A 214,377-nucleotide genomic window follows, 5' to 3' on the forward strand; every position below is an offset into this window, starting at 1 on the left:
AGCTCGACGTCGCCTCCACGACCTCCAAACCCAAGAGTAAGCTGTTGGAGCCGTTGTATTCGGGCTCTCCTGCCTCGGTGGCGTTTCCTCCTGTCGAGGATCTCGTCGACAATGCCCTGGCACTCTGGCAGACCCCTGCTTCTGTACCGCCTACGGCCAAGAAGGTTGAGAAATATTATCGCCTCAAACAGGAAGATTGCCCTTACCTCTTTGCCCATCCGAAGCCCTCTTCCATCGTGGCCGAGGAGGGTCAGGCTCGGTTCCGACGGGGCTCCTCTTCGGCTCCATCGGATCGGGAGGGGAGAAAGCTGGATGGAATTGGTCGGAAGGTGTATTCTTCGGCTTCCCTGGGGTTCCGGATCGCCCATTTCCAAGTAATAATGGGCTCTTACAATCTTTTCTTGTGGAAACGTCTGTCGTCCTACCTCTCTGACCTCCCCGACGATCGCCGTCACTTGGTCAAGGCTCTCCAGGCTGAGGCTTTCCGTTTGTCGAAGCAACAGATGACGGCTGGCAAGGACGCTGCCGACTCCACGGCGCGTGCGATGGCATCCTCAGTGCTCCTGCGTCGGCACGCCTGGCTTCGATCTACTGCCCTGCCCCCCGAGAAGAAGGCCAAGGTCGAGGATTTTCCGTTTGAGGGTCCTCAGCTCTTCTCAGAGAAAACGGATGAGTCCCTTTCTCTTATGAAGAAGAACCAGCAGACGGCCAAGTCGCTCGGGGTTGCGCCTTCGGTTCCGCAGACGGGTCCGAGATATCGGTACGGCAGGTTCCGGTCCTATCAGTCCCCCTACCAGCAGTTCCACCAGCGCCAAGGACGGTTCCCCTCCGGTCAATCCTATGGCCACCGTTCCTACTCTGGCCAGCAGCGCCACTCTTCGAGACGCTCCGGCCGGTCCAAGGGACGACAGCAGCCTCCTTCGCCCAAGCCCTCGACTTCAGCGCAGAAGCCCACGGTCTTCTGACTAGACCAGGACGCTTCCCAGTTGGTCTCCAAGGACGCTGTTAATGTCCTGTTCTTGGACAGGCTACGGCCTTTCTTGCCCCGTTGGCGACTCATTACTACGGATACCTGGGTCCTCTCTGTTGTGGCCCGTGGTTATAAGTTGTCGTTTACCACTGCACCCCCTCTTTCGCACCCACCCCGTTGTGCTTCTTGTTGTAATGTTGTGTTACAAAATAATGTTTTGGAGTTGGTTGCCAAAGGTGCTGTCCGGGTGGTCAATGTCTCTACTTCCCCTTGGGGGTTTTACTCAAGATACTTTCTTGTGGATAAGAAAGATGGGGGGTCTCGTCCCATTTTGGACCTTCGGGCCCTTAATACCTACTTGAAGGTGGAGAAGTTTAGGATGCTTACCCTGTCCCGGGTGTTGGAACTCTTAGAGTCAGGCGTCTGGATGGCCATTTTGGATCTCAAAGACGCCTACTTCCACATTTCCATCTTTGAGGGCCACAGGAAATATCTCCGTTTTACCTGTGGAGGCGCTGTCTATGAGTACACGGCCTTGCCCTTTGGCCTGGCCTCGGCGCCCAGGGTGTTCACTAAATGTATGGCCACCGTGGTGGCACATCTACGGTCTAGTGGCTGTTTTGTTTATCCCTATTTGGATGATTGGCTCCTGGTGGGTCCCTCCTCTGACTCCCTCCAGGCCTCTATCGCCCTCACCTTGTCCGTCCTAGACGGTCTGGGGCTGGTGGTCAATTTAGGGAAGTCGGTCCTGTCCCCTGGTACGAGCATTAGATTCATTGGGGTCCACTTTGACTCTCTGATGGGCCGGGCTTATCTACCCCCGGACCGCTTGAGCAGGCTGTCCTCCCTAGCCCGCCACTTCGTGCATAACCGGTTCCAAACTGCCCTCCTGATTCAAACGTTGTTAGGCCTTATGGCCTCCTCCACAGGGGTGGTGTGTTTTGCACGCCTGCGCATGAGGCCTCTACAAAATTGGTTTGTTCGGGTTTTCAACCCCCTCACTATGAGTCAACACCGTGGGTTTTCCGTCCCGAGGGTGATACAGCGGACATTGGTGTGGTGGACTGACCCTGAGAATTTGTCCAAGGGTTGTCCTTTTGGTCCCTTCCTGCCGGAGGTCACCGTCTTCACGGACGCTTCCAATCTAGGCTGGGGAGGGCGTTGTGGACACCTGTCTGCTCAAGGTGTTTGGTCCTCCCTTGAAATGGGCATGCACATTAACCTGTTAGAGCTTAGAGCGATCCGTTACTCCCTTGCTTCTTTTGCAGATGTCCTTCGGAACAGGAGGGTTCAGGTCCTGTCGGACAATACCACGGCCTGTTACTATCTCAACAAGCAGGGAGGAACGGTCTCGCTCAAGCTCTGCAAGGAGGCGACTACACTCTGGACTTGGGCCATTGCCAACAACGTCCTGCCCAGGGCCATTCATATTGCGGGGGAGAACAACACGGCAGCAGACACGCTGAGCAGGGTGTTTTTGCCCCAGCACGAGTGGTCCCTCAACACGGTTTATCTCCACAAGGTTTTCCGCACATGGGGCACGCCGTTGGTCGACCTCTTTGCCACAGCCCACAACAGACAAGCCCCGCTGTTTTGCTCCCGGGCCGGGATTGGCCATCGTTCACTGGGGGATGCCTTCCAGATACCCTGGTCCCCAGGGCTCTTTTACGCCTTCCCGCCCTTCCCGCTCCTTCACAAGGTCCTCTCCAGGGTCAGGGCCTTCCGAACCCATTGTATCCTGATTGCCCCTCGGTGGCCTCGCCAGGATTGGTTCCCCCTTTTACTTTCCCTGTCACAGGGGCGGTATCTCCCGCTGCCACACGCCCCGGACCTGCTACTCAGGGACGGAGTGTGGCATCACGATGTGGCAGTGCTAAATCTGACTGCCTGGCTCCTCTGCGCCCCAGACTAGGCCTCTCTACTAGGGTGCTTAATGTGATTCTGAATGCCCGAAAACCGTCTACCAGGTTGTCCTACCAGAGGAAGTGGTCACGTTTCTCTAGGTGGTTAGCCCCCAAAGGGGTTTCCCCTTTCACTTGTCCGCTGCCTGTCATTCTGGAGTACCTCCTGGACCTGTGCTCCCAGGGCCTGGCGTTCTCCAGTGTTAAGGTGCACATGGCTGCTATCTCTGCCTTCCATGAGCAGATTGATGGGAGGACTGTGTTTGCACATTGGCTGTCCAAACAGTTCCTGAAGGGCCTACTAAAGTCCTTTCCTCCTAGGGCCCATCCTATTCCTCAGTGGAGCCTGACCCTGGTGCTCTCCCGTCTGATGCTCTCCCCTTTTGAGCCCCTGTCTACCTGTCCCTTGCCTCTGCTCACACAGAAGGTGGCCTTTTTGGTTGCAGTCACTTCCTCCAGGCGGGTTGGGGAGTTGTCTGCTCTGAGGTGTGACCCCCCCTTCCTGCAATTTTTCCCCGGTACGGTCATGCTCCACACTAGTATGCAGTTCCTGCCCAAGGTGGTTTCAAAATTTCACCTGCGTCAAAAGGTGGTCCTTCCTTCCTTTTTTCCTACACCCTCTTCCCCAGAGGAACGTACTCTACACACATTGGATGTGAAACGTGCTTTATTGTTTTATTTACATCGCACCAAGTGTTTCAGGAAGTCTCCTGCCTTGTTTTTATGTTACTCTGGCCCTCGCAAGGGCTCGCCAGCTTCTGCCCAGTCCATTTCTCGCTGGATTGTGTCTGCAATTAAACTTTGTTATCAGCAAGCTGGAGTTCGGTGCCCGTTGTCGATTACTGCTCATTCTACTCGAGCACAAGCTGCTTCTGCTGCCTTCCTGCGAGGAGTGCCACTCCAAGACGTCTGCCAAGCTGCAACGTGGTCTACCGCTGACACTTTCATTAAACATTATTCCATAGACGTGAATGCACGCCGTGAATCCGCTGTTGGCACGGCTGTTCTGCACTCTCTGTTCACATAGTCACTCACGCCCGCCCCCATTGGTGAGATGCTAGCTATTCTCCCAATGTGGGGCTGCACAGAAGGACGACGACGATAAACAGGGTTTCTCACCTGTAACTGTTGATCGTCGAGTCTCTTCTGTGCAGACACACATTCCCTCCCACCTGCCCCGCTGTGAGTGCTTGGTTTCTCCATTGTTTCTCAGGCGGCTCAGGTGAACTGAGGGAATGCCGGGGACGTTCGGGTACTTGTACTTCAAAATTGGCGGGAACACCGGCGCGCATGCGCGGTGGGCCCGAACGTCCCCGTCACATTTCTAGAAGCTAAAAGAATCTTCTCCGCGGCTGGCCTGCGCCTGCGCAGTCCCAATGTGTGTCTGCACAGAAGAGACTCGACGATCAACAGTTACAGGTGAGAAACCCTGTTTTTCTCCGGCCATGAAAGCCTTCGACAATACATTGTATTGGTATAGTTATTTATTCTTCACTGGAAGAGCCAAAGAACAAATAATTCATCACACCAGTCTTGAAGTTTGTTTCATTTCCTCTAGATAAAATGGAATTTTCTGTGTATTTTTGAGTCTCTGGAAAGCAAGGGAGGCAGAGAGGATTTATCACTTGTATTTTAGATTCTGTGCCTCAACTATTACCTGTTTTGGAGAAACGGGAAGAATGTTGGTGTCATGTATAAAAATATAACGATGGAGCTATTCATTCCCATGCTTACAAAAATATTTTAAAAAATAAAAACAAGCAACAATGAAGAGCAAAGTCATTGCTAAGTAATTTTGATGTTTTCTCTACTTCTAAAATTCAAATTGAATTTTAAAATTGCAAAACATTATCCTGAAGGCTGCCAAGATAGAGGTATTTGTGCAGTAGACCTGACGGGATGCCCGTCCCTTCCTTGCCAAGGTGCTGACTGGCTGCAAAAGTGCTGCCCACACACAGCCATCCCTGCTCCAAGCCACACACCTCCTTCCCCTGAAGAAGTAAGAATAGAAAGACAAGAAAAGATGGGGTGCTGGGGAGCCAGCCAGTTTGCCTACTAGGTGGGACTTGTCCGGCCATGGCAGGAACCATATTAGCTGCTCAGCCAGGGACCTAGGGTTAACCACTTCCTAGTGAGGCCTAGAATTACTACTAGGGTTGCCAGCACAAAGTTGGCAACTGGCAGGAGACTCACCGAAGTAGTTGTGCCATTGCTGGTAATGTACTGATGTTGATGGTGTAGGGTTGCCAGTCCTCTGCTGGAGGCGGGAGGGATCCCTTGCTCCCACCCTTCACCCTCATCCCTACTTACCTGGCTGGCAGGGGGAAAGGTAGGGGAACAAGCTGCCGGGGGTGCACTCTCAGGTGACGCGGTACACACCTGCACTCTGCAGTGGGCTGATTTTGGCCCCAAATGGGCCAAATCAGGCCTGTTTGGGGCCTAAATTGGCCCAGTATGAAGCACAGGAGCTCTTCTGGCACTGCTCCTGCACTCCACAGTGGGCCGAATTGGGCCCATTTGGGACCAAAATTGGCCTGCTGTGAAGCACAGGAGCACTCCAGGGCCCTTTGCATCAACTTGGCATCACTCCCGTGCTCCACAGAAGTGCAAGAGTGCTGCTGGGAGGGCCCTGGAGAGCTCCCGTGCTTTACAGTGGGCCAATTTAGGCCCCAAATGGGCCCAATTCAGCTCTAAATGGGTCGAAGTCGGGCTGCTGTGGAGTACAGGAATGCTCTCAGGGGTAGTAGGAGTCCTGCGCAATGATGTCACTTCCCAGATCTAAAAAGGTGAGTGCCAGGCCTCCTGCCCGGCAGGTGAGGGTACCTGGCAAGTCTATGTTGGTGACATGCTGACATCACTTCCCATGCGACTGGAAGAGAAGTCATCATGTCACCGGGAACGCTTTAGCATCCAAACAAAACCTCTTTTCACCCAAATGCTAGTGTCCCCTGAAACATGATGGAAAGTGGTACCACTGTATCAGGATGAGGGCCCTCATCACCAATCTTCTTTATTTTTCTCCCACCATCCAACTGAGCAGCTCTTAGAGGGCCCTGAAGGAATTGGCTGCTTCTAAGGGTTGACTGTATGGCATCACATCCCTACTGAGCTCTTTCCCAGACTTCTTCCAATCCAGGGTCTACTCTCAAATCTCCTAGAATTTCTCAAACTGGAGTTGGCAACATTAAGAAGGCCAGTAGCACAGCAACTGCCTGGCAGAGTGGCAGGGATCAGGAGGCCAATAATGGGGTTGAAATGGGAAGGGAAGGGGTTAGAATAAGGAAATATGAGACTAGTTTTATCAACGAGTTAGTTCTCATCTCCAGCTTTTGGGAGAAGGCCCACCCTCCTAGTTAGGGTTGCCAGGTCCAGGTTGGGGAATTCCTAGAGATTTGGGGGGTGGATCCTGGAAAGACTGGAGTTTGGGGAAGGGAGGGGCCTCAATGTGGTATAATGCCATAGAGTCTACCCTCCAAAGCAGCCATTTTCTCCAGGTGAACTGATCTCTGTGGCCTGGAGATCAGTTGTAATTCCAGATCTCCAGCCACCATCTGGAGGATGGCAACCCTACTCCCAGTAGAACCAGGAAGCTGTAGATGGGTGGACCTGACCCTCATTTGGCTGGCCTTTAAAAGTTAGAGGCCAATGGACACACCAGTTTTAGCTGTATGCATCAGAAATGCCAGCTGTGGGAAATGAAGGGTTGCCAACTCCAGGCTGGTACATCCCTGGAGATTTGGAGTAAAGTTTGGGAAGGACAGTGTTTGGGGAGGGATCTCAACAGGATAAAATGCAATAGGACCCACCAAAACAGCCATTTTTCTCTAGGAGAATGGATCTCTGTAGTCTGGAAATCAGTTGTAATTTTGGGAGATCTCCAGACCCCACTTGGAGGTTAGCAACCCTGGGGTAATCTTGAACTCCCTCCCCATTTCAGAGCTGAGGCCTCAAGAAGGAGAGGGTAAGTGGCCTGTAGGCCTCTCACAGAGGTTAAAACCATGAACCATGACAGCCCCTGAGGTGTCTGGGCCCTCAGACCGCCCCCGCCGCCCCCACCAGGGGCTGTCAGGGAATTTGTGGCCAGCTATGGCTACTGGACCAGAAACCTAGGAGGTTCAGAAGCAGGAGCCACCACTAGAACCTGAGATTGCTGAAGAGCTCTTACTGTTGTGGGGTCAGCAGCTCAGACAGTGTTTGCTTTCAGTTGGTGTCACTTGGTCTTCCTCTCTTAGCTTAGGGAATAAGTCCACAAAAGGCAGTAGTCCTCAAAAAATGTTAACTAGCCAAAGCAACATGCGTATATCACTTCAATCACCTAAGTAGGGTCTGCCCCGTCCTACTTATTCTGTTATATGTTCTTATGTACCACACAGAAACCAAAACAAAGTTGTCTTCCTCTCATTTCCTAAAGAAATGTTATTTGCTAATTCATGCACAATTCAGGAACATGAGCATATTTCTTTGTTCATAATGTTGGGTGTTCTAAGTACTAATGCAGCCCAAACTGCTGCTGTCCTTTGGCAAAAGAATCTTTTTAAAATCTGGGCATCTTTGGAAACAGACACTAAAATATCTTAAGATGCAAATAAAGAGGTATTTTAAAGACTGATTCTCATAACTGCTCATGTACATGTATTCAAATATGATCAAGGGGCAACCAGCCTTAAGAATTACATTGACAAGATAACAAGTATGGATAATAAGGAGATTCAGTTATGATTCATGTAACAAGAGTTTATGTTCTAATGATATTCTAACAGTGCAATCCTAAGAACGCTTCAGTTGGAGTAAGACCAGTGTTCCCGCTAATGTGAGCACGTGAGCAATCGCTCACAGATTCTGACTCCTCTGCTCACAGCTTTTCAGCTGTAGCTCATAGATACTAACCCTCAGGTGGCCCCGCCCTCCCAGTCAGCCAGCATCTGCAGGTGGGCTCTATAGGGATGGAGCCTCATCCCACTTCTCCCTTCCTGGCTTTGGCTGGTTTGGCCCCCAGGGTGGTGCCAGAGAGCGCCTCCAGCCACTGCTGGCTCTCTAGCTGGGGAACAGAGCAGAGCTGAGTGATCGGGTCTGGCCTGACCCATGCAGCCTGAAATCGCTAGGATCCCCTCAGCCCCAGAGAGCTGAGGAGTGGAGGTAGCGCCTCAGCCGCCACCATGGTGAAGGCGTCATTTAACTTGGCCTTGGTGCAGAAGGAGGCTGATGAAGTAAGCATTGACTCACAAAAGCTCATCTTGACATAAATGTGCTAGTCTTTAAGGTGCCATTGTGTGTCTGCTTTATTTTGTAGCAACAGACTAATACAACTACCCCTTTGTAATCAGCATGACATATCCATTTTTATATAGAAGTATACTCTGATTTTTGTGGCCCTTTCACCTAATGGCTTTTATTGTTAAATTGTTTTGATTGTAATCAAAACAATTTGATTGTAATTTTTTTTAAAAAAGGAGGTGCACTCAAAACTAATGAAAGTTGTTGTTTCGGCTCACAAAGTAGATTTTTAGCTCACAACACTGCAAAGCTTAGAGGGAACATTGATTAAGACCCATTGAAGGGACTTCCAAGTAGGATTCCGAGCAGACCTTTGTAGGAAGGCTCTCTAAGTATTCTGAGGTTCTATTCAGAACTTACAGTCACATGAACCTCCTGTTCTTGTCTATGGGACAAGAAGTATTCCATGCTTATGAAAACTTTTTCCATTTGGTACAGGTGGAATATCGGACTCAGAAAAGAAGAACCCCTTAAAACATGAAGCTCCAGGTATGCAAGTGGACTGTCTGGATTAATGCTTTAATGTAAGAGTAGACTGGCGTAGAAGAATGTCTATTCCAAAAAGAAAACAAAACCCAATATTCAACCACAACCCAGAAGCTGAAACAGTTAATAAAGGAAGCCACAAGCCACACAATAGATCATTCATATACAATAGCTGCCTACATTTCTTTTAAAAGAGGAAATATAGCTCATTCATATAAAAAAGCTTTCCCTAGACTGACATTACAATGCTATGAAAACATTCCACTAGCACTGTAGACAAATTAAAAATGGAAGCCACAGGCCACTTTCTCATTAGATTTCCAGAAAGAAACAGAACTATGTAAGAACTGTATTTCAGATTAATCTTCCAGGCCACATTCTTTATAAGAATCTTTGTTGTAGTTGGGGAAATTAGCCTCTAACATGGATGTTGCTGATTTGCTTTCTCTTACAAACCTTAGTGGAATATACTAGAAAAATATTTGCAACTTGAGCATAAATTTAAAACAAAAAACTTTGGTGGAGCTGAAGATGTATTTAAAAATATTTTCTAATTAACACCAAGCAAATATGTTATTTAATATAGTAACACAGAGCTTCCTCCTCATTAACATAGATTCTAATTCACGGAAAACAACGTGTAATAGCAAGTCTGTGTATTCAGTCACTTAAGACCTCAAGCGGTCTGCCACCACCCTAACTTATTTTGTCAGATGTTCTTGTATAGCATGTAGGAAGCAAAACAGAATTATATTCCATTCACTTCATAAAGATATCAACAGAGAATTGCAACATTTTCCTTATTTGTATTGGAGCGCTGATTTTGTTGTCCAGCCTACAATAGTTGTGTTATTAATGTGTTTCATTTGTGAGGCACTTATTGTTTTATGAGCTACACCTCATGCCTGATGTGTACATCATGAATCCTCACAGGTATTCAGTCTGAAGGTTAGGGCAGGCCATCAATGCCATCACCAGTTTTGAAAATGTCTATATAACTAGTTTTACTAGGTTCTTACAGGCCTGCTGCAGATACTATTCCCTTCTTCCAGCAATCCAACCTTCCTGCATCAGGAAGTTCAGTTAATTTAGAAGCTCAAATCTGTATCCAAACAATAAGATAAATTCAGGATAACACATTGCATTTTTCCATATGAAATGCTTAATATCATTTACTACTGTAGAGTTAGATCCCATGCCCCATGGGATTGAACTGTCCTGCCTCCCTCTCTAACTATAGTCCCCCATGTCCCTTGAAATGCTGCCTCCCTGGGGTTAGGAGGCTCTGTAAAAACATCATAGGCTGCGATTTGGGGGGGGGGGTTGTAGTGTGTTGGAAGAATCAGTGAAATCTGCCCTCTCACACTAGTGGAGGTACCTTTTGCTCCAGCAAGAGCTGAGTGCAGAATCCAACCCACACTGGTTTATTTTATATGGAATAAAGAATCAAGGGTATATAAATTATCAGTTTATATATTCCATATTCTTCATTGCTCAGCAATCTGATTCTTTATTTTCATAGCATCATCAGTGATACTGCTGAGTTTCAGTTAGAAAAAGCAATGTAATGTTGACCTATAAAATCCACACAAAGTGTTTTTCCTGTATGCAGACACTCAAATATGCATCAGTTGTAGCCTGCTTAAATTTTTTACCCAAAACCTATCCATCACACCTTGATTAACTGATATAGTTAAATGTAACATTTTGCTGTATCATAGTAAGATTCGAGTTCAATAGCACTTTAAAGACCAACAAGATTTCCAAGGTATAATCTTTTGAGAATCAAAGCTCCTTTCAGCAGATTGAAAACTTACACTCTGGAAATCTTGATGGTTTTTCAAGTGTTACTGAACTGAAATCTTGCTCTTCTGTGGCAGACCAACACTGCTACTCACCTGAAACTATTAGCTACATCGGTTGGTCAGTTTCATAAGTTGATATTTTGCTCCTTTCATTTCCAAGCAAACACATCTGCTTTCCAGACTGTTGAAGAATTTATACCTTCAAAAGACTCAGCTGTATCTTAAGTCTAACATAACTTTACTATAAACTTTCTAATTGCAGTTCAAAAGGTCTATAAATATATTTATCTGTACTTTTAACTAGGTATAGGTGTCTTATCATGCACCATGCACATATAATTCACATTGCATTCCTCAAGATATCCACAATTCTTCTTACATTTATATTGTAATCCTTTTTATATTTTTGTAGTTCATGATCTCAGTGCATGATTTCAAGCACTTCATGTAATTAGTTGCTTGAGGTATCATGTCTATGGCCAAAATTTCCATTGCAGAAGAACTTGAATGTAAACATTTCTTAAATGTAGACTTACTAATGGAAGGCTATAATTTATTCATGATGTAGTACATCTTATATGTGAGATTTGCATAGTGATGTACCAATTTCATGGTGTCCTTGTTGGATGATACATGGGAACTGAGGGTGTAGCCTACTCTAGTATAACAGCAGAATTACATATTAGATTTTAATATGCCATGACACATATTCAAAGCAAATAGCTCTTTGCATATTGTTCTACTTCTGCATTTTATACACAAAATAATTCTTTTTCTGGATGCTCTTAGGTTTAGTTAAAAAAAATCCTCTCTCTTAAAATCTTGTTTGACTCATTGTTCTACCAAACCTTTTCCTCTAGAGGTGTGTCAGAGTTTTTACATTCTTTTTCATATGAGGCAGAATATAAACAATATGTCAGTTATTATAAATTCCTGTTTGGTAACATACTGCAGCTTGACTGTAGTTCGTACTTTATATTGATTTGTCATCAAAAGCATCTTATTGTTTGCTTAAAACATTCATGAAAGGAATGTAGCCTGGATGCACTCAAAGACTTTTGTTATGTTTTATTGTAACCTTTCTTACAGTGCAATCCTATGCAGAGTTACTTCGGTTTAAACCCAATGAAATCACATTGCATATGATTGCACTGTCAATTGAATACTTTCTGCAGTTAATTAGAACAGTAAATTTCAAAGCTTCTTGGGGGACAATCACTATTATGACTCAGGTTCCGACCCACTTGCCTTGCCTTTACTACTGTGATTTAAGATCAAATATAAAATATGCCGACTGAGGACCCTTCCCTCTTTTCAGTTTTTCCTTATCCACAGATAATTATTCAGCTTAATGATGCCATAGCCCTATAGTGTTTTTCCCCAACACCAGCCATTCTGGTTTAAATTAACAGAGCATATATTCATAAAAACACAAATATCTTCAAGGATCACCTTTGCCAGCATGCAAGGGCCTGTGAGATTCTATCTTCCAGAGCTTTATCTTCCATCACCAATCACTTCTGCACACAGAGTTTGTGTGGGGTGCAGTTATATTTAAGAAGTTGCATTATGTTATGAAAAATAATTCTTCATACAAGATACTGATCCCTTCATATTCTGGTTTGGATCTTGGTCCCTCCCCAGAATCCCATAATTCCCATCAAGTTACTGTCATCTTCTAAGAGACACTTAACTATTTAATGGGGAAATTTGCTTATCATCCTTCCACCCCCCCACAAAATGTATTAAGGCACCTTCATAGCATGGATTCTCTCTCAGTTCCAGCCCTCACTCCAGTTTGTATTTGTTTGTTTGTCTCTTTACTTCATTTATACCCCACCTGAGGACCTAAAGCAGCTTAGATCTTTCTATTCTTATCTATATTATCCTCACAACAATCTTGTGAAGTAAGTGAGGCTAAGAGTATGTGACTGGTCCAAGAGTATGTGACTGGTCCAAGGTCACCCAGTAAGCTTTCATGGCAGAGTAGGGATTCAAACTTGGATCTCTAAGATCCTAATCCAACACTTACTACACCGTTACACTCTTCTAAGTTCATTAAAGTGTAAGTCTGCTTGGGATGGCACTGCTGGAATGTGATAAGGTCAGACCAATTGCACTTGATGGAACTTTCCAACCAAATGAAGTTTTGCTATCCTCTTGTACCAAGGACATTCCTTTGGCTCTTTCAGTCTGTTTTAACTCCAAAACTGATAATCCTAACTTTTCACTTGGTTCAATGCTAGGTTCAACCAGCTCTCCACTTCTTTAAAAAATCTTCAATCCACAATCTTTCAGACTTTGCTTCATATTCAACATAAAAAAGCGAGAGAATAAAGTGCTCAATTCAAAATAGGGAGCTATTGTTTAATCAACAATCTTCCAGTGCTGATATGATCCCATCTACCTCCATCACCACCTTTCTTCCTCTGTGCTGAACAATGGCAACATAACAGCAGGTTCCCATGAGCTCCACTTTTCAGACTCTCAAAAAAGTGTCATGGAGCAAGCCCTATGAATGTATTGGTACTAATAATATCATGAAATACAGAAGAGAGGACCCAGAGGCTAAACATAAGATTCAGATTTAAGATTTTCAGAAATGTTTTCTAATGCATAGGATTAGCTAGACATGCTGATAGAATCTTTGTGAGAAGCTGGTGTTGACAGAATGGATTTGGATTTGTTAAGTAATAAGAAATGTTTTGTGGAACAAAAAATTGACTCTATAGCAGGCATTTAAACAGGTTGTTCAGAGGTTTTGAAACTAACAGCTGGAGAAAGGCTAAGTACTGAGTTCAGATTGAAATGACTCATCCATCTGGAATGGGGATAAACACATGGCATGCTCTAAAATGATTGGATAGAAACTAATGTTGTACATATAAAATCCAATTGGAAGCAGCCAAATCAAATCAAGTGTTGGATTTTTTTTTAAAAGACACAAGATAGATTACAAAATATATAGATGTTTCTATGCAAATGCTAGGAACTAAGAGTGAAGATGGGTGAAATAGAATGTCAAACATTTTAAAAGTTTACAAGCATACTAGGCAGATAAATCCAATGAAAGTAAATGGAACCCAAACGCTATAGGAATTTAGGCTAGAATTTCAATTATTTTATGTATATTATCATTGAGACTCAAGACAGATTACAGCAGGGTGTTGGACTAGGATCTAGGAGAATCAGTTTCAAATCCCCACTTTGCCATAGAAGCTCACTGGGTGACCTTGAGCAAGTCATACAATCTCAGCCTAACCTATCTCACAGGGTTGTAGTGAGGATAAAATGGAAGAAAGAATGATGTAAGCCACTTGGGGACCCTATTGGGGAGAAAGGTGATGTATATATAAACAAACAAACAAATAAACAAATGTAGAGAACAATACAAATGTTGTGTAACCCCATGCATAGATACTCCAGTCTAAGTGCATTTATTTTTATGGGTTTTATACTGGAGAAACTCTGCAGAGGATTGTACTATAAATTGTGGTGGAAAGTATTGTGTTAAATGTAAAAAACATGTTGAAATGTTGATTAAAATGAGCCTCAGTCACTGTGCTCTTATAGTCTATGTTATCTAAGATAGCGTTGATAGCTTTCATATGCTAGTGCCTCTCTACTGGCTGAGTAGGTTCTGTTGGGCCGTTGCTACCAGAAGCTGAGGCCTAGATTAGTTAAACACATGGAAGGGAGAACTAAAATGGAGCTGTCCCTTATCTCTGTGTGTGTTTGACCATGGGGGAAGTGCAAAGGACAGCATCCTGTTTATGTGGACATCTATTTGAATCTCCCAGAGGGGAAGGGAGATCAGATGCTCAAGATTTGTAAGTTACAAGCAGGTGAGCAATCTTTGTTTCATTTATTTTCTTAGCCTGTACCCTAGTCCTGTAATCTGTATTTACTCTCGAGTTTTGTCAGTAGAATAAAGCTGTATTAGATAAGAGAAAGTGATTGCCCTGATTCCTATCTCTACACCTTGTTGCTGCTCATGTTACAAAAGCAGTTCCTTCCTGGTTGGATGCTCCTTCTGGCTCTGAACTAGGGAGGGAGGTGTGCATCAGGAGGTGGTGGATGTCTACTGGAGGGAAAGTCTCAGGACACACACCCGCACACTTAAAAGGGGTTTGGATTCAGAATAACTTACTCCCTAGCTTCTGAGTTGGGCTGGGCTTCACTTGCTTGCTCAGGGGCTGTTTGCCTGAGCAGGGAGTGAGGGTGGCCTGTTGGGCACTGGGCAGAAGCATTACAGGAATGGTTAGCAGTCAGACCCCCTCCTCATGCTATGAGGACAGTTTATGGATGGAATATCATTAATACCCCTTTCTCATATATCTTAAGACCAAGGCACTGCCTGGTCCACAGCAGATGCCAGCCAGGTGGGAGCATGGAAAATTAACAGAGTGTGAGTCAGAGTGGCTGACTGATAGGCGCCCCTCCACACCCTGGGGAGAGATGTGTAATTTAGGACAATAAAGTCTCCCGAGAATCTCCTGACTTATCAATGTCCAATGTCACCTTCCCCTGCACCCACTTACTGTAATCAAAGTATTCTGCAAACCTGGTAGATTTTCCCATCCAGTACTTACAGGGTCATCAAGCACCTTTTCACCTATAGTCCACCCAGATAGGACCCATCAAACCTCTTCCAACTTATTGTCCAACCTCCAGACAACCCATCAAGTTATTGGTTTGGAGTGAAGATGATAGTTTGCCCCAGGGAAAATTTCATCCTATATCTGGGCTTCCAAGCCACTAGTGTGTATGTGTTCTGGATCCATCCATACGCTCCCAAATCCATTTGGGCTTCTTCTCTTCTCCATGAAATGCTGGTCATTTTGCTGCCCTCACAGACCCCTATCTTCGAGACTGGTAAAATATCGCCCTCCCAAAACTGCTTTCTCACCCTTTCCTCCCTGATTTTCTTACTCAGCCTTGTATGTGTGCTGTGTGTGGTTTTCTGTATATTTGCACTTTTATTTCTCTTTGATAAAAAAACATTTTCAGTTGAACATCTGCCTGTCTTATTTGAGAGTTCTCTAAGAGAATCCCCATAAACATAGGTGGAGAATCCCAGTTACCCCCTCTCATTTGTCTCCTCTAAGCTAATTCCCCCAACTATTTTATTTATTTCAAATTTCTATTCCGCCCTCCCTGCGAGTGGGCTCAGGGTGGATAACAACATATTAAAATACAATAAAAATTCATCTACATTAAAACATCATTAAAACAGCAGTGTATTTCTATTAATATACATTTAAAACAAAATGGTGGACAGCCTTCACAGGGAGGGTTAAGATTTTATACACTCCTTTTTTCAGGCTGGCAGAGGTCCAGCCTCAGCCATATGCCTGGCAGAACAACTCTATCTTGCAGGCCTGGTGGAAGGATAATAGGTCCTGCCAGGTCCTGATCTCAGCAGACAGAGCATTCCACCAGGTGGGAGCCAGGACTGAAAAGGCTCTGGCTCTAGTCGAGGCTAGGTGGGCCTCCTTGGGGCCAGGAACCACCAACAGTTGCTTGTCCCCTGATCGAAGTGTCCTCCAGAGAATATGTGGGGAGAGACAGTCCCGTAGATACGCTGGTCCTAGTCCACACAGGGCCTTATAGGTCAATACCAGAACCTTGAATCTAATCCGGTATTCCACTGGCAACCAATGCAGCTCGCCTTATTTGGCACTCTCATAATAACACGCCCCGCTGTATTTTGAACCAGCTGCAATCTCCGGGTCAGGCTCAAGGGCAGCCCTGCGTAGAGCAAGTTACAGTAATCTAGCCTAGAGATGACTGTTGCTTGGATCACTGTAGTTAAGTAATGGGTTGACAGGTAAGGGACAAGTTGCCTGGTCTGCTGCAGATAGAAAAAAGAGGACCTGACAACTACTGTGACCTGTGCCTCCATTTTCAGGGAGGCATCCAAGATCACCCCAGGCTCTTAACCCTTGGAACTGGCACTAACGGTGCCCCATCGAGGGCTGGGAGCCAGAGTCCTAAACCTAATCCCCCGTGGCTCAGGTACAGGACCTCCGTCGTTGTTGGGTTCAGTTTCAGCCGACTCTGCCTCAACCAACCAGTCATGGCTACAAAAGCATGTTCTAGGACATCTGGGGTTGAGTCGAGCCGTCTGTCCATCATCAAATACAACTGCGTGTCATTTGCATATTGATGACACCCAAGTCCGAAACTTCACACCAACTGGGCAAGGGGGTGCATATAGATGTTAAACAGTAATGGGGAGAGTATTGCTCCCTGTGGGACCCTGCACCCCAAAGGGTGGTGGGATGACACTTTCTCCCCAAGCGCCACTCTCTGTCCCTGACCATGGAGAAAAGAGACAAGCCACTGCAAGGCAGTCCCTCGTATCCCCACATCGGTGAGGCAGTGAGTCAAAAGATCATAATCGACTGTATCAAATGCTGCTGACAGAGCCAATAATATCAGCAGCGCCGAGCCACCTCGATCCAGATGTTTACGAAGATCATCTGTGAGGGTGATCAGCAATGTCTCCGTCCCATGTCCTGGACGGAAACCGGACTGGAAGGGGTCTAGGGCTGAGACATCCTTCAGGAAGCCCTAAAGCTGTTCCACTACTGCCTGCTCAATCACCTTTCCCAGAAATGGGAGGTTCGAAACCAGATGGTAACTGACCAGGTCAGTGGGGTCCAATGATGGTTTCTTTAAAAAAGGCCTCACCACAGCTTCCTTTAGTGGCCCAGAAAAACCCCTGGAGCCTAAGGATAGGTTAACAATGGCCTCCAGCGAGGACTGCAGTCCCTTGGCACTGGCCTTTACCAGCCACGATGGGTATGGGTCCAAGGGACATGTGGTGGGCCTAACTGATCGCAGGGTCCTGTCAATCTCCTCACAAAAGAGTGGGCTGAAATGATCAAATATTGGCCCCGAAGACAGCCAAGAGGTCTCTAGCTCATTCACTGAATCAACTGTAGCTGGCAAGTCGTGGTGGAGAGAGAAGATTTTATCAGCAAAAAAACTCCCAAAAGGCTCACAGCTAATATCCGAATTCAAAATTTGACGGTCTCCCTCTGGCAAGGAGACCGCTGACCGAACCACATTAAACAATTTTGCTGGACGTGAGCTAGCTGACACGATGGAGGCTGCGTAAAACTCTTCACAGCCTTCACCGCCACCTCATAGGCTTTCATGAACATCCTATAAGATGATCTTGCCTCTTCATCCTGAGATCGTCGCCACACTCGCTCAAGCTGTCTTAGCTCCCGCTATTATTAGGAGACTACCTATTCTGGTAACAGTATCACCTGCTTTGACTGCCACCAAATCACTATACCCATATTTAAATTTTGAAAGGCAAAACTATTTTTAAAAGAGGATTAGTTAGAAGGAAACTCCTATATTGTTAGGAAGGTCAAAACTCTTCAAGCAGCATAAATAAAATGCATAAATCGAATAGTAGACACTGTCACTTTGAAAAAGCCAAAAATGGAACCAATATTTTGCCAGCATAGTTAAGTAGAAGAATCAGTGAGAACATGAAAGTTACTACAATATTTTTATTCTTTTAATACCAATTTGCAATTAAAAATAACTCACGAAGAGGTACACAGATAAAGCAGACCTCAAAATTATCAAAACTCCAACTAAACTCAGCTATCTCAAAGCCAATTCTCTAACACACTATAAACATTATAAAACTCAAAACTGGTATCTAGTTGAATATATACATTCAGCAGCAGCAATAGTAGTATAAACTGATACTGTTAAAAAAGATCTAATATCAAAAGCTCAATGGAATAAGAAAGTCTTCCAAAGGAGAAAAGTGACCAAGAAAGATGTTCCTCCAGAGGATACCTCATTGTCAGATCTAAAAGAACAGAAGGGTTCACATGGGAGTAGGAGCTCCTGCAGATTCTCAAGTCAGTAAAACAAAAATGGATCAATAGCAATTTTTACAAGGAGACCTTGTCAATTTTAAGGCTCTTTAATTTTTCTGAGCGCAGTAACCTAGGTAAATATAAGATACAATCCTCCCTTTGAGAAAAATTGGACTCCTGTAGGATTAGAAGGAGTAGATGTATGGTGGGTGGAGAACATGATTAAGAATTGACAAGAGGATTATGAGCAAATGATCTTGTGCTGGACAAGCCATGGGCATTGTTTATCTCTACCACACCTGCATACTCTGAAGTTTTAGCCATTTCTATTTGGTTATGGATTGTAGGCCTGCATTCTTCTAGATAACTGCCTTCCCATGCGCAAGTATCAAGAAGCGAGAAACCAGAAAAAGGGGGAAGGTAAGGCTAAGAAACACACAATGTCATAGATCCAGAGGAGTTAGCCGTGTTAGTCTGTAGTAGCAAAATCAAAAAGAGTCCAGTAGCACCTTTAAGACTAACCAATTTTATTTTATTGTAGCATAAGCTTTTGAGAATCAAGTTCTCTTCATCAGATGCCTGATCCGAACTGGTCAAATACAGAAGAGGAGGGGAGGGGAAAGAAGGGGACATATATCACAAGAGGACAGGATGCAATTAGTGTGAAGGCAATCAAAACATTCCTTTGCTTGTAAATGTAAACATCTCCTTTTGGTGTGGAGTCAGTTTGCCGTGTTAGTTTGCCGCAGTGAAGGTATCCAATTCCTATGTAGTATAAGCCCTCGATAACCACAGCTCTCCCTACCAGCTGCATCTGACAAAGAGAACTGTGGTCCCCGAAAGCCCACACGTACTCAGGCTGAGATAATTGACAAACAAAGCCCACACCAGGCGTCTCTGGGCTCCCCCAGACCACGCCTCTGTAAAGGAAATCTGTTACCTGTGATAATGTGATAACCATTCATAGTCTCTATTCAGTCCCAGCTTGACAGAGTCAAATTTGCATATGAATTCCAATTCAGCAGCCTCCTGTTGGATTTTGTTTTTGAAGGGTTTCTGTTGAACCACAGCGACTTTTAAGTCTTTGGTGGAATGTCCTGGTAGATTGAAGTGTTCTCCCACTGGTTTTTGGACGTTTCCATTTCTAATGTCAGATTTGTGTCCATTTATTCTTTTGCGTAGAGGTTGGCTGGTTTGTCCAATGTACAGAGCAGAAGGACATTGTTGGCACATGAGGGCATATATCAGATTGGAGGATGAGCAGCTGTAAGAGCCAGAGACAGTGTAGTTGATGCCATTGGGTCCTGTAATTGTATTCCCTGGGTAGATATAGGGGCAGAGCTGGCATCTGGGTCTGTTGCAGGGCCTGGTTACCTGTGCTGGTGACTCTGCTGGCCGATTCATGATTGTAAGTGAGAAGTCGTTTAAGATTGGGGGGCTGTCTGTAGGCAAGGAAAGGTCTTCCACCCAGGACTTCTGAGAGAGAGGTATCATTTTCCAGGATGGGTTGTAGCTCCCTGATGATACGTTGGATGGGTTTGAGCTGGGAGCTATAGGTGACAACCAGTGGTGTTCTGTTGTTAGTTCCTTTAGGTATGTCCTGGAGCAGACTGTTTCTGGGTACTAGTCTGGCCCTGTTGATTTGTTTCTTCACTTCATTTGGTGGGTACTGTAGTCTCAAAAATGCTTGTTGTAAATCTCTTAAGTGTGAGTCTCGGTCGAGAGCATCGGAGCAGATACGGTTGTAACGTAAGGCTTGGCTGTAGACAATAGACCGAGTGGTATGTTTAGGGTGGAAGCTGGAGGCATGTAGATATGAGTATCGGTCTGTTGGTTTCCGGTATAAGGTGGTATTTATTCGTCCATTATGTAGTTGTACAGTGGTGTCCAGGAAGTGTACCTGTTGTGTAGAGTGGTCCAGGCTTAGGTTGATAGTAGGGTGAAAGTTATTGAAGTCCTGATGAAATCTCTCAAGGGCTTCCTTCCCATGGGTCCAAATGATGAAGATGTCATCCAGGAATCTTAAGTATAGTAGTGGTTCCAGTGGATGGGAGCTGAGGAAGCGTTGCTCCAAGTCCGCCATGAATATGTTAGCATATTGTGGTGCCATGCGTGTGCCCATGGCTGTGCCATTAACCTGTAGATATAAGTTGTCACCAAATTCGAAGTAATTGTGAGTGAGTACGAAGTGACAAAGTTCAGTGGCGAGGTGTGCTGTGGTTTTGTCCGTGATAATATTCCGTATGGCTTGCAGTCCATCTGCATGTGGGATATTGGTGTACAGGGCCTCCACATCCATGGTTGCTAGGATGGTGTCATCTGGTAGGTTGTCAATGGACTGTATTTTCCTGAGGAAGTCAGTGGTGTCCCGTAAGTAGCTGCGTGTGCTGGTGGCATAGGGCCTGAGGATAGAGTCCATGTATCCCGAGACTCCTACTGTGATGGTGCATTTTCCTGAAACAATTGGGCGTCCTGGGTTACCTGGTTTGTGGATTTTGGGTAGTAGGTAGAATCTTCCTGGTCGTGGTTCCTGGGGTGTGTCCATATGGATGCATTCTTGTATGTCCATGGGGAGTGTTTTTAATATTTTATTGAGTTCCCTTTTGTATTGCTCCGTGGGGTCAGAAGGTAGTATTTTATAGAATGTTGTGTTGGAGAGTTGTCTTTCTGCTTCTTGTATATAATTTTGTTTGTCCATGATGACAACTGCTCCGCCTTTGTCAGCTTCCTTGATTACGATGCCAGAATTATTTTGGAGGCTGTTTATGGCCTCTCTTTCTCCACGGCTGAGATTCTGCTTTAGGTGTTGTTGTTTGTCAATTATCTCAGCCTGAGCACGTCTACGGAAGCATTCAATGTAAAAGTCCAATGAGGAGTTACGGCCCTCAGGGGGTGTCCATGTGGAATTCTTTTTCCTGGAGTTTTGTAACGATGGTTGCGTATTGCTGGGTTGGGGGGGTGGGGGCTGCTGAGGCTGCTGTGATGGTGTCTGTTCAGTGCTTTGTTCATCGTTTTGTTCAGCAGAGTAGTTGAAGAATTCTTTCAGTCTTAGGCGTCTAAAATAGGCCTTCAGGTCTCCACAATGTCATATGACAGTTTGTTGCTTTTTACACAGTTGCGGTACAGCTGTTTCTCTGAGCCATGAGTACTGATCCTACTAGTCTATTTGGACTAGCAGCAACCAGCAGAGGACTTGCAAGGTTGCAGTGTGTCAGGTGCATTGAGTTATCCTGAAGTTCCTTCACCTGGAGCCACCTGTAGTGTTACCATTTCCAGCCTCATTTTTAGGAAGGGAAGAGTGAAGACAAGTCCCGCAGCACTCTGAATGACTATGATTTCCCATTGCATTGATACCAGAGCAGAACTAGTAATGAAGGTGGAGATTACATTAGCATACAATTTCTTCTGTTAGCACACAGTACTTGGGTCTTCTTTATAGTGTCTAAAGAAATGTATCATTCATTATACAGAATGAGAGCTTGTTTTATGTAAGAACTGTATGCAGTTCTCTTGTAAACAAACCTTGCTTCAAGAACTGTTTGGCTCTCCTGTGCGACAGCACAAAGGCCCTTTGTTATGTTTTCAGCTAAGGTTGCCAATTCCTTTTTTAATTAGGAACATTCTGAAGTTGCAGACTGGTACATATATCTCATTAAATTTGATGGAGTTGCGCTACAGTAATAAAGAACAGACCCACACATTTAAAATAGTGTAAATTTACTTTAATTTAATGACTGATGGACAACTTTGCTGTCTGTTGAACTAAGTATTTGGTACAAGTGATTTGTTCAAGAATGCTTCCTTCTAACATTTAATTCCCATACACTTTACCTACTAGAGGCATTTATTAACACAGAACAAATGAAAACCCAAAGATTTCTTTGGATCCAAAATTGGATTTAAATTTTTGTCTGGATAATGGTCAGATGCATGGTTTTGATTCAGTCTAAAAGGCAAGTGCAAAAAAACTCCAATGCATAACTCCTGTCAACTATAATTACCTTCAGCAGAGATGAACATGAAGCTCTATTAAACAGAGAAAACAGGTCAGCCAATGAAGAAGGCTTTGCTGAACAATGGAAGGGAAAAAAGATCCTACCAGGAGATGCCACCTTTCATGTCATAGGTAGAAAACCACCTGCTTCAATCTCTAATGATCTTTTATGCAATGTGGTTTAATATTCAGTATAAACCTCACACTACCATAAGATATAACCAGTATCCACTATACTTCAAAAAGGTTCCTGTTGCCAGTTAAGTATCTGGAAGTTATTTGTATCCTGAATTTTGCTCTACAAAAGCCTAGTAACATAGACCTCTTTATGTGTACCTTGCTGTTTTTTTATATGTAACATCGTACATAACCATGAATAGTGCTGACCCTGATTCAAGGCTCCTCAGCCTTGTTGAGCTGGTGGGATCTTTTGAAATCTGGAGAACACTGACTGAGTGTCACCACAAAAATAGTTGCCTTTGGGTTTTCACCATACTGAGACATGCCAAGCCATACATCCTCTTCTAACAGTGACAGGTGTTTCCAAACAGGTGCTCCCTGTAGACAAAAAGGTGATGCCTCCTGGGCTGCTTTTCTGTAGCACCTCCTGCTACAATGTGGAGGAAAGCCAGGATTACAGGAGAAGCAAGTAGGTACCAAGAAACACATTGGTGGGTGCCTATGATACCCTTTTGGTGATCGCTAGTCTAGCCTATCTCATGGGATGCCTTCTCTCATATGATCTTCTCCACACACTGCTATCTTTGTTTTTCCATGCTGTTTTGGTAAGGGTGTGCTGGTTTTTGGTAGCAAAAGCAGTTTAGAAATATTTTTTAAAAACAACTTTAAGATATTTAATACATTATTCCTACATTTTCAGCTATTTTCATTCACAGTTGAAGTATTTAGAAGTGTCCCTGCCACTGATGGAATACTGTGATGGATAACAAAACCTATTCCTGAAAGAGAGTACCATTTATTTGTTTGGGAACATAAATCTCTCCATAGATCTTTGTATGTCCTCTGTTTGGTGGGACAGGATAGCTTGGCTTCTAAAGCTCTTCTTGACTAATGCTTACTTTTGGCATAGTTCTGCCACCTGTGATCCCAGGTGTGGTATGTAAGAACATAAGAGGGGCCCAGCTGGACCAGACCAGTGGTCTATCTAGTCCAGCATTCTTCTCACACTGGAGTGCCAACAACAGGGAATAGAAGGTGATGTTTCCTCCTGGTACTGTGTATTGTTTCTGAATGTAGAGGTTGCCTTTAACCATCATGGCTAGTAGCCACTAATAGATGTATCCTCCAAGAATCTGTCTAAACCCTCTTTAAAGCTGTCTGTGTCTGTGGCCATCACTCTCTCTTCTGGTAGTGAATTCCACATTTTAATCAATTGTTGAGTGAAGAAGTATTTCCTTTTGTCTGTCCTGAATCTACTGAATCATCAGCTTCACTGGATGTTCTAGTATTTTGGAAGATGGAGAAGAAGTTCTCTCTATTCACACTCTATGCCCCATGCATAGGATTGCCATCCCCTCTTACTTTAAGAAGAAGAGACAGAGGGTTGCTAGACATGGTGACCCCAATCCAGCTTCCTCGTGAACACACAGAGCACATGTATGTGCTCCAGAACCCTTGATAATGTCACTTCCTGTTGAAAACGAAACTACAGGGTATCAGTGGGGCCAAAATTGTAGATGCTTAGATTCAATCTAGGTAAAGTAGAAATGTCATATATTCTCATTTATTCATAATAGCTTTGTGTATCTTTTATATTTTATATTGTATTACACTATTTTTAAACAAAGTTTTTAACTAAAACACTGAGTGATTATTGGCTGGGAAAGTAAGATTTTCACATTGAACTTGGAATGAATAAATAAACTTCTGATTTTTCCTTAGTCAAAAGCATGGGGCCTGAAAGTGGTGGATGCCAGAGGGAGCATCTACTTACCAGTCAGTACCATGACTTACAGTGCAATCCTGAGCAGAGTTACTCTAGTCTACTCCCATTGAAGTCAATGGGCTTAGACTGGAGTAACTTTGCTTGGGATTGCATTGTTAGCATTAGTGTCTTGCTAAAATTCAACCAAAGAGAGGTCTTAAATTTCCACGTAGGGTTTTTTTTGGGGGGGGGGGGTACTTCCTCATCACAGTGGGTCTCTGACTAGCACATCCTGAAACTTGCTCATATTTGGCATGGGTAGCTTGGTTGCTGCCAGTCCAGTTAGATATGCTAGAGTGGAGAAACAGAATCTAGGGTTATTCTTTTTATTAACATTAGTACTCCTTGTGACCAATTGCCCCCATTTTTTTTAAATAGCTGAAAGATTAGTTTAGACTTGATTGTTATTCAGGTTTCTCCTAGAATGATCCCCTTTGATCCAATGAAAGGTGATAATCTGCTGTGCGTGATGCAATGAGTATTATATTATCCTTTTTATGTCCTTTCTTACATAATATACATAAACATATCTTGACTGAACTAAGAATGAAATTGGTTTACCTTGTCTTGAGCATTTCTCAAAAGTGAATTCACCAAGAAAAATATCAAAATTCCTTACACATCAGCAATTTAAGATACACAAAGCTAATCATAAGACTTTTTGAAAATCAAATCAAGAATTTGTCTTAATTTCCCCTAATGTACATTCTGAACACATGAAGCTGCCTTAATCTGAGGCAAGGTCAAGATTGTCTGCTCTGACTGGCGTCACATGACTGGCATCAGCCGCTTCCAAAGTAGATGCCCTACCAGTGAGCCATGGCCTTCCACTGAATTCTCTTCAATTTATTTGAAACAACAGGTAATCTCTTAAAGTCGTAGGTGGTCTCTCAATTCAGTAAAATTCAGCAAGAGATAATTGCACATAGCAATGGTGGATTTTCCCAGGGCAAACACAATTTATAACCCAACCAGCTTGGTGGTTTTCTGTGCTTATGAATGGCACCAGGTTGTAATAAGTGTCTGCCCTAGAAGATTGGCTTGCACATTTTTTAACCAAATCCAAATCCAATTTATTACAGCAAAAGCCAGCAATATAAAACAATATGATTACAAGCAATAAATCAATATTATCAATACAGGAAAACCACAGGCATAAAGGGATAAGAGTGAAAATGGAATAACAATAATGAAAATAGAAAAAAAAATTTATAATGTTTTTTCCACTAAGAGAAGTTTACGTTTTCTGATAACTAAAGAGCAGAATTTGGCCACAGCATAGGTTACTGAGCTCTGAGAATCTTCTAAAAGAAATTTGCGCAGAACTTCTGGTCTAAATTCCAAATAGGATTGCAAAGGGATGAATTTAGACAAAAGAGGTAGTATGAGGCGAGACCGTTCTTCACAATAAAATTCACAGAATAAAAGTATGTGAGTAACCGATTCCACCATATTGTCCATGCATGGACATAAGCGCTCATGCATTGGTATCTGCCAGAATTTGCCGTACAATACAGCTGAAGGCAATGCCTCAAACCGGGCTCTAGAAAATGCCCATCTGTAGGACTCATGGGTAATACTGGATAAATATGGGGCAGCTGAAAAATTAGGCCAAGATTTTAAGCACCTGAAGTTCTTGGGAAGTAAAGCTTCTTCATTTTGAAGTTCAATATCAAGAAGCCTCTGAGTAATAGCTGTTTTTGCCATATTCAGGGTTCCATTAAAAAGATCTTCAGGATTTAGGCCAATTTGCTTGATCTTGTTAAAGATTTGTGTGAACCAAGGTGGATAAGGGTTCGCAGCTAGGAGATGAGTTATCATTCCCTTTGGATTATAATGAATTTTCAGCCAGAGGAATATTGCCTGTTCCCATACTTTTAATTCAACTCTGGGTAATCCTGCCTCTTGTCTAAGTATTACATTAGATGTACTCTTGGGAGCACCAAATAGAGATCTAAGAAATTTTGATTGGACTGTTTCAAGAATCTTAAGATTGGCAGAGAGTCCAATTTGTGAGCCATACAAAAGTTGGGCCAAAGATTTTGCCTGGTAAGTTTTTAAGGCTATAGGGAGAAAGCCAGCGCCTTTCCTTCTAAACAATTTAAGGATGGCATTTGCACTTCTCTCTGCTGAAGTGGCTGATGAGGTCAGATGTGCTGAGAATTTGGCATTATAGGAAAAAGTTATGCCTAAATACTGAAAGTTCTTAATTTGATCTATGACATTTCCTTTCATATTCCAGATATATTTCCTAAATGAGCTGCCAAAACGAACAATTTTGGTTTTAGAGAAATTGATTGTTAACAATTCAATGTTACATTGATCATTAAATTTTTCTAAAGCTCGCTTCAAGCCAACTTTGGTCTGAGATAAAAGAACAGCATCATCAGCATACATTAAAATTGGAACTTTTCTGCCACTAGAGAACACAGGGGCATGAGTGTCCGTTGTATGAAAGCATGTGATTAGAGAATTGACATAGATGTTAAATAGGAACGGGGCCAGGACACATTTTTTAACTAAAATTATTCACTACGACCTCACAGCTGACTGATCATTATTTTACCTTACAGGGCTGTGCTGTAGTTTCTTTTATGACTCTGAAGGGCAAAACGGATTTTGCATAGTTGATTTGCATTTTTCAAAAGTTTTCAAAAGAAAACATCTGGTTACAACTCAGAGATTTTACAGGGTTCCCCCTCCTCCCCTCATATATTCTGGATACACATCATTGTTTGATCTTTCCAGCTACACAATAACTGACAGTGGTGAAAGCAAGGATGAATCCACATTTTTATTCAAAGAAGGCAAATTATGTGTTATATATCAGAACACTGAAGGACGTTGCAAACTCCGTGCCAAAATACCTGGATACGATGTACGCAAATTGAAGGGGATGTGGCTCAGTAATAAATCACATGTTCTGCATGGAGACAATACCAACTTAAATCCTTGGTATCTCTAGTCAACAGATCTCCAGTTGCAGGTGTCAAAGTTTTTCTTTGCTGAAATCCCAGAGGGCCACTGCTGGTCAAGGTGCAAATAAATTATTAGGGTTTATTAAGTGTATTAGGTTTTATTAGATGGGGAAATTTGAGGTTCTGTTGTTTTAATTATGTATTTTAAACCACCTTGAGCCATGGGGAAAGGTGAGATAAAAATGTTTAAAGAAACAAATACTCATATGTCTTTAATTTTGCTTAAAAGCAGCTGTGGGAGGAAGGACAAATTAGACTGGGGCTGTGACTGTGAGGAGGCACATGGATGTGGTTTGACTCTCCCATGTACAGTGTTTCCCAGATAGAAATCCTCTGAGTTATTCCTAGCCCTGGTAGGAGAAAGTTATTAGATTGACCTGTTGGCTTACTATAAGGCAAATTAATATGTTCAGTTCCTAGAGCCATATCAATGTAACCTGGAGAATATTTTTAATGGTACATGTGCATATAAATATATTTAATTCTCTATGTGGCCCCTACAACAGATACTTAAATCCAGAGTCTGGAGCCATAGACTGGAGACAGATCTTTCTACAAACCTGAGAAAAGCCTCAGGTTTGCAGAAAAATCTATTTTTTTAAAAAGGGAGGGGTTTAAAAATGATAGAAGCAGCACCTATAGCTTTAAGAAATGAATGCTACCAGTGGCCATTGCTAGGCAACCACAACTGCATTGCCAGAGTTCAAGCCTTGGTTTCTGTCAATATAAGGCAAGAGAAAGGGACAGGGCCCTTTCTAGGGCTGTTTTGGTCTCACTGGGGGAAAGCTCTGTACCAACCACCAGTTGACTTGCTACCACCTGACTTTCATGACTCAAGTTGCTTGCTATTGTTCAACAGCAACCACCCCAAGATAGCCAGTGTAGTGGTTAGCATTTCATGTTATGAACTGGGATACCCATGTTTGAATCCCATTCCCTACTCTGCTGTGGAAACTCACTGGATGACTTTGGGCCAGCCACACTCTCTGAGCCTAACCTATTTCACAGAACTGCTGTGAGGATAAAATGGAGGCGAGGTAGAAAGGTAAAAGGTAGATTGGTTGGTGGGTGGAAAGAAGAGAAGGAAGCAAGGAAAGTTGAGGATATGGGGGCTGCTAGGAATAAAGAAAGAGGAAATAGTGTTGGGATGGAAAACACGGGACAATGAGGTGCCCCACGCAAGTCCTTGCAGGTTCCCCACTATGTAACTGGGCCCAGTCTAGCTGGCATCACACAACTGGTCCACCTCAAGCAGCATCATGCAACTGGTCCTGAGACCAGCTGCTTACATCATGCAATTCAGCCAGAATTTCTCCAGGGAGAAGCTACCAAGGGGAGGGAATAAGGGAAGGCTGAAGGTGGGCAGATAAAGGTAAGTTGACTGGTGAGTGGGAAGGAGAGAAGGAAGCAGGAAAAGAGGAGAGGCTATGGGTACTTTCAGCAAAGGGAAACAGGAAATAGTGGAAAGGTGGAAATGAAATTTTCTTCCAAGTCCCTGCAGCTTCCCTGCTTAAATGAATATATTTGTAGTTGACATTGTATGTTAAGTAACATATACTTTATTCGGAGATATAACAGGTCATAAATAAGTTCAAAAAAGTTTTGATGTACTATGTTACAAACAACTTTTTTAAACTCTACAAATAGTTAAAATAATAACTTATTAGCCTGGCATACTAATTAAACAAGAGATAGATACCCATAACTAATCTAATCACTGTGAATAAGGTATGTCTCTGTTTCTGAGAGAAGTGGAAACTATTAGAAGCGCTTAACTGTAAAAAGCAACTGATTCTTTCTATTCATGTTTCTAAAGTGTTTGTTCATTTCCTGACAGTATGCCATTCTCTATGCTTGTTACCTGATGCAATTCTCTGTAGGAATTCAAGTACACCTATGCATGAAAAAGATCATTTTTATGTAGATAGCATTTGTTCCTCCTCTTATACATCTCATACAAAATCAAGGGAATAGGAAATAAATACTGGTTCCCATAAAGCAATTTTCCTTCCCAGATATCCCTAGTAAATGGAACAATCTCTTGTGCGTCACTCTATGTGGTTAAGAGTCCAAAGCAGAGTTCCATCTCTCTAAACCCATTGATTTCCATAGAAGTGTGACACTGTGCCTAGGATTGTGAATGTAACAGGTACACACACCATGAGTTCATATTGTTAATTAGTCTTATGATTATTTTATGCATATTGTGGTGCAAATATGGTTTTCCCTAAGGCCAGCAGCTGCACCACTCCTCCCAGAGCATTGATTCACCTCACCTAAGGAAAAAAATCACTTCTACATTTGAGTCATTTTCATTTTCTAGTTAAGAAAAGCAGCTGGCTCTCCCTCCCTTCCCTGAGGGGTAGTGCTCTAAGTTCCACTTTGCTCTGTCCACCCAATATTTCCTTATGCTTAAAGGCAGGTACGATGCAATGGTAAGAGTGTCAAATTAGAATGGGGGGAGGAATTGATGGCCATATCAGCCTCATAACAAAATCTGAAACCCAAATCCATGTAATACTTTTCAGAGTGTACCAAAATAACACAGCACATTGTGCAAGACTGAAATCTGGAGGACGTGGGTTCAAATGCACACATTACCATGAAGCTTGCTGGGTGACCTTCAACCTGTCATTCTCTCTGACGTTTCGCCAGCTGCTGGCGAAACGTCAGGAACTACAATGCTAAGACCACGGCAATACAGCCCGGAAAACCCACAACAGCCATCATTCTCTCTTATCGTTGTTGTTTTTAATTACGTACTTCCCATACAGTGGAGCAATTTGGTGGCCTTTATTTTTATTTTCAAACATGCATTTCTCCATCATTTGGTAAATGTGTTTACTTTTCAGATTTCATTCTTCCACTCCAGCACAGGTCTAGAGCAACTAGCGGTCCATCTAGTTACAACATGGATTGGTATAGGATAATTTGCACGTCAGATTCAACACACTGAAATCTACTGAAAGTATCAGCTTCTCAAGGCTTGGGTGAATCAGCAAACAAAAGTACTGTTTATGTATTTATTGAAGTTATTTCTATGCTATTCCTTCATAATCATAAAACCTAAAATCAACAATATTAACCACCATTAACAACAGTTAATAGAACTCAGAAGCACAGATTGTAATCCTAAGAACATTTTCCTGGAAGTGAGCCCCATTGACTAAATAGGATTTACTTCCATGTAGATAGACCCTCTTAGAATTGCTCCCATAAAAATTTTCCTGATATCTTTCAGAGAAAGGTAAATGCTAAACCAGAACAGAACAACAGAGAGCATGGTTAGATCACTTACGACACTTGTGCTTTCTTTTTTAAAAAATCCCACAGTACTTTTTTGTTATTCTTTCTTTCTTTAGTTAAACAACTGGTATTTAAAGTCTAGGCATAGAAAGAGCTCTTTAAATTCTTCTTCCAGTTTGTAACTATAAAAATTGCCACAGGGAGGCAATGTCATCAAACATATTTTGAAGCTGTTCTAAGAGATAAGGCAATGGTCTCTGGGAGAAAGCAAGTTGGTTTAGGGAAACTTTATATTTGTCAAGATTATTGCTGATGTTTCAAATAAAGGATGAACAATTCTGCTGCACTGGCACACCCTTAGGATGCCCATGCAAAATTCTGTTTAACTGTTGCTGTACAATAACCCTCACCACACAGCCAGACAAACTTTCAAAGATGTTATGAGCATTAGGCAATATCACATGCAAAGCTGCCTGATAGCACCCCAAGAAAAATATACCAAATGTTCCTTATGCAGATTTAGCTTAAACATCTTTGATATATTGTCGAAGGCTTTCACGGCTGGAGAACGATGGTTGTTGTGGATTTTCCGGGCTGTATAACCATGGTCTTGGCATTGTAGTTCCTGACATTTCGCTGGCAGCTGTGACTGGCATCTTCAGAGGTGTAGCACCAAAAGACAGAGATCTCTGACACTGAGAGATCTGTTTTTCGGTGCCACACCTCTGAAGATGCCAGTCACAGCTGCCGGCGAAACGTCAGGAACTACAATGCCAAGACCACGGTTATACAGCCCGGAAAATCCACAACAACCATCTTTGATATACTCACCTGGTAGGAATGCCTCTAGGAGTTTGGCTTAGTTTCCTCTCATTAGATCACATTCTTCTGTTTTGAGGAGGGCAAGAGCCAAATTCACAGAAACTATTTTGCTGATTATATATATACTCTCTCATACAGACTCATCATCAAATCATAGGAATTGGATTTTCCTGTTGAATAACTAGAATTTCTTCTTGCTCTTTGCCTTATTTCTAATAGTCAGATAAGCGACAAAAATGCCATACTGAATTTCCCCTCTCTTTTAGAATGGAGCAGTATACATATCCAGGACTCCCAACGGTGTTCTGGTGATGTGATAAGAATGACTTGCCTTGTTACTGCAAATTGTGAATATAGTTTTTTCCCCCAAATTATGTGATGTTTTAAAAACATTGTGACCATGGGCTGGTTATAGGGAAGCCTTTTCTGGGAAGGGAGAATCCTTAGAGAGGCTAGAACATGTGGCTTGGCTTACGGTGGCTGACCTGGGTGTTATTGAGGAGCAGTGGAAAGTGAGGACAGTCCCAGAATCTCCCATAAGACAGGTGTTTCCCTGGACTCCAATCTCATGATGAGCCTGGCTAGTGGTTGCAGGTGCTGCCCATACTGTACAATTGGAAAGAGGCCCTAGAGACCAGGGGAGGAGCCTACGGCTGGAGTGGGCTTTAAAGGCCATCTGGGAGCTCAGCTGGATAGGGCTGGGTCAGAGATGGAGGAGTAAGCCACCAGGCACGGCAATGAAGGGAACTCACCCTTCCTCTGTATTCAATAAACATGATTGTAGGCCGCTGTGCCACTCACCTCCTTGCCCACGAGGCATCCATTTCTGCTGTACTTGACACCACTCAGCTGGTGCCTGCAGGGGCCGCAGGGGCTTGCCAGCTGGTAAGTGCTGTTGGCAGATGGGGGAGTATGCTGCTGCTGCCTGTCCAGGGAGTGGCGAGTCAGGCTGTCCCTGGACACACATACACCTTTGGTGAAGAGTCGTGGTTGGAGTCCTCGATGAGTATCCTTGACATAAAGTCAGCGTTGACATTCTGGCGCCCAGATCGGTGGTGTGTCAAGAAACTGAAAGGTAAAAAAGAAAGATGCCATCTTAGGGCCCGGGTGTTGTGATCTTTTAAATGTGACATCCACTGCAGGGGTGCATGGTCAGTTGCTAGTGTGAAGTGATTGTTGGTAAGGTAATACTGCAATGCGCCTACAGCCTACATCACTGCCAAGCCCTCTTTTCCAATGGTGGTATACTTTTGCTCTGTGGGCTGTAACTTGCAACTTATGAACTGTATGGGGTGTTCCTGTCAGTCAAAAACCTGTGATAGCACGGCCCCTATGCCAATCTCCAAGGTGTCTGTTTGCACTACGAAAGGCCTGGAAAAGTCCGGGTTGTGAAGGACCAGAGCCCTACTAACATAGTGAGCGATGAACTTGCTATAGTACCCTGCAAGGCCCAGAAAGTGCCATAACTGTTTCTTGGTGGAAGGTCGAGGGCAGTTCTTGAGAGTGGTCACTTTGTCCAGCAGTGGGCAGAGCTGTCCCTTCCCCACCAAGAACCCCAGGTTCCTGGAACCCTAAGTGACTCTTTTTGGGGTTGGCCTTGAGACTGGCATCACGAAGAGCGTGGAGGACCTTCCAAAGATGTTGTAGGTGGGTGGGTAAGTTGAGGCTGTAGAGCAGGGGTGGGGAACCTTTTTCTCAGTGAGGGCCAACTTTATGTTGTCCCGTGCAGGGAGGGCCATTTCTCCTGCGTGCGTGCACAGAATGTTACTCCCAGAAATGACATCAACACACACCATGCGTGATGAAGTCACTTCTGGGAGCAATGTCACGAACGGGAGAAAGGGCACTTGTGTCCCCTTTCTCCCTGCTGCCACTGCTGCAGCCTGGTTGTGGCAGCAGCAGCAGCTCTGGCGCTAGCACCCCCCGCTATCACCACCACTGCTCACTCTCGCCACAGTGGCACAGGTCGCTCTCGGCGGCGGCAGTGAGCAGCACCGGCAATAGCAGGCAGCAGCAGCAAGAACAATCTGCTTTCGCTGCTGCCTGCTCTTGTGGTGCAGGAGCATGCGTCCTGGGGAAGGGACACCCCAGGGAGCACACCCCCTGCTAAGTGGGTAAGTGGGAGCAGGGGAAAGAGTGGGAGCAGGGGGTTCGCCCTCTGCGGGCCAGTCCAAATGGCTTCACGGGCTGTATATGGTCTGCAGGCCAGAGGTTTCCCACCCCTGCTGTAGATGATTATGTCGTCTATGTATGCAGTGGCACTGAGCTGTGGCATTGAGCCAGGGCTCGATGTACTAGTCTCTGGAAAGTGGCAGCCGCCCCATGTTGACTGAAGGGCATGGCCCGGAACTGGAATAGTTCCTGTGGTGTGGCAAAGGCTGTTTTTTCTTAGTCCCTCTCGGCCACAGACACCGGCCAATACCCGTTTGTTAGATCAAGGGCCGACAGGAACCAGGCCATGCCTAGCTGGTCAATAAGGACTTCTGCCCAAGCCATGGGTTAGGCATCAAACTTAGCAATTTTGTTGGCCTCTCTGTAATCCACACAGAACCTCATGGAGCTATCAGGGTTAGGCACCAAGACCACTGGACTGCCTTATGCACTGTGGGAGGGTTCTATCACACCCAGGGTATTTTTTGAGCCAGAAGACTCCAGAAAGGCATTCCGGCACCTCTTTAAAATACCAATGTTACTGGTGCCATGTGGATATTTTAAAGATGGCCTGTTTGGGGCCATTTTGGGCCAAAAGAACCGGGATTGGGGTCAAAATAGCCGGAATCGGGCCAGGGCCGGGCAGGTCCCTAAGCAACTCTGAGAGTGGGTCCCTAAATGACCCAGTGCCAGGTCCCCCGCCTGGCACCAGCATGATCCTGGCCATTTTGGCCATTTCAGGTCCCTTTTGGCCATTTTGGGCCCATTTACGGCCTGAAACAGCTAGGATCGGAGCCGAAAAAACCAGGATCCGAAAAAACCAGGATCAGTCCAGTGCCTGGCACAGGAGGGTTCCCCCACCCGGCACCAGCCCGATCTTCGCCGTTTCGGCCCCAATCTGGGCCGTTTGGGGGGCATTTGGGCCTATTTCAGGCCCCAAACTGCCAGGATTGGGCCTCTGATGGGCAGAGGAACACTCCTCCACTTGGCAGCAGCCTGATTCTGGCCATTTTGGGCCCAATTTGGGCTCAAAATGGCCAGAATCAGGCCCAAATTGGCCAGGATCGGACACAAAATGGCCAGGGTTGGGTCTCTGCCGGGTGGGGGTACACTCCCCTGCCCGACAGTGGCCCAATCCTGGCCATTTGGGGCCCCTTTCAGCCATTTTGGTCCCAATCTGAGCCCGAAATGGCCAGGATCGGGCCCAAGATGGCCAGGATTGGGCCGCTGCCTGGTAGGGGATTGCAGCAGCAGCCTGTTCCAGGCTGATCCAGGCCATTTTGGGCCTGAAATGACCTGGTTCTGGCCACTGCCAGGTGGGGGAGTGCTGCCCCACGGCAGAGTGGCCCATTCTGGGCCAATTCAGGCCTGATCCAGGCCAAATTTAGCCTTATCCAGGCTGATTCGGAACCCCCCATGGAGCACAGGAGCACTCCCGGGCCTGCCATGGCCTGCATGATATTGTCACTTCCCAGAAGTGCATTTGTACACCATCTAGAAGGGAAGGTGCACGTTTTTAAAAGATTCTACCCAGACCGGCACCATTTTCCTTCTGTCCGCCTTCTGTGTCCATTATTTGCTCTGCTGCACCTCTGGAGGGCTTTTTAGAAATATGAACAATTGCTATTTTACTATTGTGCCTGGACATTATGTGAGGAGGCATTGAGCCGGAGGTCCCCTCTGGTGCTGGAGTACTCTCCAGTGTTTCTCCTTAGGACAGGCAGCCCTGTCCCAAGCATGCTTGAGGGATGAGTCAGTCACTCCCATTTACCCTTTTTTTTTTAAGCTTTCCTTGTGGCTGGCATCTCTTAGCTGTCAGATTATCCAGCCACATACCTCTTCCTTTGCTGTTTGATCTCCCTCTTAAGAATTCCACCCTGTCATAGCATAGGCCCACAGTTGGCTCCCAACTCATTGCAGCAAGTGCCATCACCTGGAATACTCACGGGAACAAAGAGCCTTGCTGTTGCAAATGGAAAAATCCCCACACCCTCTTTCAGAGCAATGAGACTCAGTTGGCCTCATCAGAGGTGATGTCTCCCTTTTTCCTCCACCTCTTGGGGACAAAGGCGGATCCAAGAGTCTCTGCCAACTGCATGCTTGTCCCACAAGTCCACACTCCCTTAATTAGACCCAATGGATCCTCATCACCCTGCTGCATGGGGTGAGGTATACCTCAACTGTTCTTGGGTAAGTCTGAGAGAGCAGAGGCAGACTCTGGCCACATAACAATCTATTGCACCAATCTACTAATCCTTCTGAATCTCAATTTGTCATGAAACCAAAAATAAGACTCTAGGCCTTTTTGTAGCAGAGATATATGAAGAAAGGTGTTGGCAGTTTGGGTCCAGATTGCCTTGAAAGGAAGAGGAAGCTCCAAGACAGCTGTAACTGGGTGGGAATTCACAGATCAGTCAATCATCTGGGTGCTCTTTTGCATTTGTAGTGGTAATGAAAGCAACACAGAGAATCATCACTGAGAGTGGAAACACACAAGACAAATTTCACATGAAGAACACTTGATTGGTCCCACAAGCTTTGCTGGGAATGGTAGTCTTACCCCCACTCCACTCCAAGCAACTGGAGGAAAACCAAGTAAAGTGGATTTTCTCTGCTCAACTGGAAAGATTCTCTTTCAAAGAGATTCTCTCAAAGAGTAACTGGAGAGACTGATTCTCTTTCAAAAATCCAATCGGCTGGTTTTCCTTCAGGAGCTCAGAGATGGGGCGGGAGGGGGGATGTAACAGGACCCTTCTGGGAGAAGAATGGGAGGGACTGGATTTCTCTCTCACTTGCAAAACACCTCAGCTTTTTTATTGCCTCATGTTACGTAGTTCCCTACCCCCCCAACCCCCATCCCAAGCTCTCAGAGAATTTTTGAGAGAGTGTGCGTATGTGAAAATCTCTCCAGTTGCGATTCTCCCCAGCTGAGAATCACATTGAGTAGCTGTTTTTTTTTTTTTAACAATTCCCAGGATTCCTTGCAGGATCCGACACTCACCCATGCGTTTCGTGTGTTTTGATCCTGAGTGGATGCTGCCTCTGAGGCTTCACAGGACTGCTGTGGTCATAAAATGTAATGTGTAACAAAACTACAAATTTCTTTTCTCAAAAAACATTAAAATTTAGTGGCCAATTTTCAATCTTACATACAAAACTGACCCCATTGCTTTTAAAAACCTTCCATAGAATTTCGTTTCTAATGTCTTACAACAAAAAGTGTTCCAGTTTTTCATATTAAAAGAATTTGTAAATCTTTATTGGTATTAATGCAAGCCATTTTTCTTACACATGAATATTGCTGAAGTCCTGAGCCTCTGTCCAGTATTTACCAGATCAATGATGCATTTAGTCACATGCAAGAGCATTTTAACATGTTAATGTTTCAGTGTTTGCTTGGTTTCATGGAACCATAGGGAATTCATTTTCAAAAGTGGAATTTCCGCTTTATTTTCCCCTTGAATATGTGTTTAGAAATAGCGGCAGTATCTCAAGTTCAAAACAAGTGATAAACAGAGATGTTTGAATAATCATTTGTATCTTATCTGATCTTGTTTCAATGAATTTTAAAATGATATAGATGTCATAACATTTGTTATTTTAAAGTTCTTATTCTGCGAAAAGAGCCTTTTCTAAAGCAGTATTGATACTTTATCCTTCCATAAACAGTGCTCTGTTTATAAAAAAACAAACTAACAATACAATCCTAAACTGAGTTACTTCCTTCTAAATCCACTGAAGTCAATTGGCTTAGAAATATTTAACATCATTTTTGATTGCACTGCTAATCTCAAACTAAGAGAATGGGCGCAATCCAGAGAAAATTAAGCTGTCCCTAACTTTTTCTGAAACAAATGAAACTTGGTTTCAACACTAAGCACATGATACGACATACTTTGAAGTAGATGGGCCGAAACTCAGGCTGAGCATGTAATATACTGATTTCATTTGGACTGGAACATAACAAACTTTCTCTGAATTATGCATATTGGCTGTGATCCAATAGTCTTCTTGTGGGACCAGAAGGCACATGTGAAATTGCTAAACATTTAACATGCACTGCTGGATTTGAATGTCTGTTTCTTGAAGAGCTCTTTTAATTGATCATCACTTGTAGCTTCTTTCTGCTGCATCAGCTCAACATCTCCTTTGGTCACTCCCCAGCCATCTGGTTTTGAAAGGGAGGGGCAGTAGGGTCGGCCTGAAGCAGGTAGCAGATTTTCCCAGTATTCTTTCCTAGCCCTAAGTTAAACAAAAAAGAAAAAAAATTGTGTTGTGTATGTGTAAACATTTTATTTATTTCCCACCTTTCTCACTTAGATCCAAGGTGGATTACATAGTGCAAGTGAATATATATATATATATATTCTTAATAAAAAAGACTTTATATAGGATATATTTAAAAAACAAGGATGTGAGTTTTGATATTTCCAATTTTGAAATATACTCGAAAAATATCTTCTCAGTGTTTTTCAGGGGTATTCAGGAGTCTATGTCAATATTCAAGATGCTCAGATATACAGGTTTTCTGATCGCAATTATTCCTGGAAATACTGGGAATAACTGAAGCCGGCAGATTTCCCAGCAAAAAAAAGGGAGGGAGTAGGAAGGTGACTGACAGGCAAATGGCATTGCACATTAGGTGGAGCTCAACTGTCTGTCCAATCATGACAATTCTTTCACAGCCCACAAAAAAGTTGGCCTCCTAGCTGCAGCTTCAGGGTGATATTTTTTGGAATGTGTGTTTTTGGCTGTCATGATCTATCTGTGCTTTACCTCTGCTATTAGGTTAGTTCTGCTAGGATTCTCTGGTTTGGGCTTTATTAGTTCTTTTTGGATTAGCAGACTTTTGGTCTTCTGTGCTTGGCTAATGCTTCTTTGCCCTGGAGAAAACATAGGATTTCTCCTCACCCTCATGAAACAATGGAGAGTGGCTTGGGGCTACATCTTACTTCAGGGCCCATGGAATTGCACCCCTTGACTCAATCTTCTTGAAACTTGGGGAATTGTTAGTAGATAGGCAACAGCCACTCTGCTGCAATTTTGGTGTAATTTGCATGAAAAACAGTCACTCTACCCCACCCCACCCCTGAACGTTTTCTCTGTCAGGACTAACAGACCCAGTTAATTTTGGAATCCTGAAAAAAGCCCAGCTCCAAATACCAAATCAATATGGGAGGACCCAAATATAAGGAATATCAATATTTCCCAAATATAAGGACCCAAATATAAGGAATATCAATATCAACACTCACAGAGTGTTTGGTGTGGGGATAATAATGACATACTTTGTAAACCGCTCTGAGTGGGCATTAAGTTGTCCTGAAGGGCGGTATATAAATCGAATGTTGTTGTTATTATTATTGTTATTATTATTTATGGTTTTCCTGATACCTGAATCTGAAAAAATACATCTTTATAGTGCATATCCCTATTTCAAAATATGTCCTTAGTTATAAGAAGATCCAGCTTCTGATCAACACTAATTAATTATTATTACATTAAATCACCATAAAGGACGATTCTGGATAGGGTTGCCAGCATAGGTAAATCCATAGTTTCCAACAGTTCCTGGATTAGACTTCTGGCTTTAACCAGGAAGTAACGTTATACTGTCAGTCGATAGTGCCTCCCCATATCCCCGTTCCTGACTCCCACAGGTTGCCAACCAATAGCTGGCAACCCTAGTTTTGCTCAAGGTCCTCTGTATACAGCCCAGCATGTTTTAAACACATGTGTTTTTCCTTAGGAAAAACTTTCCTTAGGAAAAACTACCCAATGCACAAATTAAGAAGCCATCATTCTTACTGAATCCAATCTATTCAGTTTTATCAATCATGGCAGAGCTGCCAGCCAGAAGTGGGATAAGCAGCTTTCTGTAGTCACTAAATCTAAAGGGAACTTTAAACGGCACTGCTGTTGAATAAATCTGTTTACTTTGCAGGAAACTGTAAGAGATTTAATTCAACCAGAATACTGACCTTAATTTATGTGCTGAGGAATGCCTCGCACCCATTGATTTTGTCCTGTTATTTAGGCCTATAAATCTTTCCTTTCAAGATGGTGCTTGTGCACATAGCTCTGTCTGAAAACACTAAATCTACAACTTCTCAGCAATCTGCTATCCTGCAATTCCTAAAACATTTGCTATCTGAGTCAACAAATTTCTAGAACAAAAGCTATTTGCTGGACTATTTTAGTATCAGAGATAAAATATACCGACCTTGCTCTGACCCAGGGTTTGGTGTGCATGCTCAAACCATTCCCCCAGCTACCATGTTTTTCTGAAGCTTGTGGTAAAAACCCTCTTTCTGGAGCCAGCTCCTCAGCAATCGCTCTTATGTGATATGGTTCAAATCCACAGCAGCCGCCAATGTAACGGATTCCTAAATTATAGGCTTCTCTTGCGTATTTGTGTATATCCCATCTGGTGACAATTCTTGGCTCCAAAGCTGTAATGATAAAGCAATTGCTTTAGCTTCACTGTTGTCTGCGTATTACTTGTATTGTGCACAGAATTTGTAGAACTATTATATTAATATCCCCCAGTTCTGCAGACTGTAATCATTCTATTTGGAACCCATTCATTAGATTAGACAAATATGCATTTATTTGCTCCTTTTTAGTTTTTAAACAGTTTCTAGGTAGCAGCAATAAATCAGTTGATCTCTAGGAACACTCTCTCTTCTAAGGTACCAGAAGGCAGAGCCAATTTGAAGAACCATGCTGGCAGAAGTGGTTCCTAATTTACATACAAACTCTGATAATAGAGTAGGAGTCCCCATTTCACAAAGGGACCCAACTTCTCTCTCTTTCTGTCTCGCACACTGTTATTTTTTGCAGTCCCCAGATTTGCAGAAATTTAGTCAGGAGAGGGGTACAGTGGAGTAGGAACACAGTGATAGAACAAAGCAGTTTTAACTCCTTCCTGCTCTGCGAAGAGTTCAAATGCTGCAGTAACTCACATGCTGCAACAACCAATAGGAGCCATTAGGTGAATCCCTATTGCGGAACTCCATTTCCAATTTCTACATCCAGTGTACTTCACTGAGAGCCAGAGGGTCAAACTGCACATGAGTCTCAGCCATGCATAGTTTATACTACTTCCCCCCCCCCTTTATACAATACAGCCACAAAGGCTACAATCTAATGTCACAGTCCCCTCTGGCAATTTTTCTATTAAAAACAACAACAATAAAAAGATACAACCACATCGTTTCCTTCACTATGGGGAAAGTAGCTGGGAACTGATGCACAATTATTAGTAGAGGGGAAAAGATTAAGAAGTCTCTCCATCACCACAATTTTTCAGTTTTAGATTACAGCCTGTAAGATTGCTGTAAGAAAAAAAGTCAGGGACAAAAAATAGATGTGTCTGGGGTCTGAGGCTCAGCCCCCGGACTTGCTGGGGAAGAGGGGATGGGAGACAGGTTCCCAGCCACCCCAACAGACACCCAGGGCCAGAGCCCACCGGCACCAGAGAGAGGGAAAGAAGCACCCAAGCCTCAGATGGTTAGAGGGGGCAGGTGGAAGTTGGCTAGCCCTATCCTCCAGTGGGACGATAAGAGCCCAGGCAAGGAGAGTGGGGGCAGCCAGGAGGGGATCAGATCAGAGGGAGAAAGCGCAGGTAGCAGGGACAGTGAGCTAGCAGCAAGACAGCCAGCAACCTTACCTCCAGTAGAGGAAGGGCAGCACAGGGCCACACCCCAGCCTGCAGGCAGGCTAGAAGAAATCAGCCAGAACCAGGTGGGGCTGAAAGCAAAACAGCCACAGGTGGGGCTGCCTGAGGCCCTTAGCAGAGAAAGCCAAGGCAGCCAGCAAAGCAACCACAGGTGTGGCTGCCTAGGACAGCCAAGAATGTGGTTAGGGTGCTGGGGGCGTGGCTGGCAAGTGGAGCCAGGAATGGGTGAAGGGATATAAGGGAAGTTCTCTCACAAGGTGAGGTGGTGAGCTAGGAGCAGGAAGGAGGATTGTGTGGGAGCATGGTGGAGCTTGGTAGAGTGAGAGAGGAGCTGGAAGGAGGAAGAGTGTGGAAGATGGAGGAGAGGAGGAAGACCAAGCCTGGAGAAGGCAAGGAGGCTGAAGTCTGGAAGGGGAGAAGGGGAGGCAGCTGGGACTCTGTCAGGTTGAGCAGGCCTGTGAGTGAACTGAGAGGGAGCAAGGGTGATGTATACCCCCCTCCTTTCACAGAGTGAGAACCTGCACTGTCCTTGATGACCTCCCAGAGTCAGGATCAGGCGTGCCGGCGCCTAGCCTAGCGGCACCCAGTGCAACACCTGACAAAATGACTGAGTGTTAAGTGCTGTCTGTTTGCAGTGCCTGTGTTCTAGACTTTTTTTCTTATTCAATAGTGTAGTTACAGAGGAAGAGAAGACAGGACCTATATTATACAGGCATATACTGAAGCATTTGAAGAAGAACTTAACCACGCATTATTTTTTTCAAATTCTACTTAACACACATTTCATTATGTTGTGGGTGTGTGGGGGTCTCACTTTTGTTTGACTTGCCTTTACCTGAAATTAAATATTTTACCATCAATTCCAGAGTCAAACAATCCGGGTACATGTGCATAGTAAGACTGCAGAGGTACAAGTGATCAGTGTAGCACATAAACTCTTACCAAAAGGAAATTCTGGTAGATCAATGAAACCTTGCTTCCCGCAATCAGGAGTATGAAATGCAAGTGGCTGTGACATCAGATGTGCTTTTAGCTTAGCAGCTTGCAAGCCCTCCTTCATGAGTTTCACCGTTTTGAGGCAAGTGTCTGGATCAAAGTGGCAGTTCACACCAACAATAGAAGCACCTAAAGGACAAAGAGGAAAGTTTTCCATAATTTCTTTCATTATCTACTTAAGTTATAACTCAAATAGAGAATGCTTTTAGCCTGTGTGCTCTTTGCATACAGTGCCTTTTTTGATGTTAAGTGTTCCTAACTGTATTATTTATTTACTTATTTAGAGAATGTATATGCAACCTCTTCCTAGGCCTGCTTAAAACAACTATATCTTGATCATGTAAGTCTGGAAGCAGCCAGGAAATAACAAGAGACCTAGATCTTTATATTACTAGGAAGGTCAGGTGCTAGTATGAGACCCACACTTTGTAAGATGGAGTTCATGTGTCCTGTATTCTGAACTGACATTTCTAGCATTATAAGACATGCACTATAATTTTTTGGTATGAATATATTCCTTCTGCTCCAATTGACTTCTGACAAGAAAGGAGGTAGTCAGAAAGTTTATAGTAAATTTTGTGCAAGAAAAATATTTATGAATATGTATTAAAAATAGATGTTCAGCTTGTCCCAAAGAAAAACAATGTTGCTTTCTCACCAAAGCACAACAGCTCTTTTGCAACATAAACATTTTTTAAAATCTGACAAACTCAAAGATTGAGTTTTGAAAAGGGGGTGGTATTTTATTCTATTATAGTTTATGTTCCAAAATGCACATTACTTATTCTTTTCTAGTGTGTATTTGTACACATATATGGTATATGTAATAATAATTCAAAAAAACTTGAATAATAATAATAATTAGAGAAAAGCTCTGGTGTGTGTGTACACACACACACACACACACACACACACACAGATATTTTCTCAAAATCTGGGAAGCAATTCAGCATAAAAGGATTTAATAATAGTAATTATTATTACATACTTCAAGTCACAACTGTCTTATGGATACCCCTCATGGGGTTTTCAAGGTGGGAGATGAACAGAGGTGGATTGCCATTGCCTTTCCCTGCATAGCAAGCATGGCCTTCCTTGGAGGTCTCCCATCCAAATACTAACCACAGATGAATCTGTTCAGCTTCCAAGCTCTGAGAAGGTCAGGCTAATCTGGGCCATGCAAGCTGCTAAGAGAATTGACAGAGCTGCTTCCTTACATGTTTTTAAACGAGGTAAGGAGGAAATTATTAGACACAATTATAAGAGGATTTTATAATCACTTCTAATATTTTTTTCTCCTTTCCCAGTTGCCATAGTGGCCAGGTTTGGGGACTATCATGATCAGTGGTAGTTCATGGGGCTTGTTTCCAGGAATATTCCAGCAGCATCCACCACTGAGCCCTGCTGAAAGGTGAGTGCTTGCTGTAATCTAATTTCCCTTTATAATAGGGCTGCTGTTTCTCCCTCTTTGAAACCCAGCAGATGAGATCTTTTTACTTGTGGTAAGTTACACGTGGCAATAGTGCAAGACCAAAAGATGCAATACACAGGTTCTTATACACAACACTCCTTACGAAAAAGTGTTACCTAGTCCTTTCCCAAAACTTTCAAATTAGCATTATTGTGATTAAACTTACCAGATCTTTAGTTTTTGTTAATCAAACTCATTGTTCAGCTGGATAGAAGTTTACTACTCTAAATCTGACAGAACTTTGTTCTGGGTCCCATAATCTCCACCCAAACTCATAGCTTTTCTATGTATTCTCTTTTGGATCCCTAAAATCGTATTATCTCTGATAAGACACTTGCAATTGGTCCATTGTTGATATATAACAATATCAAGACAACATAATAAAGAAAATGATCAAACTTAGCTATGGTTGAAAACTACAAACGCCTTAGGAGAATAAGCTCGAATTATTTATTACATTAGACCACTACTACACAGCAAGAAGGACTCCAACTAAATCACTGGCTGATGGGACTCTTCAGAAAAAGATCCTGCAGTATTTTACTGGCCAGGAAGAAAGCCATATGGACATTTTCAGAAATCATGGATTGGATCCTGTGGAACATCTCTCCATGTTTAACAGTGCCTGAATGAGCATAAACCCTAAAATATGTACTGTCTGCTTCCTCATATAAAAGACATTGTATCTCCATTATCTGTTTGTCTGGTTTTTTTGGTGCACAAGACTGAGTACAAGGTCTTCTTCTGATTAGATTTCAAAATAAAATAAAATGAACTCATGTGCACTATTTGCTGTACATTCCATTACTCTATATTCTGTACATTGTTATTTTATTAAATACTAGCCTCGCCTTGCAAAATATTAGCCCTGCTAGTTCTATTGCACCCCTTGAAGAATTTGTGTGCTTTGTAACAAAGGAACACTGCACAGTCCCTTACTTCCAATTTATAGCTATGAGATGAAAATGGCTAAATACGGTTAATGTATTCCCACAATGAATGGCTATGGGAAGTGTAGAGCCTTACCAGCTTTTACAAGTCGAACAGCACATTCTCCAGGAAGAACACCATGCATGTCTCCTTCTGGACCAATGCACATAGTAGCTGCAACTGGCTTCCCAGATTCCTTTAAGGTTTCAACTGCCCATGCAGCTTCTTCAACATGTTCAAAATACTACAATATGAGGGGACAGAGTAAAAGGAGTCAGGGGTGCTGTGTTGACAACATGTGAAAATAAAATTTAATATCCAAATCAAAACCCAAATGTAGTTTGCTTTTAATATTAAGCCCTGAAATATTCAAAAAGTTTCCACATAAAGAGCTGTCATTTGGCTTTGGGGTGATGGTCAAATAGCAGACTACTTCGCACAGCAGGACAAGTCAGGATACAGATTTAAATGGAGAACAGTTAAAATAATTTATAACAAATGAGAATGGAAGATATTGAATACCTTGGGAATTAATTACAAATTAACATAGCAAATACAACGCAGTTCTACTATTCTTTGACAGCGAGTCAGAAGGGATATAGTTACAAAAGCATCTGCTGAACAAGATTGTGGAATGTGGAGCAATGAACATGTAACCTACTTACATCTTTAACATTAGTTCCAGAACTTAACTTAATTCATATACTAAAGAGAACACTGACATACTGTAGAAAACACTGTAGATTTTGCAACAAGTATTTTGAGTGGCTTTTTAATCTATCATGAAGCACTCTTTCCTTGTTGGAAGCACTTAATGGTCTCATTTACCTCTGCAATTAAGAAGTCCACATTCTTTTTCTTAAAAACATCCAGCTGCTTTCGAAAGATTGTTTTAACTTCAGCTTCACTCTTACGACTTAAGTATGAAGGTGTCTGACTAACACCACCAGCCACCAGAGCATCGCCTTCTTCAGCCACTTCTTTTGCAATGTCACAAGCAGCTTCATTCACCTTCTGGCCCTAATGGTACAAAAACCTATTTAGTGACTACACTCTGATACTGTAGAAAACATCAAACACATAGACAAATGGCTTAAAAAGCAGTTGCGATTTTCAGCAGTGGGTTTAAAGGGCTTCACTGACAGCACTCCTGCTGTTATCGAGAGCAACATCCAAATCTGCTCTGGCAGGCTAAAGCTGTAGACAGGCTGTTCGGAAAAGCCTGGTCCACCACTTGGATACCCCTGGCCCAGCAAGGACGGAGAAAAAGCGAGAACGGATAGTTATATTAAGTGGTTTTAAATCTAATTCACTTTAAATGGCAAGTTCACCACAAGTAAGATACTTGATATTAAATTAATAGACAAAGCAGATACAAAATTAGAAAAAAAAACTATAGGAGATAATTTGGAAGATGTCATGACTTTGGATACAGAGAGAAGTTAACTGAAGTTCTTAAAACTGAAACAGAATCATGTCCAACCTGTAAGAGTCAAGCAAGGATGAGGCAAGAAATATTTTATATAAATTTGCCTCAATGTCTGGGGAATATTTTTCACTCCGTTTGGGGGAATAAAGTAGGTCTTTCCAGGGGTCCCTAAATACTCACCTTTTACCACTTTGTCTGCTGCCATTGCTCCCTAATTACATTGGTATCATTTCCCCCTCTTTTTAAAGGTTTCTTCAGTGATCCCAAACAGTCAGGAATCATGCAGCAAACGTGATGATGTCATAAAAAGGTGAATGATGTAAGCTGCTTTGAGCCCCATTGAGGAGAAAGGTGGGGTATAAATGAATGAAAAATAAATCAATAATTTGATGCACCCAGTCAAACCAAAGAAATATAAACTGAAGGCAATATTCCCTATGCTGGACTCAAAGCAGGCGAGGAACATGACAGCAAACGAAAGCTCTTTCCACATGGAAGTTCTGCACCAATTTGGCATCCACAGTGGCATGGTTTTTTTCTGGAGCATCCTAATCATCCGCTTTATGTGTTTTCCCCTATTTTGCTGCAATCTTTCCCAGACTGGTTTAGTGTGATAATTTGGGAAAGACAGTAGTCAACATTTTTATTCCTCAGTCTCCCTGTAGCCACCTGCTCCCCAACAAATGTTATTTTTTTAAAATCAGCAAATGACAGATTGTTATAGCGTTATAATACCCTATTGTACTAGGTCATCTGAATCCCCATCTTTCATTTAAAAGTAGTTTCTGACTCTTTTTGTTGAGAAAATACACCTTTCTTCTATCTCTGCAATAAAAGGGAACAGGTACTTTGAAAAAAAATGAAGCTGGGATTTCAGAGGACCAAGCAGATAGGTTGTCATAATGTTATAACTCTATAGCAATATGTCAATTGCTAATTTTAAAAAATTCCAAACAAGAGAGGCTGCAGGGGTTTGAGGCAAAGAAAGTACAGAGCAAACGGTGTGGATTCTTGGATGCCACTACAAATGCTTCTGCAAAGCTACACAGAGGATCAGTGCTTTGCTGAAACAGCCAAAGACTTTTTGAGACAATGTTTCCTGAATAATTGCACATTTTCTCAGAGATTCCTTTTAAAAAATCATCAAAAAGGGAGAATCTTTTAAGGCTAACAGAAACACTGCAAATCCATTCCTTCCCCCTGCCCCCAGGCCTGACAAGAAATTACTGACATCATATAAGGGATTAAAAATACAGGAGGAAGACATTTAATATAGTTTTACCCTGAAAACTAAGATTATGATTTATAACAGGATCTTCCTACCAACCATGATGCTACTACCACAATCTCCGAATACAGTTTCAGATGGATAGCCGTGTTAGTCCATAGTAGTACAACAAAATTTGAATCCATTAGTACTTTGATGACCTACAAAATTTTACAGGGTATAAGCTTTTATAAGCCAAAGCTCATCTTGTCAGCATTGGACAAAGTGAGCTTTGAGTCACAAAAGCTTATATACATGGAAAATTGTACTGGTCTTTAAAGTACTACAGGACTCAAATTTCTCAGAATGACAATCAAAGGACCAGTCTTCCACTTTTATTCTCCAAATCAAGCATTGTTTTCTAGTTAACTGACAAACAAGATACCCTTGCAATAATGCTTCTTTGCTATATGTATAATATTATTTCACAAAATAATTCCATGCATCTGCCCATATTGTCTAATCATGCCTCGTGAGACACTAGAGTTGCCAGGTCCCCTTACCCTCCTGGTGGAGGGTGGTGACCTAGTGCGCGGAAGGCACTTCTGGGAAGTGATGTCATTGTGCAAGGCTGAGGAGTGTGTGTTTGTTTCGCAGTGGGCCGATTCTACCCGTTTGGGGCCCAAATTGGCCACTATGAAGTACGGGAGCACTCTTGGGGTGGCGCGATGACATCAGTGATGTCATTGCGCCAGCCCCAGGAGCACGCCTGGGAGGCTCGTTCCCCACCTTTCCCCCCACCAACCAGATAAGCAGTGTGGAAGCGGGGGATCCTCTGCCCTCACCAGGGGAATGGGTTCCCTAGGAGACGCATGGAACCAGCTGAAAGACAAATGGCTCTCCTCACACAGTCCGTCACTGCTAATAAAGTACACAGGGTAGAAAGGAAGGAATGAAGATGCTCTCCTCCTGCCTTTGTATCCACATGGGAGCCAGTTTGTGTCGTCCCACCCACCCCCCCTCACTATTTAAAGGAAAGCTCTAGGTCACACACTAAACACAGGTTGAGTGCGGTTTCCCATAATCAAACACACATTTAGCACACTTGTAAAGAGTCCCTAAGATGTTCTGATCTGTGCGTTGAAACAACATATTTTGGCAAGTAAACAAAATTATTAGTAAAAATAGATGAAACTACTCACAGAAATTTTAGCAGCTACATAGTTGCCTCTGTTCTCTAACTTGTCATCACTTGCATAAAAAGTGAAGGTCTGTAAAACATTTGATCCAGCCCTGAGAAATTCTCGATGCAGTTGGCGAACTGAAAAATGTAAAATAAAACAAAAAAAACCCAAATTAGTATTAGTTTTATGGCATAATTACTTTTATATCAGATTGTGGACCATAGTAACCTTCATAAAACTCACTGTTTTTCTAGAAAAAAGCCAATTTATACTGTGTTCTGCTTTCTCTAGGTAAAACTAGCTACTTTTCCGGGAAGGATTTCTTTTTCAGGTAGGATTTCTGCTGGAAATTAAACAAGAAAATTTGATGATGTCTAAACTGGAGAAAAGTCTTCTCAGAATGCTAAATGAATGTTATGTTCACAGTATCTGTCACCTTTTAATACTGTCCTTCCTCCAAGAAGCTCATGATGAGAACTGCTGTAGCACAGCGGTTAAGTGGTTTGGCTTTAAATCAGCACTCCACTGGTTCGAATTCCACTACTGCCATGATCTCAGTAGGTGGCCTTGGGTAAGCCACCCCTCTCAGCCCCAGCTCCCCAGCTGTACTGTGGGGATAATAATAACACTAACTTGTTCACCACTCTGGGTAAGGCACTAATCTGTCTAGAAGAGCAGTATATAAGTTCAGTTGTTGTATGCATTTCCCCCCTCCTCTGTTTTATCCTCACATCAATCCTGTCAGATTAGGCTGACAGAAAATCACTGGCCCAAGGACATTCATGGCTGAATGGAGATCTTTATCCAGTTTTTCCAAATCTTAGCCGATACTGACCACTACACCACAGTAGCTCTTATAGAGGAAGGAACCAGAAGTTTCTAATAACCGCAAGTACTGATATCCCCTGGAATATTCCAGCAGGTAAAATGAAGAGAGCTGGATAAGATAAAACAGGGGAGGATCCCATTTGTAAGGAGGAGATGGGGGGGAAAACTGGGAAGGAAGAGAAGGAACTTGATTAGAGCCAAGTCAGAAGTCTGGGACTATAAGGAGGAGGAAGAATTTTTTTCCACCTAACAGATATACATTGAAAGGACAGAATCCATAACTCAATATTTTCAGTTTACTGCTGATCTTTCAAACTTTAGAGATCAGTTTCTGTTTTTAAGGATTATAAGGAATGTATTTATTTCATACTTGTATTACTTAATCAGTATTTTTTCTTTTATAATCAGTAACTTCTTTGAATTAATCAAACACTAAATTATTTTTATCCAACCTGCAAATTTGTGGTCTGTCTAAAACCCAATAATTTGCCTTACTTGGTCCATATTTATAAGGGAATTAAAGGGAGGGAAAGAAGAACCCCTTCTTGGGTACAAGCTTGACTCAGGAATTTTCCAGATTCTCAGAGTAAACTAGTAAGGAGGAAGGGGAAAGCCTATGGTGCCATACTAAACAACATTTTTTTTAAAGTGCCTTAGAGTGGAAGGGCATGAAGCTACTTACAACTGAACTGTTGTTTACAAGGACTAAAATTACAGGTCTTCTTCCCAGTGATGGCCGCATGGCAAAAAAACTGTTGGATAGAACTTTTTCTGCTTTGTTGAGTGGAAAAAAGGGCAGGAGTAATCTCACTGAGATCTGGTAACTTGGAACCTTGACTAGTTTGAAAATTTCCTCACTGTCACTTTTTTTCTTTCTCTCAGCTTGCTAGTAGTATATCTTATATACTAATAGCGAAGTAGCCCATCTGAGGATACTTAAATCTGGAGACTGGAGTCATGAACCGAAAAGCCTTACATGCCTGAAAAATGATCCAGGTTTGCAGAGAAATCTGAAATCTTAAAAAAAAAAAACATTGTTTTTTTAAAAAAAGAACCTCAAAATTATTAAAGGAGCTCCTATAGCTTTAACCAGATGCCTTGAGTGGCTGTTGCCAGGCAACCAAGTAACAGGTCAGTATTCCAGGCTTGGTTTCTGTCAGGACAAAGAAGGGGGAGGGGCCTTTCCAAGTCAGGCCTTTGAGGGAGGACTCATGGGGGCCAGGTCCTCCAGCAACCACTAGGTGGCTTCATAGCACATAACATGCATGACTCACCCAGGCCTGGCTGGACATAGGGAAAGGTGAGCATATGGGGTTGCCAGGAGGAGGGAAAGATGAAATAATGTGAGGAAGGTGATACAGGGAAAATGAAGTACCCCACACAAGTCCTTATAGGTTCCCCATCATGCAACTGGGCCTGGCTCAGCTGACACCATACAATTGGGCCATTGGCTGCCTGGGCTGGAAGGAGGAATGATGAAAACAGGAGGACAGGCAACGGTGGGCAGGAAAGAGAAAAGGAAGCAGGAAAATAGGAGAGGATATGTGGGCAGGGAAGGGAAAGATGACATGGTAGGGGAGAGGAAAATGAGATGCCCCCCACAAGTCCTTGTGGGTCCCACACTTGTCCTATATACTAATAGCCAAACGGCCATTATCTGTGGATGCTTAAATCTGGAGCAATGAATGGAAAAGACAGATTTTCCTACCCCCCAAAATGATAAAAGGAGCTCCTGCAGCTTTAAGAATCAGATGCCCTCAGTGGCTGTTGCAAGGCAACCATGACAATATTTCAGGCTTGGTTTCTGTTAGTAAAAGGCAGGGGGAAGGGGTAGGGTCCTTTTCAGGGCTGCTTGGGCCTTCAAGGGAGGACATTGGGGCCAAGCCCAGAAGCAGCCATGAGATGACTTGATATGACATGATTTGCATGACTCATCCAGGCCTGGCTACTATTCAACAGCATCCCTCCCCCTCCCCAAACCAGTGTAGTATAATGATTAGAGTTTCAAAGCAGGATCTGGAAGACCCAGGTTCAAATCCCCACTCTGCTGTGGAAGCTCATTGAGTGACTTTGATCCAGTCACACACAGTCAGCCTAACCTACCTATCAGGGTTGTTGTGAAGATAAAATGGAGGCAAGGAGAATGATGTAAGCTGCTCTGGTTCCCCATTGTAGAGGAAAACAGTATATAAATGACGTAAATCAAGAAATATAGGTCAAGATGGAGGGCAGATAAAAGGTAAGCTATTTAGTAGGTATGAAGGAGAAAAGGTCATAGGGAAGGGTGGGCATATGGAGGCTCCCAGAAGGGAAGGAGGAAATAGTGTGGGGAAGGGGATACAGGGAAAAGTGAAGTACCACCTGCAAGTCCTTGAAGGTTCCCATCATGTAACTGGACCCAGTTCAGTCAGCACCACAAATTTGGGCCAGAGGGAAGAGGCTGCTCAGAGGGGAGGGGGAAAGGGGAAGATATGGTGGGTGGGAAGGAGAGAGGGAAGCAGGAAAAGGGGGAGTAGCTATGAGGTGCAGGGAAGGGGAAAGAGGACATGGTGCGGGAGAGGAAAATGAGTCCTGTAAGTCCTCGTGGATCCCCCACTTATGATAAGCTATTTCATTCTTGGGTGCAACAGACAGAATTTGATTTTTAACCAAGGAGACATTGGTTTAAGTCTCACATCTGCAAGGCCTGATAGGAAACTCACCATCAGTTTACTTTCTGTAAAATAAGAAGAGTGGTAACTTATTTCACCATGTTGTGGACAATCTATAAATTAACACTGTTAAATAACAATATATTGGATTCATATCATTCTAGATGAAGCTGCAGGACAGACAATCATTTATATACTTAAATTTCTAACCACATCTCTCTCTCTCTCTCTCTCTCTCTCTCTCACTCACTCTCACACACACACTCTTATACTGCAGAGGACACTATGATATGCACAGATGGACTGCTAACCATGTCTGACTAAAGGACTGTATTTCCTAGTAGATTTGTTTAAATTTTTGTGGCAGAACAACTTCTTGAATTCCACAGTATGGTGTTCTTCTCTTATGATGCTGCTTATACCAGCTATTTCCCAATAACCACGCCTATATTTCTCAGTAGGACTTATGAATTTCCTGGCATAGCGCATTAAGAGCACTATCCAGTTTCAAGGACACTTTGACATTATTTTTGACAGACCCAGGATTGTAAGATCAAAGTCCTGACCCATGCAAATGCCACTATAGAACGATTTATAGTTGCATCTGTTTCATGCTTATGATCCATGTTTGCCTGGGTGATGTACAGTCTTTCCTCAATACATTTCATTAATGAAATATTTTTATTATTACATCTTTATCTTTCCCATCTTCCAAAAAAAGCATGGGCAAATTGACACAGCGGGCATCAGTAATGAAACTAGGTTTCTTTGACCTATTCCCACTATGGCAATAGCACCTTTGCTCATGGAAGGCTACAGATGAGAGCCGATCTATATGTTGTATGGGTGGCTACTGAAATACAGCACAGCACCTAGCAGCTGGTAGCATCAAAACCGAGACAGGTACCCGAAAGACTACTAGACTAATCTTGTATAGGTTATCATAGTCTTTCGTTCTTTTCTGTGTAGATCCAGAGTTGCATTTTCCTCAAATGCTCCGGCAGGCCTGGTGATAAACTATGTATTTAAACATCTTTATTTAAAGTATTTCTGTAACTTGAGGATTATACATTTGCATTATAAAGCAACAGTTCTGCATAAAACAGTTCATAGTGACATAAAGTTCCTGATAAAAACATTGTTCCTGTTTTCCCCCTTACAGAAAGTATTTATCTGGATTGCCTTTTTAAATATTATCACTGTGCAAACGTGAATTAGGGAGCTTTGAATGTCATTTGATTTTCTTATCTTAGTTTTCTGTTTGCATTGTTGCCTAATATCTGTAATCGTGCTTCTGTTGCATTGGTCCTGGATGGGTTGTGCTTTCTGACTGAACTGTTTTCTGTATTTTGAAATCTGCCCTGATCTAATCGAGAAAGGTGGGCTACAAATGAAATAAAACACAAAATAAAAGAAGATGACAAATGCAATCCTAAACAGCTATTCTCTTCTCATTCAATTGAAGTTACTGGGCTTAGAACTCGGACACAGCTGGAAGTGCACTTTGATCCCATTAAAATCTCTTAGCTAATATGTATTTAACTGTTTTCAGTGGTTCTAATGCACATTGTATCCAATAATTGCAACAAAGTTAGATGTCAGTCATCATGACTAACTTGTTCCATTTGTTTCACAGTGATCTAGCCAAGACTAATTTACAATGATTCGGGCCAATGTGTTTATTTTACACAATGTATGCACAAGCCAGTATAGTACAGTGATAGATTTAATCCCCACTTTGTCATGAAAGCTTGCTAGAGGCCTTGGGCCAGTCACTCTCTTTCAGCCTAACCAACTTCACAGGGTTGTTGTGAGAAGAAAATAGAGGTGTGTGTGTGTTGTAAGCTGTTTTGGATCTCCACAGGAGACAAAAAATAAAGTATGAAGAAATAAAATTACAAATTAGACTAACCTGCTTCTGGGTGTTCTACGGCAGCTTCTGGAGTCCAAGGACCAGCTTTCACAAAACCCCTCTTTTCAAGGGCAAAGACAAACCCTCCATCTCCGATTACAATTTCCCCAGCATCTAGACGTTCTAGGATACCCTAAAATGATAATATTTAGCCTATGTATAGTGATTCCAAATGAACAACGCGCTTAATAGAGTATACCTTGCAATTACTACAATGCCATGATAGGACTTTATACCCTATAACTCTCATATTGCAGATGGGGGAGCTGAGGTAGACAGGGGGAGACTTGCATATCTACCTCAGGTTATGGATTCATGAGTGCAGTGAAATTTGAACCAAAGTAAGACCGATACTCAGAAATGTTATGGAGACCATACACTGTGTTGGTGGAGAGAGGGTTATCATACATTAACTTCAAACAGTAAAAATTCAAAGTTACCCAATTTAGAGAGTAACTCCCATTAAACTCAGTAGGATTTACTTCTGTGTATATATTTCTAAAACTGCATTGTTATTAAACTGAAATTTGGTTTTAAGATTCAGACAACCAATTATCTAGGCCCTAATCTAGAGTGAGCACATTCAAGACAGATTAGATAAGAGTGCCATTGGCAGATGATGTGGGAAGAATCAGTCAGAGCACAACAGAGTCCATTTGCAGGCCTATGAAGTGACAGTGATGGTGGCAAAGAAGGGTTTTTTCTCTGCCACCATTCCATCAGCTGAGCTTTTAAAGTGGTGACTTGATAAAAGCTAAGACCAACCTCGTCACTCATACTAAATTGGTTCCCGAGCTGTGATATTTTTGTGAGATTCCTTGCTGATAAAATCTCTGTCATCCATTCCTACTTGGAGACCAAATTGAAAGTAGATCAGGTACCCGAGAAGTTGGATGAACCCATTTTTCTTTTGTTATTGATAAATACAGAGTGATATTGTCAATGGATGCTGACAGGATCCTCGGGAGCATGAGAGCCATTACTTGTGCTCTTGACCCATGCCCATCCTCACTTTTAAAAGCATATAGGAAAAAAATATTGAAGGCATTGGTTAAAATTGTTAATGCTTTGCTGACTGAGGAGGCTCTCCCTTGACCCTTGAAATTAAGCAGTTATTAGACCTCTGCTCAAAAAAACCTTCATTGATTAAGGATGAAGTGGCCAGTTCCTCCAATTTACCTTTTCTGGAGAAGGTGGTAAAGCATGTACTGATGAAGCAGCACCAGGAATTCTTGGAGACGCATCTCTCCTTGACCCATTTCAATCTGGCTTCAGGTCTGGGTTCAGAATCAAGATTACTTTAGCTGCACAATCTTCATTTAAAGCTGTTCAGTGGACAGTCATCTCTCTTGATACTGTTAAATCTTTCCACAGCCTTTGATATACTTCACCACTCCATTCTTATTCAACAGTTGGAAGATGGAGTTGGTGCTGCAGAGAAACTCTTCGGCAGTTTTGGTCATTCTCTCTGATTGGACATGAAGGGTTTCTACTGCAGGAGTGGCATCAACAGGATGGGATTTGTTCTGTATATTGCCACAGGGTTCTATTCTCTCACCTATGTTCTTCAACATATATATGAGGCTGCAGAATGAGATTATCCAGAGCTTCAGGTGGGTGTGTAATCAGTATGCAGATGACACTCAGCTCTGTATTTCATTATCCAAGCCTACAGATGTGTTTGTCCCAGTTCTGAACTGTGGGCAGAACAAAGCGAATCTAGACAACCTGTGGGCAGTCGGTAAAATGAGTACCCAATTTCCTGGGGGTAAAGTGTAGATGACTGGGGAAGGCAATGGCAAACCACCCTGTAAAAAGTCTGCCAAGAAAACGTCGTGATGTGACGTCCCCCCATGGGTCAGTAATGACTTGGTGCTTGCACAGGGAGCTACCTTTACCTTTTACTGGTAGTGAAGGCTGATATTTTATAGGAATTGGATCCACTAGCACTGGATAGATTAGAGCTGGCTTTTGCCCAGTGGGTTAAGAGCTTGGGGGTACTCATGGACTCACTCTTGATGTTTTTAAAGCAGGTTGATGTAGTGGCCAAAAGTGCCTTCTATCATCTGCAGCTGACTTAGCAACTTTGTTTGGATTTTGCACCTTCAAGGACACTTTCCCAGGGATCTTTAGAGCATTTCTTATCTCCCTTGGGCTGTCTCACTTCCCCCTGGCAGTAGTGCCGAGAGCCCACAGCTGGAGAGTCAGGCGGCACTGCCGAATAAACCAGGGTGATGCTGACTGGTTTTTAACTGAAGAACAGAAGTTTTCACTTTGAGCCCAAGCTGGCAATTTGAGGCTTCCTTCTGTCTCTTTGCATTTGGAGCTAGTGGGAGTTGTGCTTTCCAACAATGAGAGCATCTAAAAGAGGCCCTGACGTAGACGATTTAGCTTCCTCTCCGGCATGTAAACAGACTGAGCAACTTTAACCCTTCTTAGACTCAGCCATACTAATCCATGTTTTTGTAATCTCATAGTTGGACTACTGTAATCCATTTTATGTTGGGTTGCCCTTGAAGCAACCTGGAAGCTTCAGCTTGCTCAGAATGTGGCAGCCTGTGTATTGTCAGGAGTCTGTTCTAAATATGCATATCACGCCTATCAAAAAAACAGTTGCATTTGACCACCAGTTTGTTTGTGAGTCCAGTTCAATGTCCTTTAAAGCCTTTCAAGGCCTAGGGCCTACATACCTAGCAACAGTCTCCTCCAGTATACCCCTGCAAGCCAACTGCAGTCCACAGGCTCCCCCCTACTGGCGGTTCTCCTACTTAAGGTAGCCCTCCTGTATTAATATATTGTGCCTTCTCCATTTCATTCTCACTTTGTGGAAGGTGAGGGGGCGTACTGTCTTGAGAAAATTTTAGGAGGTGCTGCAAGGCCAGTATGTTTGCCAAGGCTGTTGACAGGATATAAACTGCAGGTAACTCTTGAGGGCAGGATATTATTTTTGTGTTTTATTTTGTTCTTTTTATATTGTAATGTTTTAAATGATGGTTTATAAATTGCCATAAGGAAAGGCAGGAAGAGGTGCCTTCTGGAGGACTTCCTCCCCTCTTGAGCATTTTGTGCCAGATCTTTTCTTAAAGGTTTGTTGAAAACTGTCTGAGGCACTCTCTGAAGGATTTATTCCTTTTTATGTGATCTCTCCCAGAGAGTCTGCTGTGGAAGCAACAGTAACAGCTGTTCTAGGTTTCTTTTCATACCAGCAATAACAGGTGCTCTTGAACTGTTGACTCTCGCATAAAACTTTTTCTGATCATCTGTGAGTTCCAAGGTTGTTGTTGGGTTTTTTTGCTGCCTAGTAGCAGCCAACTTACGGTAACCCCATTGGGTTTTCAAGGCGGTAAATGAATAGAGGTGCATTACCATGGTCTGCCTCTGCACAGCAACCCTTGACTTCTTCAGTGACTTCTTCATCCAAGCACTAACCACAGATGACCCTGATTCATTTCTGAAATCTGACAAGATTGGGCTATTCTGAGTTGTCTCGGTCAGAGTCAAGTATTATCCAAGTAAGCATTAGAAGGAATTACCTGATGGCTAGAGTGGTTCCTCAGTGGAGCAGGCTTCCTTGGGAGGCCATGCGCTCACCTTCTTTGGAGGTTTTTAAGCAAACTCTAGATACCCATCTGTCAGCAATATGACTCAATATGAACTTAGGCAGATCATGAGAGGGAGGGCAGGAAGGGTGTTTGGCTCTCATTGCCTTTTCTTATGTTCCCAGGATAATGCCAATTGCCACTTGGGGGTCAGGAAGGAATTTTCTTCCAAGCCAGATTGGACAGGGATCCTGCAGATCTTTTGCCTCCCTTTGGGCATTTTATTATTATGTTTATTTATATCCACCTTTCTTGCTGATACTCAAAGCTATTCATTTTTAAAGCTTCACAGAATAGTGATATGGACTCAAACACATGTTATGCTTGAAAATTCGCATGGTACAGGAAGTGGCCATATTATTAATTATCCAAACTATCAAAGGTTGGTTAGCATTAGAGTAAGTCAGAAATGTAGGAGAATCTAAACCAATTTAATGATCCAGAGACAGCAAACTCTGTGGAAGACTATTTTGGCACCAATGTTTAAAAGAAACATAGACAAGATTAATCTGAAACACTGAGCTTTGCAAATGTATTATCAAAATGCTCCTTTTTCCCCGCTGGAAAGGCGACTGCCCATTGCCCATCACAAAAGAGCACGTCCAGAGGGCTTCCGTGTACAACGAAGCCAAGCAAAGAGAAGCCACCACTGCCGGCCCGGCTTACCTTCTTGGTAATCGGAGACCCTGCGCCCGGAGACATGATCTACTCGGATGATCGCCCAGGAAGCACGACCCCGATTCTCCCCTGAGTTCGAAGAGAGACGCCCGTACGCCAAGCCGCCTTTTATATCCCTGGCAGGGTGGGCGGGACCTGAGCGCACAAAGCAGCTTGGACACCCATTGGGAGAACAGACAAAATCACCGTCTCTTTATAGAGCCGCTTCTGCCACCCCGCTTCGTGTGCAGTCCTCTGTTTGGCCTTCTGGCTGGGCGTGTAGAAGGGCGAGTGTGAGAAAACAAACTGTGCCCGCCGTGGCAAAACTAACAGCCTGCTCAGTCTTCCCTGGAAGTACTTTCAGATATTCTCGGTTTCAAAAGTACATTGCGTTCCCACCGTGCTGTATGCTGGGGCAATTACTGAGCTGCAGATTAAGCGAGTAACGTGCTACGAATGAAAGTGTTGTAGCGTTGACGTATCGTCGGTGTCTTCTGGGCTAACTTTTCCAGATCATGTCATTTTAATTTAACGAGCAGAATTAAACCCAGATTTAAAAGCCATTGGGGAGTTAGTTTTGTATTCACTCCATAAGATTGCTCTGTATGTGCGTTCCGCAAAACCGGCACCCAAATACTGTTTTCAGAATTCCAGAACTGGATCCGTAAGTAGCGTCGCTCCTATCTACAGTTATTGCTACTGTTGCTATGTCCGAAGATCCTGCACCAAAAGGAAGCTGATTTTTATATTCGCTATTCCCTCTAATACCCGAGAAGGTCCGAACTGCCCCCTCCTATCTACTCTCGCAGAAAGAAATGCAAAAGGCCGTCAGTGCAATCCTATGCAGAATTATTCCAGTCTAAGCCCATTGATTTCGATGGACTTAAACGAGAGTTACTCTGCCCTGCTAGTCCCTCCTTAGAGGGGCGGGTCCAGTTCCCTCCGCGGTGAGACTGAGCTGATCGCCAAGATCAACATTGCAAGCGGGGAGAAAGCGCAGCTGCTTTTTGTGCTCCTGGGACTGGAAGACATCTTCTCCGCGGGATTTGCGAGGGAGAAACCATGCTCCGGGAGGTCTTGAAACTGCTCCCGCCGAAGCTTCGCGGAGAGCCCGCCCTGTCGTTTCCCCCAGCGCTGGCCGCGCGGCTCTTTGCCTCCGGCTCTAGCCCGGACAGGTGGTGAGTCCAGCAGCCTCTCTGCCCGTTATTTTAAACGAAGCAGGGATCGAGAGAGTGGGCACTGGGCGGGTCCTGCTTTTGAACTTGCACAATTCATAAACACAAGGCAATCATGGGCATATGGCATATTCAACTCCGAGCAAATTTAATATTGGTTCTGCTGGAATGGGCTGTCCAATGAACATAGCACATTACGTTTAGGATCCTTAAAGACCCTATAATAGAGGATCTCCTCAAAGGGTTGTTGCCAACTTCCAGGTGGAACCTGGAGTTCTGGAATTGTTCTCCAGACTACAGAGCTCAGCTCTCCTGAAGAAAATGCCTGCTTTGGAGGACAAACTGTATGGCTTTAAACTCCACTGAGGCCCCTCTCAACTCCAGCCCTGTCCAGGCTCTCTACTCTTAAATCACCGGGAGTTTCCCAGTCTGGAGTTGGCAGCCATGCCTCCTAATCTGGTTGATGCTTCCACACAAGATTCAGGCTGACTCAGTAGGTCAGAGGTGAACCAAGGGACAACTGGAATATAAACAGGAGTATATATTCCTCTAAAAAGATAGTATATAGTCCTGTTGTATAGTTCAGATTACCTTTATCCTGTTTGTGAATGCATGCTCTTATGTCTTTTGCCTGCTTTTGCACTAACAGCCTCTGTCTATGGAGTTTTTTTAAGAAGAGCATCCCTCAGACACATTTTTATGTGTCCTGTTGTAGACTTTCTCTGAAGCACTTTATTATTGTTGTTGTTTATTTATAGTCCACTTGTCTCACTGAGATCCAAGGCAGATTACATTCTGCAAATTAATACAATATAATCAATAGCTTGGACATTCACAGAGCAAAAATATGATATGATCAACAGTTAGGACATACAATGAAAACAGATACAATAGGATATGGTAGCTGCAAATTTGAAAATTAACATAAAGTCGAACAGAGAGATGAAATCTTTCTGAATTAAAGTGCAAGTAATTAACATGACATCTTTAGCAATGTTAAATTAGTGGCAGGAGCATATCTGCATCAGCAGACAGTACTCAATAGCCTAGTCTATCGTCCCTGTCCCTTACCAAGGTATCTCTCTTTAAGCTATTTCTTATGGCACAGCCTGTAATCTGGGTAGAAAGCCCTCCTGAATAATTCAGTCTTGCATAGTTTGCAGAAAGTCAGGAGAGTGGGAGCTTTTCTGGCCTCCTCAGGCAGGCCATTCCACAAGGTGGGGGCTAGCACAGAGAAAGCATGTGTGCGGCCAGCTGTTGATTTAGCCCTACCGTCCCATGGCTTCTGCAAAAGGCCCTGTCCAGATGAGTGATGGTGATAGGAAAAGGCTCCACCCCAGCCCTTATTCATCCAAATACCATCCTAATGGCAAAAATAGCTATCAATCAATCAACCAATCAATCCTTTAAATAATATACATATATGTGAACTAACAAATAGATCAGAATGTTTGAGGATGGAATTCTGTATTTTCATGTAGAAGAAGAGGCATCAGTCCATTATTGAACAATCCATCCAATTTGTTTTTGAAGACAGGAAATCACATTACAGTTTCTTATCTCCACCTCTGGGATGCATAGCTGTCTGCTGATCTCAGGGTCAACATACCCAGGACTCTAGTTTACACTGCTGTATAAGAAAAAGCACAAAGCAGGAAAATGCAGGTTTTATAAAGGTAGAATATCTCTTAGTAGACTTTTGGATATGATTGACAGTTGACCACTGAAAGAATCAACCAAGTTGCCCTTGAAGAATGGAGAGGGCAAGAATGACCATACCTTCAAGTAGATGAAGTCTTTTTGGTAAGTCCAATATTCTGTTGTCACTTGAAGGAGAAGGAGGCATCACTGACAGACTGGATATTTAAAAATCTGTGACACCACCCTGTACAGGGAGCGATTGACTGTCTTTTAACGAAAATTACAGGACTTGTCAAAGGACTGTATCCAGACACCACTTTTGCCAAGACAACAGTGCATTAGCCAAGAGGACAGCGTCTCTACTAGAGGCTGAGGCTGTCTTCCATTTACATCTTGGTATTGACGTCTGCTGTTGTAGCTGGCCCTCTGTAATTTGAGCTCTGGGGTTCCATTGAAATTCTGACTGTTTTATTAAGAATCCTCAAGTCAATAAAAATAGCTAGCTGTTCTGAACCATTTGTTTCAGAATCTATCAGTGAAAACTGATTCAGATAATCAGAAAACAATATGTACAGCAGAGTGATAATTTTTAGCATAGTTTATTTTCCTCCTAGAATCAAATCATGGCAGAGAAGTAGTAGCGACGGTACTTTGCCACACTGTTAATGAAAAATACTAATTTGGTGGCTAGTTCACCTGTCTGTCATTGCTTACATCATATGGAGAACCATTGCATATGCTGGCTATACTTACATTCATAATGCATTTATTTTCGTGTCAGTAGCAGAACTTTTTAGAACCACTGCAATTGTGGAAATCATTGAGGGGTACAGAGTGAATTCAAATATCATTTTTGTGCAGTATAGTTCTCCATATGATCTTGTACGTGGATAATGTAGAAAGAACAAGTTGCTTTTTGCTGTTTTGCTGATCCCATATGTCTGCTAATTGTAGAGCATGTACATATTAAACAATTAACCCTTTTTTCATTGTCATTGCATTTGATTCTGTTAGGATATATGTAAGTTCTACTAGGTTTTGGAACATACAAGTTTTTCTTATGAATTACTGTATCGACTATTTCGCTGTACTATAAATGTTGAATCTTCCAGAAGTCCAAATTTTGCAATGTTAAAATAATTAGTATCTGTGTCTTATAGCTAGACAAATACCAAAGAGAAATAAAATGAAATTGGTTTCTAGGGTGAGAGTCTACATAAAGTAGAATTGGAAATTAATGTCAAATTCTAAAAACACAGACATTAATTGAAAATCATGTTTAAGCCACCTGGTAAATCTCCCTTCCAACTTGCCACTTTTTGTCTATTTTTAATGTAATTTTCCCCCTCTTTTTTCCGTTTTTGTCTGTGGCTGCATATGTTGAAGCCAACTTTCTGCCTAAATGCAAGAAAGAATTGTATGTGATTTTATTAGATGATAATTCTTTCTTAATTATGTTGGCACCATTCGAACTGTAACCATGCTGTTCTTGCAGGATTATAATTATATAATTATAATTGACATAAGTGGAAGTGGGCTATGAGTTAGGTCTTCCATGTGTGTGTATATATATAAAACTAAATAAATAACAAAAACAGCAAAAACAGGCCATCCTTGGACAAGAGAAAGGTTTCTACACACTCGGGGAATTCTCCAGATGTGTAGGAAAAAATGTAATTTCAAAGATTAACTAAAAGCAAAATAAACTTTAAAATGGCTTGACAAGGACCGTGCGTGCCCCAGTAGACATGGAATGTGGACAGCAATTAAGAATCAGCTGACTGGAAAAGGAAAAGTGAGCTTCTTGAAGTCCCTGAGATCTTATGAGATGCCAGAGGAAGAGGTTTGGGTGTGTGTGTAGAAACTCCCAGATCCATCATCTCTAACTCCAATTCCTTGAGGCTCCCAGCTGGTTCCTTCTAATAGTCAAAACAGTGATTAGGTGCCTATCATAGAGAAGTGAAACAGGTGACCCATGGATAAGATGGGAGTTTTGCAAATGGGGGGATCTATGTAGATATGCAGAAAATACTACTTTTTAATTAAATAACAAGAAGATCCCTCTCTCAGCAGCCATGTTGAAGACCAAGCACACTCATTGCTCATATTGAGAGCAGTTGTGCCTTAGTTGAAGGAGAAAATATAGAGCAAGATGAAGAAATTCACCTGCTTAAACCTATATGATTTTATAATCTCCTGGAGAGGAGAGGTGGCTTGTGCTGGTGACAATTTCTCAGTCATTTATTCCGCTCACTCCCATAGTTCCTCCTGAACCTTTAATACTGAATAGTGTCTATCAGAGGGGAGGCAGAGCAGGGCTACCTGCAGGCATGCTAGGAGATTTTCAGTGAAATCCTAAGCAGAGGTACACCAGTCTAAGCCCATTTATTTCAGTGCTGCCTCTCCAAAAGTCTCAGAGGGACACTCCAGGAATGCAGAAAAATAGTACTTTTTAAATTAATTCCCGCCCCTGGGCAGCCTGCCAAGGACTGCACATGCTCATTGCTTCTAGGAAACACAGAATGCTAATCTGTTAAGCTTCATTAAAAAAAAGATGGCAAAAATGGTCAAGCCTCTAAAATGTTACAGCACCCAGGAAGACGTGGAGTGTGCATGCCTTTCCCCCAACTCTTCTGTATACCATAAGGAAGAGGAAGTAAAAATAACCTTCTCCTGTACTTGACCAATCAAGTTTGAGGCTAGATGAACTGAGCTAGAGGGCAACTGCATTATAGTGCTTGGCCATTAAGGTTTCAGGGCGAGTCGGCTGGAAGCTATTTATCTATAACTGGAGCTCAGTGGTCTTCTTCTATTCGGACGAGGATACCCGCTTCTTAGATAAAATGTTAATGTCAACTAGGCTAGCTGCCTGAAGAGGTCCATTATTGTGCCTCTGTTCTTTTCCATGAGTATTTCCGAAATGAACACATAAGGAATAGTCCTTTGAAATGCAAGCAGATGGCACACCTAGCCAACAGTTTATATTTATGAAAATACATGTAACCTATGTTTTTAATTAAATTTAATAAGAAGGCAACAAAAATCAAATGTTCTATTTTCTATATTCTTCCTAGGAAAGAAAAACCGACTTCTTTAGAAGCAAGATGGAAAGATGCAGCAGAAACAGTCATTATTGGAGGTGGTTGTGTTGGTGTGAGTCTCGCCTACCATCTAGCCAAGGCCGGCATGAAAGATGTGGTTCTCTTGGAAAAATCTGAACTTACTGCTGGGTCTACTTGGCATGCAGTAAGCAAGTGTCTCTAACATATTAAACTAAATCTCGTTTTGTAAGATTTTCACGGGTCAGTCCTATGCAGAGTTACTCCAGTAACACATATTTCAGTACACTTAGAATGGAGTAACTCTGTATAGAATTGCACTGTTAGCAAATTTGTAAGTATTTCTTCCAATATTTTGTTGCCATGGTTGCCCTGATCCCACCCACACACCCCTCCCCCACTTCCAGGCTCTGAGTGCCTGGGGTGTTACTATGTGTGGGGGAGGGGTTGAACCCGCTTGTAGGGAATCCTAGCTCTCCTTCTTGTTGTTCACATAGCCTTCCACTGGCCAAACTTCTTGTGCCCCAAATCTCCTCCCAGCAGTCCAGCTCATGGAGAGTGGGGTGTTGCGTGTGTGTGTGTGTGTGTGCACATACAGTGAATGCTATTCCCCTGCCCCCTTGCCTGCTATTCCTCTAACTTGGTTGGGTTTTGTTCTTAGCCTGGGTGTCTGAGATCTTTAAAAGGAAAAAAAAAAGATCCAGAAAGCACTCCTATTAACTCAGAGTCTTGAGAATACATATCCAAACAATGCTATAAGCAGTTATGGAAACTAGGAAGTAAACGGGCCAAAAAAGCAAAGTACAGAGTTACTAGATATGGATTTACCTTGGCATTTCTTCCAGAGAAACGGGCATAAGACAGCAGGAAGTTCTGAAACAGAGGAGGGCTGGTACAGGCTTCAACACAGTTTCTTGCTCCCCATTTGTGCAACTTACACTAAGGGAGTTGAACATTTCAACTCTTTTCTTATCAACCGGGAGGGGTTCAGTTTGACCTGTCCTGTAATGGGAGCTGAGTCCCACTAGTTCCCACCAAGCCTGCATCTAACGAATGATCTCATGTTGTGCTTTTCCTGCTTTTTAGGGCTTCAGGTCAGGATATTAAAAGTAATCCATTGCCTTTTCCTGACAGTGTGGCAAATGGTCTTCTCCTCATCAATCATAATCAATGGGGGGATTTTCCTTCCCACATGTAACAAAAGGGTTTTATTGTCTGGTTCCCATATGAATGCATGTTTGATTTGATTTGTAATACAGGTTTGAGTGTATTCAAGGTATCCCCTATTCTCCCGTCACAACAATGGTTATTATAGAAGCAGAGATTAAACATTTCAGTTTAAAAAGCAATGGGAAGTGCCATGTAGCTGAACCTGATTAATATGGATGTTTGGCAGAAGTACCCAGCCATTGGATATCCAACCAAAAAATTGCATGTTGGACAACCCAAGTAATTGACCATCAAAAATGTTGCCATTGCAATACAGAATTCAGGCAAGCCAGTACTGTTTTTAGTGCATCCACTATAGTGTCAGGCCAGATTTAGGGGCAAAGTTGTAAGGCACTTTAAAAATAAGGAATGTGTGAAAGTGACATGATGTGAAATATGATATGACAAGTTCCCATTGTTGCAAGTTTCCATTGTTGCCTCTGAAGAGGTGGCATATAAATGTTATAAATATATTTAAATTATGATGTTGTCTTAATTGGACCTCTGTCTTTTTGAGACTGTCAGGTTTTGTAATCAGATGATACTCTCATACATAGGAAGCCATCTTCCATATACTGACCATGGCACTTACAGGAAAACAACCTATTTATATTCCAACAAGACATTCTGCTCTGGAATATCATGAGGGGATTAGGGGCCAGTAAGTGGATCCATATTACGCAAACTATAGCTCGTTACCAAGAAGAAGTTGTCAGCAGCCGTTACAGAGTAACACAAGATATCAGATCATGTGTCAGTCCGTGGTGTTTGCTATAGTAAAGATGAACTAGACACAACTATTATGTACCATGTATGTTCAGGTGGTATGCATTTAGAGTCGTTATATATATTTACATAGTACTGTAAACGTTCCTAACACCACAGAAAAAGCTTCATAAATGTAGCAAACATCTCTGATAATTTAATAACAGTAAACTGCACACAGTGTGTGAACTCAGGTTTAGACTCCAGGGTTGTTTTTACTACCTAGGCTTTTGATGTTTAACTTACAGTGAAATCCTAAGCAGAGTTGTTCCAGTGTAAGCCCATTGAAATCAATGCCTTTTATCTTTTAATTGATTAACATTGCTCTCCTATGCAAAGTTACTCTAGAGCAATCTTATCCTCAGGTTAAACTTGGGTGGGAATAGAATTTATGGTGGGTAACTTTCCTCTCAACTTTCTTCATAATCAAGAGTTTTTTCTCCTGGCTTTGTTGACAAACTCTCAGAGAAAGCTTGGGAATACTTTAAGCCTGGGAGTGGTCCCTACTACTGTGACAGATTTCCTCTCCTCTTCGCCAAACTTACCTTGTAGTGGGAGAGAGGAAACAAGTGAGGAGGGTTGGTAATGGCAAGGGCCTCATCCTTAGGCCCAGACCTGAGGAATTCATTGCCACTGAGCATGTATTGCCCCAGGAACTATATAGTTTTCAATTTCTGTAACATAAGGCTTGAACCACAAGGATACTGAAAACTGTATTTCCTCAGGCCCTTTTTGCATGGGTTATCTGCCCTGGGTTCAGTGTTGTTGAGAAGCGGGGTTATTTTGTTGCTTCTCCACTACATGACAGTGCATTCATACAGTTGCTGGTGTTTCCCCCACTTTTCTCCAGTCTTTCTCAAACTTGCTTTGCTGCTAAGTTTTGGGGAAAATTGCACTAAAGCCTGAATAGCTACTAGGTTGGTGAGGAAGTTTGGATTTTCCTGCCCACATGGCAGCCATTTTAGCTGAGACTATCTCTGCAGTGGTCATTTCATCCCCCTGCTACCAGAGATTTAATTTTTTTTAAAGCAGCAACTAAATATTATTATATCAGTATTATTACAATACATGTAACAGGTTCTCTGAATTCTCGGCTTTCATTTTTTTTAAAGTAAGTCTCTAGCCTCTTCCGTTACAGAGATAAGGGGAAAGGCATATCTCTACAATGGAAGGAGCTAGAGTCTTATTTAAAAAAAACAATGAAAGCTGAGAATTCAGAGAAACCATGACACATATTATGTTGATACAAGAATACTTAAGAACTCAGTGGCCTGGGGGAGCGGTAGTGGTTGCTGCTGGGGGACTGAGTGAGGAAATTGCAGAGAGTCTTGCCATGTGGAAGCCCCATTGCTGCTGTGCTCTGTCAGCAGCCATACCAGTAATGCGGTAACCACACAGGTTTTATGGTGCAATTAAGGGCCAACTTGAGTTCCCTATAGCCACACAGCAGCTTTGGGGAATGGCTGTTAAAAAATAAAGGAAAGCCCAGATGTAGGAAATTCAGCTCTTGAAAAACCCAGCATGTCTAAGACTTATGCGTCTGCTAGGAAGAATCCTTTGCTGTCAAGAATCTAATAATTTTCAGTTCCTCTTGCCACAGAGATAAGAGGATTGATTGCCTGTTTGCCCAATGGAGACCACAAGCATAGTAAACTGCGTCGCTAAGATGTATCTGTGACTGGTTGGGACCCAGCTGTTCTTCTGAGGCTGCCATTTTACTGTTCTTGCAGGAATCCAGAGCCTCTGAAGAGTATGGTGCAACAGATACAGCAGTCCCCAGCATAAAGGTGTAGTGATGGGGAAAGCTACACCTGTCCTCCCTCTGTCTGTCATGTACCTTTCAAGATCCATAGTTGTGTAGTGGTTAGATTGTCAGGCAAGGCCCAGGGATATCCAGGTTCAGATTCTCATTCATTATGGTCTTGGACCAGTCATTCTCTCTCAGGCTAATCTAACTCACAAGGTTGTTGTAAACATAAAATGGAGGAGAAATGAGCCATGGATATTGTCCATGATACTGTCTTGGAGGAAGGGCAGCATAAAAATTGAATGAATTAATGAGTGAGTAAAGATGTCTTGCAAGTTGCAATTACATCCCTTTGTAATGCTGTCAGAACACATGCCACACCTGAAGCTGTTCAATAAAATCTGTGACTGAGCTGCATATTATAATGGTGACATTTGCTAATTACAGGTACTTGTTACTCCTCTCAGGACCAAATTACATGTGATGTTTATCATGTAATCCCCCTGGGGACTTACAGCAGGATGCCGGCTGCACTTCCTCATGGGAACTCTGTAAACTGTCACACAGACCCAATTTTTATTGCCCCTTGATTTGGGAATGAGGGGTTCCACCCCCCACCCCCCCGTTATCCTGACCGTAAATGGTCCCAGGAGCATTGTTTGCCTGGGTGGGCTGCACATGCACTGAAGGGGCCTCAGCTGTCTGTTGCCCATCAGCCTGTAGAGGGCTGACAGAGGAAAAACATTTTAAAAGTAGCGGTGTGCCAACAGCATGATATCACTTCTGGCCAGGGCTTTTTTTCTGGGGAAAAAGGTGGTAGATCTCTCTATTATCACATGTGCATGCGCAAAGTGTGTGTGTGCGTGCGCGCGCTGCTAGAAACACATGATGATGTCACTTCCGGGAAATGACCTCGCTTCCCAGAAGTGACCTCACTTCCCAGAAGTGACCTTGCTTCCTGGAAGCGAGGTCATCGTGCAGGGTGCAGCCACCGCCCAGAGTACTCCCTTGATTTGAGCCTGCTCACCTCCCCGCCCCTTACCTGGCAATGTTCCCTCTAAGCAGTGCAGTATTGAGAGCCAGAAATCTACTTTGTGAGCAGCAAATTCCAAGTTAGGTCACGCCTTTTTCAAAACCAGAATGCATTTGATTAAAAGACTTTTGAATTAGATTGTCTGAGGCAGTGGTATTGGGTGCCATCAATATTTTGATGACACCCATTTATGCATGTGGTTTTCAAAAGCTTATGCATCAATACATTTGGTTAGTCTTAAAGGTGCTACTGGACTCTACTATTTAGAACTACAGATTAACATGGGAAAGAAAGAAGGAAGCAAGGAAAGAGGGGGGAGGGAGGGAGGGAATGACTGGGGAAGAGGCTGGGGAAGCAGGCAGCCCGGGAGAACCTCTACCCAGAGAGACGACCCATGGGTCTTTGGGTGCTGGGGGCGGGGCCACCAGTCACATGATCTTTTTTCAGAGGTGCTGGATCTCAGATTCTGGGAAGTCCCGCTGGAAAAAAGCCCTGCTTCTGACAAATGTTCAGAAGTGATGTCACATTTCCAGCATGATGCCAATGCAGTGCTCTAGGATTTGCACAAAACTCTGTGGTTTTTACCATATTGTCCAAACTGGTGTCACTGAGCCCTTTCGCACTCAAGTTTAAAAGCGATGGGTCTGAGCAGCCAGCCCTATAGCCTTCGCACTGGCTTGGAACTGCCCCTTTTTACACTCTGCTCCTGATTCGGTCTCACGTTCTCTGCTGCATTTTATATTCACTTGTTCTACTGCAAGCTTTGTGGGCTACTGAGTAGACGTCACTTTTTTTTTAGTTTGAGCATGCGTGGTAAGACTCCGTTCTCTCTGTGCTGCCATTTCGAACCCTAACTGTTGAAAGTTTGAGTCTTTTTACTTAGAAGACAGCACAAGAGCAGCTGCACTGAGATTAACACCAGTCCTTTCACTCCCCACTGCCTACTATTCACGGAATGATCTTCCTCCCCCCACCCCCCCGCTGCCTTTTTTTACTGTTCTCTGCAACCAGAGAAGAGCAATAAAAGAAAGCTGGTTCTACGCAGGGAAGGCTGCAGGACGGAAACGTGTGTATGTCAGAGGGGGAACCACTCCATTTAGCCAGGTCCCAACTGAATGCTTTAAAGAAAATAATCTTCTTAGGTTTGTGTTGGGGAAAGATTCCATCTCCACGACTGTTAAATGCCCACAATTCTGTTTTAAAGTGCTTAACGCCACAACGATATTATCCTTCAGAAGCAGTAAAAAAAATCAGATGGGGAGATGAGAAGGGAAGGGGCAGAGCCAGCACCACCTCTGCTCATCTGAGAAGGAAGCAGTGGAAGCGAGCAATGGGCACAGCTGAGCTGCTACTTGGTGCAGTGGTTACTGCCCAATGGTGAAAGAAGCACTAGGGGAGCTGACAAGGGTGGGTGTGGTTAAATCTGCTCTGGCCAATCAACTTGCAATAGGAAAAGAAAGGGGGAGGAGAGAGGCAAACATTTTACACTTACTTTCACTGACTCAAGTGCAAGTCAGCATCTGAGGCAAAAAAAATGTCGCAGTATGTCCATAGATACCCTGGGGAAAAGCTAACATAGCCTGGAGCAGCGTCACATGACTAGCTGACAAGTGTAAAAGGCAGAAAAAACATGGGATGCGAAACGGTATTGAACGCGCTGTAAAAACCAAGTGCGAAAGACTTCACTGTTACACCAGTGACATGATGTCACTTCCAGCTATTTACTCGAAGTCACGTGCTGTTGGTCAACATCATTATCTTCACCTCTCTCCCTCTCTGTGGTTGCCAACCAATGCTGGCAGCTCTAGCCTCATCTGACTTCTTAAAAGGTCAGAAAATGGCAGATGCACTGCCTGGATGCTTCACAAGAGGCCTTGACAAATCAGGAAGGTCCTGGAAGCCTGGGAAAGTGTAGGCTGAGATTTGCCCAGAGAGTGGGCAAACAGGAACAATAAAGGACCTCTAAGCGTGTAGAGGAATTGTCTAAAACACCTTTCTCAGTGTGGAAGGATGCAAATGTTTTGAATTGCTCAACACATTTCTGCAGTAACTGGAGTTTGCTATTACTGAGGCTGTCCAGGATAGAAGTACAGTTAGAGGGAGATAAAATGAGGCTTTTTGATAGATAATGAACTGCAGGCAAAGCTACAAGTCGCCTTGTAAGATCCCTGATTTTCCTGGTTTCTTGTCAGAGGTAATTGCAGCCCAGTTAGGGCAGCTTTTGATCAGGAAATACAAAAATGGGAAAATCTCCTTGATCACTGCTGTGGCCTGATTTGAATGTCTCTTCTGTCCTGCTGCCAGTTTTTCAAGGGTCACTAGCAGATCTGGCCATGGATCTTCAATTTAGCCCTGACCTCACTCTGTTGTGTGCATTTCACATAGTATCTTATCAGTGTAGGAATTACTTCATCTATTTGTGAAACATGTCGGTTGTTAATCCCCGCTCTACACAGTAGAGTAGATTAGAATTGAAATATTACATGAGGTAGAGAGAGTATTGTGTTTGTAACAGAAATTGTTTAAAATATTTAAGTAATTATACTATGCTGTTTTATTGTGATTGTATTGAATATATGTTTGTTTGTATTGGTTTTAACTGAGGTAATTGTTGTGGACTGCTTCGAGCTCTTGAGAAGCGGTATGTAAATCAAATAAATAATTAAAAATAAAGTGAATGCACTAATACCCTAATATAACTTTCACTCAGTTTGTGGACTGTGCAATCCTCTGGTCCTGCATATACCAGTGGCTGCTTAAGTTTAGTAAAGTTGGTATTCTATAGTTCTTCACTTTGGGGAAGAGATGCTTTGAGAAAGAAACAAGCAGGCATCAGGAAACGTGTTAGCGGATACGATGGTGCTCATGGGTACCATGATGGGCTCACTAGCCTAAGAAAAAGAACAAAAAGATAACACTTAAATATGCTTATTATATCTGTTTGGTGGTTCCTTTCACAAGGCAGGTTTGACAACATATTTTCATCCTGGAATAAATCTGAAGAAAATTCATCACTACAGCATCAAGCTTTATGAAAAATTAGAAGAGGAGACTGGACAGGTGAATACCTTCAGATATATTGAGATTGGTTTTGTGAACAGTGCTACACAACATCTTTCTAAATGAGCCAGCTTATGTAGTGTTGTGAGATCCATCTTAGTGTAGTGCAAGGGCATCAAAGGTTTTTCTTTGCTGGGTCATATGATCAGAAATCCTTATGTGTGCTGGCCACATGAGTTTTTTAAGGATCTGTCAATCAGTTCCTCTTGGAACTTAGCTACACTGGTAGGGCAGGTGCTTGCCAATTATTCTTCATAATGCTGCAGTTCATGCTGTAATTGGATCTAAACTTGAATAGTTCAACCATTTTTTGCTAAAATTCTCAAGCAGGCCACTCCTCAGGGACAGGCATTTGGCCCATGGGCCACAAGTTAGACACCCTTGGAGTAGTGGTTAGAGTGTTGGTCTAATATCTGGGAGACCCAGGTTTGAATCTCCACTCTGCCATAGAAGGTTGCTGGATGACCTTGGGCCTGTCACACACTCTCAGCCTAATCTACCTCACTGGGTTGTTGTTAGGGTAAATGAAGGAGGGTGTCCAAATTTACAAGGCTTTGAGTGCCTTGGAGGAAGAATGGTCTAAAATGTAGTAAACCAAACAATCAAGCTGTCCTTTTCTATCCAACACATGCTCCTTGAAAGACAGAAAACAAACTCTTACAGAAGTTTTTCGGCACACAAATTTTGAGCCTATACAACTATCTCACATATTGTTTAACAGTTAATTCCAAAATTGTTAATTAGTAGCATATATAAGGTTGTAAAAATCCCTGATGGAGAACAAAGGAAAAAATGGAACTAAAAAGCTCAGTGGCAAAGTTCATTGCCACATTACAATTTGTGAAATGTAATGAAGGATCAGATGAGTTTTGGCATCAGCTGAGAAACTTGGTGAAAGTCAGTGGGTGGGTGCCAAGTCATTGTTCCCTTCCTTTTGTAGAGCAAAAAGGAGCAGCAGAAATGGAAACCACTGTTACATTAATCAGCTCACAGTATTAAATTGTGCAGACTCAGCAGTTTCCTATCAAGACAGATCACATTGCCATTATGTTTTGATGGACAAAGCCTTTCTTTAATCAATATCTATTTTAATTTTAAAAATTCTTTGATAATCAAACCAGAAGGACTAGTTGTCCCTACTTGGCTTATTCAGGTGTCTTTTAAAGTGCCAGTGCAAAGACCTTTGAACTGTTTTGTCTAATCAAATGAAAAATGTATTTCAGGCGTGATCAAATATGATGAATGTATTGCTCAAAATGAAAGTGTAAAATATGCAAAGATAGCTGTGAGACTTATTGCTGTCCTGTCATAAAATTCTATAGCCTGTACCGAAGGTAGAGGTTTTCATAATAGTGCTAAATAATACCACTCAGAGGTGTCCTGTATTTGTAACCTGATAGTGTTTTTTTCATTCTTTTTAGGCTGTGGGGTTTCATCAGCCAGGAAGTATAAGAATTGCTTCAACTCCGACAAGAGTAGATGAATTTAAATACCAAATGTCTCGTGCTGGTTGGCACCCAACAGAACAATATCTTATTGGGCCAGAGAGAGTACAAGAACTGTTGCCTTTATTAAACATGGAAAAGGTAAACATATACAATTGTTTTATTGAAAACATATAAAATGTACATGTAAAGGAAGATGACTTTAGGATTAACTATTCTTTTCAGATCTGCAAACAGTTGTATGATTTATCTTAGCAGACCTCTCATGGAGAGCTTTGCGTACAGCTAGAAGAAAGAGTCATGAAGGCGAAGGGTCGGCTGCTTTACATGAAATGATTTAAAGTAGTTGTTACGGACAGCAGGTTTTAGTGATGGTGCCATTTTTCTATATCCAATATCCAGTTGTACATGTAAATAAAATTCAAAGTTCAGTTCAGGTGATGGGGGTGGGAAGAGGTGGAACAGGACTTTGACTTCAAGCTACAATTGCGAAAATGTCTAAGTCCAGCATTCTGTAGGAGATACTGGGTGCAAACTCAGGACTCAAATAACTTTATTACAGAGAGATCATTAGAGGTCATTGTTTTAATGGCCTATGCTTGTTTGAGGCCCAAAACAGTGTCTGTCACTGTTCTGGTGGATGGATTGCATCAGGAGATGGACAGAGGGAGTGTGACCCTGTTGATTCTCTTTGACATCTCAATGGCTGTCAGTACCATTTATCATGGTATCCTTCTGGACTACCTTTTGAGATTGGAACTGGAGGATGATGTGTTGTGGTTGTTTTGATCAGGAAAGTTGGTTTTAGAAAGTAGAGCTGGAGGACTTCTGCTCAGCCCCTTGGCCTCTGGCATATGAGGGCCCCGCAAAGTCCCATCTTGTCACTAATGAAACTATTGGGTGAAGCCATCCAGAGATTTGGGCTGGGTTGTTACCAATATGCAGATGATACCCAGCTCTATATACTGCTTCTAGCAGACCCAGGGAGGCTGTGGAAACCTTGAACTGGTGCCTGGAGGCAGTTTTGCAATGAATAGGTCTAATAAACTGAAGCTTAATCTTGACAATGGAAAGGTGCTACTGATGAATGAAAGGACTGATCTGGGTATTGAGGTGTCTCCTGTTCTGGATGGATTGTACTCCCCCAGTGGAGAAGATTCACAGCTTGGGGGTGCTGCTGGGTCTCCTATTGGATAAGCAAGTGGCAGCGATGGCCAGGAGCACTTTTCACCAGTTTAGGCTGGTGGTGAGTCAACTTTTGCCTTTCCTGTGGAAAAAGAACTCTTGCCAGTGTGGTGCATGCCATGGTAATGTCTAGATTAGACTACTGCGATGTGCTGTATATTGTATGCCTGGAACCTACAATTGGTACCAAATGCTGTGGCAAGAATGTTGACTGGAGCAGGTTGTAGGGACCATATGACTCCATTCTTGTTTTGTCTATACTGAGTTCCATTTTGCTTCTAGACCCAATCCAAGCTTCAGGCATTGACCTGTAAATCTCTGTACAGCTTGGAACCAACATACCTTAAGGACTGCTTACTTCATATGAACCTAACTGACAATTATAGTCATCTTCAGGAGACTTGTTTCAGCTGTCCCCATCAAGGCAACCCAAGTAAGGGCCTTCTTGGTTGTGACACCAAAACAGCGGAATTCCATCCCAAGGGAGATTCTTCTGTCCCTGACTATCATTAGCAGGTGAAGACCTCCCCCCCCCCATTTGACATCCCCTTATTGACCCTTCTTCCTCTTTTATGTTTTTACTTGGTTTTAATGGATTTTTTTATTACTCACCATCTTGAGGGTAGAAAGTTAGGAGAAATATTTTAAATAAAATAAAAATACTAAATGAGGAATATGGTAAAATAAAATGGGTCAGGGCAAGTATTCTTAATTGATACACATTTTATTTATTATTTCTTCCATATTTTCTTCTGTTTTTAGAAATGTTAGGGAATTCATAAGATTTTGGTTAGAAATAATACACAGTTATTCAAATGGGGAAATAAGAAACTCTGCAAGGAGCTATATTGATGATGTTGTATTATAGTGGCATTTAAGATGCTTCTGGTTTATTCTTCCCTAGCTGCACAGAAGAATGATATGGTTCTATTCGGTCTGTTGGCTTCTTAAAAGGGTATAGCTGGCTGCTGATGGAAATAAGGTGCTGGATTTGACAGGGACATTGCCTTATCCAAAAGGGCTTTCTTCTTCTCCTGTCCAAATTACATATTTAAAGCTACCTTGCTGTTTGGATTTTCTAATGGCTTTTCATATGCACAGCAATCTTATATCATTTCAAAGTAGAAATTTATTTGGCATATCTGTTCAATCCAGCATAAATTTTTAAAAGCTTTTTTGCAATTGATGAGGCATATCTATGTTTACTTCCTCCAGCTCACAGAAAGAAAAGGGCAGCATAAATACATTAAATATATTTGAGTTCAGTCCTTCTTCTATTGCACTGAGTTACCAATGAAAGCACACATCAATTTTAATTATGCCCAATTGCAGCCCTTGATTTACATTGAAGAATGCTATATTTACATAATTATACCTGGGATATCAATTTGGATTTATTTTTGAGATCTTTTACATTTGTTTTTATGGTGGATTCTGACTGTTTCTTTCTTACTGTTTATCCACAGCTTCTCATTCCCCTACTCAGTGAAATGCTAATATTCTGATCTCCCTTATTTTTGTCGAACTGTAGATGAGAAACGAACAGAATATAACTGATTTCATTTTATTGTGTTTAACCCACTTAGGTTTTAGCTGGCTTGTACAATCCTGGCGATGGTCATATTGATCCTTATTTGCTCACTATGGCTTTGGCCGCAGGAGCCAGGAAATATGGTGCTCAGTTAAACTATCCAGTTGAAGTAACTAATCTGAAATGTAGATCAGATGGGACCTGGGAAGTTGAAACTCCACATGGAACCATTCAAGCAAACAGGGTTGTGAATACAGCTGGTAAGCAAGAAAAGATATTTTGATGCCTTTGGAAGTAGAACTACAACAGCAAAGATCTTTGCAGGACTGCATATTCTTGCTGCAGTCAATATCATGCAGAAAGCAACATCAACTATCAAATGCCCTCAAGAATGCACAGTGAATATTTTTCATGTTTTAATAGTTTTTCATCTATATGGGGAATTTTATGTTAATAATATTCTTATTACATAGGACTATGGATCAAATTTCCAGGTAAATAATTTAGGGCTTGTGGAATGAGGCATGTTCTAGAGTAGACAATACCTCATGGGAATCATTTGCCCAGTTAGTTTAAAAGTCCAGTAAAGGAAACTGATTTTGGTGTTATACAATTCGGTGTTATACAATTGTATAACGATTCCTATGAGGTATTGTCTACTCTAGAACATGCCTCATATTTTCAATTTATTTTTTATCCAGTTAAGTTACAATCAGTTTCTGGATTTTATGCAATAATTACTATGTATAAAAACAGCCAGCCCGTCTTGCCTTCTCCATCTATGAATCAGGGCTTTGGCACGTGCACAGAAGCTATTGGGATTGATGAAGCCACTCAGTCTTGCTCCTTACTCCAGACCCTGTCTTGAGTGGCTTTTGAACATGCAAGTCCCATGATCCTGAGCATCGCCTTCATGGATGGTCAAAGTGGATCCTTCCTCCTCTGTTCCCCTGATAAGATCCAGTCCATTGCTTTGGTGCTGTTGTCTCACTGTTCTCACTCTTTTATGTAACACTTTGTTACCAGCTTTCCAATGAACAGCATTTGAATCTTTGGTCAAGAAGCTGTGACATCACTTCAGGCCCCTTCATCTGTTTTGATAACTTATTAAACCAAAGACGTACTTGTCCAGTTCTAATGTTCAACCAAAGGGAACATTTAGAGCTGGCAGTGATTAATGACCTGGGTCAGGCTGAGTAAACACAGCTGTGATGAGAGCATTTTCCTAATACTCTCAACAGCCAATCTTTTTTCTTCCTTTCAGACCCTCCTTTCCAAATAATCTACTCCTAGTTTTCTTGGCAGTCCTGTATCTAGGTTAATATTCTTGCTAGCTTTAGGGGTGATTCTAAAGATGCTCTTCCACCAACAAAACAGGACCAGTGGAACAATGAAAGGGAACTTTTGCTGATTTGACATTCCCTCTGCAAAGTACCCTCCAGGCTGTTCCTGGACCCCCCCCCTCCCAACAGAATCCTGGGAGTCTTAGTGGGCTGCAGTGGGAGGTGAGAAAGTCCCATCCTGCAACCCTTCCTCTGTTGTCAGAATTTTGGATCCAGCCCTAAAATTAACAGGGAATTTATCCTGACAGCTATTCATCCAAGATGCAGCATAGTGTTTAAGTGTTTGGTCTGCAAATCAGCACTTTTCTGGTTTAAATCACGCTGCTTCCACAAGCTCAGTAGGTGACCTTGGGTAAGCCACTCTGCTCCACCCCAGATCCCCAGCTATATTGTGGGAATAATAACAACACTGACTTTGTTCATTGCCCTGAGTGGGGTGCTAATCCCACTAGAAGAGAGGTATATAAGCACTGTTGTTGTAGTAGTAGTTAACAACAATAAGGATACTAAACAGTTATTTCCATTCAAGGTGCATACAAGGGTTATGTAAACCAATTTGTATTCACCCAAGCTTTGCTAGATAATATAAAATTCTACTCCCAAGGCAGGTTAAATAAATGTTTGGGAGAGATTGCTCTCTTGGCACTGCATGGTGTCTGCATTAGATTAGATATTTTGATCTAAGTAATGAAAAAATACATTCAGATGGATGAGCCTGCTCCCCATCTGTATTGGTGTCACGTTTGGTTCACACTTCACTTTCACCCATTCCATTAGAGTCATTCACAGAGGATCTAGTTACAGCAATGCCAAGGGGAAGGAGAAGTAAGATGACTGTCTTTAACATACGGTGACACTGTGCTGCACTTCCTTGAACAGTTTTTAAAAATCTAGCAGTTTTTAAAAAACCCCTTTGGAGTCCAGTAGGATAATTTCCACAGGGAAGAAGTTTATGTCTGAGCACTCCTTCCAGCACTGGCCTTGAAGGAAGAAGAGAACCATTACAAAGGAGTGGCCCCACACTCCCTACCTATGCAAGTGGTCCAGAAGGATATTACTGTTGATAATATCAAACACTGCCAAGAGATTTGGGAGAATCAACAGTGTCGCCCCACCCCTTCCCTTGTCTCTCTCTCTAAGTGCAGGCAGTTTACAATGGTGACTGAAGAAGATTCTGTTCCGAATCTCAGCCAGAATCCAGACTGTTTCATCAAAAAACATCAGGAATTATTGCTCTGCTGCCTGATTGGCCTTCTAGACTAGGAATTATATATTGGACACAGGCTTGTAGTTCATCAATACTGTGATACTGAATGAATATAGGGGTCTTACAATAGTTTCTGTAATGTCTGACAGCATTTATTCTTCATGCAAAGATGCATTCACAATCACCAAGGTAGAGTATAATATACTTTCTCAACTGATGAAGAGTCCAGTAGGAATGTGGTGGGCTGAACAACACCAAGCACTTTGTCAGTGTAGTGGTAGTGGGTAGAGAATAGACTAGGATCTGGGTGACTCAGGTTTGATTCCTTGCTTTGCTATGAAATCTTGCTGGGTGACCTTGGACCAGTCACACAGAAAAGAGCTTATTTAAATTTATTTATTTAATACATTTGTTAGCTAGCTTTCTACCTTAAAGCATTCAAGGCAGTTTCCAGCAGACATAAAAATACATTAAAACCTCAGTTTATAATTACTATATACCAAAATAGTAAAATTAATTGAATGAAGCTTAGCAATTTTATCTGCAAAATACTCCACAAAACTGTCAGCAGATTCCAAGAAAACAGGAGTAAATTTAGGCTATTTTCTTATTAAAATTAATCCTGTACTCTGCCTCATAGCAGTTCACAATATCACAAAAACAATGACAACTATTTATTTATTTATTTATTTATTTATTTATTTATTTATTTATAAACTTGCCTTTACCTCTGGCATCAAAGGACCCAAAATGGCTAACTACAATTTTAAAAAATGGTAAAACAAACAATAAAGCAACAGATATAACAATGAAATAATGATGAAATTAAAAGCACTTTATGATCCCACTGGCAGATATTTCCTCTTTACTCAAACTCTCTGGAATAACTGTCTTACAACCTTGCTAGAAAGCTGACTTCTTCTGGGAGGCTGTTCCTCACATGTGGGGCAGTCGCTGAGAGAGGACAGTGGCTGACCACGCTTTAGACAATGGGGTACTGATAACAGACTTTTCTGGGGAAAATGAAACTGCTTCATGGGAACAGGAACAGAAGTGATCCTTCAAATATGTGGGCCACAGGTCATGAAGGACTTTCAAGACAACACCTTGAATTGGATCCAGAAACTGATTGGCCAATGTACATACCTTAGAAGAGGAGCGATGCTTTTCAGCACAGTTTTTTGTCAGTTCACAGCTGATTCTCTTAGCTAATAACTATGAAACTTACTCTGCTGCTTACCCAAATATTGTGCTTTTTGTATTCAATCATGCTAGTCTAATATTTCTATTTTTTCCCTCATGTTTCCAAGGATTCTGGGCTCGTGAAATAGGCAAAATGATTGGACTGCAACATCCACTCATACCAGTTCACCATCAGTATGTCATAACTGCAACTGTCCCTGAAGTGAAAGCCCTGAAAAGGGAAATGCCTGTGCTTCGTGATTTAGAAGGTTCCTATTATCTAAGACAAGAGAGGGATGGGCTTTTATTTGGCCCATATGAAAACCAAGAAAAAATGAAACTTCAGGAATCCTGGGTGGAACATGGAGTCCCACCAGGTAATGTTTCTTGATGAAAATATCTTTGGCTTTGATCCTGTATTTTGTTACATGAGCAGAATATGCCTAGATCTAGAGGAACACAACTCAGAGTTTATTTGTGTCCATTACAACCAATCCTGTTAATTGGTGATCATAAAGCTCTCTTTTACATGAGCATAGTTTATGTCATTATGGGTGAAGTAGCATCCAGACACAGACCAGCTACTAGCAATGGCATCATTTTGTACCAGAGCTGTGAAGAACTCTTGGGTGACACAGAAACTTTTGTTGGATTGTTTCATGTGAAGGGAGAAGGGAGAAATGGCTGCATTTGTAGTTGCAGTTAAGTTGTTAAGTATCTTCTTTGGCAGTAAAATAAATTGCCTGACCTTCATTAACGTACCTTAGTTTGGCAGAATTCTTTAGTTACTGGAATCTGTGAGTGCACAGGTACCATGAAGAGGCAGAGCATTTTGACATTATCATCATCTTTCTTCACAGATTTCTTGAATAATTCAATTTCTTTCCATTTGCAGTCTTCCAGAGCAAGGGCCTACGAACTTTTATAATTAAAGAGCCAAACATCAAAATTCAGAGCAAGAGATCAATAAAGAGATAGTATAAGAAAACCTATTTCTATAACTGAAAACATACAGTTTAATGTTATTGATAATTGATGTGTTGATTAATAATCCATAAAGTTTCTGCATCCCCAACACTGATAGTTGTGGGTCTTTTATTAGGACACACACACACACAAAGAGTGAAATCCCAAGCAGACTTACTCCAGTATAAGCCCATTGATTTCAGTGGGCTTAGAGTGGAGTAACTCTGCTTAGGATTTCACTGAAAGTCGTACAATATACACAGGAGCTCCCTGTGTGATTGTTTCAGTGCATTGCCATAAATCTGTAAATGATTTACTCTTGGATTACTGGTATCATTTTCCTTTCTGTAAAGCATCTCTAAGAAGCCCTTTAGTCTCTTCCTTGCTTATCATCTCTTTCACTTAATGGTTATTCTAGAATCACACCTCTCTCTCTGATATATCTTGAATATTTCATTTTCTTTTATGAAGAATATTTGGTTCTGTACTGAGTCACATTTGATTCTACAGCTAACTCCAGTTCCAGAGAGCAAAAGTACTTTCTGTGTGCACAATTCCTATCTGGTAACATTTGGGTGTCATTGAGAAGCAGATTGCATTGTTAGGTTTCAGAGCTAACAAATGCATAATAACGTGAACTATTTTTCAGGTTTTGGAAAAGAGCTTTTCGAGTCTGATTTGGACCGAATAATGGATCATATTGAGGCTGCCATGGAAATGGTCCCAGTCCTGAAAAAAGCAGACATTATTAATGTGGTTGCGGGCCCCATAACATATTCTCCAGACATTTTGCCTATGGTGGGACCACATCAGAGTGTTCGAAATTACTGGGTAGCAATTGGTTTTGGGTGAGTAAATTGGTCTCTTCATTAAGACATTGGCTGATTCCGCACACGTTGGATAATGCACTTTCAATGCACTTTATCAATCGTTTGAGGTGGATTATTTGTTCTGCACACAACAAAATCCATTCCAAATGATCTATAAAGAGGATTGGAAGTGCATTATCCAACATGTGTGGAATCACTCTTTAACAAGAAAACTTGTTAAAATTAGATAGGCAGTGCAATCCTGAGCCCTGCTGTGCCTCTGGCATGCCCCCATATCTGCAGCATTGCTCATCCGCTCTCTGAGGACTTTTGCGGGAGAGCTACGCTGGCAGTTGAGCCTGGCAAGGCACAGCAAGGCCGCTGCCAAGAATGCACACCCTGCTGTCCCCTGACAATCCTGCCAGCCTCCCTCAATGGCTACACCACAGATGTTTGAATGACAAGCGAAAGCACAGCCAGTGTGCAGACCGTGATCCCTGCTGCCCATTGACACCTCCATTCTGCCCCCTCCCCCGCCAGAGAGCAGGCAGTTGGGGACCACATGCACCTGCAGTCACAGTACCTGCATCAGGGTACCTGGCCAGGGAGGAAGCCATCCAGGGATGGCCTTCATCACTGATCAGGCAGGTCATAGGCCTACAGTCCCCCCAGCTCTGACAGGGGTGCCTAGCTGCCCCATGTGGCCTGGGTAGCTGGACACTCACCGCAGGGGAGGGGGTATGCCACTGCCACAGCACCTGCAGCCTTGAGACACCCTCCTATGCCAGCATTTTGCGACCTGATGGCCAAGGCTGGTCTCCCTCACCTGGCCACGCTCACATGGGTGCAAGGGGGGGGTCCGCTCCCTGGCCCCGACCCCTGGCTGTTGTAAAGGATCTCCGTATGCAGATGAGGGGAGCCAACTAACTTGTGCCCCACCCCCAGCCTGCACCCTGGGCCCCAGCACAGGGTCTTACACCATGGTTATACCTGCCCTCAGCCGCTGTGACCAGGCTCTGGTGGAAGACCCAGGCAGAGTAGCAGCAAGCCACTGTGCTGTTGTGGGGAGATTGCACTGGCGTAAGTCCAGAATACACCTGCGTAACTCCTAGTTGGCTTCTAGGGTGCTTTTGCTCCCCCTTCAGGATTGCACTGACAGTAATGATAATAATCATCTTTCTGGAAATGCCAGGGTCTTCTTCCTTTTTGTCCAAACGTGTTTTGCATGTTTCCTTGTTGATGGCTGTTTCCCCCCTCCCCCTAAGTCAAACCCACTTTCTCTGCTTTTTCTTTTGTTATGGGTCCTTGAATTTTTAAAGTCAGTGTCGTGTTAGTCTATTATGTAGATTAGAGGTGTGCAGAAACAAACAAGCTGGAAATATACCTGGAAACCACTGTTTCATTTTGTTAAAGGAGCTTCCAGAATGGTAAACCAAACCCAGGAAACCACATTATGACAGTGTACTCCCAGCAAAAAGTTTGTATGTTTCATTTCAGTTCTTGCAGCAGCAGGCAGGCACTGGGGTCACACGACAGCATCTTGTTTTCCTTAACAGCATTCACCAATCGAATCCCAAGGGGAGAGCCCTTACATTATTCATTAACTCTGTTGGCAGGAAGGGGAAATGTATGCAATGCGGAAATGTATGCAATGCACATGAGTGCATCACCCAGGCAATGGTATTGTCTCCCTGCCAATGAGATCCTCACAAGGGGAAATCCCCTTCTTGCCTGTTGGCTTTGGAGATATTTGAATGGAGGAATGTACAGACTTCAGTTATAGCTGCAATACTAAAGATACTTCCCTGAGAGTAAGCACTATCGAATAACATAGGACTTACATCTGAGTCTTGTTTAGGGGGATGCATCTTGGTTTATTTTGCGGCACTACCCAGGCTCTGGTCTGCCTCCCCCATATAGGCCGCATTTCTAAAGACACTTCCCTAGAAGTAAGCACAAGAAAACATGGCACCAACAGGATGCAAAGGTAGCAATTTATTGGTACTATACAAAAAGAGAAAAAGTAAACATAAAGCAGTATTGTTTTTAATACTGCCACCACCCTACTACCCCTTTGCCAGACATTTTCTTGTCATAGTGTGCACTTGCCAACATTCACCTTCTTCAGGGTTTGTAGTTGTGTGTGTAGTATAATTGAGGATAAACTTGGTAGATCAGTGATTTAGAGGGAGGTGTTCTGTGTGATTTTGATGTTAATTGCAAAAACAGCTGCCCCAAAGAGCCTGGAAGCACTTATTGCAAAGAATGGAGCCAAAACTCATGATAATGAAAGAAACCAAAGAGATTGGATCTGAGCTGGCAACAACCCAGCCAGAAAAAAACAGTAACAGTACATAGTTGGTTTGGAACCCCCAGATTCAAAACTAAAATGGAAAACCTTTTCAGTGTACTCCCTTAATGTAGACTAACTTCATGTTAATATACAACATCTAGTAACTTATAAGCAACATAAATAAGCTACTTATAAATCCAGAGGAGTTAGCTGTGGCCAGAGATATATAGGTGGTGAGGGGAGGGGGGAGCAGATGCAAATCAGTTGCAAAAGTCATGAAAGGGGTGTGACCCCTCCCCTCCATTGCTGAATGCGAATGGAATACCTGAAAGGCAGTTTACTTCTGATAATGAGATAACCATCCAGAGTCTCCATTCAATCCAAGTCTGATTGAGTCAAATTTACATATGAATTCCAATTCAGCAGCTTCTAGTTGGATTCTGCTTTTGAAATGTTTCTGTTGAAGATGGTGATTTTAAGTCCTTGATGGAGTGTCCTGGTAGATTGAAGTGTTTTCATACTGGTTTCTGGATATTGCCATTTTTGATGTCAGATGTGTCTATTTATTCTTTTGCACAGAGGTTGGCTGTTTTGTCCTCTGTACAGAGAAAAGGGGCATTGTTGGCACATAAGGGCATATATCACATTGGGAGATGAGCAGCTGTAAGAGCCAGAGATTGTATAGCTGACACCGTTGGGTGCTGTAATTGTATTTTCTGGATAGATATGTGGGTAGAGTTGGCATCTGGCTCTGTTTCAGGGTCTGGTCCCTGTGCTGGTGACTCTGTTAGCCAGTTCATGGTTGTTAGTGAGAAGTCATTTGAGGTTGGGGGGCTGCCTGTAGGCAAGGAGAGGTCTTCCACCCGGGGCTTGTCAGAGAGAAGCATCATTTTCCAGGATGGGCAGTAGATTGCTGATGATATGTTCATAGAATCATAGAATCATAGAGTTGGAAGGGGCCATACAGACCATCTAGTCCAACCCCCTGCCCAGTGCAGGATCAGCCTAAAGCATCTCTGACAAGTATTCATCCAGCCTCTTCTTGAAAACTGCCAGTGAGGGGGAGCTCACCACCTCCCTAGGCAGCTGATTCCACTTTTGAACTACTCTGACCGTGAAAAAGTTTTTCCTAATATTCAGTCGGTACCTTTGTGCATGTAGTTTTAGCCCATTGCTTCGCGTCCTACCCTCTGCTGCCAACTGGAACAGCTCCCTGCCCTCCTCCAAATGACAGCCTTTCAAATATTTAAAGAGAGCAATCATGTCCCCCCTCAACCTTCTCTTCTCCAAACTAAACATTCCCAAGGCCCTCAGCCTTTCCTCGTAGGGCTCAGTCTCCAGACCCCTGATCATCTTCGTCGGTCTCCTCTGCACCCTCTCGATTTTGTCCACATCCTTTTTGAAGTGAGGCCTCCAGAACTGCACACAATACTCCAGGTGTGGCCTGACCAAGGCAGTATAGAGAGGGGCTATGACCTCCTGCGATTTCGATGCTATGGCCCCTTTGATACAACCCAGGATTGAATTAGCCTTTTTTGCCACCGCATCACACTGACTGCTCATATTCAGTTTACAGTCCACTCTTACCCCAAGATCCCTTTTACATATACTACTGCCCAGAAGTGTATCCCCCATCCAGTATTTGTGCTTCTCATTTTTGTGGCCCAGATGTAATACTGTGCACTTGTCTTTGTTGAATTGCATCCTATTCACAGCTGCCCACTTCTCCAGAGTATTCAGGTCTTGTTGAATTTTAATTCTATCTTCTTGGGTGTTTGCTACCCCTCCCAATTTGGTATCATCAGCAAATTTAATGAGCAGCCCTTCCACTCCTTCATCCAGATCATTGATAAAAATATTGAAACGTACCGGGCCCAAAACCGAGCCCTGCGGCACCCCACTGGACACCTCCCTCCAGTCTGATGAAACGCCGTTGACCACCACTCTTTGAGTGCGGTCCTCCAACCAGTTCCCTATCCACTGAACTGTCCTATAGTCTACTTCACAGTCTTCCAGTTTGCCCATCAGAATGGGGGACCTGGTCATGGGGGACCTTATCAAAAGCTTTACTGAAATCCAGATAAATCACGTCAACAGAGTTCCCCCGATCCAGTAAGCTGGTCACTCGATCAAAGAAGGAAACCAGGTTGGTCTGGCAGGATCGGTTAGGAACAAAACCATGCTGACTTCCCCGGATCACTGAGCGGTCCTTCAGATGCTTACAGATTGATCCCTGGGTTTGAGCTGGGGACTGTAGGTGACAACCAGTGGTGTTCTGTTGTTGGTACTTTTTGGTTTGTCCTGGAGCAGGATGTTTCTGGGTACTAGTCTGGCCCTGTTGATTTGTTTCCTCACCTCATTTGGTGGGCACTGTAGCCCCAAAAATGCTTGTTGTAAATCTCTTAAGTTAAAGTCCAGTTCAAGAGCATTGGAGCAGATACGATTGTAACGTAAGGCTTGGCTATAGACAGTTGACCGAGTGGTATGTTTTGGGTGGTAGCTGGAGGCATGTAGATATGAGTATTGGTCAGTGGGTTTCCGGTATAAGGTGGTCTTTATCTGTCCATTATGTAGTTGTACAGTGGTATCCAGGAAGTGTACCTGTTGTGTAGAGTGGTCCAGGCTCAGGTTGATGATGAGGTGAAAGTTGTTGAAGTCCTGGTGAAATCTCTCAAGGGCTTCCTTCCCATGGGTCCAAATAATGACGATGTCATCCAAGAACCTTAAGTACAGGAATGGTTTTAGTGGATGGGAGCTAAGGAAGCGTTGCCCCACGTCTGCCATGACTATGTTAGCATACTGTGGTGCCATGCATGTGCCCATGACTGTACCGTTGACCTGTAGGTATAGGTTGTCACCAAATCTGAAGTAATTGTGAATAAGCACGAAGTGGCAAAGTTCAGTGGCAAGGTTTGATGTGGTTTTGTCCGAGATAATATTCCTGATGGGTTGCAGTCCATCCACATGTGGGATGTTGGTGTACAGAGCCTCAACATCCATAGTTGCTAGGATGGTGTTGTCTGGTAGATTGTTAATGGACTGTATTTTCCTGATAAAGTCAGTAGTGTCTCATAAATAGATGGGTGTGCTGGTGGTATAGGGCCTGAGGATAGAGTCCATATATCCTGAGACTCCTATTGTGATTGTGCCAATTCCTGAAACAATGGGGCATCTTGGGTTACCTGGTTTGTGGATTTTGGGCAGTACGTAAAATGTTCCTGGCCGTGGTTACTGGGGTGTGTCCGCATGGATATGTTCTTGTATGTCTATGGAGAGTGACTTTAATATTTTATTGAGTTCTCTTTTGTATTCCTTGGTAGAGTCAGAAGGTAGTGTTTTATAGAATGTTGTGTTGGAGAGTTGTCCCCCTGCTTCCTGTAACTACATGTCAGAAGTAACTGCCTTTCAGGCATTCCATTCACATTCAGCTATGGAGGGGAGGGGTCACACCCAGCCTGTATTGTGCACTCGACCTCTTTCATGACTTTTGCAACTGATTTGCATCTACTTCCCCCTCCCCTCACCACCTATATATCTCTGGCCAGTTTCTTTATACCCTCCAAGCATCTGATGAAGAGAACTGTGGTTCTTGAAAGCTTATGCTACAAAAAAGTTGGTTAATCTTCCAGGCTTCCATGGGTTCCAGGCTGTGAATATCATTTAAATTTAGTTCAGTTCATAACAACAACATCAACATTCAATTTATATACTGCCCTTCAGGACAACTTAATGCCCACTCAGAGCAGTTTACCAAGTGTGTTATTATCCCCACAACAATCACCCTGTGAGGCAGGTGGGGCTGAAAGAGCTCTGATGAGCTATGACTGACCTAAGTCACCCAGCTGGCTTCAAGTGGAGGAGTGGGGAATCAAACCCAATTCTCCAGATTAGAGTTCTGCTGCTCCTAACCCTACATCAAACTGGCTGTCAGTTTTTGTTACTTTTTAAAATGAAGTTTTATTTCAACCTAATGGAATTGGAACTATTATTATATGTTACAAGCAGGGGCTCTGTGAAGACTCATGGGAGTGGGATGTGGGGGAATCTCATTCTCTTCTGCTGGTCCCCCTCCCCATGCTAACTCTGCTTTCCCTCTCAATCCTCCTTCCTAGTGCCTCACAGCCCCCATGGCCTATTCCCATTTCCCTGCTTCCTTCCCTCTGTCCCACTGACCTTTTTCAGCCTCTCCCAGCTGCCATTCCCCCCATATGCTCGTTCTCGTTCTGTCTTGTTTCAATGTATAACCTACCACAACTGTAAGATACAGGGTGGCACTCAACTTTGGTAAACTGATTCCTCTTCACAACAAAAATCTAAAGTTGATATTTTCCCCACTGTACAGCTGAGTAACTAAAGCAGAGAGAAGGTGACTCATTAAACCCCGTGAAAGAAGTACAGCCTACTCTGTATATTTCCTGTTCAGAAGACATTTCTGTGTAGGAAATCACATGAACACTGGGTTGGATGATCCAACTAACTTTTCCACTGATGAAAAAGGGATAAAAAGGGCTAGATCCAGACTAAATTTTCTACTCACACAAGGCACTTTTGCCAGTGGAACTGGACATTTCTGCCTCCTTACTCCTGCTGCAGCACAACAATCTCCACAGAATACTTCTTCTGGGGGACAGTGGGCCCCCAGGAGGAAATTAAAGGACTGAAGCAGGAATTGGTGGAATTACCCCTCCCATTAGCGAAAAATTTACTCTGGATCTAACTCAGGTCCCCTTAGACCATCCAGAAAGCTGTGTGGAGATCACGGGAGCTGTATGGTCAAAAGCAATCTGAGACAGGAGCTGTAATGCAGGGAATTAGTTGAGACTAACTGAAAAAGCTGGGTGGATCCAACCAACTGTATATATCATGTGTGTTCCTAATTGCCATGTGTAAAGGCTGGTGCCACCAACTTCCTACAACGTGCAAACATGGTGACACACTGCCTTTCTCATTTTTGTCCTCTCTTCCTCCACATGAAACACAGAACACATTGGAGTTACCCAGTTCATGGGAATATGATTTTTGAACAGGAGATTTCATCCTGTGTGAAATGACCTCAAATCAGTACCTAATTTTCTGTCCAGGTTATCCAGATGTGATTGTAATGCTGTATGCTTATATCTGGTTCTAGGAGGCTAGCATGAACCCCAAATCAATGTTTTACTAGTTCTGGTTCTAGGAGGCTAGTAAGAACCCCAGATCAATGTTTTACTAGTCAAACTTGCTGATCATGGGAGTTTATAATCTTCAAACCCTATGCTGAAATGTTATCTGAAGTAAGTTAGGATAAGAATAAGTAAGGATAGAATGTATATATATATATATCTTTTTTTCCAGATATGGCATAATCCATGCTGGTGGCATAGGAAAGTATCTCAGTGACTGGATACTCAATGGGGAGCCTTCTTTCGATCTCATAGAATTAGATCCAAATAGATATGGAAAATGGACAACCACTCAGTTCACAGCAGCAAAAGCAAGAGAGTCTTATGGATTTAACAATATTGGTAAGATGATCATGTATAGATTTTTCCATCTTAAAAAAATATTATTGGTACTTGAGTAAAAGATAGCTGCCCTGATTTTTTTTGTCCCATACTTTCTGGATCAGCAGAGAGCAGGGTCTGATTCTGCATTGCCATGTAGTTTGCTGAGTCAATTTACACTGTATATAAAGTGCTGTGTTTCTTATTTTATGCCTTCTATTGTGGCATTTTACAACCTACAAAGAAGTAATGTATGCAAACATAACAGGTAGGTATGTGTGCAAAAAGTTGTTTCATTTCACATGTTTTATGCTTATGTAACTAGTGTAACTTTTTTTCTTTACCTTTGTAGTTGGGTATCCTAAAGAAGAAAGGTTTGCCGGGAGACCTACGGAAAGAGTCAGTGGGATTTATGAAAACCTTAAGTCTAAATGTTCCATGGGTTTCCATGCAGGATGGGAGCAACCTCATTGGTTCTACAAACCTGGAGATGATATCGGATACAAGTAATTGAAATATAGACATTTTTATTTCCATATTGTGCTGAATCAGTAGAAATTGGTAGAAATACGTGTGGTCTTCTATTTCAGTTATGCAGCTTTCCTTTCTTAAATTTGAGGCAGTTTGGAAAGCCATATATTTTACTGAATCATTTCACTTTTAAAAAAAAATCAAGCTATCTTTCATCCCAGTACACATTCAGGGTTGCTCACAATAACAAGAAAAAATACAGTCAACAGCAACATTCCCTAATGGCAGCAGCAACATTAAAAGCATCATTTCAAGCTGCAGTGAAATCTACTAAAAATTAGAAAACAAAAGAACTAGGTACTGAAATAGAGGAGTCATCATGAAAGGCTCAGGTATTGTTGATTTGGCCTGGTGTCTAAACTGTGACAAGGATGGTGCTAGATGACCATCCCTTAACATGGAATTCCATAACCAATGTAACCACAAAAGTCCTTCTCTTCATTAGATATCTGCTTATCTTTTAAAATAATGATAATAATAACATTTGATTTATATACCAACCTTCAGGACAATGCCCATTCAGAACAGTTTACAAAGTGTGCTATTATTATCCTTATAACAATCACCCTGTGAGGTGGATGGGGGCTGAGAGAGCTCCAAAGAGCTGTGACTGACCCAAGGTCACGCAGCTGGCTTCAAGCAGAGGAGTGGGGAATCAAACCTGGTTCTCCAGATTAGAGTCCTGCCACTCTTAACCGCTACACCAAAAGCATAGACATCTGGAGAAGGGTCTTTGATCATGTTTGCAACTGAAAGGTTCATATGGGAGAAGGCACTGTTTCAGATACACTGTTTTCACACCACATACAACCTTAAAAATCAGCACCCCTATAATCAAGGAACGTGTGGGTAGCACTGCCACCATTAGTTCAAGCACCTTGTTAAAACAAGATAAGAGCAATGGGCCAGTATGTAGAAATATTATTAATGTCCAGTTAGGATTCCTACTTGGCCATTGGCATAACCATTCCTTTTAACAAATATACATTAGACAGCCCAATCCTGAGAACTGCTGTGCCAGTGGTAGCTAATCGTCAGCGTAAAAACAGCAGTGCTGGTTCAGTTCCTATGGGCATTATGTAGGGGAACAAACAACATAACCCCTCTACAAGGCACAGACTGCATAGCGAGCATGCCAGAGTTAATAGCAACACCTACCAATCAAGAAGCAACACCCAATGACATCCCTCCAAGATATGCACACAAGTGCAGCCAACCACTTCCTCCCAATGTAGTCATTGCCCCTGAATGCCACTCCCCCACAAGGGCACTAATGGACAGGGAAGGAAGACCCAGTGACAGCACAGCTCCAACAGAGGCAGGTGGTCTTAGTGTCTCTTCCACAGACAAGATACTCACCCATTCCCCTGGCAAGGGTCTGGATGGCAGTACAAGTGCTGCTCACATGCAGCTATCCTTGCTCCCAGCCACACACACCCTTGCCCTGAAAAAGAAAAAAAAGACAGAGGCCAGGCTGGAAACCACAGCTCCCACATCCAAGCCCAGCATCCTAACTAGTGGGTCAAGAAAGCAGGTGCAAAGGAAGTATGCCATCAGACATTAGGCACTGCACTGCAGCTCTGATGCCACTACAAGCCATACTGGGCCAGGCACAGAAAATTGCAGAGAGAGATATGGCTTAGTGGAAAGACTCTGGGATAGCGTGCCCAAGGGCCCTGGTTTGATTTCCACATGGGGAAAGGCCACAGGCAAGGGAAAATGTTGGAGCTGACACTTTGCCCTCACCAACCACAAAAGGGGAAACTGGATAGCACAGCTGATGGGTAGTCCAGACAGCCATAATTTTGGCTGAAGTATGCTTTCACAATTCCTCCATGCTGCACCTCTGTGCCCCACCCACCCTGATCCCCTGCACTTGCACTGCCAACCTGTACAGCTTATCAGATGCCAAGAGTGCTGTGGAAGAGAAGACCAGATACCTGCTAGAGCAGACACATATCCCCTTGGACCACCCACCAGCCCACCCCTGTGCAAGCTGTTTATAGAAGCCAACGGATTGTGTGAGTGAGAAGCAGTGAGGGTTGCAGAGGGGTGGATAAGGCAGTCTGTTGCAGTTATCTGAAGAGGTGAACAGCTATGCCTGAAAGTGCATAGAATGAATGATAGTATTTCTTCCATATAGCCAAAGTCCATTGCCTATATAGCCAAACTCACAAAGAACATAAAATGCAAATCACAAGTAACATCACTAAAATAACCAGATCTAAAAGTTCATAGTGAACTCCATGTCGTCATTCTTGAAGATGCCCCTGGACTTGTGTCATATTTCACAGCTAAACAAAACAGAGGTCCAGTGGTACTGTGAGAATGTGAAGTTCTGCCAATTAACTCTCAAAGACTTCACTGCATGAGTCCAGGAACTGCACGAGTTAAAGCATTTTATTTGATAAGCTACTAGTTCATTCCCTATTACACTCCTTGCCAGGAATGGTGATTCTCTACAAGCACATAATGTATATAGGAGTCTAAGGGCCAAGCTACAAGTGACGAATGACACTTGAACGGCAAGTGAACAGACTCACGTGTATTCCTCCACTTGCCCTCCACTTGCCCTCCACTCGATCACATAGGGCAAGTGGAGGGCAAGTGAACAGGAGTACATGCGAGTCTGTTCACTTGCCGTTCAAGTGTCATTTGTCACTTGTAGCTTGGCCCTAAGCCCAGCCTCAGAGTTCCCACCCTCTTTTAGTAAGCAGTTAACTAAGTTTAATAAATGAACAGCAGGACATAGCAGAAATGATGTGTGAGAAACTCCAAGGCCATGAGGCCTTCTCAGGCGAAAGAGAAACCACAGGTTGAGCAAGAGATAAGCAGGCTTTCTCATCCCAGACAGAACAGCTTCTAACATCAGAGTCACGCAGAGTCAAACAGGCCTTGCAGAGTATGACAAGAGACATCCTGACAGAGGACCGACACCATCAACCTCAGCGTGAGCCTGCATTAGAGCCCACCCCCTTGGTTGTACGAAGAGGGGATCGTTCTGGGAAGCTTACAGGTTGAAGGGGGAAGGCAGGAATGCTGATCCATAGACATAATTCTGCTGATGGGTTACAGGATCCAACCCTAAGAAATTTGCTTTCAGTATAAAATAAATTTCTTTGATTGATTGACTGGGATCTATAATAGAACTATTAATAAACGTATTGTTCTTTTTTATTGAATTTTTAAAAAAAAATTAATAAAAAGAAAACAAGAAAAGAAACAAATAGCTAGCTACCAGAAAGAAAAAGCAAATTAGGAATAAGTACCAATTTTCTCTGTGAAAAGATGTATATTACATAGTATACCCTAACTCCAAGTTTGCCCTAACAATCAATACTATTTCTTAACTCCTAATTTAACCTATATGACTACTACTCCTTTCCCCCTAAACATTTTTTTCACCTCTTAATCTTCAAAAGCACAAACCATCAATTCATTTTTCTCTCTTTTTCACAAAAAGTTTGTAAGGGGTTTCTAGGTAACAAGATACTTATCTAATGACTTTTCCCTAATCAAAGACATTAGTTTGGCCTTCTTATCATATTCCATCATCTTCTCAAGCCATTCTTCTGATGTGGGTAATATTGTAGCTTTCCATTTTTGAGCATATAACATTCTCACTGCTGTTATCATGCACAAAAAAAGTGTACGAGTAGCTTCTAACTGTTTGTTAATTAATCCCAACAGAAATGCCTCTGGTTTCATTTGTATATTAGTCTTTAAAATCTTCTGGATAATGGACCGTCTGTTTACGAATGTGATTCCAAAGGCATATCATGCCTCAGACAGGTTGCCTTGTTTTCCAGTTTTGTAATCCTATCCGAGAGCCAGTTTGGTGTAGTGGTTAAGAGCATGGGACTCTAATCTGGAGAGCTGGGTTTGATTCCCCATTCCTCCACTTGAAGCCAGCTGGGTGACCTTGGGCTAGTCACAGTTCTCTGGAGCTCTCTCAGCCCCACCCACCTCACAGGGTGTTTTGTTGTGGGGATAATAATAACATATGGTTGTTGTGGGTTTTCTGGGTTACTTTGGTAAACCACTCTGAGTGGGCATTCAGTTGTCCTGAAGGGCGGTATATAAATCGATTGTTGTTGTTGTTGTTTTTCTAGACCTAGCTTTCGACGGACAAACTGGTTTGAACCTGTAGGTCGAGAATATAGTCAAGTGATGGAAAAAGTGGGTGTGATTGACCTTACTCCGTTTGGCAAATTTAGCATCAAAGGCAGCGATTCTGTTAGACTTCTGGACCGTCTATTTGCAAATGTCATTCCAAAGGTAAATGGAAACATAATAATTATATTAATCTAGGATCAGAGCTCAAAGAAGATGAAAAAGTTTCAAGAGTATAGTTTTATTCACATGAACTACAAAGTGTACAAAATCTCAACACAGTGAAGAAGAGAATTCATGTTCATGTAACCATCTGCCCTGGTGCACCTGCCCCATCCCAGCATCCCAGGACACTCCTCATGCCCATATTTGGGCATATGGTTGGAAAAGGGTCTACATCTATCATGTTTCTTCAATCTGTGAATTCTGTAACCCATATCTGAGTGTGGGTTGGTTTTCTATTGGTTCTTATTGTTGTTCTGTGTTCTGGGGGGAGTTGACTGTTTAATTGTTGTAACTGTTTTAAGATCCATGCTGGAGGTGGTGTTGGAGACCACTTGGAAACCTTTTATTAAAGTTAGTTCCTTAAATTAGTGTGTTACAGATCCTTATCTCAGTATCAGTGGTAGTGGTAGGGAATAAAGCTTTTAAGGATTCAACTCTACTTTAAGATGCTCAATGTTATATGTTGGTTTTATGCTCTGGTTGGGTTTTTAATGCTATTTTTTTTAAAAAAAATGGTTAACTTCTTCTATGTTTTGTTTCTGTAAGCCCATGGAGAGGAGGCATAGAAACTTTCTAAACAAATATATAAAATATACACATTTAAACATTATCTGCAATACATGGATGTGAAGCAGGTCCAAAGCTAGAAGTAGAATGCCAGGTGGCAGTGTAGGCTTATGTCATTCCCCCACAGCATATAGACAGTATTCATTTGGTTTTATAGAATAAGGAAACATAGTGTTTTGGTATTTCTTTCCTCAGAAGAAAAGCATAAAAATAAATCACTAATGTTAAAAAAGAGTTTCAAAGATATGCCTGGAGAAGATAGTGACACATTTATAGTGCAATCCTGTGCAGAGTTTTTCTAGTCAGTTGCTTGGATCCTCCTTCAATTCCTGTGGACAACGAGCTGATTTCTCTCTTCTGAAGCAGCCCAAAGCCCCCCACCCACACACACACACAATGCTGCCCTTGGGGCACACCCTAGGAATAGTTTGGGCAGGAATCAAAGGTCTCCCATTGGGGGGGGAGGTTAGTGAAAATTGCTCCCCTTCTTGCTGCATGGACATCTATGTAGTATCCAAGCCTATGTCCATTGCTTTCAGTGAGCATAGATGGGAATATATTTGCATAGGATTACACTGTAGAAAAACAACAACATTGGCAGGCCCCTTGAAATAAGCAGAGCTTAAGCATGCCTAACTCTGTGCTGTCTTGTAGAAGGAATATGTATTAAAGATTTGCAAACTGTGTCTACTGTACAATGTTTTAATTTTTGTTGTTTTTTTAAACTTAATACAGGTGGGTTTCACAAATATAAGTCACATGTTGACTCCAAGGGGTAGAGTTTATGCTGAACTTACAGTCTCTCATCTGAAACAAGGGGAGTTTTTGTTAGTTACTGGTTCTGGATCAGAGCTTCATGATTTGAGGTAAGTATAAAATCGCCCACTCATGTTTTAAAGGTCTTTTGTGTATTCGGGGTAGGGAAGAGGCCATTCAGGAAAGTCATAATAAAGCTCTCCTCTGCATAAGCATATCGAGGCTTTCTCAGTCAAAACAGAGATTATGTACATACAAGGTTATATACAATCAAAAATACTGAGAGTGCCTGTTTTCTTTCTAGAAGGATTCATTTGTTTACTTAATTTATAATCCACCTTTAGAGATTCAAGGCGAGTTACATAATTAAAGCAATGCAATCAGTATAATACAGTGCCCAAAGGTAGCCTTGTCCTAGTATGTCTTGTTCACTGGTCAAAACACCTCTGTTTTCATTTGGTCTAATTAAACTCCTTTCCCCATACAGATGGATTGAAGAGGAGGCTGCGAGAGGACAATACAAGACTGAGATAACAAATGTAACAGAAGAACTTGGAGTCCTTGGTGTAACGGGTCCATATGCACGGAAAGTCCTCCAGAAATTAACAACAGAAGACCTCAGTGATGCTGCATTTAGTTTTCTGCAGTCTAGGGACTTAAAGATTTCTGATATTCCTGTAACTGCCGTTAGAATATCTTACACAGGTAAGTGGTGGGGACAAAAGTGACCATTAGTTTCATAAGCAGAATAACTGGTCTAAATAAAAAAATAAAAAAATACAGTAATGCTCTCAGGTAAATTAAGCTACGAAAGAAAAAAACTTTTTTCAATTAATGTTTATTTTCCAATTAAACTTGTAAATTATGATAGCCACAATTTAACTGTAGACTTACTTCAAAATGTTAATCTTCAATTTATAATAGGTGAACTGGGCTGGGAGTTGTACCACAGACAAAAAGATTCTGCTCCTTTATATTCTACCATCATGGAAGCAGGCCAGGAAGAAGGAATTGACAACTTTGGGACATATGCACTGAATGCGCTGAGGCTAGAGAAGGCTTTTCGTGCCTGGGGAGCAGAGGTTTGAAAATAGCAATGTTATTTATGTAACTGTGTTATTTATGTAACTGTTTCTCGGGTAACTGTTTTTCATTATTTTGCTAGGTTTGTAAAATTTGATGAAAAAATAAGAAAAGATCTACGAATATGATTAACCTGTTTATTTTATGGAGAGAGAGAAGTGCTTTCTGTTACATTTGTGGAACAGAAGCCTCCTCTTTGATTTGCTGAAGTTTCTCTCCTGTATATTACAGACTGAAGAGTGTTTGGTTCCAGGGTGAGGAAGTCTCAAACTAGTCATGACTTCAGGAGATTGTGAATGGAGCTCGTATGGTTTCTAGAGTAAGCAGCAATTCAGAGATCTCTCAGCATCATGTCTAGTTTGGTTTTAAATCACTGTGATAAGTTTGGTTGGAGTTCTTAACTTGGAATAGCTTCTGAGCTCTGTGCCATTTCAGCATAAACATTTTTGGCTCTTAAGATAACTGGAAACTCCGTTCAAATCCTTACAACTATCTTAACAAACAACGAAGAAAACAGGGCTATCCTCGTAGAAAGCAACTTGCAAAGTCAAAATCAATGAGCGTTAAACATGGAGAACTCTGCACAGGATTTCAGCCTTTGTTTCTGAAATGTCCCTAATTCATTTCTATTAGAGAGTCAAAAACTGGAACTGATGTGTGAGACATTATAAGTATCTTTTCATTTGTCCCCAGGCCATTTTATTCCAAAAAGTGAAATAAAATAGTTGAAAAAGTGCCCTGAATGCATTTTAGCCTTTGTGTAATATTGTCCTATATGTCAACATTTACCCCATATCCCATCCCAACAGAATAAACAGCTTCCCTGTTGTCTGTATCCCAAAACCTCATAGCTGCCAAAATAAGGCTCAAGTTTTCATAACTTCACAAAAAAGGACATTGCTGCAGGATGAGAGAAACCAGACAGGTTTTTTAAAAGAAGTACCCCAAGCAGCATTTCCAGTGGATATGTATAGCAAAGAAGAGCATTCCAGAGAAATATTAAAAGGGTAAAACACAAATGGTATGAAAAAAATCACAGACTTCACTGATAATATGAAGACTTTGTGTAACGGCACATTTGTTCCATGATAAGTTGATCACACTTAGAGGAAGTTATTTATTCTTCTTTGCATTTCCTTTCTGTGTCAGTCCTCATTTATTTGGTTGTAGACGTCAACTGAACAAAAGTTCACATAATCAGAAAAAAAACTTGTAGTGTATTATTCTAATATTTCTTGCAAAAATATCTTATTATAGCAGCTGCTACTTTTGAAATTTGTTTCAAATTTATGCAATCCTAATTCTGTTACATTGTTTATTGGATGTCTCATCCTGTTGGTTGTATTAATATACACTATATAATACACCTTGAGTCTCAGTGAGAATGGTGCACTATAAATAACATGAATAAAAATAAGTACAATTAAATAAGTACAGAAAATAGTAATCTGTTCATGGTAATAGATTTAACACATGGATCATTCTTTTCATATGAGTAAGGTTTCTGCAGACACAAACACCACAGCCTCCTGAAGCTATGAGTAAGGCTTCCCCATCTAGTGACAGTGCTCCACAATTCCACTCATTGGCTTGATTAAAACCTAACATAAAACCATCGTTGTTTTAACTATGGTTAGTATATGAAATCAGGCTTCAGCTCACAAACAATCACTCAAACCCTGGTTTGTTTAACAAATACTGGTTTCATTTCCTGCTGTTTGTAGCCAGGAGGGTATCACGAGAGAACAAGTCAGGATTAAACTAGACATCACAAAAGCACATTGGTAAGATTAACTGTCTTTAATAAACCAACATCAGATCCTGGTTTGCCTATCCTAGCTAACCATTGTTAGTGGAATGCCCTGAGTTCAGACAATCACACTAACCATTCTTAGTTTAAGGGAACCACAGTTTTGTACAATGTCTGAATGGAGCTATTCAGGGAAGGGTAATTAAAGTATACATACAAACAAGAATCTATTACTGGATTTGGTGGAAAATTCTTGTGTCATGAATATCACTCTTACATGCCTAAATAGACTTGTTTATGTTTTGCAAGCTTTTATTTTTTAATATTGAATATAAACCTGCATTGTGAATTAGGAGCATTGTTATACAAATGTCACTGATTAGAATTCTTTTAGCCAAACAGGTTTTACTTACTGGACTTTAAAAAAAAAATATTGGAAAATACCATGAAAATGAAAAAGTGATTAAAATATGCCACCTACTGGTTATCCTAGAATAACTCTCTCTTGTATTGTACCTTTCTTAAACAGATGAATTGTGACACCAATCCTTTGGAAGCTGGGCTGAATTATTTCATAAAGTTGAATAAGGTAGGCCTACAATAGTTTCAGAGCTATATAATTTTTATGAAAACCCATAAGTGTTGTAAATAAGCGTTGTACGCATGTTGACCATGTATTCTTTATTTTTAATAAACTGTTCCATTTTTAGTATTTATAAAATGTATTAATTAAAAGAAGAGATGCCGCACAACTTCAAAAAGGATAGTACATTCTAATAAAATATTGTTACTGTTCTGACACATAATACATCATTTTCTGTTCATCTCCAGTGAGTTCCTTATGTTGGGACATGTCAGATGGTAACCCTAAGGGTATATCTTCTGTATAAACAAGTCCAGATATCCATGAATTTCCGCGGCCCTGTTTCTTGATGTACGCTGCAGAAATTCTTTCAAATATGTAGCAGTGTCTATGGGCTGCTTGGTCCTCAAAATGCTTGATTGATTCCTCTCATCTTTGGAAACTGCATCTTTCTTTACTCTAAAATTATTATTTATATATCCACTTATGCAACTGTAAATATAGTGAGTAATGCTGCATATATGAGCTTTTAATAGTTGGTGAGCACATTAATGAAATGTATATGACTTCAAATATATGATCACGCAAATCATAAATACATTGCTTGAAGTGAACATAATTATATCATTAAATCAAAGTCCAGTCCAGCATTTTATTTATTTATTTTTTAGAAACATTGCAAACATTAAACAGCATTTTAAATACATATTATTTACAACAAATAAAACAATATAAACACAAAAATAAAAAAACATAAAAACATGCAAACAGGAAGAGTAATAAGAGTTAGTGAGGAAATGTTGAACAAAACAAAAGTCTTCACCGTCTAGCAGAAGACAATGGTGAAGGGAGACAGAAATTCTCTCTGGGGAGAAAGTTCCAACATTTTGGTGCCATAACTGAGAAGGCCCTTCTTGTGTTGCCATCCATGTTGCATCAGATAGTTGGGGATACCTGAAAGAGGGCCTCTGAAGTTAGCAGAAGTGGTTGGGTAGGTTCCTATGTGAGTAATCAGTCTTTCAGGTGAGCCAGCAGGGGTCACCTAGATGCCCCTGGGTGGTCTTGGTTGTGGGATATGGAGGTGGTAACCATCCCTTATTATTTGTCCCCATCATCTGTTTCTCAAAGTTATGCAGCCCCTAGCTGATCCTTTGTTATTTTGCGTACCTGCAATGCCACTCTCCCACAAACGTCCGCTCCCTTAAGATCCTCCAGCATCACTGCCAAGGGTGCCAAGCCACCTATTGGGACCCTGATTGATGGCCCCCCTTGCACAACTGGGGACCATGTCCCTGGCCACATCGCTAGATGGGGCTGGCCTCCCCCACATGGCCACATCCACATGGGTGTGAGGTGGTGGCCTGCACTCAACCCCTGCCCCCTGCCCCTGCCAAACATTTCCATATACAGATAAGGGGGCTGTCCTGGTGAGAACTGTTCTCAGTTGAGCCCTACTAGGGAGGTGCTCGTAGGAGCCTTGCTCTGACAGCTGCCACAGGCTCCCTGCAGCTGCTGGCTGGCTTCCCTGCACCAGGGTGGATGGGCTGCTCTGGGCTGCTCACCCCAACCCTAAGGCCCCCTGGAGATGATGTGCTGGGAGGTCACCAGTGGGTGGCTCATCCAGCTCAAGTGGCCTTTGGACCACCAAGGCAAGTTCAGTTGGGACTGTTCGCCCTGGAAGTACTACTAGGGAGCCGGTGCATGCCTGTTGCACCTCCCCAGACAGGTATTCCATGTGGAAGCACTGATCCGGGGGGGGGGGCACAGGCCTCCCACCATGTTTTTCTTTTCTTCGGTATGGTGTTAACGGTCCCAGTCAGAATGGGGGAATGATGGACAAGTAGCTGTCTAGGTCCCTAGATATGGGTGCCTCCCTCCTGAGGCACAGGTGGGGGGGGGCGGAGGTTATCACTAGTGTGTGTGTGTGATTGTGGCATGGGGACTGGCCACCCCCCTGGACCACCCCTGCCTGTCAGACATGACAGCTATTCTGGAAGCAGCTGGGAAAGATGCTAGCTTCCAGATAGCTCTAACGCGCTGCCTTTCTCAACCCAGATCGTAAAAGGGATCCTTACTCACAGTTTTAGAGTACCAATTGTTAAAGGGACAGTACATAGTTCTGACTACACAGATACTGAGGCTTTCTAAGCTGTGGTTACAGTACAACAGCCATCTGCCTGGCTTCTCAGGATCCAGCGATGCAGAGAGGGATTGACAGCCCTCTTCCTGCACATGGATGAGACTTCACATCCCACTCAATTCACCATGCTGTGTGAGGGAGGGGCAGGGCAGAAGTGGCATGTGGCAGTGGCCCCCACAGCGGCCCCCACAGACACTACTCTGTTTGGCGGTCAAGCCACCCTATGGAGCAGAGGCGCCTGGTGGATCCTTGGGGCTGTTGCTTTCCTGGCGATCCAGGGCTGGGGAGCATTCTCAGGGATGTGCTGATGGGCTGCCCCAAGAGGGAATGGGCGAGCTACTGTCAGCCATGAATGAACAAACAGGTGGGAAAGAAGTAGTTGTTTGACATAGACTTTATTGAACTGCCAGGAGTAGCCGCATTTTGCCAACTCTCCTTGGCCTTGGTGGGGAGCTGCGTCTGTTTGCGCTGTGTTTGGAGCCATGAGAGCCATTCCTCATGCTGCCTTCTCAAGAGCGGGTCTCAGGCTGCCTAGGGAACAGCTCTGTAGGCTGGGCTCATATGGCATTTGGAAAGGATCACCAAGGAACAGCCGTGCTCCTTGGCCTTCCTGACGGGTTGCAACCTTCCTGAAAGGGAAACGACTCATCTATCAAAGTCATAATAAATAAATGTATCATAGTTACTACCTGTGGACAAAGGTTCCAGTTTCATTATAATCCTTCCAAGCTTTGTTACATTTAAAATTTAAAATTTCTTGCAGTCTGTCAGAAGCAGGACCTTAAAAGTCAACACTTGTATTCCCATACCGATAGATTTAATAGGACTGGTGTAAAAAATTCTCATTTAGAGATGGAAACTCTTCAAGAAAAAAAAGTTTTGAAGAAAAAAAAAGTCTGTAGGAGGAGAATGAGTTAAACTAATCTAAGTTGGTTGACATCACTGAGCTTAGAAGAGTATAATTATTAGAATGGCACTGTTTGTTTTTTGTGAACCATAAACCTATTTCACTATCAGTATAAAATGCATCAATTTTATGGCCTTAAGCCACAATCCTAAACACTTTCCTGGGAGTAAGACTCACTGAATGAAATGGGACTTACTTCTGAATAGACCTGCTTAGGATAGCTTCCTAAGTTTTCTTCTATGGTTTTGTGTCCACAGTAGGGCAATGTTATCACTTAACAGCTCAGACATTTCTGTTTCATAAAATTTATTATTATTGTCATAACATACAACAGTGCCACCTTGTGGACACAGGTTATTGTAATAAAATGCTTCCGTTTGGGAGGTTAAATAAATAAACATGTTTTAAAAATCCTACATGGAAGTGTCTTTTGTATAGGAATTAACATGAAATTGCTGCAAGGATCATAGTATGTGGCATCTCAGTGTGTGTACATGGGAGCAAAAAACTTGCATGTGTAATGGTTATCTTACCGCTTTCATATGGCATTCATCTTAATTCTTATGCCGAAATGCCTTCCATGTGAGAATTTTGTAGTATGAGAAACAGCCTTTAGTTTTGGGTTTCTAGACAAAGTAATAGAAGAAAGACTCCTGAGTGCTGATTCTGGCAGTTGTATTTTCAATTTCCCCAACAATACAATCTGCAATTTGGGATTCCAGTTCATAGCAGCAGACACTATGCCTCTAAAATGCAGGTGTGCTGGAAAGAAAGAGGTTCACACATGCAAAGGAATGAAATTCCAGTGGAATGTTAAAATGGACTGTACCGCTTGAGACCACAGGTGAGCAGAGCTTTTTTTCTGCGGGAACACGGTGGAATGGAGTTCCGGCAGCTCTTAAAAATGGTCACATGGCTGGTGGCCCTGTCCCCTGATCTCCAGACAGAGGGGAGTTTAGATTGCCCTCCGTGCCACCAAGCGGCACAGAGGGCAATCTAAACTCCCCCCTGTCTGGAGATCAGGGGGCGGGGCCACCGGCCATGTGACCATTTTCACTGAGGGCAATTTAAACTTTAAAAAACTCCCCCCTTTTTCCAACTGACCCAAAGTGACGTCATTGTGCGGTCTTGAGTTCCACCACTGAGTTCCACCACCTCTTTTCCCAGAAAAAAGCCCTGCAGGTGAGGGATTCCAGTTCAGAATGTTCCTTCACATAAAACACTTCTTGCAGATACACTAGCGCCATTCTAATCCCCCTCTGCACTGTTGAGGAGTAGTTCTATTTGCAGAGAAATTTTTATAGACAGGAAGAAGGTCTCCAAAAGGTGATCCTTTATGATTTTCTGCTTGCAGTCTGAGTGGCATTCTGCCACCTCAGGGCTTTTCCACCCATTTTTTTTAATATTAATGAAGTAGGATTATCCGTGAACTTTAATGCAAGAAAGGAATTCACAAGTAAAACAAGTCTTTCTGTATTTCTCATTTCTCCTTTAAAAAATAATTTATTGGTATGACTGTTCAGAATAGGAAGTCTGCCAAATAGTTGTCGAGGGGTAAGTGCCTTTTCTATGTTCACCTGTCAAGGGGATATAATTTGGAAAGATGTCCTGAAATTATTCAAGAATGGCCAATGAAGAATAATTAATTTCAAAATATTGCACAGGCTTGGCCTCCTGTGTGTTGTAAGGTGACAGTTAAAGCAGATTGCAACAGATGTTGGTGCTCTTTTACTCAGTTGAGTAACTTTGTGTATATAATTTGGATCCATTCCAGTGTCATAAGAGATTTACCAATTAAACTGCGCTATTAAAAGATGTATGCATATCTTTTTGACAGTTTTTTGCACATTGAATTATAATATTTTGGTTTCCAGGGACTCAAGCCTCATTGTCCTTAATTACCTCATTTTATTTTTTCTGACCACAAAAGAAAACAAACTCATAATTTGGGAGTTTCTGCCCATACTGTGGATACACTCTGCACATTTCAAATTAAAAATTATTAGGAGCTGCTACTGAAAGTGGTCTGGTTCAGAAATTAAGAAGCAAAGTAAATAACACTATCTCTGCAAACAAAATATACCTCGTGGAAGAATATATTTGAGATAAACAAAGGGAGGTGTGTTGTTGATGCATGTTTGACCCATAAATGTTCAAATTAATTCCCTGAAGAAATGATCTAGAATTAATATATTGTAGTTTCCTTGGGTTGGGGGAGCATAATTTCCCAGGTAATCATAAGCGTTTTTTTTAACAACTTGGAAATGGATACGATAGTATCTTGTAAGCAGTTTACAGATTAACTGATTTATCATATTGTTGTAATCCGCTCTCTGAATGAATTTTTTTTTATCGTACTTGTAGTTCTCCTTTTTTTTTAAATAAAATTTTATTAGTGAGTGGAAAAACAAAAGAAAATTCTCCAAATTTGACACATATAATCCCATTTTTTCCCCTTACTCTGTCCCCCACCCTTTTCCTCCCCCCTCCCTATTGACTTCCAACAACTTTCCAACCCTTAACCCTTCTTATTACTTAAATCTATTTCATTTATGTTTTCCTACCAACTTTGAATCATAATATCTCTTATTCTAAGCACATTCTTATTTTTTACATAACCTCTATCAAACCAACTATCAATATAGTATATCTCATATCAATATAGCATACCAATATAATATGATATATAGCACATTCTTATTCTTTTACATAGCCTCTATCAAACCTACTATCAATATAGTTCCAGAGGAGTTAGCCGTGTTAGTCTGTAGTAGCAAAATCAAAAAGAGTCCAGTAGCACCTTTAAGACTAACCAATTTTATTTTATTGTAGCATAAGCTTTCGAGAATCAAGTTCTCTTCATCAGATGTCTGATCCGAACTGGTCAAATACAGAAGAGGAGGGGAGGGGAGAGAACAGGACATATATCACAAGAAGACAGAATGCAATTAGTGTGAAGGCAATCAAAACATTCCTTTGCTTGTAAATGTAAACATCTCCTTTTGGTGTGGAGTCAGTTTGCCGCAGTGAAGGTATACAATTCCTATGTAGTATAAGCCCTCGATAACCACAGCTCTCCCTGCCAGCTGCATCTGACAAAGAGAACTGTGGTCCCCGAAAGCCCACAGGCACTCAGGCTGAGATAATTGACAAACAAAGCCCACACCAGGCGTCTCTGGGCTCCCCCAGACCACGCCTCTGTAAAGGAAATCTGTTACCTGTGATAATGTGATAACCATTCATAGTCTCTATTCAGTCCCAGCTTGACAGAGTCAAATTTGCATATGAATTCCAATTCAGCAGCCTCCCGTTGGATTTTGTTTTTGAAGGGTTTCTGTTGAACCACAGCGACTTTTAAGTCTTTGGTGGAATGTCCTGGTAGATTGAAGTGTTCTCCCACTGGTTTTTGGACGTTTCCATTTCTAATGTCAGATTTGTGTCTGGCTCTTACAGCTGCTCATCCTCCAATCTGATATATGCCCTCATGTGCCAACAATGTCCTTCTGCTCTGTACATTGGACAAACCAGCCAACCTCTACGCAAAAGAATAAATGGACACAAATCTGACATTAGAAATGGAAACGTCCAAAAACCAGTGGGAGAACACTTCAATCTACCAGGACATTCCACCAAAGACTTAAAAGTCGCTGTGGTTCAACAGAAACCCTTCAAAAACAAAATCCAACGGGAGGCTGCTGAATTGGAATTCATATGCAAATTTGACTCTGTCAAGCTGGGACTGAATAGAGACTATGAATGGTTATCACATTATCACAGGTAACAGATTTCCTTTACAGAGGCGTGGTCTGGGGGAGCCCAGAGACGCCTGGTGTGGGCTTTGTTTGTCAATTATCTCAGCCTGAGTGCCTGTGGGCTTTCGGGGACCACAGTTCTCTTTGTCAGATGCAGCTGGCAGGGAGAGCTGTGGTTATCGAGGGCTTATACTACATAGGAATTGTATACCTTCACTGCGGCAAACTGACTCCACACCAAAAGGAGGTTTACATTTACAAGCAAAGGAATGTTTTAATTGCCTTCACACTAATTGCATTCTGTCTTCTTGTGATATATGTCCTGTTCTCTCCCCTCCCCTCCTCTTCTGTATTTGACCAGTTCGGATCAGACATCTGATGAAGAGAACTTGATTCTCGAAAGCTTATGCTACAATAAAATAAAATTGGTTAGTCTTAAAGGTGCTACTGGACTCTTTTTGATTTTATCAATATAGTATATCTCATATCAATATAACATACCAATATAATATAATATATAGCAGGGATCGCCCTATCTCTTACTTTAAACTTATTCTATTTCTTTTCTTCAAATACACTATCAATATAGTATATATCACAATAATATATTATATATATGTTGTATGCTATGCCACCAATGTAGCACAGCACACAACACCACATAGCACAACCACATATTATGTTATAATATAGAATCTGATCCACTAACCCGTTATTTTATGTTATATATCATATATAGTGTACCTCATTGAGATATCTGTTTACCCCTTCTCGTTATGCCATATACTCAATGTAAAATCCCCTTAAATATTATATTAGCTTAGATTATAATTACATTCCCCTTAAATGGTAAGATCCCTTCTCTCTTCTCATTGCAACATTGTTCTTTAAAAATTTTCAAACTGCCACAGTTCTCCTTTTACATCCCACTTTTTTTCCAAAAATTGTTTCAGTTTCCCCCAATCAACCATATATTGTCCTAGGTCAAGATCTTTGAGTTTCCTTGTCATTTTGTCCATTTCTGCCATGCACAGCAATTTGTAAATCCAGTCTTCTACAGTTGGTATTTCTTGTGTCTTCCATTTCTGCGCATATAAAAGTCTTGCCGCTGCTGTCATATAAAATAACAATGTTTTGTGCTGCATTGGAACTGTCTCCATTCCCAAGTTCAGTAGCAACAATTCTGGGTTCTTATTTATTTGTATTTGTAAAATCTCATTTATTGCTTCAGTTATTTCTCCCCAATACTGTTTAGCTACTTCACATGTCCACCACATATGATATAATGATCCTTCATGCTTTTTACATTTCCAGCACTTGTCTGACATGTTAGTATTTCCTAGCGCAATTTTCTTTGGTGTTAAATACCATCTGTAAATCATTTTGTACACATTCTCTTTAATGTTCGTACAAGTTGAAATCCTCACTGTATTTTTCCATAGGTACTCCCATGCTTCCATTGTTATTTCTTTATGAAAATTTATTGCCCACTTCACCATCTGGACTTTTACTGTTTCGTCCACCGTAAACCGTACTTGTAGTTCTCCTTGAGTCCCAGTGAGAAAATGGACTATGGAGGAGGAGGAGGAGGATGATATCGCTCAGTATTATGCCTCCCAAGACACTGTCTTGATTAGCCTGCTTTATACAAAGCACATTTTTTTTGTTTTGTGAATAATCTTTATATATTGATTTAGGCTTGCCATTTGCCTGCTGACAGTGAGCAATCCTCTGCCCTCAATCCCCCACCCTTAATAAATTGAAGAAGGAGAGAAAAGGGGGAGTGGCATTGACAGTGACATTCTAGGAATTTCCCCAAGTATCTATAATGTAGAGATCAGGGAGAATTCCTAGAGTTTCACCCAGAAATGATACCACTTCCTCCTGAACCTCCACCCTCCCCAGGCACTGCCAAGCATTTTGGGTCTGTGAAGAACATATGCTAATACCAGATGTCATTTCCCTTCAGATCAGGGTTTTTTGATGTTGTTATGCCTAGCTGAGGTTTTCACCTGAAAAGCAAAAACTACACATTATTTTTGTAAAATTATTGAGGTTCTTTTCAGTATTTGTTTGTTTGAGTGGTGTTACATTTTTTCCTCACATTTTTACTGCAGTTGTTTTATCTAGGTTGTGCTGGAAAATTAAATTCACCATGCATAGAATGAAAACAGATATAGGGAAAATCAGGTTAAAGAATTCGCCTTGTACAAACCTTACGGAAGTAAGTGGGAGTTGTGCATGCACTGTTCTCCTTCCATTCATTTCGGTGACCTTTGTGCAAAAGAAGCTTTTCTTTAGGAGCAAACCTACATGAGTCTACTCAGAAGTAAGCCCAATTCTGTTTCATGAGGTTTACACCCAGGAAGATGTCCCTATCTGTCACCGTTCTGCTGAATTCAGTTTTTTAAATATACTCACTGGAATGCGTATCTATGTGGAACAAATGTAGTACACTAAACACATTTTCCTTCTAGAAAGTCAGTATTACTCTGAATACCCAGACATGGTTCATATGAATCACTTCCTCGTATTATGATGTTGGTTCTGCATTCAGAAATTAGAAGTATATTGAGTAATTTATATAAAAAAAACATTGAAGGTTTGTCCAAATAAGAATTTTTTATATGCCAGTTTTTTTAAAGTTTATTTTATTTATTCGAAAGCAAGACATAAAATATGACAAAAAGGTGAACTTGGGGTATTTAATTATTTTTCCTTTCCAGTATAAATTTTGTATATTTATATGCACCCAGCTAGTTATCAGAATCACATACATAATACACATATTACATTTACTACTGCTCTGTCAAGAAAAAAGTCCACTTATTTTTCATGTCGATTCACATCTGTGCAATCTTGCCTATAAGTAACAACCACTTATTACAACTAATCAAGAATGTGAATTGATAATGACAGTCTCTAGTGTGAGATGAGGAAAAATAGTAACTAGTAGGATAAAATACCCATAACCCTCACAATAAACAAGCATTTTGTATTTAAGTATTTTTAGTTAGAAGCACTCCACATACATTATCTTTTGGTAATGTTTATCTTAACTTAAAACAATTCAGTGTTATTGCCGATAGAGTGGGGATGGGTGGAAGATAGGAAATCTAAGACTGTTCACTCAAATATGCACACAAACACATTTACTTTCCTCATATTCTTAACAGGAAAAGGAAATTATTCAGACAAGGCCCAGGTTTACCTTTCTCTCATATTTTAATCATAGTCTGGTTCTAATTTACTGTCTTCATACCTCCACTAAATAACTATTCCAAGGAAAAAATGTGTAGTGAATAAGTGCTGATTTTCCTGTTCTTTAGATCAACTGTTTTATATTTTATGATCCTTGTTTAAATTGTCATCCCTCATCCATTTCAGGGCTAAAATATCATTTATATGTGAAACTTTCTTGCCACAAATTAATTTGTGACACGTTAAAGAAGGCTAAGGCAAGTTAGAATTACTTTAGCTGTCACCCTGTTTATATATTCACTGCAGTTAATGGCCTTCTACACAATTAATCTAGAAATGACCCATTAAAACTATTCACATCTGTTGCCAGGTCACACTCAAGGCTCCAATTATGACTGCTGCATTAACCTTCATGCAAACTGTGTTTTCCATTTGTAAATGAGGGATTTATGGGAGTCAAATGAATAATGTTGAAGAGTAAGCACTCAGGGAACTTAAAAGTGTTTCAGTGCATGTGTTCCTTTCAAAGGCATAGTTTCACTAGACTAGAGCTAGTGTAGAGGCCAGCAGAGCTGCTACGGGAACTACTGATTACAGATGCAGGTTGCTGTCCATGCCACATTTATATTCTGTGAAAGTGCGTAATTTCTCTACTTTCCCTCTTAGCTGGAAATCAACCAAACAGCAGTGCAAGGTGTGTCATTTGGCTTATTGTGGATAGCTGATTTTAATGGGAACAGGTGGATTGCCAGTCTTCCTAAGGGTATATCTAGTATCTACCACCATGGCCTGGCTCGTGTTTTGATTTGCCCTTCATTTCTCTCATCAGCTGTGTGTTTCTCTTGGTGCTGTGCAAAGAGGAAAGCAGCACATGAGAAGGAGAGACAAAGGACTTGCCTGCTCGTGGGTCCATTCATTTGTGATACCTGCAATACACAGGTTTCATTGCAACAAATCTGCCTGTTCACAAAAAATATGTGGGTTTGGAGGAGTGCGGGTGTAGTAGAGAGGCAAGAGAGGGACTAGGATTTGAGCAACCCAGGTTTAATTCCCTACGCTGCCATGGAAGCTAGTTGGGTGACCTTGGGCTAGTCATATAGGCCTACCTTACCTCACAAGGTTGTTGAGAGGACAAAATGGAAGAGAGGAGAATGATGTAAGCAATTTTGGGTCCTCACTGGGGAGAAAGGCAGGGCATAAATGAAGTAAAATAAATAAATAGGGAAACCATCTAGGATCAGATACAAATTGCACCCTATTTGATACATCACACTCACCCATCTTTTAATGATAAACCCTCTGTAACAGGCTAGCAGTAGTGTTTGTACAGTACTTTAAATGTTCAAAGTGCTTCACACATATTATCACAGTAATCTATGCAACAGCCTTTTAAAGTATGCCATATTACAGGTGAAGAACAAAGGCAGAGAGAGTGTGTCTGACCTAAACTGTCCTAGTGAGTTTGTGGCTGAGGTAAGATTAGAATTGTCAGACTCCAGGGCCACAACTCACTCTCTAAGCCAGGTAGCTTGTGAACTACCAGCTCACTGGCTGCTGCAAGAATGTTCCCTAGAAGACCCAGGAAGAAATCACAGAAAGATTTCTTGTTTTTTTAAAAAAGCTTTTATTTCATAGGATTTTCCTCTGTGCTGTTTTGCTGAACTCATTGATAATGCTTTCCTGAGTCCATAATTTGGTGCTAGGCCTGAACAAAACATGCTGGGGTTTGAGGAATAGCCTAGAATATTTTCCATTGCTCAGGAGGACGTTTAATTAAAGAAAATGTTGGCAATCTTTGCTCTAAGCCATTGTTCTATACTAGGGATCCCCGACCTTTCTGAGCCTGTGGGCAACTTTGGAATTTTGACTCAGGGTGGTAGGCGCAACTACAAAATGGCTGCCACAACATGCAGTGCCAACCACAAAATGTCAGAAAATGAGGTAATGTAACTCCTCAACATTTCAGGCAGAAGCATTGTTTAACAGGATGCCTTTTAAAATAAACATATTGTTTAAAAATATTTTCTTGCATACACAGCTTACTTTCAAGGAAGATGCTTATGCTGGCGTGACAACTGCTGCAGCTGCAACTTTTTAAAAAATCCACACAGCCAGTCAGATACTGTATGGCCAATCAGAAGCTTCACTTGGCCCTGTCCAGTTTCTAAAAACACTTGGCAGGTTCCAGGAAAGGTGTCAGCAGGCATCATGGCACCCATGAGTGCCATGTTGGTGACCCCTGTTCTATGCCAACTATGGTCATTGATTATACTGTTTGCATTTTGTATCAGACGAAATTAATTAACAACGTGTCCAATATAAAAGATGTGCTTTTATGAGAGCTGTAGAACAAGTCATTGTGGAAAACCCTACTGAGACATTTAGCAGAAAATAAGATGTTGGTTGATTTGATACACGTGAAGCACTGTGCTAACATTCTTATTGCCCAGCCCTTCAGTTAGCAAAGGTAAAAGGGAATAAGGCTATATTCAGACATCAGAATGGTTTGTTAAATCATGACTTGTATAATAAACGTTTACTGATCTAGTAGACAGAAAGGGAAGATCCAAGATTTTCAGTGCAATTCTATGAAGAGTTACTCCAGTCTGAGCCCATTGGTTCCATAGGATTGCACTGTTAGTATAAACCTTGGTTAGTCTATTTTTGTCTCCTCTCTTCATCAGAGACTTCTGGCACACGGAGACAATTTTTTAAATAGCTTTTATAGCCAATGTGAATGCAGAGGCAAGGGAGAATTCACTCTAGTTTTCTGCACTCTTTTCTTGTGATAGCTTCTTGCAGCTGCAAGGAGAAAAGGCGTATCACAGTGTAATGGTCTAGAGAGTTACTTACAGAGATATGTCAGTTGCTGATTTTTTTTTAAAAACCCGTTAGACGTGGGGAAAATTGGCGGCAGCAGGGCGGGCAGAGGAAGCAAAGTGATGCTGATGTGCGTGGTGCCTGCAAAAATGAACACTTCATGAACACAGGGCATACAAACATGGTTTGATTAGGATCTTTCCAAAAAGATCCTACCAAATCAGTTTTGGGAAATATCACAATAAGGCAGCAGAAAACATATAAGGTAGATGGTTGGGAGATGACGTGTGGATACTACAAAAAAACCTGCTCCAATTTTGATATCCAGCTGGAGCAAAGTTTCAGTGAGGAAGCAATCGGGGAGTACATCCTCCCTATACTTTGTGGTATTCAACAAACTCTGGTTATGGAATTGAAACATCCTAAGAAGCCACCATTTGTATAAACTGGTTAACAAAAAACCTACAAACTAATTTCATATCCTGGTTTGTTGCCAAACAACAAACCCCAGTTTTGTTGGACTTTCTGCATTCTGAGATGCCACAACTAGCCAGAGTTGAATCAAACTAGGAACTATAAAACATGGGTTATCATGATGTCTGAATGGACCCTATTTTAATTTATTTATTAGACAAAATTAAAGCAAAGTAATAGTTTATTGCTTAAGTTAATGTATAGAATAATTTGCGAAAGTTTCATTCTTCAACAAGCTCAGCTGCAGTAAGTTTCTAAACTGACTTCATGGGACTTTGTGTGTGTGTATTATTTATGATGTATAGGGATCTAGTCAAGTTGTAATGCTAAACAAACAAGACAGGAGATATTAGTTTTCAGATGACTACAAAATCCTGCGGAATGGCTTTTATTCCAGAGAGTATGGACATTTGGGACTTGGGGCTGAGAGGGGAGAACATCAGTACCAGCACTGCTGTGGAAGAAAATAAAGGTGGTTGGAAGTTCCTCATGTTTTGGTTCCACCTTCTACAAAGAAAGGCTTTTAGTTGCAGTTAAAATTACCATCAGGACTGTATTGTGCAGATGTAACTAGCCTCAGATTTTGAGGGCCTCGATATCGTTTTCATTGTGGGTTTATGAGTAGCAGCAGTTTTCATACCTCAACCTCTGGGACTGAGCAGAGCACTTTGGGGGATCGGTTGTATGGATAGGACAGGAAGTCTTGACTCTTGACACAGAGTAAGCAGGAATCCTCAACAGATACTTTTGGTGAATGTAATTATCTATAAAATGTACTGCAGAATAATGTTTTTCATATGTTTGGAAGAAGGAAGGAGTATTTATTTATTTGTTTTATAATTTGTCTTTCTCAGAGAGAATCAAGGCAGATTACATAATTAAAACAATATAATAAGAACAGTATAATACAATTAAAAAATAGTGCAAATAAGGACACTATAGTACATATAACAAATAATGCAATGAAACCAGATTGTAAAATTAAGAACAATGCTCAACATAAAGTATAGAATAAAGAATGAACACTAAAATAACTACCTAAATTTTTACAGAATGTTACTACAGCCTTAATCCCTATTTTAGAAAATAACAATTCTATTGTATACATTCTATGGAATTATAAAAGTTAGTATCATAGATAGAAAAAGGCTGAGAAATCTTGACCTAATTTATAAACCAGGGTGCTCTAGGATCATGGGAGTGTTGAATGATTTCTTCATTCCACTTGATGCTATGAGTTCATTAACACTGGAAATTGGGGAGAAGCCACTTTTTTAAAAATGAAAATAAAAAATCTAAATTGCAGTTCAGAGAGCAGAACTGGACAATGTTACCTTCTATCCTTAGATAACATGGAAGAGCTATGGCATTCCTTGTTATAGTCGGTCGCAAGTAATAATGGTTCACAAGACCCCTACTACATCAGGCCAAGGTCCAAGTACTCTAGCATCCTGTTTCCAGACCTGTCTAGGCTAATGCTTCTGGCTAGCACATTTGTGGGGCCTTCCCCTTTTGTCTGTCTTCCAGCAGGTGCCTCTGAAAATTTAACTATTATCGTTAGAAGCTGTTAATAGACCTATCCACCACAAATGTCTCTAATACCTATTTTAAAGCATCTAAGCCAATGGCCATCAACTTATCTTGAGACCATAAGGGGTTGTCTTATACTGAATCAGGTCCATCGAGTTTAGTGAGTAACTCCTGACAGCAGAGAGCCACTGAGGCAGAAATGTCATTGTTTTCCACAGCTATTATCTGAGATTCTTTTAAGTGAAAATGCCACTCTTTGAACCTGAAACTTTCTTTCCCCAGTACTTGCCATTTATTTCAGTGGCTGTGAACAGCACACCAACATGCACACCATAGCTAATTATGAAATATATACTATGTTCTTGGAATCACAGCATTTTAAAGAGAAGTGGTTACTCTCTTGCAATAATTTTATTTCAGTGCCCTGATACTACTTCCCCACTTAAAAAGCCAGGAGGAAGTCACAGAGATAATTTCATTATGATTTTTTTTGTATAATGGAAAGATGTGGATCTTAAAGGTAAAGTATCTGAACCATTCTATAGATCAGATGTAAATCACATTCATGAAGGCCAAAGGTTTGATTTAATTTGTACTTTTATCTGTACCTTAATTGATGAAAAAACAAGTAAAGGCAAATTTAAATGCTTGCATCTATAACCTTGTCACAGTGTCTGACTAATCATTTATCATCATTATCTTTTTTTTCTCAGCCAGCAGACTTCATAGGAAAGCAGGCACTGAAGCAGATTAAAGAAGAGGAGCTCCAGCGGCAGCTTGTGTATCTCACCTTGGAAACAGATAATGTCGATCCAGAAGGAAATGAAAGTGTCTGGTATAATAACAAGGCAAGTACTGTAGATTGTATTTAAACTGAACATGAAGCAGACACCGACTTCACATACATATGTACATATCTACCTACGTGTGTGTGTCTGTGTGTGTGTGTGCATGCATGCGCGTTCATGCATCTGCATGCATACATATACATATACCAGCAAGGAGAGTTTGAACAAATACAGTTTTTAAAAAAGGAAGTATTTTAAATGTCAAGGGTGTGTTTGTATGAGCATTACTTCTCCCAGTCTGCTGCTAGTTTATTTCCCAAGGACCAGGCACTGTTCACACACACTTCCTGGTTTCTTCATGCAAGTGGTATAGACACAGTTTCTGTCATGCTAGTACCCTGGTTTGTGTCCTGATCTTCCACAAGTAGATCATCTTAGTTGTTGGATACATGGGTGCAATTGTAGAAGCAGTTATTTCAGTGCAAATATCTGAACAAAGAAATGAGAAGAGTTCTGGTGCAATTATTACCTGAAATGTTACTCATACAGGATGAAGGCATGCTGTATATTTCAGTTGGTCTCATAGGAAGTAATATGTAGAGGTAGGATCATGTGCTTAGCCCCACTAAAATGGAGCTAGCCATGGGAAAGAATGCTTATGAAGGTTTTGGTATATGCACAGATGGTTAAAGATATAGAGAATTAACGCTTTGAAACACCCGGCAGCCAGTGTCCTCTTTACTACTGTACACAGTGGTGTAACAGATGGCAACCAACCTGTCTTACAACACCCATTACTACTTAATTTAAATGAAGGAAATTATAAGTGGGGGGAAGAGAGGGCAATAAAGGATGCTGAACTCTTCTGACAACTGCCAATTTTGCTTACACCTGCCTTTTGTCAAGGGCTAGAAGGCAGCAGTTTGGTAGATCTTTCAGGCACAGGTCTGACTGACGATCTAGGTCAGAATCAGCAACAAATTACTATATAGGACCAGACAGGGAACTTATGGGATCATCAAGCCATCTAGCTTGGCTGAGCTGAAAAGTACACTATACTTTCTGTATATCAGAAGGGAATACCCTGCAGATGGGTAGAGGTTGTGCAGGCATTTTCCTCTGCCCATATGCTGCCCCAATAGTGACAGTGGAAAAGACACAGACGTCTCACCCATTACCTTCTGCCTTTTGAGACTGTAGATGCCTCTTATCTCTGCCAACTGCCCTTCTTCTTCCTTCTTCTTCTCCTGGGAGAAAATGGCTGGAGGAAACAGGCTGTGAGCAAAAAAAAACCCCAATAAGTGAGGAATAGTTTCAAGACACTTACACAGACCCTCCTGCTCACCACTTTTCTGCTTTCAGTTGCAACCACCCTATTTATATAAGTGTATTATATATTGACATGTATTGTAAAACACAACTTTGCCTCCATCAAAATAGTTAGTCCCTGAACATACACAAGATTTCCAAATCTTGGAGAAAGATAAAAATTAGAAACGGAAAATTTCTTTCACTACTGAGACCCTTTTTACAATTATCGGCATATGCCTACCCTTTCTGTATAACTGAAAACTATTTATTCAGTATCAAAAGGCATGGTAAGTTCTTGAGGGATGTAATATCTATTTTTTTAATGATGGAGAAGCTTAGCGTAAAACCATGATGCTGCATAGTCCAAAGAATAGGCAACATGGCTGATACTACTTTCATTGAACCCAAATTAGTCCAATAAAAATAGATACTCTACAGTAGGTATTGAAGTTGCTGTTCTGTGCCGCCTAGAAAAAAGGGTCTTTCCAGCTTTTTCTGGTTGGTTAAATGATCCAGTATAAGATCAACTGTGTTACATGCAACCACATGTTCGACATTATAATGTATATTTAATAACCCAAGCTGCATCAGTTATAGCGGGCTTTCATGCACTGGTAAGATTTGTTATTTGGGTAATTTTTCAGGTTATTGGCAATACCACATCTGGAAGTTACAGCTACAGTACTCAGCAGAGTCTGGCTTTTGCATATGTCCCTGTGGAACTGAGCAGAGTTGGACAGAAATTAGAAGTTGAACTACTAGGAAAAAATTACCCTGCAACTGTTCTCCAAGAACCACTGGTGATGACGGAACCAACAAGAACTCGACTTCAGAAGAAGGGTGGGAGTGCAAAAGGATAAACAGGGCAGACATTTCATTCTTTAGGAGAGTAGACCTGATTTACTTATAAAATATCAAATCATTCACAGGTGCTTTTGTACAAAGGTACGTTTGCCACTTTTTGTCCACAAAACGGATCTACTTTTAACAAGTTTCTCACAAGGAAAGTTTTCAGATTGAGAATATTTACTCCTAATCATTTTACCATAATTGTTCTCAGTGAACAGGAGTGACAAAGGGAGCTCTGACTCTTGAAGCTCATACCCTGGAGATCTAGTTGGTCTTTAAGGTGCCACTGGACCCGAATCTCGCTCTTCTACTACAGACCAACAGGATTTCCCATCTGAAACTATCTGGATAAAATGAAGTATCTGTTAATATGAACATAGCCCAGGAACAGGGGAGAAATATTTTGAGGCTTGCCCTACAGTCCCTGGTGGCCTCTCCACCAAAACTGGACAACAGAATAAACTAACAGACAGCTTTATCTCCCTTTGGTGCTTTATGAATAAAAAAGCTTGGCAGTGTGAAAAACACTTCATTTGTAATAAAGAGGAACAACTGTTTGCACCAAACAAAAGTCACAGCTGCTGTATCTGATGGTAGTTTAGACTACCGCTTGTGTTGTGTACCCTTCACTGAACAAAATTAATTAATACTAATATATCTGATGGTAAATAATGTGCACCATATCATCTTCCCCAGCAGAACCTTGTTCCGAAGGTTGCAACAAATAATGAAAATTCACCCATTACTCAGCTGTTGATCTGACACCAGCTGTTAAATGATTCCAGGGCACTCAGAGCCCTTTACAATTAAGCAACCATTACACATAGTTTTGTGAACAAATCTAGAATATCATTTTTCTACTTAGACTTAAAAGTACTACCTTATTTTCTTAAAAAGAGATGCGGATCTGAATACTTTTTCCCCAGCTGAGTTACTCCAACAAAGGTTTGGAAGGAAAAAATAATCCAATTCAAATGAAAAAATCAAGAAATAATTCTCTCTTGTGTTTGTATTTTTAACAGTTAACAGATAAGATGAAACTGTGGATTAGCACTGGAAGAGACTCCTCAAGGTAGAGTGCTCCCTCTTCCCATCACAGGCCAAAAGTGAATTGGCAAATTGGTTCCAAACTGGCAAACTATGGCTAGTCATTGCCTTGCAAACCAGGATTGCAACTCAGGTTCAAAACTAGGTTTGCATCAGGTTTTTCAAGATAAGCACAACCCAGTTTGCTAAACCGTAGCTAATTAGCATGCAGTGTATAAAGGGAGGAGGGAAAAGTCAAGCTAACAATTCCTTCCTGGCTAATTCACCTGGTGCAAAATTATGGTGTACTATTATGTCAGTATTGTGCTCTGGCATTTAATAGTCACTGCAGGATATTTCTAAAAATTTTGATTGATTTTATCTATATATAGATAAAGACAAGTGTCCTGACTGACTCATCAGCAAACACCCAGCCAAAACCCCTGGACCTAGAAACCTGAAATTTGGGGAGAATGTTCCTTTTGAGATGTAGAGGCTCACTAAGAAGGGATTTTAAGAAATTTCCCCCCTAAGGGGGTAAAATGTGTTTTCCCATAGGGATACAGCTTCCCTGTGTGGTTGGCAGGTTTCTCCTCCCCTGCCAACTCAGCCACTCTTCCCTGATTGGGCTAGCTTTCAGGGTCATTTGCATATGGGGCCAACATTCTGAACAGTTACAAAGGGAGTCATTGAATGTGTCCTGAGGTAAAAAGCACCTCACAGTCTTCCCCTAAAAGTTCACTAGGGTTGCCAGTCTCCCTGTGGTAGAGTTGCCAACCGATCTCCCAGAATTACAACTGATCTCCAGGTGACAGAGATCAGTTTCCCTGGAGGAAATGGCTGCTTTGGAGAGTGGGCTGTATGGTATTATACCATTCTGAGGCCCCTCTCCCCAAACCTCACTCTATCCAGGCTCCACTCCCAAAATCTCTAGAAATTTCCCAACTTGGACTTGGCAACCCTACTGTGATGCCTGCCTGTTTGCACCCCGCCCCGCTCTCTGATGGTTCAGTTGTGGAACTCTGTGTTCTGAGGTAAAAATTGGGTCAAGAAACTGCAGTTGAAGAAAGAATGTATAAGACTCCTGAACAGGGATTTTATATACAAGTCAGTATGGCAACTGAGTTTTTAAATGTTCATGGGGAGATGGTGCGTGACCTTTCTGGGGGCCATTTCAATGTGAACGTCTCACATGAACTTGTCTAAGTGCTCACTACACCACCCCTCCCTCAGTCCAACTCCACCTCAGACCTCTTGCAGCCATCACCTTTTACTGCCCCCAAGAAGCCTCCTGGCAGACATCGTGCAGGATTAGGGTTGCCAGCCTCCAGGTAGTGGCTGGAGATCTCCTGGAATTACAACTGGTCTCCAGGCCACAGAGATCAGTTCACATGGAGAAAATGGCTACTTTTGGGGGTGAACTCTATGGAATTATGCCATACCAAGGTCCGTTCCCTCCCCAAACCCCACTTTCTCCAGGTTTCTCCAGGTTTCACCTCCCAGATCTCCAGGAATTTCCCAACTTGGAGCTGGCAACCCTATGCAGGATACACCATACTAAAAGGAGGAAGGGGTGTTTTGAGGCACTTAGCATAACCATCAAAGATGTCAGGGGCTACAAGAGAGTGATGGGGGGAGTCACCGGGCTGCTGGCTGGAGACGTCTGGCAGACTCTGCCAGTAGTCCCAAGGGGAACTTGAGCTGACGAGGTTATTGTGTGTGTCAAGGCATTGTATCTGTGGCTCCTCATCAGGAAACTCTCACTAAGAAAGAACATGAGGATCCACTTGAGAGACGAGGTGTCTGCTAGGGAATTCTCTGAACTGCTACTAAAAATAGGGAACAAAGAATATCCTGAGTTCAAGGGAAAGGTGACCATACCTGCAGATCTGGGCACAGTAGTGACGACCCTAGCAGACCTAATAGCCACAATATACCCTGATATCATCACTATAACGGAGAAGTCCATGGACTGACTCTGCAAGCATGCCATTCTGACCTCCAGGAATGACAAGGCTGCCATCATTAATGAAATACAACTCCCTCAAAGGGGCAGAAATGGAGTACAGATCTGAGGACTCAGTGGGGCAGACGGATGATGTGGTCCACTACCCCGTGGAGTTCCTCAACACACTCAACACTCCTGGCTTCCCAGACCACAAGCTTCTCAAAGTGGGGGCTCCAGTGATGCTGCTCTGGAACCTCAATCAATCCAAACTCTGCAATGGCACCAGACTGTGAGTGAAAGCAGGAACGTCATCGAGGCTACGTTGTTCACCAGCAGTGCTCGGGGAGGGGGTGGGGTTCATACCACGCATACCACTCATACTATCAGAGAACCCCTTCGAATTTAAGAGACTGCAGTTCCCCCTCAAGGCCTGCTTTGCTATGACAATCAACAAGTCCCAGGGGCAGACACTGAAGGTGGCAGGAATTGACTTGAGGGAGGATTGCTTCTCACATGGGCAGTTCTACGTGGCCTGCTCCAGAATAAGCTCACCCAGCAACCTGGTGATCCTAGCATCTGAGGGGAAAACCACCAATGTGGTCCTTCTGTAGAAAAAAACAGGTTCTCTGCTGCACTATAGCCTGGCTCCGTTGCCAGGGGAATAGATTGCTGGTGCCTGAGTGTCTGGCTGCCCAAACCACGCCCGAACGCAACGAACCAGGCCTCTCCCGACCGCTGGTTCATTGGCCATGGCCGATCACGATCCGCCAGGTCACGATCACGCGATCGCCATTTTTGTGAGTTTTTGAGGTTTGTATCGTAATGCGGTTCGTGCCCATCTCTAGTTCCCAATAACATCTCAGAGCTTTTTTAAAAAACTTGAATGAATGAATGATTTCAAGTCTCGGGCTTGTAGTACAATCCTAAGAAGAGTTACTCCAGTGTACGTCCACTGAAATCTATGGGTTTAGACTGGAGTAACACTTTTTAGGATTACACTGTAAATAACTAGTTTATGACTAGTCCCCTTCTATTGTTGTTGTATGCCAGCTGGTGAAGATTTTGCATTCCCTCAATAATCCCTCATTCCTGCCCTACATTTTGTCACTATGTCTTATACGTGTATTTTACTTTTGGTTTTGAATTCAATTTATGATGTATTTTTATAATACTTTGTTTTAATTGTTAACTGCCTCAGTAGTCCTGATTTTGCAGAAGTACAGGATATAATTTTTGTTAATAAATACTTAGTTTGGATAGGATCATGAACAATTCTTCCTTATCCATTTCTTATCATCCACATAATGGGTGAGCTCTCTTTCCACTAATATTATTCCTTCTAACAATTTTAGCTGAGTTGTCAACTGGTGGAGAGGCCATCAAATTCATAAAACATTGATCAATGTCCTAAGCCATAATGTTTCCAGGAGCCCTATGAATCTTAAAAATAACTTTGGAAACGATGCAGTGCTTGTGCTCATTCAATTCAATACTCTGTGTTTGTTGTCCTTTACAAAGGTCATTTAACCAAAAATTGCTCAGAAGTACAAACTCCTGCAAGGGAATCAATACATCTAGACCTTCAGTAAAGAAGCAGAAGCATAAATAAGACATGCCAGTAGAAACACAGTTTGAATAATGAGCACCTATCATTGCCAGGGATTTAATGCAAGTTGACATTACATTGTACAGATCTGAATATCCATTTACAAAGCAGGTCACAGTAAAATATAGAAGCTGACATCATTGCTCAGGGTGCTAGCTGGAGTGGAAAAAAATCCATTTGGAAATTATTCTCTTACACTTTAAGTGATTTGGGCCTATTTTGTTCAAACACAAAGGGATTTTATTTTTCTTAAAGGTGACATTGGGTTAGATCCAGATTATATTGGCAATTTCCACCTTTCCTGCTATAGACCTCCCATATTATTTCTCAGGGCACCCTAATCCTGCAGGAAAAGCATTCTGTGGAGATCAGTGGGCTGCAGTGGGAAAAGGCAGGCAGAAAAGTTCTGTTCTGCTGATGGAAAATTTAGTTGGATCCAATCCATTGAATGCTTTGTGTGTATTATTATTATTGTTTCCGTCTAGCTCTGACTTTCGATACATCTCCACCCTTTTTTCCCTCTGCCACCTCCTCGTCCCATCTTTTCCTTTCCACACCCTACTTTTTCTCCCTCCTTACCCCAACATTGGTCCACATCTCCCCTTTGCCCTCCTACTGCCCGTTTCTTCTGACCTCCCTGCCACCCGCCCCCTGCTTCACTGCTCTTACCTGCCTGCCTCCCTCACTATTCTGCCCAACCACCCCCTTCCTTGTTGCTCTGCCTGTCCACCACTCAACTCTGGCCATGCTGCCATCACACACCCCTCCTCACCGCTCTACCTGTTCACCCTGTATTCTGCCCACCCACCCCTCTCCTCACCATTCTGCCCCACCATTAACCCCCCCTTCATTGCTCTTCCTTCCCTTCCATTCCTTTTTTTGCTTGGTGCATTATGTGCACACATGCAAATACTTCTCTATTTGGGGTGACTTCACTACCACCACTCTATTTTCCCCCAGGTTTCTGATTTTTCTGGGGGATCCCCCAAGTTTGCAGGAAAATGTCCTTAGTCTGTTAATGGCCCCAATCCATGGATTAAGGTATTGACAGATGAGGCCATGTTGACTATTAGATATATTGATGGGAGAGATTTCAGTAGCACTTAACGGAGCCTTTAATCCCACTCCTCAGTAGGCAGATGCATGCTGCAGCGTACCAACCACGATGTCAAAAGGAATGCTATGGTGAAATGCCTTACACCCCAGTCTTGGAGTGGTGGAGAGTGCTGTGAAGTCATAACTGACTTATGGCTACCACTGGTGGGGTTTTCATGGCAAGAGACTAACTGAGGTGCTTTACCATTGCCTGCCTCTTCAACCCTGGTCTTTGTTGGAGGTCTCCTATCCAATTACTCATCAAGGTCAACCCTGCTTAACTTCTGAGATCTGACAAGATCAGGCTCACCTGGGTTATCCAGCTGCTCATTCAGGGCACATCCCAGTCTTAGAGAAATGTAAATGGCCCTAGCCAGGAGGAAAATAGCCCTGGTCATACTATAGCTATAGAGCTTCAAGGGGCAAAGGGAAAGAACAGATCTTCCTTTTGGAACAAGAAGAGAAAGAAGGTCTGTGAGGGGAGGGCAGAGGGGGAGATGATAAAACCCCTGAGCACGAGGAAGATCTCTTAAACCTTCATTTTACTGCAAATCATTCTAAGCGGTCTGCATGTTACTTCAGATTCTATCTTGAGCACATGTTGCTAAAACCACTTAGGGAGAACCCCAACCCCCTGAAACAAGGTAATGGATCTAGATCCAGAGGAGTTAGCCATGTTAGTCTGTAGCGGCAAAATCAAAAAGAGTCCAGTAGCACCTTTAAGACTAACCAATTTTATTGTAGCATAAGCTTTTGAGAATCATAGTTCTCTTCGTCAGATGCATGGATGATTTCTAAATGCTTGTAACTCCAAGAATTAAGTGCCTCCCTCTAAATTTCCATCTGTAGGGATATGTATATTATTAGGATTTAGAGGACTGAATTTGAAGCCAGCTGGGTGACCTTGGGTAAGTTCACAGCTTCTAGCTCCCTCAGCCCCACCCACCTCACAGGGTGTCTTGTTGTGGGGATAATGATGACATACTTTGTAAAACGCTCTGAGTGGTTGTTAAGTCATCCTGAAGGGCGGTATATAAATCAAATGTTGTTGTTGTTATCATATTTTCTTTGATCCTCGCTCAGTCTGTTATGTTTACAACTTTACATATATGCGGTAGGCTAGGCTGAGCTCATATGACTGGCTTAAGATCACCTAGTGAGTTCCCATAGCAAAGTGTGGATTTGAACCTGGGTCTCTCAGATCTTAGTCCAACACTCTGGCTATATAAACAGCCTGCATCCAGAGCAGGTAGCTAGACGCTAATATGGCAAATATGAATAGTTTTCTCATTCTAGGTTATGGTCAATCTTTCATGCACATAATTCCTTCTACATAACACACACAAGATTGATTATGTGCTCCTTACATGAAGATATGAATTCATAAACTTTCTGGTAAATTAAATGCTAACAATTTTGTAAAAAGCTGCGTTTTTAAAATCTTAAACACATTTTAAATACAGGAACTGTACCTGAGTTGCATCTTTAAAATATAGCAATAGTATTCAGGTTATGTTGGAAGAAGTTATCCTGAAGAAATAGTGTTGGTAACCCAGGTGTGTCAACACTATTTCTGCAAGAGAACCTCTTCCTAACTTCACTTCCTACAAGCTAACAGACACAAGTTTCAGCAAGGAAAAGAGTAAGATCTCTTAGCAACCTCTCCCACAGGTTACATCAGAGATCTCAACACAATGGTTCTTTGAATTTCACCTTTGCAAATGTTTCAGTTAGGAATGCTACTCTGAATAGCAGCTGATTTCCAAAAATAGTATTTACAACTCAAGTAAGGGTTAAGTGAAACGTTGTGGAAGTGTATGGGGAAGCTAAACAACTAGATTTCCCTTTAATGCAAAATAGCAAGACAACTGGTCTCTGAGGCTAGAGAAATAGCTCCCTGTTGATCAGCCCTCAATACCAGCAGTCTAATGTTGTTGCGCAATGGCCCTTCAGTGCTATTCATGCCATTTCATGGGCAGATGTGCTCCTGCTCTTCCAGTTGACTGACACATGACCAATGCACTGCAGAGAAGGCCATTTTTATCCCCCCCTTCTCCCATGCCATATGTGAGGGTGTGAAAACTGGGTCAGGACTGGAGAAATGACCATATACTCTCTGGAATACTATAAAGCTGCTAGGGGCTTGAGCACATATCCCTCTTTATTATTTAGTTTTCCTCTTCCTTCAACAATTCATTTCTCCTGGTCAGCAATGAGCATCCTCAGTCCCCACTGGGCTATCTGTGGGAGCCTGTACTTTGTGGATCATTCTGGAAAGAAATGACAGAGAATGACTATTGAAATCCATGGGCTCTTTCCAAATGACTACAGGAATTCAATGAGTTTCTTAATGGCAATTGGAAAGCATTACAGAAAGGGTTGCTCATAAGGTGATATTTACAGCCTGTTTCCTGTTAGAGCGAGTGTAAAATAACGCTGCGGAATAAACGCTGAGCTGATTAGAGGCAAAAGCTTTATTTGAGGAAGTTACATACTTGAGGGAAAGAGGGAGAGAGAGAGAGACCCTAGCTATCTGACTACATCTTGCAGAGAAAGAGAAGAAGTGTGGCAGGAGAGAGAAGAAGCAGGATATTGCCCTGTTTAGCCCAATAGGAGACAAGACAAGGAAATGACCCCCAGGAAACGAGAGAGGTGCTACTCTCACTGTCCTAAGTGATCCTTGCTGCCCCCTGCATGGTAGGCTCTTCTTCCTTCTTGCTGCTGCAGTACACCAGACATTGCTATTTCTAACATTTCCAAAGGGCAGATTATAATGCTTTTACTACTGACATTAATGAAAATATTACAGGAATTACACACATGTAATCACAACTACATAATCATAACAGAACTCAACTATGACAAAAATGTTTCATCCGCTTCTTGTTGAATTATGGGTCTTTGAAGCAAGGTTCATATTCACTTAAGACTGTACCCTAACTGGCTCCTTTTTATGGCAAGGAATGTTGGACGTTTGTGAAGGAAAAGGCTTGTGAGCAACCAGACAGGCACAATCAGAAGTAAGTCCCAGATTATCCAACAGGGCTTACTCCCAGGAAAGTGTTCTCAGAATAGCAGCCTTGGTCTACCACACTAGCACCTTCCTTTCCTTGATTGATGTGCTGCTGTACCAATAAACCCAGGTTTCTTCCCTGACTGGTCCCCTGCTTTTGAGGGCTCATTTATCAAACCTGGGAAGGATGTACAGTTTGAGTGGGAAATGGTTTGGAAAATAAAACCTGAACCTTCTTGCCATATGACACTAATTTCTTTCCAGCTGGATGCATCACAAATTCAGGTTGCCATACTTGCCATTTCTTGATTATCCTGCAAAAGAGTTAGTGTTAGGATGTGTTGGCAATCAAAATTGGAGATAGGGGAGAGAAGGCTTGTACCACCAAGCCCCAGTTGCGCTGCCAGCAACTCAAAGGTTCACCTTGGACTGAGCTGCAGGTCTGGGGGATGGTGATGCCTGCTGCTTTTTTTCTGCACCACATGCGCAGCAGTGCTGACAGTGCCTCAATTGCTTGGGATCTGGCCCTGGGTGCCAAGGAAAATGATATATGTGGCAGGGTTTGCTTACCCATCCCAAGACAGTGAAGTTTCTTAATGGCAATTGGAAAGCATTACAGGAAGGGTAATTATTCTTCTCCCAGATATTAATATGGGAGAAGAGGTTAAATGCCCCACATCTCTGATACTTCCTTCTAATATCCTTGGATTTCTCAAGAGACCACCTCAAACACATGTCAGTCCTGGGTATTGCCCAGTACTAACATGTATCTGACCTGTAACATACCAGGTATTTTTAAAAATCTTCATAATAATTTCCCCATAAAATAGTTGAATTGGTATAGTTTGTTTGATCTAAACAAATGGGCTCCCATTTCTGATCTTTCAGATGTAAATGGAAGCCCTTACTCTTGATCTCCCCCTGGAGCAATAGTGGTCGTACTTACAACAACAACAACATTCGATTTATATACCGCCCTTCAGGCCAACTTAATGCCCACTCAGAGTGGTTTACAAAGTATGTCATTATTATCCCCACAACAAAACACCCTGTAAGGTGGGTGGGGCTGAGAGAGCTCCAGAGAACTGTGACTGGCCCAAGGTCACCCAGCAGGCTTCAAGTGGAGGAGTGGGGAATCAAACCCGGTTCTCCAGATTAGCAACAGCAACTTTTGCAAATCATTTCTCCAGTCACAAGCCTGCTCTCAATGATCTTTGGGGCAGGCAGCTGCAACTTTCTCAGCTTTCTCCAGAGCATTCCCCCACCTCCACCCCAGCAAGACGATTTGCAAAAGCTGATGTTGCCGTAGGCTCTCTCTGTCTCTTCATGGTCATAGATGCAGAGAAGTTAGCCATGTTAGTCTGTGGTAGCAAAATCAAAAAGAGTCCAGTAGCACCTTTAAGACTAACCAATTTTATTTTAGCATAAGCTTTCGAGAATCAAGTTCTCTTCTTCAGATGCCTGATACAGAGACTGTATCAGGCAGTCTCTGTATCACCAGTCTCTGTATCAGGCATCTGAAGAAGAGAACTTGATTCTCGAAAGCTTATGCTAAAATAAAATTGGTTAGTCTTAAAGGTGCTACTGGACTCTTTTTGATTCTGTCTCTTCAGGCAGCGAGGGGAAGGAACAGAAGGAAAAGGGGTGGGGGAGAGGAACTTCAGTTCCCAGAAAGACTTGCGAAAATGATCCTTTATTCTTCACTTGTAAAATGTCACTTATAGCAAGGCTCTGGCACTCTTAATCACTACACCAAGCTGGGTCGCCACCACTTGAACAATGCATGTCTAGAACCAGGAGGAAGCAACTACAAAAACATACACTATATGGTCGAAATTTTACTTCTGCCACAAATTTACAATCTGACAGGCCACAAACTCTCATACTCCACACTGACAATATAGGGATGTTGATACTGTCCTACCTTAAAGGTAAAAGCACCGAGTCGTTACTGAACCATGGGATAACTAAAAAAAAAGATAGTTGTATATGACAACTCCAAATGAAAATGCTGTAAAATGCTAAATATTACTAGACTGGCATCAGAGCATCTGACACATCATCACTCAAAATAGTTTAATCTGAATTAGGTCTCTAATTAGCTATCTCTTAATTAGATAACCCTTAACCTTTTGATAAACTCAAGAAGAGGTTTGTTTTTTATTTATAGTCCACCTTTCTCATTGAGATTCAAGGTGGATTACAGAGTGTGAGATTAGTACAGTCTATATCAAGGACATTTCAATAGACAATGCAATAGTGTATATAAATAGGGTATATAAATGCAAATTTGTCTGCAAAAACCCAATACAAAGTAGAAGAATGCTGAAACTGAGCATGAGCAATTCTGACACACTGAACAACATAGAACTACTTAATACGATCATACTTAAAGCAACAGAGAATACATTGTTGCACAGACTTAACAGAGAGTACATAGTAGTGAAGTCTATGGTCCCCTCCCATCCAATCAAGCTGCATTGTACCTTTACAGCCTGATGCCTTCCCTTGTAACACCCCACCCACCTTTGGCTGGGATATAAAGGCTCAGAGCTCTCCATTCCTACTCCTGTCTGAAGAAAGGAGCTCTGACTCTCGAAAACTTACACTCTGATATTTTATTGGTCTCTAAGGTACTCCTGGGCTCAAATCCTGCTGCGGTAATGGTAGTTATCCAAGATTCTTTGACTTGAAGTGCAAAGGTGTGACATTTATTTGTAGTGTGATATTTCTTGGATCTCAGTGAAAAATAACATCAACAATAATAAAGAAAAAACCGCCACTGTATGGAGAAAAGAGTTGTATATTTTCTCTCTAGAAAGCAGCAGAAAAGAGCAAGAGTTCCGTAGCACCTAACAAAATCTGTGGTAGGGTATGAGCTTTCGTGAGTCACTGCTCACTTCTTCAGGTTAGTCTTTTAGGCGCAACTCTGCTACGGGGCTCTTGCTTTTTTCTACTGCCCCAAACAGGCGAAAACAGCTACCCATCTCGATCTACCTCTACCTTAACGACCAAGTGCTAGAAACGCGCTTTAACCAAGTAATCGAGGCGCGCCCATTCCCAGGCCCTCGACCTTCGCCTTTCCTTTTAGTGCCTTTTAGAGCGCAGCTGGCGAGCTCCGAGTTCCGCCTTCCTTTTCTCCCCGAGGGGCGGAGCTGGAGGCGAGGCTTTCCGCGGCATGAGGCGGCCCGGCTGGTGCTTTCCGAGGCTGGCTTGCGGGCCGCGCCGTGGGGCGGTCTCCGGCGTAGCCCTCTGCCCTCCTCGCCGGGATCTCAGTTCCTGCTTGGGCCGGTGCTCTGGTGGGCAGCGATGCTGAAGCGCCCGGGGGCCGGGCCGTTGGCTGTGCTGTGGGGGCTGCTGTGGCTGCGCTTGGGCGTGAGCGAGCCGCCCCCGCGGCCGCCGCACTTGGTGCTGGTGCTGGCCGATGACCTGGGCTGGAACGACGTGGGCTGGCACCGCTCGCAGATCCGCACTCCCACCCTGGATGCGCTGGGGGGCGGCGGGGTGCGCCTGGAGCGCTACTACACGCAGCCCCTCTGCACCCCGTCCCGCAGCCAGCTGCTCACCGGCAGGTACCAGGTAGGCGGAGGAAGGGGAGAATTTGGCGGGACGAAGAGCCTCGGGTAGACGGTCGATTCCTGCCACTGCGCGTGCGCAGAAACTTCCTCCTCAGACTCTTGGTCATTAGTTCAACGTAAACTTTCTGTACCTAACGCTAGCAGATTGAATATGAGGTGACTTTTGACGTCGTGTAGCCCCTTTTAGGGCTCTGGCTGTAGATGTAGGCTTTGCTATGCCTTGCGCTATCTTTTCTTTTGCTGGCTGACCTTGGGCCAGTCAGGCACTCAGCCTAACCCCCAGGACAGAGGTGTTGTGAGGATAAAACGGAGAGAGAAAATAACCATATAAGCTACCTTCGGTCCCTGTTGGAGATAAAGGCTGGGTATAAATGAAGTTTTAAAAAATGAAGTTTTGGGAGACTTTAAAGTTTGCTTACTTCTGTTTGTCATGGTTTGTTTTGTTGTACTGTTAGGATACCAGTATGGGATCAGTGTAGTTACCTACCATCTTTGTGAATGTAGGGAGGAAAGGATCATTTGAGGGAGTCGTTGACTTGAGTGTGAGAGATCTGTGTTCAAGTCCTGTCCACTTATGATCCATCCTAATCCTCAGGGCTGCAGCATGCAGGGTGATTTTTCCCAGCATCAGAGTGACTGAAATTGTGCAAGTTGATGTAAATTGTGCAGAAATATATTTAAAATATGCCTCTCCTTGGACTCAAGGGAGCATTGCATTGAGCACACAGGCCAAAATATGTGCAAAATTCAGATAATTGCCTGCAAGAAGTGTCCGCACTATTTTCCTTTAAAGAATGTTTGAAGTTCGGGACAAAATATTTTCTAGGTGTAGGGTTGTTCTGTCTCCTGTTTATATGACAGTTTTTAATTCTTGGGACTTGGAGGAAGTATATTTGCTTTTTTCATATGCCTTGTAAACATTGGTCAAGTGAAAATGAAATCTCACAAACCACGTTGTAAAAATAATTCATAGACAATGCAGAGAGGAGGGGTAGGCAGTGCTTTGGTATGCATGCTGAGCAGTGGTGTGCCAGACCATTTGGCCAGTTCCCTGAACTGAAATGAATTTCTGAGGGTTAATGTGATGATGGACTCAGTCCTAGTCTCCCAGACCTGCACAGCCATGAGCCGGATACAAAGGGAACTGCTGTGCTGAAGTGCCCGTAGTGCTGCCAGACCCAGTGCATTGGGTGATGGGTCACCTACAGCTCTCATCTCTCTCCTGTCCTTTTATTTTCCGACACACCAACGTTGTCACAGGACGTTGTGGGTAATTATTTGGTTTGGAGAGACCTCTAGTGGCTTCTTTCAATGTGTTTCATTGCAATGGTAATACTGTTTCCTAAACCTCTCTAATCTGTTAGGGAAGGTAACCCAAAATGCCAAATATGGCTTCTTTGGGCATTTTCACAAGACTTTTAGTAACAATTTCTGGTTAAAAATGTAGGCTTAAGAAAAGAGAAAAAAGACTACAAAATCATTTGCAACTTGAATTATCATCTTTGTGAAAACTGTTTAGACTAGAGCAGAGAAAAGGAGCAGTTTATTAAAAGCTGCTTATTAAAACTAACAAGTGCCTCCAATCCTTGCCTCTGGTCTAACTAGCTTTCTCTGTGTGTGCTGCTTTGTATGATTGGAAGATAATTTTGTAAAGCAAAGCTAGGAACCTCAGGGGAGCAGAGGGGGAAGCAGAAATAATTCTGCTCTGAGTTCTGGTTCTTACAAACGCCCGTATCGCTATTAGACGTTTCAAAGCAGTTGGTCTTCTGGATGCCAGAACACACCTACTGCTTTTTCCAGTCAAGGTGACACGTCCCCTGTTAGATCAAAAAACACAACATCCTCTGCTAGATTAATACCTGAGCGGCTTTCCATTTCCAGGACAGCACTCAAAGTTACCATCAGTGCATTGTGAACTGTGACCCCCAGTCCAGCCCTCTTTCCCCTCCAAATAGGTGATCCTGACAGTATTGACTGGCAGGTATGCACAGGTAAGATGCATACCAAGTTCACCTGGAGCCCTTTAACTTCTAGTGGGATTTGAATTCTACCATCTGACTGAATGGTTGATATTGGTATATTTCAAAGTGACCATCAGAAATTGAGAAAGCGTGGTGAGGGAACACAAATAAATGCATAAAGAGCAGAAGGAATGAAATGAAAAATGGTAATTTTCATAGTAGTATGCAAATAACTAAAAGATACTTGTGCTAAAAACAACTAATGATCTCTGCAAAAGGTCTGGAGAAGAAGGAAGTGGCCTTGTGGTTTAGTTTAGAGATGAGAGAACATTGTTGTGTGGAGGGGTTGCAACAAGTTTACAAAACCATTAGGAAAGACAGTTCCACACTGCATTATTGACCAATGCCCAAGTTGCAGTATTAACAAACAAGGAAAAATGATTTTCGAAATAACTCAATTAAGCCCAGGAGTGGGCAGTTTGCTCTGTACTCATCATGACAGTATCAAAATATATCATGCTCTGGAGGACCACGTTCCACATATTTCACGTTATTTAATGCTATCTATGTCATATTTTTGTGATCAGTTGATGCCGAAGTACAGTCAGTGGGCATGTTGAATATCCTCCTTTTGTAATCATCACCTGGTACTGTATGTTTTGCAGAAGCACAAGTTCAAGAATGAATGAATGAACAGAAAAAGTACATGGCTCCTGTCTAACGATGGGCAAGCATTAGTAGTTCTGCATATGGCTATTTCCCAATCTGATATCAGCTTGGGCAGTACTGAGCATCTAGTGTGTATTCTGGGAGAGAAAAATAGAGCCTGGTTTATATTCTGTTGACAAAAGTTTTTTTATATCTTGGGTATGGCATTTCTCCAGCATGGTTTCTCTTTGCGAAAGGTCATAGCCATAGGCATAATGAGATTAAAATATTTTACCGGGATATATTCTCCTTTCCAACTACTGCACTGTCATTCATAGAGGTTGTTTTTTTAAAAAAAAACAGGCATTCCAAATAAGACCTGTCTTACCTGTTATCTGCTTTTTATTATGTAACTAGCATGGCTTTTAGGATTTTTTTTTCATGGTGCTTCTTCACACATGCTTTCAAGTAAATGTTTATTCCACCCTACTAGCATTTTACTGGTCTTACTAACTGTTTCTGCTGTTTATTTTTTAATGCTGTGTTCTTGTGTTGTGATAGTTTTTAACTATTGCCTTCATTGACTGCATTTTCTGTGCACATTTTACACTTTGTGGGATTTTTGTAAATGAGAATTGGGCCATCTAGTTTCAGTGATGGAGTGCAAATTTTGCCCTTGCTGCAATAATATCCCCTAATCTGGTATTTTTCTGCATAGGACTGAATGGCAACCATTCACTTACAGGAGAAAGTAAAATTGTGCACTTGGTCACTTTTAGGGTGAAGGCGCAGAGCCGTCAGCTTGTTTCTTGTCACTAGAATCAGTTTGGTGTAATGATTAAGAGTGGCAGGACTCTAATCTGGAGAACTGAGTTTGCTTCCCCACTCCTCTGCTTGAAGCCAGCTGGTAGACCTAGGGTCAGTCACAGCTTCTCGAAGCTCTCTCAGCCCTACCCACCTCACAGGGAGATTGTCATGAGGATAATAATAATATACTTTGTAAACTGCTCTGAATGTGACATTAAGTTGTCCTGAAGGGCGGTATATAAATCAAATGTTATCATGTTATTAGATAGTGATGATGAAGCTTGCTTTTATCTGTGTAGTCCATTCTGGATTTTTTTCTTTATTATGCTTGTGTATTAAATATTGATTCCTTTTCACCAATGATTTATTTGCCTTAGATGTTCTTATATTGCATGTGTTCTTATATTTCCATGTATTGGAACAAGGGCACTATTTATTTCTCCCCTTATTCCAGATACAGAAAAATACTTCTGCTGTAAGGATCCAGATAACTACCTTGAGCTGTTGTAATTTAAAATATAAGACGGGGTGTTAATGTACTGTGACAGATAGGCCTCCACCAAAATTGTCCAATGTTAGCTTTGACAGAGTTTTTTTGGCTTTCTGACCATTTAAAGAATAATATATAAGACCTGTCTGTATGAGGACCTAGGGATACGTATCAAATTAATTTGTTTTACATTCTTTCCTGAGATGGTGTTGAGTCAAGATTCTAAACTATAGTGTTTTGGGAATTACCCTAGAGCATATGATTCAAGGCTGTGCTACTTTCCCCCTTCTTCAAATAGGGGGGAAAATGGATTGTGGGAACAGTGGGGTCTTATGCTTTTTAACCATGTTTGATCATGCTTGTTTTATCATGCATTTTTGCCTCTCCTAGTCTTAATAATGCTTAGAAAAAACATGTTTGCCTAAGGACCCAATTTCTTTTCTGTTGGAACAAATATTGTAGATGAGTCTTATCCCTTTTGTAATAGATTAAAGACCAACAGTATGCTTAGATAACTGGGCCTTCAGCTAACTACGGGATCCTATAAAGACCAAACTAGATAAAACAAATGCTCCTGAGTTTGCTCCAGGAATGCATCACCTGTTTAGAGAGCGAGTTCCCGCCTGGGAATGCCTTTAAACTGCATTGTGAAGGCCCAATTTTGGACAGGACCACCAGAGCATAGAGGGAAGAAGAGATCCTGCTTCTCCCACCCCCTTTCTCCAACTGAAATGTCATTGGGGGGGGGGATGCAGTTGAAAGTTGATTCCAGGAGGGATCTTGTGCTCTAAAATAGCGCATCCCCAGGCTGAACTCCAGGATGGCCGTCTCATCGAGACTGGCCCTTAATCCTGACTACTGTGCCTTCACTAAAGGGCAAGTCTGTGACAGCACCGTCTTCTTAAAATTCTTCCCCCCCCCACCTCGGCTCTCCAAATACCACACATCAGAGCCTGCCATGTTAATTCAGCCCAGCCATCTGCTTTCCGATCAAAAATGAAAATTGATATTTTATTGCATTGGCTTGCGATATTGACTGCCCGCATGGATTGTTCAGAAAAACCTCATGCCAGATGCTTTCACCCTCCCTAGCAAATGATGCTCTGTCTCTGTTGCTAGAACTGGGCGGGCTAGAAAATCTGAGGCAAGCAGCTGATGGCTTTGCAACATTTTTATTTATTTGACATAAAAATAGCCCAATGAGAAATCACACATGCTTCTCCCCGCCCCATATTTATTGTTTTTTAAACAATATACTAAAAATGGTTTTCAGTAATCCTTTTTTATAATGGCCAGGTATTTCCTGACGCATTAGGGGCCTTATACACAGAATTGCCTAGGGAGCAATCCTAAGCAAGTCTTATCAGAAGTAAGCAGCATTTCAGTGGGGCTGACCCCAGGAAAGTGTTCTTAGGATTGCTGCTTCAACCTACTAACACTTTTACCTGTGCAGGTGTGGGGGGACTAAAAGAAAGAGGCTCCTCCATATTGCCATCTGTAAAAAGCCATTATGTCCTGGTCATATTTGACAGTAATTTTTGTATGACTGGGGCACATGAAACAAAATTGGATCTTCTGCTTTCTTTAGAAATTATGGCAAATTTGGCTTCATCAAACACATCTTGGCTATTGCGAAACTGCCGTTGGGCTATTTATAAATCAAGGCAAATAATGTGCTCTGGCTGACTGGCATCAGGAGTGAATTTTCTTTTCACTGTGTTTTTCTATTTTATATTTATATTCATTTTCAGTAGCTTCCTTTTTTCTCTGCTTCCTAAAGCCAACTAGGATTCACCATTTGGGTAATCTTCAAGCTTCCTGGCTCTTCCAATTATTATGTTTGGCTGGCAAAAATGTCTATATTTTGCTAAATGATATAACTTTGGCTAATTATGATACATGTGATATTTGTTTTTTAAAAACTGCATTCCAAAATAGGCTAGTGGAGCCATGACTGGAAAAATTAGATACAAGTTATATATCACTTCTGTGGTTTGTTTTCCTGAAGTGGGAGACTAATTTGCATTTAATTAAAGCTTGCTAATCTGGAAAGAACTTGGAGAAAAACCTTACAAATTTATATTTAGGGACGGGGAAGTTAAGAGTAAAATATAGATATGGCCAAGGCTGTGGTTGATACAATGATTTTGCTGAAGTCTGTGTATGGCCCTTGGGTGGCCAGCTTTCGGTAAATCATGTATGATCAGCCCCAAGTTCCATGATGGAAGAAAGGTAGGATATAATTAATGAATGGAATAACTAATGAACACATAAAGTTGCATTATACTGTCTGACCACTAGCCTATTGATGTTGTCTACTTCATGAGTTCTCAGCCTTTCTGAGTCTGCTGGTACTTTCTGAAGTTCTGACACATGATGGTGGGCACAATAGGATTGGCAGGCTACCTTGGCAATGAGCAAGATGGTTGGAGGGGGAGCGTGGAGATGGAGTTGGAGTATGTGACTCCTGCAGTGGCACCAATACCACTACATTGGTTCTGGGTACAACCTGTAAGTGACAAGGAGACAATGGGAAGCTCTAGGAATTGCCATAAACTCTATGGTTTTACCATAGAGTTTACCATATGGTTTTATTATAGATTTTCCAATGATTTCTAGAGATACCTATTGTCACTTCCAGGTTGTATTTGGAAGTGTATTGATGCAAATAAATAAACAAACAAACAAACAAATAAATAAAGAGGCCTATGGGTTTTTAAATTTTTTTTATCCCGCTGCCACTTTGAGTGGTGGTGGGCAGCAGAAACAATTGCTGGGAGGTAGCCTGCCATAAGCAGGCACATGGTATGCTCTAGGACATAACGATAGAATGGCTGCCAAAGGAGGCGGGGCCAACTACAAAATGTCAGGGATTGAGGTTATGCCTAACTCTAATAATAACTCTTCAACGTTTTGTGCAGAAGGTCTGCTTAAAATGGATGCCTTTTAAAAGTAGCATGTTGTTTAAAGGTATTTTGTTGCTTAAACTGAGCTTACCTTCAGCCTTGCAGTGAAGATCCTTGTGCAGTGATGGCAGCTGCTGCCCAAGCAATTTTTTTTGTATTTGCACAGTCAATCAGATCTTCAGTGGCCCCTGGTCTACTTTGACTGGTAGGGGTTCTTCAGAGTATCGAGTAGAGGTCTTTCATATCACCTGGTACCTAATCCTTTTTAATTGGAGATGCAAGGAACTGAATCTGGAACTATATGCAAAGCAGTTTCTCTACCATTGAGCTATGGTCCCTTCCTAATAATAAAATAGGTAAATACAGTGCTGTTTTTGTGAATAGGTATTCTTCCTCCATCTATCCCCCGGCCTCCAAATGGAAAATTTATGCTTATTTATTTAGAAAATGTATATACCAGGGAGTTGCTTGAAATGGCTCGCAAAGTAAAATAATACCAAAAAGATCATAAAAATAGCAGTCATATTACCCAACCACAGCATAATGAAATTTCTTCTTGGGGTTCTCACCAGAAGCCTCTTTTTGCCTCAGATGCCTACAAATGATGACCCACAAGAGCAAACTAAACTAGAGTCGCCATTCCCCCCCTGGGGGTGGGGGATCCCCCGCTCCTACCCTTCACCCCCTGCCCCTGTTTACCTGGCCAGTCTGGGAGGAACGGGCCTCCTGGGGCATGCTCCGTAGGGGTGCTCCTGCAGGCCTGATTCAGCCCAATTTGGGTCCAATTCGGGCTGCTGCAGAGCATGGGAACACTCCCATGCTCCCCAGCAGCCTGTTCCAGGATGATTTGGGCCCAATTCCCCCCCCCCCTGGTGGAACGTGGGAGCACTTCTAGGGCGGCCATGGCCTGCGTGATGATGTCAATTCCTGGAAGTGACATCATCATGCGAGCCCAGGATCTCATGCTTTGCATGTGCGCAACGGGCACCAAAACAGGTAGGTGCCAGGGCCCCACCTCCCACTGGGAGAACAGGGGGACCTGGCAACCCAAAACCCCAAGCAAACATCCCTATAGCTTTTCTGACTCAAAGGGTATTTTTCTTCTAAGCCAGGCCTAGGCTTAGTTTGTACTTGTAGATCTCCAGGATATTAGCCTTCTGTGGGTCATGTCAAAATAACTGCATGGCCTCCTGAGTAAGTAAATAAAGCAATAGCTTTACTATCAAAGCTGAACTAGGGTAAAAATACTTTGCTAGTGGTGCATATTGAAGCATTGTGGAGTACATTTATTTATACATTACATACTCTCCCACTTTCCACATTGTATGTAAAAAAGCAGACATGAATAAATACATGTGTATACACCAGTTGGCTCAGACTAGTTTGGTCCTAAGATAAATTCTTACCTGTTCAAGAGGTCTGGAGGACAGAGAATGTTATCTTAGTATAAGGACTGGGTTCCCTGCAATTCCCCCCTCTCCTAGTAATTCCTATGTTATATGATTATTAATTATAGCCTGCCTTTCTCACTGAGACTCAAAGGAGATTACAAAATATGAAAAGCAATTCATATCAGACACAAACACATCCAATAAACAATGAGGTAGGACTAGGATTATAGAACTGGAAAACAGTATGACGATTCTGTGATTTTATTTCCTCTTGTTTTGATTTATAGCACACAAATCCTACAAATGCTCACTAATTACGCAGCTGTAAGGTGTGTTAAATAATCTTTCTTGCCAGCGCACATATCTTCCTAAGATGTGATATGTTTAAAATTGCATGGATATTGATTTCATGTTTAGATTTTGTTTTCTCTAAAGATTGATATGCTACCATGGAACATGCTGTTTAAACATTGTGATGTTGTGTTGCGACTGGTATATGAGATACACTTATTTTTATTAGATCCATACAGGTTTACAGCATCAAATAATTTGGCCATGTCAGCCCAGCTGTGTCCCACTGGATGAAAAACTCCTGCCTGAGCTACTGAAGGAAGCAGGATATGTTACCCACATGGTTGGCAAGTGGCATCTGGGAATGTACAGAAAAGAATGCCTTCCTACCCGTAGAGGATTTGATACTTATTTTGGTAAGCAAAACTTACTTCATCCCTCCTTCCCTTCATTTCAGAATTCCATAACCTTCTGGAAGTTTTTGTGGCCTAATAGTTCACTTCAAAATCTTGGAACTGTGGGAACATTGTGGGCAGGACAAACCTTATTTGTATTGTATGTAACCACATCAGGGACCCTAAACTGGGTAGGAAGGCAGCATACAAAAGTTTTAAATAAATAAAAATAAAACAGCTTGGTATGCCAGGCTTGGATTTAATCGTGCCCTGTCCCAAGGACCGAATTTCTTAAATGCTGCCTGTGTGACAATGGGGTATTTGATGTTGCTATCCAGACAATGTTTTGCTTGATTGATTTCAGTAAATATGTTTTACTGAATGTTACTTATCATAAGTAAACCCATTTAAATCACAGCCATAGCCAAATGTGAAGCTCTGGTATTGTAGTGAATTTGTCGACCAGGGATTAATGTTGTACTCTTGAAAGCCCCCCCCCCCCCCGCCCAGTACGTAGTCTGCTTTGACTTGGCTCTCTTGCTCTAAGGAAACCAACACTAAAGTGCCTATTATGTATAAACTATTACTCTAGTGTTACGAAATTGTTGCCAGTCCTCCTTGCATTGATGAAACTCCATTAATACATAGTAAACTAATAGGGAAAGATTCCCCAGCCTCCCCTTGTACTGCTTTGTTTGGAAACAGTGATCCTTTATACGGAAGTCTCACTCACCAGTGGGTGTCAGCAACAGATCAGAAATTTCCATAGTTTGCATGAAAAATAATCCTGTCAATGGGATGATATCCTTTTGGCTATAAATAGCACAACAATTTAACTTCAGCTGTTGTTGCAAGAATTATTAAGTTGCCAAACAATAGGAATATACAATTGGAAACTTAGTACTTAAGATCCAACTGGAACAATGCCAATGGGTAAATGTCATGAATATTGTAAACTGGAACAAAATTCTGACCTGGTCTCGAACCTTGCGAGCAAGGTGGATGCCTGGGGGATCTTCGTGTGTGGCAAGGGAACACCCCAGACCTGAACCGTGTTGGCCCTTCTTTGTACGGCCCAGGCTAGTAGGTAGGAACGTGGGCTACGTCTCCTCCAGTAGTCCTCAGCCAGATCCCCGTCCTCCCGTTCCTTATGATCTTCATTGTCTGACTCCCACTCCCAGTGCAAGGAATGGCTCTGTTGACACATTTTCCTGCTGGTCACTTTCTCCTTTCAGGGGTCCTGGAGTTGCTCCTGGAAGACCAGGCTTGCCTGCAGCCCTCAGAACTCCTCATCCCCCCAGCAGCCATGCCAAGTGCCCAGAGGGGGGCCTTAAGAGGCTCTGGGGCCATAGCCTCAGCTATTGCTCCAGACCTGGAGGCTCCCAGCTGTTCAAGAAGCTTGATGGCCCTAGACAACTCCTGTAATGTGGAGCTGCCTCTTGCCCCGAAGAACACTCCTGAGGGGTTTTGGCAAGCTGCATGTTCCTCCCCTGCTTGCCCTGGGCCAGAGCCCCCTAGAAAGATTTAGCATGTGCCCTTTCCCCCTTGGGGGAGAGCTGCTTCCTTTTGAGCTCCTGTGGGCTGCCTCTTGGCTCAGGCCCCTTGGCAGAAGTTGGCCCCAGCTGCCCTCATTTCTCCTTGTGCCCTCAGTTTGTTTAGGCTTCCCGGTAAGGAAGGAAGCAGCTACCTCCAAAAGGCTTGAGGGCTTCTATTACTCCTTTCTCTTTTTAAAAAAATTATATCTTATTGCCCTGCAAGGGTAGGGTTATTGCTGTGATGGCCGTCTGCCCACCGAGGAGCTGCTGCTGAGATTGCTGTTTGATGAAGCCTGAGCTGTCAGAGTCACCAAACATCACTTTGCAGGAGTCCCCCTACTGTCCCACTTCTGAACAGCACCACTCTTGCAGGAGCCGTGATCACTTTGAGAGCAGCCCATGAAGAGGATACCTCAAGAGCTGCTGTTCATAAAGTACCTCCTCGTCACTGCAGGAGAACTGCTGCTACAGGAGCCTTCTCCAACTAGCACCACCACCAAATTGTCTCAATAAGCCGCTGCCCGAATGCTGTTGGAGCCACTGATCTCTGCTGGAATTGCACCAGTCAGAGGCAGACTGAGCGCGAGGCCCAGGCAGTTCTGGAATTTAAGCCCTTCCAAGAGACAAGAATGGAGACTGTCTGCTTTGGGACAGCTGTGGCAGGGCACACCTCCAAGAGACCTACCAGCCTCACTGATTGGCTGGCTTGGTGATTTGGATCTATTGCCTCCTGCGCAGGCGGAAACATGATGGCCACCCTGCTCTGCGCCCAGTACCCCATGAGCCCACAAACAAGCCCCAGGTAAGTCTGGGGCCAGGATTTGTTTCAGGAGCAGCTGGAAATCATCTAATCTGACCATTCTTCTGGAGCCTTGCTGTCTGCCTTCAAGTTTTTCAGGCAGGAGGAGGGCAGCAAGAGGAGAAAATGTCTCGTCAGACATGTTTCTGAAATAAGCCTTACTCAACAATTCTACTTTCTGCCAATTATTGTAACATCTCACTACCTCTGTGAGGTTTCATTTGCTGAACTATATTGTTCTCTGATGCTCACATGCAATGTGAGCACAAAGACTTTGCTTATACCAATGTTCTATATACAGTGGCTACCAGTTTGCTTTCAGGACCAATTCAAAGTGCTGGTGTTGACCTTTAAAGCTCTGTACCTCAAGGGACCACTTACTTCCATATGAATCTACCCAAGCACTGCGGTCATTTGCAGCACCCTGCTTCAGGTGGTGGACACTGTGAGGTCCTGCATGCAACAATACAGATTTTAGCTCCCCTTGTGTGTGAGCTCCATTTTTGTACAACAACAACAACAATAATACCAATTCCAGAGGAAGATGGCAATTGTGGCATCAAGAAGCAGAAAATGGTGCCAGTGTGCAGTGAGATCTTCAAAAATGTGCGTCTTCCTGACCAAATGACTGCCATGTTTTCAAAAAGGTTGTATGAAAGCAGGTCTAGGAAAGACTGCATCAAAACATAGGGAAACCCAGAAAGTGGACAGCATTATGTGAATGCTCCAAAAAACAGCTTCACACCCATCCATACTAAGCTAGTAGCTTAGTAGACATATGTCTACTTTGTCTGCTTTTGTTCTTCTCTTTGAGCTGATAACATAATTTCAGTTTCAGTACTTTTGATACCTTTGCCAATTTAAAAAACATTTACTTGGATATAGAAGTGAGATATTTTGCCAAATTATTTGTTTTGTGGTTTTATTAAAACAATTTTTAACTTCATTTTTACTCTGCCTGTCTCTCCAATAGGGATCCAGAGTGGCTTACATAATTCTCCATTTTATCCTCACAGCAACCCTGTGAGGTAAGTTAGGCTTAAGAAGTATGTGACTGGCCCAGAGTGAGCTTCCCTGGCAGAGTGGGGAATTGAACCTGGGTCTCTCAGATCCTGGTCCAGTGCTCTAGCCACTCCACCTCACTTGCTCTCACTGCCTGTTAGGCAGATTTTTCAAGGGACACAGAAAAAATACATTCCCACCTCTCATGAACTTAAAAAGGGAAATGTAAATCTAGTATCTTTTTGATGATATAGTATGATTGATAACTTTTTCTTCTTGTTGTAGGTTACCTTCTTGGAAGTGAAAACTACTATTCTCATGAGCGTTGTGTGCCCATCGTGTCAAAAAATGTAACACGATGTGCCCTTGATTTTCGAGATGGAGAAGAAGTTGCAACTGGATTTGGAAACATGTACTCAGTTAATGTATTTACTGAAAGAGCTGTAGATCTTATAGCCAATCATCAAACTGAGAAGGTATAATAATCTTTTTAAAAACAAGTAAGAATTTGTACATTTTATGCATTTCTGATCAAATGCAGCCATTTGTCCAGTTACGTTTAATTGTAGCTGTAATTAAGGCTACTGAAATGGCCATAATCATGTCATTAAGTGCCACAGTGAAGTCTTTGGTTCTCCAGTTCCTGATACTACTCTGTACAAAAGTGCAGCAAATAAAATCGGCTACAAATTACAAATGCAGGTAAAAAACCCCACATTCATCACTAAAACAATGTAAGAAAAGATGATCCACAAGGCATTTAATAAGAAGCCCAAGCATGTAAAAATAGTTTGATATGGCAATTAAAAGTGAAAATATTAGGCAAATATCCATGGGGAAGACATTCCAAAGCCAAAGGTGCCAGCAGTAGAAAACCCTCATCTCTGGTTGCCCTCCACCTCACCTTCACATCAAGGACAGATAATTTCCCACTGCAAATCTTCACAAATATTACAAATACAGTTCAAAAGATGGGGGCACAGAGAGCAGGGCTTGGGATGCCACTATGGGCATCTTGCTTTGTGTGCCTCCACCTTTTGAAGTGTATTTGTAAAGATGACAGGACATTGCTTGTTCTTGCACTAGAAAAACAGAAACTGAAGCATTGTGTGTCATCCTGTCCCTGTTTCCACAGTTTGGTGAAGACTGTGTGGTTCAGGCACCTGATAGACTGGATATATGAAACTGAATCAGTTCACAGATTATATGCAGTGTCTTCATTAGCAATAGCAGAGCATCAGTGTTCATGAACTGGTTGATCACTGATCATGTATGTATTTATTATAGTGTTAATATACTAATCTTATTACCTCTGGTTTTGGAGTATTTTCCTATTAGTAAAACCTTGCTTTGCTTTAAAACATAGTCATAAGGAGACAGGAAGTTGTTCATCTATATTTAACCTTGTATAGCTTAAAATACAAAATATAGCATAGTTGGTTTGTCTGTCAGGGCTATCACATACAGAATTTTAGATCCATAACAAGGAACTGTGTTCAGCTTCACAGAATCCTAAATTTTCTCTTGCTGCTCTGAGCAATGTATAAAAACACCTTGGAAATACTGTAAATGAACACTTTCATGTCATTTGCAATTAGAAGTCGGCACAATCTTAACTCCTATAATTTATAATATCTTCCAATCTTGACAGTGAACATTTTTCCTTAAATATCAGTACTAGTGATATTTTGGTGTGGTGAATAGAATACTGAATATGACTCTGGAATAGGGGTGTGCATCCTGAAATTCCTGAGCTGAAAATATACACAAAAATTGCCATTTAAGGTCATATGGTTTCCGGAACAGTGAATATAAATCTAGGGTTTGGGGCATTAAATCCACACCCCTGAACATTTCGTGTTGATTTTCGTGTACGGATGCTGAGCAGCAGCTGTAGTATACATCTTTGATTCTCCTGCTTTCCCGGGCAATGGCATTTCTCTCTTCCAATTGGATTCTTGCAAGGAATCAGAGACATTTCCATTCAGTCACCATTGGGGAAGGAATTTTTAAGGCCTGTAGCTCCTGCTCTAAAATGGACGACGTTTTCAGAGGAATGAGAGATCCCAGGACCCAACAGGAACTCCTTAAAACCGTAGTGGTAATTAAGAGGATGCTGAGCATGGAGATGTGTCTCGGAGCAATTGGATGATTCATTCATCATGTGCAATCACACACAAGCACCCTGTAAATTTTAAAATTGGAGCTATTTTCAAAGATTGCAGTGACAGAGAGGGGCAGTTTTCTGCAGAGGAAGCCTTCTTTACTTTGTGAAAGGAGACAACGGACCACAACAAGGAAGGGTGGCAGCAGAAAGGTAAAAAAAAAAAGGAGAAAGGTGAAAACAGAATATTGTCTGAAAGTCACTGTGAGAGTACATAAAGAAACTGGATGCAGCTAGGATTGTTTTTAAAACAGCAGTGGGTAGTGCTCTTCGGCTGGCCCACTGGCATTGCCATTTTTCTCATACAGGAAACAGTGAAGTGCACCAGGTGGCACTACTTCAGGGGTCTGTAGAATCGAACCCCTCTGTTCATTCTGCTTGAAATTTAAGGAGTCTTTTGGTTAGAGCAAATTCCAGTTCCCCAAAACAAAAACGTATTTGAATTCCAAACCAGTACTATCTTACCTGAAAAGTAAAAGTGTTGTTGTTGATCCCCACCACGAATCTGGGATCCAAAATTACAATGATTTTTTTTTCAGTGCACGCCGCTGTTCTAGATATATACGCCTAGTTTAGCCATGAAACTCACTAGGTAACTCTGCAACAATTGCAGTCTCATAGCCTATGGTGCTGTCAGCTCTTAGAGAAACTATTATAACTATCTGCCACCCCCGTATAATGTGTTTTATATTCTGTACCTCACTTTGCAATATGTCCATGGGCCTATTCCAGTTCGGTCATCATCTGTACTGTTCCCAGACTTTTCTAATTGGAAAAAAAATTCAAAGTGTCTAATTTTAACTAAATTGTGCCTCCTGTGAAATGCAAATAGGAAGACTGTCAGGTTGCACATGGCAGAACTATGAGGGCACTTTTATTCTTTTAATTATTTCATTTAATGATATGATTATCATTTTCAGTCATTTATAATTTCTTTTTGTAGCCTCTCTTTCTCTACCTTGCTTTGCAATCTGTCCACGATCCTCTTCAAGTCCCTGAGAAATACATAGAACCATACTCCTTCATCCACAATGAAAATAGACGCAAATATGCTGGAATGGTATCTATTATGGATGAAGCTGTAGGAAATGTCACTACAGCCCTGAAGAGGCATGGACTTTGGGACAACACTGTTTTCATCTTCTCTACAGGTAAGGCTGAATAAATAGGTACAGGTACACACCATCAATTTTCTCTAATACATTAAGCTAAGCATACAATATACTAAAGCAGTCAACAAGCTATCCTATATAAATGCAAAAGAGTGAGAGAATTTTCTTGACTCAACTATATAACACTCAATATACTTTTATCCTTCATTTCTAAATTAATTTTGTATTGAAAAATCATAAAAATGAGGGATGAACAGTTTCTCCCTCTCTTGTTACCCTACTCTGCTCCACATTCTTCTTTGACTGCCTTCTGATTTAAGATGAAGAATGTATAACATTGATTGTGAAATTTGGTTTTTACATCGCTTCCCCACCCCAGCACTCTATGGATGCGCACATTCATTGATTCAGTCAGTGAGATCACATTAAGATATTTTTTGCAAAGTGATTGAATCAATGGACATATGTGCTGGTGTGCATCAGTAGCCTACATAGAAAATGAAGGCATAACTGAAAACTGTTAAATTGCTAGTGCAATCAAAATCAGAAAAATGATGGATTACTAATACATCGTTGTCATTTCAGGAATAAGATCCAAATATTTTGAGCTGCAAACTCCAGGGAAAATTTGGCAAGCATAGTATATTTTATGGGATTTTTGCAGTACCTTGCACACTTGCAAGTGTTCAATGGAGCATTCTAGAATTATGACTGTATCAATGAGACCATAAAACTAAGTGTGTAACTTTCCCCAATATGACGTTTGGAGATACCCAATTTGTTTTGCTTTGTTGCATCTCTGATGTGATAGGACAATTTGCAGCATTTTGAAGCACTTACACTGATGAATACTACAATAATTAATCCTACTTGTAGCTGAAATTGCCGTTCAGACTGGCAGTTTCTGATGGCTGCTTCACAAATGACATTCTCCTTACGCGGGTTTAGGGGAAAATGCACACTTCCATGTATAATGGCACACAGATCGCAAAAGACATTTCTATTTTATTGTATGTATATGGACTGATAACTTGATGTCAAGCTTGCAGCTGCTTTATACTGAGTCAGACCTTTCGTCTGTTAAGTTCATCATTTCCTGCCGTGACTGGCAGTGTCTCTCCAGCATCTCAGGGACTTCCACATCACCTGCTATCTGTTTTTTGTTAACTGGAGATGATGGGCGTTGAACTCTGGAGCTTCTGAATGCAAAGCAGATACTCTGCCCTAGTATAACATGCCAAAAAAAAACCCATCCTCTCTGTTCACGTAATATGGTCTGGCCTAAATGTATTCTGAAACTATGCTAGTTGGAAAGCAAACTTACAATTCAGTTTAAAAGGCTCTTGTTAAATAGGCAACAATACTCCAGGTACTCTTTAGGATAGCTAACAGCAACTCCAAACAAAGTATGGCTGTTGATTATGATTATTAATGTACTACATCAGAAGATTATACAATTCAATACTACTACTACTACTACTACTACTACTACTTCATTTCTTTTGTCTAATCGGGGAATTTTTTTTCAAACCATCATGCAGTGGTATTTCTTTCCATTCTGGTGTTTTCCTGTCATACTTCTGGTTTAAAATCTTAACTGGAAACAGTAATAGCGTTTGATACCTGATGATGGTGATGTTCCATTACCATCTGCATAAGGTAGAAATTCAACAAATTCAGCTGTTCAAGGTGCAAAAATACTGTGGCATAAACTGTGCCTGTTGTGTCTGTTAAGTACCACAAGAGGGTACTGCAACATATGAAGTGGAATTTCTGTGTTGTGAAATGTGTGTATCTTTCTAGAATTACATTTGCCCCAAGGAATCATTTATTTCTCTTAGTGTTAAGGTGTAGCATTCTTTTCACTTTCCTTCTCAAACTCAGTTACAATTATCCTTTAAAGTTCAACAAAACAAAACTTCTCTCCTATTGGCATTTGGTTCCAGTTGATTGTGTTCCTATTTGCTATTCTAGGCACTTTTGGGGATGTACTTGGTACTGCTGATATGTATAGGATTGTACTTAGTTATCTTCTGCCCGCACCAGATCTAATACTTCCCACACCCATGATACGTACATTATCTCAAGTCATTCTTATTACCTATGTCAAAGTTAGCCAATATCATTATCCCCGTATTGCAGAAGATTAGGGAGAATAATGTGGTGAATAGTGGCTGGCCCTAAAGGCTGAGGTGAGATATAAAACCACCTCTGCTGGATCCTTAAACCACTAAAATGGTATCCAAAGATTCACTGAGAGCACTTCATAATTCATGATACCATCTGTACACCGGTTTCATGGACAGTAAGACAGCAGGATGCAAAGAATGGCTCCAGTTAGGGACTATTACAGACATCCCAAAGTTCACACCTGAGGAACTTTTGAAAACATCAGAAGATATAACAACCACAACAACAATGCCCTTCAGGACAACTTAATGCCCATTCAAAGCACTTTACAAAGTATGTTATTATTCTACTCACGACAATCACCCTGTGAGGTGTGTGGGGCTGAGAGAGCTCCGAGAAGCTGTGACTTACCCAGGGTCACCCAGCTGGCTTCAAGCGGAGGAATGGGGAATCAAACCCAGCTCTCTAGATTAGAGTCCTGCTACTCTTAACACTACATCAAACTGGCTCTCTACCTGTCTGAGCCATTCACAGAAATGTAATTTTCTTCTACTGGAACATTTTTATTCCATTTTATAATTGTTCTTGTTATGTGCTAGATTTCCATTTCATTTGCTGTTAGATGAACATTGGTTAATACATTTTATTTATTTAATAAAATAAAGCCACAGCCTTTTCTTGTGGCTGAAGGCAGCTTACAAGTCACCATTAAAACATTACAATTTTAAAATAATAGAATAAAACCCCACATACACCCCTCCCTGCAAGAGATGCCTGCAGTTTATACCCCATTAAAAGCCCTGGCAAATAAAATGGTCTTGCAGTACATCCTGAAAGTTTCTAAAGACAGTGCCTCCCTTGCCTCGTCAGGGAACCTGGTCCACAAAGCAGGCGCTGCAATGGCTCTGGCAGCCTGAAGACTGAAATAAGCACACAGGGATGTACTGTGGGAAATGGTCTATTAGATGGGTCCTAGACCTTGAAAGGGTTTAAAGGTTGTAACCAGCACCTTGAATTGGGCTCAGAAACTGACGGCCGATGTAGCTGTTTTAAAACAGGCAAGTTGTGTTCTTATTGGCTACCCCCTGTCAGTAACGGGGATGCTACTTTCTCAATCATCTGCAGCTTCTGGAATGTCTTCATGGGCAGCTTAATGTAGTGCACATTGCAGTAATTCAACTGTGAGTTTAGAAAAGCATGGATCGTCATGGCCAGATTGAATGAGTCTAAGGATCAAACCAGACAGTAAATGAGAGACTCATCAGGTTGGGGGGGGGGGTGGCCAACCTGATTTGCAGTCACATAAGTTTGGGAAATTAACATTCCCGAGCACTCCACGGCCCACATTAGCTCAGGAGTACATACTGGGGAGATGAGAGGCTTGGCCTTTCCTTCTACGCCATTTCCCCAAGCCTGTTTGCCCCATTGTGGGGATCCATGTGCTTCGGTCAGCACACATGGAGCCCCCCATGAGAATAGGGCCCCTCATGCCATCTCAGCTCAGGAAAATGGTGAGGGAAGGAAGTCTGAAGCCCCTCCTCACCCTGTGCCAGGCTCCGAAGCATTTGGGAATGCTAGTTCCCCAAATGCACATGTGACTGCCAGTAGGTCAGGGGCCTCTGACACAATAAATATAACATGTATTGTCTAGTTTGGCTCTAAGAAAGGAAAGAGTTGGTGAACCAAATGCAGTTGGTAGAAGGCATTCTTGTCCACTGTATCGACCTGCTTTTCAAAAAGCACCTTGGGCTTTTAAACCGCCCTGCAGAAAGCCAGCTCCATTGCATTTGAGACAAATTGTCCTCTTCCTCAAATTAGCCTTTCCAACCAGCATCACCTCTGGCTTCTCTAGATTCAGCTTGTTCTGCCTTATCTGTTTAACTACAGCCTCAAAGCACCAGCAAGGATGCATCTGGAGGCTTGGATAATGACATACAGAGCTGAATATCCGCATGGAGCCCTACAATTAGCAGTCCTGCCATTAGAGAGAATGTTCATTGTTCTACAATTCTGTGCAACCAAATCAAAGAACAAATGAAATTTAATAGTAAAATGGGAAGGACCTTTTGGGTTCAAACAGAGGCCACAGTTCTTAGATTAATGTGTAGGCCTTTGTTGTAGTTAATGTGCAACATTATTTTGCCCCAGATCTGGTTTTTTTATACAGACAGCTGTAGAAATGTTCTCTCTCTCTCTCTGATTTTTTCCTTTGACTTTGTCATAGCGTTAAATCCTCCAGTGCAGAAGTTCAAGGGTCCTGTTCAATGGGAATGTCAGAGGTCAGAACAGAACTAGTTTGACTGAGCTATGAACTGATTCTTTCATAGAGGCTGTGTAGTTGTAGTAAATACTATTATTTCTTTCCTTTCATAAGCTTGGGAAGGGCTCAGTCACACAATTTAAAAAACCCCTAATAATGCAAAATAAATGACATGCCTCTTTTGCTATCTTTGGCGCTTGGTTCTAAACACTTCGTCCAAGCTTAAGTCTACAAAAATAGCTGCAGGAGTGGCTTGTGGGCTTGCCCCCTACTTAAATTCAGTTCACAGCCTCATGCCTTTTAAATAAGTAAATGTTTCAGACATTGCATATTGGCACTACTCTCTATAATTCCTGACATACGAAGTCTCCCTGTTACCACTCTAAATATAGATAGCTAAACTGAAAATGTCAAACTTGTTTCCTCTTACCATAAAGGGATTTCAGATGTCACACACTTTTTACTGCGCATTTATTGATGTTGATGTACTTGCATGCCTTTTTGTATTTTTTTGTGCCTATGTAACTTCTTTATACTGAATTAGATCACTGGTCTAGCTTAGGGAGGCCAGGTTTCCTGCTGACCCTGCCTCCTTTTTAGTTGCTGGCTTCCACTTGACAGGAGGAAAAAATTGCCAGAAAGCTGGTTTCACAGCTGTGGTGCAACATCACTTCCAGAAAATACCCAGAAGTGACATCACATCACTGATGTGGTATTGAGATATGAGGTTACTTTCAGGCACTCACCATTCTCCCTGTCCCTGCCCACTTCTTCTCCCTCCAGTTGCCAGTCAGCAACCCTAGGACTCTAGCTATCTCAGTACCGTCAGTGCAGATTGGTACTAGTTTCCCAAAGTGTCTTTCCCTGCCTCTAATTCTAAACCATGGAATCTGCATGTTTTCATGTAGTAATTTGGTCTTTTTCATATTTGGTATTTAATTAAAGCTATAATGAATTAGGAAGATGCTTTCATAGAGGCTGTGTAGGGAAAGGTAGTGTCTGAATATGTCAGCTTTGGATCTGCTATCTGAAAAAAGGGTTTGACAAAAAGGGAAAGACTCAATGTCAGTTTGTAGCAAGCAGGTGAGAAGTAAAGGAGCCTTCAGTAGGAGCAGGGGTGTGCGATCCAGCTTTTATAGCTGGATTTATGGTGATTCAGCAAAATCTGGCTATGCCTATTCACAACAGATAATCTTGGATCTGATCCAGAGATCTGGATCCAAATAGCCAGATTAATTTGGGTTAAAGGTAAAGGTGCAAGCACTGAGTCATTAGTGACCCATGGGGGGATGTTGCATCACAACGTTTCCTTGGCAGGCTTCTGTTATGGGGTGGTTTGCCCTTGCCTTAATTCAATTTAATCCAGCAAACTCAGCTTCAGCCTATTGACTGTCTGCTTCATGGCCTCTTTGAGGTTTTCTCATCCTTTCCCCAGCAGCGGAGGTAGAGGAGGAAGGGGGGAGTGAGTGGCCCATTGTGGGAGAGAGCTTGGATGTCTGGCCAGTTGGGATTCTCTGATGGGAGAGAGCATTTTTCAAATCTGCAAGGAGATTAAAGCAGCCTGGCTCAGAACACAGACTCCATTTTGAGTCAGAGGGAGACTGGAGAGACCATGCTGCTTGAGTGCTTAACTTCTGGCTGCTCTCTGCCTTGGATTCACTGCCTGGCCTGCCTAAATCTCTTGGATTGCTGTCTGCCTGGACTGGAAGATGACCTGAGGATTTCTACCTGGTTTGAAAGTCAAACTCATTGCTTTTTCCTGTCTTTTGGGGGAGATGGGGTTGGACTGGTGTTTAGGAGGAATAGGATAAGGTGGGAGAGGGGACAAGTTTTTTCTTACAGTTTATCTTTAATAATTGCTTTGATGTTGGAGGGGGTGCTTTGGCTTGCTGCATAGTGGTTGACTGTGTATCAGCACTCTGCTAGTTCAGATCCTGCTACTATCATGAGCTCAGCAGGTGGCCTTGGGTAAGCTGGTCTGTGAGTGACACCGATTCTGTACAGCTTGCAACAATGTCTATTGTTTCAGTTCAGTTTTGGTGAAATTTGCAAGTTTGACATGATTCTCTGGTTTGACATTGGTCCTCTTGCTTCACTTTGGTTCTGGGATGGTTCTTGGATGGGTCTGTTGGGTTTTCTCTTGGCTTAGCTTCCATTAGGGACTGTGCCTTTGGCCAGTGGCTGCCTTTCCCCTCTGTGTTTTTGCCTGAGAGCTAGTTTGAAAATTTTCCCACCATAGAAACAATGGAAAATGGCTGTGGGCACTTTCTTCAGGAGCCCATAGAATTGAACTCCAGGGTTCAGTCTTCCTGAAACTTGGGAGAGGGGATCTTTAGTGGACAGGAAAGAGTAGGTTCCCTGCAAATTTATGAAGTTTGATTGAAAAATTCTTCCCCATCTCCCTGGATAGTTTTCACCATAGGGAATAATGGCTGGACAAATTTGAGATTCTTTAATTTTGCTCAACCAGATTGAAGAATCTGGATTTCAGGGATACCAATTTTTTTGTTGTTGTTAATTTGTTTTCCTGAAACCTGGATCCAGGTCAACCAAGGATTTTTTGTTTTTTTACTGCACACCCCTAGCTTTCAGTGGCAGGCTACAAACTATCCTCAGAACATCTAGCATATGCAGAAAACAATGTGCAGGAGAGAGTCCTTGAAGCTGTAGCTAGCCGCCACAGGGGAAAACATGGATGTGTCTGTCTGATTTCCCTGGAGAACAAATAATAGCTGCAGTGTGTGTTGGGGAGGGGGGGGGATGGGACTTGATACTGTGCACATTCATAAGCAATCTGTTCAGCAACCCCTAGTTACTTCAAAAGAGCAGCACCTGTTAGGTTTATTAAGTCCCTGTGGGATCTTGTGCTTATGGCCCTTTTATTGTATTTTGCACACAAACACGTTAAGTGTTGTCAATCTTCTCCTTGCCCACTCTTTCAGGAAAAGCCACTTTGCAAAGATTATTTGGATCAGAAATATGAAGGAAAAAGGCTAGGCCTCCCTTCCTACCATTACTTCACTCTCCACTCTGAAGTCTGATAGACGCATGTTTCAACTAGGCTGCTACACCTGCCACACGGCTACAAGAGTGATACTAGTACTCCTGTGCTAGGGATCTCTGCCATGCCAGCATTACTGATGGAATGGTTAAGGGTACAACCATTTAAATGAGGCACTGGGCATATGCTCAACAGTATGGGCCATGTTTTTTTTATTTTGCCAGTATCATGTTTTAAGTCTGGCCTAAAGTACCCTTCTCACTACCTGCCAAAAAAAAGTGGTTGGGGTTTGATAACATCCACTTGTATTTGATAAATTAAATGTGTTTATTTAGAAGTATGCTCCACTGAAATGGAACTTTCATTTATTTCTTTACTTAATTTATACCTTTCTTCTCAATGGGGAACTAAAGCGGCTTACATCATTCTCCTCTTCTCCATTTTATTTTCACTGCAGCTCTGTGTGGTAGGTTAGGCTGATAGTCTCCCAACAAGCGTCCATCCACCACTAGAACTTTTTATTAAAGATTTAGATCATAATCATGATAAAATTACCTATTTCTGACCATCCCCCCTGCAATAAGACAATCCCATTAGCATGAAATTTGGCATACCTTTTACACATCCCAGTTTTTCATTTGTACGAAAGAGCTTTAGGTGTTCTGCGTAATTTCACAGAAGCTGTAAGTGGTAGGGAGTGAAACAGTGAAATGTTAAGACTTGCTGCAAACCTGCTGAGAATTTTTTAAAGCAACAGATTATTTGCTAGTTAATTAATAGCCTGTCTTCTTCTTGACATGGAACAAGCTTATCTGTCACCACTCCAAATGCTGATTGTGTTTTAGTTTGATTAATCAAGTCTCCTGGGTTAGTTTTTTTAAAGCTAGATTTCATTGGTTCATGCCTCATTCAAAAACTGTATCACAAACAAGAAAAGTTAAAGCTGCTCACCTCTTTTTTCTCTTTGGCATTCAGTAAGATGATACAATTTATCCGAATAAATCAGAGTACCATTTAGGGCTGCTTCTCTCGACTCCCCCACCCCACCCAAGATGGCTGTAGAAAGAAAAACCCTTGTAAGAATATTGCTTTGCTATGTATTGTTCCATGCACAGATGTTTGGGTGCTTGAAAGTAGCAATATGGGGGACATAGCTGGGGCGAGGGTGGGGTTTATGTTGGTAATTGCTCTGGCATAAAGGCATGCACTGTTGGCAATTAGAGCATAGTATCACAAAGTTAAGCTCTTGTGGCTATCTGGAATTTTCTGTTTCCAAAACCCACATATTTGCTGGCACACATGCATGCCTTGGACAGCCAGAGGTTGGGAATGTTCTCACTGGATCCATGAAAAAAGCCTTGATTGGATGTGCAAGAGACACCAGCATGTGCAAAATACTTGTGAAGTAAAAGGGAAGGCCTTTCATATCCCTGCTGATGATGATCATGTATAGATTTGCTCTGCAGAATTGTTTCTTCGTGTTCTCTAGCTAGCCACCTGCTCTACAGACCTCTCAAAACTTTGCCAAACTGCAAAGATTTTATCTAAAATAAAATCTTTTTTAGGTTGTGCCATCCTAATGCACTTCAGAGCTGGAAGAGTGCTAAATCTAGTCCAGACTCCTGCTGTGTAGGTTATCTCCCAGGGCTACAAGCATATTCTGGTATTTTGACGGAACTTTCAAGTCTGGAACTTAACTTGCATTTGAGACTCTGAATGATTTTATTTCACCTGATTCTTGTATGTTGCTGAGCTCATCTTATACCATCCTCAGTAATTCCTCCATGTCCTAAAAATAGCTGCAGACTGTTCATGCATTTTAAAAGACAATAACGAGTTGGCTAAATAAGGAATGAACATTAATTCTCAAGCCCTGTACTTTGTTTTTATAGATGATTCATATAAGCTGCTCCTTGGTAGAATTCCGTGCCAGCCATATCTATGCATTATACTCTATGAGCAGTGCAGAATTGCTTAAAGAAGCACATTTGTTGAGTGGGAATATGAATGACATCCCTAAGCAATGCAGGTGCCTAAATAAATACTAAGGAAGCATCCCTCATTTTAATTTAATACCTTGGTTTGAAAACTTGGACAATGACAGGTACTGTTGTAAAAGCACCTTGACATTTCTCACTAACACCCAAGAATATCATCACATTTACAAATCAATACTGTGAATAAAAATATGGAAAATGATTACTTTTGGCCTGTTAACCACTAGAGAGTTCCCTTCACAGATAATAGGCTGTGTCTTGTCTAAAGACTGTGTTTACCATAACAAGCAGAACTTTGAGTGTGAACCAAACAATCTGTGCTTCTTCTTTTTTTTTTGAGATATTGACTCTATATAACGCCTGACTTTCCTAGCATGGCAAACAAAAATAGTTTACTGTTAATCCCTGCTGTGCCGTGAAGCCTGCTGAGTGATCTTGGTCAGTTGTTATGACCACTTAACCACAGGGTTATTGTGAAGAGGAGATCCATGTATGTTATCCAATTGCAAGTCAATGATCTGTGGCCAGCTGGTTTGGATGTTACAGAAAAACCAGGGTTTGCTAGGAAGTAAGGAGCTAAGAAAAGACTTTGAACTTGTTGGCAGAGAGGAATGAGCCTGAAGCTTAAGACTGGTTGTCCTAACTGGACTGTTGGGTCAGCTGTTCTTGCTTGCTGATGGTGGGAAGGACATGAGGCACAGGTTCACTTTTGTCTCTCACTGAACATATAACCTGCATCCTGGGGCCATTTTAAACCCTGAGATGTACTTCTGTCACATCTTCCATTATTTATAATTGGCCACTTGGATGATTTCCGAAATTCTGGTAGTTCTGTTTTTCTGATGCTTTAAAGCTCTTCATCATGTATGGTCAGAAAGAAAGGTCGTTTCAGATAATAAGTTTTGGCTAAATAATGGAAAACCCCGTGTATACCACTTTGAGCTCCATGGAGGAAGAATAGGGATGAAATGTGGTAAATAATACATGTGATGTGTTAGAAAGCCTTATAAATCTCCTCTTACTCAGTGAATTTTCCATTCAGCTTTGTTGGATAAAAACTGCTGGCTTTGCTAAATGAAAACGTTTTAAAGTGTTTCCTTGACATCATGAAGTGAGGCTAAGGAATGGCGAGATCAGAAATATTGTCAGGGTGTTATAAATCTGGGGATCATTTATGTGTCATTGGGACACATTTCCATCTTGTTTCTATAGCTCTTTTAAAAGTTGAGAAGCTCATGGTTCTAATGAGGACACAAAGACTCATGGGCCTTGTACCATTAAGAAACTTGACCATATGCTTATATCCCCATTTATTTCAGTGGGACATAAGTGTACTATGCTTACCTAAGACTGTCCATGTAAAAGCAAGCCTCAAATTGTCTACACAACCTTTACAAATTGTGTAAGCCTGTTATTTGAGCTCCATCCCAGCAACATCCCTTAATTCACACTTTATTCTGGAGCTGTGTACACAAATTATGTTTGGATTTAGATTTGACTTTCTTTTTTAAAAAAACCCTTGTCAGCTGGACTGAGGCAAGGAGTGGTGAGCTGCTGCTAGAAGGTAGGGGGTCTATTTGTCTTTCTGCCTTGCCTTCCTAGCTGCTGTGTGAGAAGCTGAGGGAGAGTGAGTTCTTGTAGCTTGCTAGAGAGTGGTTCTGTTTAAGTTCTGTTTGGGGCTGTTTGAGTTTTGGGGGTGGTTGGGGCTGAGTGAGTTGCTGTCGATTGCTGTTGATTACAAGCCCTGCCTCCTACTGTGCTGGGCTCTGCAGTGATTGCTAGGAAGTGACTCTTTGAAACAAAAGGCTCCTCCTCGCCAAAGGCAGAGCTGAAACAGTTGAGCTGTTTTGGGAAGTCAACATGGTTTTGTCCCCAGTAAATCTTGTCAGACCAACCTGGTTTCCTTCTTTGATCGAGTGACAAGCTTACTGGATCGTGGGAACTCTGTCAACGTGATTTACCTGGATTTCAGCAAAGCTTTTGATAAGGTTCCCCATGACATTCTAATGGATACATTTGAAGACTGCGGAGTATAGGACAGTTCGGTGGATAGAGAACTGGTTAGAGGACTGCACCCAAAGAGTGGTGGTCAATGGTGTTTCATCAGATTGGAGGGAGGTGTCCAGTGGGGTGCCGCAGGGCTCGTTGGGCCCGGTACTTTTCAATATTTTTATCAGTGATCTGGATGAAGGGGTAAATGGGCTACTCATTAAATTTTCTGATTATACCAAATTGGGAGGAGTGGCAAACACCCAAGAAGATAAAGTTAAAATTGAACAAGACCTGAATACTCTGGAGAAGTGGGTGGTTGTGAACAGGATGCAATTCAACATAGATAAATGCACAGTATTACATCTGGGCCACAAAAATGTGAAGCACAAATACTGGAGGGAGGATATACTTCTGAGTAGTAGTGTATGCGAAAGAGATCTTGGGGTAAGAGTGGACTGTAAACTAATATGGCAAAAAAGGCAAACTCAGTCTTGGGTTGTATCAAAAGGGCCATTGCATCGAAATCACAGGAGGTCATAGTCCCTCTCTATACTGCTTTGGTCAGGCCGCACTTGGAGTACTGTCTGCAGTTCTGGAGGCCTCACTTCAAAAAGGATGTGGACAAAATTGAGAGGGTGCAGAAGAGATTGACGAGGATGATCAGGGGTCTGGAGACTGAGCTACGAGGAAAGGCTGAGGGCCTTGGGAATGTTTAGTTTGGAGAAGAGGAGATTGAGGGGGGACATGATTGCTGTCTTTAAATATTTGAAAGGCTGTCATTTGGAGGAGGGCAAGGAGCTGTTCCAGTTGGCAGCAGAAGATAGGACTCGAAACAATGGGCTTAGATTACATGCAGAAAGGTACCGGCTGGATATTAGGAAAAACTTTTTCACGGTCAGAGTAGTTCAAAGGTGGAATCAGCTGCCTAGGGAGGTGGTAAGCTCCCCTTCACTGGCAGTTTTCAAGAAGAGGCTGGATAAATATTTGTCAGGGATGCTTTAGGCTCATCCTGCATTGGGCAGGAGGTTGGACTAAAAGGTCTGTATGGCCCCTTCCAACTCTGTGGTTTTATTTGGTTTCAAAGGCCAACATATTTCCACATGTAATTCTTCTGTCTCCTTACCAATTGGGATAAACATGTCAGGGACTATGTCCCACACTGAAGGGATTTTTACTTTCAGCTATCAGACAGAGGAAGGGTGCCCATTCCAGAGGCAGGTAATTTTCTTTCTTGTCGACTTGTGTAGGAGAAAGCAAAGCAGCCCAGCTTACTGAAGTCAGAGAGAAGCTTTCTCTCTGCTTTTTAAAAACATTGGACCCTTCTCCCACTTCACATGCAAGTGAGCAGATTTGTAAACATCACAACAATCCACCACATTTGCTTGACTTAACTGCAATTCAAGAAGATACCTAAAAAAAAAAACACCCGAATCCTGAATTGATAATCTTTTCAGAGATAGTATAAATCTTTTATCACTAATCACTCTCACATCTTTCTGTGTGTGTTTACTCTTTACCTTGGGGTAGGAAAGACTTACGCCTGTATCCCTTACGTGTGGAGGGCTGGTGGGTTGCTTATTGTTAGAGGCAAGGCCTCTGCCTCTGCCCCTCCCCCACTCATGCATCCTTGGATGAGAAAATAGCTCATGTCCAGCATGCCTCAGAAAGAAAGCCCTCCCAAGATCTGGAATTGGGGCAAAGATTTGCGGGGGGGTGGGGAAGCATTCCAGTTCACAGCAAGCAAATAGGCAACCTGTTCTTGGAAAATAGGGAAATTTAACATAAAAGACGAAAATTATTTTTAAACAGTGATGCTTGAGAAGGCATGTGGCTCTTTGACATGTTCTGGGTACTGCTTGCCAATGTGCTGCCTACTCCGTGTTCCAGGAAAGTGAGCAAGGCCATTACCTGATGGGCCTTGTAGATGGCAGGTGGTTTGCACCTGGAAACAGCTGCCTACAGAGGAATGGAAGAACAGGTAAGTGGTGAGTCTCTGTGAGCTTTGTGCCAGGGATGGAAGTAAGTGCCTATCCTCTCCAACTACCCCCCCCACTCCCCGCACTTTCATCCAAACACCTGACACTGCTACCAAAACAGCCAGCCAGGGAAACAACAAGCTGACTACAGTTGGACGAATGGTTCTACTCTTGCCTCCATAACCACCCAGTTTTCTTCTAGGAGATTTGGCAAAGTCATTGTCTTCCCTGAGCTGCTGTGCAGAAAGGCAGAAAGGGAAGACCTTCCCCTCCAAACAATAAGGGCTGGCTAAAGCTTCAACAATAGTAGAGAGAAGCAGCCCAACATGCTCAGAAGTAATATGGTAATTTAAAATGTTATAGCTATGTATTTAATATTTATAGTTCTACCTTCTGTTATCACATACAGTAGTCATGTAGCTCTTTTGTATAATGATAATTGCGAATGTGTGAGTGAGGTACTGAATACCACTGTTTTAAAAGTGTGGTGGAATATATACAGATATTTTGTTATTCCAAAATACAATAAACAATATCCATTTTTCTGCAGATCAATCTGTATAAGCAGAAAAGTTTCTTTGAACCTTATTGAAATAAATTTTTTAATCAAAAAAGCAGTTCTGTATATATGACTCAACCAGTCTGAAACAGAAGATCTATCTTCTTCTAGTTAACAGTGGTAGACATTTTTGCTGCGGTTAATAATTTAAAACTAGTCCACAATCAGTTTCTTCAACAATTGTCCTTGAATAATGTAACAAAATAATGTTGGGATCAGAAGGAGTATTGTTACTCAGAATTTTGTTCAGCAGTGATGGTAAAAAGTGCTGTCAACCCCTGCTGGAGTTTTCAAGGCATGAGACTAAAAGAGGTGGTTTGCCATTGCTTGCCTCTCCATAGCAACTTTCATCATCTTTGGACTAACCAAGGACAGCCCTGCTTAGCTTCTGAGATCTGACAGGATTGAGCTTGCCTGGGTTATCTAGGTCAGGGTACATTCTGTAGTACTTGATATTAAAAAGGCTTAATTTTAGAACAAGTGCAAAAAACACACAGAAATAAATCCACAGAAGAGGACTGACATCTCCTACAATCATCAGCTAGATTTCTGTATGCACAGGCAGGTCTGTATGGTGTTGGATACCAATGTGCGCAGTATTTAGAAGGTTCTTCTTTAGCTCCCCAGATACCAATCTCACTAACATGGACAATCCTGTTTGGCACAAATAATAGGCTGGTTTCCATAAACAAAACATAGTGCTGCTTTCCAGATAAACAAGCACGTATTGTATAAAACCAAGTTAGAGTCTAATAAAAAGATGCGACGATTTTCAATGCTTTTGTGTTATATTAAAAAATCAGATACTGAAAAAAGGACAGTTTAGTTTTTGTTTTTGTCAGGCTGGCTCTTCTCAGGGAATTCTCAAACATGAAATGGTTAAAAACGTTTTGCCCTAGGTCTGCAGGAAAAGAAATTGATTTGGGAAACAGATGGGGGGGGGGAATGTCTGATTGCCCAACAAGTCATAGTTCACACTAAATAAAGTCAATTTTTTGGTTAGCAACCTATATTTTTCAGATACGGTGCTATAATTAACAGCTGCTCTTGATTTGTGAGTTATTGCAGGGGCAAATGAGGAAAAATTCATTTGAAATATCCCTGACACTGAGTTACAGCCATGACACTCATGCCACTAATGCTGAAATGCTTAATCCTTTGTTTGTATTGTTGGTGTTCCTGGGTTGGTTTGGGGAGCTTAGATGCTGTCCGGTTTTCATTGGCTGCAGGGATTGTTATTGGAATGGCTGACAGCTGTCTGCCAGGCTGTCTGCAGAGCCTTCCTGTGCTGCTCTGCTTCACAGAGCTATTGTTCGCATGGAGCCTCCCCCCCCTCCCCTCCTCCCCCTTGAAGCTTTCCCAGCCATATCCTGATATGGGTAAACCGCTTAAATTAGCTCCAGATTGTTCTGTTTATTTTGTAAAAGATAAGCGACAAAGTAGAGCCACAGCCTTCCACCTCAAGTAAACTGAGAAGAAAAGAGAGGTGAGCCAGGTAATTTAGACAGCAGAAGGTTCCCAAATAAAAACACAGGGAAGAATTAATCTGCATAGATTATCTCTTCTCACCCTGATAATGAAGCTATGGCAGATTTTATTCTTCAGAGTAAATAACAGCAAGGGCTACGATGAAGTTGTGTTATTAAAAGGAAATGGAGACAGTGCCCTTGTATAGTTGGCAGCTTTACCAGGAGTCTTTCACATTTCTTCAAATACTTGATTCTTAAATTACGGGGAAATTTCCTGTTGTAAATAATGATGTTTAGAGGTTCCTCTTTCTCATGAATTAACCTTGGTAATCTTTCTTACCACTCCCTAGGTGTTTGAAACAGTATTTTTCCTTTAGAGAGCAGTGTGTACCATTTGGTTCTTTGAAGTTGCTGCATGACATTTGTGTAAATGCAACAACAGTGGCCTAATTTCTTTTGAAGACATTGTAAAGCTATGTCTTGATTAGGTCCTTAGCTTACTTTTTAAAAAATCAGATGAGTAGGTCCTGTTCTGAAAGAACGTGCTGCTTCAAAAGGCACAAGGCTATACTGCATTCCAAGTAAACTTCCTTAACTGTATAAAATGCACCAGTGTTCTAACTACGTTTTAGCCAAGTAGCTGACTCTTAGAATTCAGTATTTCATTCAAGAGACAGAAAGTATTGGCTACATTCCTTGCATTGGCTACTTCCCTGAGCAATGCTGAAAGTTCCGGGGCAGTGCTTTACCTGGGTTCGTTTCCTTTGGAGGAAAGAGTACTGGAGATTTATAGGCTTGGATATGGTGATGTGCAGGTAGATGCATAAACAAACTTGGCACCATTCTTCTTGCATGAGGTCTTGTGCAATACTTAGCAAATTTTTCTCTGCTTATTATAGTGCTTTCAGATTGATTGCACAAAATCTTGCATAAGCTGAAACGCAAGTGGGAATATAGTAAAGTTGTCTTAACACAAGTTGCTATTGCAGTCATTCCCTTGCATTGCCACTTATTCAAGGGTTGTAGCACAAGCTGCAGTTTTGCACTGGAGCCCACTTGGGGTGTTTTTGTACTATTTGTAGCATTAAAAAGCACATAGGTAGAGCTCCTACAGTGCAACAGATCCACTCTCCCACATCAGATCCCAATGAGAGAGAACTTTGCAGCCCTAATGGTGCTCCATCCAACTTACAACAGTGGTTCTGGTTTTCTCTTGTGTCCCTTTCAGACTCAAAATTGTGCTTCTTTTCACACAGATGAATGCCCCTTCAACTCAGTTCTCCTGGGATTGAGAGCCAAACTAGACATTATATGTGACCCAAGTCAGGACATGGGTGCCCAGGTCACTGTCACACAACTCATATGAAGTGTATTTACTCACCTTGAAAGCACTCTTCTGGGCTCCAGAGGGCTCTGAGGGGTAGAAGGGGCTTCTGGCTGCCTTCCAACAAATTTTTTGCCAACAGAAACAGCTGTGGAGGGGACAATTTGCCCCCTCTATGGAGCCAGAGAAAGGGGCAAACACGCTGCCCTCCGTGGCTATTTCCAATGGCAACAATGGTGGAATGAAAGGTGGAAGCCCCTTCCCCCACAGTACGTTAGTAAGCCCATTTCATATGAGTTGCTTTGTGTGACAGTGGGATGGGTTGGGCATCTGTATCCTGACTAATTTCATATGTAACATCTAGTTTGTGTCTAAGCCACAATGTTCAGAGACCAAGCCCATAACATTTCTAAATAAGCTTACATGGAAGTGAATTCCACAGCAATGAATGGGCCTTACTTCCAAGAAAATAGCTTTTGAAGAATTGTGTACATGTGTGTGGAAGTTAGTTTTACAGAGATGGTTATGCGTACAGTTTGTGTCTGTTTGTACATCTTCTAGAATTACCTACTTGGCTTGTTTTCCTGTCCTCTTGGCTGTTTAGAAACTAGTTAGATGGTTGGATCTAACTAGTTTTTCTACTGGCAAAAGAGAGAGGACTCCCCTTTGACCACAGGAAAGGCTACAGTGGTGATTGTAGGACCCACATGGTGGGTCTTCATGTGATGGGGTGCAGTGGAGAGGGAATCAGGAGAAATTAGGCAGTAGGGTCCAGTCCAGTGTATTCAGCACTGAGGAACATGTGTGATTTATTGATAATACGTAATGTCGATGTTAAGCCTAACTGTTTTCTGTCATAGGAGAATATGAAAGAATATTTTTGAGGAGGGATTCCTTGCTTTAAAAAATGTACAACTGCATTTCATTTGAAACTTGCCAAAACAAGGTATTCTTACCTTATTTAATCTTCACAGGGGGAAAAAAATCAGCTCTCTAAGTTAACTTGGCTACTATTCCTCTGCTCTGAACATTGTGTGCACATAACTTTAACTGAATTACAATCATCTGACAGAACTCATGCGTCAGCAACTCTTGCTCCGAAGCAGAAGAGATCAATTTTGTATTACTTCCATTACAGCATTTATAGAATAAATTATTATTTAGCATGATTCTCTATTTAAACAGTTAAGTTAGAATAAGCAAATATTTTCATTCATTCCACACGTTAGCGTAGCATTCAACTCATAGCCACTTCAGAATTTGAAGGGAACTGAGGGATATTCAGTATAATCTCTTGCACCCAGGACAGAGTCTCTGTACTCAATAAGATACATATGTAAGGATTTACAGTTGTAAAACCTGTAGGTTTGTCATGTCTGTGTACAGCCATGCCATGGTTGTCTGTTTGTTATATTGCTTGTGCCATAATATGCTGAAGCTACTGCATTATTACTAAATTGATGTGTAACTGATCATCTGTAACCATATTGCAGACGTTACTTCCTTAGGACCCAGAAAGGGCCTCTCCTGTTATCTTAGAGAAATATGCGAGTCTCAGCTAGCCGTGGCCTTGGTGTGTCTAGATGCCAGTTTTCAGTCCTTTTCCCAGATGCTGGGAATTATGTATTGTATACCCAACGCATAGTCATAACTGAATAGATTCTCACAGAACTCTTGTAGACTCACACACCAAAACTTTCACTGTCATTTGAAGCATGGGAAAATCAACTATAACATAGATTGCTTGATTTGAATTGTCACTTCTGTCAAGCTCCGTGATGGAGAACAGACCTGAACTGCATAGATCCTAATAAAGCTATTACTGCTGGAACAAACATGTGTTCACTGTGGATGGGCTTAAGGGGTGCCAGGGACTGACATTTTGACAGAAGTCCTGTTTTCTTATTCTTTTGCTCTCTGGACCCTGCTTCTGGGACTATCTACCGACATCATGTTGTTTGAGACGGATCTGGAAGTGATGGGGCTAGAGAGACTATCAATATTATTCGGATCACCTTCCTTACTGACATTGGAGGATGAGGACATTATAATTAACCTGATTCCTGACCTCCCGGAGGAGGGGGAAGAACCCAAGAAACCACACGATGTAGGGGTGATGGACAGGACTCCCGTGGTCGGAGGTTGTGGGGAAAAGCATAAAAGCAGTTAGCCCCTAAACAATCCTCCGAAAGGGAGACCTCGTTGGACAATAAGCTTGAATGGAGAAGAGAGCTCATCACAAAGGCAGGAGACTGAGACAGGAAGTGAACTGGAGCTACCATCTTCCTCGGCATCAGCCCCCCACAGCCTTGAGGAACTTGGTGACTTGGGCGTAATAGGGGGCGACCCGAGAGATTCGTTGTGGAATTTGTTCCCTGAACTTAGGGGAACTGATGGGAGAATTACTGTACCCAAATCACAGGAACTAAAGCTTATGCAAGCGGAATTGGATGAATTCCGCCGAGACATGGGACAGTTATTACAGGACCTGCAACACATGGTGTGTAAATCAGCCATAACTAAGAACCAGCCCTTACAGTGAGGGTAACAACTGGTGAGACCGCTCCATACCCTACAGAGGGAATGCTTGCGCCCCCAAAATCGCAGAGCAGTCTACCGACCCCGGGCTCAGTCGGGGGGATGGCTGGCCCACCAACTGGGCTGCTACGAGGAACACCAGGGGTGTTAGCAACTCCGCTTCAAGTTGGCTTACTGATAACCAGGAGCAGTGGGAGCCAAATCACTGTCCAACCCCAAAGGGAATCGTCCATAAGATTTTCCTTTCCCAATTTGAAGACCCTCTGGGGGAGGAAAGGGCTAGAACCAAACTTAAAACAATCCGACAAGGGTACAGGCCAGTGCGCGAATACGCGGCTGAATTCAGGCGATATACAGCCAAAATACATGACTAGACAGAAAAAATGAAGATAGAGTTTTTTCGGGATGGGCTAAATGTGGAGTTTGTGGCAAAAGCCCTAATACAAGATGACCCTGGAATCCTGCTGGGATGGACCCAGCTAGCGTGTGAGGTCGAAAACCAAGATCAAATAGTGAAATTTATGAAATCACATCAGCATGGGGGATCCAAACTGGTGTGTCCGAGTACGGGAGCTAAAGAACGACAAAGAACTAGCTTACAACCCCCAGGGATGGAGGGAACGTTACACTGGCAACGAGGCCAATGTGTCCAATGTTGGTTTTTTGGACATTTCGCAGCAGAATGCCCAAATAGAAGGGGCCCCACAGGGAAAAGCCATATCCCAAAGGAACCAGCACCGTCCACTAAGGCAGCACCCAAAAAGACTTTTCAGAAACGGGGTAAACCTGAACCTGGCCTGGAGGCCATGGAAGCGGCCGCAGAAACACCCTCCAAGGAGCAGGAGGACCAAGCTGCTCCACAAACAGGAAACGCCAACGGCCTGCCATGAAAAGGTCCCAATGGCAGGTCCGGACCCCACCAACGCCAAAGGTGAGACACAAAAGGGCCTTACTTTTCATGCAAGTGACTGTAGTTAACCCGAAAAAGGGAACTCATATGACAGTACGAGCGTTAATAGACTCGGGGTGCTCTCGAGATCTAATAGCCCCTGCTCTAGTGACTGGACTGGGGCTAGACGTCACAGAATTAGAGCAGCCCATTGTATTTGAACAAATTGATGGGTCCCACATGAAAGGGGAACCCGCTAGCTATCAAACAGAACCCACCCCGCTGGATATGGGAAATCACTGGAAATCCAGGACTTTTATAGTAAGTACCCCTGTGCATACGTGTCCAAAAAATTCTCTGAGACTGAATGCCATTGGGCAGTATGAGAGGCTGGGGCTATTAAATTAGCGCTCTCTGTGGAAGTACTGGCTAGAAGGAGCAAAAGTGCCATTTGAAGTGTGGACTGAGTATAAAAACTTAGAAGCTTTATATAACCCCCACAGACTCGGTGCCAACCAACTGCAGTGGGCGGAGTTCTTCTCTAAATTCAGCTTCACATTGAAGCACCTCTCTGGCAAAACAAATGACAAGTGACGCTGAGAGATCTCTGTCTTTTGGTGCTACACCTCTGAAGATGCCAGCCACAGCTGCTGGCGAAACGTCAGGAACTACAATGCCAAGACCACGGCAATACAGCCCGGAAAACCCACAACAACCATAATTCTTAAGATGTTACATCAATTATCAACAAGATAATTGGACTGATAATCTGGGTTTCGCTGAGTACGCATACAACTCAGTACACAGTTCCACAGGTGCATCTCCTTTCATGATTACACATGGCTATGAAGGAACTGCAATACCTTTTACACAAGCCCCTACTTCCCAGCAACCAGGAGATTTAGGGGAGTGGTGGACTAACCTAACAGCACAATGGGAAATCAGTAAAAAAGCTTTAGACAAAGCCAAAGAGGACTACAAAAAGTTTGCTGACAAGAAATGGTCTCCACAATGAAAACTGTAGAAAGGAGACTATATATATCTCTACTCAGCACCTTTGGGGAGAACAACCCAGTAAAAAACTCGGATGTAAATTTTTAGGACCATTTCCAGTTCAAAAAGTAATCAATGAAGTGACAGTAGAGGTGGAACTGCCAAAGTACTTACGTCAAACCCACCCAGTATTTCACTTCAGCATCCTAAAGAAAGTTCCCCCTCCAGGCAAATGCCATCCTGAGCGGGGAGCCCCCCACCCCATCCTAGTGGATGGCCAAGTTCATCACGAAATAGAGAGTATTCTGGACTCAAAGCTTAAATACAATAAACTTTATTACCTTGTATGTTGGAAATATTTTGACCCCAGCTACCAAGAATGGATCAATTCCTCTAACATGAATACTCCTAAATTTATCAAGAACTTTCATGATCTCTATCCTGACAAACCTGGACTGCTGTGAAAGGAGGAGGGGGGGGGGGCGGAATGCCATGTCTGTTTACAGCCATGCCATGGTTGTCTGTTTGTTATATTGCTTGTGCCATAATATGCTGAAGCTACTGCATTATTACTAAACTGATGTGTAACTCTCTCTGATCATCTATAACCATATTGCAGACGTTACTTCCTTAGGACCCAGAAACGGCCTCTCCTGTTATCTTAGAGAAATATGCGAGTCTCGGCTAGCCGTGACCTTAGTGTGTCTAGATGCCAGTTTTCACTCCTTTTCCCAGATGCTGGGAATTATGTATTGTATACCTAATGTATAGTCATAACTGAATAGATTCTCACAGAACTCTTGTAGGCTCGCGCGCCAATACCTTAACTGTCATCTGAAGCGCAGGGAAATCAACTAAAACATAGATTGTTTTATTTGAATTGTCACTTCTGTCAAGCGCCGTGATGGAGAACAGACCTGAACTGCATAGATCCTAATAAAGCTACTACTCTGGAACCAACGTGTGTTCACTGTGGATGGGCTTGAGGGGTTTACCTGCCAGGGACTGACAAAGTTAGATAAAAAGGATGGTTATACAAACTCATGGAATATTGGTCTCTTGGTGGTAGGTATTAGCTAATGGAACAGACAAGTTCAGGGTCCTATTCTAGAATAGGAACAGGCAAAATGGATTTAAGAAGTAGCGCCAAAATTTTGTTTAATTTACATGATATAGGTTTCCAGTTTTTAATACCAAATTTGAGTTCACTTGATTATCTCTGCCTGTGTTCTATCATAGAGAGAAGCTTAGAATTGGTCTCTTTGTATTTCAAATAAAAGGGTATAAGATCAAATTACTTCAGAGGCCCTCAATGAAGAATTCATGGAGATTATGTCAGTACACACAACAGTGGCGTAAGTAAGCTTGGCTCTCTTTTCTAATGATAGTTGACATTTCAGGTTCTTTAGGAGGCCTTTGAATCTTTCTTACCTGCTGTCATTGACATTTTATTATGGCCTGTCATCTTGAATATAGTGTAGAATATCAATATGGGTATGTAACAAATGATATCTTGACCACCAGCCATTTTAATTTTTTTTCCTTTTACACAAATCTTACTTTGTTTTGCATGTGTGTATCTGATTTATCTGTGTGGGGAAAAAATCTGCAGTACAGTTTAAAGATCCATGTGGAATATAGTTTGTGGCTTTCAAGGTACATAACTTAAAACACAGATATTCTGATCGTACTGTATTGTCTTTGTGTGTGTCACATTACATCAGAGCAAAATACACAGATTGTTTTATGAGCTTTTCAAGTTCTTGTTCAGGCCATCAAGTTGATTTATTCCGGGTCAAGTATTCATTATTTTACTATCTTGCAGTTCTTGAAAGATGTCCATGCTGATCAGTCAGTTTCCTGATCAGTGTTGTTGCTTGCACAGTTTCATATCTAGACAGTACCAAATAGCAGCAGGCAACTCTTCAGGAAGCAGCAGTAACAGAATTGCCTGTTTGTTGTTTTGCTTATCAGGTTCTAAAAGAGCTTCAATACGATATCATTGCCTGTTTGCAACTGGTAGATTAATTTGAAAATAGCTTTGCAGAGGCATTGTCCCCCACATATAGATTTGAAAGAGAAAGGAGCAGATGTTTGTTCAGAGCAGGGGGAGAGGGATATGGCTTCCTTTAAAGTGATGGTCAAAGTTCATGTGTCTGCACAAATAATATTTTAATTCCATGGTCTAACATTCAAGAAGGTCCACCTTCAAAACACTTGTATTAATAACGTAATCCTGAATGGGGAACGTAATCCCCATTCAGAATCCTGGACTCCTTTACTTTCGGCTCATTTCCTTAATGGATAGCTTTCAGCCAGGATTCCAAATAAAATGTCCCTGAGTCCTATTATCCCATTTCCCACCTTCAGTGCCTTTGGCAGAAGAAATGAAAAGAAAGTTGTTGCTTTAAGTTGAAAGATTGGGAGAAGAAGCTATGCAGGAGCAATATGGATTTAATAATGTATCACAAAACTTGCCTTATGGACTGTTTCCCTGGATTTAAAGAAAGGGAAGTGAGAGGACCAGGGGAAAGTTGAACTGTATTATTGAAGTTGCCCTCTTGCCTCCCAGTTCTAGCTTCAGTATGCAGAGAAGAGGTGACTTAATATCCATAACATACTTCTCTAAACTTTGAGAGAGCTTATAGGCTTTAGATATCTAACTCAGTCCAGTAAAGGTGCTACTGGACTCTTTTTGATTTTGCTACTACAGACTAACACGGCTAACTCCTCTAGATATCTAACTGTATCACAGTTCAGAAGAGCACAACTTCTGTGCAGTGGTATTTGTTCATACTTCTTTTGCATTTAGCAATTTTATATTTGGGAGATGCTTGAAATTTAATGAGCTTTTCTTAAATTATATGCAGTAAAAGTGTGGAACTGTGGCTTTGGCACTATGGCATGTATTGAGCAAGTTGTTTTCAGCTGTTACTCAATTTCTGAAGATATTTTTATTTTATTTATTTTACTTCATTTATACTCCACCTTTCTCCCAAATGGAGAGCCAAAGCAGTTTACATCAGTCTCCACTCTCCTCTCCTCCATTTTTTCCTCACAACTATCCTCTGAGGTAGGTTAGGCAGAAAGTGTATGTGATCAAACCCGTGAGCACCCACGGCAGAGTGGGAAATAAAATCTGGATTGCCCAGATTCTAGTCCGTCACTCTAGCTACTAAGACACACTGGCTGTCAAGAAAAGACTGAGTGTTGGTGTGTGTGCTTGGAACAAAAACTGCCTTTCCCTTTGTAGATTTAAGGATCTAGATCAAAAGAAATTATATTTCTAACTGATGAAACAAGATTCAATTGCTCATGTTTGTCTTGTTAATGTCTCGAGATTCACAAGTGAACTTTGAGATGGCATTAAACATGATCAACACAAACACTGCAATCTATAGTTCTGTGTGTACTCAGGACTATTATGAGTTGGAAATTTCCGTGTGCTTATTGGCATTTCTAATAGCATACACCAAGTCTTCGTTTTTCTTTAGAAGACAATGAGAACTCCAATAGGAGTGAAGATCAGTAGTCAATATTTCAGCCACTGGATCCAAACCTTTTTATTTTTGCAACTATCACTTATCAAAGGACTATTCTCTGGTTCGTACTCAGCTGTTTGGTTTGATACATCAACACACAGTTTGCATGGATGTGCTATCCTAGATTATCACTTCTAAGCATACTGTCATGTCACTTTATTGATTGCGCACTCAATACTTTTCAAGGAGACTACATCTCTTCAGCTGAGAGTTAACAAGCAATGAGAGGTCCAGTGAACAATATGCAAGTGTCAGAACAGATGGGCATAATTGACTTGAGACAAGTATTGAGGCAAGGGTTAACAAGAGCCAATTTTGGCCTCCAGACAAATAGGACCTTGTATGCCCCCATCTCATCATTCAGATCCAACCCAAACATCATATGGAAATAAATCACATAACTTGGCAAGTTCTACAGGTCCCCAGGATGACTGGAGCCCCTGGAATTTGTCCCTAAAGCCCCACCCCCACTTTGTGGGTCTACAGACAGGTGTTTGCTTGACCTAGATGTCTTTCAGAGGATTATGGGGTTGAGCTAAAAGCCCCCTGGAAAAAATAAGTTTTGAAGAAGAATTTTGATAAAAGAGTTGAGCTAAAAGCCCCCTGGAAAAAATAAGTTTTGAAGAAGAATTTTGATAAAAGAGAGGGAAGTGTTTGTGAATCTTGGGAATTCCAGGCATAATGAGCAACAAGAGAAAATCTTTGACAACATTACACTAAATATGGTAATATCGAAGCACCAATTCATTTTGCCCAAATGAAACATTAGAACTCATTGACAAATTAATAAATCTCTGGAGCCAGATGTCATTCACACAAAAGTGAACACAAATGTGAAATTGCTGATCTTTAACAAAAATATGCAACTTGTCATTGTACTGGAAGATAAAAGTAAAATCTGATGGTCACAAAGTCACAAATGTGGAAAAAGTCACAAATGTGGGAAACATTTGAAAAGATAAAGGGCATTCTTGTATGCAGCCGAGGAGGGATATTGCTTTTGCACCCTTCTTGTGAGCTTCCCAGAACATGCTGCAGTCCACTGTTAGAAAAAGAATGCTGGACTAGATGGACCCATTGTCTTATTTGGCAGGCTCTTATGTTCTTAAATAATTCAATTTCTTCATACTTTTGGATTTTATTCTGGCTTCTGGTTATAGATCCTCAAAAATGTCGATGAGGAAGTTATTGTTTTGATACTCCTCTATCCAAAAAACTTTCCATATGTAATCTAGAACATTATGTGCTAGTACACAACATGCTACAGTATTTTTTACTGCAGAAAGTTTTTTTTTAAATTTAGTTGGGCATTACATATTCCACGCACATTGCTGCACAATGAAATGGTACTATCCAGGATTATACCACTCCAATCTATTACCATCACTCTGCATAATGTATAAATTTGATCTGGTTGGCTAGAAGCTTGTACCTGTGATCTAGCAACCTCTGGACTATCCAGGAATGTTTACTACTCGTTCCATTTTATTCTCAAATAATCAGGCCAAAGGTTGATTTAGGACTTGCTCCACCTTGTCTGAGTCCTACAAGGACCTGTTGCTAAGGGCATTCTGAATAACAGGAAATTCATCACATGCTTATATAGAGAAATACCTGGTGTCTATTGATGGTCAGCAAAAAGAAGTTGATAGATAACATAACAAAGCCCCAGTTGTTACCCATGTTCTAGACTAAACTATCTTTTTAATAATTTTATTTGTAGGCAGAAAAATGGCATCATATCTGGAATTGTCTCTCTGATGCAGTTTTCCCAACATTATGTCTAACTGCAAGTACGGGGAGCAGGGCTTTTTTTCTGGGAAAAGAGGTGGTGGAACTCAGTGGGTTGCCCTCGGAGAAAATGGTCACATGGCTGGTGGCCCCGCCCCCTGATCTCCAGACAGAGGGGAGTTGAGATTGCCCTCCACGTAACCCCCTCTGTCTGGAGACCAGGGGGTGGGGCCACCAGCCATGTGACCATTTTCAAGATGTTCCGTAACTCTGTTCCACCGCATTCCAGCTGAAAAAAAGCCCTGATGGGGAGAATGCACTACATACAATCCTCCCATTATGCATGATTGACATTTTGTCAGTTGAGCTGTGTTGCCAACTGGAGAGCAGCATTGATGCAGCAGCGCAAAAGGCAGAGCTGGGCCACTGTCTAGGACATGAGCTGTATCCCATGGATTGAATTGAGATCTCATGTATATAGTTCCATGAACTGCTGTGACAGGACTTGTGTCATAAGGGGCATTTAGACTGGAAGGCTATGCATTAATATAATCTGTATAAAATTACTGGTGTCCTCGCTGTCATGGGCTAACATAGCTCCTCTTCTCAAATTAAATATTGCAGTTATTCTTACATGATTACCTCCTCCAAGGTGATATTCAGGCAGTTTTTCCTCTGAATTGCCTATTACTGTTAAATGTGGTTATGCAGTCCAGTTATTCCATCGTATGGTTTATATTTTGGCTGGATCCCATGGAGCCATCCCATTTCCACAGATTGAAGGGATTTCCATACACAGAGTGCAGCTGCTCTCCTCTCCCATCCTGTTTCTGTCCAAAATGCCTGCCCAAAATCTTGTTCCATGAGGACAGGGATACCCTAGGAACAGTATCAGGGCAGATTCTGAGGTCTGCAGCAGGAGAGAGGAATTGGTAAAACTAGCCCCTCTTTCGGCTCACAGAAATTCTCCATTGGATTCAATCCAATTGACCAGCATGGGAGGAACACTTTGGGGGTCATTAACTGATACCATTTTGTTTTTAAAACCTTGCAATTATACTAATATGTCCTTCTTTCTGCAGTTGTCTGCTGTATTCTTAAATTCTGTGTTTAATTGTGAGGCAGATACATTTCCTTTTCTTGCTTGCACATTAGTCAGCAATCCCAAGACGAGGCATTTTTTTTCTAGTCCCTAATTAATGAATTCAGCAGGAGAGTGATCATTTAGTTTCCTTGTGCTGGTGGTAAGGTACAGTCTACACTGCTGTCTTAGAGAAGAATTGCATGTTTTGTTGCCTTGCTCATACAGGGTCCCTGCTATCTAATCACAAAATACTTATCAAACATAAAAGGGAAGCTGGAGTAATAAGCTCATTATAGCAGGTGACAGTTTTGGTTTATGAATGATAGCATGGTCAGAGAAAGGAACGGAGTAAGCAAGCACTGCCTCATAACATGGTTCCTTAAAATAGTCATTGGATGAGAACAGCTTTGGAGCTGCTAATGAGTCTTAGCGTCTGCATGTGTACAGAGCCAGTGTGATGTAATGGTTGGATTTCAGAATAGGGCTGGGAAAACCTGGATTCAGTTCTCTTGCATGAAGCCAAGTGGGTGATCTTGGGCCGTTCACTCCCTTTCTCAGCAGAATCTATGTCACAAGAATTTTCTGAGGATAAATGGGTGAGGGGGCAGGGAGGGCCGTGCCTGCTGTCCTTGGAGAAAGGACAGGATAAAAACATGGCAGATCCAGAATAGACAGAGTGTCAGTGCTCTGAGCACAATTGCATTGAGTTATTGATGGGCTTGCGGAAAAATTTTCAGATCTGTTATCTGTGACGACTCAAATGAGCATAGTAGTCTGAAAGAAAACTGTTGACTTTGCCACTAGTCTGCAGTTTGGCATGCAGTTCAAATTACTGACACTGCCGGTGAAAAGCCAGCAATTCTTTTATGCTGATAAAAAGTTCACAGTTCTTTCTGTATGATAGATTTGAACAGTGATTTCCAAACAGTGGTCAGAACCTACCAGTGGCTGTAGGAGCCTTAGGGTTAGTGGATGGTGATAACAGTCCTATTCTCTTGGCACTTGGTGTGGTACATGCTAACTACAAAGCCTTTGATTTAATGTGTGCACATAATTGTTTACAGAAGTGTTGAGCTGTGTATTTACTTAAATGTCTAGCCCAGTCCCTCCCTAAGGAGAACAGAACAGAAAAAAACACATCCTAATTAAAGCTATGTAAAATACAGTAAAACATCCTAGTAGCTGGAAGCCTCCCCAAAAGTTATGAAATGACAATCATAATGATGAACTCAACAGGATGTTCTCAGTAAAGTTGGTGCTTGCAAAGGAACACAGAACAAATGACTTGGATCCTAAGCAGTGCAAGCAGAACTGTGCTGGAGGAAGGCAGCTCCCCCCCCCCACCCATTGCAGCTTTCTTTGCCCTCTGAAATTCTGTTCCTGTAGGTCACTGGACCTGAAGGGACAGTTTAGTAAGTAAGTTGAAAGATTGGGAGTAGAGAGGGAGAATCTCCTGTGTAGATGGGAAAGCTATTCCATAAGAAGAGCAGACCTAGTGCTGATGGAATGGCACCTTAGGATCTAAATCCCAAAGGTATGCAGGGCCCAAGACATTAGGCCAGGAATTCCTTAGCTTTGCATGTGCCACTGTTGTGGTTTGCTTGTCCTTTAGGAGTCACCCCAGTTTTTTCCACTGGTTGCTTGACTTAATTTTTTTTATTACATTTTATTTTCTGGACAAATAATGAGATACAGAAAGAAAAAGGGGAAAGGGAATAAAGATTGTAACTGAAGAAAAATTAAGACACCCTTTACAAGGACTGTTAGAAATACAATACAATCGCTCTATAATGTTTTTACTTGTATAAATTGTAACACAACCATTCTCCAGAGTATTTCATCTCTTGACTTAATTTTGAATGGCAAACAATCTTTTTTGTTTCTATTTTATAAATCTTAATTAGGCATTTTGTGAAGAAATAATTTTTGTCTTTTAAGTTTCCTGCACGTCGACTTTATTGGGTGACCCACATTCTAGCATTATGAGTGTTAGAAAAAAAGTTCTTTCCACCTGTTTTCCACACCATACATATATCGGTATCTATCTTGTCCCCTTTTGTCTTTTTTCTAGACTATAAAGCCCCCAATTCTTTATTTTTTCCTCCTAGTGATGATGTTCTGTTCCTTGATCATTTGGGTTGCTCCTTTGTGCAGTCCTTCTTGCTCTAAGAAATCCCTTAAGAGATGGGGTGACCTCTGCTTTCACCCATACTGAATAATGCACTATCAGTCCACCTTAGCGATCATTTGCAAGGTGATTTCCCCATTTCATGCAGTAAAATCCAATTGCAAAGTGAATTGAAAGTGCATTTATTCGGCATGTGTGAAAGCCGCTCAAACTGCATGAGTATTCTGAATGCAGCTATTCAAGGACATTATAATGCCATCCATTTTGTTTTCAGCCTATTTCTTAATAGTTCTAGCATATTATTTGGGTTTTTTTCCCTGCTGCTGCTGCATAGTCAAGTTGACATTTTCATGGAAGTGTCTCTATAATTCCAAGATCTGTTTCCTGGTTAATTCAGACTCTGTTAATGTATTTGTAAAATCGAACTCTCAATACATGTTTTCCCTCCCACTTATCTTGATAGTGTTATGAAACAAGCCAATTTAAGAGCATATCATAAGAAAATTGTGCATGTTGTATTTTCAGAAGGTAAGATTTTATCTTGTGTGACTTATTACCTAAAAAAATCCATTTGTGTAATTATTTTACAACACATTTTTGTATTTATTATTGAATACGTTTTAGATAATGGAGGCCAAACACTGGCAGGTGGAAATAACTGGCCATTAAGAGGAAGGAAGTGGACCCTGTGGGAAGGAGGAATAAGAGGGGTTGGATTTGTTGCAAGTCCTTTACTGAAACGGAAGGGAGTGGAAAGTCACGACCTCATTCACATTTCTGACTGGCTGCCAACTCTGGTGAGCCTTGCTGGAGGATGTGCAAATGGCACAAAGCCCTTAGATGGCTTTGATATGTGGAAAACAATCAGGTAACTTCCTTAATAAAACACTTGAAATTGGATTCTGCTTTAATAAGACTTTATCCTCAAGAGAAAATGTTGTGAAGGCTGAAACCCTACATCTCAGCCCTTTTATCTGTATTTTAAAACAGTCTGATTAAAGCAGTCTTCTAAAGTAAATATTTGAAATGTGTTTTAACAATTTGATACAATGTTTTAATTGATTAACAGCAACCAAAATAGCTTATTTTGTACTGTGGGGTATTGAACACAATATCAAAAACAAATGAGTGATTGACCAAAGGTGGGCAAGTAGCAGAAAAAGCAGAAATATGATTGGGGTGGGGGGTGGGAATCTGACGACTCAGTCCTGTGCATGTTTCCTCAGAATTAAGCTCTCTTGAGTTTAGTAGGACTTACTCCCAAGTAAGTGTGTAGAAAATTGTATTCACAGTGATTTAATTTTTTTCTGAACGATGGACAAAGTGTGTTAGATATTGGAATGCAAAATGTGGTTGTCATTCTAAACTAGAATATAGTTTCATCATTGTGTAACATGCTGTTTATAAGTAGAAATTAGTATTGTATTGGGGGGAGGACGTGTATGAAATCTATTCATGTGAACAGAACAATATTACCTATACATTGTCTTGAAAAATAAACATGTGCAAAACCTAGGAAGATTCCAAGTTATAGTTATATGTATGAAAACAGATATTACTTAAAATATACAAATGTGAAGAAGTTATCACTGGCAGTCTGTATACACTTGATGTTCAGTTTCCTCAGTTTCAATATGGAGTATATTTGTGTACAGATTAGAGATCTAGGAGCAAAGCAGCTTTCCTACCGTTTCCCAATCCCTGAATAATCAGTGGGAGAAGGAAGAGGATAATGGGACAACTTCCAACCACCAGTTAGAGGATTCATGGACACAGCAACCAGTATCCAGGGAGTGACTGACTTGAGCTCAGAAAGTAAACTAGTGTAAGATAATCAAATATAGTAAAGATTTGTGATGGAATCATATTTACTTCCATATATTTTAAAAATGCATGTAAATTGTGGAAGTTTTCAGAAATGAACATGCCTTACACATTTGTTACTATTAGTGGGTTTCCTTAGAGGAGTGACTGTCCATTTACTTATTATTGAGATGTTTGTACAATCCCAGTGAACACCCATTGTACTATTTCCGAAAACACTCTTTTTAACTCCAGTCATTTGTGGCAAAGTTTGCTCCATTTAATTCCACCCCCGCCCCCCCACCAATAGCTTTCCCTATTTCTTTACAAAGTAAACAGCTTTCCCCCCAGAGTGCTGATTGCTAGAACAATGTAACCAGATACCTCTCAATGATGCCAGAATGAAACTGGTTTACAGGTATCACAAAGTAAACAAGAAATGCAGAGAGGTGATAATTGCTTAATTGAGTTATTGGTGATAAAGTAGCTTGCAATCTTCTGGAGTGAAACAAGGGATTTCACTGAATCTATAATAGCCATGTTTTTTAATGGATTGGATTAAGCTACCTGGGGTTTAAGGTGGGATATATGTAGCATGTGCACAGAATTGTTGGTAGACCCCCTTGGAAGAAAACATCTGCAGCAATTATAATTTTGCAACAGACAAGAATACTTGTCTGCTCCTTGCTTGATTCTGTCATGCATCAGTTACTTACAAGAGCTTTCTATCCGAACTGTTTAAACTATTTTTGCCTGCCTGGGGTGATGATCTTATTATTCTCTCTGTTTGGATGGGTATCTCCAGGGATGCGTTAGGTATTGGTTATCTTCCTTTTGCTAGAGGTTGCGCTGGATGAAACATGGGATGTCTTCCAGCTTTTTCCTTCTGTGCACTTTCCCAAGTACTGCAGACAAACCAGAATGTATACATTCAAATTAAGGATGCAATTATGGCATTCAGGATCCTCAAAAGCTAATACAATTAAAATCTTGCACATGCTGCAATACTTTAATTGGGATTGCCCCTGAAAAATGTCCAAAAGCCACAGCTAGTGCAAAATGCTGCTGCGATTCATGATGGGAACGGGACAGTAGTTGCTTGCTACTTTAGTTCGCACTAATTAACAAGTTTTGTGGCATAATTCAAGGTACTAGTGGTAGGACTGGCTTGGCAATGTAGGTAAGCTAGGCAGCCACCTAGGATACCAGGCTTTAACAGGCACAAAATTAAACAGAAATGAATTTCTTTTCTCTGTTTAAAAAAAAAGGTATCATTTCCTCTGTGTATTGAATTGGGGCAGGGTGCCAGAAATCTCTAACCAGCCCTGAGCAGTGGTAAAATGTGAAGTTCTGTACATCTAGGAGGCAGGTATTTTATGAAGCATCTTCTTCCATGTGGCCCCTATCATCCATTTACATCTACAGGAGATTCCTGATTGTGGGCTCCTGTGAAATGAAATCGATTGAGGCACTGACATTGACTTTAGGGGTGCAGCTGTTGAACTCATTCCCAAAATAGGCCTCTCGAACTCCTCCCTTTGGACAGTCACAAAGAATTAAAAGCCGTCTTATTTAGGCATTTTTAAATGGATTTATATTTATGTGTTTGTTTTTCTTATTGGTACATTACAGAGTTTTGCAGGATCTTTAAAAACATTTTAGTGATTATGTTTTGTTAGACCCTATTTTTTGAGGAAAAGCAGTATGCATATTTTAAAATAAAGAATTCAAGAACAAGATGTTGATTTCCCAATAAATATGGAAGACCCTCCCCACTATTCTTCACTAATTTTTGAGGATCTTTTTCTTTATGTTAGCACATTCACATACTTAAATGATAAACAGCTTTTCATTGTATCTTGAGAGGACCTCAAACAGAAATGCTAAAATACTAGGTGAGGATTTCTGCTAAACTGTAGAAGGAAATTAATGTTTTCTTTTTTCTACTAAACTTTGTTGCAGCGAAGGAAAACCTTCCCCCAGAAAGGAGCTGCTTCATAACATAGACCCAGTGTTCGTGGATCCATCTCCATGTGAGTCTGTAATGAATTGCTGGAAGAGATGTCTTTAAGTCTGGGTGGGTGGGACTTTACCCCATCAAGGTAGGTTTTATTTTTCTCTCGGCGTGGAGAATTGAGACAAGGCTGGACACCAGCCATTCTGCCACTTTGCCATAAAGTGTTGTGGTGATCTCATCTGCAGAGCAGAGTTAACTACCCTTTAAATCATTCCCAGAGTCTGCTACATTCTCTTGTGTGTTCAAAATTACTCATGTAAAATATAAGGCGGTCCAGAGTGGAGGCTGTTGACAGATAACCACATGCCTCAGGTACATGGGGAGGCACACAGCCAAAGACCAAAACGCCTCCAGAGCTGAGGAGTGGCGGTTATCTTCTAAATAGTTGTGTATAAAAGCATATGTTGTTTCATGTATAATAAAGCTCCATTGTTGACCTTGAGAAAGGAGCGGATGAAAAGCATTAGTTCTTGCACGGTTGTGAAGTTCCAAGGCCCATGCTTGCTTTTGTGTCGTAATCAAAAATGTTGGAGGTTTTGCCAGTTTTCTGCTTTTCTGCTAAACGCTGTCTACTTTACAGCTCTCCTTAGATTTTATTTTATTTTATTTTGCCAGATACTAAGCCTTTCAATATGGAGATCATTCACACACACAAAATTCATTGGAACACATCTTTTTTACACATCTCTCTAAGCTCCTTTAATTAAATTACTGCACAATAACGAAGGGGGAGGGTGGGGGCTGTCCAGAAACACAGACTGCAGTCTTTGCATGGCTCCCAGGCTTTGCAAGTGATCTGCCTTTCACTGTTTCTTTTCCCACTACAAAAGTGGAAGTAAGGGGGGCAAAAGGAAGGGAAGGGATAGCTGAATTGAAACAGGACTCCCTGGGAGGCAGGGCTCCTCATTCTATCCTGTCTGTTCCCCACTAGTAATGAAAGGCCAAGTGTTCATGGGAATGAGTGAGTGTATGTGAACACGGATGTTTGTAAAAGAGAGAGAACGGAGAGTAGAAAGAAAACGTATTGCGCTTCTTGATCAGGCGAAAATGTATGCAATCTCCAAGGTCATGTACTTTTTCAGCGTGGTGCTGAAGCACCTGGTGAATGGGTTAGCATGCTGCACACATCCTGGAAGCTACATGCTGTATAGGCCTGCTCTCTGTTATATGGAGACATCCTGTACCACAAAAACAAAAACAGCAAGGTGGGAGCACTTCACAATGGATAGGTATATGTGAAAGAGACAGTCGCAACTGCAAAAATGGGGTTTGTTTGATTTGCTCTTAATTCTTCCATAGTGAAAACACATATAGAGTCATGTAGAGGTTAATGATGTGTCATAGAAGCAGGAGAGTTTCCACACATGGGTTAAATGATAGAGCTGCTGTACTGTGGCTGTATAGTTAAGGTACATTAGTTTTTCAAAATTCTGTCATTATTGAGCCTGAAACTTCTGTTCATCATAAAATCCAGATGCTTTTTCCCATCAGTCTTGAAATCTGATATGGAGGTTCCACCTGGAGATGAATGTGGTCTAACTAAATTCCATAAAAATCCAATGTAAAGTGGCTGCGTTACTGAAGTTTTTAAAACATACATTGACCCTGCAGGTGCAAAAAATGTGACTTCAGTCTCTCCTGCTATTTTACATTCGATCAAAAATTCACAAATATGCTAGGGATTGTTTCCTAACTGGTTTGTTGAATTCATACTTAAAAGTTTGTCTTACCCACTGAAGATATTGTAGCCCATGATAGGTGGCTAAGAGTGATTTCAGCGGATTTAGGTCTGGAATTAACAGCTTCGAATCATATTGTAATTCACTAATCAGAAGTCATTGTGAGGTAATAGATCCAGAGGAGTTAGCTGTGTTAGTCTGTAGTTGCAAAATAGTAAAAAGTCCAGTAGCATCTTTAAGACTAACCAACTTTATTGAGGCATAAGCTTTTGAGAAACACAGCTCTCTTTGTCAGATGTATCATGCATCTGACGAAGAGAGCTGTGGTTCTTGAAAGCTTATGCCTCATAAAGTTGGTTAGTCTTAAAGGTGCTACTGGACTTTTTACTATTGTGAGGTAAGAGGATGAGATAATTTAAGAACCGTTTACTTTAAGCTAGGCATCACCGGAATCAGTTTTCTGCCAGGACTCATCCTTGTACATGAGGGCATATCTCTGAACATGTGTAAAGTGCATTTCCCTCACTCCTGAAGTGCTACAATTCTATCCCTCTGTTATTAAGGAACAGTGCTTTCAAGTAAGGTGATGTGACCTCCAGAAAGTCTTTGTCCCAACCACTGTAGAAATTAAAAAGTATTTTTAGGAGTGACATCTGTACAGCACACCTGGTGGCACACTGATTCTTTTCTCTACAGAAGCAACACATGTACATATTCAATTGGTTGGCCGGTAGTCTGGTGGGTGACAGCATATGAGCTGGCTGATACAAGCTCCAGCTATGCCAACTTGTCTTAAAAAGAATGTTTTGCACACTGATAACATCCCTATCAGATCCTGTTAGGAATTTCATGTCCCAGTGCAGCTCAGTTCTCTCAAGTTCATTACTATTTCTCATGCAAGTTTTACATCCTTTTGCCCATCCAAGGGCCAACTGCCCCCCTAGCCAGTTTCCCACTCCTGATGTATTTGTAGAAATGCTTATTGTTTGTCTTGATGATTTTAGCAATCTGCTCCTCAGATTCTCTTTTTGCTTACCTTATGACCAACTCAACATTTGTTTTGCCAGAACCTACACTCCTTTTTGTTCTTTTCACGCAGGAAAGTGTTTAGCTTTTAAAAGAAACCTTTTTTGCTTTTTTTGTTGACTTGGCTCAGTATTCAGTAACCCTATAGGCACTGTGTTAGACTTGGTGCTAGCTTTCCTGACAGGAGGTATACGTTAATAGAAGTATGTAACTGTTTCCAAAATACGTCTTTGAAAAGCTATGACAAAATTTTGAAAGATGGATGAATTCTGCCATGTGCCCATGTTATTTGTAAAACAATCCAAAGCATAAAATACATCCCAAGACCTAGAGGGTCCTTCTTTGGTCATCTAGTCCAACTTTGAACCCTCCATGATTAATGTTGCATCAGCCACTGAAAAAAGAGGCTTGATCAAACTGCATGTTAAACAAAGTTTAGTGGTTCTTTCATATTTTAACCAAAGCAGCCTGGGGGATATGCTGAGAGTCTGAAATGGTGCATCTTCCCCATCCTTTCTATTCCAGCTAAAAATCACCTCCCTCAACTTACTTTTTACGTATAGAAGGAAAAAATGTGGGTACCAAGAGCTTCTCCAGAAGCGTAATAATGAAGCTGGAAAATGACCAGCAGGGGGGAAGTTGAACCACTGCTCCTTGCTGGTCCTGCTCAGATTCAAGCTACCTATATTGATCTGTTTTTTTTAATGTAACAGAGAGTCTCAGAACTCTGTGCTATGTGTAATTTGAGGATGACAGTGCAGGAAATTCCATTGCTGGCTCAGTTGCTGAATTGCTTTTGCAGTGAGGAAGGTTTCCCAAAAGTTCAACCTGAATTTGTTCTCCCTGTTGAATCAAATGGCAAGACTTTTTTCTTAGTATGCTTTCTTCAGTTACAATTATTTATCCCCTTTTACATGATACCCTTTTTCAGTACTTGAATCCTCAACATATTTTGCTTAGTCTCCTTCCTGGTATAGCGTAGAGTTAGTTACTCTAGTACAGTGACTGACAATGCAGTCTGAAGCGACATTAGATGCTTGAAATCAGAGGGCTCAGGAGGGTGCAACTCTGTTTAGAATTGCACTGTAAGAGAGTGATGTTTGAACCAGCAGGATCGCAGTTCATTTGTTAGCTCAGAAGGTAGCCTTATGCCAGTGTCTGCCAGTCTCTGATCTCCATTTGCATTATGGAGTTGGATCCTATGATTCTGTTCCGCCTTCTGCCACTGGCATGGATAGAGCTCTTGTCATTAGCAGAACAGTATCATGGGATATTATCCATAGTTTTGCAGTACTGAAGCATGTGGCTGAGGAGTTTTTGTCACAGACAGTTCACTGGAGATCATGTAATTACTGCTGAGTATCACTGAAAGCAGAAGGATCTGTTTCCACCTTCCTCAAGAGGTGGTGCTGGAGGTACTGGCCTGCTATCACTGCACTGTATGGGCACACAGCTGCTGAATGGTTGACAGTGCTTGGCCTGGGTGGAGGTCATCACCTGTACTTGGTGCCACTGACCGTTTAGCTGCTGTGAACATATGCCATTGGTATGAACAGGGGCTATGGAAGAATACAGTGCTTTCAGTAGACTTTATGCAGGAGATTTTATTTACTGTCTTCATTTGCAGGGCTGGATCGACGGGGGGGCAGGGGGGGTAGTCTGCCCCCGGCGCCGCCAAAGAGGGGGCGCTGGGTGCAGCTGCCAGCTGCTGGGAGCGTGCGGGGGGCTGGGAGGCTGCCCGCACCATTTGCCTGCAGCACAGGACGGGGTGGACGGCTTGCTGCATGCTCCCTGTCCTGCGGAGCAGGTGAATGGCAGCACGGGGGGCTGGGAGGCCGCCCGCACCATTTGCCTGCCCCGCAGGACAGGGGGCAGCCGGCCACCCCCTGACCTGTGGGGCAGGTGAATGGTGCAGGTGGCTTCCCAGCCCCCTGAGCTGCCTCCGCCAACTCCGCGGAATGGCGGGGTAGCTGGTAAGCTGCAGGGGCGGCATGCTCCTCCCTGCGTGATGATGTCATGGAAGTGACGTCATCATGCAGCGCCGGGAGCGCGTGCGCTTGGGTTGCCCTGGGCGCCGGCAACCCTAGAGCTGGCCCTGTTCATTTATAGTCTTCCTTTCTTATTGAGAATCATGGTGGACTCCCAAATTAGAAGATAATGCAACCAAAACATTGGAATAATACTACAAACAATGCAAACAAAAATGTTTTACAAAATTAGAAAATATTGCAATAAAAACTGCATAATACATATAGCAAACTAATGCCAAGAATAAATGAAAACTGTTTAAAATAGTCACAGACATTAAGGTTTAGAATCCTGCTAATTTTATAAATAAACTTCCTTCTGTTCTAAGATGCATGTGCCAGGTGCATGTGCATGCTGGTGTTTCTCAGGCGTTCTACTCAAACAGGCTACCACAAAAAGAAAAAAAACCAACAGCTAGGTCTATGGAGAAAGTGTTGGAGGAAAATATTGTAACTTGTGCATACGTACAATGCTTACTGAATGTCAGTGTCTAGACACTGAATCATTTTCCCCGCCCCCACCAATGACCAGCATTTGCAAATTTTCTTGGCTTAAAAAAACCCAACTTTACACAGAGTGTCAGATAATTGGAACACTGACTTAACATAAAAGCATATTACTTCCTAATGAAAATGATAATTATATTGACCATATAAAGGAATAAAATAACAGGTACGTGTTTCCAATTAAGCACACTGGAGAAAAATATTCCAAAATGCATATATCACACACATTTGTTATAACTTTGCATTGTTCCTTTTAAAAAAGCAACTCTCCCGATTATTGATGGCTTGGCAGCTGTAAGGGTGATGTCAACCTTTCCATTGCGAAGGATCTGCTTTCTTTTAGATAGTCTTATGGCATTTCATCAAGTTTTGGTGATTCAGCTGAATTAAAAACCAACTGGCTTTGAGTTGAAATTCCCTTAACTGCTAAACCAAAAATACTCCTGACCACACAGTTATTGGAAGATATCTTTATCTTGGAGTAGACAATATTTTTCAGAATCAAAATTGAATGACACAGTGAAAGAAAATTAGTCTTAGAAATTAAGGGTTGTTCATCAGAATCTGTCAATATCTTGCATGGCAATTCATGAATAAAGCTAAGAAAAATTCAAAACTTTTATATGAAATTTCCTTTCTAGCCTAAGAAAAGCAGAAATGTATGGGTATTTTTATCAAGTATGTACAAAGATTGATTTCCAAATCTACAGTAAACTTGCTGAGAGGTAGAGACTTTTGAGTAAAAAGTAAGTCCTTCAGAATTCTTGCATTCCATAAATAAAAAAATATAAATATGATATATATCTACTGTTTGTTGTGAATGTATTGTGGACTTGTTTTCTCTCAAAGGAATAGAAGAAAGACACTTGTTAAGATATAGTAAAATTAGTCTATCACTTACTCTGAGCTATCAAACTTTGTGTTGCTGCTCTTAACACTTCTAAAGGAATTGTTTCATGTGTTTTACTAACAATTGCAAAAATAAATAGCTCTGCTGTGGTATTGGTATTTGCATTCATTATTGGGGCAAAATGTTAGCTGCATGTAGTTCAAGTGATTTCATTTGGACTTGTATTTTCACCTTGACCACCATCCAGAACTATCACTGTATGAATGGAAACAGATGAATGCATGTATAGTGCTAGAGGCCATTATGATGGAGACCAATACAAATATTCCTCAACAGGTGGCTTGGCTTCTGGTTTGACCAAGCAGGCAACAGTATGGCAGTGACAGAACTGCATGATACATGAGCTGACATATTTGATATATGAGAGAACTGTGATGTTTGGGACTTTCTGGTGTGCACTGTGCTGTGCAACAGCAACATGTGTCAGTTCTGGTGATTTGCCCCTACTTCTTTTTATGAGTGGTCATGTGAAATTGCCTAAGGCCCAATCAGCCCATTGGTCCATCTAGGTCAGTATGGTTTATGCTGACGTGCACTGGTGTTCCCAGGACTCAGGCAGAAGTAGATCTTTCCCAGTACCTGCTATCTGAGATCCTTTAACTGGAGATGCCATGGATCTGGGGCTTTTTGCTGATCAAGCCACACTATTGAGCCACAAACCCTTCTCAGTTATATTCCTTTCAACTTGTGGGTGGACTGTGTAATCAAGGGAACTTTCCGCAAAATTAATATACTTTCTATAGTGTTTTTTCATGTCTATCTGCACAATGTGTGTGCTCCTTTGATCAGAGCCCACAATCAATTACGGAAGAGTAGCCCATTTCAAATTTCAGTAATATATTATAATATGAGGATATTTGGTTTATAATAAATCACATTTGAATCCCAGTGACATTATATATTGCATCTGCAGGAATACCAGAAGAATCTGTCTTGATTACAGACAGTTAGTTCCTTTGGGGTCCATTTTTCACATACTGCACAAGGGCTGAAAAATTCCGTGAGTTATTATACAGCCAAATTGATTTGCACCCTTCCTGTTTCTTTTCACTGAGGGGAAACTATATGCTCACTCCTTTCCCCTCCCCTCAAAGCATTTCAGGACCCAAGGCAGGTATCAATATAAAAGCAGTATGATAATAAACATTAAAACAAGAGATGCAGTAATGTGTTGTTTTTAGATTGGTTCTTATGTCGCCACCAACAGGATATTCCTTCCCCCGTTTCTAAGACTGTCCCACAAACCCTCCAGAATAATTCTGCCTTGCTGTCTCCCCAGAAAGCCAGGAGATAGAGCCCCCGCCACCAATCTCTTTGAGGGCTCTGTTCCACAGTCATGGAGCAGCCACTGGAAAAGACAGAATCTGGACCATTGCAAAAAACAGATACGGGGGTACTGACAATAGGCTGTGCTGGGAAGAACAGCTACTGCAGAATTAAGAAAAATTACTTTCAAATGAAATAGAATACATTTGGAAAAACCATGTTAGTCTATACCGTATGTGTCATTATGAGATAGAGTCTGGAGCTTATCCAGTCCAACCTGCTACTGTTACATTGCTTCCTTGCAAAGCCTTTCATCTTGAACCAAACATCTTTGTATATAAAACTGATAAAATCAGCATGAAAGAGGATAAGTAGTGTATTTGTATCTAAATACCAAGAGTTAATAGTTCAGGAGATGAGTTTAAATGGTTGGAGAACATTGTTTGATTTTTAAAAGAAATTTATATGTATAACTGAGCATCATTGGCATGACTGTAATAAATAAGAGTCTAGATAATAACCAGATTTTCATCAGTTCCTTCAAAATCAGTATTCCATTAATTTTTCAAAGGTCAAGGTCACAGCCATTCCTCAAGCATTCTTATTTTAATAGAGTAACTGAGAGTGTCTGAGTTCTGCAGAAAATTCATTATCGCCATAAAGCTGCAAAAGGTCACAAAATGTCTTTCTTCACTGAACTAGCAAAAATTTTTATTTCTCCAATAATTCATTATCACAGTGGAGCCTGAAGGAGCCCTTGACATTTCAGCATCCTCCTCCTTCTGGGGAAATAATTGTTTTCATATATCATGATTTAGAGAACGACAGAAAAATTAGTGAAAAACAAACACTAACGTTTCTGGTCTGGGAACCATCTGTATTACTCTTTGTTCCTTTTCTCTCCTCCATGCTGACATTAGGCTCTCTGTGTCTGTGTTAGTACAAAATTGGACGTCAGAGGCATGGCCCACCTACCACTGTGCATCTAACCCTAACAATCAACACTGTGATTAATGTAACCTGCTCTAGTCCTACGTGAAAGCATCGTTACCAAAGCTTCAGCTATTCCAGCTTTTGCCCTCAGCACCAAACCACATCACTACAAAGATCACACATGATGGAATGACCATCCATCCCGTGTTGCTGGTTCAAGCTCCTGGTAATTGGAAAAATATCACTGGAAGCTTCATTTCTAGCTATCACAACTGACAATTTTTGATAAGACTATCATCCCTGAATATTTATGAGCTTTTTTTAAAAAAAAGCCATTCAAGTTAATACCACCTTCGGGCAATGATTTCTAGAACCCTGTTGTGTGCTCCATGATTGCCAGTCATTGAATGAGTCTGTGTTCCAATATTTTGATACTAAATAATTTCTCTTGCATTTTCTCCTGTATCTTCAGTTTTGGAGGAAGAACAGACGTTGATGAAAATAAATCCTAGATCACACGTACAAGTGCACATTTTTTAAAAACTGAAAATGAGATGGGAAAAGATTAAAGACCAACAACATTACCAGAGTATAAGCTTTTGAAAGTCAGAGCTCCTTTGTCAGATACAAGTAGGAGTGAAAATCCTAGTCTATATATCCCAATCAGATGGGACAAAACACTCCTTTTCAGAAGCTATGCTGATTCTGGCTCAGAAAGCCTTGTTCTTCTGTCTGCTTAGCACTTCTGATCCAAATAATGCTTTCCACCAGTTTTCCTGAAACATGAATTAGGCTGACAAATTTCTCATTCTTGACAGTCAGTACCTATGGCTCCCTCTGTTCGAGAAATCTGTACTATGCAAGGGGCTGTTGCGGTGCCAGCGTATGGACAAAAAATATGTGCCTACTGAGGCAGCTTTGGCATTAGGCCTGAAATTAGACTGGACTAGTCCAGGGACTGTCTGCACAGTTGACTGGGGTCATTACAATCCCAATGTGGTACTCACAGTGTGCATACTGTCAAGGATATTAGTATGGGAATTTCCTGCTTTGCAGAAACCCTGCTTCAAAGGGTGTTACTGGTGCCACTCGCAGAGATTAAATGCCGAAATTGCTGATAAGTACAGAACCCAACAGGCAAGAATTTGAATGTGCAACTGAGCCTTGACTGTAGTTGTTGTGTAGAACTATACCACCTCAGAATGCGTGAACAATTTTGTCAAAATCTGTGTGGATCTGTGCTTGGAAAACTAATGTCCCATAGAGAAGCTAGAAGCTTTCTGTCTGATGTGTTGCTTCATGCCTGCATATAAATTTTGACATGGAAACCCTTTTCAAAGAAGTGATTTCTGCAGTTGGCAGACTGTAGTGGTTTTGTCTCATAGCAGGACAGTACCATGTCAGATATGGCATGTTTGAATAGTCTAATAAAAATCCTCTTTTAAAGAAATGTTTCAGACAAACGTGAATAGGGGAATAAGGAATGAATATTCCGTCCTTTTGTACAGATGTAACTGGAACAGGAAAACCATTGTTGGCAGAGCACTACTGAAATCTTGAACTAATGAGTGGAAACATTCTGGAAGCAATTATTTTACAAGCAGAGGTTTTTTTAAAAACTTTCCTTTTAGTTTTTAAATGTTTCAGCAGAACTGTGTTTCTGTTGAGGATATATCTGTGACAGTGCACACATACAAGAGTCTAGATGCTCATGGGACCCTGAGTATTAAAGCTTTTTTTAAAAAAAAAGAAGAAGAAGAAGAAGGATACTCTTCGGATCACACCAGTATTTGAGAGGAGTTTGTGATACACTGGAATAATTTTGCAATTATATCCTGGGTTGTATTCGACCAGTTTGTTCACTCATTCTGGCTTAATTCCCCTCTTTATCACAGTACGGACCCCATATGGTTATTGCCCAAGCAGGTTCCATGATCCCCACAGAGCCTTTTGAGTAGGAAAAATGGGCCCCTTCCTCCTGTTTCACCAGTGGAAAATATGGTTGAATCCAACTCCATTTCTTAAATTGCATTTTAAAATCTTTCAAATTATTTTAGTCTTTTAGATATTTCAACAGAAGTAAACTGATGCAGGCCAGTTGATACAATTGCTTTATGTGGTCCATTCCAGCAGAGGGAAAAAACTATCTTCTTGTCCTTACCTCTGTCTCCATGTGTCATTTCAAAAATATAAATAGGAAAGTGAGTAGTTTTATTTTTCACTTTGGTGTGAAAATGGTTACGGCAGGCCTGCATAATTTACTCTCCCTCAAGCAAAAAATAGGGTACCAATCAAAAAAAGTGAGTTTTGCCAAGAGGCTGAAGTTCTGGGTTTACTTCTGGCTGGAACTGCAAAAACAGGTGTCAGTCTATGGAAGACAGGATACGTTGAAGGTGACTCCCAACCCTTGCCGCAAGAAATCTAAGCTCTCTTGAATAAATGGGTCTTTATTGAGATATCATAGGCTTCGCCATACATATGTCCATAGGTTACACAGACGCAAGTAAAGGCGTCTGGCTGTACACAGGTCTGTTGTTAAGAATGACGCATTGAGTACATGATACATTATATCAACCTTTCCCCATGTCCCCCACCCCTCCAGTTCCCTCAGCCGAACATAATCAGTCGCGGGATGGGAAGGAGCTGTCCTAAGGCCGCTGCAGCAAGCCATCCGAGATAAGGGCTCAGCCGTCCTGGAATCCGGAAAGCAACAAGGGAACAGGTGCGCGAGGCTACTGCAACATATCGGAAGCTGGGTAACAATATGGAGGGACAGTGGGCAAACAGACCTGACAACAGGCACCTGGAAGGTTGCAATACACAACTGATGAGTTTGTTGGCCTAGTCTGTGGCCCAAACTGAAGTAATAGCTTGCTCTGCTGTAGTTAGTATCGCCAGATGCCAGTGGCAGAACCCCCACTGATGTTCCTGTCCCCTTGCTGGTGCTAAGTGGAAGGTAAGGAATGAAAATGGGAGTGGAACTGTGACATACGACACTCTAGGAATTTCCCTGATCTCTGTATTTTTTTTAACATAGTTTTGGGAAAACCCTAGAGCCTTGCATTATGTAGTGACATCACTTCCAATTATGCAGGAGGAAGGGGTGTTGCACAACACTGTTTCTCCGGTGGTCCTAGGAGTGAGGCAGTCCTTACTTTTGGGATATAGCTCCTCCTCTCCGAAGGCAGGGTCAGTCAGCTGATTTTGATCCTGGAGGGGAGGGGCTTGTCCCTAGAATCACCAGTCTTTCTGGCCCTGCCATCTGAGCAGGACATCTTCAGCAACGCTCTGCAGAGCACAGCGATCGATGAAGAAGAAACTGCCAGAGATGAGCTGGGCGTGGCAGCGTGCACCTGTAATCCCAGTACTCAGGGAGGCCGAGGCCACAGGCAGTGCGGAGCTCACAGGGGAAAGAAAATGCCCTACCACCTAGCCCACCCCATTTCACTCAGAAAGACGGCGAGCATTAGAGCTGGAGGTCCCTAGGTTCTCCTAGGTTACACAGCCACAACTGCAAAACTCCACCAAGGTTCCCCCCCTTGGGGTTCGAAGGAACCCCCTCTCTGATGGCCAGAGGGTGCGGTGTTTGAGTCCGCAGTAGCCTGTTGTAGAGACCGATATTATCAGGAGCTCCCTCGGGCTTGGAAGAAGCAGCCTCCAGCAGCAGCAGAGGACCTGCTCCAACCTTGGCAGCCCCGACTGAACCACGGTAAGACTGATCCTGCAGGAAACAGGGGCCACGAAAGGAAGGAGGGAGGAGAAAAGAGTAGCAGAAGCCTCAGAGCCAGCTCAACCTAAATAAAAGGGAGCCCTCCTTTGTTTCTCTTTCCTTTCAGCTGGGACTTGTGAGGTGCATTTTCACTTTCATTTCTTCTTTTGGCGGGAAAATTTCTGATGGCAGAATGTCAGCAAAGGCAGGCCTAGCCACCTCACAGACCTCAAAGAGCATAAGCCTGCAGCCTAGACTTTCCAAACTCCCAGGCCTCAGTCCCTCCTGGGCCTCTCCACAGGCCAGTGAAAGAGAAATGCCCAGGGGCGTGGATGGCAGAATGTCAGCAAAGGCAGGCCAAGCTACCTTCCAGGCCTCAAAGAGCATAAGCCTGTGGCCTAGACTTTCCAAACTCCCAGGCCTCAGCCTCTTCTAGGCCTCTTAACAGGTAAGGGAAAGAGAAAAAGCCCAAGGGCCTGGATCCGTCAGGCAAGAATGCCTGGAAAATTTTCTGCTGGTGGTATGTCAGCAGACCTAGCCTCCTTCCAGGCCTCAGAGAGTGCAAGCCTGTGGCCTAGAGTTGCCCAACTCCCAGGCCTTGGACTACTCCCGGGCCTCTCAAGAGACTAGTGAAAGGGAGAAGGTCTGGGGTTTGTATCCATCAGGCAAGGAAGCCTTAAGTGAGTTGCTGTAATAATGTGGTTAAGTGCTGGGCCATGAATCATTACCTTGCAGGTTCGAGTCCCATAATTCCTTGAACTCGGTGGCTGACCTTGGGTAAGCCAGTCTCAATTATTACCTTGTGGTTCTGGGGGAATAATGATAATTTTGACCTTATCACTTGGTTAGTCCAGGCAAGACAGATCTCATCAGATCTCAGTACCTTCAGCATGGTTGGCCTTGGTTAGCAATTGGATGGGAGACCTCCAAAAAGACCAGTGTTGCAGAAGCAACTATGACTGGATGACATTTTCCACCACTAAGGGGAAAGAAATTACATGCCCCCTATTTACATAGTTGCAGCAATAGTTACTGTTAACAAACTGGCATGGCCCAGGATGGAAATAAGGAATTCAAAGAGGCCCTGAAGGCAATAAATAGTCTAGCGGCTAGACTCTCAGATGGGCAAGAGAGGCATTCCAGTTTGGGGGTCTGACTCCAAATAGGTAAAGGGGTGCCCCCCCCCAGATTAAAGAGGAGGCAAGGGCCATCAAGAGCACATTTCACTTAAGCCTTCAACCTGAGGACCCTGATCTATCAGTTTTTTCCCTCAGTCAAGAAGAAAGGGGAGCTGTTAAAAGAAGGGAAAATTCCCTAGCAGATCTTCTTCAGGAGCTGTATCCTAGAAAGCTCTCTAAGGGGAGAAGGATCCTGGAGTCTTCTCCCTTAAGGACTAAGGGGTTGGAGAGAATCCTCCTTAGAATCAGGAATAACCCCATCAGGGGTTCCCTTCCAGTAGTCTCTCATACTTGTAAAAGTCTAAGAGGGAAACTCTGGCAAAACTAACTACTCTTATTTCCTTCCCACCCACCCACCCCAGTCTTATACATTAGTTCCAGGGGTTACTGCCATTGGTGGATGATCTGGTAAACAGCTTGCCATCTAATCCTGTGCTGTCCATTGACAAGGACGGACTACCTAGGATTCCAGCATCAAGTGGTTTGAACTGGCTGTGCACAGAAAATTGGAAGTTTCCGCTACATCATTCAGAGCATTGGTGACAGCTCCACTCCTTCCTAGAGTCACATTCTCTCGGGTCTCAGACCTGGCTGTAGTGAGCAGTAAACTCCTGCCAAAGAGCAAAACTAAGAAAATAGCCCCGGCAATATGCTATGCTGTGGTCAACAAGAACCATGGTTTTCAAGCAACCAGGCACAACACTTAGCTTAGAAATTGGAATGTGGACCATTTGTACCAAAGCCAAAGTAACCGCGGTTCCTTTCAAAGATACAAACCTGTCTGGAGAAACTCAAAATAAAGGAAAGCAGACCAAACATTGAGAGGAGGGTAGTACCTTCTCCCTCAACAAATCTGGTCAGAATACTAGGCCAAAGAAGGGAACTCAGTGTGTCTACACCAAGGCAGCAGGCGCGATGGTGTTTGGGGGATGCTTACAATGCTTGGCAAACCCTTAGTAGCCAATAATAAGAAACAGGTGGGTGTTGGATACTGTGATCAGTGGAATTCAATTCTGTGCCACCTGGTCCCTTTCCCCCTAGATCCAAAGGAATTTGGTCAAATAAAATAGATGCCTAGGAACAAGAAGGTCAGAATGGAAAGGCGAAAATTTGTCATGACTGCCATTCAGGAGGGAGATTGTCTGGCTTCCATCGATCTCTCAGAGGCACTTCCAACATTGGGCCTTTGCCTTTGAACTGAAAACGCCACCTATGGTGTTCATGAGAATCCTAGTATCACTGATAGCATGGCTAGGCCATGGAGAGTGGCTCCTTTCCCATATCCAAATGACATCTTGATCTGCGCACTTCAGATATTCCTGTTGCCATACCATGGGGCGTTAGATCCCAAGTGGTCCAAGATAGTTGAATTGCCAGATATCTTCAAACAGGAAAACAACCAGTGGCTGTACCTCATTCACGATGGTGTCCCACTAAGGGAACCAGAGAGAACAGTGACGACCATGGGCATGTCTTTGGGGATGGGGATCCCACACCCAAGGAAGAATGGCATAGGTCATCTGGCTGAAGAACAAGTGATCAACAGGGCAAATCTTTTGGAACTTGGAGCCATCAGACATAGTATGGTGGAATTTCAGAATCTTCCCACAGGTCACTCACTTTTTATACAGAGGACAACTCTGAGTCAGACTGGCTAAGACAGAAAGTGATAAACCAAGCAGAATGGATGCTATCCAGAGAGATTCCCCAACTGGTCTACCAGTTTTTGACAAGGCGCATGGAGAAGAAACCCTCAAACCACAGGGATAGATGATGTGAGCAGCAAGCTGCCTTCACGCATCCTGTATGTCTTTCACAGTACAGCTATTGCACAGAGCTGTTCAGAAGATCGCACAGTAAAGTGCAGAAGTGATGCTAATAGCAACCTTCAGGTCCAGAAAGACATGGTCTCAAAACCTGAAGAATCTTTCAAGCATGGATCCCTGGCACCTCACTGCAGGAGGGCCCATTGATGCAGGGATCAATACGACAGCCCTGACCAGCTCTGACAAGCCTCACAGTTTGGAGGTCGAACACAAACAGCTAATAGGGTTGAACTAAACAGAAGGCATGATTGGTACTATGCTAGCCTCCAAGAAGAGTTCCATAGAGTCTATAAAAAATTCCAGCCAAGTTCCCAGAAGAGTGCAGGAATAGAGTCATGTAATCTTTTGGGGCTAATTAGGGAGTTACTATCCTTCTTCAAGAGGGGTTGAAGAAAAGTCTTAATACCAACACCCTTAGACAACAGGTAGTGACCATCCCAACAATTAGGGGTTCTAGAAAGGGATGTTCCCTTATATATCACCTTCATGGCAATGGGGACCTCATTGTAGAATCTTCCAAGGATTCACTGGGTTTTTTTCCACGTGAAATCTTAATCTGGTATTGAGAGCATTATACAAAAGATGCCTTGAGCCTATGACCTCATGTCCCCTAAAGGAACTGGCCTTTAAAGCCATCTTTCAGATGAGAATAAAATCAGCTAGACAAGTGTCAGAATGGCAGGCACTATCAGTATTTCTGCTCTTTCCTCCAAGATGGTAGAGAAAATTATGAATAAAAACAACTTTCTTCCAAAGGTGAACTTCATGTTTTCATAGGACAGGAGAGAGAGCACTTCCCTCCTTCTAATCTAATCCAAAGCATGGGAAGAAAATAAATAAATCTCACTGCCTTGATGTACATAGAGATGTAAGATTCCACTTGGGCAGGACTAAACAGTGTTTCAGAAGTCTAGGACGCTAGTTGTGTGTTTGCAGGAGGTCCTTCTTGGGACCCAGAGTGTCCTTTTCTTGGCTAAGTAGGTAAAGCAGGAGGTACATGATTCTGACATGTCAAGCCAGAGGTCTGGAGATGCCCATAGATGTCAGGGCGCACTCACTAAGGGAAACAGTGACACAGGCAACCTATAAATCCTTTAGTCGTTAGAAACAATCAATAAGGTGGTCACATGGAAATCAGTATATTTTCTCATCAAGAAATATAGGATTGATAAGTGGTCTTCCCCAGAGACAACCTTTAGCAGGAGGGTACTACTACACACCCTCTAGGCCTGGAAGCCAGACTACCCACCCTGGGGTATACTGCTCTTGTATGTCCCAAAAGTAAGGACTGCCTCGCTCCTAGGACCACCGGAGAATGGAATATTTATATTCACTTACCGTGAAGCTTCCTTTCTTGGTGGTCTAAGAGTGGGGCAGTCCTGCCCACCTGAGTTTCTTGCGGGGCGGCTTCTAGGATTGGATGAAGAGTTAGGAAAATAGTTTTCCTCCCAGTGGATTTAAGGGAGGGATCTTTCTATTCCCCCCCCTCCAAAAATTGAGGGGAGTTATTATTTTCCCTTCTGGTATCGTAATGGGGAGTCGGGGCTTGGGAACAGACTGGTGATTCTAGGGACAAGCCCCTTCCCTCCAGGATCAAAATCAGCTTACAGACCCTGCCTTTGGAGAGGAGGAGCTATATCCCAAAAGTAAGGACTGCCCCACTCCTGGACCACCAAGAAAGGAAGCTTCACGGTAAGTGAATACAAATCTTCCATTCACCAGGCTCTACTTACCTAGTCTTTTGCCAGTTGCCAGGCTTAGGCTTGTCTACGTGCAATTGTGTTACATTCCTATTTATAGGCCCCACCAAGCCAAAGTTGGTTCTTAAGAACAGCTACTAAATAATGGTTCCAAGTTCACACTTGCTTAGCCACAGCTAATATTAAATTATAGTGCAACTGTATTAAGTTTACTTCTAACACAAAAGGGTATAGTTTTAAAATAGTATTTGCTAAAGGAATAAAGAAGAAGCTAGGTATCTGGTAACTTAAGTACAGTGTTGATACTGCAGAACTTAGCTGCCTTCAATAGAATCCGTAATAAAAGAGTAGAATGTCATAAAATCTTAGCGAAGAATTCTAGTCTTGCTAAGCTAAAAGAGAACAACAGTGTAGATAAAGGAAAAGAAAACATTTGCATAGCAAGTGTGCCAACAAACTAGAAAGGGAAGCAAAGCACAAGAATGGCCATGAACTATGTTGAAGGATAAGGACCACTTCTTTGTCGGATGCATATAAAGCTCTAGTTCTCTAGCTGCCTTAGCCATTGAGGAAAGGCTGGATATACATATATCAAATAAATTCTCATGTTAATATTTTTTTTAATTTCATATAAGCATGGCAAATGTAAAGCGAGCTGAGCTGCTTAGACTTTGTGTTACCTCAGAACCACAATATAGGACACTTTCTATGAAATTCTAGTCATGTTCTTTCTTTTATCTGTACAAAGCGTACAGTTCAAAATACCAAGGTTATGGTGACCCGGCTAAGAAGCTGAGATGTATAATAAATATTTAGAGTACATGCTTGAAAATCTTGTAAACTGTAGATGCCTATCATTGTGTCCTTGGATCAAAGATGTTATGCCTTTGAGATAGTGGGTACAGTGTGTGACTTAATAGAGCTGGCATGCTACGTGTGGAATAGGCATTTGGTATGGTAGATCAAATAAAGGAAAGTTCTAATTTTTTTGGTAGACTACTTTCCTTGCATGGAGTTTACAGTGTTGCGGGTGGGATGGACTCCTCTATAAACATGTTTATCTTTTTATATGTTAATGAGCAGCCTTTCTAAAGAAAACCAGTCAAAGCTAGCTGTGTCTCTTCTACTATTTATACGTGCAAGGCTTTTTGTTTACATTATTTGGGGCTTCAATCATGTGTACCATAGTTGAATGTTTTTAATTAGTCCATGGAACAATGTATTTCTTTACTTTTCAGACCTTCTGCATTTGGTCATATTTCCATACACAAAGAACAAAATGTATACTTTGTGCTTGTAAATATTCTTTAAAAAATAACACAAGTCTGTCTGAAAGTATGATATATGTAGATAATCTACAAAGGTCTCCAGGAAGCCTGAACTTAAGACACTTCTTGTGCTTGTTTGAAGCACCCCTTCTTTCATCTTTACTATAAACATGTAAACAATTAAATCCTTTGTCTGCTCTGCACAGAAAAATGCATTAAGGAATTTTGATACATCTTGGGCAGTGGAAGACCTTTGTATATAGCACTTTAAGTTTTATTTCCTTAAAGCATTGCCATTTATTGCAAGCTTCTTAAGAAATCCTGACACACACCTTATCCTAGTCCTTACTCAAGTTTGTTCTGTGGTTCCCAGTGCTTGGCTGCCTTTTCAGTGTCACTGTAGCAAACTGAGAGCTCTTGATAGAAGGGAGCGCCCTTCAGGATGAAGTCTACTGCCATACCACACTGATCGTGCAATCATATGCAAAGTTACTTCAGGTTAAGACTTGGTACAGCTGGGAGCCACTGTATTACCTTTTTCTTTATTAACTAACTAGACATGAAATACTTTAAGGCTCTATGAATAATCCAGTCATGTTTAACAAATTAGACGAAAGGTGTGAACTTTGGTGCACTGAACTGTCATATTTGGACTTCCGTGAACTTCAGTAGAATTTGACTGAGCTAAGAGAATTAACAATTTGGCAACAGATTAAATTAAAAATAGATAAATACCAGAGTGCCCAAGCATGTGGATATGGCTTGAACGGGCAGAACATTTCAGGTTGCAATTTATTGTCTGATTGTGTTATTTAAAGCTAAGTAACATCTTCCATGGCTTTCACATCACTAATTGATGTGCGAACAAGAAATGGCATAGCTGAAAGAGAGGCAATAAACTTATTTTCAGCTGAGCCTCCTACACCTCCATTGTTGAGCCTCTATTGATCAGCACGGGACAGTTCATCAGTTTCCCAAATGTGGAAGATCTCAGACACCCCAACAACGAAAATGGTATCAGTCACTTGTAATTGTGTCCCTGTACACATCCCACATACTTTTATCACTACTGGAGACCAGGACGGTTTTATGGAATTACTCCATAATGGGATGTGTGGGAAATTACCTGCTTAGGTCTTATGGCTTGAATGAGGCCCGTCCTAAGGGAGAAGAGTACAGTATAAGAAAAACGGATGTTGCAGAGGAATAATCCTGTTTGGTTGAAGAGTGGCAAACAGCAAAAGCTGACTACTAAAGATAAGTTCATATGATAAGCATTGTGGAATCAGTGACTAGGCATGGTTCTTTTTCCAAATTAAGTATTACTTTTACATAGTTTCAGTCTCCTCCAAAATTTCCCCTTAGGATCCACTCACAATGGCATAGAAGACCACAAATACAGTAGAATATAGCGTGCCTTAACTTTTGTGGCTAGGCTTTCACTAAATACTGTGCTACACAAAACCTATGACCACTTGCCATATGGTGGCAGGAGGGGGGGGAATCCTTTTCAGCATGCTTCTCATCATTTTAATCACAGGCTAAAGAATGAATGCATTTGGTTAGTTTTCCTGGGTTCTGCCCCCCCCCCCCCATGTGCACTGCCTATTTATATCCCAGCCCTTGTTATAAATCTACCAATGAAGCAATGTATTTTAGAAGGGAGTAGGAAGGAAATTAATAATGGACCATCAATAAAAATATAACCTGCCCTCTTCCATGAAGCTATACTTACTATTCAAATGTTTAATTAATTAATTAAAATATTTATAACCCTTTCTCCTGGCCCAAGGTGGTTAAAATGTCTACTGGAAGCCATTCTTCTGTCTGCAGTTTAATCTTTGGATTAGAATGGGTAATTAGAATTCCAATCATTTTACTACTTACTTATACAATAGTCTCAGTGCCCATGGATATTATCTCAAGAAGGTAGGCCCCTGCTTTAAGGGGCTTACTTTTCCAAAACTCAGTGAGACAACAGAGTAAGGGGGATTATTGGAAGAGGGAACAGAGGCACAGTTACATGTTCTTGGACAGTATTTCTGTTAGGATTAGGACCAGAGGGTCAGGGCAAAGGTTTTATGATTTAATCTCAGTTGTTTCTAAATAATACGTTGAGAGTCTGGTTTTATATTTCATTTCTGTCTGCCCAGTGCCTCTAGAGAAAATAGGTATTGGCTGTCCTGAAATCTTTTAAATATAAATTATGATTCCAGCATATTGTAAGTGATGTTTGCTTTGTAAACTGAAAATCAAAACTTTGAGTCAATTTGAAACAAGTCATATGGAATGTACACAAAATGATGAAAGATTTGAATTTTCCGGCCCAGATAATAAGTACCATGTGTAGCACATTACCTCATGATTTTCTATTTCAGCTTGTGTCTGGCAATCACTGCCTTTCATTCCTGTTCCCCATGTTGAAAGGTCTAGAGAAGAGTAAAAAAAAAATTATGAAAAGTTTAATGAAATTTACATTGTGCAAGGAACAACACAAGTTAAGAGCAGGCCAAACTGGCTTATTTTATACTTATGAACAGCTAAACAGTATGGAAAAGTTAGTGTTGTAAAAAAGCATATCAAATCTCATGGAAATGTTTATCAGTGCTCCTTAAAAAGGAGTTCTCTTCATAAATGTCTTCAATCCCAACCTAGTCAAGGGCTACACATCCTGTATTGGCCTTAGGCAAGCTACTGTCACCCTAAACTCTCCAACTGCTCCCTGGAATACTAACATTCCATTTTATGAGCATACAAAGTATGGACTAATTTCGAACTATATTTAGACTGGCTGCTCACATCTTTTTAAAATGTATCTGCTGTGGTCACATGCGATTTCACTTCCTTCAACTCAATACCACCAGTGAAAGTTTCCTTATGTTCTCTTCCCCCTAGAACCTCCAAAGATGGCAAGTCAAATTGGAAAGTTTACTGCTTACTACAGCTTGTATCTAGATTAGACCTTCTCTTTCTTAATGGGGCTACCCAAGGAGATATCCCCAGGCAGTATACATACCGGTCTGAGCATGGTGTAAGTACCATAGACTTTATTTTGACGTCCTACAATTTCCTTAGTCGCAGCATGCACCTCGAAGTAGGGTCTCGACAAGACAATGACCATTTTTCAATCACTCTGGAGCTTAACATCATATCTCTGAACAACATAATGCTGATCTAGACCCTGTTCTGAGCTCAAGAAGGTTAATCTAGTCTGAGAAAGCGGATCATCAATGTCAAAAATACTTTCCCTTAGACAATACATCTCAGCTTCGAAACGCTATGATCTCAGCAAATGTCACAGACACAGTGATTGTATCATGCCAACATCTTATTCTTGGTTGGACACAAACCCTCCTAAGGAAATCTTGTCACCACATCATCCAACCATTAAAGGAAAATAAATCAAAGAATTAGTTTGATGCAGACTGCTCTTTAGGAAAAAACAATTTTGTGACCAAATTCCAGTGGTACGGGTTAAGTATAGCACCCAAAATTCTCCCAGAGCTTAAAGCCTTAAAGCAGCTTCACTAAAATCTTCTAGCAGAGAAAAAACAAAGAGCAGAAAGACTCCTGGACCGGGAGGATCCAAGCTTCTAAATCAAATAACCTGGCAATCTTTTGGCACTTAAACAGGCCTGAACTCCTTACAGAGCACCCAAGGATAAATTGTAATATCCCTCCCTGGCTTTGAGAAAATAATTTTTGTGATGGTTGTTGTGGGTTTTCCCACAACAACCATCGTTCTCCGGCCGTGAAAGCCTTCGACAATACAAAATCATTTTTACTCACTCATCTGAGTGGGTCTTATCTGAAGTAGACCCATATACTTCTTTGGAGATCCAAAATCTCCCCGCATGGCCACTGGTAACCGTAAAGGAAGTCAAAAACTAATAAATCAGTTGAGATCTAGCAGGGCTCCTGGAAATGATTTGATATGTCATGGGCTGGGTTTGCCTAAACTGGTAGTCCAATGTCTGAGCACTCACATGAAAGCCATGGGGGAGTCCAAGATTCAAAAGCCAAACATTCAAAAGCATGAGGTAAATGCCAGGAGTGAGTCCAGAATCCAAAGCCAGGTAAATAGTGTCAGGTCTAGAAGCAAGATACACGGTACGTGGAATGGTTGCAGGTAGTTTAACACTTTGCTTCCACGCCTGGCAATTCCTCCAGGCTGCCTTAGATAGCCAGGCGTGGTTTGCAGCCAGCTGCTGGGGCTCCATCCTGATGCTACTCATCATCGCTCTCCAACAGCTGGCGTCAGCTCAGAAGGCGAGCACTGCACTGTCTTTCCTGCAGCTCCAGCCTCTGCCTTTGTCTGCGGCACTCTTTAGGCGTGGGCGAACTTGGAGGGTGGAAGCCTCTGGCTGGGCTTCCCCTGTGGTGTTGGAAGTCCCTGGCTGAACTTCCCCTGTGGTGTGGGGCTGGAGAGTACCGGTGGCTCTGTCTCAGCTGCTGGCTGTAAACTCTGATTAACCAGCAGCTGTGGCTCCTGGTCACCGGCTTATGCTGAGCCACAGCTGGCTACACAGAGCTCCTCTTCTCCCGAGGAGTCCTCGCTCTTACTGATCCCAGACCGGGCCATGACATGATATCTCTAGAGATGATAAACACAACATAGACTGGTGAGCCGCAATGCTTTTCACTCACATTAATCTGTTGGCCTGTATTCCCTCAGATTGCAATTATTGTCCCAATATACAATACAATATAAGTGGAGCTGGGGGGCTGGGAGACAGCTTCCCCCCTCACTTCAGTATGCTCTGAATCTTTACAGAGCATATTGAAATGATTTAAATACCCAAAGCCAAAAGCGGCTTGCTACTTCGGCTTTCAGGGTATTACAAATCATTTCCCACTTCAGGTAAACTCGAAGTGGGAAAACATGATTTTTTCTCCCTGTGCACACCCTTGGGCAAAACTCAAGAACTCCTCAATAGATCAAAGACTCTATATACTTATTGATCCAGAGGAGTTATCGTGTTAGTCTGTAGTAGCAAAATAGAAAAGAATCCAGTAGCACCTTTAAGACTAACCAACTTTACTGTTGCATAAGTTTTCGAGAATCATAGTTCTCTTCGTTATATACTTATTGGCTCATTGCATGAAAAAAACTTCCTAAAAGTAAGATGCGGTCCTCAAGGCTATCTCTCCAATAAGATCCCACTTGACAAAGGTGTCAAGCAGGGTTGTATCTTGGCCCCTTTACTTTTTAACTACTATATTTTATTTATTTATTTATTTGTCATTTATAGTCTGCCTTTCTCATTGAGACTCAAGGCGGATTACACAGTATGAGATTAGTACAATCAGTATCAAGTACATCTCAATACAGTATTTATTTATTTATATTTAATTTATATTCCGCCCTCCCGACATCAGCAGGCTCAGGGCGGATCACAACCAAGTTTAAAAACATATTTCATCATATATACAATTTAAAATCATAAAACATCCCAGTACATAGATTAAAATACATGTAAACATTCACACACATACACACACACAAATATATATGTGTGTATGTATGTATGTAAACACAGTGGCACATAATCCAGACGACCCCCTATTTAGCCATCTCCAAAGTATTTTGCCAGGGATGTAGAGAGATGGAGGTGTCACTAGTAGGGAGGGCATATACTGTGCTCCCCTGGCTAGTGGGCACCGCCCAGCATCAACCATATGCCTGGCGGAACAGCTCTGTCTTACAAGCCCAGCGAAATGCTAATAAATCTCATCGGGCCCTGGTCTCATTGGACAGAGCGTTCCACCAGGCTGGACTGAAAAAGCCCTGGCCCTGTTCGATGCCAGGCGGGCCTCCCTAGGGCCAGGAATCTTTAATAGATGCTTATCGCTAGAGCGAAGAGTCCTCTGGGGTTCATATGGAGAGAGGCAGTCCCACAGATACGCCAGTCCCAGTCCATATAGGGCGTTAGAGGTTAGTATCAAAATCTTGAACCTGATTCGGTATTCCACCGGCAACCAGTGCAGCTGACGCAATACCGGCATTATATGCGCACGCATCAGCGTTCCGATGATGACCCGCACCGCTGCATTCTGTACCATTTGTAACCACCGGATCAGGTTCAGGGGAAGCCCAGCGTAGAGTGCATTACAGTAGTCCAGCCTAGAGGTGACCATTGCTTGGACCACTGTAGTCAAGTCGCGGGACGAGAAATAAGAGGCAAGCTGCCTGGTCTGTCGAAGATAACAGAAACAAGACCTGGCAGTTGCAGTGACCTGATCCTCCATTGTCAAGGAGGAATCCAGGATCACCCTCAGGCTCCTAACTCTCACAGCTACTTTAAGCACTGCCCCATCGAGTGTAGGAAGCCAGGGTCCTGAGTCCACGTTCCCACGGCTCAAGTGCAGGATCTCCGTCTTCGCAGGGTTCAATTTCAGCTGACTTTACCTCAACCATCCAGCCACAGCTTCAAAAGCATGCTCCAGGACAACCAGAGCTGATCCAGGCTGGCTGTCCAACAACAGATACAGCTGGGTGTCATCAGCATATTGGTGACACCCAAGCCCAAAGCTTCGCACCAACTGGGTGAGGGGGCGCATATAGATATTAAATAATAATGGGGAGAGTATCGCTCCCTGTGGCACACTGTATACTAGTGGCCTAATGGATGATAACTTCTCCCCCAATGCCACTATCTGTCCCCAATTTTGGAGAAAGGAGATTAGTCACTGTAACGCTGTCCCTTGAATTCCCACATCGGCGAGGCGGTGGGTCAAGAGGTCATGTATCAAGGACATTTCCATAAACAATGCCATAGGGTAAATAGATACAAGTTTAAAAGACATAGTATTAGCAAGAATCCAATACAGAGTAGTAAAAATACTGAGGCAGAACATAATCCATTCTAGGAATAACATTAGACAACATGGAGCACTGGTGGTACATAGGAGTACATGTTTAAAGCAGCAGATAATACGTAAGGCAATATAGTGATGAAGTCTATGGTCCCTAACTCATTAGCAAAGCATCTGAGACTCCATCTCTATGATACAGCCCTCTCATTTGAGTAAAAAGTCTTTTTGAATAGTTTGGTTTTTTATTGTTTACGAAAAGCCAGGAGAGTGGGGGCTCTTTTGACTTCCTTAGGCAGGTCATTCCACAGGATAGGGGTCACCACAGAGAAAGCCCGTGTACGGGCTGCTGCTGACTTCACCCGTGTGCAGCCTGGCACCTGCAGGAGACCCTGTTCAGATGAGTGGAGCTGCTGTGGAGGAATATAGGGAGGGAGACGGTCCCATAGGTATGCCAGACCAAAGTCGTGAAAAACATTTCTAAATGCCTCAACAGGATGGCACGGTCTATTGTATCAAAGGCTGCAGATAGATCCAATAAAAGCAATAAGGAGGCATGGCTTTTGTCTGCATTCAGACTGAGATCGTCCACTAATGCTACTAGTGCTGACTCTGTCCCATGCCCTGGTCTGAAACCTGACTGGAAAGAATCCAGCACTAGAGTTATCCAAGAAGGTCTGAAGTTGGTCAGCTACTGCTCTCTCAATCACTTTGCCCAGAAAGGGCAGATTAGAGAATGGGCGATAATTGGCCACATCATTTTTGTCTAGGGAAAGCAGCTCTGAGTTAGTGATTGATTTACAATAGACCTCAGTGGTTCACTTATGTGGTCCTTACTTGATTTTAACAGCCAGGATGGACAAGGATCGAGCGCACAAGTAGTACCTTTCATAGACATCAAGATCCTGTTAAGATCTGTCATTGTGATTGGTTCAAAACAGTCCCAGTGTAAGCTGGATGGTATTAAGCATTTCTTCTATATCATTTGCATTGCAGCTAGCATCTAGATAATAATAACTGCCCTTATATACTGCTCTTCTAGACAGATTAGTGCCTCACCCAGAGCAGTTAACAAGTTAGTATTATTATTATCCCCACAATACAGCTGGGGAGCTGGGGCTGAGAGGAGTGGCTTACCCAAGGCCACCTACTGAGCTCACGGCAGTAGTGGGATTCGAACCAGTAGATTGCTGATTCGCAGCCAAACCACTTAACCACTGTGCTACAGAGCAAAAAACTTAGCAAAGGCCTCGCAGCTAATAGTCTGTTGGAACTGTAAAGGTTCAGAATTAGGGGTGGGTTATGAGGTGTCTGGATATCTTAAACAATTGGGTGAACTAGCCGACACAATAGTTGCCAAAAAATAACGTTTCTTTGCCGCTTTCATTTCCGCTTCATAGGTCTTCCAGTGAGTTCTGTAGCATGTTCTATCTGCTTCTGTGTGAGTTTTTCTGTAGCATGTTCTATCTGCTTCTGTGTGAGTTTTTTTTTTTGCCAGTGCCTTTCTAGATGTCTTCCAACCCTCTTTAAGTCAGCCAGATCCGGGGTAAATGGTGGGGCTGGTGTCTATCCCAAGGGCTGGAGCGGTCGATAAGGAGCAATGGTGTCAATAGCTTCAAGGAGCTTTGCATTCCACACTCCTACATGGGCCACGTGTCTGGGATTCTAAAATCCCCCAAGGCATTTTGGAATCTCGAAGTGTCCATGAGCCTTTGTGGATCCCCAATTTTATGGGGAGTTGGAGCTATATTCACTTTTGCCTTCAGCAGATGATGGTCTGACCATGGTTCGGGCCAAACCGCCAATGTTGAAACAAGGTTTTCTCTTAAAGGCTCAGTGCAAAATATTAAGTCTAAGGTGTGGTCTCTTTCATGTGTAGGGCCTGTCACAATTTACGAGAGGCCCAGGGTTGCCAGGGAAGCTATAAATTCCTGAGCTGGGCCTGACTTTGAACACTCAGCATGGATGTTGAAGTCTCCCAGAACAATAAGTCTAGGTGTCTCCCAACACCATATCTGCTAGCAGCTCTGCCCACTCAGAAAGGGTGCTTATGGAGGAGCTAGGTGGTCTATACACAAGAGGGATACCCAGTCTAGCTTTAATTCCCAGAGACAGGTACATGCAGTCAATACCAGTTATAACTTGGTATTGACTGCATGTATATCAACTCCTTGGTGCAACATTTAAGAAATCCAAGCTTTCATTCTCCAAAGCTTACTGACAAAATGATCCCTGCCTTATACCAAGATGATACTGTCATCTTATTCACAAGAGGGTATCAGGAGAGTACTTGGTGCCTTCACTATATACTGTAAAGAGGAGCAGCTTGTGATAAACTATTAAAAATAAAAGTCCTCATCTTTACCCCAAAACAGCGAATTCATAGATGGCAAATAGAGGGCCATAACAAACCAAAAACTTTAAATATCTTGCAAGTCTTCTGGACATTGGAAAGCTCAGGCACTGCATGCCACCGAGACTGCTCATAGAGCATCATCCGCTATTTTACTTCATAAAGGGAGCCTCCTTTATCCCTGCAGCAATCAAGGTCTTCCAAGGAAAGTTTGTAACTCACTTCTTATATGGTTCCCAGCTTTGTATCTACAAAGAAAGGTGCTCACTTGAGGCAGTACAATCCAAGTACCTACAAAAGATCCTTGTAGTTCCCCTGTGTATACCAAATGCCTTCCTTTAGATTAGAAACTGGGTTGAGTCCCTTGGAGACTCATATGTGGCTACTCACATCCACCTATTGGTTAAAACTCATCTTCAGTTTGATGGGTCTAGTACCCCTGATCCTTGCCAGTAGTCACCACTCAATCTGGCAAACAGCAATTGAGGGAAAACTCCGGGAGCATGGCCTCTCTCCCCAATTCTTATTGCATCTTGGGTACCAAAAAGCAAAAGAAGCAATTAAACAGCTGCTCTGGGATCATGCTCTACAATCAGATAGGGCACAGATATAGAAATATCCAATTATTTTGCAGTATGCCAAATGTTTTCAACTAGCAGATTACCTTAGATCTCTTGAGATCTCCAAATATCAGATAATCTTTATCCTTGCATGCTTTAACATTCTACCTCCGGCTCTCCTGGAAGACAGATACAGCCATGTTCCCCTCCCTCAGCGGTTCTGCCCATGCCATGCAGGGAAAGTAGAGTCTATTTAACATGTTCTACTGTACTGCTCATTCTGTAATGACATTCATTCTCAATATATAGCTCCAATCTTGCCAACTTTACCAGAAAAATCTGAAAAACTTTGTCTCCCTCCTTCTTGCAGATTAATAACTAATAAAGTTGCTAAATTTTGCCTTCACTCGTGGGGGATACGGAAGTGGCTGACTGAGCCACAATAGTTTTACATCTCTGTCTGAGGAAGTTATCATCTCTCCATCCTCTTTACAATCTGTGCTTACTGTTTTGTGCTCATTACACTGTACATGCCCTCCCTACCTTTGTTTTTCCTTTCTTTTCCTTTAGTATTTTTATTATTTCTGCTGAGTCTCTGGAGCTGATCTTGTATCGAAATAAACTTGATTGACTGACTGTTTTGAGATTTTACATGACTGTACTGAGATTAATAAAGGAAGTGTTGTGAACCATCTAAAGTGCTGTATAAATGCTAAATAGTATTAGCGTAGCAAGTGGTTTCAAGCCAACCCTAGGAAAGAATAGGGTTACTAGAAACCATAGGAGCTGTGGCTTGTGTGCACTTTTTCTAGGAGATTCTTAGGGTTGTGGTTAGCCCAGGTTGCATCTATTTCATCAGGCTGGGAGACTAGAAACATATGTTCATTATAATGTTTACATTATTGGCAGGGCCAAATTAAAGGCTTAGTCTTCTTTGCAGACCTCACACATCGCTGATCATCAGACTTTCTCTTCTGCTGGCATACAGGCAAGAAGGGGCACCCACACATACAATCACACACACATGTCTATTCAATCCTATTGCTCCATTTGAAAGGAAATACTCCTTAGGCTTGGCCAGAATAAAGCATCCTACATTTTTTTCAAGGTAGAAATTTGGCCATTGCTTTCTTATCTTGTAATAATGGAACAGCCACTGGATTTGGGGTTTTTTTTTTGAACTGTGGGAAACTAGTAATACTAAACGGATCTAGTCCATCAAAGTTTATACAACAATAAATCTGTTTGTGTTTAAGGTACCCTAAGACTTTTTTTGTTGATGTTGTTTATGGCAACAGATTAACAGGGCTGTCCCTCTGCACTTCAGAAATTCTGAAGGAGTCTAATCACCATTATTTGATAAAAGGGGACTCCAGCCTGAACCTGCTAAGCTAGTGTTTATCAGAATGTCTCTTGTATTAGTCTTTCTTAAGACTGACATTTTTTCATCTACTATGGGTATTAAATTAGCTTAGCAAACATTATTACCAGTTACTACTCTTGTGAAAAGTGAAAGTGTTTATACATATTTGAGTTCCCATAGATATATCACAGATGACTTGCATTTCATTTCCTTTTGTCTATTATGTATAGTCTTCCAAAAGAGGATAGAATTCAGTCATTTAATGAAGTGTCCTTTTCACACCGGGACTTTAAACCATTTCAGCACCTTTTCTGCTTCCCATGTTTGTGGGACTTTCACACTTGCAAGATAGTCACGGGACACACAGAACTGATGTTTGTCCATGGCATCCCCGATTTCGCCCCCTGCAGACATACTGCGAGTTTATTTTGAAGCTACCGCGGAGTTGCGGCTGACACCATTAATGTCAGTGTAAACTCTATACTCCCCTTCTGCTTCTCTTCTCTCCCCTCTCCTTTTCCCCAGGAACTGATTGGACTCTGCAGAATTAACCACTCCCACCCTCCTCTGCTCTCTGAACTCCTTGTCCGCCCTTTTTTTTAGTAAAGCAAAGTAAGGGTCATAAGGCTGATTCTCTGTTGGCTTCGTTCCTCCTGGGTATGCATGCATTTTCTTATTTTTTTTCCAAAGCCAGGAATGATTCATAAGTTTTCTGCTAATTTCCTGCTGGCTGGTTAAATTTCCTGGTTAAATGGCTGCTTTCCCCTTCCTCCCTCAGTGGTATGAGCACACTCTTTTTTCCCCTCAAAGCTAGGAAACTGTTGTAATGTTACTCCTGATTTTTCCTGGCTTTAAAAGCCAGATAAGGGTTAAATAGCTGCTTTCCCTTCCCTCCTTGTGTCTTCTGCCAATGTCCCCCCCAAAAAGGCATTTGCAAATCAAAGTGGCACAGAGGGAAAGAAGCAGCAGCATTTTAACTCTTTCCTGGTTTGGCTTTTAAAAAAAATAAATGAGAGTGGTACATGTTTTCCCCCAGAACTCTGCCACCAATTGCCTCTCCAGTGGGCAGGGGACAGCCCAATCAGCAAAAGTGTGGAGGGAAATAAGTTGCAACATTACTACACATGCAGATGTGAAGCACCAAAAGCCCAAAACTGCACTGAGGCTTCAAAGCAGGTCTGAAATGAAGCACAGATGCCAAATCGAAACTGCAACGGATAGTGTGAAATGAATGGGTACAATGCTGAAGCCACTGCGACTGGGGCGAGTTCTCATAAATGGCGGTTTAAACTGTAAGCACAAAAAGGGCCAAGGAGACTCTAGTTTACAAAACCTTATGCTAAAGTCAATTTTTTTGTCTTACGGTTCCACAAGACTTTTTTAAAAAAATACTTCCTATTATGAGTCTTTTTTTGACTAAGATGCTATTAATACTCATGTCAAATCAAATATGCTATTATGCTATTACTAATACTCATGTTACATCAAACATGCTCTGCAGACAAGCAACTCCTGGTGGTCCCTGGCCCAAAGGACATCTGTGTGGCCAGGGCCAGGGCTTTCTGCCCTGGCCCCTGCCTGGTGGAACGCTCTCCCGCTGGAAATCTGGGCTCTGCAGGACCTGTTACAGTTCCGCAGGGCCTGTAAAACAAAGATATTCTGCCAGGCCTTTGGCTGAGGGCCAGTGTGTGTCCCCCTTCTTCCACCTAAGACCACCACTTTTTCTTGGACTGCCCTCGGCCATGTGCTATGCCCATATATGTACGGACTCCCAACTGTTTATTTAAGTAGCCTGTGCCTGGACTATTTTAATGATTGTTTTAAGATTATTGTTGATTTTATAGTTTTATGATTAACTCATTGTATTTTATGAATGTTGTGAGCCACCCTGAGCCCATTCATGGGGAGGGAGGGGTATAAATCAAATAAATAAATAAATAAATAAATTTTGTTCATGAGGGTACCTTGATACTTTCAGAGGGTTTTCAAGCATTTTCTGTGGAAAAGGGAAGGTGGAGAAGATACATTTCCACAAACTCTTTCTGTTTAAAGGCCTTGGATCCTACCAACAAGTTTTGTGCATGCTAGGTAGTCTGCCTCAGAGCACTAAAACTTCCATTTGCACAAGGACCTATTGATGAAAACCTTTGATCTTGCACAAATGGAAGGTTTGGTGGAAGAGCAAGTATGTTCCGTGGCAGAGACTATCCAGCATGCAGGGAATTTGTTCACTGGATCGAAGCCAAACTTTGTATTCAACCAAGTACATAATCCAGTACATATAATTGATTTTAATAGCATATTGCTAGCATTTATAATTTTTCTGAAAAGCCCTTATGTACATTAGACACAACTGAACACAAAATTTCAATATTTTTGATGAAGTACCAGTTAAGACTATGTGGAGTTGAATTTTCCACATTTCTTTCATCACTTACCTTTGTGATACGTCTATGAAACATATTGAGTGAGCGTGATGCACAATGACACCTAAAGTAGATCTAACTAAAAATTAATTTTGACTGTGTGGGGAGTACTGAAAATTTTATTCAGTATTAGTGTAATTGTAGTATGTATAAATATTAATAAAGGACCAGATCTGAAACACGAATGACATATAAAAAAGTAAAGGCCCAGCCCTATGTATATTTATTCAGAAGTAAGTCTGAATAAAGCGTGCATAGTACTGTATCCTATGAGTTAAGGCAGGTAAATAGTTAAATAGATGTCACCATGGAGTTTTTTTAAAACTTGGGATTACAGTTTGCATGATGGGCATTCTGTCAGTAGAAACACTGAGTCATCTGTCAGTCTTGCTCTTCCCTAAGCAGCCTGCTCTTCTTTTTTTTAATATGCCACATTCTGTTAATATATATGTTTAGCATTTAAATATGAAGCTGTGCAGAAGGCAGTTTGTCTTTAAAATACTTACAAAACCGCTCTGGGAATATGCAGGGTAGATGTGTTGATGGCATTGGGAGTGCTAGCCAGTCAGCACTGACCACAAGTGGCTTTTCAGCAAATGTTCAGAGCCATTTTTTCCCCAAGCTTGATCATATAAAGAGAAAAGTATGTTTGTACTGAATGCAGTGAGAATGGTTCCAAACACTCTCGTGGATTTACAAACGGCTTGCTTGACCTGGTGTGAATGTAGCTGTGTGATTCTTGTAAATTCACAATAGTTTTCTGTTATTGAATAATGGCTACCCACTAATTGTATTCTAAAGACAAACTGAATAATTGCATAATGGTTATAACTCTGGTTTTCTGTTGTGTCTTAGGTAAAGATATCACCAAACGTACAGCACTTCAGAGTAATTATTTTTCATGGGAAGATACAATTTTCAATACTTCCATTCATGCAGCAATTCGATATGGAAAATGGAAACTATTAACAGGCAATCCAGGTAATTTTCTATGGGTTTCCTCCCATCATCAAATATAGGATTTATACTTGTAATCCATTCAATCAAGTATATTGGCTTCAATTGCCACTAGCAGATTATGCTACAGAGCTTAAAGAAAGAGAGAGCTAATTATCAGGGCAAGATTATCTAAATTCTCTTCCACTAGGCCCTTTTCACACAGCCTTTGTGAACTGTTTTGCCTGCTGGTTGCTGGTGGATTTTTTGTGCCATTTCAGATGCAACTGGTTTGGCTGCCTGTTGCTAATGGAATTGTTTACCTTTTCGGACAACTTGTTACTCATTTGCAATGCAGGGTTGAGCTAGTTTTTTTTTAAAGAAACAATTTTCTTCCATTCTCAGGTATTCTGTGCTCTTCTGATTCGCTGCAGCACACTGTTTCAAATGTAGGTGGCACTTAAGACTTTAGTCTCTTCCCTTGAGGAGCTAGGCCTTTTCCTTTATATCTCCGCAAGGGAAGGGGCTAGAGATTTATTTTTTAACAAAATGAAAGCTGGGAATTCAGAGAACTTGCTCACCTATTAGTACAATGCTACAGCAATACTATGTACTGATTTTTTTTTAAAAATGTAAAAGCCCTGGTGGGCCAGGGGAGGGGTCAGGTAGCCAATTCCTGTGCCAGAAAAAGTGGCACACTTTGAAATGACCACAGCAATTCATAAACAGATGTGAATGCTGTTTGAAACTACCATCCTCACATTGCTTTACATGAAGTCAGGGCAGCAACAAATAACAACTGGATTAAATCAGAAATATGAAAGGAGCCTAGGTCTTACAATAGGGACATCACAGCATCATCTGTTTTTCCCATGTTATGTCATTCAGCATATTAAGGACAGGTGGTGCAACAAGGAGATGTTCCAGGAAAAAACAAGATATTGATTTAAGTGGTATTAACCTTTGTACAATGTCCCAATCAGTCTCTGCAAGACACACTGTGGAGCCCTGTCCTCTTTGAACTTGCTTTTTGAAACAGCCTAGGGGCATCACTAAAAGAAAAGGCACTTGCCAGCATCAAGTTCCCCTGTTCAGTTATCCAGTTGCTACAACTGCAAGTAAATTTACTGTTGGCAAGTGCACCTTGCACCTTGCATCTTATCCTGGTTCCTCTGCTTGTCTGTGTATGGGTTTTTTTCCCCATTATATGGCATTAAACCAGTCCTGAAGTTTCTGCACTGGCTGCCTTTTTGTTTCTAAAAACATTCATGACCTGAGTCCCACATACTTTCAGGATCATCTTTCTCAATATGCAGCTGTGCAGCAAGTGCCCTTCTTGGGTCTCCTAGCTGTCCTCTAAAGAGTTCAATCTGTTACTGGCCTGGGCCTGCTATGGAACAGCCTCCCAGGAGTAGGGCATGCACCTATCCTCGGAGACTTCTAGCAAGACTATAAAACAGAGCCATTTTATGAGAACTTACGGGGCAGCATAAAGGTTATAGGTGTGGGCTGGTTACACGTTTTAATGATTTTAATAGATGACTATTTTTGTATAGTATTTGTTATTAAATGCTTTGGGTCATGACTGCCATTTTTGGATCCTTCATACACAAAACAGACATTTGTCTTAAGGTCAGTTTTATTATTGAATGTTATCATTAGAGTCAAGGGGAAAGATAAGCACAGTTTCCTCCCAAGAAACCATAAAAGAAGTTCCCAACTTTGAATTGAACCAGGGTAGTCTTGACATTAGGTAAACATCCCTCATCTCAATAGGAAAGCCAAATTCCAGGTGGCAACTTCAATTCCAGTTCAGTGAAATTCAACAAGCCAGATCAACGAACAGGCTGGAAACAAATCATGAGGCTAATGTTTTCCCAGCTAACCTCTGATCTGATCTGCCTCTGTTTACAGGCTGTAGTGACTGGTTTCCAGCACCATCATTATTCAACGAGTCAAATACACTATCCTCTGACCCACCAACAAAGAAACTTTGGCTCTTTGATGTTGTTAATGATGTTGAGGAAAGAAATGATTTGTCAGAACAATATCCTAACATTGTGAAAAAACTTCTATCTCGACTTCAGCACTACTACAAGAACTCTGTTCCTGTATTCTATCCAGATGATGACCCCCGTTGTGACCCAGCAGCAACTGGGGCCTGGGGACCTTGGATGTAGAAAACTGCACAGCTGGAAGAATGTCTGCTGTGTAGGTTATAAGGCTGATTTTCTTTCCTAAATTTGTGCACATAAAAATTTACATTCCCTTGTATACAAGTGTAGACCTGCATATACAAAAATGCACCAAGGGAATCAGTCCAATGACTCAGGGACCTTGCACAAATCCGTCTGACCTTGTTTATTTTTATCAGAACAGAGTCAGCCTCAGTCTTTTGGATTCAGTGCTTCTTACTTGAAAGTGGTTTGGGGATTCAGTCTCGCATCTGATCGTGCCTGAAGTTTTACTAAAATGGTAACTGCCATTGAGACGTTAGCTTTTGTCCCTGACATGCCTCCAAAGCAGAGAGTAAGATGATGCCGCTTTCCCAAAATTGCTGGCCAGCTGGGAAACATTATTTCAGTTGGAAAGCTCTGAGTCATGGGGGCAGGGTCTTCTAAATTCTTTTGCATTTGAAGTCAGATGCTTGATTTCATACTTGCCAGCAGCCAGTTTTTATTGGAGACCGACAGAGCTGTAAAGAAAAGGAGAAAGAAGCCAGTTGTTGAGTTCACTTGGCATTCCATTTTCTCACCTTGACCTCTTGGCTCTCTCTGTCATGGGAGCATTTTGAAATCTCTGCGCACAATCTCATCTTGCAGTTCTCCAAAGTAAATAGTCCTACCTGGAACCATGACAGTTCTACAACCAAAAAATGTTGCCATTTCTTAATATTAAATTCCAGATTCTGCAGGCAGAAACCTAAGTTTGCATCTTGGCTGCAGTTTTTTCTTTGTAATTACAGAGATTTTGTTGATTTTGGTGGAAAATTAAATGTTTGCTGAGGTGATTTGTTTGCATTTATTTGTTTCATTACTATCCCTCCCTTTGTTCAAGGAGGTTGTAGCAACAATTAAGCCTCACAATAACCTCATCAGGACAGAGCCATCTACTAAGCACCCTATCTGAGCAGGAATATGAACCTCATTTTTTACTATCAGACCTACCACTTTAGCCACAGCACCCTATTGTTTAATCAGAATAACACATGAACCATGTACAAAAGCTTCGTTTCAATTTCACAAACAAACTCCAATTTAACCACAGTTTCTTATTATGTTAACATTTTGGTATGTCAACAAACTGGAGCTGTTTCTTTCACACTAACTGGGATTCTAAACCACAATTAAATCAAAGACTTCTTAAACCAGGAAGTCTTGGCCACACACTCTAGGGAAGGATGGAGGCAGCATATGAATTTAAGAATAAACCAAGCTCATTCTCAACGAAGAAATTGGAGTTGATTCGGCATACTAACTGTAGGAATTAGAATATGGCCTGAGTCCATAGGTCCATCTAGTTCAGTACTACTTAGGCAGCTATTCTCCAGGATCTCAGAGAGAGAAAGAAATTGCCAATCACCAGCAACATTACCTTGTAATAATGTTGAGTCCATGCAAGGTAGAAAGGTGGATAATAAATGTTTCAAATAAATAAATAAAAACATGAGATCCTATGGAGCTGAGACCTCCAGAATTCAAAGTGTGTGCTTTTCCACTAAGCAATGGTTCCTTCCCCAGGAAAGAAGAAGTAAGAGTAATTGCCAGGTATTTGAAAAGAGAAGAGGAAGGGGTTCTGTGCAGTATCTTTTGCTGCTGCTGCTGCTGCTTCCAGCCCCAGCTTCGTAGGCCACCAGATTTTCAAAAGCTGGCAGGAGGAAGCCCTTAGTCAGCCTGATATTATATTGCTTACTGCAGATATGCGCTAGTGCTCAATATTTTGCAGTTTACTTTTGCAAGACTTCTGAGGCAGGTATCAAATTCTGCAGCACAGCTGAAGATTTCCAAAACCCACAGGCAGTATCATTTTGATTAGAGGCATCCCCATGCAGAAATACCAGATACTCAGGCTGCATTTCTAAGGACGCTTTCCTGAGAAGAAGCTCCATTGAATAACATGGGACTTTCTTCTGAGTAGACCTGCTAAGGATTGCTCCCTTTGTCATTCTTCTGTAACTATCAAGTGGTGTCATCAAATAACGGTCTCCATTTTTT

The 214,377-nt window shown here is 42.0% G+C and overlaps 3 protein-coding genes across 5 annotated transcripts; 2 read left to right on the forward strand and 1 right to left on the reverse strand.

Annotated features, from left to right (window-relative positions):
* Nucleotides 1–36,662: 36,662 nt before the first annotated feature.
* On the reverse strand, nt 36,663–58,165 carry LOC129334292 (betaine--homocysteine S-methyltransferase 1). The gene is made up of 8 exons (XM_054986270.1): nt 57,980–58,165; nt 53,715–53,847; nt 48,342–48,460; nt 45,332–45,523; nt 44,600–44,747; nt 42,049–42,231; nt 39,649–39,877; nt 36,663–37,667 (listed from the first exon to the last, which is right to left on the reverse strand). The coding sequence occupies exons 1-8, from the start codon at nt 58,013–58,015 to the stop codon at nt 37,475–37,477; spliced, it is 1,233 nt and encodes a 410-aa protein (XP_054842245.1). The 5' UTR covers nt 58,016–58,165; the 3' UTR covers nt 36,663–37,474.
* A 745-nt stretch (nt 58,166–58,910) lies between these two features.
* On the forward strand, nt 58,911–116,557 carry DMGDH (dimethylglycine dehydrogenase). Of its 3 annotated transcripts, none has more exons than XM_054987149.1 (16): nt 58,913–59,148; nt 63,861–64,032; nt 71,561–71,659; nt 73,081–73,245; nt 75,876–76,080; nt 79,681–79,929; nt 81,168–81,366; nt 88,955–89,124; nt 89,456–89,609; nt 93,747–93,912; nt 95,275–95,405; nt 95,783–96,000; nt 96,220–96,377; nt 98,658–98,717; nt 114,249–114,383; nt 116,279–116,557. In XM_054987149.1, the coding sequence occupies exons 1-16, from the start codon at nt 59,033–59,035 to the stop codon at nt 116,492–116,494; spliced, it is 2,613 nt and encodes an 870-aa protein (XP_054843124.1). In that variant the 5' UTR covers nt 58,913–59,032; the 3' UTR covers nt 116,495–116,557. The 3 variants fall into 3 exon arrangements, 2 of the variants coding, with proteins under 2 accessions (XP_054843124.1, XP_054843125.1); XM_054987150.1 differs by lacking the exon at nt 58,913–59,148 and adding an exon at nt 60,894–60,948; XR_008597537.1 differs by lacking the exons at nt 114,249–114,383; nt 116,279–116,557 and adding an exon at nt 96,610–96,697 and having other exon boundaries at nt 58,911–59,148.
* An 11,804-nt stretch (nt 116,558–128,361) lies between these two features.
* Nucleotides 128,362–213,173, forward strand: ARSB (arylsulfatase B). The gene is made up of 8 exons (XM_054987419.1): nt 128,362–128,750; nt 137,473–137,659; nt 141,260–141,450; nt 144,082–144,289; nt 174,488–174,731; nt 177,629–177,699; nt 210,083–210,208; nt 212,078–213,173. The coding sequence occupies exons 1-8, from the start codon at nt 128,481–128,483 to the stop codon at nt 212,341–212,343; spliced, it is 1,563 nt and encodes a 520-aa protein (XP_054843394.1). The 5' UTR covers nt 128,362–128,480; the 3' UTR covers nt 212,344–213,173.
* The last annotated feature ends 1,204 nt before the right edge of the window (nt 213,174–214,377 follow it).

Source organism: Eublepharis macularius, chromosome 8 (assembly GCF_028583425.1).
Source record: "Eublepharis macularius isolate TG4126 chromosome 8, MPM_Emac_v1.0, whole genome shotgun sequence".
Classification (NCBI taxonomy): Eukaryota; Metazoa; Chordata; class Lepidosauria; order Squamata; family Eublepharidae; genus Eublepharis; species Eublepharis macularius.

Bases quoted from the DNA above. Each gene is read 5' to 3' on its own strand.
- LOC129334292 (XM_054986270.1), bottom strand. From the start codon at position 58,015: ATGTCTCCGGGCGCAGGGTCTCCGATTACCAAGAAG. The intron at 53,848-57,979 runs GTAAGCCGGGCC...TTATCATTTTAG, and splicing joins GGTCTCCGATTACCAAGAAG to GGTATCCTAGAACGTCTAGA. The intron at 39,878-42,048 runs GTAAGAGTTTAT...TTATCATTACAG, and splicing joins TCTACCAGAATTTCCTTTTG to CTTTGGAGCCAAGAATTGTC.
- DMGDH (XM_054987149.1), top strand. From the start codon at position 59,033: ATGCTCCGGGAGGTCTTGAAACTGCTCCCGCCGAAGCTTCGCGGAGAG. The intron at 81,367-88,954 runs GTGAGTAAATTG...CTTTTTTTCCAG, and splicing joins TGGGTAGCAATTGGTTTTGG to ATATGGCATAATCCATGCTG. The intron at 114,384-116,278 runs GCAAGTACTGTA...GTAATTTTTCAG, and splicing joins GTGTCTGGTATAATAACAAG to GTTATTGGCAATACCACATC.
- ARSB (XM_054987419.1), top strand. From the start codon at position 128,481: ATGCTGAAGCGCCCGGGGGCCGGGCCGTTGGCTGTGCTGTGGGGGCTG. The intron at 174,732-177,628 runs GTAACTTCCTTA...ACTTTGTTGCAG, and splicing joins GATATGTGGAAAACAATCAG to CGAAGGAAAACCTTCCCCCA. The intron at 210,209-212,077 runs GTAATTTTCTAT...CTCTGTTTACAG, and splicing joins ACTATTAACAGGCAATCCAG to GCTGTAGTGACTGGTTTCCA.